At 44.0% G+C, this 267,366-nt stretch overlaps 7 protein-coding genes and 5 pseudogenes across 17 annotated transcripts in view; 4 read left to right on the forward strand and 8 right to left on the reverse strand.

The window, feature by feature from the left end:
• LOC134478917 (paired immunoglobulin-like type 2 receptor beta) overlaps positions 1–4,635 on the reverse strand; it is a 7,389-nt gene extending 2,754 nt beyond the window's left edge. Inside the window, exons 1-3 of the mRNA XM_063271750.1 lie at positions 4,351–4,635; positions 3,828–4,211; positions 1–1,548 (exon numbers count right to left, since the gene is read on the reverse strand). The exon at positions 1–1,548 is cut by the window's left edge and continues 2,754 nt beyond it. Coding sequence (XP_063127820.1) covers positions 1,355–1,548; positions 3,828–4,211; positions 4,351–4,399 — 627 coding nt within the window. The 5' untranslated portion in view covers positions 4,400–4,635 and the 3' untranslated portion in view covers positions 1–1,354. The remainder of the gene's footprint in view (positions 1,549–3,827; positions 4,212–4,350) is intronic.
• Positions 12,899–19,756, forward strand: LOC134481166 (paired immunoglobulin-like type 2 receptor beta; annotated as a pseudogene).
• Pilrb2l5 (paired immunoglobin like type 2 receptor beta 2 like 5) lies at positions 42,528–50,562 on the reverse strand. 4 transcript variants are annotated; one of them, XM_039089992.2, is made up of 5 exons: positions 50,278–50,560; positions 49,755–50,138; positions 47,273–47,462; positions 45,223–45,253; positions 42,528–44,664 (listed from the first exon to the last, which is right to left on the reverse strand). In XM_039089992.2, the coding sequence occupies exons 1-4, from the start codon at positions 50,324–50,326 to the stop codon at positions 45,241–45,243; spliced, it is 636 nt and encodes a 211-aa protein (XP_038945920.1). In that variant the 5' UTR covers positions 50,327–50,560; the 3' UTR covers positions 42,528–44,664; positions 45,223–45,240. The 4 variants fall into 4 exon arrangements, with proteins under 4 accessions (XP_038945920.1, XP_063127826.1, XP_038945919.1 ...); XM_063271756.1 differs by having other exon boundaries at positions 42,528–45,253; positions 49,755–50,167; positions 50,278–50,562; XM_039089991.2 differs by having other exon boundaries at positions 42,531–45,253.
• On the reverse strand, positions 88,397–100,526 carry Pilrb2l1 (paired immunoglobin like type 2 receptor beta 2 like 1). Of its 2 annotated transcripts, none has more exons than XM_039089996.2 (5): positions 100,287–100,526; positions 99,606–99,992; positions 97,268–97,457; positions 95,126–95,156; positions 88,397–89,353 (listed from the first exon to the last, which is right to left on the reverse strand). In XM_039089996.2, the coding sequence occupies exons 1-4, from the start codon at positions 100,369–100,371 to the stop codon at positions 95,144–95,146; spliced, it is 675 nt and encodes a 224-aa protein (XP_038945924.1). In that variant the 5' UTR covers positions 100,372–100,526; the 3' UTR covers positions 88,397–89,353; positions 95,126–95,143. The 2 variants fall into 2 exon arrangements, with proteins under 2 accessions (XP_038945924.1, XP_038945923.1); XM_039089995.2 differs by lacking the exon at positions 88,397–89,353 and adding an exon at positions 92,671–93,871 and having other exon boundaries at positions 100,287–100,525.
• Positions 101,209–102,201, forward strand: Rap1b-ps1 (RAP1B, member of RAS oncogene family, pseudogene 1; annotated as a pseudogene).
• On the reverse strand, positions 112,167–123,967 carry Pilrb2l8 (paired immunoglobin like type 2 receptor beta 2 like 8). 3 transcript variants are annotated; one of them, XM_063271751.1, is made up of 5 exons: positions 123,690–123,967; positions 123,009–123,386; positions 120,686–120,875; positions 118,920–118,950; positions 112,167–118,290 (listed from the first exon to the last, which is right to left on the reverse strand). In XM_063271751.1, the coding sequence occupies exons 1-4, from the start codon at positions 123,772–123,774 to the stop codon at positions 118,938–118,940; spliced, it is 666 nt and encodes a 221-aa protein (XP_063127821.1). In that variant the 5' UTR covers positions 123,775–123,967; the 3' UTR covers positions 112,167–118,290; positions 118,920–118,937. The 3 variants fall into 3 exon arrangements, with proteins under 3 accessions (XP_063127821.1, XP_038945930.1, XP_063127822.1); XM_039090002.2 differs by having other exon boundaries at positions 123,009–123,395; positions 123,690–123,933; XM_063271752.1 differs by having other exon boundaries at positions 123,009–123,424; positions 123,690–123,841.
• Positions 124,692–125,855, forward strand: Rap1b-ps2 (RAP1B, member of RAS oncogene family, pseudogene 2; annotated as a pseudogene).
• Positions 140,899–147,481, reverse strand: Pilrb2 (paired immunoglobin like type 2 receptor beta 2). 3 transcript variants are annotated; one of them, XR_010056384.1, is made up of 5 exons: positions 146,561–147,472; positions 145,882–146,265; positions 143,524–143,713; positions 141,516–141,791; positions 140,899–141,198 (listed from the first exon to the last, which is right to left on the reverse strand). XR_010056384.1 is itself a non-coding variant. In XM_039090006.2 (5 exons), exons 1-4 carry the CDS (start codon positions 146,607–146,609, stop codon positions 141,779–141,781), a joined length of 627 nt encoding a protein of 208 aa, XP_038945934.1. In that variant the 5' UTR covers positions 146,610–147,481; the 3' UTR covers positions 140,899–141,198; positions 141,761–141,778. The 3 variants fall into 3 exon arrangements, 2 of the variants coding, with proteins under 2 accessions (XP_038945934.1, NP_001389246.1); XM_039090006.2 differs by having other exon boundaries at positions 141,761–141,791; positions 145,882–146,256; positions 146,561–147,481; NM_001402317.1 differs by having other exon boundaries at positions 141,761–141,791; positions 146,561–146,771.
• Pilra (paired immunoglobin-like type 2 receptor alpha) lies at positions 155,019–167,165 on the forward strand. Of its 3 annotated transcripts, none has more exons than XM_017598607.3 (7): positions 155,027–155,241; positions 155,548–155,925; positions 160,225–160,428; positions 162,453–162,483; positions 165,156–165,202; positions 165,523–165,554; positions 165,720–167,165. In XM_017598607.3, exons 1-7 carry the CDS (start codon positions 155,193–155,195, stop codon positions 165,843–165,845), a joined length of 867 nt encoding a protein of 288 aa, XP_017454096.2. In that variant the 5' UTR covers positions 155,027–155,192; the 3' UTR covers positions 165,846–167,165. The 3 variants fall into 3 exon arrangements, with proteins under 3 accessions (XP_008767329.3, XP_017454096.2, NP_001392318.1); NM_001405389.1 differs by having other exon boundaries at positions 155,090–155,241; positions 155,539–155,925; positions 165,720–165,947; XM_008769107.4 differs by lacking the exon at positions 162,453–162,483 and having other exon boundaries at positions 155,019–155,241; positions 155,539–155,925.
• Zcwpw1l1 (zinc finger CW-type and PWWP domain containing 1-like 1) lies at positions 166,500–180,058 on the reverse strand (annotated as a pseudogene).
• On the reverse strand, positions 191,707–195,906 carry Pilrb1l3 (paired immunoglobin-like type 2 receptor beta 1 like 3). The gene is made up of 4 exons (XM_017598626.3): positions 195,443–195,906; positions 194,761–195,147; positions 192,418–192,607; positions 191,707–192,291 (listed from the first exon to the last, which is right to left on the reverse strand). The coding sequence occupies exons 1-4, from the start codon at positions 195,528–195,530 to the stop codon at positions 192,198–192,200; spliced, it is 759 nt and encodes a 252-aa protein (XP_017454115.2). The 5' UTR covers positions 195,531–195,906; the 3' UTR covers positions 191,707–192,197.
• On the reverse strand, positions 230,360–248,079 carry Vom2r-ps104 (vomeronasal 2 receptor, pseudogene 104; annotated as a pseudogene).

Raw genomic sequence — 267,366 nt, forward strand, 5'->3', positions numbered from 1 at the left:
GATAGACTTGAACCCCTGATTCTCCTCTCTGGATTTCCCAAGGGCTGGAATTATTTTGTCCCCCTCTCTGTCCCCATTTTTATTTCTTAGAGTACCCATGAATATTTGAAGACAAGTTATTTATACAAAAATGTAATGAGATTTTGCAAAAGAACATTGTATTTTCAAGTGTGTGTGTGTCTGTGTGTGTGTGTGTGTGTGTGTTTGTGTGTGTTTGTGTGTTGCTTATGTCTGTGTGTGTTTTGCAGGGACATAATGTATAAATTTTTCCATTCTGCCAATATGCTTGAATTTAGGGTACTTCTCTAGTCTTTTGCAAAATTTACTTTGAACAGAGCATAACCATATGTGAATATTTGCAAATGTGAATACTCATGTGCTGCTGGAGGACAACCTTGGGCATTTTCCTTTAGGAGCTGTCCTCTCTGGATTGTGAGACAAGTCAGTCATTGGTCACACCCAGTACATAAGGTGAGCAGCACAGGGAGCCACAGGGATCCTAGCATATCAGGCTGTCCTAGCATCTCACAAGTTTTTTTTATTAACTTGAGTATTTCTTATTTACATTTTGATTGTTCTTCCTCTTCCCAGTGTCTGGGCCAACATCCCCCTAACCTCTCCCCCTCCACTTCTATATGTGTGTTCCCCTCCCCATCCTCCGCCCATTACCGCTCTCTCCCCAACAATCACGATCACTAGGTGTTCAGTCTTGGCAGGACCAAAGGCTTCCTCTTCCACTGGTGCTCTTACTAGGCTATTCATTGCTACCTATGAGGTTGGAGCCCAGGCTGACAACTCTTTATATGGCTCCTGGGGTGATGCTCGTGTGACTGTTTGTGGAAAAATCACTTCAACTGAGACACTCCAATGGGCGTTTCATGATTTTGCTGAGGAGGGTGAGATTTCTAGTGTCCAACTCTTGCTTGTTGTAGTGTTAAGTTCTCCATACACATTTCTTTCTCTTTCTGTGTCCATTAATTTCCATTTCAGTTATACATGTCCAACTCAAATAGGTGTCTCTACTTATACATATCACTTTCTGTAACATGTTGTCTGCAAAAGCTGGTCTACCCTCATTTGTTCTATAGCAGACACAGTTCTTCCAGATGAACAGTCAGCCCCTGAGGTTCCTGCATGGCTACTTGAATTCCTTAGGAGCAGGCACTGTGTTCATCTGCATTTGCTCCTCTGATTTCCAGATGGTCAGGAAGGACAGCAGGCTCCATGCAGTTCTTGGGGAGATCAGGCAAATTTCCCTCCTTCTGTTCTCTTTACTGTTCCCTACCCTTCTCCATCTCCCACAGCTGAGAACACTCCCTGTGGGGAAGCTTGGGTGAGGCCTCTCCTGGACCACTTACCTTTGCTTCCACCACAGGAAGATCATCCATCCATACAGGGGGATGATGACCACAACTTTGGCCAAGACCATCCCAACCATGACTCCCAGGTTCAGCAGTGAAGGATTCCTCTGGCCCCTTTTGTCCTCCAGGCCAGCTGTGGGGACTGCAGAGGGGATGATAGAGGGGCTCCCCATGGTAGTATTGAGAGCTGTGGAGAGATGAGAAGTGAGAAAATCTTCCCTGAATGAGGTGAGGAATGGGTGAGTGTCACACTTTGTCTCCTCGATTGGATGTGGGATGCAGAACAGCTGTTAGAAGTTCACACAAGGGGTTGGGGATTTAGCTCAGTGGTAGAGCACTTGCCTAGCAAGCGCAAGGCCCTGGGTTCAGTCCCCAGCTCTGAAAAAAAAGAAAAAGAAAAAAGAAGTTCACACAAGGAAGGGAACACATGGTTAAGGTTGAGGCTCCAGAAGAGTAAGGTCAGATGCACAGTCCCCAACTGTCCTTGCTGTGTGTTCACAAATTTTCATTGGCTCACAGATAACTAAGTTAGAAAAAGACAACGATTTTTTTATTTAAATGTATGTAACATACAGATATGGTTCGTTCATAGTGAGTTTGCTGCTTGGACACAAGAACCTGAGTTTGGTCCCCAGTATCAATATCAAGAACCTGGTGAAGTGTGCATGACCTTGCTCCTACCCCAAGAGACAGAGGCATGCAGAGCCCTGTGAGTGGATAGGAAACCTGGTCTATGTGTCTAGTTCCCTGTCAAACATAGCCAAGGGAGCTGTAATCCTAGAGCTGAGGAGGTGGAGACAGACTTGTCCCTGTGGCTCACTGGCCTGCCAACCTAGCCTCCATGAAAAACTTAAAGCCAGTGAGAGAGCTTGTCCCCCAAAATATGGTGGATGAGACCTTAAGATCTTCTCTAACCACTACAGACATAAATATATGTACACATACACACACACAAACTCACACACACACACACACACACACACAGATCTGCCTTTACAGACCCACATGTTCATACACACTGAATATACCAAAATGTGTAAAAGAAAAAACACAAATTTAGCTTTATGTGTGCAGCTCTGTCCAGGGCAGAATACATTCCTTTGCTTTACACACATAACTCAGAAAATTTTTCCCAATATTTACCTATTTGACAATTCTATCCCAGGGGTTCTTGACATGTACATCATTATCCCAACATAGATTACATATCAGGTATAACACATTTCAGATGTTTCATTGTGATTCATAAAAATAGGGAAATTAAAGTTATGAAGTAGCAATGATATACCTTTAGGCATGTGGGTCCCAGAATATGAAGAACTTTATAAAAGATTTGCAGCTTTAGGAAATTAGAGAATGACTGAACTAGACACAAACATAAAATGGCTCCTTTCTCTCTAAGGCCAGGCAGTGCCTATCAAATCTTACCACAGGTCACCATGGTAGCTGTAGCCTGCACAGATAACTGCTCTGTGCACATCCTCTCAGAGTTTGATTTAGGACAGTCAAGAGGCACCTCTGGATGTGGTGGCACATGCTGTACTGCACACCATCAGTAGGCAGAGGCAAGGCAGATTGGTGTGAATTCAAGACCAGATGGGTCTATATACTGAGTTTTTGAAAAGCCAGGGCTACAAGCTAAGAAACTGATATAAAATAAATAAACAAGATAGAAAGAAAACAGGAAATAAAGAAGTACTCACATTTTAAAAAAGTGGGGTTGTGGGGAGTAACAGAGAAAGGTTGAAGGAAACAATGCAGCAACACACAGGACCCAGATTCTGTTGGTCCCTATGCAGGAACACAAGTCACTACAATGGGCTCAGGGCTCCCAATCCAGGGGACTCCAGTTCCTTCTGCATCAGAGGGGCTGGAGGGATCAGAAGACAGAGCAGCCACATCATGGAAATGGAAACACTTTCTTAATCATGTTCTAATGACTGAAGAGACTGGGGAGAGAAGATAGGTGTGTCCTGGGGAACTATGAGGTGAAATGAGGGACTATGGTGACATGTGCCAGTTACAGTTAGACCTGAGAACACCAGAACATCCAATAGCCCCTACTCTATGTTCTGTGCTGACATTGGCGCTATGTGAAGAAGCTGCACATAGGTACCAACTAGAGCCCTGCCACAGAAACATGAGAGTTGGCTCCATCCTGGAGATTTATATTCACCTTGAGGTCACGGGTGAAAGAGGGCAGGACTGTAGTTAGTTTTGGGAAAATAAGGGTGTGAACTATGGGGTACTGAAGCCTAGAGTCCACTCTGATTCTGTCTGAGCAGAGGATGACAGACATAGGGGCAGCAAAGACTTCCCCCAACTGCAAGGAAAGATGCTGGTGGCAGATGTTTGGGCAGAGCTGAGCGAAAGCAATATGAAAGGAAGCTCAGAGTTGTGGACCTGATGTGATATCTAGGAAACAAGGAAGCCACAGGTGTCAAAGCCTGAGCCATGGTGACTCACCATGAATGATGAGTTGGGTGCCAGGGATTGACTGCCACGACTTCATGCCTTCAGTTGTTCGCAGAAAAACTCGGCTGAAGTATCTGGCCTGGTCATTCTCCTTTAAGTTCAGGATTCTGAGGACACCAGATGTCTGACCCTGTGTCCAATTCATGATGAGCCGGCCCTTAAAATGCTCATGAAGGAAAGGCTGGGTGGAGTTGTAGATGACTTCCCCATGGAAGTACTTCCATATCCAGGCTATGCTCATTGACCGATCATTGGCCAACTCCCAGGGGAAATAGAAGGAGAAGGGGATCTCGATGGAGCCGCCCTGGACTCCAGAGAGGACAGCTGGTTGGTTGACACCAAAGTCATTTACTCTTCTGTATCCTGATGAGTTCCCTGGGAAGGACAGGGAGAGTCTGAAGCCACTGCATGGATTGAAAGGACAACCCTGAGCACCCACAAGACACCCACTTTTCCCAGCCACTCTGTTCCCTCCTCTGGTTCAGTCCCTGCTAATGAAGTCCCCACCACTCACCAGTGTGCAGACATGCTGCCGACAGCAAAAGAAGGAGGATCCGAGCCATAGCCAGATTCTGTTCAGGTAGTGAGACCAGCAGGGCTGTCAGGAAGTCGAGGTTGCACTGTCTAGGGGCACTGGGGCACTCAGCAGTCCAGAGAGAATCAGGGTAAATAAAAACACACGCTCAGACATTCTCAAGTGGAAGACTGAGTTGAGCAGGACCATCTCTACCTCCTTGTGGCCAGCAACTTCCTTTACTGATCTGGCTTCTGCTTTTCCGATGTTGCAAAAGATCCACCCTTGTGGTTACTGACACCATGGCAGTGTCCTTGGACCCAGCCCCCACTTTTGGTGGGGAGACATGTCCTAGCCCTTGGCATAGCTGGTTCTCCTCTCTTCTACCTTGACCATCTATCTTATCTACACTATTCCATTTCCTAAGTGGCTTGTAAACTCTCTGCCCCTTTCCTCTATATTTCCTCTATTCCTTCCCTTCCCCTCCCTTCTTAACAGGGAGAAGAGACTTATTCCAAGGTGACCGGCAAGGAACTAGAATGTCTTGGTCTAGAAGCCTCCTGATGTGTGGCCTTATGCCCTGGTAAGCTTCATGTGACATGGGATACTGTTTTATGGAGACAGGAACTGCAGTGGCCTTTAACTGAATAATTAGAGGGGGCTGTTGGAGCGCTAGCCTCATTCCACCAGTCTCTGCCCAGGCCAGTGGAAATTTCGTGATCCAAGAATCTATTTTTGGAGATTGTGGCTTGTCCTGTCCCAGTTCATATAGTCTATATTCATCTTCTAATTGAAGGGTTAAGATCTGAAGAGGGATTCCACGGGGGCCAGTTATTCAGGCCCCTCCATCTTCAAAATGGATCTGCGCTCTTAATTTGGTGAGCAAGACACGGCCCAGCAGAGGGTATGTGCATTCCGGAACATGTAAGAAGGAATGAGTCACCTTACTGGTAGCCAACTGAACCTGGCGGTCTGTAGTCCATCGGTATGTCTTGCCACCAGTGGCTCCTTGCACCCAGGCTGTCCAGTCGCTGAGTTGTCCATGAGCCCGGGTGAGGACTGAATGCTGGGCTCCTGTGTCTACTAGGAAGGTAACAGGCTGCCCCCCAACTTTAAGAGTTATCCTGGGCTCAGGGGGGGGCTCCTGGCCCTGACCTCCCTAGTCTTCATCTAGGGTCAAGAGGGAGGTCCCTGGCTTCCGAGACCCACGGGGGTTCATAGGGTTTTTAGGGTTCTTAGGGCAATCCCTGGCCAATGTCCTTTTTCCTTGTAATAGGCGCATTGATCTTTATCCAGCTTCAGCCCCTTTCGAACTCCCGTCTTATCTCCCTTCCTTTCCTGACTCTGGACTACGGCAGCCAAAATTCGACTCAACTCTCTGCTCCTTTTCTTCTCGCTCTCATCCTTCTCTCTACGTACTCTATCTTCCTTCTCTTCCTGTGTCTCTCTCTTGTTAAAAATCCTTTCTGCTTCCTTAAGCAAGTCCTGCAATGTATAACTGCAAATTCTCCAATCTCTGTAGCTTAGCCCTAATATCTGGTGCGGCCTGCCAGATGAAGGACATAGAGACACTTGTCATCTGTCCTGGGTCATCTGGATCATAGGGAGTATACATGCGATAGGACTCCTTAAATCTTTCCAAAAAAGCCGAGGGGGTCTCATCAGCCCTCTGTAAAACCTGTTTCACCTGTGCCAAATTGGTAGGGCGCCGTGCAGCCCCTCAGAGACCCGCTAGGAGTAACTGGGGATAAAGGCGTAGGTGTCCCCTACTGTCAGCCGTAGTGAAATCCCACTTTGGCCTCGTGAGTGGAAACGCATCATCAATTGCATCAGGCAGCTGAGTAGGGCGCCCATCGTCCCCCAGGACATGCTTTTTAGCCTCCAGGAACACTCTCTGTTTTTCTTCTGAAGTCAAGAGAGCCTGTAAGAGCTGTTGACAATCATCCCAAGTGGGCTGATGTGTGAGTAGAACAGACTCTATTAGTTCAGTAAGGGCCACCGGGTCCTTGGAAAAAGGGGGATTGTTCTGCTTCCAGTTATAGATGTCGGCCGCTGAAAAGGGCCAATACTGGGTCTGCCCTCCAGTTCCCTGTCTAAGTGGAAAGGCTTGAGAGGTTGTATCCGGCGCTACCTCACGCTTGCTGCACAGTCTCCCCGCAATAGGGGAAAAAGCCATCTCAGGCTGCGGCCCAGCATCTGGAGTGGCAACCGGTCTTGCTTCTGCCACCTCAGCCAAGCCTATAGGTACAGGATATGGGGGGTGGGGGGCTCTCCAGATAAGAGCTCTATAAGGGGAGAGTTAGAATCTGTCAGAAGCACAGGTTTGGGTTTGGGTGGAGAGCTCTTGGGAGACTCCTTCTCAGTTAGAACAGGATAGAGAGAAGAGGAGGCTGAAAGAGAAGTGAGTGGGGCTGAGGGAGTAGGGGGCCAACTCAGGTCTACAAAGGGTTCTACCCAAGGAGGGGGGTCAAAGGCAAGGCTCTCCCAGGTGATAATATAGGGCACCTGGTCGGGATGTCCATGTGGTCCCTTGTGGAAGATCTGATCCTTAACCTGTAAAATAACGGTCTTATTAAAAGTACCATCCACCGGCCATCCTGTTCCGAAAGTGGGCCACTCGGATGTGCAGAGGGTCTGCCATTTTCCCTTCTTGACCTCAACCGACTGATCATGGGCTCGGTTTTGGACGTCCTTCTAATGGTCAAGAGTAAGACTCAAAGGTGTTGTTAGAGACTGCCCCATATTAGTTTCAAAGAAAATTAAGGCACAAAAAAGACAAACAAGCCCAACAGTCAAACAAGCAACAGACAAACGCGCCGCTCGGCTTTGGCGCAAAACCGAAAGTAAGAAGTCAGATGGGTGCACCGAGGGTCCGGATCCCTCTCCCCCAACCAAAACCACGTATCCTTCCGATACGGGCTGAGCCCCGAAAAAACGGGCTCCAACTACCCTTGGAACGTCTTCCAGGGCTGCGGGTGAGAAGTCCGAGCTCGTCAGCTCCTTCTCTGGTCCGCACAAATACAAACGGCCTAGATCTAAGCCAACTAACTGAGCATTTACAGAACAAGGCACAAAGCAAGACAAACAAGACAAACGCAGGCCAGCTTACCTCCCGGTGGGTGGTCGGCAGTCTCTGGGCAGAGGATCTCCCATCCCGGACGAGCCCCCAAATGAAAGACCCTCAGAGAGAATCTTCGCTCAGGAGGGAGATCTTCAAGCCCAATGACCAATCCGAGTCCACAGACTGTAATTTGTAAGAGGGTTTATTGATCAGGATACACAGGTATCTGTAGGCGTCTCAGTCAATTCGGAAGACTGGCGCGCCTAGCATAGCTAGGGACGGGTTTTTATAGGATTCTGAAGAGCAGAAGCAAGCTTACAGAAGCAAATGCATGGTTACAGAGACTTGATTGGTGGATTAAATGAGGCATAAGTGTTTGTTACCTAATTTGGCTATAATCATAACAATGAGTTGGCAAAAGAGTTCATGCTGGTCAGGGTGTCCGGGAAGTCAGGGGCTTATCTTCTCTTGCCAGGTGGCCCATGAAGCAATACCAATAATTTAAACTGGTTTCTGCATTTTGTTTTCTTTTTATGGTCTGTTTTGTCTAAATGATGGGTCAGCTTGTCCCACAAAGCTTGGACAGATTGGGACTTTCCCAGGCTTGTTTTAATTCTGAGTCTGTGTATCTAAAAACTTACTTTTTACTTCTATAGTTATGGGCCTTAGGCTTGTACAATTTCCTTTCCGGAAGGGGGTCTTTCAAGAGAAAGCAGAGATGTGTCAAGAGGTTAGAGCAGGGGGAAGGAAGGGAAGGGGGAAGGAAGGGAAATGAGTCAGTACACTAGTAGGCATTGCTCTGACTTGCTGTGTTGTACAGACCAACTGACCACAACCCTCAGGTCCTGGTGACTCTTAGTCCTGTCCCTGCCTGGCTGCAGCAGAGCTGTTTGCTGCCCTGGTCCCCTCCGGTTGTATGAACACAGAGATCAGCTGAGAGGCAGGACTGAGAACCAGCATGGCTGACAGACTGACACAGTTTCTTCTCTTACAAGCTAGCAGAGTAAAGACTAATCCCCAGCCGGGTGAGCACATGTGATCTCAAGGGACACTGAGGGAATGTGGGGAAGCTTATTATGACAGACATGCAAGGGAGCCAGAGAGAGGATTCAGTCAGAAAAGCATGGGACATGGGTAGGAGGACCTGAGTTTGATCCCGAGACTACACGTTACAACCCAGGGATGTGCCAGAAATTTGCAATTGCAACCCAGTCCAAGAAAGAGACAGGAAACAGGGTCATCAATTGGTGGTCCGTGTAATCTAGCCTAATTGATGAGTATCAGGCCAATGAAAGATCACGTCTTTAAAAACAACAGGGATTCCTCAAGCTGATAAATCAGTTGGAGCACTGGTTCTCAACCTGTGAGTCATCACCTCCTTGAGATTAGAAAGAAGTTTTCACAAGGGTTGCATAACAGATATCCTGCATAGCAGGTGTTTATATTAAGATCATAACCATCACAAAGCCACAGTCATGAAATAGCAACGAAACACTTTTATTTTATAACACTTTCCCCAAAACGAGGAAATTATGACGCTTATGAGAACCCAGCGTTATGAAACTTGAGAACCCCTGAAACGGAAGCTATTCTCAGTACCTCTTGAGTTTGAGGCCCCCTCAGTTACAGGAGACTTTGTCTTGAAACCAACAGCAAAGCCAACCCAAACTCCAAACAATACAGAGGGGTCATGGAGAAAGGTCATCTGTTGGTTCCCTTTCTGTTGAGGATGGAGAACTTGAAGATGATACCAGTTTTCTCTCCAGATTTACATAAAAATTGTGACTATAATACTTTAGAGTATGTTATTTGTTTGTTCTTGTTTTCTTTTGTTTTTGAGAAAGGGGTCTTTCTGCTTTATAGATCTGACTGTGCTGGACCTTGCTATGTCCACCAAGGCAGGCCTCAAATTGAGAGACAGGACAGCTGCTGCATCTTCCAAAATGGGATGAAATGTTCCACTACCATGCCTGGTTTATTAGTAGTTTTCAGTTTCTTTGGGGGGTTGCTTATTGTTATTTTGCTTTTAAGCTACATACCTAACACTAACACAGCAAGAAGTGAAAGTCTCTCTGTTTCTGTGACCACAAATACAATGATTCATTAATAAATGCCTCTGTCCTTGGCTATCGGCAGAAGTTGGCAGATGTCTTACCGGAGGAGACTGGGCTGGTCCCCCAATCCCACTCACTTGGCCTTTAGGACATAGTGTAGACCCACTTCCTGGTGACTCCCTTGGAAAGAGTGACAGGGGGTGCTCATGCTGAGGCTGGGCAGCAGATGAGGAAGATGAAGATGATGATGTCATCCTAGGGAGAAACATGAGGTCAGATGGCAGCATGCAGCTGTGCTATTGTAAAGCTTCAGCTGCAGCCTGAGCTTCCTGTCTGCACCTTCAGCCATCATCCTTCCTCCACCCTCTCTAGCTTCTCCATTCTACTCAGCCCACAGTCTGAGTAGGGTACTTTGAGTTTCCTTGAGGTCTGTGTGTTGTCACTTGGGAAGAGAAATCAAGAAGTGTGTAGGTAGGTGGTGTGATACAAATGGAGAGGAGAAAAGTAGGACACCATCCTACTTTTCATCTGAGGTTATCTGTTGGGTCAGGGCCCACAGAGCCTGCAGTATGTGTTATCTGAGAGATGTTTCTCCAATGGGAGTGGTCAGAGAGGAATAGGAAGCCTTGAGCCTGTTCTGTCTCATCACTATCATGGAATAATCAATTTGGACATAAAATCAGATACTCTTAGTACTATGGACTTGTCAGAAAGTGGACTCTCAAAAGTCACTGAGGCTGGTCTGAAGGAGGCCATGTATGTTCATGATGACGACTGGGGAAAGTTGTGGAAACTGATTAGCTGTCAAAGGTGCATTGAATGATCTCTGTCTCTGTCTCCCTGTGTGTCTGTGTGTGTGTGTGTGTGTGTGTGTGAGAGAGAGAGAGAGAGAGAGAGAGAGAGAAAGAAAGAAAGAAAGAAAGAAAGAAAGAAAGAAAGAAAGTGTGAGTGTATGTTTCTATGAGTGTGTGAGTGCATATGTGTGTGTGTGTGTGCATATATAAGTAAGTGTGTGTTCAGTTATATAGAATCCAGAGGACACCCTCGGACATTATGATTAGGGACACTACCCTATTGGACTATCAACCTTTGGTTTCTGTGCTTGGTTTCTTGGCATTTTGATATGTGGGATTTTGTTGTTGTTGTTGGTGGTGGTGGTGGTGGTGGTGGTGGTGGTGGTGGTGGTGGTGGTGGTGGTGGTGGTGGTTTGGTTTGGTTTTCCTGGCTTTTGGTTGGTTTGGGTTTTGGTTTTCTTGGTTTTTGTTTGTTTAGTTTGGTTTAGGGTTTTTTTTTTGAGACAAATTTTTACTATGTAGTGTTGCTGCTCTGAAACTGGATACATAGACCAGACTGGCTTCAAACTCAGAGAGATGCATTTGTCTCTTCCCATAGCAGGGTTCACATAGAAATTCAATTGAGTCCAAAACATGAAACTAGGACAGACCCATGACTCAGGATTAAGGAGCCAGCAGGTGACAGCAGTGGAGCAGTGCACAAGGGGCAGCTGGGATCCTGTAGAACTCACCAGGGCCTGTTGTGTAAAAATACTGAGGCTTAGCACATGGCATATGAGAGCCTCGTCATGTCCACCCCCTTCTTCAATGAGTTAGCAATCATGTTTGCCCAGAGGCCCCAGAGAGTAAAGGAAAGGCAGATGAAATCTAGAGGTGAGGACTCAGGACCAGGAGGGCATCCTCACAGACCTCACTGCAGCTAAGAATGTGGTTCATGCGGTAGAGCTGGCCTGGCATGCACAGAAGCAAACATTTTATGTCCTACAGGAGATAAAGGGACATGATGGTGCTCACCTGTAATCCCTGCTAATGGGAAGTCAAGGTAGGTGGATCTGTAGTCCTTCATGGTCATCTTTAGATACATAAAAAGCTCAAGGACAGCTTGGGCTACTTGAGATAAAACTTGCACATACACACACACACACACACACACACACACACAGCTCTTTCTGACAAGGACCATAGCCCTAGACCTTCCATGTATGGCCAACTCATCCCAAAGGTTCTGTGCCTCAGTGTCTCCAAGGGTACTATGGATATGTGCAGCTGGCAGGGAGGCCATGAGAGATTGTTTCTGGCTCAGGACAATGTATCTGAGGAGCACAGGAACACAAGTAGGACAGAGAAGCAGGCATGAGAGAGGGCAGGCTACATAGCCAGCTTCAGGGAAATGGTGGACAAGGCAGCCAATGCCAGGAAAGTAAGGAAATGGGGTGATGCCTCTGCCCATGCTACTCAGAGATAATAATGTCACTTCCTCTGATACAATCATGTCTTCCTGCCCTTCGGGGAGCTGATGTCACTGTGTCCTGGGGAAGGGTAGGATGAACCTACATAGAACAAGCGCTGAGGCCCCCACAGCCTCTGCTCCCACCTCTCATGTCTTCACCCAAGTCACAGGCCAGCTGTGTCCACTGTCAGACATATCTCAGGCCTTATGTCTTGAGTGACAGACACATGGCTTCTCTGAGCCTTCTTTGCCCACTTATTCCAAAGAAATTTCTGGAATAACTTTCTAAAGAAAGTAACTGTAATAAGAGAGAGTCACTCAAGAGCTTTATGAAAAGAGCCTCTTCAGAGGCTGCACTGAGCCAGCTGATGGAAGTCTCTGTGAGGAAAGGAAGACTATAATAACTCAATGTGACTAACATCCAGTCAATCAGCCATGTGATAGTCATGTGACTTCTGCCATGGCTTCTGTGATCCTTGCTATCCTGTTATGAGTGACTGTTATGTTGGTGGAGAGAGAGAGGAATAGGATGCTGGTAGAAAGGGTTCTTTAAAAACTTGATTAGATTTAGAGTCATTGTCCTCTTGCCCAGGGAAGTTGGAGACTCGACCACAGGGAGCAGGCCAAGTCAAAAGAGAGTCAACCAGGACTTGGTTCTGCCTGGGCACTGTGAGTGGCACCTAAAAGACACAAAAATGTGAAAGCACAGCTGGGGTGCAGGGAGGAGGAAGGAGGAGAATGGTAAGGGGAGGTGATTGTGCTAGGGGGACTGAAAGTGTTTTCTCATCACCGCCTTCTTCATTATGTCTGAAGTGGTTAAGAGACTGACCACTTCATTATGTGAGATTATTAGAGAGACACAGTAACCATCATGGTGGGAGACATAATACAGAAGAGATTGAGGAGGGGGAGGGAAGGAATAGAGGAAATATAGAGAAAAGGGGCAGAGTGATTAACAACCCACTTAGGAAATGGAGTAGAGTAAGGCAGACAGTCAAGGTGGAAGAGAGGAGAACCAACCATGCCAAGGACTAGGATGTTTCTCCCAGCCAAAAATGGGGGCCCAAGAGCCCTGTTATGTTGTCAGTAACAACAAGAGTGGATCTTCTGCAACATGTGAAAAGAAGAAGCCATATCAATAAAGGAAGTTGCTGGCCACAAGGAGGTGGAGATGGAGAGGACCTGCCCAACTCAGTCCTCCACTTGAGAAGGTCTGAGCATGGGTGTTGCTTTACTCTGATTCTCTCTGGACTCCTGAGCAGCCCAGTGCCCCTAGACAGTGCATTGAGCCTTCCTGACGGCCCTGCTGCTCTTCCTTCCTGGACAGAATCTGGTCATGGCTCACATTCTCCTTCTTTTGCTGTCAGCAACATGTCTGCACACTGGTGAGTGGTGGGGACCTCTCTAGCAGGGACTGAACCAGAGGTGGGAACAGCATGGCTGGGAAAAGTGGGTGTCTTGTGAACAGTGTCTGGTAGAGGAGCCAGCCAGGTCTCTCTGACCTAAGAATTCAACACTCAGAGTAAGCCCAACCCAACCCTTCCCTCTTTTCTCTGTCCCCCCAGCCATAGGGACAGTCCTGCCCTGTGTCCCACACCTCCCTTCACATGAAGGCACAGGATGCTCAGGGTTATCCTTTAAATCCCTGCAGTGGCTTCAGATTCTCCCTGTCCTTCCCAGGGAACTCAGGAGGATACACAAGAAAAAATTACTTTGGGATGAACCCACCAGCTGTCCTCTCTGGAGTCCAGGGTGGCTCCATTGAGATCCCCTTCTCCTTCTACTTCCCCTGGAAGTTGGCCAAGGATCCGCAGATGAGCATAGCCTGGAGATGGAAGGAAGTCCATGGGGAATTCATCTACCAGTCCACTCTATCTTTCATTCATAAGCACTTCAAGGACCGGCTCATCCTAAACTGGACACAGGGTCAGACATCCGGAGTCCTCAGAATCCTGAACTTGAAGGAGAATGACCAGGCCATATACTTCAGCCAAGTTTGTCTGCAAACAACAGAAGGCATGAAGTGTTGGTAGTCTATTCCTGGGACAAAACTCAATATTACACATGGTGAGCAACCATGGCACATGGCTTCCTTGTTCCCTACTGTCACCTCAGGCTTCACAACTCTGATCTTCCTTTCATATTACGTTCCCTTGGATCTGTTCAAATATCTGCAAAAAAAATCTTTTCTTTGTAGTTGTGACAAGTCTTTGCAGCCTCCTGTATCTGTCAGCCTCTGCTCAGACAGAACCAGACCTAACTCTAAGGTTCAGCATACCATTGCTCACACCCTTACTGTTCCAAATCTAACTACAGTCCTGCCCACTTTGACCCATGACCTCAAGGTGAATGAGCTTCTCCAGGGTGTAGCTGACTCTCTTGTCCTGTGGCAGGGCTCCAATTGGTCCCTGTATGCAGCATCTACATACAGCTCCAACTTCAGTTCAGAACTTATAGTAGGGACCATGGATGTTCTGGTGTCCTCTGGTCTAACTTTAACTGCCACATGTCACCACAGTCCCTCATTTCACCTCATAGTTCCCCAGGACACATCTTTCTTCTCTCCCCAGTCTCTTCAGTCATTAGAAAGTGAATAAGAAAATATCGCCATTTCCATTATGTGGCCATTCTGTCTTCTGATCCCTCCAGCCCCTCTGATGCAGAAGGAAACGCAGTCCCCTGTACTGGGATCCCTGAGCCCAGTGTAGTGACTGTGTGTTCCTGTATATGGACCAGCAGAACCTGGGAACTGTGTGTTGTGCATTGTTGCTTACAACCTTTCTCTGTTGCTCCCCAAAACCCCACTTTTTATGTGAATACTTCTTTATTTCCTGTTTTTTCTCCTTCTTTCTTTCTGTCTTTTTCTATTTATTTTGTGTTGGTGTCTCAGCATGTAGTCCTGGCTGTCCTAGTACTCACGATATATACCCATCTGGCCTTAAATTCACAGCAATCTGTCTTGCCTCTGCCTCCTGAGTCTTGACATTAGAGCATATGCCACCACATCCAGAGGTGGCTCTTGACTGTACTTAGGACAACCTATAAGAGGACACCCACAGCACAGTTACCTGTGCAGGCTACAGCTAACATGTTGACCTGTAGTAGAGTCAGCAGCTGCCTGCAATCAGAGAGAAAGGAGCCATTTCATATATGTGTCTAGCTCAGTCATTCTCTAATTTCCTAAAGCTGTAACTCTTTTATACAGTTCTGTATGTTATGGGGACCCACATGCATAAAAGTATATCATTGCTACTTCATAACTTTAATTATCCTACTGTTATGAATCACAATTAAACACCTGACATGTCTATTACCTGATATGCAATCCATGTTGGAATAACGATGCACAGGTCGAGAACCACAGGTCTAGAATTCAAAAATAGGTAAATGTTTGGGAAATTATTCTTAGTTATGTGTGTGAAGCAAAGGAATGTATTCTTCCCTGGACTGAGCTACACACATAAACATTTTGGTATATTCACTGTGTATGAACTGGTGGGTCTGTAAAGGCAGATTTGTGTGTGTATGTTTGTGTGTGTGTTTGTGTGTGTGTTTGTGTGTGTGTGTGTGTTTGTGTGTGTAAGTTTCCATCTCTCTGGGTCTCTGTGTCTGTGTCTGTGTCTGTGTCTGTTTCTCTCTCTCTCTCTCTCTCTCTCTCTCTCTCTCTCTCTCTCTGTGTGTGTGTGTGTGTGCGTGTGTGTGTGTGAAAGTCTGTATGTATCTGTGCTTGAAAGTCATGGTCTGTGTGTGTATGTGTGTGTGTTTCTGTTTATGTTTATATGTTTATGTGTTTATGTATGTAGAAGCTAGAGGAGATCCTGAGGTATCAGCTACCTTATTTTGGGGGAAAGACCCTCTCACTGGCTTTAAGTTTCCCATGGAGGCTAGGTTGGCACTGAATGAGCCACAGAGACAATTCTGTCTCCACCTCCTCAGTACTAGGATTACAGCTCATTTGGCTGTGTTTGATGTGGAACTAGACACACAGATCAGGCTAATTGTCCACTCTCAGAGCTCTGCATGCCACTGTCCCTTGGGCTAGGATCAAGGGTCAGGCACACTTCACCGGGTGCTTGAAATGTATTTTTAGGGACCAAACTCAGGCTCTGTGGCCCAAGAAACAAGCACTGTATGAAATAAGTGTATCTGTATGTTACATATATATAAGTGTAAAAAAAATCATTGTATTTCTCAAACTTATTTATCTGTGTCCCAATGGAAATATGGACACAGCCAGGATAGTTGTGGACTGTGTATTTGTGCTTATTCTCCTTGAGTCTCAGCCTTAAGCATGTGTTCCCTTCCCTGTGAGAAATTCTAGTTCTTCCCCATCCCACATGCAACAGAAGACAAGATGTGACATTCACCTATCCCTCCCTCATTCAGGGATGATCTGCTCACTTCTCATCTCTCAGCTCTCAGTACTACCATGAGGACCCCCTCCATCATCACCTCTGCAGACCCCACAGCTGGCCTGGAGGACATAAGGGGCCAGAGGAATCCTTCACTGCTGAACCTGGGAGCCATGGTTGGGATGGTCGTGGCCAAAGTTGTAGTCATCATCCCCCTCTACGGATGGATGATCTTCCTGTGGTGGAAGCAAAGGTAAGTGGTCCAGGACAAGTTTCACCTGAGCTTCCCCACGGGGAGTGTTCTCAGCTGTGGGAGATGGAGAAGGGCAGTGCACAGTAAAGAGAACAGAAGGAGAGAAAGGTGCTGGAACTCCCCAGGGACTGCATTCCTGGATCCTGATGTCCTTCCAGACCACCTGGAAATTAGAGTAACAAATGCAGATGAACACAGAGCCTGCTCTGAAGGAATTCAAAGAGGCATGCAGGAGACACAGGAGCTGACTGCTTAACTGGAAAGAGCTATAACTGATGACGCATACCTGAGAGTAGACCAGCACAAGCAGACAACATGTTAAAGGCAGAGATAGCTATAAAAAGAGACACCTCTTTAGTTGGGCATGTGTGACTAAAATGGAAATTAAGAGTCTGGTGTGTAATAAAGCCACAAACAGAAGAAATGTGTATGGAGAACCTAACACTACAACAAGTAAAAGAGTTGAACACTAGAAACCTAACCCCCCTAAAAAAGTATGGAACACCCATTGAAGTGTCTCAGTTGAAGTGATTGCTCCACAAACAGGGACATGAGTATCATCCCAGGAGCCACAACAAGAGTTGTCAGATGCTTGGGCAGGTGGAGACAATAGGATCGCTGTGGCTCCCTGCACTGCCAACCTTACCTACTGTGTGAGAACAATGACTGACCTGACTCACAATCTAGAGAGGACAGCTCCTAAAGGACAATGCCCAAGGTGGTCCGCCAGTAGCACATGAGTGTTCACATTTGCAAATATTCACATGTGGTTATGCTCTGTTCAAAGTGAATTTAAAAAGAAACATTATGGAAGTCTTATAAATGTAAGAATATTTGCACAATGGAAAATTTTATACACTAAGTCCCTGCAAAACACACACACACACACACACACACACACACACACACACACACACACGCACACACACACACACACACACACACATTCACCTGAAAAAACAATGAAGTTCTTTTTCAAAATCCAATAGCATTTTTGTAATAATAAATGATTTGTTTTCAAAAATTGGTGTGTAGTCTAAGAAATAAAAAAGGGGGCACAGAGGGAGACACAATAATCTCAGCCCTCGGAAAATGCAGACAGGAGAATCATGGGTCCAAGGATATGTACGGTTACACAGCAAACTGTAGGCGACTGGGCTCCAAAGACCTTGCACACACAACACAATACCTACATGTGGACTGAGGTCAGAGCAGATTGGATAAGGATGGAGATGCATACATGTTGAAGTGTAATGAAAGTTTACAAATGATCATTTAAATGTGCATGGGACAGTTTCAGACAGGCTCTGCCTTCGATTACCGTAAGTAGAAGAAATGAGAGGTGGAAAAGCAGCAGCCACGGAGGCAACAGAGACTCACCAGAATTCAAACCATGAGATTGAGTCTGCAGGGTGCAGGAGCCTACACTCAAAGGAAGAACTAGAGAGCCAGATTCCAGAAAGGCAAAAGGGAAATATGGTGTGAACAGAGCTAAGAAAGCAGAGATGTGTCAAGAGGTCAGAGAAGAGGGAAAAAAGAAGAGGAAGAAATAGAAGTGGGTTGGTACACTAGGTCATTGCTCTGATTTGCAGTGTTGTAAAGGTCTGCTGACTACTGGACTCAGGTCCTGGTGATTGTCAGACCTGTATCTGCCTGGCTGCTGCAGAGCTGTTTGGTGTCCAGGTCCCCTAATGTTATCTGAACTCAGAGAACAGCGGAAATGCAGGACTGAGAACCAGCATGGTTGACACACTGACACTGTTTCTTCTCCTACAGGCCAGCAGAGTAACACCTAAACCCCAGCCAGGTGAGTGACTGTCATCTCAAAGGACAGATGAGGGGTTGTTGGGAAGTTTATTATGAGAAGAATGGAAGTGAGCCAGAGAGATGATTTGGTCAGAAACGCAGGGGATATGGGTAGGAGGGCCTGAGTTTGATGTATCCAGAGCTCACACATTATAAGCCAGGGATGAGGCTAGAATTTGCAAGTCCTGCCCTGGTCAAGCAAGAGACAGGGAGAGTCACAGGATGGCTGAACACCTAGTCTAGAACAATTGGTGAGTTTCAGGCCTATGAAAGATCATGACTTTAAAAACTAGGGAGATTTCTCGAGGTGATAAGTCATGGTCATAACATTTTCTAAAATAATTTCATGTGAAATATTTTAAATTACATATTAATGAACAAAAACAGTGAGTTCCAGTTAGAGAAATGGATTATAAAGAAAACTGACTCAGGACAATAGTCACCTGCCTCTCATGGTCATCCACAGGCTCCAGATAAGACATCATCCCTTCTTCCTCAAATAAGAGACCTCCCAGTGTTAGGATCTCTCACCAGGGAGGTGAGTTTATATCAAAGTAGTTATTGGTGATCACACACCCTGCATTCCACAACCTCCCATGTGATTCTCTCTGGGAATCAGAGCTCATGGCTGCAAAATTCTGCTGTGAAAGATCACCATACTTGGATAACCCCCACTTCTGCCACATGGTCTCTGAAACCCTCTGCTTGGGACCAACTTCATATCGTATGTCTCTGGGCCTGAAAGCCTGACTGTGCTCTTCGTTCTCTGATCATGGACTTATTGACACTTTTAATAAATACCTTACTTCCCACAATCCATCTCCATGTCTCTCCTGAGCCCCCTCATAACACAACGTAGAGAGTGGCACACTGTGTCTAGGATGTGGGTCACTGGGATAGATATAAGGAAAATACTCTGCATTGAAACCAACAGCCTGATAATCAAGGTTCACCTCTTCCTTACTTTCATGAGGCAGACATCTCATCCAAAGCCCGACCCCCACCCCACATGCTACACATCAAGTGTCAGACCAAGGCTTCCTTTCCTCACAAGCTCAACTGTATGCACTCACATTCTCATTTCCTACCATGTCGGCATTCTGAACTCTGGGTTCTCTCCTGGAATAGGACATTTGTCGCAAGTCCAATCTGTCCTAACATTTGATAGCACATTAACTTCTAATAAAACCCTGTGGGAACACAGAAAACCATCCAGAGTGACCCAGGAGGAATGAAGCCAGGCATCTCATGACAGAAGAAGTTCATGGACATGCTCAATACAGATCTACCAACAACAGTAAGCCATAATTGAAGTGGCACAAATACAGCTCCAGTTCACCAATCACAAGGCTCAAATGAGTATCATCCATGGGCGTTTTCTGGGTAATTGGGGAAACTGTTCCCAATCCCATGAGGCAAGCTAGAGCTACTTGGGGTCGTGAAAAGGTCACCAAGACTCATGTGGCTAAAGTGAAGCCTCCTGGAGCAGCTATGAGGTATCTACTGTTGTGACTGCATCCTAACCCCCTGAGACTGAACACAGCAGCTCTCGTGAGTGCAGGGACCTTGGGAGCAGGGATGATGGTTCCTCTGAGCATTCCTGAAGGATTGTCACAACATGTTGCCATGATGGTAGTCTGCCCAGCCATTTCAAGGAGTCCATTTGTCAGGTCCATGCCTCAGGCATCTGTACTCAGAGAAGGGGCCTTAATCCACTTGCTCAAATGTGACTTCTCAGGTCCTTTTTCATTGCTCAAGAGGGAAAAACAAGAGACAAACCCAGAGCAAAGACATAAAGAAACAACGTTCTCAACAACATAGGTGCTTTAGCTCCAGTTGAATACATTTAGGCAGACTGTATCTCTGATGTGCCAAAGGGAACATTATGGGCCAACTAGCAAGTAGACATTGGTTTATGCCCTGGTGACAAGTGTTTGGTATGTGTGTTCCCTAGACTGAGATGATCGGTAAAAGAAAGTACTAAAAGAAATTGGGGATCAAAACATGCCTGTCATCTCTACTATTGACAGGTAGTGATGGGAAGATTGACAATTGGAATACTGGTTGTCAACCTGTGGGTCACTACCTCTTTGAAGTTAGAGGGACCTTTTCACAGGAGTCACGTTTCAGATATCCTGAATATCAGATGTTTATATTATGATCATAACTGTAGCAAAATCACAGTCATGAATTACCAATGAAATAATTTTATGGTTGGAGTCACCCCAACATGAGAAACTATCACAGCATTACAAAACTTGAGAATCACAGAATTGGAGGCTATTCTTGGTACATCTTGAATTTAGGCCAGCCTGGGTTGCATGAGACTCTGTCTTTAAATCAACAGCAAAGCCTAACAAAACTGAAAACAATAAAGAGGGGCATGGATAAAGGTCCTCAGTTCCCTTTTGGTTAGAGATGGAGAACTCGAATATGGTACCAGTATTCTCTCCAGATTTACATAAAAAATTGTGACTGTCAATACTTTAGTTTTTGCATGTTTGTTTTTGTTTTCTTCTGTTTCTGAGGAGGGGGTTTCTCTATTATATAAGTCAGTTCTCCTGGAACTTGCTTTACACACAAAGGCTGGCCTCAAAGTCAGAAAATCTCCTCCTGCTGCATTCTATAAAAAGTACCTCCATGTCAGGGGATTAACACTTTTCTGGCTTTTGTTCATTTATTTGTTTTGGTTTTGGTTTGTTTTAACCTAAATATAATAAATCTGAGAGAGGGTGGGAGTTTGTCTGCTTCTGTGACCACAAGCTTGATGACACATTTATAAATGTCTCTGTCCTTGGCTATCAGGAGATGTTGGAGGGGTCTGAGCTCCTCCCCGAGTCCCACTCACCTGGCCTTTAGGGCACAGTATAGAGTCTCTTTCCAGGAACACCCTGGGTAGGGGTTCAGGCAGGAGCTCATCTGAGGCTGAGGAGCAGGTGAGGCAGATGAAGATGATGATGTTATCCTAGGGAAGAAACACAAGGTCAGATGGCAGCAGGCAGCTGTGCTATTGTAAAGATTAAGCTGCAGCCTGTGCATCCTGTCTATACCACAAGCTGCCATCCTCTCTAGCTTCTCCACACTCTTCAGGCACCAGTCGGGGTGTTACTTTGACTCTGGATCTATGTGTTGTCACTAGGGAAGAGAGATCAATGAGAGTGTGTGTAAGGAAGTAGTGACAAGACTGGAGAAGACAGGAACAGGTTTCATCTATGAGGGTATCTACTGGGCCCACAGAGCCTAGAGTAGGCATTATCTGAAGGATGGTTCTAAAATTGAATCATCCACAGACAAACAGGAAGGTTTGAGCCTGTTTTCTCCCTCTGCTGTCATGGGATAAGTTAATTGGTTATAAAGTCAGAGAGTCTGAATGCTGTAGACAATGAAAAGAACTGGATTCTGAAGAATAACAGAGCCTGGGCGTAGGGAGGCCTTGTTTAGTCAGGATAAATACTGGGTTAATATGTGGTGACAGATCAGCTATGAAAGGAACCTTACATGATTTGTTTCTGAGATCCAGTGCACGTGTGTGCAAGTCAGTTTGGGCTCATGTACAGAAGTGCAGAGGACAACCTCAGGTATGGTAATTAGCAACACCATCCAAGTTCACCATCAACTGTGTGTTTCTGTTTTTGATTGGTTGGTATTTAGTTTGATATATAGGCTTTTCTAGGTTTGGCTGGGATTCCTTGGTTTATGTTGTTGGGGTTTTTTTTGTTTGTTTATTCTTTGATACAAGCTTTCACCAGGCAAGCTTCAAACTCAATTAGATCCATGTGCCTCTGCCTTCCTCCTCCCAAAGTCAGACTTGAAGCGTGTATGTGTATGTCTATCGTGGGTTATGATATTTTAAATAACAATTATTCATTCTGGGGTGTGTGGTGTGGGTAGGGACCCATGTGCCTCAGCACCACACATATTCCAACCCTGCAGGCTGACACTCCCCATGGTCCTGCGATATGCAAAAGCCCCGTGTGCACCCCAAAACCACAGACTTCCTGTCCCAAACGAGAGCATGACTTGGGATTAAGGAGCCAGCAGGTGGCAGCAGTACAGCTGAGCACAATGGGTATTTGGCATCCTTAGAATCCATCAGAGCCTGTTGTATACAAATGCTGGGGTCCAGCAGCAGACTTAGGGCAGTCCTGTCAGGTCCAGTCCCCTTCTTGGGTGGGTTAGTTATCAGATGACCTCCTGCCCACAACCTCAGACAGTCAATGTAAGGCACATGAATCTGGAGGTGAGTGCTCATGGCCAGGAGGACATTTGTACAGACTTCACTGAGCCAAAGATGTTCACCTGGCAGAGTGCTTTCTTGCCTGTCATGGACAGAGAATGATGTTCTCTGTCCACTGTGAAACAAAGGAGCAGGATGGTGCACACCTGTATTCACCACTAATGGAAGGCAGAGACGAGAGGATCTGTGGGAGTTCCAGATCATCCTTCATTACATAACAAATTTAAGGGCAAGCTTGGCTAAGCCACAGCCTAAATACCTGTCAATTGAGCACCTGTTCCTAAAGGCAGGTTGAGACCCTTTGAGGAAGTTTATTATGAGAAGCATGCAAGGGAGCAAGAGGCATGATTCAGTCAGAGAGGTGTACATGGGTAGCAGGACCTGAGGTTGACTTAGAGCAGCCACAATATAAGTCAGGGATATGGCAGGAATTTGTTATCCCAGCCCTGCATGAGCAAGAGACAGGGAGAGTCATGGGGCTGACCATGTAGCTAGTCAAGACTAATTGGTAAGTTCCAAACCGGAGTGCCATGATATAAAAAAAAAACTGTGGATTTCTCAAGATGGTCAATTATGGTCATAACCTTTTATAAATTTATGTTAAATGAAGTATTTTTAAATGATATATTAATAAGCAGTGCCTATCAGTGAGAAAGCTCAATGGAAATGGAGCCTTCTGCCTAGCACAGTGACCTGGGTGTGATTCCTGGTGACTCAAATGGTACACAGAGACAACTGACTGTGGACAATAGTCCTCTGCCTCTCAGGATCACCCATAGACCCCTGGTGAGACATCATCTGTTTGTCCTCAGAGAACAGACTTTCTGGTGCCAGGATCTCGCACCAGGTAGGTGAGTTATTTCAAAGTAGTGATTGAGGGCACACTCCCTCCATACCACCACCCTCCCTGCCTCCTGTATAGGAATCAGAGCACATGGATGCAGGATTGTGTGTGACAAATCCTAAGAATCCATGTCAGCTCTGATGTCCTCTCTTTAGAAACCATGTCATCCAGTCTGTCTCTGGTCCTGAGAGCCTGACTGCTGTTCTCTGTGAATTTTTAAATTTTTTAATAAATGTGGAATCATAAATCAATCAACTTGAGCAAGTTGAGAGTAATACTGAGATCAAGACAAGTTCAAACCAGAAAATCTCATTCTGGGACCAGCAGAAGTTAGGACTGTGCCCTGCTTGCTCCAGTCTGCATGTTCAGATCCAAGAAGCCCATACCACCCCCACCTCTGCCACCCTTGAGAAAGTAATAATAAGATGGCTGAATTACAACTATTCCTTCCCCTCTCCATAGACACATGTCCATCAAGCACCTGGAATTCCTCCTCAGGCAATTGAAGGTTCCTCAGAACCTCAACACAAGCCAATAATGCACAGTCATCCTGTAACCAATAATAACTCAAGAAGTTCCATATAGACTTTGTTACCCCACTAAAAGACAGCTGTTTAACTGATAAATACTCAGAGAAGCATTTCTCAACAGGACTCAATCTAGAAGAGATCCTTTCAACCCATCAACACAGATAAGCTTAGTCCCTTTCATTCCATCCCTGAGTTCAACTTGCCTGCATACATTGAGTTCAGAAGAAGAAGCAGGCAAAGAAATAAAAGTCCAAGCAATCTATCAGGAAGTTTCTGTAGACGCTCTTCTCCCATATGAGACCTCTAAGCGAGTTGCAGCCTGTCTCCGGAATACAAGTCACAGGAGAGGGACAAGGACCATGGTCCAAATTGAGAACCATGGACTGATAATCAATCCCTTCTCCCTGGCCATTTCCATCTAACCCAGAGCCTTGATCCCCTCATGCTTCACATCCAGTGAAAGACCATGGCTTGCTTAATCCCATGTGGGGATTCCTTTCCTCACAGGTTTAGCTATACACACTCACTTTCTCATTTCCTGCCATGTTGATATTCTGAATTCCAGGTTATCTCCTAGGACAGGTCTTTTTTCCCATGTCTACTCCGTCTTAACATTTGATAGTCAGCAGATCAGCCTCTCCCAGGAAACCTGTTGAAACACTGGAAACCATCCAGAGTGACCCATGGAAAAAGATCTACCAACCACATTGAGCCATAGCTCCAGTGTGGAACAGATGTAACTCCAGTCTAACAATCACAAGTCTCAAATGGGTGTTATTCATGGGCCTTTGATGAGGCATTGGGAAAATGATCCCCAATACCATGAGACTAGTTCTAGATAACTGGGTTCATGGAGAGGCCACCAAAGCTCCTTGTGGCTAAAGTGAGGTGTCCTGGGGCAGCTCTGAGGTGTCTGCAGTGGTTGTGACTGCATCAATGCCTTCCGAGGTTGAATTCAGCAACTCTCATGGACACAGTGATCATGGAAGCAAGGGTGGTGTTTCTTCTGAGCATCCCTGATGCGTTCTCACAGCAGGATGTCGTGATGGTGATCTGTGTAGTCATCCAAAGTGATGCATTCTCAGCTCAACACCACAGGCAACTGCACACAGAAAGGGGCCCTTAATGCAGTTGCTCAAATGGTCATGTGACTTCCCAGGTTCTTTTCCATTGTTCAAATGGGAAAAAATATAGACAAGCCCACAGCAATATTTCACACAGAGCCAACATAGTCAACATCAGAGGTGCTTACTGCTGATTGAATACACTTAGGGAGAGTGGATCTGTGGTCTGCTACAAGGGAAATTTATGGTCCATGTGGGGAGATGTTGGCTTCTGCCCTGGCTACACTTGTTCACAATGTGTGTTTCTAGCCTGAGAGAAACAGTAGGAAAAAGTACTAAGAGGAACTTGGGCATGAGAACAGGATGTCGCTGCAGGAGGTTGGAGCAGCTTCTAGTGACAAAAGCTTCAGGAGAGAATACTCTTCCCTTAGGGTGTTACAGTTCAGTGAAACAGGCAGCCTCAAAGGAACTTTGGTGAAATAACTTATGTTCTTTATTCCTTATGGATACAATCTTATAAACATATTGGGGTGGGGGGTCTAAAGGCAGATGCTTTCTATTGGTTTGGTCTGAAACGTTAGGGATGCCTCCTTTGTGGAGCGCCCTTGGGACGTTCAGACTGATTGTCACAGTCCTGTCCATGTGGTGTCATGGTCACAAGTTTCAGTACAGGAACCTGGTCAGGAGTAGATTTAAACACACACCATTTTCAAATATCAGCATTGATGGGGTTTCTTTTTTATTGGTTATATTTCTTTAGTTACACTTCAAATGTTATTCTCTTTCCCAGTTTCCTGTCCATAAGCCCCCATCGCCTCCCCCTCTCCCATAAGGGTGTCTCCCCCACCCACCCTCCATTACTGCCCCCCCAGACATTCCCCTGCACTGGGGGGTCTAACTTTGGAAGGACCAATGGCTTCCCCTTCCATTGGTGCCACAACAAGGTTATTATCTGCTACATAGAGAATTGGAGCCCTGGATCAGTCCATGTATAGTCTTTGTGTAGTGCTTTAGTCCCTGGAAGCTCTGGTTGGTTGGCATTGTTGTTCTTATGGGGTTGTAAGCCCCTTCTGCTCTTTCAATTCCCTCGAAGGGGATCCCATTCTCAATTCAGTGGTTTGCTGCTAGCATTCACATCTGTATTTGACATGCTCTGGTTGTGTCCCTCAGGAGAGATCTATATCTGGTCCCTTAAAGCACGCACTTTTTAACTTCATCAATCTTATCTAGTTTTGGTGGCTGTATATATATATATATATATGGGCCAGAAGTCGGATAAGCTCTGAATGGCTGTCCCTTCAGTCACTACTCTAAACTTTGCCACCATATCCCCTCCTATGGATATTTTTGTTCCCCCTTTTAAGGAGGAGTAGGAACATCTGCATTTTCGTCATCCTTCTTCTTGATCTTCCTGTGATCTGGGGATTGCATCTTGGGCTATTCGAGCTTTTCAGCTAATGGCCACATATCAGTGAGTGCATACCATGTATGTTTTTCTGTGATTGGGTTACCTCACTCAGGATGATATTTTCTAGTTCATTCCATATGCCTATGAATTTCATGAAGTCATTGTTTTTGTTGGCTGAGTAGTACTCCATTGTGTAGATGTACAACCTTTTATGAATACATTCCTCTGTTGAAAGGTATCTGGGTTCTTTCCAACTTCTGGATATTATAAATAAGGCTGCTATGAAGATAGTGGAGCATGTGTCTTTGTTGTATATTAGAGCATCTTTTGGGTATATGCCCAGGAGAGGGATAGCTGGGTCCTAAGGTAGTGGAATGTCCAATTTTCTGAGGAACCTCCAGACAGATTTCCAGAGTGCTTGTAACAGTTTGCAGGCCCACCAACAATGAAGAAATGTTCCTCTTTCTCCACATCCTTGCCAGCATCTGCCATCACCTGAGTTTTTGATCTTAGTCATTCTGACTGGTGTAAGGTGGAATCTCAGGTTGTTTTGATTTGCATTTCCCTTATGACTAAAGATGTTGAACATTTCTTTAGGTGCTTCTTGGCCATTTGGTAATCCGCAGCTGAGAATTTTTTTAATAGCTATGTGCCTTATTTTTAATAGGGTTATTTGGCTCTCTGGGGTCTAACTTCTTGACTTCTTTGTATATGTTGAAAATTAAGCCTCTATCAGGTGTTGGATAGTTAAAGATCTTTTCCCAATATGTTGGTTGCCTTTTTGTCCTACTGACAGTGTCCTTTACTTTGCAGAAGCTTTGCAGTTTTATGAGGTCCCATTTGTTGATTCTTGATCTTAGAGCATAAGTCATAGGTGTTTTGTTCAGGAAATTTTCCCTAGTGCCCATGTGTTCGAGATACTTAATCCTCTCATTTTTACCAGGTTTTCTCGGTGGCAGCACAGTCCATTGACCCCAATTATCTCCAGCTGGTCTCTTGGGATTGAAGATCTTTTTCTCAATGCCTGGAAAAAGCCCATGAACACTACTCATTTGAGACTTGTGATTGGTGGACTGGATCTGCTTCTGTGCCACACTGCATCTATGGCATGCTGTCCTTGGTAGATACCTATCAAGCATGACCATATACCACTTCTGGGTACAACAAAAGCCTGATTTCTCTCTTACTTGATCAGTCTGCATGGTTTCCTGTGTTCCCAGAAGCTTTCTGTTAGCTGACCAGCTGAGTACCAAATATTAAGACAGACTGGTTATGGGACAGAAGTTTTGCCAAGAAAGACCAAAGGGTCCAGAATATCAACATGACAGGGAATGAGGAATTGAGTACATTTAGTTGGCTTCTGAGGAAAGGAACTCCAATGTGGGGCTCAAGCAAGCCAAAGTCTGTCGTCTGATAGGTAGCATCGAAAGATCAGAGTTGTGGATAAGATGATCATGGCCAGGGAGTAAGGGAGAGGGGAACCAGGATCTCAGGAAGTAGTTATCAAGGTGGACCATGGTCCTTGCATCTTTCCCTGTAACCTGCATCCTGGATACATTGTGCACCTCTCTAAGAGGTGTCATGTAGAGCAAGGGCCAGGGCCTCAGGATACATTGAGGTGGGATGCTGGGAATAAGACCTTCGTGGAAAGTGTCAATAATTTGATGAGCACAGATATAGCAGCACAGTCAGGCTCTCAGGACCAGAGACACAGGATGGCCTGGGTTCCAAGGAGAGGGTATCAGAACCCACATGGCAGAAGAGGGGTTATCTACCTACATCTCCCCAAGAATGCTGAAGTTTCACAGCACAATCCTGCAGCCTTGAGTTCTGATTCTCAGAGAGGAGACATAGAAGGGGGAGGTATTCAGGAATATGTGCTCACCAATAACCACTTCAATGTAAACTAAACTCTCTGGTGAGAGATCCTGGCACTAAGAGGTCTATTAGTTTGGGAATAAGAGATGATGTCTCACCGGGAGCCTGTGGATTACCCTGAGAGGCAGAGGACAACTGTTCAGAGTCAGTTTTCTCCTTGTACCATTGGATTCCCCAGGAATCACACAGGTCATTGGGCTAGGCAGCAGGCTCCATTTCCAACTGAGATATCTCACTGGCACACACAATTTTTTACTGATAAATAAGTAATTTAAAATACTTCACTTCAAATAAATTTAGAAAATGTTGTCTGTGATTTATCACCATCAGCAATCCCTGTCATTTTTAAAGACATGCTCTTTGATTCGACTGGGACTCACAATTGTTCTAGATTAGGTGGACAGCCAAATCATGACTCTGCCTTTCTCTTGCTTGACCAAGGCTAGAATTACAATTTCCTGTCACATCCATGGCTTATAATATGTGAGCTCCTGATCCATCAAACTCAGGTCCTGCTACCTATGCATATCTGGCTGAATCATCTCTTTGGCTCCCTTCCATGCCTCTCATTAGAACCTTACCAACAGCCCCTCAGCTGCCCCTTGGGTGACAGGCACTCACCTGCCTGGGGTTTAGACTTTACTCTGTTTACCTATAGAAGAAGAAACAGTGTCCCTGTGTCAGCCATGCTGGTTCTCAGTCCTGCCTCTCAGCTGTTCTCTGTGTGCAAACAACAGGATGGACCAAGGCAACAAATAGCTCTGCTCCACCCAGGCAGGGACAGGTCTGAGAATCACTACTACCTGAGGCCAGTAGTCAGCTAACCTTCTGTACAACACAGCAAGTCAGAGGAATGACTACTAATGTACTGACCCATGTCCTGTGTCCATTTTCTTCCTTCCCCTGCTCTGATTTCCTGACAGACACAGTCAGACTTCTGCTGTCTCTCAGGCTGCAGCTCTTCCACACCTCTACTGATCCCATTGGATGGCTGAGCCTGTCTGAAATGATGCTATGCAAATTTAAATGTTTATTTGTAAACTTCCATCACATTCCACCATCTATTAATCTCTGTTCTTATTCCATAGTCTTCCAGATCCCATGACTTTAAATATGCCCGGACCTCAGTCCTCGCCTGGGTCTCATGTTGGGTGTACAAGGACTTTGGAGCCCAGTGGCCTACAGCTATGTAACTGCTGATGCCTTGAACTCCTGATGCTCCTCTCTCCCCTTACCTAGTGCTGGTATTATGGCCTCTTTCACTGTGTCCCCACTTTTGTTTCTTAGAATACTCATTAATAATAGAAAACAAATCCTTTACTTTTGCAAAACTGCCATTAGAATTTGAAAATGTTGTGCACTGTCTCTGTAGTGTTTTTATGTTGTAAGGAGGTAAAGTACAGAATTATCCATTCTACACATACTCTTACATTTATACCATTTTATTAAAGTTTTAAAATTTTACTTTGGACAGTTTGTTTCCACATGTGTATATTTGCATTGTGCACACACATGTGGATGATGGAGGACAACCTTGGGCATTGTCCTTTGGGAGGTGTCCTCTCTGGATTATGTGACAGTTCAGTCTTTGCTCTCACCCACTATGAAGGCTGGCAGCACAATGAGCCGCAGGGATCCTAGTGGCTCTGCCTTTCCAAGCATCTGCCAACTCTTTATGTGGCTCCTGGGATGATACTCATGCCCATTTGAGGGACAAATACTTCAACTGAGCCACAACCTCACTCTCCATTTGTTAATTTTGCTTAGCAACTAGTGTCCAACTCTTCTGCCTCTTGTAGATTTTAGGTTCTCCCTATACATTTCTTTCTGTTTGTGAGTCTCTTACATACCATTCTCTTCATTTACATGTTAATCTCACATCCACCACTCTAACAGGTCTCTCTTTTTATAGCTATCCTCTGAGATATTGTCCCTGAATGCTAGTCTACCCCCAGATCTTCTTTAAAAGCCACAGCTCTTTTCAGATGAGCGGTCAGCCCATCAGTTCCTCCTTGAATTCCTGAGGAGCAGGCTCTGTGTTTATCTGCATTTGCAACTCTATTTTCCAGCTGGTCTAGAAGGACAGCATGCTCCATGGATGCAGTCCCTGTAAGTTCAGGTACATTTCCTTTTTTCTCTTCTCTTTAATATTGACTGCACAAGCCTTCTCTTCTCCATCTCCCACTGCTGAGAACAATCCCCAGGGTTGGGTGAGTGTCCCATCTTGTCTCCTGTGTGGGATGTGTGATAGGGAAAAGTTGTTAGATGTTCACACTATGAGGGAACATCCTTATTGAAGAAGGGGGAGGGAGAATGGGATAGTGGATTTATGGATTTATGAACTGGAAACTGAGGAACAGCATAACGTTTGAAATGTAAATTTGAAAACTTCCAGTTAAAAATAAGTTCACACAGGGAATGGAATTGATGCTTAAGGTTGAGCTTCTAGAAGAGTAAGCTCAAATGCACAGTTCCAACTGTCCTGGTTGTGTGTCCAGAGATTTTCATTTGTCACAGATAACTAAGCCAGACTAATACAGTCATAATTTTTTACTTACATGTATATAGTATACAAATATGATTAGTTCATAGAGTTTTCTGCTTGGCCCTTAGATCCAGAGTTTGATCTTGAGTATCCATAGGAAGAGTGCACAAAACCTTTAATCTTAGCTCAAGTGGTAGTGGCAGACAAATTTTTGTGAGCTGACCAGTAGCTTGGTCTATGTGTCTAGATCCACATCAAACAGAACTGAGTGAGCTATAATCCTAGTACAGAGGAGGTGGAGACAAGCTTCTCCCTGCATCTATAGCCTTCCAACCTAGTCTCAATGGGAAACTTGAAGCCAATAAGCAGGCTGTCCCCAGAATAAGGTGGGTGACATTTTAGACTGTCCTCTACCTTCCTCATGTAAATGAACAAATGTGCACGGGCATGCACACACACACACACACACACACACACACACATACACATATACTCACAAACACACAAACACCCAGACATACAAACACAACTACACACAGACTTATACACAGATACACACAGAGATACACACAGATACATACACACAGAGACACAAACACAGAAACAGAGACATAGACATAACCCAGATAACACATACAGAGACACACAGACACAGGAACTTGCACACACACACACACACACACACACACTCACACACATCTGAGTTAACAGAAACATATATTCACACACATTGAGTGCACCAAATTGTGTAAAAGAAAATAAACAATTTAGCTACATATGTACAGCTCAGTCCAGGGCAGAATATATTCCTTTGCTTTACAAACATCACTAAGGGTAATTTCCAAGACATTTACCTTTTTTGGAATTCTAGAACTGTGCTTCTCAACCTGGGCATCACTGTTGCTTATATGGATGACATATCATGAATATCAAGTATATTTACGTTGTGATTCATAATCGTAGGATAGTAAGGTTAGGAAGTAACAATGACATACTTTTATGCGTTCCCATAACATGTGGAACTCTATAAAAGATTCGTGGCATTAGGAAGGTGGAGAATCAGTAAGCTAGACACATACAGGAAACACCTGTTTTCTCTCTCTGCCCAGAATCCAGGCAGCTGCTATCTGAATGTAATCATGTCAGTGTAGCAGCAGAAGCCTGCACAGATGAGTTCACTGTGGGCATCCTCTCATAGGTTACCTTTAGTACACTCAAGAGCCACTGCTGGGTGTCGTGGTACATGCTCTACTGTCCACACACAGGCAGCAGAGGCAAGGCAGATTGCTGTGAGTTCAAGTCCGGAGAGGACTACGTAGTCAGTATTAGGACAGGACTACATGTTGGGACCTCTACATAAAATTAATTAATAAGCAGAAGGAAGAAAGGAAAAATAAAGAAGCATTTAACTTTAAAAAATAGTGACATGAGGCCACAGAGCAAGGGTGTACGAAACAGTGCAGAAACACACATTTCCCTGCTGCTGTAGGGCCATATGCAGGAACACACAGTGACTATGCTTGGCCTCAGGGTTCCCAGTCCAGGGGACTGCAGTTCCTTCTGCATCAGGGGGGCTGGAGGGATCAGGAGACAGAGCAGTCACGTCATAAACATGAGGACTTTTTTTTCATTTCCTAATGTCTGAAGGACAGGAGAGAGAAGACAGTCATGTCCTTGGGAACTATGAAGAAAATGAGGGACTGTGGTGACATGTGGCAGTTACAGTTAGACCTGAGAACATCAGAACATGCAATGGCACTTACTATGTATTCTGAGCTGAGGTTGGAGCTGCGTGGAGATGCTGCACACAGGGACCAATTGGAGCCATGCCACAGGATGAAGAGAGTCAGCTCCATCCTAAAGAAGTACATCCATTTGGAGGTCATGAGTGAAAGTGGGCAGGGCTGTAGTCAGACAGGGAACAATAAGGGTGTGAGGAAAGGGTGGCCGAAGCCTACAGTCAGGTCTCCCTCTGTCTGTGCAGAGGATGACAGACATAGGAGGCAGAAAAACTTGTCACAACTACAAGGAAAAGATGGTTTTGACAGAGATTTGGGCAGAGCCAACAGAAAAGAATATGAAAGGAAGCTCAGAGTAGTGAGGCACAGCAGGGACAAAGAAAGGGTTGGTTCAAAGCCTGAGCCATGGTGACTCACCATGTCCACAGTCCCACCAGATAATGAGACTATGAAAGCCTACAAGTAGGAGAGGACATCTTGTACAGCAACACTGAGGTGGTCAGGAGTCCAGAGAGAATCAGAGTAAAGTGAGACCAATAGCCAGGCTTCCTGACTGGAGGAAGGCAGGCTCTCCAAATCTCTACATACTGTGGCCAGCAACTTCCTTTAATGATCCGGCCTCTTTTTTTCCCCATGTTGAAGAAGGTATGCCCTCTGATCACTGACAAGAAGGTCAGTCCTTGAGCCCAGCTTCCATTATTGGCTGGAAAAGATGGCTTTGTCATCCACAGGCAGCACTCACCTTGGTGAGTAACCTTGACCTTCTGCCTTGACTACACTTCCCCATTTCCTGTGTGGTTTGTCATCTCTCTGTGTTTTCTCCATTCCTTACCTCCCCTCATCACTCTGTTTCTTATTATATTTCACGGCAGGCCGGTTGTCTGGGTCTCTCTATAATCTAACATAATGAAGTTGTCAGTCTCTAAATCATTTCAGACACAACGAGGAAGGTGATGATAAGAAAAAGCATTCAGTCCCTGGTCCGAGCACAGTGGATGCCTGCTGCTCCCTCTGCTTTTCCTTCCCCTTCTCCACTCAACTCTTTGGACATTTCTTGCCATTCAGGGACCTTTCACAGAGTTCAGGCAGAACCACGACCTGATGGACTCTCACTGCCTTGGCCTGATCCCTGCTGAAAGACTCCAGCTTCCCTGGGCTTCCTGGACAGTGACTCTGAAGATACTCAAATTTACAAAGGAGTCTTTCTACCTCCTCCCCCATGATCAGCTCCATGGAAGGCAGGAAGATGTGGCTGTATCAGAGATAGTGAAATCATTCTCCCTGAGTGGCGTGTGCAGGGGCATCTTCCCGTTTCCTTAGGTTTCCTGGCTTTGATTGCCTTGTTCATGCTTCCCTGAAGCTGACTATGCAGCCTGCCCTCTCTCACATCTGCCATCCACACAGACTCCATGGTCCTCAGATCCCTTCACCTAAGCTAGACCCAATCTCTCCTGGCTTCACCGCCAGCCACACATGGACAGACTTCTGTATCCAGAGTACCCTTAGAGACACTGAGGCACCAAACCTTTGAGATGAGTTGACCCAACATAGAAGGTCATTGAGGACACGAATTAGGGATATGGTACTTGTAAGAATGAGCTTTTTGTTGCTTTGCGTGTGTGCATGCCTGTGGGCATGCATGCGTGCATGTGCGTGTGTGCGTGCATGTGTTTGTGTTGTGCGTGTGTATGTTTGTGTGTGTGTGTGTGTGTGTGTGTGTGTGTGTGTGTGTGTGTGTGTATGTGTGCTTCAATTTTATCTCAAGTAGTCCAAGCTGGTTTGTGAACTTGTTATGTTGCCAAGGACGACCATGATAATCCTACCTGGTCCTCCCTTGAGCTAAATTTACACATGTGCACCATCAAGTCTCTTTATCCTCTCTTGCACATAAAACCTTTGGTTCTGTGCATGCCAGGAAAGTAAGCACTCACTTTACCACATGCACCATATTTATAGCAGCAGTGAGGTCTGTGAGGATGCCCTCCTGGTCAGAGTTCTCACCTCCAGGTTACATCTGCCTTTCCCTTACTGCCTGAGGTCTCTGTGTAAATAGTGACTCTATTGTTAACTCACCCAGGAAGGGAATGGACCTGACAAGATTGCCATGTCATGAACTGGACAGCATCATTTTTACACAACAGTCTCTGGTGGGTTCTAAAGGATCCCAGATGCCTCTTATGTCCTGCTCTACTGCTGCCACCTGCTGGCTCCTTAATCACACACAGATCATGAGCTCTGTTCTGGTTTCATGGTTTGGACTCAGCTGAATTGCCCTGGGGACCCTGATGTGGGAAGTACATATATGTCTCAAAAAAAATGAAACAAAACCAGAAACGCAAAAAGGAAACACGAAAGAACTCATCTCCCTAAAACAAACAAATAAAAACAAAAAACAAAGGAAACCAAATCAAAACGACAAAAAAAAGCACATCTCAAAATACCAAGAAACCAACCAAAAAAACCCAAAGTCGATAGTCAAGTTGAATGGTGTGCTCAGGTTGTGCTCCAGACTCCACATATCTGACACACACTTACTTGCACACACATGTGCCAGTAAACCCACACAAACCCACAGAGAGAGAGACAGAGAGAGACAGAGAGAGAGACAGACAGAGAGAGAGAGAGAGAGAGAGAGAGAGAGAGAGAGAGAGAGAGAGACCAGGCTCAGTGACTCTTAGGACTCCAGTTCCTGACAAGTTCACAGCATTCAGATTCTCTGATTTTATACACAACTGGGCTATCCTATGACAGCAGTGAAAGAGAACAGGCTCAAGGCTTTCTATTTGTCTCTGAATCCTCCCATTCCAGAAACAACCCTCAGATAACACAAACTGCAGGCTCTGTGGGCCCTGACCCAGCAGATAACTTCATGGATGAAAAGGAACTCTACTCCATATGTCACACCACTTGCACACATATTCCTTGATTTCCCTTCCCTAGTGACAACACACAGATGGAACCTCTAAATACCCATCCAGAAAGTGGCCTCAAGACTATGGAGGATGCTAGAAATGGTGGTGGAAGGTTGGTGGCTGGTGATGCAGACCCGATGCACAGGCTGCAGCTTTACAATAGCACAGTTGCCTGTTGCCATCTGAACTCCTGTTTCTTCCCGAGTCATCAGCTTCATCTCCCTAATCTTCTCTCTACCTCAACAGGAGCGTCTGTTCCACCCCTGTATAGGGGAGCCCCCAGGAAGTGATTCTAAGATGTGTTTCATTAAAATAAAGTAAGAATGCCAGATAACCGTGGGGTGAAGAGTACACAAAATGCCAACTCTCTATACTGTGTTCTAGAGGCTCAGTGAATGATACTGGGTGACCAGCTCTGTCTCCTATAGTTTGAGGTCTGCCAAAGGAAGATAGAAATTCCCCCTCACTCCCCTGTAAGTGGTGCATGGCTTAACACAAACCAAATCAAAACCAAAAAACCCAAAACCTAATAATAACTAGGCATGGTAGTCAGGACTTCATCCCAATCTGTAAGAAGCAGCAGCAGGGGTGTCACTGAATTTGAGGCCAGCCTTGGTCTACAGAGCAAGTTCCAGAACAGTCAGATCTATGTAGGAGAGAGAGCCCGTTCACAAAAACAGAAACACACAACAGTGAACAACCAAACAACAAGAAGCTAAAGTATTGATACTCACATTGTTAAACATCAAGGTCTGAAGAGGAAACTGGTATCATCTTCAAGTTCTCCATCCTCAACAGAAAGGGAACCAACAGATGACTCTTCTCCATGACCTCTCTGAGTGTTTGGAGTTTTGGTTAGCATTGTTGGTTTTAAGAAAAAGTCTCCTATAATGCAGGCTAACTTCAAACTCATGAGGTACTAAAAATAGTTTTGGTTTCATGGGTTCTCAAGAATTTTAATACTGGGATAGATCCTCATGCTGGGGTGACTCCAACCATAAAAGTATTTCATTGCTATTTCATGACTGTGGTTTTGTGACTGTGATGATCTTAACATAAACACCTGATATGCAGGGTATCTCACATGCCACTTCTCTGAAAATGTTGTTCTTCCTTCAAAGAGATGTTGACCCACAGAGGTTGAGAACCAGTGCTCCAGCTGATGATCTTCTCATCAATACATGACCACAGTTGAGGTGACACGTATGTTATGATGTCCAGATCCCTCTGGTACTGTTTCTTACTAATGAGCTCAGTCCAGGAAACACACATTCCAAACACTGTTAGCCACGGCAGAGGCCAAAGTCTGCTTCTCAGTAGGACCATGATGTTTTCTTTTAGCTGATTAGATACAGTCTGCCTAAGTGTATAAAACCAAGATTTATGCACTTATGTGATGTTGAGAATGTTGGCTTGGGTAAGTCTTTGCTGTGTGCATCTCTGTGTTTTTTTCCCTTTTCACAATGGGAAAGAATCTAGGAGTGTTCATATTCAACGATGCTCAGAGGAAACATTACCCCAGATCCCAAAGTCACCATGCCCATGAGAGCTGTTAAGTTCAGCCTCAGGAGGCTTGGGTGTAGTCACAACCACAGCAAACACCTCACACCTGGACTAGGACACTTCCCTTTAGCCACAAGGAGCATTGCTGACCTATCCATGACCCCAATTATCTCCACTTGGTCTTATGGGATTGGAAGTCATTTTCTCAATGTCTCAGCAAAGGCCCATGAATGATACTCATTAGAGGCTTGTGATTGGTGGACTGCATCTGTGCCACGCTGCACCTATAGCTCACTGTGATTGGTAGATCTCTATCAAGTATGGCCATGCACATTTTCTGGCTACAAGAAAAGCCTGATTTCACTCTTACTTGGTCAATCTGGATGGTTTCCTGTGTTCCCACAAGCTTTGTGTTAGAAGCCGGCCAGCTGACTACCAAATTTAAAGAGAGACTGGACTTGGCACAGAAGTTTTGTGCTAAGAAAAACTAAAGCTTCAAGAATATCAACATGGCAGGAATGAGAAATTGAGTGCATTATATTTAGAAATATATGTGAGGAAAGGATATCCAACATGGGATTTAAGCAAGCCATAGTCTGTCACTGAATGGGAAGCACAATGGGATTGGGGCTGTAGGTGAGAGGGCAGTGTCCACGGAGTAAGGAGAGTGGAACCCCAAATCTCAGGCTGTATATCTCATTGTGGACCATTGTCCTTGCCCCTCTCCCATAGACTTGTTTCCTGGACACATTCTGCAAATCTCTTAGAGGCCTCATATGGGAGAAGTCGGTCAAGACAAACTCTAAGATAGATTTCTGGGAAATAAAATATTTATTTGCTGTCAAGGTTCTTCTGCCTGTAGGGCATGCAGATTAGCTGAGCACAGGGCTGGATGTAATGGACTGAGCTCATCCAGATTGATGGGTTCACAGGATCTCTTCAAGATTGAGTCCTGTGGAGAAACAGGCTTCTCCAACAGATTTTCAATGAAACACTTCTCTTTTATGGAGATAACAAGGGTTATGTGAAACTCTGTGTGATAGGTTCTGGGAAAGCTTCATTTACATGAAGAGAAACTCCATGTGCTTGCTGAACCTGTCCTTATAGCCCAAGAGAAAGTCAGACCTGTAATACAGCCAACTTTCTCTGTGCCTACCACAAGGGTGTAGGAGGTGGGGGTGGTATAGGCTTCTTGCTCCTGAACACGCAGACCTGTCATAATTCAGTTGGTGTCAGGATAAGATTTTCAGGGTTTGGACACATATACACCTCAGCCTTGCTCTGAACTAGCTCCCTGAGTTGCCTGAATTTCTGATCCCTCTTTTACTAAAAGGTATCATTAACTCTATGAGCAAAGGAGAGCAGGCTTCATGGATGCAGTCCTTGTCGAGTTCAGGCACATTGCCCTATGTGTATTCAATTAAGGATAAGCACCTACGTGATGTTGAGAATGGTGGCTCTGTCTGAATCATTGCTGTGGGACTATCTATGGTTTTTCACTATTGAACAATGGAAATGGACCTGTAAAGGCACATGACCATTTGAGCAACTACATTTAGGTCAATTTTCTGTGTGCAGCTTCCTGTGGTGTTGAGATGCAAATGGACCACTATGGATGACTACACAGACCACCATCATGGCATCTTTCTGTATGAACACATCAGGGATGCTCAGAGAAAACACCACCCCAGCTCCCAAGGTCACCATGCCCATCAGTGCTGCTGAGTTCAACCTCAACAACCTCAAGAGGCTTGGGTGACAACCACTGCAGACACAATGAAAATATTCTAAGACCCTTCACTTTTACCATAAGAAGCCTTGATGACCTCTCTATGACACCAGTTATCTCCATTTAGTCTCATAGGATTGGGGATGATTTTCCAAATGCCTCAGCAAAGGCACAAGAATGATACTCATTTCAGGCTTGTGATTGGTGGACTGGAGTTACATCTGTGCCACACTACAGCTATGACACACTGTAGTTGAAGGAACTCTATCAAGCATGAGTCAGAATGGAAAGTTTCTGTGTTCTGTTAGGAGCTGATCTGCTGACTATCAAATGTTAAGACAGACTGGACATGGGGAAAAAGAACTGTCCTAGGAGAGAACCCAGAGTCCAGAATATCAACATGGCAGGAAGTGAGAAAACTATAGTTGGACCTTTGAGGAAAGGAAGCCCAACATGGGGCTTAAACATGCCTTTGTCTGCCACTGGATGTGAAGCATGGAGGGAGGGAGTCAAGCTTCTGGATGAGATGGCAGTGTGCAGGGAATAAGGGAGAAGGGAACCCCGATTCTCAGGCTGTTATTCTCAATATGGACCATGGTCCTTGCCCCTTTCCCACTGCCTTGTATCCTGGACAGACTCTGCCACACTCTCAGAGGGCACATATAGAAGAAAAGGGTCAAGACAAATACTGAGAAGGATTGCTTGGAGTGAGACTTTTATTTGCTGGACTGGTTCTTCTTCTGACCCTAAGGTCTACAGGAAAGTTGAGCTCAGTGCTGGAAAGATAGGAACAAAGGTTTCCCAGGGTTGTACACTCAAAGGATCTCTTCTAAATTGTGTCCTATGGAGAAACAGGCTTCTCAGAGAGGTTTTCAGTGAAAGAGCTGTGATTTATTGGGGGTAACACGGGCTATATGAAATTTCCTAAATGGTTATTGGTTATAGGATGACTGTACATGATTGGCTTGTGCTGAGGGTCTGATAAAGCTTCATTTGCATGAAGAGAAATTACAGGGGCTGGATAGGTCTCTATTGAGTAACAGGAAATTAGACCTGAAATTCGGCCATCTTGTTATTACTTCCTCAAGTGTAGCAGAGGTGGGGGTGGTACACGCTTCTTGGACCTGAACACACAGACTGGAGATGGAGGGAACACTCCTAACATCTGCTGTTCTCAGAATGAGATTTTCTGGTTTGATCTTAGTATTGCTCTGAACTGGCTCCTTGAATTGTTTTATTTATTATCCCACATTTATTACAAAGTATTACAAATTCATAAACCAACAGAGAATACCAATCAGGCTCTCATGACCAGAGACAGACAGGATGACATGGGTTCGAAGGAGAGGACATCAGAGGAGACATGGATTCCTAGGATGTATCATACACGATCCTGCATCCATGTGCTCTCATTCCCATGCTGGAGGCAGGGAGGGTGGTGATATGCATGGTGAGTCCCCTCAATCACTATTTGAAGTAACTCACCTCCATGGTGAGAGGTCATGGCACCAGGAGGTCTGTAACATGAGGACTAACAGATAATGTGTCACCAGGAGCCTGTGGGTGATCCTGACAGGCAGAGGACAATTGTCCACAGTCAGTTTTCTCCATGTATCATTTGAGTCCCCAGGAATCACACCCAGGTCACTGTGCTAGGCAGCATTTCTACTGAGCTCCATATCTCACTGCCATACACTGTTTTGTTGTTCATTAATAAAGCATTTTAAAATACTTCATTTACCATACACTTGTAAAATGTTATGACCATGTTGGATCACCTTGAGAAATCCACACAGTTTTTATACCATGGCTCTCATGGGTTTGCACCTCACCAATTAGGCTAGACTAGCTATACGGTCAACCCCATGCCTCTCCCTGTCTGTTGCTCATGCAGGGCTAGGATTATAAATTCCTGCCATATCCCTGATTTATAGTGTGGCTGCACCAGATCAACCTCAGGCCCTGCTACCCATGTACACCTCTCTAGCTGAATCATCTCTCTTGCTCCCTTGCATGCCTCTCATAATAAACTATCCCAAAAGGTCCCCACCCTTTTTGGATGACAGCTGCTCATCTGACAGGTATTTAGGCTGTGGTTTGACCAAGCTTGTCCTTAAATTTGTTATGTATTCAAGGATGATTTGAAACTCCTACAGACCCTCCTATCTGTGCCTCTCCTCAGTGGTGAATACAGGTGTGCATAATTCTGCTCCTTAGTCTCTCAGTGGACAAAGAACATCATTTTCTGTCCATGACAGGTAAAAACACACTCTACCAGATGAACATCTTTGGCTCAGTGAGGTAAGAATGTCCTCGTGGGGGGTTGGGGATTTAGCTCAGTGGTAGAGCGCTTGCCTAGGAAGCGCAAGGCCCTGGGTTTGGTCCCCAGCTCCGAAAAAAGAACCAAAAAAAAAAAAAAAAAAAGAATGTCCTCGTGGCCATGAGCACTCACCTCCAGATTTAATCTACCTTACCCTGCCTGTCTGAGGTCTCTAGGTAGAAGGTCATCTGGTTACTAACCAACACAAGGAGGGCCTGGACCTGACAAGACTGCCATAAGTCAGCTGCTAAACAACACGTTTTTAATACAGCAGCCTCTGGTGGGTTCTAAGGATGCCAACTACGCCCTGTGCTCAGCTGCACTGCTGCCACCTGCTGGCTCCTTAATCTCAAATCATGAACTATTCTTGGGACAGGAAGTCTGTGGTTTTGGTGTGCACACAGGGCTTTTGCATACCACAGGACCATGGGAAGTGTCAGCCTGCAGGATAGGAATATGAGTGATGCTGAGGGAGTAGCACATGTTTCCCTACCTACCCTACATACCCCAAAATGAATGAGTAAGTATTATTCAAAATATTATAACCCACATTGGTCATGGGCTCACAAGTCTAGATTTGGGAGGAAGAAGACAGAGCACATGGATCTCATAGAGTTTGAAGCTGTATGGTCTATGTATCCAGATTTTAGACAGCAAAGAGAACAGAGTGAAAACTTGTGTCAAAGAATAAACAAACCAAAAAAACCCAACAACATGAACAATAGATCCCAGCCAAACTTACAAGAGTCTATGTATCAAACAAAACACCAACCAATCAAAAACAGAAACACAAAGTTCATGGTGAATTTGGATGGTGCTGGTAATTACCATACCTGAGGTTGTCCTCTGCACTTCCATACATTGCCCCAAACTGACTTGCACACACATGCACCAGATCTCAAACACATATCATGCAAGGATCCTTTAACATATAGTCTGTTACAACATATTGCCCGTCATCATCCTGACTAAACAAGGCCTCCATAAGACGAGGCTCTATGATTCTTGAGACTCTACTTCCTGACTTTGTTCACAGCATTCAGACTCTCTGACTTTATAATTAACTTATCCCATGACAGCAGGGGGAGAAAACAGGCTCAACCCTTCCTGTTTCTCTGTAGATGATCCAATTCCAGAGGCTTCCCTCAGATAACACATACTGCAGGCACTGTGGGCCCAGGAGATACCCTCATAAATGAAAACTGTCCCTCTCTTCTCCCTTCTTGTCACCACTTCCTTACACATACACTCATTGATCTCTCTTCCCTAGTGACAACACAAAGATCCAGAGTGTGGTCACAAAGTTACCCCCCAGAATGGTGCAGGGACAGAGTGGAGAAGCTAGAGAGGGTGGGGGAAGGATGGCAGCTGGTGGTGTAGACAGGATGCTCAGGCCGAAGCTTCACTTTTATGATAGCACAGTTGTCTGCTGCCAACTGACCTCATGTTTCTTCCCTAGGATGACATCATCTTCATCTGCCTCACTGCTCCTCAGCCTCAGATGAGCTCCTGCCTGCACCCCTGCCCAGGGGAGTCCCCAGGAAGAGACTCTATACTGTGTTCTAAAGGTCCAGTGAGTGGGATTGGGGAAACAGTTCAGTCTCCCCCAACAACTGCTGATAGCCAAGGACAAAGACATTTATATGTATGTCATCAAGTTTGTGGTCACAGAAACAAAGAAACTCACACCCCCCTCCTCAGGGTTATTATATTTAGCTTAAAACAATCCAAAGTCAAAGCAAATAAATGAAGAAAAAAACGGAAAGTGTTAATACCCTACCATGTCAGTACATTTAGTAGGATGCAGCAGCAGAAGATTTTCTGACTGTGAGGCCAGACTTTGTGTACAAAGCAAGATCCAGGAAAATCAGATTTGTATAATAGAGAAACACCCTCCTCCAAAACAGAAGAAAACAAGAAAACATACAAAAACTGAAGTACTGTTAGTCACGTTATATTTTATATAAATCTAGAGAGAAGCTAAGTATCATATTCAAGTTCTCCATCTCCAGGGAAAAGGGAGCTAAGTGAGGGCCTTTTTTCATGACACACTTTACTGATTTCAGTTTTGTTAAGCTTTGCTGTTGATTTAAAGACAGAGTCTCATGTGACCCATGCTGGCCTAAACTCAAGAAGTACCAAGAATAGCCTCTAATTCTGTGGTTCTCAAGCTTCCTAATGCTCTGATATTTCCTCATCTTGGAGTGACTCCAATTATAGAATTATTTCATTGGTATTTAATGACTGTAATTTTAATACAGTTATGATCATAATATAAACATCTGATATTCAGGATATCAGAAATGTGACTCCTATGAAAATGTTCTCCTAGCTTCAAAGAGGTGGTGACACACAGGTTGAGAATCAGTGTTACAACTGATAATATTCCCATCACTAACTGTCAATTGTTGGGATGACATGAATGTTATGATCCCCAAATTCTTTTAGTCCTTTTTCTTACTAATTGGTTCAATCTAGGGAACATAAATGCCAAACATTTGTCACCAGGGCAGAAGCCAATATCTACTTTCTAGTTGGAACATAATGTTCCCTTTTGGAAGATCAGAGACAGAAGATCAGAAGTCTGCCTAAGTGTATACAACCTGAACTTAAGCACATATGCAGAGATGAGAATGTTGGCTCTGTAAGTCTTTGCTGTAGGCTTATCTCTGGATTTTCCCTCTTATGCAAAGGAAAAGGACCTGAGAAGTCACATGACCATTTGAACAAATAGATTAAGGCCCCTTCTTACAGGTGCATGAGACTCCTTGAGAGGACTGGACAGACCAGCATCTTGGCAGCCATCTGTGTAAACACACCAGGAATGTCCAAAATCACCATGCCCATGAGAGCTGCAGAGTTCAGTCTCAGGGGCTAGGATGCAGTCACAACCACAGTAGACATCTCACAGCTGTTCCAGGGCACTTCACTTTAGCCACATGAGCTTTGGTGACCTCATCATGACCAAACAGCTTCCCAATGACCAAGAATAGGCCCATGGATGATGTTCATTTGAGGCTTGTGATTGGAGAACTGGAGCTGTTTCCATACCTCTTCATTTATGGCTCACTATGGTTGGTAGATCTCTTTAGAGCATGGCCATGAAATTCTTCTGTCTTGAGAAGCATGGTATCATTCCTTCTGGGTCACTCTGGATGGTTTCCTCTGTACTCACAAATTTATATTATAAGGTGACCTGCTAACTATCAAATATTAGGACAGACTGGCCTTGGGGACAAATTTCCCATTTCAGGAGACAATGGAGACTGCAGAATGTCAACATGGCAGGAAATGAAAAAGTGAGGGCATACAGTTTGGCTTGTGAGTAAAGAAAGCTCAACATGGGACCCAAGCAAGCCACGCTCTGACACTTGATGTGAAGCATGTGGGGAGGACGGGTGGGCTCTGGATGAGATGTCAGCATCCAGAGAGTAAAGAAGAGGAAAACTCTGATTGTCAGGCTGTGGGTTTCAATGAAGACCATGGCCCTTACATCTATCCCAGTGACCTACACCCTAGACACAGTCTACACTCTCTAAGAAGTGTCAGGAAGGGGAAAAGACAGAGGCTCAGGAGAGACACTGAGATGGATTGCTGGGAGTAAGATATTTATTAACAGTGTCAATAACTCCATGAGCAGAGAGACAACAGCACAGTCAGGCTTTCAGGCCCAGAAATACACAGGAGGACCTTGGTTCCAAGGAGAGCGTGTCTGAGTCCCCATGGTAGAAGTGGGGGTTATCCAAGAATGACTTTCACAGGAGAATCCTGCAGCCATGATGACTGACTCCCAGCGAGAAGACATGGAAGGCTGTGGGATGCAGGGTGTGTAATCACCAACAACTACTTTGATGTAAATTCACCTCCCTGGTGAGAGATCCTAGTACGGAGTAGCCTGTTAGTTGAGGAATAAAAAATTATTTGTTACCAGCATCTGGTGGGCGATCAGGAGAGACAGATGACAGATTTCCAGAGTCAGTGTTCTCTGTGTACCATTTGGGTCCGCAGAAATCATTCCCAGGTCACTGGGCTAGGCAGCAGAGGGCATTTCCCACTGAGCTTTCTCACTGGCATATATTATTTTTCTTCCTTAATGTGTAATTTAAAATATTTCAGGTAAAATCAATTTAGAAAATGTTATGTCCATGATTTATCACCTTGAGCAATACCCCTACTTTTTAAAGACACAATCTTTCACAGGCCTGGAACTCACCAAGTGTCCTATACTTGGTGTTCAGCCAATATGTCTCTGCCCATCTCTTGCTTGACCAGGGCTGGGATTGCAAATTCCTGCCACATCCCTGGGTGTGATTTCCTGATCCATCAAACTCAGGTCCTCCTGCCTCTGTGCCATGTGTTTCTGACTGAATCATCGCTCTGGCTCCCTTCCATGCCTCTCATAGTGAACTTTCCATCAGCTCCTCTTCTGTCCCTTGAGATGACAGGCACTCACCTTACTAGAGTTTAGTCTTTATTCTGCTGGCCTGTAGGAGAAGAAACTGTGTCAGTGTGTCAGCCACACTGGTTCTCATTCCTGCCTCTCTGCTGTTCTCTGTGTGCAGACAACAGGAGGGGACCAGGCCATCACACATGTCTCTTGCATCAAGGCAGGCACAGGTCTGAGAATCAGCAGGACCTGAGGCCAGGAGTTAGGCTACTTTCTGTACAACACAAGATGTCAGATGACTACTAGTGAACTCAGCCGTATCCTGTCTCCCTTTCTGTCCTTTTCCCTACTCTACTTTCTTGACACATCTCTGCCTTTTCTGCTCTGCACTCACTGTGCCTCCCTCTTGCCTCCCTGAAATCTTGCTTTCTAGCTGTCCCTCTCAGTGTAGGCTGCTGCAACCAGCAGTTTGAGACTCAGGGATTTCATCCCAGTCAGATTTCTGCGGTCATTCAGGCTGCTGCTCTTCCACCTCTCAGTTCTTCTACTTACAGTGACAGAGGGCAGAGCCTGTCTCAAAGAGTGGGACACACATTTAAATGTTCATTTGTAAACTTCTTTACACTCCAAAAACTAGGAATCTCCATCCTTATCCTGTAGTCCCAATGGCTTTAAAACAACTCTGACCTCAGTTCACATGTAGGTCTTGAGTTGGGTGTGCAAGATATTTGGAGCCCAGTAGCCTACAGCTTCCTATGAAGCTGTAGATAGACTTGAACCCCTGATTCTCCTCTCTGGATTTCCCAAGGGCTGGAATTATTTTGTCCCCCTCTCTGTCCCCATTTTTATTTCTTAGAGTACCCATGAATATTTGAAGACAAGTTATTTATACAAAAATGTAATGAGATTTTGCAAAAGAACATTGTATTTTCAAGTGTGTGTGTGTCTGTGTGTGTGTGTGTGTGTGTGTGTTTGTGTGTTGCTTATGTCTGTGTGTGTTTTGCAGGAACATAATGTATAAATTTTTCCATTCTGCCAATATGCTTGAATTTAGGGTACTTCTCTAGTCTTTTGCAAAATTTACTTTGAACAGAGCATAACCATATGTGAATATTTGCAAATGTGAATACTCATGTGCTGCTGGAGGACAACCTTGGGCATTTTCCTTTAGGAGCTGTCCTCTCTGGGTTGTGAGACAAGTCAGTCATTGGTCACACCCAGTACATAAGGTGAGCAGCACAGGGAGCCACAGGGATCCTAGCATATCAGGCTGTCCTAGCATCTCACAAGTTTTTTTTATTAACTTGAGTATTTCTTATTTACATTTTGATTGTTCTTCCTCTTCCCAGTGTCTGGGCCAACATCCCCCTAACCTCTCCCCCTCCGCTTCTATATGTGTGTTCCCCTCCCCATCCTCCGCCCATTACCGCTCTCTCCCCAACAATCACGATCACTAGGTGTTCAGTCTTGGCAGGACCAAAGGCTTCCTCTTCCACTGGTGCTCTCACTAGGCTATTCATTGCTACCTATGAGGTTGGAGCCCAGGCTGACAACTCTTTATATGGCTCCTGGGGTGATGCTCGTGTGACTGTTTGTGGAAAAATCACTTCAACTGAGACACTCCAATGGGTGTTTCATGATTTTGCTGAGGAGGGTGAGATTTCTAGTGTCCAACTCTTGCTTGTTGTAGTGTTAAGTTCTCCATACACATTTCTTTCTCTTTCTGTGTCCATTAATTTCCATTTCAGTTATACATGTCCAACTCAAATAGGTGTCTCTACTTATACATATCACTTTCTGTAACATGTTGTCTGCAAAAGCTGGTCTACCCTCATTTGTTCTATAGCAGACACAGTTCTTCCAGATGAACAGTCAGCCCCTGAGGTTCCTGCATGGCTACTTGAATTCCTTAGGAGCAGGCACTGTGTTCATCTGCATTTGCTCCTCTGATTTCCAGATGGTCAGGAAGGACAGCAGGCTCCATGCAGTTCTTGGGGAGATCAGGCAAATTTCCCTCCTTCTGTTCTCTTTACTGTTCCCTACCCTTCTCCATCTCCCACAGCTGAGAACACTCCCTGTGGGGAAGCTTGGGTGAGGCCTCTCCTGGACCACTTACCTTTGCTTCCACCACAGGAAGATCATCCATCCATACAGGGGGATGATGACCACAACTTTGGCCAAGACCATCCCAACCATGACTCCCAGGTTCAGCAGTGAAGGATTCCTCTGGCCCCTTTTGTCCTCCAGGCCAGCTGTGGGGACTGCAGAGGGGATGATAGAGGGGCTCCCCATGGTAGTATTGAGAGCTGTGGAGAGATGAGAAGTGAGAAAATCTTCCCTGAATGAGGTGAGGAATGGGTGAGTGTCACACTTTGTCTCCTCGATTGGATGTGGGATGCAGAACAGCTGTTAGAAGTTCACACAAGGGGTTGGGGATTTAGCTCAGTGGTAGAGCACTTGCCTAGCAAGCGCAAGGCCCTGGGTTCGGTCCCCAGCTCTGAAAAAAAAAGAAAAAGAAAAAAGAAGTTCACACAAGGAAGGGAACACATGCTTAAGGCTGAGGCTCCAGAAGAGTAAGGTCAGATGCACAGTCCCCAACTGTCCTTGCTGTGTGTTCACAAATTTTCATTGGCTCACAGATAACTAAGTTAGAAAAAGACAACGATTTTTTTATTTAAATGTATGTAACATACAGATATGGTTCGTTCATAGTGAGTTTGCTGCTTGGACACAAGAACCTGAGTTTGGTCCCCAGTATCAATATCAAGAACCTGGTGAAGTGTGCATGACCTTGCTCCTACCCCAAGAGACAGAGGCATGCAGAGCCCTGTGAGTGGATAGGAAACCTGGTCTATGTGTCTAGTTCCCTGTCAAACATAGCCAAGGGAGCTGTAATCCTAGAGCTGAGGAGGTGGAGACAGACTTGTCCCTGTGGCTCACTGGCCTGCCAACCTAGCCTCCATGAAAAACTTAAAGCCAGTGAGAGAGCTTGTCCCCCAAAATATGGTGGATGAGACCTTAAGATCTTCTCTAACCACTACAGACATAAATATATGTACACATACACACACACAAACTCACACACACACACACACACACACACACACACACACACAGATCTGCCTTTACAGACCCACATGTTCATACACACTGAATATACCAAAATGTGTAAAAGAAAAAACACAAATTTAGCTTTATGTGTGCAGCTCTGTCCAGGGCAGAATACATTCCTTTGCTTTACACACATAACTCAGAAAATTTTTCCCAATATTTACCTATTTGCCAATTCTATCCCAGGGGTTCTTGACATGTACATCATTATCCCAACATAGATTACATATCAGGTATAACACATTTCAGATGTTTCATTGTGATTCATAAAAATAGGGAAATTAAAGTTATGAAGTAGCAATGATATACCTTTAGGCATGTGGGTCCCAGAATATGAAGAACTTTATAAAAGATTTGCAGCTTTAGGAAATTAGAGAATGACTGAACTATACACAAACATAAAATGGCTCCTTTCTCTCTAAGGCCAGGCAGTGCCTATCAAATCTTACCACAGGTCACCATGGTAGCTGTAGCCTGCACAGATAACTGCTCTGTGCACATCCTCTCAGAGTTTGATTTAGGACAGTCAAGAGGCACCTCTGGATGTGGTGGCACATGCTGTACTGCACACCATCAGTAGGCAGAGGCAAGGCAGATTGGTGTGAATTCAAGACCAGATGGGTCTATATACTGAGTTTTTGAAAAGCCAGGGCTACAAGCTAAGAAACTGATATAAAATAAATAAACAAGATAGAAAGAAAACAGGAAATAAAGAAGTACTCACATTTTAAAAAAGTGGGGTTGTGGGGAGTAACAGAGAAAGGTTGAAGGAAACAATGCAGCAACACACAGGACCCAGATTCTGTTGGTCCCTATGCAGGAACACAAGTCACTACAATGGGCTCAGGGCTCCCAATCCAGGGGACTCCAGTTCCTTCTGCATCAGAGGGGCTGGAGGGATCAGAAGACAGAGCAGCCACATCATGGAAATGGAAACACTTTCTTAATCATGTTCTAATGACTGAAGAGACTGGGGAGAGAAGATAGGTGTGTCCTGGGGAACTATGAGGTGAAATGAGGGACTATGGTGACATGTGCCAGTTACAGTTAGACCTGAGAACACCAGAACATCCAATAGCCCCTACTCTATGTTCTGTGCTGACATTGGCGCTATGTGAAGAAGCTGCACATAGGTACCAACTAGAGCCCTGCCACAGAAACATGAGAGTTGGCTCCATCCTGGAGATTTATATTCACCTTGAGGTCACGGGTGAAAGAGGGCAGGACTGTAGTTAGTTTTGGGAAAATAAGGGTGTGAACTATGGGGTACTGAAGCCTAGAGTCCACTCTGATTCTGTCTGAGCAGAGGATGACAGACATAGGGGCAGCAAAGACTTCCCCCAACTGCAAGGAAAGATGCTGGTGGCAGATGTTTGGGCAGAGCCGAGCGAAAGCAATATGAAAGGAAGCTCAGACTTGTGGACCTGATGTGATATCTAGGAAACAAGGAAGCCACAGGTGTCAAAGCCTGAGCCATGGTGACTCACCATGAATGATGAGTTGGGTGCCAGGGATTGACTGCCACGACTTCATGCCTTCAGTTGTTCGCAGAAAAACTCGGCTGAAGTATCTGGCCTGGTCATTCTCCTTTAAGTTCAGGATTCTGAGGACACCAGATGTCTGACCCTGTGTCCAGTTCATGATGAGCCGGCCCTTAAAATGCTCATGAAGGAAAGGCTGGGTGGAGTTGTAGATGACTTCCCCATGGAAGTACTTCCATATCCAGGCTATGCTCATTGACCGATCATTGGCCAACTCCCAGGGGAAATAGAAGGAGAAGGGGATCTCGATGGAGCCGCCCTGGACTCCAGAGAGGACAGCTGGTTGGTTGACACCAAAGTCATTTACTCTTCTGTATCCTGATGAGTTCCCTGGGAAGGACAGGGAGAGTCTGAAGCCACTGCATGGATTGAAAGGACAACCCTGAGCACCCACAAGACACCCACTTTTCCCAGCCACTCTGTTCCCTCCTCTGGTTCAGTCCCTGCTAATGAAGTCCCCACCACTCACCAGTGTGCAGACATGCTGCCGACAGCAAAAGAAGGAGGATCCGAGCCATAGCCAGATTCTGTTCAGGTAGTGAGACCAGCAGGGCTGTCAGGAAGTCGAGGTTGCACTGTCTAGGGGCACTGGGGCACTCAGCAGTCCAGAGAGAATCAGGGTAAATAAAAACACACGCTCAGACATTCTCAAGTGGAAGACTGAGTTGAGCAGGACCATCTCTACCTCCTTGTGGCCAGCAACTTCCTTTACTGATCTGGCTTCTGCTTTTCCGATGTTGCAAAAGATCCACCCTTGTGGTTACTGACACCATGGCAGTGTCCTTGGACCCAGCCCCCACTTTTGGTGGGGAGACATGTCCTAGCCCTTGGCATAGCTGGTTCTCCTCTCTTCTACCTTGACCATCTATCTTATCTACACTATTCCATTTCCTAAGTGGCTTGTAAACTCTCTGCCCCTTTCCTCTATATTTCCTCTATTCCTTCCCTTCCCCTCCCTTCTTAACAGGGAGAAGAGGCTTATTCCAAGGTGACCGGCAAGGAACTAGAATGTCTTGGTCTAGAAGCCTCCTAATGTGTGGCCTTATGCCCTGGTAAGCTTCATGTGACATGGGATACTGTTTTATGGAGACAGGAACTGCAGTGGCCTTTAACTGAATAATTAGAGGGGGCTGTTGGAGCGCTAGCCTCATTCCACCAGTCTCTGCCCAGGCCAGTGGAAATTTCGTGATCCAAGAATCTATTTTTGGAGATTGTGGCTTGTCCTGTCCCAGTTCATATAGTCTATATTCATCTTCTAATTGAAGGGTTAAGATCTGAAGAGGGATTCCACGGGGGCCAGTTATTCAGGCCCCTCCATCTTCAAAATGGATCTGCGCTCTTAATTTGGTGAGCAAGACACGGCCCAGCAGAGGGTATGTGCATTCCGGAACATGTAAGAAGGAATGAGTCACCTTACTGGTAGCCAACTGAACCTGGCGGTCTGTAGTCCATCAGTATGTCTTGCCACCAGTGGCTCCTTGCACCCAGGCTGTCCAGTCGCTGAGTTGTCCATGAGCCCGGGTGAGGACTGAATGCTGGGCTCCTGTGTCTAGTAGGAAGGTAACAGGCTGCCCCCCAACATTAAGAGTTATCCTGGGCTCAGGGGGGGGCTCCTGGCCCTGACCTCCCTAGTCTTCATCTAGGGTCAAGAGGGAGGTCCCTGGCTTCCGAGACCCACGGGGGTTCATAGGGTTTTTAGGGTTCTTAGGGCAATCCCTGGCCAATGTCCTTTTTCCTTGTAATAGGCGCATTGATCTTTATCCAGCTTCAGCCCCTTTCGAACTCCCATCTTATCTCCCTTCCTTTCCTGACTCTGGACTACGGCAGCCAAAATTCGACTCAACTCTCTGCTCCTTTTCTTCTCGCTCTCATCCTTCTCTCTACGTACTCTATCTTCCTTCTCTTCCTGTGTCTCTCTCTTGTTAAAAATCCTTTCTGCTTCCTTAAGCAAGTCCTGCAATGTATAACTGCAAATTCTCCAATCTCTGTAGCTTAGCCCTAATATCTGGTGCGGCCTGCCAGATGAAGGACATAGAGACACTTGTCATCTTTCCTGGGTCATCTGGATCATAGGGAGTATACATGCGATAGGACTCCTTAAATCTTTCCAAAAAAGCCGAGGGGGTCTCATCAGCGCTCTGTAAAACCTGTTTCACCTGTGCCAAATTGGTAGGGCGCCGTGAAGCCCCTCAGAGACCCGCTAGGAGTAACTGGGGATAAAGGCGTAGGTGTCCCCTACTGTCAGCCGTAGTGAAATCCCACTTTGGCCTCGTGAGTGGAAACGCATCATCAATTGCATCAGGCTGCTGAGTAGGGTGCCCATCGTCCCCCAGGACATGCTTTTTAGCCTCCAGGAACACTCTCTGTTTTTCTTCTGAAGTCAAGAGAGCCTGTAAGAGCTGTTGACAATCATCCCAAGTGGGCTGATGTGTGAGTAGAACAGACTCTATTAGTTCAGTAAGGGCCACCGGGTCCTTGGAAAAAGGGGGATTGTTCTGCTTCCAGTTATAGATGTCGGCCGCTGAAAAGGGCCAATACTGGGTCTGCCCTCCAGTTCCCTGTCTAAGTGGAAAGGCTTGAGAGGTTGTATCCGGCGCTACCTCACGCTTGCTGCACAGTCTCCCCGCAATAGGGGAAAAAGCCATCTCAGGCTGCGGCCCAGCATCTGGAGTGGCAACCGGTCTTGCTTCTGCCACCTCAGCCAAGCCTATAGGTACAGGATATGGGGGGTGGGGGGCTCTCCAGATAAGAGCTCTATAAGGGGAGAGTTAGAATCTGTCAGAAGCACAGGTTTGGGTTTGGGTGGAGAGCTCTTGGGAGATTCCTTCTCAGTTAGAACAGGATAGAGAGAAGAGGAGGCTGAAAGAGAAGTGAGTGGGGCTGAGGGAGTAGGGGGCCAACTCAGGTCTACAAAGGGTTCTACCCAAGGAGGGGGGTCAAAGGCAAGGCTCTCCCAGGTGATAATATAGGGCACCTGGTCAGGATGTCCATGTGGTCCCTTGTGGAAGATCTGATCCTTAACCTGTAAAATAACGGTCTTATTAAAAGTACCATCCACCGGCCATCCTGTTCCGAAAGTGGGCCACTCGGATGTGCAGAGGGTCTGCCATTTTCCCTTCTTGACCTCAACCGACTGATCATGGGCTCGGTTTTGGACGTCCTTCTAATGGTCAAGAGTAAGACTCAAAGGTGTTGTTAGAGACTGCCCCATATTAGTTTCAAAGAAAATTAAGGCACAAAAAAGACAAACAAGCCCAACAGTCAAACAAGCAACAGACAAACGTGCCGCTCGGCTTTGGCGCAAAACCGAAAGTAAGAAGTCAGATGGGTGCACCGAGGGTCCGGATCCCTCTCCCCCAACCAAAACCACGTATCCTTCCGATACGGGCTGAGCCCCGAAAAAACGGGCTCCAACTACCCTTGGAACGTCTTCCAGGGCTGCGGGTGAGAAGTCCGAGCTCGTCAGCTCCTTCTCTGGTCCGCACAAATACAAACGGCCTAGATCTAAGCCAACTAACTGAGCATTTACAGAACAAGGCACAAAGCAAGACAAACAAGACAAACGCAGGCCAGCTTACCTCCCGGTGGGTGGTCGGCAGTCTCTGGGCAGAGGATCTCCCATCCCGGACGAGCCCCCAAATGAAAGACCCTCAGAGAGAATCTTCGCTCAGGAGGGAGATCTTCAAGCCCAATGACCAATCCGAGTCCACAGACTGTAATTTGTAAGAGGGTTTATTGATCAGGATACACAGGTATCTGTAGGCGTCTCAGTCATTTCGGAAGACTGGCGCGCCTAGCATAGCTAGGGACGGGTTTTTATAGGATTCTGAAGAGCAGAAGCAAGCTTACAGAAGCAAATGCATGGTTACAGAGACTTGATTGGTGGATTAAATGAGGCATAAGTGTTTGTTACCTAATTTGGCTATAATCATAACAATGAGTTGGCAAAAGAGTTCATGCTGGTCAGGGTGTCCGGGAAGTCAGGGGCTTATCTTCTCTTGCCAGGTGGCCCATGAAGCAATACCAATAATTTAAACTGGTTTCTGCATTTTGTTTTCTTTTTATGGTCTGTTTTGTATAAATGATGGGTCAGCTTGTCCCACAAAGCTTGGACAGATTGGGACTTTCCCAGGCTTGTTTTAATTCTGAGTCTGTGTATCTAAAAACTTACTTTTTACTTCTATAGTTATGGGCCTTAGGCTTGTACAATTTCCTTTCCGGAAGGGGGTCTTTCAAGAGAAAGCAGAGATGTGTCAAGAGGTTAGAGCAGGGGGAAGGAAGGGAAGGGGGAAGGAAGGGAAATGAGTCAGTACACTAGTAGGCATTGCTCTGACTTGCTGTGTTGTACAGACCAACTGACCACAACCCTCAGGTCCTGGTGACTCTTAGTCCTGTCCCTGCCTGGCTGCAGCAGAGCTGTTTGCTGCCCTGGTCCCCTCCGGTTGTATGAACACAGAGATCAGCTGAGAGGCAGGACTGAGAACCAGCATGGCTGACAGACTGACACAGTTTCTTCTCTTACAAGCTAGCAGAGTAAAGACTAATCCCCAGCTGGGTGAGCACATGTGATCTCAAGGGACACTGAGGGAATGTGGGGAAGCTTATTATGACAGACATGCAAGGGAGCCAGAGAGAGGATTCAGTCAGAAAAGCATGGGACATGGGTAGGAGGACCTGAGTTTGATCCCGAGACTACACGTTACAACCCGGGGATGTGCCAGAAATTTGCAATTGCAACCCAGTCCAAGAAAGAGACAGGAAACAGGGTCATCAATTGGTGGTCCGTGTAATCTAGCCTAATTGATGAGTATCAGGCCAATGAAAGATCACGTCTTTAAAAACAACAGGGATTCCTCAAGCTGATAAATCAGTTGGAGCACTGGTTCTCAACCTGTGAGTCATCACCTCCTTGAGATTAGAAAGAAGTTTTCACAAGGGTTGCATAACAGATATCCTGCATAGCAGGTGTTTATATTAAGATCATAACCATCACAAAGCCACAGTCATGAAATAGCAATGAAACACTTTTATTTTATAACACTTTCCCCAAAACGAGGAAATTATGACGCTTATGAGAACCCAGCGTTATGAAACTTGAGAACCCCTGAAACGGAAGCTATTCTCAGTACCTCTTGAGTTTGAGGCCCCCTCAGTTACAGGAGACTTTGTCTTGAAACCAACAGCAAAGCCAACCCAAACTCCAAACAATACAGAGGGGTCATGGAGAAAGGTCATCTGTTGGTTCCCTTTCTGTTGAGGATGGAGAACTTGAAGATGATACCAGTTTTCTCTCCAGATTTACATAAAAATTGTGACTATCAATACTTTAGAGTATGTTATTTGTTTGTTCTTGTTTTCTTTTGTTTTTGAGAAAGGGGTCTTTCTGCTTTATAGATCTGACTGTGCTGGACCTTGCTATGTCCACCAAGGCAGGCCTCAAATTGAGAGACAGGACAGCTGCTGCATCTTCCAAAATGGAATGAAATGTTCCACTACCATGCCTGGTTTATTAGTAGTTTTCAGTTTCTTTGGGGGGTTGCTTATTGTTATTTTGTTTTAAGCTACATACCTAACACTAACACAGCAAGAAGTGAAAGTCTCTCTGTTTCTGTGACCACAAATACAATGATTCATTAATAAATGCCTCTGTCCTTGGCTATCAGCAGAAGTTGGCAGATGTCTTACCGGAGGAGACTGGGCTGGTCCCCCAATCCCACTCACTTGGCCTTTAGGACATAGTGTAGACCCACTTCCTGGTGACTCCCTTGGAAAGAGTGACAGGGGGTGCTCATGCTGAGGCTGGGCAGCAGATGAGGAAGATGAAGATGATGATGTCATCCTAGGGAGAAACATGAGGTCAGATGGCAGCAGGCAGCTGTGCTATTGTAAAGCTTCAGCTGCAGCCTGAGCTTCCTGTCTGCACCTTCAGCCATCATCCTTCCTCCACCCTCTCTAGCTTCTCCATTCTACTCAGCCCACAGTCTGAGTAGGGTACTTTGAGTTTCCTTGAGGTCTGTGTGTTGTCACTTGGGAAGAGAAATCGAGAAGTGTGTAGGTAGGTGGTGTGACACAAATGGAGAGGAGAAAAGTAGGACACCATCCTACTTTTCATCTGAGGTTATCTGTTGGGTCAGGGCCCACAGAGCCTGCAGTATGTGTTATCTGAGAGATGTTTCTCCAATGGGAGTGGTCAGAGAGGAATAGGAAGCCTTGAGCCTGTTCTGTCTCATCACTATCATGGAATAATCAATTTGGACATAAAATCAGATACTCTTAGTACTATGGACTTGTCAGAAAGTGGACTCTCAAAAGTCACTGAGGCTGGTCTGAAGGAGGCCATGTATGTTCATGATGACGACTGGGGAAAGTTGTGGAAACTGATTAGCTGTCAAAGGTGCATTGAATGATCTCTGTCTCTGTCTCCCTGTGTATCTGTCTGTGTGTGTGTGTGTGTGTGTGTGTGTGTGTGTGTGTGTGTGAGAGAGAGAGAGAGAGAGAGAGAGAGAAAGAAAGAAAGAAAGAAAGAAAGAAAGAAAGAAAGAACGAACGTGTGAGTGTATGTTTCTATGAGTGTGTGAGTGCATATGTGTGTGTGTGTGCATATATAAGTAAGTGTGTGTTCAGTTATATAGAATCCAGAGGACACCCTCGGACATTATGATTAGGGACACTACCCTATTGGACTATCAACCTTTGGTTTCTGTGCTTGGTTTCTTGGCATTTTGATATGTGGGATTTTGTTGTTGTTGTTGTTGGTGGTGGTGGTGGTGGTGGTGGTGGTGGTGGTGGTGGTGGTGGTGGTGGTGGTGGTGGTGGTGCTTTGGTTTGGTTTTCCTGGCTTTTGGTTGGTTTTGGTTTTGGTTTTCTTGGTTTTTGTTTGTTTAGTTTGGTTTAGGGTTTTTTTTTTTTGAGACAAATTTTTACTATGTAGTGTTGCTGCTCTGAAACTGGATACATAGACCAGACTGGCTTCAAACTCAGAGAGATGCATTTGTCTCTTCCCATAGCAGGGTTCACATAGAAATTCAATTGAGTCCAAAACATGAAACTAGGACAGACCCATGACTCAGGATTAAGGAGCCAGCAGGTGACAGCAGTGGAGCAGTGCACAAGGGGCAGCTGGGATCCTGTAGAACTCACCAGGGCCTGTTGTGTAAAAATACTGAGGCTTAGCACATGGCATATGAGAGCCTCGTCATGTCCACCCCCTTCTTCAATGAGTTAGCAATCATGTTTGCCCAGAGGCCCCAGAGAGTAAAGGAAAGGCAGATGAAATCTAGAGGTGAGGACTCAGGACCAGGAGGGCATCCTCACAGACCTCACTGCAGCTAAGAATGTGGTTCATGCGGTAGAGCTGGCCTGGCATGCACAGAAGCAAACATTTTATGTCCTACAGGAGATAAAGGGACATGATGGTGCTCACCTGTAATCCCTGCTAATGGGAAGTCAAGGTAGGTGGATCTGTAGTCCTTCATGGTCATCTTTAGATACATAAAAAGCTCAAGGACAGCTTGGGCTACTTGAGATAAAACTTACACATACACACACACACACACACACACACACACACACACAGCTCTTTCTGACAAGGACCATAGCCCTAGACCTTCCATGTATGGCCAACTCATCCCAAAGATTCTGTGCCTCAGTGTCTCCAAGGGTACTATGGATATGTGCAGCTGGCAGGGAGGCCATGAGAGATTGTTTCTGGCTCAGGACAATGTATCTGAGGAGCACAGGAACACAAGTAGGACAGAGAAGCAGGCATGAGAGAGGGCAGGCTACATAGCCAGCTTCAGGGAAATGGTGGACAAGGCAGCCAATGCCAGGAAAGTAAGGAAATGGGGTGATGCCTCTGCCCATGCTACTCAGAGATAATAATGTCACTTCCTCTGATAGAATCACGTCTTCCTGCCCTTCGGGGAGCTGATGTCACTGTGTCCTGGGGAAGGGTAGGATGAACCTACATAGAACAAGCGCTGAGGCCCCCACAGCCTCTGCTCCCACCTCTCATGTCTTCACCCAAGTCACAGGCCAGCTGTGTCCACTGTCAGACATATCTCAGGCCTTATGTCTTGAGTGACAGACACATGGCTTCTCTGAGCCTTCTTTGCCCACTTATTCCAAAGAAATTTCTGGAATAACTTTCTAAAGAAAGCAACTGTAACAAGAGAGAGTCACTCAAGAGCTTTATGAAAAGAGCCTCTTCAGAGGCTGCACTGAGCCAGCTGATGGAAGTCTCTGTGAGGAAAGGAAGACTATAATAACTCAATGTGACTAACATCCAGTCAATCAGCCATGTGATAGTCATGTGACTTCTGCCATGGCTTCTGTGATCCTTGCTATCCTGTTATGAGCGACTGTTATGTTGGTGGAGAGAGAGAGGAATAGGATGCTGGTAGAAAGGGTTCTTTAAAAACTTGATTAGATTTAGAGTCATTGTCCTCTTGCCCAGGGAAGTTGGAGACTCGACCACAGGGAGCAGGCCAAGTCAAAAGAGAGTCAACCAGGACTTGGTTCTGCCTGGGCACTGTGAGTGGCACCTAAAAGACACAAAAATGCGAAAGCACAGCTGGGGTGCAGGGAGGAGGAAGGAGGAGAATGGTAAGGGGAGGTGATTGTGCTAGGGGGACTGAAAGTGTTTTCTCATCACCGCCTTCTTCATTATGTCTGAAGTGGTTAAGAGACTGACCACTTCATTATGTGAGATTATTAGAGAGACACAGTAACCATCATGGTGGGAGACATAATACAGAAGAGATTGAGGAGGGGGAGGGAAGGAATAGAGGAAATATAGAGAAAAGGGGCAGAGTGATTAACAACCCACTTAGGAAATGGAGTAGAGTAAGGCAGACAGTCAAGGTGGAAGAGAGGAGAACCAACCATGCCAAGGACTAGGATGTTTCTCCCAGCCAAAAATGGGGGCCCAAGAGCCCTGTTATGTTGTCAGTAACAACAAGAGTGGATCTTCTGCAACATGTGAAAAGAAGAAGCCATATCAATAAAGGAAGTTGCTGGCCACAAGGAGGTGGAGATGGAGAGGACCTGCCCAACTCAGTCCTCCACTTGAGAAGGTCTGAGCATGGGTGTTGCTTTACTCTGATTCTCTCTGGACTCCTGAGCAGCCCAGTGCCCCTAGACAGTGCATTGAGCCTTCCTGACGGCCCTGCTGCTCTTCCTTCCTGGACAGAATCTGGTCATGGCTCACATTCTCCTTCTTTTGCTGTCAGCAACATGTCTGCACACTGGTGAGTGGTGGGGACCTCTCTAGCAGGGACTGAACCAGAGGTGGGAACAGCATGGCTGGGAAAAGTGGGTGTCTTGTGAACAGTGTCTGGTAGAGGAGCCAGCCAGGTCTCTCTGACCTAAGAATTCAACACTCAGAGTAATCCCAACCCAAACCTTCCCTCTTTTTCCTGTCCCCCCAGCCATAGGGACAGTCCTGCCCTGTGTCCCACACCTCCCTTCACATGAAGGCACAGGATGCTCAGGGTTATCCTTTAAATCCCTGCAGTGGCTTCAGATTCTCCCTGTCCTTCCCAGGGAACTCAGGAGGATACACAAGAAAAAATGACTTTGGGATGAACCCACCAGCTGTCCTCTCTGGAGTCCAGGGTGGCTCCATTGAGATCCCCTTCTCCTTCTACTTCCCCTGGAAGTTGGCCAAGGATCCACAGATGAGCATGGTCTGGAGATGGAAGGAAGTCCATGGGGAATTCATCTACCAGTCCACTCTATCTTTCATTCATAAGCACTTCAAGGACCGGCTCATCCTAAACTGGACACAGGGTCAGACATCCGGAGTCCTCAGAATCCTGAACTTGAAGGAGAATGACCAGGCCATATACTTCAGCCAAGTTTGTCTGCAAACAACAGAAGGCATGAAGTGTTGGTAGTCTATTCCTGGGACAAAACTCAATATTACACATGGTGAGCAACCATGGCACATGGCTTCCTTGTTCCCTACTGTCACCTCAGGCTTCACAACTCTGATCTTCCTTTCATATTACGTTCCCTTGGATCTGTTCAAATATCTGCAAAAAAAATCTTTTCTTTGTAGTTGTGACAAGTCTTTGCAGGCTCCTGTATCTGTCAGCCTCTGCTCAGACAGAACCAGACCTAACTCTAACCTTCAGCATACCGTTGCTCACAACCTTACTGTTCCAAATCTAACTACAGTCCTACCCACTTTGACCCATGACTGCAAGATGGAAGAGATTCTCCAGGGTGTAGCTGACTCTCTTTTCCTGTGGCAGGGCTCCAATTGGTCCCTGTATGCAGCATCTACATACAGCTCCAACTTCAGTTCAGAACTTATAGTAGGGACCATGGATATTCTGGTGTCCTCTGGTCTAACTTTAACTGCCACATGTCACCACAGTCCCTCATTTTTTCACCTCATAATTCCCCAGGACACATCTTTCTTCTCTCCCCAGTCTCTTCAGTCATTAGAAAATGAATAAGAAAATATCGCCATTTCCATTATGTGGCCGTTCTGTCTTCTGATCCCTCCAGCCCCTCTGATGCAGAAGGAAATGCAGTCCCCTGTACTGGGATCCCTAAGCCCAGTGTAGTGACTGTGTGTTCCTGAATATGCACCAGCAGAACCTGGGAACTGTGTGTTGTGCATTGTTGCTTACAATCTTTCTCTGTTGCTCCCCAAAACCCCACTTTTTATGTGAATACTTCTTTATTTCCTGTTTTTTTCTCCTGCTTTCTTTCTGTCTTTTTCTATTTATTTTGTGTTGGTGTCTCAGCATGTAGTCCTGGCTGTCCTAGTACTCACGATATAGACCCATCTGGCCTTAAATTCACAGCAATCTGTCTTGCCTCTGCCTCCTGAGTCTTGACATTAGAGCATATGCCACCACATCCAGAGGTGGCTTTTGACTGTACTTATGACAACCTATAAGAGGACGCCCACAGCACAGTTACCTGTGCAGGCTACAGCTAATATGTTGACCTGTAGTAGAGTCAGCAGCTGCCTGCAATCAGAGAGAAAGGAGCCATTTCATATATGTGTCTAGCTCAGCCATTCTCTAATTTCCTAAAGCTGTAAATCTTTTATACAGTTCTGTATGTTATGGGGACCCACATCATAAAAGTATATCACTGCTACTTCATAACTTTAATTATCCTACTGTTATGAATCACAATTAAATACCTGACATGTCTATTACCTGATATGCAATCCATGTTGGAATAACAATGCACAGGTCGAGAACCACAGGTCTAGAATTCAAAATAGGTAAATGTTTGGGAAATTATTCTTATTTATGTGTGTGAAGCAAAGGAATGTATTCTTCCCTGGACTGAGCTACACACATAAACATTTTGGTATATTCAGTGTGTATGAACTGGTGGGTCTGTAAAGGCAGATTTGTGTGTGTGTGTGTGTGTGTGTGTGTGTGTGTGTGTGTGTGTGTGTGTAAGTTTCCATCTCTCTGTGTCTCTGTGTCTGTTTCTCTCTCTCTCTCTCTCTCTCTGTGTGTGTGTGTGTGTGTGTGTGTGTGTGTGTGTGTGTGTGTGAAAGTCTGTATGTATCTGTGCTTGAAAGTCATGGTCTGTGTGTGTGTTTCTGTTTCTGTTTATATGTTTATGTGTTTATGTATGTAGAAGCTAGAGGGGATCCTGAGGTATCAGCCACCTTATTTTGGGGGATAAACCCTCTCACTGGCTTTAAGTTTCCCATGGAGGCTAGGTTGGCACTGAATGAGCCACAGAGACAATTCTGTCTCCACCTCCTCAGTACTAGGATTACAACTCATTTGGCTGTGTTTGATGTGGAACTAGACACACAGATCAGGCTAATTGTCCACTCTCAGAGCTCTGCATGCCACTGTCCCTTGGGCTAGGATCAAGGGTCAGGCACACTTCACCGGGTGCTTGAAATGTATTTTAGGGACCAAACACAGGCTCTGTGGCCCAAGAAACAAGCACTCTATGAAATAAGTGTATCTGTATGTTACATATATATAAGTGTAAAAAAATCATTGTATTTCTCTAACTTATTTATCTATGTCCCAATGGAAATATGTGGACACAGCCAGGATAGTTGTGGACTGTGTATTTGTGCTTATTCTCCTTGAGTCTCAGCCTTAAGCATGTGTGCCCTTCCCTGTGAGAAATTCTAGCTCTTCCCAATCCCACATGCAACAGAAGACAAGATGTGACACTCACCCATCCCTCCCTCATCCAGGGGTGATCTGCTCACTTCTCATCTCTCCACAGCTCTCAGTACTACCACAAGGACCCCCTCCATCATCACCTCTGCAGACCCCACAGCTGGCCTGGGGGACATAAGGGGCCAGAGGAATCCTTCACTGCTGAACCTGGGAGGCATCATTGGGATGGTTGTGGCCAAAGTTGTAGTCATCATCCCCCTCTATGGGTGGATGATCTTTCTGTGGTGGAAGCAAAGGTAAGTGGTCCAGCACAGGCCTCACCTGAGCTTCCCCACTGGGAGTGTTCTCAGCTGTGGGAGATGGAGAAGGGCAATGCACAGTCAAGAGAACAGAAGGAGAGAAATGTGCTGGAACTCCCCAAGGACTGCATTCCTGGATCCTGATGTCCTTCCAGACCACCTGGAAATTAGAGTAGCAAATGCAGATGAATACAGAGCCTCCTCCGAAGGAATCCAAAGAGGCATGCAGGAGATGCAGGAGCTGACTGCTTAACTGGAAAGAGCTATAGCTGATGAAGAATACCTGAGAGTAGACCAGCACAAGCAGACAACATGTTAAAGGCAGTGATAGCTATAAAAAAAGAGACACCTCCCATGTCTACTCTGTCTTAACATTTGATAGTCAGCAGATCAGCCTCTCCCAGGAAACCTGTTGAAACACCGGAAACCATCCAGAGTGACCCATAGATAAAGATCTACCAAGCACATTTAGCCATAGCTCCAGTGTGGAACAGATGTAACTCCAGTCTAACAATCACAAGTCTCAAATGGGTGTTATTCATGGGCCTTTGATGAGGAATTGGGAAAATGATCCCCAATACCATGAGACTAGTTCTAGATAACTGGGTCCATGGAGAGGCCACCAAAGCTCGTTGTGGCTAAAGTGAGGTGTCCTGGGGCAGCTCTGAGGTGTCTGCAGTGGTTGTGACTGCATCGAAGCCTTCTGAGGTTGAACTCAGCAGTTCTCATGGGCACAGTGATCATGGAAGCAAGGGTGATGTTTCTTCTGAGCATCCCTGATGCGTTCTCACAGCAAGATGTCATGATGGTGATCTGTGTAGTCATCCAAAGTGGTGCATTCTCAGCTCAACACCGCAGGCAACTGCACACAGAAAGAGGCCCTTAATGCAGTTGCTCAAATGGTCATGTGACTCCCTAGGTTCTTTTCCATTGTTCAAATGGGAAAAAATATAGACAAGCCCACAGCAACGTTTCACACAGAGCCAACATAGTCAACATCAGAGGTGCTTACCGCTGATTGAATACACTTAGGGAGAGTGGATCTGTGATCTGCTACAAGGGAAATTTATGGTCCACATGGGGAGATGTTGACTTCTGCCCTGGCTACACTTGTTCACAATGTGTGTTTCTAGCCTGAGGGAAACAGTAGGAAAAAGTACTAAGAGGAACTTGGGCATGAGAACAGGATGTCGTTGCAGTAGGCTGGAGCAGCTTCCAGTGACAAAAGCTTCAGGAGAAAATACTCTTCCCTTAGGGTGTTACAGTTCAGTAAAACAGGCAGCCTCAGATGGCTTTGGTGAAATAACTTATGTTCTTTATTCCTTATGGATACAATCTTATAAACATATTGGGGTGGGGGGTCTAAAGGCAGATGCTTTCTATTGGCTTGGTCTGAGATGTTAGGGATGCCTCCTTTGTGGAGGGGCCTTGGGACGTCTGGACTGATTGTCACAGTCCTGTCCATGGGATGTCATGGTCACAAGTTTCAAAACAGGAACCTGGCCAGGAATAGATTTAAACACACACCATTTTCAAATATGAGCATTGATGGGCTTTCTTTTTTTACTGGTTATATTTCTTTAGTTACACTTCAAATGTTATTCCCTTTCCCAGTTCCCTGTCCATAAGCCCCCTATCACCTCCCCCTCTCCCATAAGGCTGTCTTCCCAATCCCCTCCCCTTTACTTCCCCCCCCCCCGACACTTGTCTGCACTGGGGGATCTAACCTTGGTAGGACCAAGGACTTCTCTTTGGTTATTGTTTGCTACATATGCAATGGGAGCCCTGGATCAGTCCATGTATAGTCTTGGTGTAGTGCTTTAGTCCCTGGAAGCTCTGGTTGGTTGGCACTGTTGTTCTTATGGGGTCGTAAGCCCCTTCTGCTCTTTCAATCCTTCCTCTAATTCCCTCACAGGGGATCCCATTCTCAATTCAGTGGTTTCCTGCTAGCATTCACCTCTGTATTTGACATGCTCTGGTTGTGTCTCTCGGGAGAGATCTGGTCTCTTTCAGCATGCACTTGTTAACTTCCTCAATCTTATCTAGTTTTGGTGGCTGTATATGTGTGTGTATATATATATATATATATGCCAGAAGTGGGGCAAGCTCTGAATGGCTGTTCCTTCAGTCACTGCTCTAAACTTTGGCTCAATATCCCCTCCTATGTATGTTTTTGTTCCCCCTTTTAAGGAGGAGTAGAGACATCTGCATTTTGGTCATCCTTCTTCTTGAGCTTCCTGTGTTCTGGGGATTGCATCTTGGGCTATTCGAACTTTTCAGCTAATGGACACATATCAATGAGTGCATACCATGTATGTTTTTCTGTGATTGGGTTACCTCACTCAGGATGATATTTTCTAATTCATTCCATATGCCTATGAATTTCATGAAGTCATTGTTTTTGATTGCTGAGTAGTATTACATTGTGTAGATGTACAACTTTTTAAATGCATTCCTTTGTTGAAGGGCATCTGGATTCTTTCCAGCTTCTGGCTATTATAAATAAGGCTGCTATGAACATAGTGGAGCATGTGGCTTTGTTGTATATTGGAGCATCTTTTGGTTATATGCCTAGGAGAAGGATAGCTGGGTCCTCAGGTAGTGGAATGTCCAATTTTCTGAGGAACCTCCAGACTGATTTCCAGAGTGGGTGTACCAGTTTGCAGTTCCACCAACAATGGAGAAATGTTCCTCTTTCTCCACATCCTTGACAGCATATGCTGTCACCTGAGTTTTTGATCTTAGTCATTCTGACTGGTGTGAGGTGAAATCTCAGGGTTGTTTTGATTTGCATTTCCCTTATGACTAAGGATGTTGAACAATTCTTTAGGTGCTTCTCAGCCATTCGGTAATCCGCAGCTGAGAATTTTTTGTTTAGCTATGTACCCCATTTTAATAGGGTTATTTGGCTCTCTGGGGTCTAACTTTTTGAGTTACTTGTATATATTGAAAATTAAGCCTCTATCAGGTGTTGGATAGGTAAAGATCTTTTACAAAACTGTTGGTTGCCGTTTTGTCCTAATGACAATGTCCTTTGCTTTACAGAAGCTTTGCGGTTTTATGAGGTCCCATTTGTTGATTCTTGATCTTAGAGCATAAGCCATTGGTGTTTTGTTCAGGAAATTTTCCCCAGTGCCCATGTGTTTGAGATACTTAATCCTCTCATCCTTACCAGGTTTTCTCTGTGGCAGCACAGTCCATTGACTCCAATTATCTTCAGCTGGTCTCTTGGGATTGAAGATCTTTTTCTCAATACCTTCGAAAATGCTCATGAACGCTACTCATTTGAGACTTGTGATTGATGGACTGGATCTGCTTCTGTGCCACACTATATCTATGGCATGCTATCCTTGGTAGATACCTATCAGGCATGACCATATACCACTTCTGGGTACAACAAAAGCCTGATTTCTCTCTTACTTGATCAGTCTGCATGGTTTCCTGTGTTCCCACAGGCTTTCTGTTAGCTGACCAACTGAGTATCAAATATTAAGACAGACTGGTTATGGGACAGAAGTTTTGCCAAGAAAGACCAAAGGGTCCAGAATATCAACATGATAGGGAATGAGAAATTGAGTACATTTAGTTGGCTTCTGAGGAAAGGAACTCCAACGTGGGACTCAAGCAAGCCAAAGTCTGTCATCTGATAGGTAGCATCGAAAGATCAGAGTTGTGGATAAGATGATCATGGCCAGGGAGTAAGGGAGAGGGGAACCAGGATCGCAGGAAGTAGTTATCAAGGTGGACTGTGGTCCTTGCATCTTTCCCTGTAACCTGCATCCTGGATACATTGTGTACTCTCTAAGAGGTGTCATGTAGAGCAAGGGGCGGGGCCTCAGGATACATTGAGGTGGGATGCTGGGAATAAGACCTTCATGGAAAGTGTCAATAATTTCATGAGCACAGAGATAGCAGCACAGTCAGGCTCTCAGGACCAGAGACACACAGGATGGTCTAAGTTCCAAGGAGAGGGTATCAGAACCCACATGGCAGAAGAGGGGTTATCTACCTACATCTCCCCAAGAATGTTGATGTTTCACAGCACAATCCTGCAGCCATGAGTTCTGATTCTCAGAGAGGAGACATAGAACGGGGTGGTATTCAGGAATATGTGGTCACCAATAACCACTTCAATGTAAACTGAACTCTCTGGTGAGAGATCCTGGCACTAAGAGGTCTATTATTTTGGGACTAAGAGACGATGTCTCACAGGGAGCCTGTGGGTTACCCTGAGAGGCAGAGGACAACTGTTCAGAGTCAGTTTTCTCCTTGTACCATTTGGATCCCCAGGAATCACACAGGTCATTGGGCTAGACTCCGTTTCCAACTGAGATATCTCACTGGCACGTACTATTTTTTGCTGATAAATATGTAATTTAAAATACTTCACTTCAAATAAATTTAGAAAATATTGTCTGTGATTTATCACCATCAGCAATCCCTGTCATTTTTAAAGACATGCTCTTTGATTCGACTGGAACTCACCAATTGTTCTAGACTAGGTAGACAGCCAAATCATGACTCTGCCTGTCTCTTGCTTGACCAGGGCTGGTATTACAATTTCCTGTCACATCCATGGCTTATAATGTGTGAGCTACTGATCCATCGAACTCAGGCCCTGCTACCTATGCATATCTGGCTGAATCATCTCTTTGGCTCCCTTCCATGCCTCTCATAATAAACTTACAAACAGCCCCTCAGCTGCCCCTTGGGGTGACAGGAACTCACCTGCCTGGGGTTTAGACTTTACTCTGTTGACCTATAGAAGAAGAAAAAGTATCCCCATGCCAGCCATGGTGGTTCTCAGTCCTGCCTCTCAGCTGTTCTCTGTGTTCAGACAACAGGAGGGACCAAGGCACCAAACAGCTCTGCTCCACCCAGGCAGGGACAGGTCTGAGAATCACCACTACCTGAGGCCAGTAGTCAGCTAACCTTCTGTACAACACAGCAAGTCAGAGGAATGACTACTAATGTACTGACCCATGTCCTGTGTCCATTTTCGTCCCTGCTCTGATTTCCTGACAGACTCAGTCAGACTTCTGCTGCCTCTCAGGCTACAGCTCTTCCACACCTCTACTGATCCCATTGGATGGCTGAGCCTGTCTGAAATGATGCTATGCAAATTTAAATGTTTATTTGTAAACTTCCATCACATTCCACCATCTATGAATCTCTGTTCTTATCCCATAGTCTTCCAGATCCCATGACTTTAAATATGCTCTGACCTCGGTCCTCGCCTGGGTCTCATGTTGTGTGTACAAGGTCTTTGGAGCCCAGTGGCCTACAGCTATGTAACTGCTGATGCCTTGAACTCCTGATGCTCCTCTCTCCCCTTACCTAGTACTGGGATTATGGCCTCTTTCACTGTGTCCCCACTTTTGTTTCGTAGAATACTCATTAATAATAGAAAACAAATCCTTTGCTTTTGCAAAACTGCCATTAGAATTTGAAAATGTTGTGCACTGTCTCTGTAGTGTTTTTATATTGTAAGGAGGTAAGGTACATAATTATCCATTCTACACATACTCTTACATTTATACCATTTTCTTAAAGTTTTAAATTTTTACTTTGGACAGTTTGTTTCCACATGTGTATATTTGCATTGTACACACACATGTGGATGATGGAGGACAACCTTGGGCATTGTCCTTTGGGAGGTGTCCTCTCTGGATTATGCGACTGCTCAGTCATTGCTCTCACCCACTATGGAAGGCTGGCAGCACAATGAGCCGCAGGGATCCTAGTGGCTCTGCCTGTCCAAGCATCTGACAACTCTTTCTGTGGCCCCTGGGATGATACTCATGCCCGTTTGAGGGACAAATACTTCAACTGAGCCACAACCTCACTCTCCATTTGGTAATTTTGCTTAGGAGTGTTAGCAACTAGTGTCCAACTCTTCTGCCTCCTGTAGATTTTAGGTTCTCCCTATATATTTCTTTCTGTTTGTGAGTCTCTTACATACCATTCTCTTCATTTACATGTTAATCTCACATCCACCACTCTAACAGGTCTCTCTTTTTATAGCTATCCTCTGAGATATTGTCCCTGAATGCTAGTCTACCACCAGATCTTCTTTAAAAGCCACAGCTCTTTTCAGATGAGCGGTCAGCCCATCAGTTCCTCCTTGAATTCCTTAGGAGCAGGCTCTGTGTTTATCTGCATTTGCAACTCTATTTTCCAGCTGGTCTAGAAGGACAGCAGGCTCCATGGATGCAGTCCCTGCAAGTTCAGGCACATTTCCTTTCTTCTCTTCTCTTTAATATTGACTGCACAAGCCTTCTCTTCTCCATCTCCCACTGCTGAGAACAATCCCCAGGGTTGGGTGAGTGTCCCATCTTGTCTCCTCTGTGGGATGTGTGATAGCGAAAAGTTGTTAGACGTTCACACTATGAGGGAACATCCTCATTGAAGAAGGGGGAGGGAGGATGGGATAGTGGATTTATGAACTGGAAACTGAGGAACAGCATAACGTTTGAAATGTAAATTTGAAAACTTCCAGTTAAAAATAAGTTCACACAGGGAATGGAACTGATGCTTAAGGCTGATCTTCTAGAAGAGTAAGCTCAAATGCACAATTCCAACTGTCCTGGTTGTGTGTCCAGAGATTTTCATTTGTCACAGATAACTAAGCCAGACTAATACAGTCATAATTTTTTACTTACATGTATATAGTATACAAATATGATTAGTTCATAGAGTTTTCTGCTTGGCCCTTAGATCCAGAGTTTGATCTTGAGTATCCATATGAAGAGCCTACAAAACCTTTAATCTTAGCTCAAGAGGCAGAGGCAGACAAATTTTTGTGAGCTGACCAGCAGTTTGGTCTATGTGTCTAGATCCACATCAAACAGAACTGAGTGAGCTATAATCCTAGTACAGAGGAGGTGGAGACAAGCTTCTCCTTGCATCTATAGCCTTCCAGCCTAGTCTCAATGGGAAACTTGAAGCCAATAAGCAGGCTGTCCCCAGAATAAGGTGGGTGACATTTTAGACTGTCCTCTACCTTCCTCATGTAAATGAACAAATGTGTGCGCATGCGCACACACACACACACACACATACACATATACTCACAAACATACACACATTGCCAGAAACAGACACCCAGACATACAAACACAACTACACAGAGACTTATACACAGACACACACAGAAATACACACAGATACATACACAGAGACACAAACACAGAAACAGAGACATAGACATGACCCAGATAACACATACAGAGACACACAGACACAGGAACTTGCACACTCACACACACACACACACACACACACACACACACATCTGAGTTAACAGAAACATTTATTCACACACATTGAGTGCACCAAATTGTGTAAAAAAAATAAACAATTTAGCTACATATGTACAGTTCACTCCAGGGCAGAATATATTCCTTTGCTTTACAAACATCACTAAGGGTAATTTCCACGGCATTTACCTTTTTTGTAATTCTAGAACTGTGCTTCTCAACCTGGATTATGGATTACATATCATGAATATCAAGTATTTTTACATTGTGATTCATAATCGTAGGATAGTAAAGTTAGGAAGTAACAATGACATACTTTTATGCGTTCCCATAACATGTGGAACTCTATAAAAGATTCGTGGCATTAGGAAGGTGGAGAACCAGTGAGCTAGACACATACAGGAAACACCTGTTTTCTCTCTCTGCCCAGAATCCAGGCAGCTGCTATCTGAATGTAATCATGTCAATGTGGCAGCAGAAGCCTGCACAGATGAGTTCACTGTGGGCATCCTCTCATAGGTTACATTTAGTACACTCAAGAGCCACTGCTGGGTGTCGTGGCACATGCTCTATTGAGCAACAGAAACATCAGAGGCAAGGCAGATTGCTGTGAGTTCATGTCCAGATAGGTCTATGGTCAGTATTAGGACAGGGCTACATGCTGGACCTCTACATAAAATTAATTAATAAGCAGAAGGAAGAAAGAAAAAATAAGGAAGCACTTAACTTTAAAAAATAGTGACGTGAGGCCACAGAGCAAGGGTGTACGAAACAGTGCAGCAACACACGTTTCTCAGCTGCTGTAGGGCCATATGCAGGAACACACAGTGACCATGCTCGGCCTCAGGGCTACCAGTCCAGGGGACTGCAATCCCTTCTGCATCAGGGGGGCTGGAGGAATCAGAAGACAGAGCAGTCACGTCATAAAAATGAGGACTTTTTTTTTTCATTTTCTAATGTCGGAAGGAGTAGGGAGAGAAGACAGTCGTGTCCTTGGGAACTATGAAGTAAAATGAGGGACTGTGGTGATATATGGCAGTAACAGTTAGACCTGAGAATACCAGAACATGCAATGGCACTTACTATGTATTCTGAGCTGAGGTTGGAGCTGTGTGGAGATGCTGCACACAGGGACCAATTGGACCCATGCCACAGGATGAAGAGAGTCAGCTCCATCCTAAAGAAGTACATCCACCTTGAGGTCATGGGTGAAAGTGGGCAGGGCTGTAGTCAGATTTGGAACAATAGGGTGTGAGGAAAGGGTGGCTGAAGCCTACAGTCAGGTCTCCTTCTGTCTGAGCAGAGGATGACAGACATAGGAGGCAGCAAAAACTTGTCACAACTACAAGGAAAGAATGATTTAGGCAGAGCCAACGGAAAGGAATATGAAAGGAAGCTCAGAGTTGTGAGGCACAGCAGGGGACAAAGAAGGGGTTGGTTCAAAGCCTGAGCCATGGTGACTCACCATGACCAGAGTCCCACCAGATAATGAGACCATGAAAGCTTACAAGTAGAAGACGAGGCCTTGAACAACAACACTGAGGTGCTCGAGAGTCCAGAGAGAATCAGTGTAAAGTGAGAACAACAGCCAGGCTTCCTAATTGGAGGACTAATTGGAGACAGGTACTCCAAATCTCTACCTCCTGTGGCCAGCAGCTTTCTGTAATGATCTGGCCTATATTTTCCGATGTTGAAGAAGGTACACCTCTGATCACGACAAGAAGATTGGCCCTTGAGTTCATCCTCCATTATTGGCTGGGAAAGATGGCCTTGTCCTCCACAGGCAGCACTCACCTCTACCACCTTGACCTTCTGCCTCGCCTACTCTTTTCCATTTCCTAGGTGGCTTGTCATCACTCTCTTTATTCTGTGTTTTCTCTATCGCTTCTCGGCCTTTTGGCTAAGATCAAGTGTATTTTGTGTTTTCTCCATTCCTTACCTCCCCTCCTCATTCTGATTCTTATTGTATTTCACAGCAGGCTGGTTATCTGCATCTCTCTCTAATAATCTAACATAATGAAGTTGTCAGTCTCTAAACCACTTCAGACACAACGAGGAAGGTGGTGATGAGAAAACACATTCAGCCCCTGGTCTGAGCACAGTGGCCACCTGCCCCTCCCTCTGCATTTCACTCCACTTCCCCACACTACTCTTTGGACTTTTCTCGCCGTTCAAGGACCTTTCACAGAGTTCAGGCAAAACCACAGCCTGATGGACTCTCACTGCCCTGGCCTGATCCCTGCTGAAAGACTCCAGCTTCCCTGGCTTCCTGGACAGTGACTCTGAAGATACTCAAATTTCCAAAGGAGTCTTTCTACCCCCTCCCCCATGATCAGCTCCATGGAAGGCAGGAAGATGTGGTTGTATCAGAGCAAGAGAAATCATTCCCCCTGAGTGGCATGTGCTGGGGCATCTTCCCGTTTCCTTAGGTTTCCTGGCTTTGATTGCCTTGTCCATGCTTCCCTGCAGCTGAATATACAGCCTACCTTCTCTCATATCTGCCATCCTCACAGTCTCCATGGTCCTCAGATCCCTTGACCTGAGCTAGACCCAATCACTCCTGGCCTCACCGCCAGCCACACATGGACAGACTTCTGTATCCAGAGTACCCTCAGAGACACTGAGGCACCAAACCTTTGAGATGAGTTGACCCAACATGGTAGGTCATTCAGGACATGAATTATGGATATGGTACTTGTAAGAATGAGCTTTTTGTTGCTTTGCATACGTGCATGCTTGTGGGCCTGCGTGCGTGCATGTGCGTGTGTGCGTGCATGTGTGTGTGTGTGTGTGTGTGTGTGTGTGTGTGTGTGTGTGTGTGTGTGTGTGTGCGCACGCGCGCGCGCTTCAATTTTATCTCAAGTAGTCCAAGCTGGTTTGTGAACTTGTTATGTTGTCAAGGACGACCATGATAATCCTGCCTGGTCCTCCCTTGAGCTGATTTTACATGTGTGCACCATCAAGTCTCTTTATCCTCTATTGGACATAAAACCTTTGGTTCTCTGCATGCCAGGAAAGTAAGCACTCACTCTACCACATGCACCATATCTATAGCAGCAGTGAGGTCTGTGAGGATGCCCTCCTGGTCAGAGTTCTCACCTCCAGATTACATCTGCCTTTCCCTTACTGCCTGAGGTCTCTGTGTAAATAGTGAATCGATTGTTAACTCGCCCAGGAAGGGGATGGACCTGACAAGATTGTCATGTCATGAACTGGACAGCATCATTTTTACACAACAGTCTCTGGTGGGTTCTAAAGGATCCCAGATGCCTCTTATGCCCTGCTCCACTGCTGCCACCTGCTGGCTCCTTAATCACACACAGATCATGAGCTCTGTTCTGCTTTCATGGTTTGGACTCAGCTGAATTGCCCTGGGGACCCTGATGTAGGAAGAGACAAATGCATCTCTCTGGCTTTGAAGCTAGTCTGGTCTACATATCCAGTTTCATGGTAGCCACTACTATATAGTACATATATGTCTCAAAAAATGAAACAAAACCAGAAACGCAAAAAGGAAACACAAAAGAACTCATCTCCCTAAAACAAATAAAAACAAAAAAAAAGGAAAGCAAATCAAAACGACAAAAAAAAGCACATGTCAAAATACCAAGAAACCAGGGGTTGGGGATTTAGCTCAGTGGTAGAGTGCTTGCCTAGGAAGCACAAGGCCCTGGGTTCGGTCCCCAGCTCCGAAAAAAAAAAAAGAACCAATAAATAAATAAATAAATAAATAAATAAATAAATAAATAAATAATAAAATACCAAGAAACCAACCGAAAAACCCAAAGTCAATAGTCAACTTGGATGGTGTGCTCAGGTTGTGCTCCAGACTCCACATATCTGACACACACTTACTTGCACACACATGTGCCAGTAAACCCACACAAACCCACAGTGAGAGAGAGAGAGAGAGAGAGAGAGAGAGAGAGAGAGAGAGAGAGAGAGACCAGGCTCAGTGACTCTTCAGACTCCAGTTCCTGACAAGTTCACAGCATTCAGATCCTCTGATTTTATACAGAACTGGGCTATCCTATGACAGTGAAAGAGATCAGGCTCAAGGCTTTCTATTTGTCTCTGAATCCTCCCATTCCAGAAACAACCCTCAGATAACACAAACTACAGGCTCTGTGGGCCCTGACCCAGCAGATAACTTCATGGATGAAAAGGAACTCTACTCCATATGTCACATCACTTGCACACATATTCCTTGATTTCCCTTCCCTAGTGACAACACACAGATGGAACCTCTAAATACCCACCCAGAACGTGGCCTCAAGACTATGGAGGAGATGCTAGAAATGGTGGTGGAAGGTTGGTGGCTGGTGATGCAGACCCGGTGCACAGGCTGCAGCTTTACAATAGCACAGTTGCCTGTTGCCATCTGAACTCCTGTTTCTTCCCGAGTCATCATCTTCATCTCCCTAATCTTCTCCCTACCTCAGCAGGAGCGTCTGTTCCACCCCTGTATAGGGGAGCCCCCAGGAAGTGATTCTAAGTTGTGTTTCATTAAAATAAAGTAAGAATGCCAGATAACCGTGGGGTGAAGCCTAGACAAAATGCTAACTCTCTATACTGTGTTCTAGAGGCCCAGTGAGTGATACTGGGTGACCAGCTCTGTCTCCTATGGTTTGAGGTCTTCCAAAGAAAGATAGAAACTCCCCCTCACTCCTCTGTAAGTGGTATGTGGCTAAACACAAACCAAGTCAAAACCAAAAAACCCAAAACCTAATAATAACCAGGCATGGTGGTCAGGACTTCATCCCAATCTGTAAGAAGCAGCAGCAGGGGTGTCACTGAATTTGAGGCCAGCCTTGGTCTACAGAGCAAGTTCCAGAACAGTCAGATCTATGTAGTAGAGAGAGCCTGTTCACAAAAACAGAAACACACAACAGTGAACAACCAAACAACAAGAAGCTAAAGTATTGATACTCACATTGTTAAACATCAAGGTCTGAAGAGGAAACTGGTATCATCTTCAAGTTCTCCATCCTCAACAGAAAGGGACAAACAGATGACCCTTCTCCATGACCTCTCTGAGTGTTTGAGGTTTTGGTTAGCATTGTTGGTTTTAAGAAAAAGTATCCTATAATGCAGGCTAACTTCAAACTCAAAAGGTACTAAAAATAGCTTTGGTTTCATGGGTTCTCAAGATTTTTAATACTGGGATAGTTCCTCATGCTGGGGTGACTCCAACCATAAAAGTATTTCATTGCTATTTCATGACTGTGGTTTTGTGACTGTGATGATCTTAACATAAACACCTGATATGCAGGATATCTGACATGCCACTTCTCTGAAAATGTTGTTCTTCCTTCAAAGAGATGTTGACCCACAGAGGTTGAGAACCAGTGCTCCAGCTGATGATTTTCTCATCAATACATGTCCACAGTTGAGGTGACACGTATGTTATGATGTCCAGATCCCTCTGGTACTGTTTCTTACTAATGAGCTCAGTCCAGGAAACACACATTCCAAACACTGTTAGCCACGGCAGAGGCCAAAGTCTGCTTCTCAGTAGGACCATAATGTTTTCTTTTAGCTGATTAGATACAGTCTGCCTAAGTGTATAAAACCAAGATTTATGCACTTATGTGATGTTGAGAATGTTGGCTTGGGTAAGTCTTTGCTGTGTGCATCTCTGTGTTTTTTCCCTTTTCACAATGGGAAAGAATCTAGGAGTGTTCATATTCAACGATGCTCAGAGGAAACATTACCCCAGATCCCAAAGTCACCATGCCCATGAGAGCTGTTAAGTTCAGCCTCAGGAGGCTTGGGTGTAGTCACAACCACAGCAAACACCTCACACCTGGACTAGGACACTTCCCTTTAGCCACAAGGAGCATTGCTGACCTATCCATGACCCCAATTATCTCCACTTGGTCTCATGGGATTGGAAGTCATTTTCTCAATGTCTCAGCAAAGGCCCATGAATGATACTCATTAGAGGCTTGTGATTGGTGGACTGCATCTGTGCCACGCTGCACCTATAGCTCGCTGTGATTGGTAGATCTCTATCAAGTATGGCCATGCACATTTTCTGGCTACAAGAAAAGCCTGATTTCACTCTTACTTGGTCAATCTGGATGGTTTCCTGTGTTCCCACAAGCTTTGTGTTAGAAGCCGGCCAGCTGACTACCAAATTTAAAGAGAGACTGGACTTGGCACAGAAGTTTTGTGCTAAGAAAAACTAAAGCTTCAAGAATATCAACATGGCAGGAATGAGAAATTGAGTGCATTATATTTAGAAATATATGTGAGGAAAGGATATCCAACATGGGATTTAAGCAAGCCATAGTCTGTCACTGAATGTGAAGCACAGAGGGATTGGGGCTGTAGGTGAGAGGGCAGTGTCCACGGAGTAAGGAGAGTGGAACCCCAAATCTCAGGCTGTATATCTCATTGTGGACCATTGTCCTTGCCCCTCTCCCATAGACTTGTTTCCTGGACACATTCTGCAAATCTCTTAGAGGCCTCATATGGGAGAAGTCGGTCAAGACAAACTCTAAGATAGATTTCTGGGAAATAAAATATTTATTTGCTGTCAAGTTTCTTCTGCCTGTAGGGCATGCAGATTAGCTGAGCACAGGGCTGGATGTAATGGACTGAGTTCATCCAGATTGATGGGTTCACAGGATCTCTTCAAGATTGAGTCCTGTGGAGAAACAGGCTTCTCCGACAGATTTTCAATGAAACACTTCTCTTTTATGGAGATAACAAGGGTTATGTGAAACTCTGTGTGATAGGTTCTGGGAAAGCTTCATTTACATGAAGAGAAACTCCATGTGCTTGCTGAACCTGTCCTTATAGCCCAAGAGAAAGTCAGACCTGTAATACAGCCAACTTTCTCTGTGCCTACCACAAGGGTGTAGGAGGTGGGGGTGGTATAGGCTTCTTGCTCCTGAACACGCAGACCTGTCATAATTCAGTTGGTGTCAGGATAAGATTTTCAGGGTTTGGACACATATACACCTCAGCCTTGCTCTGAACTAGCTCCCTGAGTTGCCTGAATTTCTGATCCCTCTTTTACTAAAAGGTATCATTAACTCTATGAGCAAAGGAGAGCAGGCTTCATGGATGCAGTCCTTGTCGAGTTCAGGCACATTGCCCTATGTGTATTCAATTAAGGATAAGCACCTACGTGATGTTGAGAATGGTGGCTCTGTCTGAATCATTGCTGTGGGACTATCTATGGTTTTTCACTATTGAACAATGGAAATGGACCTGTGAAGGCACATGACCATTTGAGCAACTACATTTAGGTCAATTTTCTGTGTGCAGCTTCCTGTGGTGTTGAGATGCAAATGGACCACTATGGATGACTACACAGACCACCATCATGGCATCTTTCTGTATGAACACATCAGGGATGCTCAGAGAAAACACCACCCCAGCTCCCAAGGTCACCATGCCCATCAGTGCTGCTGAGTTCAACCTCAACAACCTCAAGAGGCTTGGGTGACAACCACTGCAGACACAATGAAAATATTCTAAGACCCTTCACTTTTACCATAAGAAGCCTTGATGACCTCTCTATGACACCAGTTATCTCCATTTAGTCTCATAGGATTGGGGATGATTTTCCAAATGCCTCAGCAAAGGCACAAGAATGATACTCATTTCAGGCTTGTGATTGGTGGACTGGAGTTACATCTGTGCCACACTACAGCTATGACACACTGTAGTTGAAGGAACTCTATCAAGCATGAGTCAGAATGGAAAGTTTCTGTGTTCTGTTAGGAGCTGATCTGCTGACTATCAAATGTTAAGACAGACTGGACATGGGGAAAAAGAACTGTCCTAGGAGAGAACCCAGAGTCCAGAATATCAACATGGCAGGAAGTGAGAAAACTATAGTTGGACCTTTGAGGAAAGGAAGCCCAACATGGGGCTTAAACATGCCTTTGTCTGCCACTGGATGTGAAGCATGGAGGGAGGGAGTCAAGCTTCTGGATGAGATGGCAGTGTGCAGGGAATAAGGGAGAAGGGAACCCTGATTCTCAGGCTGTTATTCTCAATATGGACCATGGTCCTTGCCCCTGTCCCACTGCCTTGTATCCTGGACAGAGTCTGCCACACTCTCAGAGGGCACATATAGAAGAAAAGGGTCAAGACAAATACTGAGAAGGATTGCTTGGAGTGAGACTTTTATTTGCTGGACTGGTTCTTCTTCTGACCCTAAGGTCTACAGGAAAGTTGAGCTCAGTGCTGGAAAGATAGGAACAAAGGTTTCCCAGGGTTGTACACTCAAAGGATCTCTTCTAAATTGTGTCCTATGGAGAAACAGGCTTCTCAGAGAGGTTTTCAGTGAAAGAGCTGTGATTTATTGGGGGTAACACGGGCTATATGAAATTTCCTAAATGGTTATTGGTTATAGGATGACTGTACATGATTGGCTTGTGCTGAGGGTCTGATAAAGCTTCATTTGCATGAAGAGAAATTACAGGGGCTGGATAGGTCTCTATTGAGTAACAGGAAATTAGACCTGAAATTCGGCCATCTTGTTATTACTTCCTCAAGTGTAGCAGAGGTGGGGGTGGTACACGCTTCTTGGACCTGAACACACAGACTGGAGATGGAGGGAACACTCCTAACATCTGCTGTTCTCAGAATGAGATTTTCTGGTTTGATCTTAGTATTGCTCTGAACTGGCTCCTTGAATTGTTTTATTTATTATCCCACATTTATTACAAAGTATTACAAATTCATAAACCAACAGAGAATACCAATCAGGCTCTCATGACCAGAGACAGACAGGATGACATGGGTTCGAAGGAGAGGACATCAGAGGAGACATGGATTCCTAGGATGTATCATACACGATCCTGCATCCATGTGCTCTCATTCCCATGCTGGAGGCAGGGAGGGTGGTGATATGCATGGTGAGTCCCCTCAATCACTATTTGAAGTAACTCACCTCCATGGTGAGAGGTCATGGCACCAGGAGGTCTGTAACATGAGGACTAACAGATGATGTGTCACCAGGAGCCTGTGGGTGATCCTGACAGGCAGAGGACAATTGTCCACAGTCAGTTTTCTCCATGTATCATTTGAGTCCCCAGGAATCACACCCAGGTCACTGTGCTAGGCAGCATTTCTACTGAGCTCCATATCTCACTGCCATACACTGTTTTGTTGTTCATTAATAAAGCATTTTAAAATACTTCATTTACCATACACTTGTAAAATGTTATGACCATGTTGGATCACCTTGAGAAATCCACACAGTTTTTATACCATGGCTCTCATGGGTTTGCACCTCACCAATTAGGCTAGACTAGCTATACGGTCAACCCCATGCCTCTCCCTGTCTGTTGCTCATGCAGGGCTAGGATTATAAATTCCTGCCATATCCCTGATTTATAGTGTGGCTGCACCAGATCAACCTCAGGCCCTGCTACCCATGTACACCTCTCTAGCTGAATCATCTCTCTTGCTCCCTTGCATGCCTCTCATAATAAACTATCCCAAAAGGTCCCCACCCTTTTTGGATGACAGCTGCTCATCTGACAGGTATTTAGGCTGTGGTTTGACCAAGCTTGTCCTTAAATTTGTTATGTATTCAAGGATGATTTGAAACTCCTACAGACCCTCCTATCTGTGCCTCTCCTCAGTGGTGAATACAGGTGTGCATAATTCTGCTCCTTAGTCTCTCAGTGGACAAAGAACATCATTTTCTGTCCATGACAGGTAAAAACACACTCTACCAGATGAACATCTTTGGCTCAGTGAGGTAAGAATGTCCTCGTGGGGGGTTGGGGATTTAGCTCAGTGGTAGAGCGCTTGCCTAGGAAGCGCAAGGCCCTGGGTTTGGTCCCCAGCTCCGAAAAAAGAACCAAAAAAAAAAAAAAAAGAATGTCCTCGTGGCCATGAGCACTCACCTCCAGATTTAATCTACCTTACCCTGCCTGTCTGAGGTCTCTAGGTAGAAGGTCATCTGGTTACTAACCAACACAAGGAGGGCCTGGACCTGACAAGACTGCCATAAGTCAGCTGCTAAACAACACGTTTTTAATACAGCAGCCTCTGGTGGGTTCTAAGGATGCCAACTACGCCCTGTGCTCAGCTGCACTGCTGCCACCTGCTGGCTCCTTAATCTCAAATCATGAACTATTCTTGGGACAGGAAGTCTGTGGTTTTGGTGTGCACACAGGGCTTTTGCATACCACAGGACCATGGGAAGTGTCAGCCTGCAGGATAGGAATATGAGTGATGCTGAGGGAGTAGCACATGTTTCCCTACCTACCCTACATACCCCAAAATGAATGAGTAAGTATTATTCAAAATATTATAACCCGGCAGCTCTCTGCTCCCAGACCCGGTGAGAGAGAGACCCAACCGCCTGGTCAGGTGGGCACTCCTGAGGCTGCAGAGCGGAAGAGACCACCAACACTGCTCACCCCTGCCCACATCCCTGGCCCAAGAGGAAACTGTATAAGGCCTCTGGGCTCCCGTGGGGGAGGGCCCAGGAGCTGCAGGACCTCTGCGCCTGAGACACCTCCGGAACCTGAAAGAAACAGACCGGATAAACAGTTCTCTGCACCCAAATCCCGTGGGAGGGAGAGCTAAACCTTCAGAGAGGCAGACAAGCCTGGGAAACCAGAAGAGACTGCTCCCTGCACACACATCTCGGACGCCAGAGGAAAAAGCCAAAGACCATCTGGAACCCTGGTGCACTGAAGCTCCCGGAAGGGGCGGCACAGGTCTTCCTGGTTGCTGCCGCTGCAGAGAGCCCCTGGGCAGCACCCCACGAGCGAACCTGAGCCTCGGGACCACAGGTAAGACCAAATTTTCTGCTGCAAGAAAGCTGCCTGGTGAACTCAAGACACAGGCCCACAGGAACAGCTGAAGACCTGTAGAGAGGAAAAACTACACGCCCGAAAGCAGAACACACTGTCCCCATAACTGACTGAAAGAGAGGAAAACAGGTCTACAGCACTCCTGACACACAGGCTTATAGGTCAGTCTAGCCACTGTCAGAAATAGCAGAACAAAGTAACACTAGAGATAATCTGATGGCGAGAGGCAAGCGCAGGAACCCAAGCAACAGAAACCAAGACTGCATGCCATCATCGGAGCCCAATTCTCCCACCAAAACAAACATGGAATATCCAAACACACCAGAAAAGCAAGATCTAGTTTCAAAATCATATTTGATCATGATGCTGGAGGACTTCAAGAAAGACATGAACACACTTAGGGAAACACAGGAAATCATTAATAAACAAGTAGAAGCCTACAGAGAGGAATGGCAAAAATCCCTGAAAGAATTCCAGGAAAACACAATCAAACAGTTGAAGGAATTAAAAATGGAAATAGAAGCAATCAAGAAAGAACACATGGAAACAACCCTGGATATAGAAAACCAAAAGAAGAGACAAGGAGCTGTAGATACAAGCTTCACCAACAGAATACAAGAGATGGAAGAGAGAATCTCAGGAGCAGAAGATTCCATAGAATTCATTGACTCAACTGTCAAAGATAATGTAAAGCAGAAAAAGCTACTGGTCCAAAACATACAGGAATTCCAGGACTCAATGAGAAGATCAAACCTAAGGATAATAGGTATAGAAGAGAGTGAAGACTCCCAGCTCAAAGGACCAGTAAATATCTTCAACAAAATCATAGAAGAAAACTTCCCTAACCTAAAAAAAGAGATACCCATAGGCATACGAGAAGCCTACAGAGCTCCAAATAGATTGGACCAGAAAAGAAACACCTCCCGTCACATAATTGTCAAAACACCAAACGCACAAAATAAAGAAAGAATATTAAAAGCAGTAAGGGAAAAAGGTCAAGTAACATATAAAGGGAGACCTATCAGAATCACACCAGACTTCTCGCCAGAAACTATGAAGGCCAGAAGATCCTGGACTGATGTCATACAGACCCTAAGAGAACACAAATGCCAGCCCAGGTTACTGTATCCAGCAAAACTCTCAATTAACATTGATGGAGAAACCAAGATATTCCATGACAAAACCAAATTTACACAATATCTTTCTACAAATCCAGCACTACAAAGGATAATAAATAGTAAAGCCCAACATAAGGAGGCAAGCTATACCCTAGAAGAAGCAAGAAACTAATCGTCTTGGCAACAAAACAAAGAGAATGAAAGCACACAAACATAACCTCACATCCAAATATGAATATAAAGGGAAACAATAATCACTATTCCTTAATATCTCTCAATATCAATGGCCTCAACTCCCCAATAAAAAGACATAGATTAACAAACTGGATACGCAACGAGGACCCTGCATTCTGCTGCCTACAGGAAACACACCTCAGAGACAAAGACAGACACTACCTCAGAGTGAAAGGCTGGAAAACAACTTTCCAAGCAAATGGTCAGAAGAAGCAAGCTGGAGTAGCCATTCTAATATCAAATAAAATCAATTTCCAACTAAAAGTCATCAAAAAAGATAAGGAAGGACACTTCATATTCATCAAAGGAAAAATCCACCAAGATGAACTCTCAATCCTAAATATCTATGCCCCAAATACAAGGGCACCTACATACGTAAAAGAAACCTTACTAAAGCTCAAAACACACATTGCACCTCACACAATAATAGTGGGAGATTTTAACACCCCACTCTCATCAATGGACAGATCATGGAAACAGAAATTAAACAGTGATGACGACAGACTAAGAGAAGTCATGAGCCAAATGGACTTAACAGATATTTATAGAACATTCTATCCTAAAGCAAAAGGATATACCTTCTTCTCAGCTCCTCATGGTACTTTCTCCAAAATTGACCATATAATTGGTCAAAAAACGGGCCTCAACAGGTACAGAAAGATAGAAATAATCCCATGCGTGCTATCGGACCACCACGGCCTAAAACTGGTCTTCAATAACAATCAAGGAAGAATGTCCACATATACGTGGAAATTGAACAATGCTCTACTCAATGATAACCTGGTCAAGGAAGAAATAAAGAAAGAAATTAAAAACTTTTTAGAATTTAATGAAAATGAAGGTACAACATACCCAAACTTATGGGACACAATGAAAGCTGTGCTAAGAGGAAAACTCCTAGCGCTGAGTGCCTGCAGAAAGAAACAGGAAAGAGCATATGTCAGCAGCTTGACAGCACACCTAAAAGCTCTAGAACAAAAAGAAGCAAATACACCCAGGAGGAGTAGAAGGCAGGAAATAATCAAACTCAGAGCTGAAATCAACCAAGTAGAAACAAAAAGGACCATAGAAAGAATCAACAGAACCAAAAGTTGGTTCTTTGAGAAAATCAACAAGATAGATAAACCCTTAGCCAGACTAACGAGAGGACACAGAGAGTGCGTCCAAATTAACAAAATCAGAAATGAAAAGGGAGACATAACAACAGATTCAGAGGAAATTCAAAAAATCATCAGATCTTACTACAAAAACCTATATTCAACAAAACTTGAAAATCTTCAGGAAATGGACAATTTCCTAGACAGATACCAGGTACCGAAGTTAAATCAGGAACAGATAAACCAGTTAAACAACCCCATAACTCCTAAGGAAATAGAAGCAGTCATTAAAGGTCTCCCAACCAAAAAGAGCCCAGGTCCAGACGGGTTTAGTGCAGAATTCTATCAAACCTTCATAGAAGACCTCATACCAATATTATCCAAACTATTCCACAAAATTGAAACAGATGGATCACTACCGAATACCTTCTACGAAGCCACAATTGCTCTTATACCTAAACCACACAAAGACACAACAAAGAAAGAGAACTTCAGACCAATTTCCCTTATGAATATCGACGCAAAAATACTCAACAAAATTCTGGCAAACCGAATTCAAGAGCACATCAAAACAATCATCCACCATGATCAAGTAGGCTTCATCCCAGGCATGCAGGGATGGTTTAATATACGGAAAACCATCAACGTGATCCATTATATAAACAAACTGAAAGAACAAAACCACATGATCATTTCATTAGATGCTGAGAAAGCATTTGACAAAATTCAACACCCCTTCATGATAAAAGTCCTGGAAAGAATAGGAATTCAAGGCCCATACCTGAACATGGTAAAAGCCATATACAGCAAACCAGTTGCTAACATTAAACTAAATGGAGAGAAACTTAAAGCAATCCCACTAAAATCAGGGACTAGACAAGGCTGCCCACTCTCTCCCTACTTATTCAATATAGTTCTTGAAGTTCTAGCCAGAGCAATCAGACAACAAAAGGAGATCAAGGGGATACAGATCGGAAAAGAAGAGGTCAAAATATCACTATTTGCAGATGACATGATAGTATATTTAAGTGATCCCAAAAGTTCCACCAGAGAACTACTAAAGCTGATAAACAACTTCAGCAAAGTGGCTGGGTATAAAATTAACTCAAATAAATCAGTTGCCTTCCTCTATACAAAAGAGAAACAAGCCGAGAAAGAAATTAGGGAAACGACACCCTTCATAATAGACCCAAATAATATAAAGTACCTCGGAGTGACTTTAACAAAGCAAGTAAAAGATCTGTACAATAAGAACTTCAAGACACTGAAGAAGGAAATTGAAGAAGACCTCAGAAGATGGAAAGATCTCCCATGCTCATGGATTGGCAGGATTAATATAGTAAAAATGGCCATTTTACCAAAAGCAATCTACAGATTCACTGAAATCCCCATCAAAATACCAATCCAATTCTTCAAAGAGTTAGACAGAACAATTTGTAAATTCATCTGGAATAACAAAAAACCCAGGATAGCTAAAGCTATCCTCAACAATGAAAGGACTTCAGGGGGAATCACTATCCCTGAACTCAAGCAGTATTACAGAGCAATAGTGATAAAAACTGCATGGTATTGGTACAGAGACAGACAGATAGACCAATGGAATAGAATTGAAGACCCAGAAATGAACCCACACACATATGGTCACTTGATTTTTGACAAAGGAGCCAAAACCATCCAATGGAAAAAAGATAGCATTTTCAGCAAATGGTGCTGGTTCAACTGGAGGTCAACATGTAGAAGAATGCAGATCAATCCCTGCTTATCACCCTGTACAAAGCTTAAGTCCAAGTGGATCAAGGACCTCCACATCAAAGCAGACACACTCAAACTAATAGAAGAAAAACTAGGGAAGCATCTGGAACACATGGGCACTGGAAAAAATTTCCTGAACAAAACACCAATGGCTTACGCTCTAAGATCAAGAATTGACAAATGGGATCTCATAAAACTGCAAAGGTTCGGTAAGGCAAAGGACACCTTGGTTAGGACAAAACGGCAACCAACAGATTGGGAAAAGATCTTTACCAATCCTACAACAGATAGAGGCCTTATATCCAAAATATACAAAGAACTCAAGAAGTTAGACCACAGGGAAACAAATAACCCTATTAAAAAATGGGGCTCAGAGCTAAACAAAGAATTCACAGCTGAGGAATGCCGAATGGCGGAGAAACACCTAAAGAAATGTTCAACATCTTTAGTCATAAGGGAAATGCAAATCAAAACAACCCTGAGATTTCACCTCACACCAGTGAGAATGGCTAAGATCAAAAACTCAGGGGACAACAGATGCTGGCGAGGATGTGGAGAAAGAGGAACACTCCTCCATTGTTGGTGGGATTGCAAACTGGTACAACCATTCTGGAAATCAGTCTGGAGGATCCTCAGAAAATTGGACATTGAACTGCCTGAGGATCCAGCTATACCTCTCTTGGGCATATACCCAAAAGATGCCCCAACATATAAAAAAGACACGTGCTCCACTATGTTCATTGCAGCCTTATTTATAATAGCCAGAAGCTGGAAAGAACCCAGATGCCCTTCAACAGAGGAATGGATACAGAAAATGTGGTACATCTACACAATGGAATATTACTCAGCTATCAAAAACAACGACTTTATGAAATTCGTAGGCAAATGGCTGGAACTGGAAAATATCATCCTGAGTGAGCTAACCCAAACACAGAAAGACATACATGGTATGCACTCACTGATAAGTGGCTATTAGCCCAAATGCTTGAATTACCCTAAATGCCTAGAACAAATGAAACTCAAGACAGATGATAAAATGTGAATGGTTCACTCCTTCTTTAAAAGGGGAACAAGAATACCCTTGGCAGGGAAGAGAGAGGCAAAGATTAAAACAGAGACTGAAGGAACACCCATTCAGAGTCTGCCCCACATGTGGCCCATGCATATACAACCATCCAATTAGACAAGATGGATGAAGAAAAGAAGTGCAGACCGACAGGAGCCGGATGTAGATCGCTCCTGAGAGACACAGCCAGAATACAGCAAATACAGAGGCGAATACCAGCAGCAAACCACTGAACTGAGAATAGGACCCCCGTTGAAGGAATCAGAGAAAGAACTGGAAGAGCTTGAAGAGGCTCGAGACCCCATATGTACAACAATGCCAAGCAACCAGAGCTTCCAGGGACTAAGCCACTACCTAAAGACTATACATGGACTGACCCTGGACTCTGACCTCATAGGTAGCAATGAATATCCTAGTAAGAGCACCAGTGGAAGGGGAAGCCCTGGGTCCTGCTAAGACTGAACTCCCAGTGAACTAGACTGTTGGGGGGAGGGGGACAATGGGGGGAGGGTGGGGAGGGGAACACCGATAAGAAAGGGGAGGGGGGAGGGGGAAACTGGGAAAGGGAATAACACTCGAAATGTATATAAGAAATACTCAAGTTAATAATAAAATAAAAAAAATTTAAAAAATTAGCTTCAAATATTCTTATCTGGAGTAGTGTAACAGCTACTCCCCAAATATCAAAGCTCATTTTGAGAGCAAAGGTTTGTAGTAAAAATTTCCATATACATTGAAAGATTTAAGTTCTAACTTCTTACACTGAGGAAGCAACAAAATTACCTAATATAAGGCTGTTAGCAATCCTCTAAATCTATCCTGAAATGGCAGTTGGAGTAAGTAAACTGGCTGTAATGTTCTCACAAGTTCCAAAACCTCATCAATCCTTCGTAAATCTTGTAACAATCTCTACCTGTTTGATTTTTCCTTAATTAAAAATAAGTTTGAGTTAGTCAATGTAACACTGGCAATCCTTAATCACAATCTTTAAGTTCTCTTTGTAACACCAGAACACAGCCACAACTTTGGAAGGTCACCTGAGTTCTGAGTACATGACTAAGCAGCTGTCCTTAGGGCAGTGGAATTAGCATCAAAATGCAGATACAAAGTTTGACTGCCAATTCCTATATATGAACGCACGATGCCGTAGTCTCTAGTACCTCAACAAAGAGACATTGTCCTAAATTCTTTTAGAAGCCTGGTTCCTAGAATAAGAATTCCATAAAAACATTACCTCAATTTAGACCTGTTTCCCTAGGTTGGCCCATGTCACATGTTATCTAGAATGACTCCATCCAGATTACCAGCTTTATGTCAACTTTCTGTTACCAATATTATACCCTTTTAACCGTATCCAATAACTTGAAAGCCAATAGTCCATAACCAAGGCAAGTAGAGCATATTTATACATTTAAAACCAATGAGAAACAAAATAGAAGTGGCTACACATATCTTTAATATTTAGACCAAATACCATTTTTACCTTTTTAGCTATGATTATAAGAGAAGCACCTTGTCACCTGTTGAGTCAAATAATAAGTCAGGGATCTCTCTAAGAGAAACAGCTATCAACTCTTGTATCGAAGAAGCTGAGAAGCTGTTAGCACCTTTAAGATCAGCTTGTGTAGACGCTTAGCCTCTGGGCAGTTTCTCCAGCTAATCTAGACACCTGGCTCCAGGCACAGGGCTCCAAAGGCCTGATTGAAACTGTTTTTTATTCATTTGTTCCTTTTTGAAACGAGTTAAAACCAAGTCAAGGTGTGAATGACCGGCAGATAAAGTTTTTACCATTTTTTCTTTTGAACATGAAACATAAAACATTTAAACAACGAGAAACAAAAACCACAGACATACATTGACAGACATGGGGACATCCTGGTGCACCAGAGACAAACAATAGACAAAGAGGGAAAAAAACAGATGGTGTTCATGGTGACTATCCACTCGAGTGGAGTCGATATGGGCGATGGATTGTCTCAATTCCTGGACTAGGAATTTGGTGTTGAAACCCAATTCCTGTAAGATACTGAGATATATTATCTGAGCAGCACGACTGACATTCGCCAATGGTATGGAAGTGAAACACAGCCCTGAATATTTTTACTCACAACCCAATTACATTAACTCCATCAAGCTGTGCATGGGCACTGAGATGTCCTTTTGTTTGATTCTCCTGAATAAATTTTCAGGCGGTCTGCTTCTATCAAATCTGATCAGTATGACTCTGTAAAGCTGTCGCGTCAGTGCACGGACGCCGCGGCGTCCCGAGAGCCGGCGCCGGAGCTTAAGCACACTTCTTACAGGCACAAAGACAAAATTTTTCTCCCAAAATGCTGTGTTCCTTTTATCTCCTCCCTTCTCCTCACCCGGGGCGTTCTTTCCCCAACCTTTCACTTCTGCATTGGAAGGGCCTGGTGCTTGAGATCGATCAGGATCCTTTTCTCGTTGCAACCTTTCACTACCCTCTGTTTCTGACACTCCGCCGCCTCGCCCTTCCCCCAACACTCTCTGCTTTGCTGTTACAGCTGGGCAGTTCCCACGCGACCTCTGACGCCGTTTGGCGGTAACTAGAAACTCAAAGGTCAATAGAAACAACCCGAGGGCGGCCAGAGCAACCATAAAGGTTCCTGCCGCATCCGGCAGAGGACTGAGCTGGAACAGATCAAGGCTAAACATGGTCTCTCAGAGTCTTACCCCCACTCACAGCTTCTGGACTTCTTCCATGAAAGGGAGCCTCCTCTTGGCACCGGTGATGATGTAGCTTTTTTGTGTCCCGGGTTCTTGGCACCAAATGTCCCACGCGTGACTTCTCGCCGGCAAGAAACACGCGGGTACATAGAAATCCTTACTGTGACCAAACTTTATTATGATCTTAAAGAGGAAGCCTTGGCGCGCCAACATGCTGTGCTTATATACACCCTAGCGTGGCACATCCACACCTGATTGGTTGTTTACCCATGATCTCATCAGGCACGCCCCGGAGTGGGCAAAGACCTGGCATGAAGGCACTCTTGCACATGCGCACAGTTAACTTCCTGAAAGGGAGTCGGCTGGCGCGGCGAAGGCTGGCGCCATCTTGTAATGGCGGAGGCTATCCTGACCTTCCACATGGGGCACAGTGGAAGCCAGCGCCATCTAGCGGTGGCGAATGTTATTGCGGCCCTCTACACATTGGTACCACACTGCAGCTATGACACACTGTGCTTGAAGGAACTCTATCAAGCATGGGTCGGAATGGAAAGTTTCTGTGTTCTGTTAGGAGCAGGTCTGCTGACTATCAAAAGTTAAGACAGACTGAACATGGCAAAAAGGAACTATCCTAGAAGAGAACCCAGAGTCCAGAATATCAACATGGCAGGAAATGAGAAAATTAGTGTGTATACTTGGACCTTTCAGGAAAAGCCCAACATGGGCATTAAACATGACATGTTGTCTGTCACTGAATGTAAAGCATGGAGGGAGGGGGGTCAAGTTTCTAGATGAGATGGCAGTGTGCAGGGAATAAGGGAGAGGGGAACCCTGATTCTCAGGCTGTTATTCTCAGTATGGACCCTGGTCCTTGCCCCTGTCCCACTGACTTGTATCCTAGACAGAGTCTGCCACTCTCTTAGAGGTCACACATGGGAGAAAAGGGTCAAGACAAATACTGAGAAGGATTTCTTGGAGTGAGACTTTCATTTGCTGGACTGGTTCTTCTTCTGACCTTAAGGTCTACAGGAAAGATGAGCTCTCTGCTGGAAGGATAGGAACAAAGTTTTTCCAGGGGTGTTCACTCACAAGATCTCTTCTGAATTGTGTCCTGTGGAGAAACAGGTTTCTCTGAGAGGTTTACAGTGATAGAGCTGTGATTTATTGGAAGTAACAGAGGCTATATGAAATTTCCAAAATGATTATTGGTTATAGGATGAATGTACATGATTGGCTTGTGCTGAGGGTCTGAGAGAGCTTCATTTGCATGAAAAGATATTACAGGTTATGGATATGTCTCTATGGCAAAAAATGAAATTAGACCTGTAATTCGGCCATCTTGTTATTACTTCTTCAATAATGGCAGAGATGGGGGTGGTACACGCTTCTTGGACCTGAATATGCAGACTGGAGAAGGAGGGAACACTCCTAAGTTCTGCTCCTCTCAGAATGTGATTTTCTGGCTTGATCTTAGTATTGCTCTGAACTGGCTCCTTGAATTGTTTTATGTATTATCCCACATTCATTAAAAAGTATTACAAATTCATAAACACACAGAGAACACCAGTCAGGCTCTCATGACCAGAGAAAGACAGGATGACATGGGACCAAAGGAGAGGACATCAGAGCTGACATGGATTCCTAGGATGTATCACACATGATCCTGCATCCAAGTGCTCTCATTCCCATGCAAGAAGTAGGGAGGGTGGTGATGTGCAGGGTGGGTCCCCTCAATCACTACTTTGAAGTAACGCACCTCCATGGTGAGAGGTCATGGCACCAGGAGGTCTGTTACCTGAGGACTAACAGATGATGTCTCACCAGGAGCCTGTGGGTGATCCTGCCAGGCAGAGGACAATTGTCCACAGTCAGTTTTCTCCATGTACCATTTGAGTCCCCAGGAATCACACCCAGGTCACTGTGTTAGGCAGCATTTCTACTGAGCTCCATATCTCACTGCCATACCCTGATTTGCTGTTCATTAATGTAGCATTTAAAAATACTTCATTTACCATAAACTTATAAAATGTTATGACCATGATGATCGTCTTGAGAAATCTACACAGTTTTTGGGGGTTTTTTTTGGTTCTTTTTTTTTTTCGGAGCTGGGGACCGAACCCAGGGCCTTGTGCTTCCTAGGTAAGCGCTCTACCACTGAGCTAAATCCCCAGCCCCCACACAGTTTTTTATACCATGGCTCTCATGCACCTCACCAATTAGGCTAGACTAGCTACATGGTCAGCCCCATGCCTCTCCCTGTCTCTTGCTCATGCAGGGCTGGGATGACAAATTCCTGTCATATCCCTGATTTATAGTGTGGCTGCTCCAGATCAACCTCAGGCCCTGCTACCCATGTTCACCTCTCTAGCTGAATCATCTCTCTTGCTCCATTGCCTGCCTCTCATAATAAACTTCCCCAAAGGGGCCCCAACCTTTTGGGATGACAGGTGATCATCTGACAGGTATTTAGGCTGTGGTTTGACCAAGCTTGTCCTTAAATTTGTTATGTATTCAAGGATGATCTGAAACTCCTACAGACCCTCCTATCTGTGCCTCTCCTCAGTGGTGAATACAGGTGTGCATAATGCGTATCCTTTGTCTCTCAGCGGACAAAGAACATCATTTTCTGTCCATGACAGGCAAAAACACACTCTACCAGATGACATCTTTGGCTCAGTGAGGTAAGAATGTCCTAGTGGCCATGAGCACTCACCTCCAGATTTAATCTACCTTACCCTGCCTATCAGAGGTCTCTGGGTAGAAGGTCATCTGGTTACTAACCCACCCAAGGAGGGCCTGGACCTGACAAGACTGCCATAAGTCAGCTGCTGGACACCACGTTTTTAATACAGCAGCCTCTGGTGGGTTCTAAGAATGCCAACTACGTCCTGTGCTCAGCTGCACTGCTGCCACCTGCTGGCTCCTTAATCTCAAATCATGAACTATTCTTGGGACAGGAAGTCTGTGGTTTTGGTGTGCACACAGGGCTTTTGCATATCACAGGACCATGGGAAGTGTCATGTTGCAGGACAGGAATATGAGTGATGCTGAGGGAGTAGCACATGTGTCCCTACCTACCCTACACACCCCAGAATGAATGAGTAAGTATTATTTAAAATATTATAACCCACATTGGTCATGGGCCTACAAGTCTAGATTTGGGAGGAGGAAGACAGAAGCACATGGATCTCATAGAGTTTGAAGCTGTATTGTCTATGTATCCAGATTTTAGACAGCAAATGGAGCAGAGTGAAGACTTGTGTCAAAGAATAAACAAAACTAAAACAAAAACAAATCCAACAACATGACCAATAAATCCCAGCCAAACATACAAAAGTCTATGTATCAAACAAAACACCAAACAATCAAAAACAGAAACAGAAGGTTGATGGTGAACTTGGAGGGTGTTGCTAATTACCATACCTGAGGTTGTCCTCTGGACTTCAATACCTGGGCCCAAACTTACTTGCACACACATGCACCAGATCTCAAACACGTATCATGCAAGGATCCTTTAAAATATGGTCTGTTACAACATATTGCCCATCATCATCCTGACTAAACAAGGCCTCCATAAGATGAGGCTCTGTGATTCTTGACACTCTACTTCCTGACTTTGTTCACAGCATTCAGACTCTCTGACTTTATAACTAATTAACTTATCCCATGACAGCAGGGGGAGAAAACAGGCTCAACCCTTCCTGTTTCTCTGTAGATGATCCAGAGGCTTCCCTCAGATAACACATACTGCAGGTTCTGTGAGCCCAGCAGATACCCTCATAGATGAAAACTGTCCCTGTCTTCTCCATTCTTGTCACCACTTCCTTACACACACACTAATTGATCTCTCTTCCCTAGTGACAACACAAAGATCCAGAGTGTGATCACAAAGTAATCCCCCAGGCTGGTGCCGGGACAGAGTGGAGAAGCTAGAGAGGGTGGGGGAAGGATGGCAGCTGGTGGTGTAGACCTGGTCCTCAGCCTCAGATGAGCTCCTGCCTGCACCCCTGCCCAGGGGATTCCCCAGGAAGAGACTCTATACTGTGGTCTAAAGGTCCAGTGAGTGGGACTGTGGAAACAGTTCAGTCTGCCCCAACATCTGCTGATAGCCAAGGATAGAGACATTTATAGGTATGTCATCAAGTTTGTGGTCACAGAAACAGAGAAACTCACAGCCCCCTCCTCGGGGTTATTATATTTAGCTTAAAACAAACCAAAATCAAAAGAAATAAATGAACAAAAGACAGGAAAGTGTTAATACCCTAATATGTCGGGAAATTTAGTACGATGCAGCAGCAGGAGATTTTTCTGACTTTAAGGCCAGATTTTTTGTGTACGAAGCAAGTTCCAGGACAGTCAGATGTATGTAATAGAGAAACCCCCTCCTCCAAAACAGAAGAAAACAAAAAGAACATACAAAAACTGAAGTACTGTTAGTCACATTATATTTTATATAAATCTGGAGAGAAGCTAAGTATCATATTCAAGTTCTCCATCTCCAGGGAAAAGGGAGCTAAGTGAGGGTCTTTTCTCATGACACACTTTACTGGTTTCAGTTTTGTTAAGCTTTGCTGTTGATTTAAAGACAGCGTCTCATGTAACCCAGGCTAGCCTAAACTCAAGAAGTACCAAGAATAGCCTCTAATTCTGTAGTTCACAAGCTTCCTAATGCTCTGACATTTCCTCATGTTGGGGTGACTCCAATCATAGAATTGTTTCATTGGTATTTCAGAACTGCAATTTTGCTACAGTTATGATCATAATATAAACATCTGATATTCAGGATATCTGAAATGTGACTCCTGTGAAAATGTTCTCCGAGCTTCAAAGCGGTGGTGACACACAGGTTGAGAATCAATGTTACAATTGGTAATATTCCCATCACTACCTGTCAATTGTTGGGATGACAGGAATGGTATGATCCCCAATTTCTTTTAGTCCTTTTTCTTACTGATCAGTTTGGTCTAGGGAACATAAATTCCAAATACGCATCACCAGGGCAGAAGCCAATATCTACTCTCTAGTTGGAACATAATGTTCCCTTTTGGCAGATCAGAGACACAGTCTGCCTAAATGTATACAACCTGAGTTAAGCACATATGTAGAGATGAGAATGTTGACTCTGTAAGTCTTTGCTCTGGGCTTATCTCTGGATTTTCCCTCTTATGCAATAGAAAAGGACCTGAGACGTCACATGACCATTTGAACAAGTGGATTAGGGCCCTTTCTTACAGGTGCATGAGACTCCTTGAGATGACTGGACAGACCAGCATCTTGGCAGCCTTCAGGAATGCCCAATATCACCATGCCCCTTAGAGTTGCAGAGTTCAGTCTCAGGGGCTAGGATGCAGTCACAACCACAGTAGACATCTCACAGCTGTTCCAGGACACTTCACTTTGGCCACATGAGTTTTGGTGACCTCATCATGACCAAACAGCTTCCAAATGACCAAGAAACGGCCCATGGATGATATTCATTGGAGGCTTGTGATTGGAGAACTGGAGCTATTTCCATACCACTTCATTTATGGCTCACTATGGTTGGTAAATCTCTTTAGAGCGTGGCTGTGAAATTCTTCTGTCATAAGAAGCATGGTTTCATTCCTTCTGGATCACTGTGGATGGTTTCCTGTGTACCCACAAATTTTTATTATAAGGTGACCTGCTGACTATCAAATATTAGGACAGACTGGACTTAGGAAAAATTTCCCATTTTAGGAGAGAATCGAGAGTGCAGAATGTCAACATGGAAGGAAATGAGAAAGTGAGGGCATACAGTTGGGCTTGTGAGTAAAGAAAGCTCAACATGGGAGCCAAGCAAGCCATGCTCTGACACTTGATGTGAAGCATGTGGGGAGGGGTGGGCTCTGGATGAGATGTCAGCATCCAGAGAGTAGGAAGAGGAGAACTCTGATTGTCAGGCTGTGGGTTTCAATGAAGACCGTGGCCCTTACATCTATCCCAGTGACCTACACCCTAGACACAGTCTACACTCTCTAAGAAGTGTCAGGAAGAGAAAAGGATGGGGGCTCAGGAGAGGGATTGCTGGGAGTAAGATATTTATTAAAAGTGTCAATAACTCCATGAGCAGAGAACAGCACAGTCAGGCTCTCAGGCCCAGAGACACACGGGAGGACCTTGGTTCCAAGGAAAGGGTATCTGAGCCCCTATGGCAGAAGTGGGGGTTATCCAAGAATGATTTTCACAGGAGAATCCTGCAGCCATTAGCTCTGACTCCCAGCGAGAAGACATGGAAGGCTGTGGGATGCAGGGTGTGTAATCACCAACAACTACTTTGATGTATACTTACCTCCCTGGTGAGAGATCCTACCACTGGGGAGTCTGTTGTTTAAGGAATAAAAGATTATTTGTCACCATGATCTGGAGGCCAACCATGAGGCACAGATGACAGTGTTCTCTGTGTACCATTTAGGTCCCCAGAAATCATTCCCAGGTCACTGGGCTAGGCAGCAGACTCCATTTCCGACTGAGCTATCTCCCTGGCATATACTATGTTTCTTCCTTAATGTGTAATTTAAAATATTTCAGGTAACATCAATTTGGAAAATATTATGTCCATGATTCATCACCTTGAGTAATCCCCCTCGTTTTTAAAGACACAGTCTTTCACAGGCCTGAACCTCACGAGTTGTTCTACACTAGGTGTTCTGCCAATATGTCTCTGCCCGTCTCTTGCTTGACCAGGGCTGGGATTGCAAATTCCTGCCACATCCCTGGGCGCAAGCTCCTGATCCATCAAACTCAGGTCCTACCCCTGTGCCATGCGTTTCTGACTGAATCATCACTCGGGCTCTCTTCCATGCCTCTCATAATGAACTCCCCATCAGCTCCTCTTCTGTCCCTTGAGGTGACAGGCACTCACCTTACTAGGCTTGAGGCTTTACTCTGCTGGCCTGTAGGAGAAGAAACTATGTCAGTGGGTCAGCCACACTGGTTCTCATTCCTGCCTCTCAGCTGTTCTCTGTGTGCAGACAACAGGAGGGGATGAGAGCATCACACATGTCTGCTGCATCCAGGCAGGCAAAGGTCTGAGAATCAACAGGACCTGACACCAGGAGTCTGCCTAATTTCTGTACAACACAGCATGTCAGATGACTACTAGTGAACTCACCCATATCCTGTCTCCCTTTCAGTCCTTTTCCCTACTCTACTTTCTTGACACATCTCTGCCTTCTCTGCTCTGCACTCACTGTGTCTCCCTCTTGCCTCCCTGAAACCTTGCTTTCTAGCTGTCCCTCTCAGTGTAGTTTGCTGCATCCTGCAGTTTCAAACTCAGGGATTTAATCCCAGTCAGACTTCTGCAGTCGTTCAGGCTGCTGCTCTTCCACCTCTCAGTTCTTCTACTTACAGTAACAGGGGGCAGAGCCTGTCTGAAACAGTGGGATGCACATTTAAATGTTCATTTGTAAACTCCCATTACACTCCAACATCTATGCATCTCTATCCATATCCTGTAGTCCCAACAGTTTTAAATCAACTCTGACCTCAGTTCACATGTAGGTCTTGTGTTGAGTGTACAAGACATTTGGAGACCAGTGGCCTACAGCTTGCTATGTAACTGTAGATAGACTTGAACCCCTGATTCCCCTCTCTGGATTTCTCAATGGCTGGAATTTTTTGTCCTCCTCTGTGTCTCCATTTTTATTTCTAAGAGTACCCATGAATATTTGAAGACAAATAATTTATTTATACAAAAATGTAATGGGATTTTGCAAAAGAACATTGTATTTTCAAGTGTATGTGTGTGTGTGTGTTTGTGTGTTGTGTATGTATGTGTGTTTTGCAGGGACATAATGTATAAAATTTTCCGTTCTGCCAATATACTTGAATTTAGAGTACTTCTTTAATCTTTTTGTAAAATGTACTTTGAACAGAGCATAACCATATGTGAATATTTGCAAATGTGAACACTCACATGCTGCTGGAGGACAACCATGGGCATTTTCCTTTAGGAGCTGTCTGTCCTCTCTGGATTGTGAGACAGGTCAGTCATTGTTCTCACCCTGTAGGTAAGTTGGGCAGAACAGGGAGCCGCAAGGATCCTAGTGTATCAGGCTGTCCTAGCATCTGACAACTTTTTTTTAATAACTTGAGTATTTCTTATTTACATTTCAATTATTATTCCCCCTCCCAGTTTCCGGACCAACATCCCCCTAGCCCCTCCCCCTCCCCTTCGATATGGGCTTCCCCTCCCCATCCTCCCCCCCATTACCACTCTCCCCCCAACAATCACGTTCACTAGGTGCTCAGTCTTGGCAGGACCGAGGGCTTCCCCTTCCACTGGTGCTCTTACTAGGCTATTCTTTGCTACCTATGAGGTTGGAGACCAGGCTGACAATTCTTTTTTTTTTTTTTTTTTTTTTGGTTCTTTTTTCGGAGCTGGGGACCTAACCCAGGGCATTGCGCTTCCTAGGCAAGCGCTCTACCACTGAGCTAAATCCCCAACCCCTGACAATTCTTTATATGGCTCCTGGGATGATGCTCATGTGACTGTTTGTGGAAAAATCACTTCAACTGAGACACTTCAACGGGTGTTTCATGATTTCGCTGAGGAGAGTGAGATTTCTAGTGTCCAACTCTTTTGCTTGTTGTAGTGTTAAGTTCTCCATACACATTTCTTTCTCTTTCTGTGTCCATTCATTTCCATTTTAGCTACACATGCCCAACTCAAAGAGGTGTCTCTACTCATACATATCACTTCCTGTAACAGGTTGTCTGCAAAAGCTGGTCTACCCTCATTTCTTCTACAGCAGACGAACAGTCACCCCTGAGGTTCCTGTGTGCCTGCTTGAATTCCACAGGAGCAGGCACTGTGTTCATCTGCATTTGCTCCTCTGATTTCCAGGTGGTCAGGAAGGACAGCAGGCTCCATGCAGTTCTTGAGGACTTCAGGCACATTTCCCTCCTTCTGATCTCTTTACTGTTCTCTGCCCTTCTCCATCTCCCACAGCTTAGAACACTCCCAGCGGGGAAGCTTGGGTGAGGCCTCTCCTGGACCACTTACCTTTGCTTCCACCACAGGAAGATCATCCATCCATACAGGGGGATGATGACCACAACTTTGTCCAAGACCATCCCAACCATGGCTCCCAGGTTCAGCAGTGAAGGATTCCTCTGGTCCCTTTTGTCCTCCAGGCCAGCTGTGGGGACTGCAGAGGGGATGATAGAGGGGCTCCCCATGGTAGTATTGAGAGCTGTGGAGAGATGAGAAGTGAGAAAATCTTCCCGGAATGAGGTGAGGAATGGGTGAGTGTCACACCTTGTCTTCTCGGTTGGATGTGTGGGATGCAGAACAGCTGTTAGAAGTTCACACAAGGACGGGAACACATGCTTAAGGCTGAGGCTCCAGAAGAGTAAGCTCAAAACACAGTCCCTAACTGTCCTGGCTGTGTGTTCACTAATTTTCATTGGCTCACAGATAATTAAGTTAGAAAAAATACAGCGATTTTTTTTTTTGCTTAAATGTATGTAACATACACATATGGTAAGTTCATAATGAGTTTGCTGCTTGGACCCAAGAACCTGAATTTGGTCCCCAATATCAATACCAAGAACCTGGTGAAGTGTGCATGACCCTTGATCCTAGCCCAAGAGACAGAGGCAGGCAGAGCCCTGTGAGTGGACAGGTAACCTGGTCTGTGTGTCTAGTTCCATGTCAAACAGAGCCAAGGGAGCTGTAATCCTAGTGCTGAAGAAGTGGAGACAGACGTGTCCCTGTGGCTCACTGGCCTGCCAACCTAGCCTCCATGAAAAATTTAATTAAAGCCAGTGAGAGAGCTTGTCTCCCAAAGTAAGGTGGATGTGACCTTAGGGTCTCTTCAAGCAACTACATACATAAACATATGTACACACACACACACACACACACACACACACACACACATCTGCCTTTACAGACGCACATGTTCATACACACTGAATATGCCAAAATGTGTAAAAGAAAAAACGCAATTTTAGCTTTTTGTGTGCAGCTCTCTCCAGGACACAATACATTCCTTTGCTTGAAACACATAACTGAGATATTTACCTATTTGCCAATTCTATCCCAGGGGTTTTTGACCTGTGCATCATTATCCATCATGGATTACATATCAGGTATCACTCATTTCACGTATTTCATTGTGATTCATAAAAATAGGATAATTAAAGTTAGAAGTACCAATGATATACTTTTAGGCGTGTGGGTCTCCAGAACATGAAGAACGGTATAAAAGATTTGCAGCTTTAGGAAATTAGAGAATGACTAAACTAGACACATACATAAAATGGTTCCTATCTGTCTACCTCCAGGCAGCAGCTCTAGTACAGGTCAACATGGTAGCTGTAGCCTGCACAGATAACTGTGCTGTACACATCCTCTCATAGTTTGGCTTAGGACAGTCAGGAGGCACCTCTGCATGTGGTGGCACATGCTCTACTGTCCACACTCAGGAGGCAGAGGCAAGGCAGATCGGTGTGAGTTCGAGATCAGATGGGTCTATATACTGAGTATTGGAAAAGCCAGGGCTACAAGCTGAGAAACTGATATAAAATAAATAAACAAGATAGGAAGGAAACAGGAAATAAAGAAGTACTCACATTTAAGAAAGTGGGGTTGTGGGGAGCAACAGAGAAAGGTTGAAGGAAACAATGCAGCAACACACAGGACCCAGACTCTCTTGGTCCCTATGCAGGAACACAAGTCACTACAATGGGCTCAGGGCTCCCAATCCAGGGGACTCCAGTTCCTTCAGCATCAGAGGGGCTGGAGGGATCAGAAGACAGAGCAGCCACATCATGGAAACGGAAACACTTTCTTAATCATTTTCTAATGACTGAAGGGACTGGGGAGAGAAGATAGGTGTGTCCTGGGGAACTATGAGGTGAAATGAGGGACTATGGTGACATGTGCCAGTTACAGTTAGACCTGAGAACACCAGAACATCCAATGGCCCCTACTCTATGTTCTGTGCTGACATTGGAGCTATGTGAGGATGCTGCACAGAGGTACCAACTAGAGCCCTGCCACAGAAACAAGAGAGTCAGCTCCATCCTGGAGAATTATATTCACCTTGAGGTCACAGGTGAAAGTGGACAGGACTGTAGTTAGTTTTGGGACAATAAGGGTGTGAACTATGGGTTACTGAAGCCTAGAGTCCTGTCTGATTCTGTTTGAGCAGAGGATGACAGACATAGGAGGCAGCAAAGACTTCTCCCAACTGCAAGGAAAGATGCTGGTGGCAGATGTTTGGGCAGAGCTGAGGGAAAGGAATATGAAAGGAAGCTCAGAGTTTTGGACCCTGATGTGATATCTAGGGAACAAGGAAGCCACAGGTGTCAAAGCCTGAGCCATGGTGACTCACCATGAATGATGATGAGTTGGGTTCCAGCTACAGACTGCCACGACTTCATGCCTTCAGTTGTTTGCAGAGAAACTCTGCTGATATATCTGGCCTGGTCATTCTCCTTTAAGTTCAGGATTCTGAGGACACCAGATGTCTGACCCTGTGTCCAATTCACAATAACCCGGCGCTTAAAATGTTCATGAAGGAAAGCCAAGGTGGAGTTGTAGATGAATTCCCCATGGAAGTCCTTCCATCTCCAGGCTATGCTCATCTGAGGATCCTTGGCCAACTCCCAGGGGAAGTAGAAGGAGAAGGGGATCTCGATGGAGCCGCCCTGGACTCCAGAGAGGACAGCTGGTTGGTTGACACCAAAGTCATTTACTCTTGTGTATCCTGCTGAGTTCCCTGGGAAGGACAGGGAGAGTCTGAAGTCACTGCAGGGATTTAAAAGTCAACCCTGAGCATCCTGAGCCTTCATCTGAAGGGAGGGGTGGGACACAGGGCAGGACTGTCGCTATGGCTGGGGGACAAGAAAAAGAGGGAAGGGTTGGGTTGTCCTCACTCTGAAGGCTGAGCTCTTAGGAAAGAGAGGCCTGGCTGGCTCCCCTACCAGACACTCTACACAAGACACCCACTTTTCCCAGCCATTCTGTCCCTATCTCTGGTTCAGTCCCTGCTAATGAGGTCCCCACCACTCACCAGTGTGCAGACATGATGCCGACAGCAAAATAAGGAGTTGAGGCATAGCCAGATTCCTTCCAGGAAGTGAGACCAGCAGGGCCATCAGGCAGTCAAGGTTGCCCTGTCTAGGGACACTGGGGCACTCAGCAGTCCAGAGAGAATCAGGGTAAATAAAAACACATGCTCAGACATTCTCAAGTGGACGACTGAGTTTGACAGGACCATCTCCACCTCTGTGTGGCCAGCAACTTCCTTTATTGATCTGGTTTCTTCTTTTCCGATGTTGCAAAAGATCCACCCTTGTGGTTACTGACAACATGGCAGTGTTCTTGGACCCAGCCCACACTTTTTGTTGGGAGACATATCCTAGCCCTTGGCATAGCTGGCTCTCCTCTCTTCCACCTTGACTGTCTACCTTATCTACACTATTGCATTTCCTAAGTAGTTTGTAATCTCTCTGCCCCTTTCCTCTATATTTCCTCTATTCCTTCACTCCCCCTCCTCAATCTCTTTTATATTATGTCCCCCACTGTGGCAGTAAAAAAATTTTTTAAAAGGTTTCTTTTATACCACATTAGTGCCAGCGCCATAGGGCCACATGGTTATCTGTTGGATATTTTCATTTCAGTCAACAAAACTTCTCACACACTATGTTCCATCCCATATCACACAGACAATGGCTGCTCTCTGCATCTAGCAACAATCTCTCCACCCATCTAGTTCCCAAGACAGGTTGACACAGTGCCAGACATACACATCCCGATTCCATGGTAGCCCAGTGTGTCCAGTCACCACACAATCTCTTGAACTCAATTAAATCACCACATGAAAGAACACACAACATAATAACCTCTGATCCAATTGATAAGATATAAATGCCCACCTAAATAAGATATAATTTGCTCATCTAGACACATAAACTCCTATACACATCCATCCCTTAAGAATAGTCATGGCAAAGTCAGGTGTGGAAAGCAGCCTGAGCTGCGGCGATGGTGGCAGCAGCGGCAGAGACCAGTAGCGCCTGGATCTGAGACCCAAAGGGAATGTGGGGCGATGGTGACGGCGGCGACCTGGTGACAGCGCGAGAGGTACTAAGTGTAACATGTGTGCGTGAATATAAGCTAGTCGTTCTTGGCTCAGGAGGTGTTGTGAAGTTGGCTCTGACTGTACAGTTCAAGGAATTTTTGTTGAAAAATATGATCCTATGATAGAAGATTCTTATAGAAAGCAAGTTGAAGGAGATGCACAGCAGTGTATGCTTGAAATCCTGGATACTGCAGGAACGGAGCAGTTTACAGCCATGAGAGATCTGTACATGAAGAACAGACAAGGCTTTGTGTTGGTTTACTCCATCACAGCACAGTCGACATTTAATGACTTACAGGATCTAAGAGAGAAGATTCTTTGGGTTAAAGACACTGACAATGTTCCAGAGATTCTGCTTGGTAATAAATGCGACTTGGAAGGTGAAAGCGTTGTAGGAAAGGAACAAGGTCAGAACCTAGCAAGACAGTGGAACAACTGCATTCTTAGAATCCTCTGCAAAGTCCAAAATAAATGTTAATGAGATCTTTTATGACCTAGTGTGGCAAATTAACAGAAAAACCCTGGTGCCTGGAAAGGCCCGCAGAAAGTCATCATGTCAGCTGCTTTAATGTACTGAATACATTGTAGCTCTGAGCCAGGTCTGAAGAACTGTTGCCCAATTCAACAGTGCCAGCATTCCAACTTTGTTAAACCTACCAACATCTTAAATGGACTTTCCCGCGGTGGTACCCTGTAAGAGGCGGATGAAAGCTACTCCATCAGTTTGCACATTCTAATCACTTTCCAGTATCACGAGAGGTTTTTACTTATATGATAGTTCTAGAGTATGCAGCTGGTAAAACCAGAGGCTACATCCAGTATTACTGCTAAGAGACATTCTTCATCCACCAATGTTGTACATGTATGAAAATGGTGTACTGTATACTTTAGCACACCCATACTTTGTATTGGAGAGTACAATAATGTAAATCCTAAAAGCACCACTATTTTAGCATCATAAAAGAAAGTCCAAAGAGCTCCTATATAGACTACTCCAGATAACTTTGCTTCTTTGATACTCGTAGCTTACTGTAATTTTATTAAATTCAAGGTCATTATCATTGTATTATACAAGATAAGCGCTTTGATTAACACAGCTATATAGGGTTTTTTTATTTTTTCAAAAACCTGTGGAGACAGTGATCTTGTCTTTAAAATATGATACTCCTTTCATTAAATGTCTTAGATTAAAGACATTGCCTTTAATATCTGTTGGGAAGGAAATGTCCAGACTTTTCAAATCTCCTTATTATATGTTTCCTTCTTTGTTTACATAGGGAACAATGTTTATAGTTGTCTGTACAGTGGGCATCTACAACAAGAAGTGTGTATTTTCAAACAATTTTTTAATGATTTAACAACTTTGTAAATCATTTTCAGGCTTCTGCAGCTGTAGATTCTCACTGTGCCTCCCTTGCTTGCTCGTGAATACATGTGTCTGCAATACCAAACACACAGGATTAGTATCTTTGCCTGTTAGTGATTGTTTCCATGTTTTGGTAGAGACGTTAAATGGTGGACGAGTACCGTGGATGTGAATGTGGGAAGTAATTTTAATCATATGTAATTGGTCACAAGGCTAATCTGCAGTAACTTGCTGTTCTATTTAACAACGCCTTGTTGCTTTGTATGCATTAACGTTTGGGTGTAAAGATTGTGTGTCCATCCAACAGGGAGCCACAGTATTTAAATTGACCAACCTCATGTTACAACTTTGAGGTGGCCAAATGTAAACTCAAAGCCTTAATTAAAGTGAGGCAATTTTAGATAACGTAGCATCCGTAGTTCAATAAATTTGGATTTCCATGCCAAAACAAAAACAAAAACAAAAATAGTCATGGCAGTCCAGACATTGCCCAGACGTGAAGGGAACCAGTCAACAATTCTCTACACCCAAATCCTGTGGAAGGGAGAGCTAAACCTTCAGGGGGCAGAAATACCTGGGAAGCCAGAAGAGCTACACTCTGCCCACATTTCTGACTCCAGAGAAAAACACCTAACACCATCTGGGACCATGATGCACCAGGGCCCCAGGAAAAGTTGGCACAGGCCCTCCTGGTTGCCACCCTCACCAAGAGCTCAACAGCAGCCCCCCACGAGCAACTTGAGCCTCGGGACCACAGGTAAGACCAACTTTTCTGCTCCAAGCAACCTGCCTGGTAGACTCAGGACACAGGCCCACAGGAACAGCTGAAGACCAGTAGATAGGAAAGACTACACGCCCAAAAGCAGAACACTCTGTTCCACATCTGGCTGAAAGAAAGCAGGAAAACAGGTCTGCAGCACTCCTGACACACAGGCCTATAGGACGATCTAGCCACTGTCAGAAATAGCAGAACAAGGTAACACCAGAGACAACCTGATGGCAAGAGGAAAGTCGCCTGACTCTCAGGACACCAGGACGGTCACTATCCACAGTCCTCCATATATTTGTGGTTATCAATCACATAAGAGCAATTCTCCAAACCCTTCCACAGGTATAGGGCATGACAACAGGTTGCATAGGCTCCAGACAGATATCCATTATAAAGAGGAAAGTAAAGGCCTAGCAGCTTACCAAATGAACCTTTCCTTACTAGACACTTCTCCCTGCAAAAAGTATTTAATCACAAGCCCACGTTGAGAAGTAGAGAAGAATTTTACTCATCCACTTTCTGCCATGACAATAAATGTCTTAAAACCATGGACTGTCTCTTTACATTAGGATACACCATGGGGGGCTTCAGAGAAACCCCTTTGCCTACAGAACCATCATCTAATCTCCCATAGAAGGCATCTCTGCACTCACAGGCATCTCTACCAGGAAGACAAACCAAGACCACCAAGTCTAGTCAAGGACTCTCCCTGCTGGACCAGCCAGCCACAGCTCTCCCTTTTCACCCTCAGCCCTGGGCTAGATCCATTCTGTGGACCCCCATTGTGTTGTCTACTCTTCCATTGGATTACAGCAGTGCTTGGATGCACAAGACCCTGAGAACCCAAAGACTCTGACCTCCTTGGAGGCCCGGGGACTCCTGAGCCAGCCCCAGATGTGTCCTGCTTCAGACCATGCTGCCCCACACCTACAGAGCTGTACCAATGTTTACCACAGGCAACCAGGTGGTAGCCTGTGGTAAGCATGGTCAAATTCCCCCATCCTGATTCCCAGAACAGCCTAATTCCTGTCACGGAGCAGACATGAAACCACATTAATCCTATAATTGCTGTACTGAAACACATAACCATGAAACCCCATTGAGAGGACTGTGACAATCTGTCTCAAAGGAGCAACACACAAAGCACATCCCCATGCAAATGAGGCATCCCTAACATCTTAAAACAGACCAATAGGAATCATCTGTCTTTAGATCCCACTCCACCCCAATATGTTTATAAGATTGTATCCATAAGGAATAAAGAGGATAATTTGTTTCACCAAAGTCCCTCTGAGGCTGCTTGTTTTATTGAGCTGTATCACCCTAAGGGAAGAGTATTCTCTCCTGAAGCTTTTGTCACAGGAAGCTGCTCCAGCCTACTGCAGTCACTTCCTGTTCTCATGCCCAAGTTCCTCTAGTACTTTTTCCTACTGTTTCTCTCAGGCCAGAGAACATACATTGTAAACAAGTTTAGCCGGGGCAGAAGTCAACATCTGCTCCCAACTTGGACCATAAATGTTGCGCCCACCTCGGCCAGCAAGGAAGACACAACACGGTCGGATTCTTCTCAACAGCCTTTATTGCAGGACCACCTCATTGCTGGTACCGGGGACCTCGAGCAGCAAAGGCGCTCGCCTTTTATACACAACAGGCTGTGGCTGTGCTACTTGTCCTCCAGGGATTGGTGGAGCATGAATCACCCCATTAGCATGGTACCACCCTGGCCAGATTGGCGCCAGGGGCAAACCTGTGCATGCACAGTACTGTTTTTTACCACAGGAGGGCACCAGATGTCGGTGCCATCTTAGTTCGCTGGGACTGCGCCCTACATCTCCCCCTTTTTTGTTTTATAAAAAAAAAAATGACTGGTCTAGATCATGGTGCCATGCCAGTATGTCATTGCTCCTGTCTTAGGTCATTCCTGATGATGACTTGGACATACCCGTCATAGGGTAACCCTATTGCCATCAGGCCCCGTGTCTTAGGTTGGTCCGGGCTCAAGGGAAGTTGCCCATCTCTGGACACTATGACTAAATATGACAGTGACTAATATGATCTAGGGTGAACTCTTAATCTTTCAAAGAGGCCAGCCATATGTTGGGAGAAGCACCATTTTCAATGGTGATCATAGCCTGGTAAACAACCGCTTTGTGTCTGGCATGTTCTCTTTTTAAACGGCCAATAAGCCAGAGACATACTCCGCATCCCAGGAGGACAATAGCTCCCCAGGCAAACATGCCAGCCCACTCCTTAAAAAAGGAGAAAGCATTGGTGATCCATAAGGTAAAATCTTCAACTTTGATGGGGTCGAACCTAGTGCTGTTAAGGACAGCAATTTGCATCAACAATTGTCTTGATAGTCGCTCTGCTTTCATGGACCAGTTTCCTTTCAGATAATTCGAGATTTCTTTGCTCTGTTGAGAATGCTGAGAAATGTTAGCTTGCAAAGGAGTAGTTTCCTCTAAGGGAGGAAACACAGGACAGCTGTGTCATATGATACAGTGCTTCATTTTGTTCTTGAATTAAATCTATCTTAGCTAATAGAAGGCCAGATGCCAAATGAGTATTAAATTCTTCTTGTATCTCTAGTGCCACTGCAGTTCTTTCTACAATCTGATTGACAGTCTCAGCCGTCTGTACTTCATTAGTCATGGTTATTGAGGCTGTAATAGCTGCAGCAGCAGACAGCACAATAGCTGAAATTATAGCTGCCGTAATTCCAAAATCCCTTCTGGCTCTTAGCAAATTAAGAATAGGAAAGCTATCTGGGTTTGCCTCCACTGGGATTGGCACAAAGGAGGGAAAATTAACCATCACTGTGGTGTCGTTGGTGCCATCCCAGCATTCAGCTAAATAGCAGACTACATCAGAGCTATTACAATTTAAAACATCATTGCTTACATTAGTGCTTATGAGAAAGAAAAAGGTGATCTAACACATACTGAAGTACTAGTGGCAGTATCATTTGCCAAAAGGTTATTATATTGACTATTGATCAACCTGGTATCATTTTTTCTGGTAGCTGAAACATTATACAGTGTGAAGTTCTCACCCACTAACCTAGCAAAGGGGGTCAGGGATGTATATGCCCCTTGCTCATTGGACAGCACCCATTGAAACCAAGGCCAGAGATTTTCCATGCTAGACTTATTCTGTTTCCAATTAAATTGTGTTTTGCCAAGAGGTGGGGAAAACTCAAATCCTGGCAAGAATTGTTTCGCTCTATGAAATGGACTCTGACATGGGGTAAAATCAGGTGGGAACTCTTGATATGGTGGGCAAGCAGGTAAGACTCTACGACGGGTAGAGTTATCCTGTGTATAGTTACCTTGCCCCGGGTGTGATGGAATGCTACAATTATGCATCATAATCAAATGTAATGTTCAAATCAGCAGAACTATTGACTGACATTTTTCTGCTGGCTGAAGAGAACCCCTTGGTAATTTGACTCAAAGCAGCCAGGATGACCCCGGTGCCCACTGCACTGCCACTCATAGGATCCAACCAATTAGCTAGTGTGGCCCTATGCAACCAAACACAGGACAGGGAAGAGTTCTTAACAGTAAAACATAAGGTATGCGACAGAGAAAAGTTAGTGGCGGCATACCGTTGGGGCATTTCTCCATTTGGCACTATACAGGGAACATCACTCAAACAGGAGGTGGAGAAAAAGGTTGGCAAAACAGTAGAATTGCTATGAACTGGCATGGGTACTGGCCAGGATCTGGCAATAGCCCACAGGTTGAGTGAATCAACCTGGATTACCATTCCCAGTAGTAATAGTAGGGTTCGTAGTCTCATCTTCAGGAAGAGCAGAAGGCAATTTTTGAGTCAAGCGCTCAGGTACCCAAATTGGATTTTCTTGATTCTGCGGAAAAACACAAACAGCTCCCCTAGATCTCAAAATCACGGGATCTGGGCCACACCATTCATCAGTTAAGACATCCTTACACTTTACTTCTGCATTAGTCATAGGGGTAATGGCAGTATGGCGGTCCGCGGCAGAGTGGCCATGCACATTTAAAATTAAAAAATTTAAAGTAAAAAGAGCTAAAGAAAGTTGTTCTTTTGGTGTCCAGCTGCTAGCAATTCCCTCTTTTTGTTTTTGTATCAACTCTTTTAAAGTACAATGTGCTCTTTCCACGATGCCCTGGCCCTGGGGGTTGTATGGCAATCCTGTGGCATGGCCAACCTGCATTGCCTGGAAAAAAGTCTGAAAGGACTTTGCTGTGTAGGCAGGACCGTTGTCCATCTTGAGACTATCAGGCTTTCCCCAGGCTGCCCATGCTTCTAAGCAATGACTAATGGCATTACGAGCCTTTTCACCAGTCATCAGAGTGGCGTGTATAATATCGGAACAGGTAAACAGAAACATGAGCATATTTTAAAGTTCCAAATTGAGATATGTGTGTGACAGCCATCTGCCAAAGTTTTAGCGGGATCAGACCACGAGGGTTAATCCCCCATGAGGAGGGTGGTGAAATTGAACACAATTCTGGCAACGTAACACCACATCCTGGGCTGTAGCCCTAGAGATGTTAAATTTTTGTTGAAGAGTAAAGGCAGGAACATGAAACTTGTGATGAAATTCTCTAGCGAGATCAACCGGACCGGCATGAAAAATAAACTCTCTACGAGTACAAGCATCCACCAGGGCGTTATTACTGGTCATGGGACCAGGCAAATTAGTATGGGCTCGAATATGTTGTATGGAAAATTTATTTTTTCTGGCCCAAATCAATTTTTGTAATTCTAAAAGAATTTGACACACGGTACTAGTGGACCGAATTGGCCCTGCAATTTCACGTGAGCACACAGCATTAACTACATAAGCAGAGTCAGAAATTAAATTAAAAGAATCATGAAATCTTTTAAAAACTTCCAATACGATTCACCAGGAAAGCGCTTATGCAAGCTAGGCAGAAGCAGCATTTGAGCAATTCTCTCTCCAGGGGAAATGACAGTGATTCCGGGGGGGGGGGGGGAGGCTACCAGGACTTTCACTGTGCCTAAATAATCAGGGTCAATTACTCCAGGCACAATCTGTAAACCTTTCAGGGCAGAGGAGGAGCGTCCCAACAATAGCCCAACTGTATCTTTAGGGAGGGGTCCTCTAAAATCTGTGTCTACAGGCTGCACTCCCATTTGGGGGGTCAGTACGAGTCTGGTGGTAGAGTGAAGGTCCAGTCCTGCGGAGCCTTTAGTGGCTCTCCTCGGTCCTTCGGGTGGCAAAGGAGAGGCCAAGGCCTCTGTTTGTCCTGTTCCTGTCTGTCGCCCTGCAGAGCCCCATATATTTGAGGGCACTGGGGACGTGGGCCCTGTTGTCCATTTTTTGGCCATGCACCACCATATCCTGTCGATAGGGGTCGGCCATCCAAGTCTTTCACCGATCGACACTCATTTGCCCAGTGGTTTCCCTTTTTACACCGCGGACATAGTCCAGGCTGCTTGGGTCTATCGCTACTTTTCCCCCTTCTCCTTTCAGGACACTGTCTTCAATAATGCCCTTTATGGCCACATTTGAAACAGGTATCCGTAGTGGCGGTTTTCCATAACTGTACCACAGCTGTCGCTAGGCCAGCATTAGTCAATGGCCCTCCCATTTCCCTGCAGACTTTCATCCAAATTTCTAAACCTTTATGTTTGTATGGTGTTATAGCAGTCCTACATTCTTTTGTACATTGCTCATACACTAGCTGTTTAATGAGAGGCATGGCTGTATCAGGGTCTCCAAAGATCTTAGTAGTGGCCTCTACCATGCGTGCTACAAAGTCTGAAAAAGGCTCTGTGGGCCCTTGCAGAACCTTGGTAAGGTTCCCGGAGACTGCACCCCTATTAGGCAGTGCTTTCCATGCCTTGATGGCTATTTCATTAATTTGGCTATAGACTTGTTCTGGATAACCAGTCTGGTCCAGAGCGAATCTCCCTAGACCCAATAGCATGTTAGCGTCCCAATGTCTCTGAGGGTCTACTCCTGAGGCCTTTTCTGTGTGCAGCTGCCTATGGTGTTGAGATGCAAATGGACAACTATGGATGACTACACAGACCATCATGGCATCCTTCTGTATGAACACATCAGGGATGCTCAGAGAAAACACCACCCCAGCTCCAAAGGTCACCATCCCCATGAGTGCTGCTGAGTTCAACCTCAAGAGGGTTGGGTGACAACCACTGCAGACATAATGAAAAAATTCCAGGACCCTTCACTTTAGCCATAAGAAGGCTTGATGACCACTCTATGACCCCAGTTATCTCCATTTACTCTCATGGCATTAGAGATAATTTTCCAAATTCCTCAGCAAAGTCCCATGAATGATACTCATTTGAGGCTTGTAATTGGTGGACTGGAGTTCAACTCTGTACTAACACAGCTGAAGCTTTATCTCCAATGTGCATAACAAAGACCTAAGTCCTCTAGTAGGGTGAGGTAGTTAGCCAACTAACATATCTTTAGTAGCTTAAAATTAGCTTCAAATATTCTTATCTGGAGTAGTGTAACAGCTACTCCCCAAATATCAAAGCTCATTTTGAGAGCAAAGGTTTGTAGTAAAAATTTCCATATACATTGAAAGATTTAAGTTCTAACTTCTTACACTGAGGAAGCAACAAAATTACCTAATATAAGGCTGTTAGCAATCCTCTAAATCTATCCTGAAATGGCAGTTGGAGTAAGTAAACTGGCTGTAATGTTCTCACAAGTTCCAAAACCTCATCAATCCTTCGTAAATCTTGTAACAATCTCTACCTGTTTGATTTTTCCTTAATTAAAAATAAGTTTGAGTTAGTCAATGTAACACTGGCAATCCTTAATCACAATCTTTAAGTTCTCTTTGTAACACCAGAACACAGCCACAACTTTGGAAGGTCACCTGAGTTCTGAGTACATGACTAAGCAGCTGTCCTTAGGGCAGTGGAATTAGCATCAAAATGCAGATACAAAGTTTGACTGCCAATTCCTATATATGAACGCACGATGGCGTAGTCTCTAGTACCTCAACAAAGAGACATTGTCCTAAATTCTTTTAGAAGCCTGGTTCCTAGAATAAGAATTCCATAAAAACATTACCTCAATTTAGACCTGTTTCCCTAGGTTGGCCCATGTCACATGTTATCTAGAATGACTCCATCCAGATTACCAGCTTTATGTCAACTTTCTGTTACCAATATTATACCTTTTAACCGTATCCAATAACTTGAAAGCCAATAGTTCATAACCAAGGCAAGTAGAGCATATTTATACATTTAAAACCAATGAGAAACAAAATTGAAGTGGCTACACATATCTTTAATATTTAGACCAAATACCATTTTTACCTTTTTAGCTATGATTATAAGAGAAGCACCTTGTCACCTGTTGAGTCAAATAATAAGTCAGGGATCTCTCTAAGAGAAACAGCTATCAACTCTTGTATCGAAGAAGCTGAGAAGCTGTTGGCACCTTTAAGATCAGCTTGTGTAGACGCTTAGCCTCTGGGCAGTTTCTCCAGCTAATCTAGACACCTGGCTCCAGGCACAGGGCTCCAAAGGCCTGATTGAAACTGTTTTTTATTCATTTGTTCCTTTTTAAAACGAGTTAAAACCAAGTCAAGGTGTGAATGACCGTCAGATAAAGTTTTTACCATTTTTTCTTTTGAACATGAAACATAAAACATTTAAACAACGAGAAACAAAAACCACAGACATACATTGACAGACATGGGGACATCCTGGTGCACCAGAGACAAACAATAGACAAAGAGGGAAAAAAACAGATGGTGTTCATGGTGACTATCCACTCGAGTGGAGTCGATATGGGCGATGGATTGTCTCAATTCCTGGACTAGTCCACCAACGTGTTGAAACCCAATTCCTGTAAGATACAGAGATATATTATCTGAGCAGCTCGACTGACATTCGCCAATGGTATGGAAGTGAAACACAGCCCTGAATATTTTTACTCACAACCCAATTACATTAACTCCATCAAGCTGTGCACGGGCACTGAGATGTCCTTTTGTTTGATTCTCCTGAATAAATTTTCAGGCGGTCTGCTTCTATCAAATCTGATCAGTATGACTCTGTAAAGCTGTCGCGTCAGTGCACGGACGCCGCGGCGTCCCGAGAGCCGGCGCCGGAGCTTAAGCACACTTCTTACAGGCACAAAGACAAAATTTTCTCCCAAAATGCTGTGTTCCTTTTATCTCCTCCCTTCTCCTCACCCGGGGCGTTCTTTCCCCAACCTTTCACTTCTGCATTGGAAGGGCCTGGTGCTTGAGATCAATCAGGATCCTTTTCTCGTTGCAACCTTTCACTACCCTCTGTTTCTGACACTCCGCCGCCTCACCCTTCCCCCTACACTCTCTGCTTTGCTGTTACAGCTGGGCAGTTCCCACGCGACCTCTGACGCCGTTTGGCGGTAACTAGAAACTCAAAGGTCAATAGAAACAACCCGAGGGCGGCCAGAGCAACCATAAAGGTTCCTGCCGCATCCGGCAGAGGACTGAGCTGGAACAGATCAAGGATAAACATGGTCTCTCAGAGTCTTACCCCCACTCACAGCTTCTGGACTTCTTCCATGAAAGGGAGCCTCCTCTTGGCACCGGTGATGATGTAGCTTTTTTGTGTCCCGGGTTCTTGGCACCAAATGTCCCACGCGTGACTTCTCGCCGGCAAGAAACACGCGGGTACATAGAAATCCTTACTGTGACCAAACTTTATTATGATCTTAAAGAGGAAGCCTTGGCGCGCTAACATGGTGTGCTTATATACACCCTAGCGTGGCACATCCACACCTGATTGGTTGTTTACCCATGATCTCATCAGGCACGCCCCAGAGTGGGCAAAGACCTGGCATGAAGGCACTCTTGCACATGCGCACAGTTAACTTCCTGAAAGGGAGTCGGCTGGCGCGGCGAAGGCTGGCGCCATCTTGTAATGGCGGAGGCTATCCTGACCTTCCACATGGGGCACAGTGGAAGCCAGCGCCATCTAGCGGTGGCGAATGTTATTGCGGCCCTCTACACATTGGTACCACACTGCAGCTATGACACACTGTGCTTGAAGGAACTCTATCAAGCATGGGTCGGAATGGAAAGTTTCTGTGTTCTGTTAGGAGCAGGTCTGCTGACTATCAAAAGTTAAGACAGACTGAACATGGCAAAAAGGAACTATCCTAGAAGAGAACCCAGAGTCCAGAATATCAACATGGCAGGAAATGAGAAAATTAGTGTGTATACTTGGACCTTTCAGGAAAAGCCCAACATGGGCATTAAACATGACATGTTGTCTGTCACTGAATGTAAAGCATGGAGGGAGGGGGGTCAAGTTTCTAGATGAGATGGCAGTGTGCAGGGAATAAGGGAGAGGGGAACCCTGATTCTCAGGCTGTTATTCTCAATATGGACCCTGGTCCTTGCCCCTGTCCCACTGACTTGTATCCTAGACAGAGTCTGCCACTCTCTTAGAGGTCACACATGGGAGAAAAGGGTCAAGACAAATACTGAGAAGGATTTCTTGGAGTGAGACTTTCATTTGCTGGACTGGTTCTTCTTCTGACCTTAAGGTCTACAGGAAAGATGAGCTCTCTGCTGGAAGGATAGGAACAAAGTTTTTCCAGGGGTGTTCACTCACAAGATCTCTTCTGAATTGTGTCCTGTGGAGAAACAGGTTTCTCTGAGAGGTTTTCAGTGATAGAGCTGTGATTTATTGGAAGTAACAGAGGCTATATGAAATTTCCAAAATGATTATTGGTTACAGGATGAATGTACATGATTGGCTTGTGCTGAGGGTCTGAGAGAGCTTCATTTGCATGAAAAGATATTACAGGTTATGGATATGTCTCTATGGCAAAAAAATGAAATTAGACCTGTAATTCGGCCATCTTGTTATTACTTCTTCAATAATGGCAGAGATGGGGGTGGTACACGCTTCTTGGACCTGAATATGCAGACTGGAGAAGGAAGGAACACTCCTAAGTTCTGCTCCTCTCAGAATGTGATTTTCTGGCTTGATCTTAGTATTGCTCTGAACTGGCTCCTTGAATTGTTTTATGTATTATCCCACATTCATTAAAAAGTATTACAAATTCATAAACACACAGAGAACACCAGTTAGGCTCTCATGACCAGAGAAAGACAGGATGACATGGGACCAAAGGAGAGGACATCAGAGCTGACATGGATTCCTAGGATGTATCACACATGATCCTGCATCCAAGTGCTCTCATTCCCATGCAAGAAGTAGGGAGGGTGGTGATATGCAGGGTGGGTCCCCTCAATCACTACTTTGAAGTAACGCACCTCCATGGTGAGAGGTCATGGCACCAGGAAGTCTGTTACCTGAGGACTAACAGATGATGTCTCATCAGGAGCCTGTGGGTGATCCTGCCAGGCAGAGGACAATTGTCCACAGTCAGTTTTCTCCATGTACCATTTGAGTCCCCAGGAATCACACCCAGGTCACTGTGTTAGGCAGCATTTCTACTGAGCTCCATATCTCACTGCCATACCCTGATTTGCTGTTCATTAATGTAGCATTTAAAAATACTTCATTTACCATAAACTTATAAAATGTTATGACCATGATGATCGTCTTGAGAAATCCACACAGTTTTTGGTTTTTTTTTTTTTTTTTTTGGTTCTTTTTTTTTTTTTTTCGGAGCTGGGGACCGAACCCAGGGCCTTGTGCTTCCTAGGTAAGCGCTCTACCACTGAGCTAAATCCCCAGCCCCCACACAGTTTTTTATACCATGGCTCTCATGGGTATGCACCTAACCAATTAGGCTAGACTAGCTACATGGTCAGCCCCATGCCTCTCCCTGTCTCTTGCTCATGCAGGGCTGGGATGACAAATTCCTGTCATATCCCTGATTTATAGTGTGGCTGCTCCAGATCAACCTCAGGCCCTGCTACCCATGTACACCTCTCTAGCTGAATCATCTCTCTTGCTCCCTTGCCTGCCTCTCATAATAAACTTCCCCAAAGGGGCCCCAACCTTTTGGGATGACAGGTGATCATCTGACAGGTATTTAGGCTATGGTTTGACCAGGCTTGTCCTTAAATTTGTTATGTATTCAAGGACGATCTGAAACTCCTACAGACCCTCCTATCTGTGCCTCTCCTCAGTGGTGAATACAGGTGTGCATAATGCGTATCCTTTGTCTCTCAGCGGACAAAGAACATCATTTTCTGTCCATGACAGGCAAAAACACACTCTACCAGATGACATCTTTGGCTCAGTGAGGTAAGAATGTCCTAGTGGCCATGAGCACTCACCTCCAGATTTAATCTACCTTACCCTGCCTATCAGAGGTCTCTGGGTAGAAGGTCATCTGGTTACTAACCCACCCAAGGAGGGCCTGGACCTGACAAGACTGCCATAAGTCAGCTGCTGGACACCACGTTTTTAATACAGCAGCCTCTGGTGGGTTCTAAGAATGCCAATTACGCCCTGTGCTCAGCTGCACTGCTGCCACCTGCTGGCTCCTTAATCTCAAATCATGAACTATTCTTGGGACAAGAAGTCTGTGGTTTTGGTGTGCACACAGGGCTTTTGCATATCACAGTACCATGGGAAGTGTCATGTTGCAGGACAGGAATATGAGTGATGCTGAGGGAGTAGCACATGTGTCCCTACCTACCCTACACACCCCAGAATGAATGAGTAAGTATTATTTAAAATATTATAACCCACATTGGTCATGGGCCTACAAGTCTAGATTTGGGAGGAGGAAGACAGAAGCACATGGATCTCATAGAGTTTGAAGCTGTATTGTCTATGTATCCAGATTTTAGACAGCAAATGGAGCAGAGTGAAGACTTGTGTCAAAGAATAAACAAAACTAAAACAAAAACAAATCCAACAACATGACCAATAAATCCCAGCCAAACATACAAAAGTCTATGTATCAAACAAAACACCAAACAATCAAAAACAGAAACAGAAGGTTGATGGTGAACTTGGAGGGTGTTGCTAATTACCATACCTGAGGTTGTCCTCTGGACTTCAATACCTGGGCCCAAACTTACTTGCACACACATGCACCAGATCTCAAACACGTATCATGCAAGGATCCTTTAAAATATGGTCTGTTACAACATATTGCCCATCATCATCCTGACTAAACAAGGCCTCCATAAGATGAGGCTCTGTGATTCTTGACACTCTACTTCCTGACTTTGTTCACAGCATTCAGACTCTCTGACTTTATAACTAATTAACTTATCCCATGACAGCAGGGGGAGAAAACAGGCTCAACCCTTCCTGTTTCTCTGTAGATGATCCAGAGGCTTCCCTCAGATAACACATACTGCAGGTTCTGTGAGCCCAGCAGATACCCTCATAGATGAAAACTGTCCCTGTCTTCTCCATTCTTGTCACCACTTCCTTACACACACACTAATTGATCTCTCTTCCCTAGTGACAACACAAAGATCCAGAGTGTGATCACAAAGTAATCCCCCAGGCTGGTGCCGGGACAGAGTGGAGAAGCTAGAGAGGGTGGGGGAAGGATGGCAGCTGGTGGTGTAGACCTGGTCCTCAGCCTCAGATGAGCTCCTGCCTGCACCCCTGCCCAGGGGAGTCCCCAGGAAGAGACTCTATACTGTGGTCTAAAGGTCCAGTGAGTGGGACTGTGGAAACAGTTCAGTCTGCCCCAACATCTGCTGATAGCCAAGGATAGAGACATTTATAGGTATGTCATCAAGTTTGTGGTCACAGAAACAGAGAAACTCACAGCCCCCTCCTCGGGGTTATTATATTTAGCTTAAAACAAACCAAAATCAAAAGAAATAAATGAACAAAAAACAGGAAAGTGTTAATACCCTAATATGTCGGGAAATTTAGTACGATGCAGCAGCAGGAGATTTTTCTGACTTTAAGGCCAGATTTTTTGTGTACGAAGCAAGTTCCAGGATAGTCAGATGTATGTAATAGAGAAACCCCCTCCTCCAAAACAGAAGAAAACAAAAAGAACATACAAAAACTGAAGTACTGTTAGTCACATTATATTTTATATAAATCTGGAGAGAAGCTAAGTATCATATTCAAGTTCTCCATCTCCAGGGAAAAGGGAGCTAAGTGAGGGTCTTTTCTCATGACACACTTTACTGGTTTCAGTTTTGTTAAGCTTTGCTGTTGATTTAAAGACAGCGTCTCATGTAACCCAGGCTAGCCTAAACTCAAGAAGTACCAAGAATAGCCTCTAATTCTGTAGTTCACAAGCTTCCTAATGCTCTGACATTTCCTCATGTTGGGGTGACTCCAATCATAGAATTGTTTCATTGGTATTTCAGAACTGCAATTTTGCTACAGTTATGATCATAATATAAACATCTGATATTCAGGATATCTGAAATGTGACTCCTGTGAAAATGTTCTCCGAGCTTCAAAGCGGTGGTGACACACAGGTTGAGAATCAATGTTACAATTGGTAATATTGTCAATTGTTGGGATGACAGGAATGGTATGATCCCCAATTTCTTTTAGTCCTTTTTCTTACTGATCAGTTTGGTCTAGAGTACATAAATTCCAAATACGCATCACCAGGGCAGAAGCCAATATCTACTCTCTAGTTGGAACATAATGTTCCCTTTTGGCAGATCAGAGACACAGTCTGCCTAAATGTATACAACCTGAGTTAAGCACATATGTAGAGATGAGAATGTTGACTCTGTAAGTCTTTGCTCTGGGCTTATCTCTGGATTTTCCCTCTTATGCAATAGAAAAGGACCTGAGACGTCACATGACCATTTGAACAAGTGGATTAGGGCCCTTTCTTACAGGTGCATGAGACTCCTTGAGATGACTGGACAGACCAGCATCTTGGCAGCCTTCAGGAATGCCCAATATCACCATGCCCCTTAGAGTTGCAGAGTTCAGTCTCAGGGGCTAGGATGCAGTCACAACCACAGTAGACATCTCACAGCTGTTCCAGGACACTTCACTTTGGCCACATGAGTTTTGGTGACCTCATCATGACCAAACAGCTTCCAAATGACCAAGAAACAGCCCATGGATGATATTCATTGGAGGCTTGTGATTGGAGAACTGGAGCTATTTCCATACCACTTCATTTATGGCTCACTATGGTTGGTAAATCTCTTTAGAGCGTGGCTGTGAAATTCTTCTGTCATAAGAAGCATGGTTTCATTCCTTCTGGATCACTGTGGATGGTTTCCTGTGTACCCACAAATTTTTATTATAAGGTGACCTGCTGACTATCAAATATTAGGACAGACTGGACTTAGGAAAAATTTCCCATTTTAGGAGAGAATCGAGAGTGCAGAATGTCAACATGGAAGGAAATGAGAAAGTGAGGGCATACAGTTGGGCTTGTGAGTAAAGAAAGCTCAACATGGGACCCAAACAAGCCATGCTCTGACACTTGATGTGAAGCATGTGGGGAGGGGTGGGCTCTGGATGAGATGTCAGCATCCAGAGAGTAGGAAGAGGAGAAATCTGATTCTCAGGCTATGGGTTTCAATGAAGACCGTGGCCCTTACATCTATCCCTGTGACCTACACCCTAGACACAGTCTACACTCTCTAAGAAGTGTCAGGAAGGGAAAAGGATGGGGGCTCAGCAGACACACTGAGATGGATTGCTGGGAGTAAGATATTTATTAACAGTGTCAATAACTCCATGAGCAGATAGAGAACAGCACAGTCAGGCTCTCAGGCCCAGAGACACACAGGAGGACCTTGGTTCCAAGGGGAGGGTATCCGAGCCCCTATGGCAGAAGTGGGGGTTATCCAAGAATGATTTTCACAGGAGAATCCAGCAGCCATTAGCTCTGACTCCCAGCGAGAAGACATGGAAGGCTGTGGGATGCAGGGTGTGTAATCACCAACAATTATTTTGATGTAAACTCGCCTCCCTGGTGAGAGATCCTACCACTGGGGAGCGTGTTATTTAAGGAATAAAAGATTATTTGTCACCATGATCTGGTGGCTAACCATGAGACACAGATGACAGTGTTCTCTGTGTACCATTTGGGTCCCCAGAAATCATTCCCAGGTTACTGGGCTAGGCAGCAGACTCCATTTCCCACTGAGCTATCTCACTGGCATATACTACTTTTCTTCCTTCGTGTGTAATTTAAAATATTTCAGATAAAATCAATTTGGAAAATGTTATGTCCATGATTTATCACCTTGAGCAATCCCCCCTTGTTTTTAAAGACACACTCTTTCACAGGCCAGAAACTCACCCGTTGTTCTAGACTAGGTGTTCACCCAATCTGTCTCTGCCTGTCTCTTGCTTGACCAGGGCTGGGATTGCAAATTCCTGCCACATCACTGGGTTCGAGTTCCTGATCCATCAAACTCAGGTCCCCCTACCCCTGTGCCATGCGTTTCTGACTGAATCATCGCTCTGGCTCCCTTCCATGCCTCTCATAATGAACTCCCCATCAGCTCATCTTCTGTCCCTTGAGATGACAGGCACTCACCTTACTAGGATTTAGTCTTTATTCTGCTGGCCTGTAGGAGAAGAAACTATGTCAGTGGGTCAGCCACGCTGGTTCTCATTCCTGCCTCTCACCTGTTCTCTGTGTGCAGACAACAGGAGGGGATGAGGGCATCACACATGTCTGCTACATCCAGGTAGGCACAGGTCTGAGAATCAACAGGACCTGACACCAGGAGTTTGCCTAATTTCTTTACAACACAGCATGTCAGATGACTACTAGTGAACTCACCCATTTCCTGTCTCCCTTTCTGTCCTTTTCCCTGCTCTGCTTTCTTGACACATCTATGCCTTCTCTGCTCTGCACTCACTGTGTCTCCCTCTTGCCTCCCTGAAACCTTGCTTTCTAGCTGTCCCTCTCAGTGTAGACTGCTGAATCCTGCAGTTTCAGACTCAGGGATTTAATCCCGGTCAGACTTCTGCGGCCGTTCAGGCTGCTGCTCTTCCACCTCTCAGTTCTTCTACTTACAGGAACACAGGGCAGAGCCTGTCTGAAACAGTGGGATGCACATTTAAATGTTCATTTGTAAACTTCCATTACACTCCACCATCTATGCATCTATATCCATATCCTGTAGTCCCAATGGATCTAAATCAACTCTGACCTCAGTTCACATGTAGGTCTTGTGTTGGGTGTACAAGACATTTGGAGCCCAGTGGCCTACAGCTTGCTATGTAACTGTAGATAGACGTGAAGCCCTGATTCCCTTCTCTGGATTTCCCAAGGGCTGAAATTATTTTGTACCCCTCTTTGTCCCCATTTTTATTTCTTAGAGTACCCATGAATATTTGAAGACAAATAATTTGTTTATGCAAAAATGTAATGGGATTTTGCAAAAGAACATTGTATTTTCAAGTGTGTGTGTGTGTGTCTGTTTGTGTGTGGTGTATGTGTGTGTTCTCCAGGGACATAACATATAAAATTTTCTGTTCTGAAAATTTGCTTGAATTTAGAGTACTTCCCTAAACTTTTCGTAAAATTTACTATGAACAGGGCATAACCACATGTGAATATTTGCAAATGTGAACACTCATGTGCTGCTGGAAGACAACCTTGGGTATTTTCCTTTAGGAGCTGTCCTCTCTGGATTGTGAGGCAGCAAAGTCATTGGTCTCACACAGTACATAAGGTGGCCAGCACAGCCTCAGGGATCCTAGTGTATCAGGCTGTCCTAGCATCTGATAACTCTTTCTATGGCTCCTGGGATGATGCTCATGTGACTGTTTGTGGAAAAATCACTTCAACTGAGACACTCCAATGGGTGTTTCATGATTTCTCTGAGGAGAGTGAGATTTCTAGTGTCCAACTCTTGCTTGTTGTAGTGTTAAGTTCTCCATACACATTTCTTTCTCTTTCTGTGTCCATTTATTTCCATTTTACTTACACATGCCCAAGTCAAAGTGGTGTCTCTACTTATACATATCACTTCCTGTAACGTGTTGTCTGCAAAAGCTGGTCTACCCTCATTTCTTCTACAGCAGACACAGTTCTTCCAGATGAACAGTCAGCCCCTGAGGTTCCTACATGGCTACTTGAATTCCTTAGGAGCAGGTGCTTTGTTCATCTGCATTTGCTCCTCTGATTTCCAGGTGGTCAGCAAGGACAGCAGGTTCCATGCAGTTCTTGAGGAGTTCAGGCAAATTTCCCTCCTCCTGCTCTCTTTAATGTTCCCTGCCCTTCTCCATCTCCCACAGCTAAGAACATTCCCCGTGGGGAAGCTCGGTTGAGGCCTCTCCTGGACCACTTACCTTTGCTTCCACCACAGGAAGATCACCCATCCATAGAGGGGGATGATGACCACAACTTTGGACATGACCATCCCAACCATGGCTCCCAATTTCAGCAGTGAAGGATTCCTCTGGCCCCTTGTGTCCTCCAGACCAGCTGTGGGGACGGCAGAGGGGATGATGGAGGGGCTCACCACGGTAGTACTGGGAGCTATGGAGAGAAGAAAAGTGAGAAAATCCTCTGTGGATGAAGTGAGGAATGGGTGAGTATCACACCTTGTCTCCTCAGTTGGATGTGGGATGCAGAACAGCTGTTAGAAGTTCACACAAGGAACGGAACACATGCTTAAGGCTGAGACTCCAGAAGAGTAAGCTCAGATGCACAGTCCCCAAGTGTCCTGGCTGTGTGTTCACTAATTTTCATTGGGTCACACATAACTACGTTAGAAAAATTCGGCGATGTTTTTTTTCCACTCAATATATGTAACATACAGATATGGTTAGTTCATAATGAGTTTGCTGCTTGGACACAAGAACCTGAGTTTGGTCTCCAATATCAATATCAAGAACCTGGTGAAGGGTGCATGACCCTTGCTCCTAGCCCAAGAGACAGAGGCAGGCAGAGCCCTGTGAGTGGACAGGTAACCTGGTCTATGTGTCTAGTTCTGTGTCAAACAGAGCCAAGTGATGTAATCCGAGAGCTGAGGAGGTGGAGACAGACTTGTGCCTGGGGCTCACTGGCCTGCCAACCTAGATTCCATGAAAAACTTAAAGCCAGTGAGAGAGCCTGTCCCCCAAAAGAAGGTCGATGGGAACTTAGGCTTTCCTGTAGCCACTACATACATAAATATATGTACAAACACACACTCACACACACACACACACACATGCACTTGCCATACACACTGAATATGCCAAAATGTGAAACAGAAAAAACACAATTTTAGCTTTTCGTGTGCAGCTCTGTCCAGGGCAGAATACATTCCTTTGCTTTACACACATAACTGAGAAAATTTTTCCCAATATTTACCTATTTCCGAATTCTTAACCAGGGGTACTTGACCTGTGCATAATTATCCCAACATGGATTACATATCAGGTATCACATATTTCAGGTATTTGTTGTGATTCATAAAAATAGGATAATTAAAATTATGAAGTAGCAATGATATACTTTTAGGCATGTGGGTCCCCAGAACATGAAGAACTTTATAAAAGATTTGCACCTTTAGGAAATTAGAGAATGACTGAACTAGACACATACATAAAATGGCTCCTTTCTCTCTAAGTCCAGGCAGCAGTTATCAAACCCTACCACAGGTCACCATGGTAGCTGTGGCCTGCACAGATACCTGCTCTGTGCACATCAACCCATATTTTGGCTTAGGACAGTCAAGAGGCACCTCAGGATGTTGTACTGCCCACAGTCAGTAGGCAGAGGCAAGGCAGATTGCTGTGAGTTCGAGACCAGATTGATCTATATTGTGAGTATTGGAAAAGCCAGGGCTACAAGCTGAGAAACTGATATAAAATAAATAAACAAGATAAAAAGAAAACAGGAAATAAAGAAGTACTCACATTTACAAAAATGTGTGGTTATGGGGAGCAACAAAGAAAGGTTGAAGGAAACAATGCAGCAACACACAGAACCCAGATTCTCTTGGTCCCTATGCAGGAACACAAGTCACTACAATGGGCTCAGGGCTCCCAATCCAGGGGACTCCAGTTCCTTCAGCATCAGAGGGGCTGGAGGGATCAGAAGACAGAGCAGCCACATCATGGAAACGGAAACACTTTCTTAATCATTTTCTAATGACTGAAGGGACTGGGGAGAGAAGATAGGTGTGTCCTGGGGAACTATGAGGTGAAATGAGGGACTATGGTGACATGTGGCAGTTACAGTTAGACCTGAGAACACCAGAACATCCAATGGCCCCTACTCTATGTTCTGTGCTGACATTGGAGCTATGTGAGGATGCTGCACAGAGGTACCAACTAGAGCCCTGCCACAGAAACAAGAGAGTCAGCTCCATCCTGGAGAATTATATTCACCTTGAGGTCACAGGTGAAAGTGGACAGGACTGTAGTTAGTTTTGGGACAATAAGGGTGTGAACTATGGGTTACTGAAGCCTAGAGTCCTGTCTGATTCTGTTTGAGCAGAGGATGACAGACATAGGAGGCAGCAAAGACTTCTCCCAACTGCAAGGAAAGATGCTGGTGGCAGATGTTTGGGCAGAGCTGACGGAAAGGAATATGAAAGGAAACTCAGAGTTTTGGACCCTGATGTGATATCTAGGGAACAAGGAAGCCACAGGTGTCAAAGCCTGAGTCATGGTGACTCACCATGAATGATGATGAGTTGGGTTCCAGCTACAGACTGCCACGACTTCATGCCTTCAGTTGTTTGCAGAGAAACTCTGCTGATATATCTGGCCTGGTCATTCTCCTTTAAGTTCAGGATTCTGAGGACACCAGATGTCTGACCCTGTGTCCAATTCACAATAACCCGGCCCTTAAAATGTTCATGAAGGAAAGCCAAGGTGGAGTTGTAGATGAATTCCCCATGGAAGTCCTTCCATCTCCAGGCTATGCTCATTTGAGGATCCTTGGCCAACTCCCAGGGGAAGTAGAAGGAGAAGGGGATCTCAATGGAGCCGCCCTGGACTCCAGAGAGGACAGCTGGTTGGTTGACACCAAAGTCATTTACCCTTGTGTATCCTGCTGAGTTCCCTGGGAAGGACAGGGAGAGTCTGAAGCCACTGCAGGGATTTAAAAGTCAACCCTGAGCATCCTGAGCCTTCATCTGAAGGGAGGGGTGGGACACAGGGCAGGACTGTCGCTATGGCTGGGGGACAAGAAAAAGAGGGAAGGGTTGGGTTGTCCTCACTCTGAAGGCTGAGCTCTTAGGAAAGAGAGGCCTGGCTGGCTCCCCTACCAGACACTCTACACAAGACACCCACTTTTCCCAGCCATTCTGTCCCTATCTCTGGTTCAGTCCCTGCTAATGAGGTCCCCACCACTCACCAGTGTGAAGACATGATGCCGACAGCAAAATAAGGAGTTGAGGCATAGCCAGATTCCTTCCAGGAAGTGAGACCAGCAGGGCCATCAGGCAGTCAAGGTTGCCCTGTCTAGGGACACTGGGGCACTCAGCAGTCCAGAGAGAATCAGGGTAAATAAAACCACATGCTCAGACATTCTCAAATGGACGACTGAGTTTGACAGGACCATCTCCACCTCTGTGTGGCCAGCAACTTCCTTTATTGATCTGGTTTCTTCTTTTCCGATGTTGCAAAAGATCCACCCTTGTGGTTACTGACAACATGGCAGTGTTCTTGGACCCAGCCCACACTTTTTGTTGGGAGACATATCCTAGCCCTTGGCATAGCTGGCTCTCCTCTCTTCCACCTTGATTGTCTACCTTATCTACACTATTGCATTTCCTAAGTAGTTTGTAATCTCTCTGCCCCTTTCCTCTATATTTCCTCTATTCCTTCACTCCCCCTCCTCAATCTCTTTTATATTATGTCCCCCACTGTGGCAGTAAAAAAATTTTTTAAAAGGTTTCTTTTATACCACATTAGTGCCAGCGCCATAGGGCCACATGGTATCTGTTGGATATTTTCATTTCAGTCAACAAAACTTCTCACACACTATGTTCCATCCCATATCACACAGACAATGGCTACTCTCTGCATCTAGCAACAATCTCTCCACCCATCTAGTTCCCAAGACAGGTTGACACAGTGCCAGACATACACATCCCGATTCCATGGTAGCCCAGTGTGTCCAGTCACCACACAATCTCTTGAACTCAATTAAATCACCACATGAAAGAACACACAACATAATAACCTCTGATCCAATTGATAAGATATAAATGCCCACCTAAATAAGATATAATTTGCTCATCTAGACACATAAACTCCTATACACATCCATCCCTTAAGAATAGTCATGGCAAAGTCAGGCGTGGAAAGCAGCCTGAGCTGCGGCGATGGTGGCAGCAGCGGCAGAGACCAGTAGCGCCTGGATCTGAGACCCAAAGGGAATGTGGGGCGATGGTGACGGCGGCGACCTGGTGACAGCGCGAGAGGTACTAAGTGTAACATGTGTGCGTGAATATAAGCTAGTCGTTCTTGGCTCAGGAGGTGTTGTGAAGTTGGCTCTGACTGTACAGTTCAAGGAATTTTTGTTGAAAAATATGATCCTATGATAGAAGATTCTTATAGAAAGCAAGTTGAAGGAGATGCACAGCAGTGTATGCTTGAAATCCTGGATACTGCAGGAACGGAGCAGTTTACAGCCATGAGAGATCTGTACATGAAGAACGGACAAGGCTTTGTGTTGGTTTACTCCATCACAGCACAGTGGACATTTAATGACTTACAGGATCTAAGAGAGAAGATTCTTTGGGTTAAAGACACTGACAATGTTCCAGAGATTCTGCTTGGTAATAAATGCGACTTGGAAGGTGAAAGCGTTGTAGGAAAGGAACAAGGTCAGAACCTAGCAAGACAGTGGAACAACTGCATTCTTAGAATCCTCTGCAAAGTCCAAAATAAATGTTAATGAGACCTTTTATGACCTAGTGTGGCAAATTAACAGAAAAACCCTGGTGCCTGGAAAGGCCCGCAGAAAGTCATCATGTCAGCTGCTTTAATGTACTGAATACATTGTAGCTCTGAGCCAGGTCTGAAGAACTGTTGCCCAATTCAACAGTGCCAGCATTCCAACTTTGTTAAACCTACCAACATCTTAAATGGACTTTCCCGCGGTGGTACCCTGTAAGAGGCAGATGAAAGCTACTCCATCAGTTTGCACATTCTAATCACTTTCCAGTATCACGAGAGGTTTTTACTTATATGATAGTTCTAGAGTATGCAGCTGGTAAAACCAGAGGCTACATCCAGTATTACTGCTAAGAGACATTCTTCATCCACCAATGTTGTACATGTATGAAAATGGTGTACTGTATACTTTAGCACACCCATACTTTGTATTGGAGAGTACAATAATGTAAATCCTAAAAGCACCACTATTTTAGCATAATAAAAGAAAGTCCAAAGAGCTCCTATATAGACTACTCCAGATAACTTTGCTTCTTTGATACTCGTAGATTAGTGTAATTTTATTAAATTCAAGGTCATTATCATTGTATTATACAAGATAAGCGCTTTGATTAACACAGCTATATAGGGTTTTTTTATTTTTTCAAAAACCTGTGGAGACAGTGATCTTGTCTTTAAAATATGATACTCCTTTCATTAAATGTCTTAGATTAAAGACGTTGCCTTTAATATCTGTTGGGAAGGAAATGTCCAGACTTTTCAAATCTCCTTATTATATGTTTCCTTCTTTGTTTACATAGGGAACAATGTTTATAGTTGTCTGTACAGTGGGCATCTACAACAAGAAGTGTGTATTTTCAAACAATTTTTTAATGATTTAACAACTTTGTAAATCATTTTCAGGCTTCTGCAGCTGTAGATTCTCACTGTGCCTCCCTTGCTTGCTCGTGCATACATGTGTCTACAATACCAAACACACAGGATTAGTATCTTTGCCTGTTAGTGATTGTTTCCATGTTTTGGTAGAGACGTTAAATGGTGGACGAGTACCGTGGATGTGAATGTGGGAAGTAATTTTAATCATATGTAATTGGTCACAAGGCTAATCTGCAGTAACTTGCTGTTCTATTTAACAACGCCTTGTTGCTTTGTATGCATTAACGTTTGGGTGTAAAGATTGTGTGTCCATCCAACAGGGAGCCACAGTATTTAAATTGACCAACCTCATGTTACAACTTTGAGGTGGCCAAATGTAAACTCAAAGCCTTAATTAAAGTGAGGCAATTTTAGATAACGTAGCATCCGTAGTTCAATAAATTTGGATTGCCATGCCAAAAAAAAAAAAACAAAAACAAAAACAAAAATAGTCATGGCAGTCCAGACATTGCCCAGACGTGAAGGGAACCAGTCAACAATTCTCTGCACCCAAATCCTGTGGAAGGGAGAGCTAAACCTTCAGAGGGGCAGAAATACCTGGGAAGCCAGAAGAGCTACACTCTGCCCACATTTCTGACTCCAGAGAAAAACACCTAACACCATCTGGGACCATGATGCACCGGGGCCCCAGGAAAAGGTGGCACAGGCCCTCCTGGTTGCCGCCCTCACCAAGAGCTCAACAGAAGCCCCCCACGAGCAACTTGAGCCTCGGGACCACAGGTAAGACCAACTTTTCTGCTCCAAGCAACCTGCCTGGTAGACTCAGGACACAGGCCCACAGGAACAGCTGAAGACCAGTAGATAGGAAAGACTACACGCCCAAAAGCAGAACACTCTGTTCCACATCTGGCTGAAAGAAAGCAGGAAAACAGGTCTGCAGCACTCCTGACACACAGGCCTATAGGACGATCTAGCCACTGTCAGAAATAGCAGAACAAGGTAACACCAGAGACAACCTGATGGCAAGAGGCAAGTCGCCTGACTCTCAGGACACCAGGATGGTCACTATCCACAGTCCTCCATATATTTGTGGTTATCAATCACATAAGAGCAATTCTCCAAACCCTTCCACAGGTATAGGGCATGACAACAGGTTGCATAGGCTCCAGACAGATATCCATTATAAAGAGGAAAGTAAAGGCCTAGCAGCTTACCAAATGAACCTTTCCTTACTAGACACTTCTCCCTGCAAAAAGTATTTAATCACAAGCCCACGTTGAGAAGTAGAGAAGAATTTTACTCATCCACTTTCTGCCATGACAATAAATGTCTTAAAACCATGGACCGTCTCTTTTCATTAGGATACACCATGGGGGGCTTCAGAGAAACCCCTTTGCCTACAGAACCATCATCTAATCTCCCATAGAAGGCCTCTCTGCACTCACAGGCATCTCTACCAGGAAGACAAACCAAGACCACCAAGTCTAGTCAAGGACTCTCCCTGCTGGACCAGCCAGCCACAGCTCTCCCTTTTCACCCTCAGCCCTGGGCTAGATCCATTCTGTGGACCCCCATTGTGTTGTCTACTCTTCCATTGGATTACAGCAGTGCTTGGATGCACAAGACCCTGAGAACCCAAAGACTCTGACCTCCTTGGAGGCCCGGGGACTCCTGAGCCAGCCCCAGATGTGTCCTGCTTCAGACCATGCTGCCCCACACCTACAGAGCTGTACCAATGTTTACCACAGGCAACCAGGTGGTAGCCTGTGGTAAGCATGGTCAAATTCCCCCATCCTGCTTCCCAGAACAGCCTAATTCCTGTCACGGAGCAGACATGAAACCACATTAATCCTATAATAGCTGTACTGAAACACACAACCATGAAACCCCATTGAGAGGACTATGACAATCTGTCTCAAAGGAGCAACACACAAAGCACATCCCCATGCAAATGAGGCATCCCTTACATCTTAAAACAGACCAATAGGAATCATCTGTCTTTAGATCCCACTCCACCCCAATATGTTTATAAGATTGTATCCATAAGGAATAAAGAGGATAATTTGTTTCACCAAAGTCCCTCTGAGGCTGCTTGTTTTATTGAGCTGTATCACCCTAAGGGAAGAGTATTCTCTCCTGAAACTTTTGTCACAGGAAGCTGCTCCAGCCTACTGCAGTCACTTCCTGTTCTCATGCCCAAGTTCCTCTAGTACTTTTTCCTACTGTTTCTCTCAGGCCAGAGAACATACATTGTAAACAAGTTTAGCCGGGGCAGAAGTCAACATCTGCTCCCAACTTGGACCATAAATGTTGCGCCCACCTCGGCCAGCAAGGAAGACACAACACGGTCGGATTCTTCTCAACAGCCTTTATTGCAGGACCACCTCATTGCTGGTACCGGGGACCTCGAGCAGCAAAGGCGCTCGCCTTTTATACACAACAGGCTATGGCTGTGCTACTTGTCCTCCAGGGATTGGTGGAGCATGAATCACCCCATTAGCATGGTACCACCCTGGCCGGATTGGCGCCAGGGGCAAACCTGTGCATGCGCAGTACTGTTGTTTACCACAGGAGGGCACCAGATGTCGGCGCCATCTTAGTTCGCTGGGACTGCGCCCTACATCTCCCCCTTTTTTGTTTTATAAAAAAAATGACTGGTCTAGATCATGGTGCCGTGCGAGTATGTCATTGCTCCTGTCTTAGGTCATTCCTGATGATGACTCGGACATACCCGTCATAGGGTAACCCTATTGCCATCAGGCCCCATGTCTTAGGTTGGTCCGGGCTCAAGGAAAGTTGCCCATCTCTGGACACTATGACTAAATATGACAGTGACTAAAATGATCTAGGGTGAACTCTTAATCTTTCAAAGAGGCCAGCCATATGTTGGGAGAAGCACCATTTTCAATGGTGATCATAGCCTGGTAAACAACCGCTTTGTGTCTGGCATGTTCTCTTTTTAAACGGCCAATAAGCCAGAGACATACTCCGCATCCCAGGAGGACAATAGCTCCCCAGGCAAACATGCCAGCCCACTCCTTAAAAAAGGAGAAAGCATTGGTGATCCATAAGGTAAAATCTTCAACTTTGATGGGGTCGAACCTAGTGCTGTTAAGGACAGCAATTTGCATCAACAATTGTCTTGATAGTCGCTCTGCTTTCATGGACCAGTTTCCTTTCAGATAATTCGAGATTTCTTTGCTCTGTTGAGAATGCTGAGAAATGTTAGCTTGCAAAGGAGTAGTTTCCTCTAAGGGAGGAAACACAGGACACCTGTGTCATATGATACAGTGCTTCAATTTGTTCTTGAATTAAATCTATCTTAGCTAATAGAAGGCCAGATGCCAAATGAGTATTAAATTCTTCTTGTATCTCTAGTGCCACTGCAGTTCTTTCTACAATCTGATTGACAGTCTCAGCCGTCTGTACTTCATTAGTCATGGTTATTGCGGCTGTAATAGCTGCAGCAGCAGACAGCACAATAGCTGAAATTATAGCTGCCATAATTCCAAAATCCCTTCTGGCTCTTAGCAAATTAAGAATAGGAAAGCTATCTGGGTTTGCCTCCACTGGGATTGGCACAAAGGAGGGAAAATTAACCATCACTGTGGTGTCGTTGGTGCCATCCCAGCATTCAGCTAAATAGCAGACTACATCAGAGCTATTACAATTTAAAACATCATTGCTTACATTAGTGCTTATGAGAAAGAAAAAAGGTGATCTAACACATACTGAAGTACTAGTGGCAGTATCATTTGCCAAAAGGTTATTATATTGAATATTGATCAACCTGGTATCATTTTTTCTGGTAGCTGAAACATTATACAGTGTGAAGTTCTCACCCACTAACCTAGCAAAGGGGGTCAGGGATGTATATGCCCCTTGCTCATTGGACAGCACCCATTGAAACCAAGGCCAGAGATTTTCCATGCTAGACTTATTCTGTTTCCAATTAAATTGTGTTTTGCCAAGAGGTGGGGAAAACTCAAATCCTGGCAAGAATTGTTTCGCTCTATGAAATGGACTCTGACATGGGGTAAAATCAGGTGGGAACTCTTGATATGGTGGGCAAGCAGGTAAGACTCTACAACGGGTAGAGTTATCCTGTGTATAGTTACCTTGCCCCGGGTGTGATGGAATGCTACAATTATGCATCATAATCAAATGTAATGTTCAAATCAGCAGAACTATTGACTGACATTTTTCTGCTGGCTGAAGAGAACCCCTTGGTAATTTGACTCAAAGCAGCCAGGATGACCCCGGTGCCCATTGCACTGCCACTCATAGGATCCAACCAATTAGCTAGTGTGGCCCTATGCAACCAAACACAGGACAGGGAAGAGTTCTTAACAGTAAAACATAAGGTATGCGACAGAGAAAAGTTAGTGGCGGCATACCGTTGGGGCATTTCTCCATTTGGCGCTATACAGGGAACATCACTCAAACAGGAGGTGGAGAAAAAGGTTGGCAAAACAGTAGAATTGCTATGAACTGGCATGGGTACTGGCCAGGATCTGGCAATAGCCCACAGGGTGAGTGAATCAACCTGGATTACCATTCCCAGTAGTAATACTAGGGTTCATAGTCTCATCTTCAGGAAGAGCAGAAGGCAATTTTTGAGTCAAGCGCTCAGGTACCCAAATTGGATTTTCTTGATTCTGCGGAAAAACACAAACAGCTCCCCTAGATCTCAAAATCACGGGATCTGGGCCACACCATTCATCAGTTAAGACATCCTTACACTTTACTTCTGCATTAGTCATAGGGGTAATGGCAGTATGGCGGTCCGGGGCAGAGTGGCCATGCACATTTAAAATTAAAAAATTTAAAGTAAAAAGAGCTAAAGAAAGTTGTTCTTTTGGTGTCCAGCTGCTAGCAATTCCCTCTTTTTGTTTTTGTATCAGCTCTTTTAAAGTACAATGTGCTCTTTCCACGATGCCCTGGCCCTGGGGGTTGTATGGCAATCCTGTGGCATGGCCAACCTGCATTGCCTGGAAAAAAGTCTGAAAGGACTTTGCTGTGTAGGCAGGACCGTTGTCCATCTTGAGACTATCAGGCTTTCCCCAGGCTGCCCGTGCTTCTAAGCAATGACTAATGGCATTACGAGCCTTTTCACCAGTTATCAGAGAGGTGTGTATACTACCAGAACAGGTATCAACAGAAACATGACCATATTTTAAAGTTCCAAATTGAGATATGTGTGTGACATCCATCTGCCAAAGTTTTAGTGGGATCAGACCACGAGGGTTAATCCCCACATGAAGAGGGTGATGAAATTGAACACAATTCTGGCAACGTAACACCACATCATGGGCTGTAGCCCTAGAGATGTTAAATTTTTGTTGAAAAGTAAAGGCAGGAACATGAAACTTTTGATGAAATTCTCTAGCCAGATCAACCGGACTGACATGAAAAATAAACTCTCTACGAGTACTAGCATCCACCAGGGCGTTATTACTGGTCATGGGACCAGGCAAATTAGTATGGGCTCGAATATGTTGTATGGAAATTTATTTTCTGGCCCAAATCAATTTTTGTAATTCTAAAAGAATTTGACATACGGTACCAGTCGACCGAATTGGCCCTGCAATTTCAAGTGAGTGCACAGCATTAACTACATAAGCAGAGTCAGAAATTAAATTAAAAGAATCAGGAAATCTTTTAAAAACTTCCAATACAATTTTACATTCTGTAATTTGGGGGGGGGGTGCCTGGACTGTATTGAATTAAGACTGGTTCTTGAGAATCAACGATATAGGCACCTACACCTGTTTTGGAGCCATCCGTATAAATATCCAACACTCCAGACAAAGGCTCTGAGGCAGTGACCTTAGGAAAAATCACAGGATGTTCAATAAAAAATTGTAGCAAAGGATCTTTAGGATAATGATAGTCAAACTCTCCATCAAAACTACAGCGTAACATGGCCCAATCATCTATCAAGGCACACAATGTTTCCATCTGAGCTGTAGTATATGGTATAATAATTTTCTTGGGTAAAATACCAAAATGCTGAATGCAAGATTTAACGCCTAACACAGCAAGCTGTGCAATGGCATAAGGGTAACATTCAAGGGTCTTATTAGGAGAAATATGGGGATAAATCCAAAGAAGTGGTCCTTGTTGCCACAGCACTCCTGTAGGCTGACGAAAGGTTCTCAATATACACAAAAGGAGATCCTCCTTTTCCTTGTACCTTCTTAGCATTGCCTTTTCCAGTCCTTCTTCTACTTTCCTCAAGGATAATCATGCTTCCTCGGTTAAAGCACAGGGTGAAGTAAGCTGAGGATCCCCTTTCAGGATCTCATAGAGTGGTTGCAAATCTACATTGGGCATTTTAATATAGGGTCGAATCCAATTTATGTTTCCTAGTAATTTCTGAAAGTCATTTAATGTTTTTAAATGATATTTTCGTAATTCTATTTTCTGAGGGGAAATATTATGAGGAGTGATTTTAGTTCCTAGATAGTCCCCTATTTGGCCCATTTGAACCTTTCCAGGTGCTATGAACAATTGATTGTTTTCAGGCACCTTAACCACTTTCACATAGGCCACTTCTATGGTGCCACAATCTTTAGCTGAAAGCAAAATATAATCCATATAATGTATTATTCTTAATTTTGGGAATTGGTCATGTACAGGCTGTAGGGCTTGTCCTACATAAAGCTGACACATAGTAGGGCTATTAGCCATACCTTGAGGCAAGAACACCCACTGATAGAGCTTATCAGGCTCTTCATTATTCATAGAGGGCAAAGTAAATGCAAATCGCACGCTATCTTGTGGAGCAAGAGGGATGGAAAAAAACAATCTTTAATATCAATAATAATAATAGGCCAATCAGCAGGGATGCTGGAGAGTAATGGTAAACCTCTCTGTATGGGACCCATTATTTGCATCTGAGAATTGATAGCTCTTAAATCATGTAATAATCGCCATTTTCCTGATTTTTTACTTAATAACAAATATGGGTGTATTCCAAGGTGATCTCGATGGTTGAATATGTCCTAATTGTAATTGTTCGAATACTAATTCGGCAGCAGCAATTAATTTTTCAGAGGATAGATGGCATTGAGGAACCCATACAGGCTCCTCTGTTTTCCATGAAAAGGGTATTCCCCCCTCAATGGCCCCTAGGAAAAACTCAGACCCATCCTGTCTTGTTTTTGTTTTGACAGTACTGGGTCAACTTGTCCTTGTAAGTTTTTTCCCAGACCGTTTCTAGGCACGTAGCCCATTTCTGCCATCATATCCTTGACTTGCGGGGAGTAATCATTAGTCAGTCTCAAGTCTAGATTTATCAAAACATCTCTGCCCCACAGTGTCACAGGAATGTCTATAACATAGGGAGTAATGTTTCCTGATCTCCCTTCTGTATCCTTCCATGTCAATTCTTTGGAGCTTATTAAAGGAGACATTTCGTACCCTAGACCATGTAGGGCCTGAGATGATGTTTGCGTAGGCCACCTAAGTGGCCAGTCATGAGCAGAGATACTACTACGATCTGCTCCAGTGTCCAACAGGCCAAGGAATGATCGTCCCTCCACAGTCAATGTTAACATTGGACGATCACCCAGTTCCAATGAGATAAAGGCAAATCGGGAGCCTGTAGATCCTAAGCCCCTGTCCCCTCTGATTTTATTTTCAGCAGGAAAGCGCTTATGCAAGCTAGGCAGAAGCAGCATTTGAGCAATTCTGTCTCCAGGGGAAATGGCAGTGAATCCCTGGGGGGAGGCTACCAAGACTTTTACTGTGCCTAAATAATCAGGGTCAATCACTCCGGGCACAATCTGTAAACCTTTCAGGGCAGAGGAGGAGCATCCCAACAATAGCCTAACTGTATCTTTAGGGAGGGGTCCTCTAAAATCTGTGTCTACAGGCTGCACTCCCATTTGGGGGGTCAGTACGAGTCTGGTGGTGGAGTGAAGGTCCAGTCCTGCGGAGTCTTTAGTGGCTCTCCTCGGTCCTTTGGGTGGCAAAGGAAAGGCCAAAGCCTCTGTTTGTCCTGTCCCTGACTGTCGCCCTGCAGAGCCCCATATATTGGAGGGCCCTGGGGACATGGGCCCTGTTGTCCGTTTTTTGGCCGTGCACAACCATATCCTGTCGATAGGGGTCGGCCATCCAAGTCCTTCACAGATCAACACTCATTTGCCCAGTGGTTTCCCTTCTTACACCGTGGACATAGTCCAGGCTGCTTGGGTCTATCGCTAATATTCCCCCTACTCCTTTCAGGACACTGTCTTCGATAATGCCCTTTACGGCCACATTTGAAACAGGTATCCGTGGTGGTGGTTTTCCCTAACTGCACCACAGCTGCCGCTAGGCCAGCATTAGTCAATGGCCCTCCCATTTCCCTGCAGACTTTCATCCAAATTTCTAAACCTTTATGTTTGTATGGTGTTATAGCAGTCCTACATTCTTTTGTACATTGCTCATACACTAGCTGTTTAATGAGAGGCATGGCTATATCAGGGTCTCCGAAGATCTTGGTAGCGGCCTCTACCATGCGGGCTACAAAGTCTGATAAAGGCTCTGTGGGCCCTTGCAGAACCTTGGTAAGGTTCCTGGAGACTGCGCCCCTATTAGGCAGTGCTTTCCATGCCTTGATGGCTATTTCATTAATTTGGCTATAGACTTGTTCTGGATAACCAGTCTGGTCTAGAGCGAATCTCCCTAGACCCAATAGCATGTCAGCGTCCCAATGTCTCTGAGGGTCTACTCTTGAGGCCTTTTCTGTGTGCAGCTGCCTATGGTGTTGAGATGCAAATGGACAACTATGGATGACTACACAGACCATCATGACATCCTTCTGTATTAACACATCAGGGATGCTCAGAGAAAACACCACCCAGATCCAAAGGTCACCATGCCCATGAGTGCTGCTGAGTTCAACCTCAAGAAGCTTGGGTGACAACCACTGGAAAAAATTCCAGGACCCTTCACTTTAGCCATAAGAAGGCTTGATGACCACTCTATGACCCCAGTTTTCTCCATTTACTCTCATGGGATTGGAGATAATTTTCCAAATGCCTCAGCAAAGTCCCATGAATGATACTCATTTGAGACTTGTAATTGGTGGACTGCAGTTCATTGGTACCACACTGCAGCTATGACACACTGTGGTTGAAGGAACTCTATCAAGCATAGGTCAGAATGGAAAGTTTCTGTGTTCTGTTAGGAGCAGGTCTGCTGACTATCAAAAGTTAAGACAGACTGAACATGGCGAAAAGGAACTGTCCTAGGACAGAACCCAGAGTCCAGAATATCAACATGGCAGGAAATGGGAAAATTAGTGTGTATACTTGGACCTTTGAGGAAAAGCCCAACATGGGCCTTAAACATGACATGTTGTCTGTCACTGAATGTGAAGCATGGAGGGAGGGGGGTCAAGTTTCTGGATGAGATGGCAGCGTGCAGGGAATAAGGGAGAGGGGAACCCTGATTCTCAGGCTGTTATTCTCAATATGGACCCTGGTCCTTGCCCCTGTCCCACTGACTTGTATCCTGGACAGAGTCTGCCACTCTCTTAGAGGTTGCATATGGGAGAAAAGGGTCAAGACAAATACTGAGAAGCATGCTTGGAGTGAGACTTTCATTTGCTGGACTGATTCTTCTTCTGACCTTAAGGTCTACAGGAAAGATGAGCTCAGTGCTGGAAGGATAGGAACAAAGTTTTTCCAGGGTTGTTCACTCACAGGATGTCTTCTGAATTGGGTCCTGTGAAGAAACAGGCTTCTCTGAGAGGTTTTCAGTGATAGAGCTGTGATTTATTGGGAGTAACAGAGGCTATATGAAATTTCCTAAATGATTATTGGTTATAAGATGACTGTACATGATTGGCTTGTGCTGAGGATCTGAGAGAGCTTCATTTGCATGAAAAGATATTACAGGTTACGGATATGTCTCTATGGTGAAAAAGGAAATTAGACCTGTAATTCAGCCATCTTGCTATTACTTCCTCAAAAATGGCAGAGATGGGGGTGGTACAGGCTTCTCCGACCTGAATGTGCAGAAGGAGGGAACACTCCTAACTTCTGCTGCTCTCAGAATGAGATTTTCTGGTTTGATCTTAGTATTGCTCTGAACTGGCTCCTTGAATTATTTAAGTTATTATCCCACATTTAATAAAAAGTATTACTAGGGGCTGGAGAGATGGCTCAGTGGTTAAGAGCACTGACTGCTCTTCCAGAGGTCCTGAGTTCAATTCCCAGCAACCACATGGTGGCTCACAACCATCTGTAATAAAGTCTTAAAAAAATTTTTAAAAAGTATTACAAATTCATAAACCAACAGAGAACACCATTCAGGCTCTCATGACCGGAGAAAGACATGCATTCAAAGGCGAGGACATCAGAGCTGACAGAGATTCCTAGGATGTATCACACACAACCATGCATCCATGTGCTCTCATTCCCATGAAGGAGGCAGGGAAGGTGGTGATATGCATGGTGAGTCCCCTCAATCACTATTTGAAGTAACTCACCTCCATGGTGAGAGGTCATGGCACCAGGAGGTCTGTAACATGAGGACTAACAGATGATGACTCACCAGGAGCCTGTGGGTGATCCTGACAGGCAGAGGACAATTGTCCACAGTCAGTTTTCTCCATGTAACATTTGAGTCCCCAGGAATCACACCCAGGTCACTGTGCTAGGCAGCATTTCTACTGAGCTCCATATCTCACTGCCATACACTGTTTTGTTGTTCATTAATATAGCACTTTAAAATACTTCATTTACCATACGCTTATAAAATGTTATGACCATGATGGATCATCTTGAGAAATCCACACAGTTTTTTATACCATGACTCTCATGGGTATGGATCTCACCAATTAGGCTAGACTAGCTACAAGGTCAGCCCCATGCTTATCCCTGTCTCTTGCTCATGCTGGGCTGGGATTACAAATTCCTGCCATATCCCTGACTTATAGTGTGGCTGCTCCAGATCAACCTCAGGCCCTGCTACCCATGTACACCTCTCTGGCTGAATCATCTCTCTTGCTCCCTTGAATGCCTCTCACAATAAACTTCCCTGAAGCGTCCCCAACCTTTTGGGATAACAGGTGCTCATCTGACAGATATTTAGGCTGTGGTTTGGCCAAGCTTGTCCTTAAATTTGTTATGTATTCAAGGATGATTTGAAACTCCTACACACCCTCCTATCTGTGCATCCCCTCAGTGGTGAATACAGGTGTGCATGATTCTGCTCCTTTGTCACTCAGTGGACAAAGAACATCATTTTCTGTCCATGACAGGCAAGAACGCATTCTACCATATGACAATCTTTGGCTCAGTGAGGTAAAAATGTCCTCATGGCCATGAGCACTCATCTCCAGATTTCATCTACCTTATCCTGCCTGTCTGAGGTCTCTGGGTAGAAGGTCATCTGATTACGAACCCACCCAAGAAGGGCCTGGACCTGACAAGACTGCCATAAGTCAGCTGCTGGACACCACGTTTTTAATACAGCAGCCTCTGGTGGGTTCTAAGGATGCCAACTACGCCCTGTGGTCAGCTGCACTGCTGCCACCTGCTGGCTCCTTAATCCCAAATCATGATCTGTTCTTGGGACAGGAAGTCTGTGGTTTTGGTGTGCACACTGGGCTTTTGCATAGCACAGGACCATGGGTCGTGTCAGCTGGCAGGGTTAGAATATGAGTGATGCTGAGGGAGTAGCCAATGTGTCTCCACCTACCCTACACATACCAGAATGAATGAGTGAGTGTTATTTAAAAAATTATAACCCACATTGTTCATGGGCATACAAGTCTAGATTTGGGAGAAGGAAAACAGAAGCACATGGATCTCATTGAGTTTGTGCTGTATGGTCTTTGTATCCAGATTTTAGACAGCAAAGGGAATAGAGTGAAAACTTGTGTCAAAGAATAAACAAACCAAAAAAACCCCAACTGCATGAACAAAGAAATCCCAGCCAAACCTACAAAAGTCTATGTATCAAACAAAACACCAACCAATCAAAAACAGAAACACAAAGTTGATGGTGAACTTGGATGGTGTTGCTAATTACCATACCTGAGATTATCCTCTGCACTTCCACACATGAGCCCAAACTGACTTGCACACAAATACACCGGATCTCAGACACATATCATGCAAGGATCCTTTCGCATATGATCTGCTACAACATATTGCCCGTCATCATCCTGACTAAACAAGGCCTCCCTAAGAGTGGGCTCTGTGATTCTTGAGACTCTAGTTTCTGACGTTGTTCACAGCATTCAGACTCTCTGACTTTATAACTAATTAACTTATCACATGAGAGCAGAGGGAGAAAACAGGCTCAACCCTTCCTGATTCTCTGTGGATGATCCAATTCCAGAGACATCCCTCAGATAACACATACTGCAGGCTCTGTGGGCCCAGCAGATAACCTCATAGATGAAAACTGTCCCTCTCTCATCTTCATTCTTTTCACCACTTGCTTACACACACACTCATTGATCTCTCTTCCCTAGTGACCAGCCAAAGATCCAGAGTGTGTTCACAAAGTAACCCCCAAGAGTGGTGCCTAGAGAGAGTGGAGAAGCTAGAGAGGGTGGGGGAAGAATGGCAGCTGGTGGTGTAGACAGGATGATGAGGCCAAAGCTTCACTTTTACGATAGCACAGTTGCCTGCTGTCAACTGACCTCATGTTTCTTCCCTAAAATGACATCATCATCTTCATCTGCCTCACCTGCTCCTCAGCCTCAGATGAGCTCTTGCCTGCACACCTGTCCAGGGGAGTCCCGAGGAAGAGACTCTATACTGTGTTCTAAAGGTCCAGTGAGTGGGACTGGGGAAACAGTTCAGTCTCCCCCAACATCTGCTGATAGCCAAGGACAGAGACATTTATAGGTATGTCATCAAGTTTGTTGTCACAGAAACAGTGAAACTCATACCCCCCCCTCCTCAGGGTTATTATATTTAGCTTAAAACAAACCAAAACCAAAACAAATAAATGAACAAAAAACAGGAAAGTTAATACCCTACCATGTCGGTACATTTAGTAGGATGCAGCAGAAGGAGATTTTCTGACTTTGAGGCCAGACTTTGTGTACAAAGCAAGTCCCAGGACAATCAGATGTATATAATAGAGAAACCCCCTCCTCCAAAACAGAAGAAAACAAAAACAAACACACATAAACTGAAGTATTGCTAGTCACGTTATATTTTATATAAATCTGGAGAGAAGCTAAGTATCATATTCAAGTTCTCCATCTCCAACGAAAAGGGAGCTAAGTGAGGACCCTTTCTTCATGACACACTTTACTGATTTCAGTTTTGTTAGGCTTTGCTGTTGATGTAACAACAGAGTCTCATGTAACCCAGGCTGGCCTAAACTCAAGAGGTACCAAGAATAGCCGCTAATTCTGTGGTTCTCAAGCTTCCTAATGCTCTGATATTTCCTCATGTTGGGGTGACTCCAATCATAGAATTATTTCATTGGTATTTCATGATTATGCTACAGTTATGATCATAATATAAACATCTGATATTCAGGATATCCGAAATGTGACTGCTGTGAAAACATTCTCCTAGTTTTAGAGAGGTGGTGGCCCACAGGTTGACAATCAATGTTAAAATTGATAATATTCCCATCACAACCTGTCAATTGTTGGGATAACAGGAATGTTATAATCCTCATTTTCTTTTATTCCTTTTTCTTACTGATCAGTACAGTCTAGGGAACATAAATTCCAAACATTTGTCACCAGGACAGAAGCCAATATCTACTCTCTAGTTGGAACATAATGTTCCCTTTTGGCAGATCAAAGACACAGGCTGCCTAAGTGTACACAACCTGAGCTTAAGCACATATGTAGAGGTGAGAATGTTGGCTCTATAAGTCTTTGCTCTGGGCTTATCTCTCGGTTTTCCCTCTTATTCAATGGAAAAAGACCTGAGAAGTCACATGACCATTTGAAAAAGTGGATTAAGGCCCCTTCTTTCCGGTGCATGAACCTCCTTGAGAGGACTGGACAGACCAGCATCTTGGCAGCCATCTGTGTAAACACACCAGGAATGCCCAATATCACCATGCCCCTTAGAGCTGCTGAGTTCAGTCTCAGGGTCTAGGATGCAGTCACAACCATAGTAGACATCTCACAGCTGTTCCAGGGCACTTCACTTTAGCCACATCAGTTTTGGTGAACTCCTCATGACCAAACGACTTCCCAATGACCAAGAATAGGCCCATGGAAGATATTCATTGAAGGCTTGTGATTGGAGAACTGGAGCTGTATCCATACCTCTTCATTTATGGCTCACTATGGTTGGTAGATCTCTATGGAGCATAGACATAAAATTCTTCTGTCATGAGAAGCATGGTTTCATTCCTTCTGGGTCACTCTGGATGGTTTCCTCTATACCCACAAATTTTTATTATAAGGTGACCTGCTGACTATCATATATTAGGACAGACTGGACTTGGGACATATTTCCCATTTTAGGAGAGAACCAAGAGTGCAGAATGTCAACATGGAAGGAAATGAGAAAGTGAGGGCATACAATTGGGCTTGTGAGTAAAGAAAGCTCAACATGGGACCCAAGCAAGCCATGCTCTGACACTTGATGTGAAGCATGTGGGGAGGGGTGACTCTGGATGAGATGTCAGCATCCAGAGAGTAAAGAAGAGGAGAAATCTGATTCTCAGGCTGTGGGTTTCAATGAAAACCATGGCCCTTACATCTATTCCAGTGACCTACACCCTAGACACAGTCTACACTCTCTAAGAAGTGTCAGGAAGGGAAAAGGATGGGGGCTCAGGAGAGACACTGAGATGGATTGCTGGGAGTAAGATATTTATTAACAGTGTCAATAACTCCATGAGCAGAGAGACAACAGCACAGTCAGGCTTTCAGGCCCAGAGACACACAGGAGGACGTTGGTTCCAAACAAGGGTGTCAGAGCCCACATGGCAGAAGTGGGAGTTATCCAAGAATGGTGATTTTCACAGGAGAATCCTGCAGCCATGATGACTGACTCCCAGCGAGAAGCCATGGAAGGTTGTGGGATGCAGGGTGTCTGGTCACCAACTTTGATATAAACTCACCTCCCTGATGGGAGATCCTAGCACTGGGGAGCCTGTTAGATGAGGAATAAAAGATTATTTGTCACCAGGATCGGTTGGGCATCCAGGAAAGACAGATGACAGTTGTCCAGGGTCAGTGTTCTCTGTGTACCATTAGGGTCCCCAGAAATCATTTCCACATCACTGGGCTAGGCAGTAGAGGGCATTTCCCACTGAGCTATCTCACTGGCATATATTATTTTTCTTCCTTAATGTGTAATTTAAAATATTTTAGGTAAAATCAATTAAGAAAATGTTATGTCCATGATTTTCACGTTGAATAATCCCCCTAGTTGTTAAAGACACAATCTTTCACAGGCCTGGAACTCACCAGTTGTTCTAGACTAGGTGTTCAGCCAATCTGTCTCTGCTTGTCTCTTGCTGGACTAGGGCTGGGATTGCAAGTTCCTGCGACATCACATCCCTAGGTGGGAGCCCCTAATCCATCAAACTCAGGTCCTCGTACCCCTGTGCCATGCGTTTCTGACTGAATCATCACTCTGGATTGCATTCATGCCTCTCATAATGAACTTCCAAGCAGCTCCTCATCCGTCCCTTGAGATGACAGGCACTCACCTTACTAGGGTATAGTCTTTATTCTGCTGGCCTGTAGGAGAAGAAATTGTGTCAGTGGGTCAGCCACGCTGGTTCTCATTCCTGCCTCTCAGCTGTTCCCTGTGTGCACACAACAGGAGGGGATGAGGGCATCACACATGTCTGCTGCATCCAGGTAGGCACAGGTCTGAGAATCAGCAGGACCTGAGGCCAGGAGTCTGCCTTCTTTCTGTATAACACAGCATGTCAGATGACTACTAGTGAACTCACCCATTTCCTGTCTCCCTTTCAGTCCTTTTCCCTGCTCTACTTTCTTGACACATCTCTGCCTTCTCTGCTCTACACTCACTGTGTCTCCCTCTTGCCTCCCTGAAGTCTTGCTTTCTAGCTGTCCCTCTCAGTGTAGGCTGCTGCATCCTGCAGTCTGAGACTCAGGGATTTAATCCCAGTCAGACTTCTGCGGTCATTCAGGCTGCTGCTCTTCCACCTCTCAGTTCTTCTACTTACAGGAACACAGGGCAGAGCCTGTCTGAAACAGTGGGATGCACATTTAAATGTTCATTTGTAAACTTCCATTACACTCCACCATCTATGCATCTCTATCCATATCCTGTAGTCCCAATGGATCTAAATCAACTCTGACCTCAGTTCACATGTAGGTCTTGTGTTGGGTGTACAAGACATTTGGAGCCCAGTGGCCTACAGCTTGCTATGTAACTGTAGATAGACGTGAAGCCCTGATTCCCTTCTCTGGATTTCCCAAGGGCTGGACTTATTTTGTACCCCTCTTTGTCCCCAATTTTATTTCTTAGAGTACCCATGAATATTTGAAGACAAATAATTTGTTTATACAAAAATATAATGGGATTTTGCAAAAGAACATTGTATTTTCAAGTGTGTGTGTGTCTGTTTGTGTGTTGTGTATGTATGTGTGTGTTTTGCAGGGACATAATGTATAAACTTTTCCATTCTGCCAATATGCTTGGATTTAGAGTACTTCCCTAATCTTTTTGTAAAATTTACTTTGAACAGAGCATAACCACATGTGAATATTTGAAAATGTGTACACTTGTGTGCTGCTGGAGGACAACCTTGGGCATTTTCCTTTAGGAGCTGTCCTCTCTGGATTGTGAGGAAGGTCACTCATTAGACCCAGTAGCTAAGGTGGGCAGCACAGGGAGCCACAGGGATCTGAGCGCATCAGCCTGTCCTAGCATCTGACAACTCTTTCTATGGCTCCTGGTATCATGCTCATGTGACTGTGGAAAAATCACTTCAACTGAGACACTCCAATGGGTGTTTCATGATTTCGCTGAGGGGGGTTATACTTCTGGTGTCCAACTCTTTTGCTTGTTGTAGTGTTAAGTTCTCCATACACATTTCTTTCTCTTTCTGTGTCCATTCATTTCCATTTTAGTTACAGATGCCCAACTCAAAGAGGTGTCTCTACTTATACATATCACTTCCGGTAACGTGTTGTCTGCAAAAGCTGGTCTACCCTCATTTCTTCTACAGCAGACACGGTTTTTCCAGATGAACAGTCAGCCCCTGAGGTTCCTGCGTGCCTACTTGAATTCCCAGGAGCAGGCACTGTGTTCATCTGCATTTGCTCCTCTGATTTCCAGGTGGTCAGGAAGGACAGCAGGCTTCATGCAGTTCTTGAGGAGTTCAGGCAAATTTCCCTCCTTCTCTTCTCTTTACTCTTCCCTGCCCTTCTCCATCTCCCACAGCTGGGAACACTCCCAGTAGGGAAGCTCAGGTGAGGCCTGTCCTGGACAACTTACCTTTGTTTCCACCACAGGAAGATCACCCATCCATAGAGGGGGATGATGACCACAACTTTGGCCATGACCATCCCAACCATGGCTCCCAAGTTCAGCAGTGAAGGATTCCTCTGGCCCCTTGTGTCCTCCAGGCCAGCTGTGAGGACTGCAGAGGGGATGATGAAGGGGCTCCCCGGGGTAGTAATGAGAGCTGTGGAGAGATGAGAAGTGAGAAAATGCTCCCTGAATGAGGTGAGGAATGGGTGAGTGTCACACCTTGTCTCCTTGGTTGGATGCAGGACGCAGAACAGCTGTTAGAAGTTCACACAAGAAAGGGCACACATGCTTAAGGCTGAGACTCCAGAAGAGTAAGCTCAAATGCACAGTCCCCAACTGTCCTGGCTGTGTGTTCACTAATTTTCATTGGCTCACAGATACTAAGTCAGAAAAATACAGTGATTTTTTTTTACTTAAATGTATGTAACATACAGATATGGTTAATTCACAGTGAGTTTGGTCCTTGGACTCAAGAACCTGAATTTGGTCCCCAGTATCAATATCAAGAACCTGGTGAAGGCTGCATGACCTTGCTCCTAGCCCAAGAGACAGAGGCAGGCAGAGCCCTGTGAGTGGACAGGTAACCTGGTCTATGTGTCTAGTTCCATGTCAAACAGAGCCAAGGGAGCTGTAATCCTAGAGCTGAGGAGGTGGAGGCAGACTTGTCCCTGTGGCTCACTGGCCTGCCAACCTAGCCTCGATGAAAAACTTAAAGCCAGTGAGAGAGCTTGTCCCAAAAGTAAGGTGGATGAGACCTTAAGATCTCCTCTAACCACTACAGACATAAACATATGTACACACACACACACACACACACACACACACACACACACACATATATCTGCCTTTACACACCCACATGTTCATACACACCGAATATGCCGAAATGTGTAAAAGAAAAAACACAATTTTAGCTTTAGGTGTGCAGCTCTCTCCAGGGAAGAATAGATTCCTTTGCTTTATACACATAACTGAGAAATTTTTTCCCAATATTTACCTATTTGCGAATTCTAAACCAGGGGTTCTAGACCTGTGCATCATTATCCATCATGGATTACTTATCAGGTATCACACATTTCAGGTATTTCATTGTGATTCATAAAAATAGGATAATTAAAGTTATAAAGTAGCAATGGTATACTTTTAGGGATGTGGGTCCCCACAACATGAAGAACTGTATAAAAGATTTGCAGATTTAGTAAATTAGAGAATGACTGAACTAGACACATATATAAAATGAATACTTTCTCTCTAACTCCAGGCAGCAGCTATCAAATGCTACTACAGGTCAACATGGTAGCTATAATCTGCACAGATAATTGTGCTGTGCACATCCTCTCATAGTTTAGTTTAGGACAGTCAGGAGGCACCTCTGGATTTTGTGGCACATGCTGTACTGTCCACACTCAGGAGGCAGAGGCAAGGCAGATTGCTGTGAGTTCGAGACCAGATGGGTCTCTATACTGAGTACTGGAAAAGCCAGGGCTACAAGCTGAGAAACTGATATAAAATAAATAAACAAGATAGAAAGAAAACAGGAAATAAAGAAGTACTCACATTTAAAAAAAGTGGGGTTATGGGGAGCAACAGAGAAAGGTTGAAGGAAACAACGCAGCAACACACAGGACCCAGATTCTCTTGGTCCCTATGCAGGAACACAAGGCACTACAATGGGCTCAGGGCTCCCAATCCAGGGGACTCCAGTTCCTTCAGCATCAGAGGGGCTGGAGGGATCAGAAGACAGAGCAGCCACATCATGGAAATGGAAACACTTTCTTAATCATGTTCTAATGACTGAAGAGACTGGGGAGAGAAGATAGGTGTGTCCTGGGGAACTATGAGGTGAAATGAGGGACTATAGGGACATGTGGCAGTTACAGTTAGACCTGAGAACACCAGAACATCCAATGGCCCCGACTCTATGTTCTGTGCTGACATTGGAGCTATGTGAAGAAGCTTCACATAGGTACCAACTAGAGCCCTGCCACAAAAACAAGAGAGTCGGCTCCATCCTGGAGAATTATATTCAGCTCGAGGTCACAGGTGAAAGAGGACAAGACTTTAGTTAGTTTTGTCAAAATAAGGGTGTGAACTATGGGGTACTGAAGCCTCGAGTCCTGTCTGATTCTGTCTGAGCAGAGGATGACAGACATAGGAGGCAACAAAGACTTCTCCCAACTGCAAGGAAAGATGCAGGTGGCAGATGTTTGGGCAGAGGCGAGGGAAAGGAATATGAAAAGAAGCTCAGACTTGTGGACCCTGATGTGATATCTAGGGAACAAGGAAGCCACAGGTGTGAAAGCCTGAGTCATGGTGACTCACCATGAATGATGAGTTTGGTGCCAGGGATTGACTGCCACAACTTCATGCCTTCTGTGGTTTGCAGAAAAACTCGGCCGAAGTATGTGGCCTGGTCATTCTCCTTCAAGTTCAGGATTCTGAGGACACCAGATGTCTGACCCTGTGTCCAGTTCATGATGAGCCGGCCCTTAAAATGCTCGTGAAGGAAAGGCTGGGTGGAGTTGTAGATGACTTCCCCATGGTAGTTTTTCCATCTCCAGGCTATGCTCATCTGAGGATCCTTGGCCAACTCCCAGGGGAAGTAGAAGGAGAAGGGGACCTCGATGGAGCCGCCCTGGACTCCTGAGAGGACAGCTGGTTGGTTGAAACCAAGGTCATTTTCTCTTGTGAATCCTGCTGAGTTCCCTGGGAAGGACAGGGAGAATCTGAAGCCACTGCAGGGATTTAAAGGACAACCCTGAGCATCCTGAGTCTTCATCGGCAGGGAGGGGTGGGACACAGGGCAGGACTGTCCCTATGACTGCAGGGACAGCAAAAAGAAAGAAGGGTTGGGTTGTGCTCACTCTGAAGGTTGAACTCTTAGGACAGAGAGACCTGGCTGGCTCCTCTACCAGACACTGGACACAAGACACCCACTTTTCCAAGCCACTCTGTCCCCTCCTCTGGTTCAGTCCCTGCTAGTGAGGTCCCCACCACTCACCAGTGTGCAGACATGTTGCCGACAGCAAAAGAAGGAGAGTCTGAGCCATGGCCAGATTCTGTCCAGGAAGTGAGACCAGCAGGGCTGTCAGGAAGGCATTGATGCCCTGCTAGGGACACTGGGGCACTCAGCAATCCAGAGAGAATCAGGGTAAAGTGATAGACACGCTCAGACATTCTCAAGGGGAAGACTGAGTAGGGCAGGACCTCTCCATCTCCACCTCCTTGTGGCCAGAAACTTCCTTATTGATCTGACTTCTTTTCCCATGTTGCATAAGAACTGCCCTTGTGGTTACTGACAACATGACAGGGCTCTTGGGCCCAGTCCCCAATTTTGGCTGGGAGACATGTCCCAGCCCTTGGCATGGCTGGTTTTCCTTTCTTCCACCTTGACAGTCTACGTTACCTACTCTATTCCATTTCCTAAGTGGGTGGTAATCTCTTTGCCCCTTTCCTCTATATTTTCTCTATTCCTTCCCTACCCCTCCTCAATCTCTTTTGTATTATGTCCCCCACTGTTGCAGTAAAAAAATTTTTAAGAAGGTTTCTTTTATACCACATTAGTGCCAGCACCATAGGGCCACAAGGCATCCATTGGATATTTTCATTTCAGTCAACAAAGCTTCTCACACACTATATTCCATCCCATATCACACAGACAATGGGTACTCTCTAGCAACAATCTCTCCAGCCATCTAGTTCCCAAGACAGGTTGACACGATGCCAGACATACACATCCCTATTCCATGGTAGCCCAGTGTGTACAGTCACCACACAATCTCTTGAACTCAATTAAATCACCACATGAAAGAACACACAACACAATAACCTCTGATCCAATTGATAAGATATAAATGCCCAACTAAACAAGGTATAATTTGCTCATCTAGACACATAAACTCCTGTACACATCCATCCCTTAAGAATAGTCATAACAACAGGTAAATGTGCAGAGAAAATTCTCAACCTCCGCCTCCATGTTCTCTCAGCTGCCCTCCCTCCCGCTCAAGTCTTCTCCTCCTCTAAAACATTTCTCCTGCCCATCCTTCCTTCTCATCCAATGACAGGCCTCATTCTATCCTGTACCTGCCTTCACCTGCATAATGACATCAACCTATATTTCATTAGACCTTTCAGTCTAATTTAAAAAAAAAAACTTTTCTCTCAAATATAAGCTGAGCACAATTATTATCATTTTGTAAACTAAAAGCATAAAATATACCTGTATGTGTGTCTATATGTGTGTGTCTCTGTGTATCTGTCTTTGTGTGCATGCATTGGTTTATGCATGTTGAAGCTAGAGGAGAGCCTAAGGTCTCATCCTCCTCATTTTTGCATCAGGCTCTCTCACTGACTCCAAGTTTCCCGTGGAGGTTAGATTGACTGGCCAGTGAGCTGTACAGACAAGCCTGTCTGCACTTCCTCAGTCCTAGGATTACAGATCGCTCAGCTGTGTTTGGTGTGGAACTAGACACATAGACCAGGCTAACTAGACACATAGACCAGGCTAACTGTCCACTCACAGAGCGCTGCCTGCCTTGTCTCTTTTGCTAAGGTTAAAGGTCTTGCTGGCCTCTTTATATGGACACTAGAGATCAAATCGGGTTCCAAAGCCCAAGCAGCAAACTCACTATGAACTGATCATATCTGTATGCTACATACAATTATGTACAAAAAAATCACTGGCTTTCTTTTCTGTGACCCATTGAAAATCTGTGGACACACAGTCAGGACAGTTATGGACTGAGCATTATAGCTTACTTTCTAATAGTCTCAGCCTTAAGCATCTGTTTCCTTCCCTGTGTGAACTTCTAAGAGATGTTCCCCATCCCACATCCCACAGAGGAGACAGGATGTGACACTCACCCATCCCTCCCTCATCCAGCGAGGGTCCACTCACTTCTCAACTCTCCCCAGCATTCAGCACCACCATGAGGAACCCCTCCATCATCCCCTATGCACTCAAGACAATTGGCCTGGAGGACAGAGTAGGCCAGAGAAATCCTTCACTGCTGAACCTGGGATCCATGCTTGGGAAGGTCATGGCCAAAATTGTGGTCATCATGTCCTTTAGATGATCTTCCTGTGGTGGAAGCAAAGGTAAGTGGTCCAGGACAAGCCTCACATGAGCTTCCCCACTGGGAGTGTTCTCAGCTGTGGGAGATGGAGAAGGGCAGGGAACAGTAAAGAGAACAGAAAGAGGGAAATGTGCCAGAGCTCCTCAAGAATTGTATCCCTGGGACCTGCTGTCCTTCCTGACCACCTGGAAACTAGAGGAGCAAATGCAGATGAACACAGAGCCTGCTCCTAAGGAATTCAAGGAGGCACCAGGAAACTCAGGGGCTGACTGCTCATCTGGAAAGAGCTGTGGTTGTTAAAGAAGATCTGAGGGTAGACCAGCACAGTCAGACAACATGTTACAGGCAGTGATAGCTATAAAAAGGGACACCTCTTGAGTTGGGCATCTTGAGTGAGACTAAAATGGAAATTAAAAGCATGGTGTGTAATAGAATCACAAACAGTCAGAAATGTGGAGGGAGATCTTAAAACTACAAGAATCAAAAAAAAAAATGTTGGACACTAGAAACCTAACACTCCTGAGCAAAATTACAAAGCACCATCTGAACTTTTGGCTCAGTTGAAATGTTTGTTCCACAAACAGGGATATGGGCATCATCCCAGGAGCCATATAAAGAGTTGTCAGATGATTGGGCAGTCAAAGACACTAGCATCGCTGTGAGCATGGCTCAATGAGCTGCCAGCCTTATATAGTGGGTGAGACCAATGACTGACCTGTCTTACAGTCAAGAGAGGACACCTCCCAAAGGGCAATGCCCAAGGTTTTCCTCTATCATCCACATGTGTGTACATATGCAAATATGCACATGTGGAAACAAACTGTCCATAGTAAAGTTTTTAAAACATTAGGGAAATACTGAAAGCATAAGTATATTTGCAGAATGGAAAATTCTATACATTATCTCCTTACAACACAAAAACACTAAAAATACAATGCAGTTCAGTTTTGAATTCCAATTGCATTTTTATAAAATTAAATGTTTTGTCTCCTAAAACTCGTAAGTATTTTAAGAAAGAGTAATGGGTACAAATTGGGGGACACCATAATCCCAGCACTAGGGAAGGGAAGGGAGGAGGATCAGGAGTTCAAGGACATCAGCAGTTACAGCAAGCTGTAGGACAATGTACTCCACTGAACACACAGCACAAGAGCCAAGCATGGACTGAGGTCAGAGCAGATTTAAAGCCGTGGGAACTAGAAGACTACAGGATAAGAACACAGATGCATAGATGCTGGCCTGTAACGGAAGTTTACAAATAAACATTTAAATGTGCATCCCACTGTTTCAGACAGGCTCTGCCCTCCACTACTATAAGTAAAAGAGCTGAGAGGTAGAAGATCAGACAGCAGAAGTCTGACTGAGCTTCAGATCCTGAGACTAAATCTGCAGAGTGGTAGCACCCTGCATCAAGAGGGAGAGTTAGAGATTCAGATTCCAGGGAGGCAAAGGGGACACATGGTGTGTACAGAACAGAGAAAGCAGAGATGTGTCAAGAGCTTAGAGCAGGGGGAAGGAAGGGAAGGGGGAAGGAAGGGAAATGAGTCAGTACACTAGTAGGCATTGCTCTGACTTGCTGTGTTGTACAGATCAGCTGATCAATACCCTCAGGTCCTGGTGACTCTTAGTCCAGTCCCTGCCTGGCTGCAGCAGAGCTGTTTGCTGCCCTGGTCCCCTCCTGTTGTCTGAACACAGAGATCAGCTGAGAGGCAGGACTGAGAACCAGCATGACTGACAGACTGACACAGTATCTATTCCTACAAGCTAGCAGAGTAAAGCCTAATCCCCAGCCAGGTGAGCACATATGATCTCAAGGGGCACTGAAGAAATGTTGGGAAGTTTATTATGACAGACATGCAAGGGAGCCAGAGAGAGGATTCAGTCAGAAAAGCATGGGACATGGGCAGGAGGACCTGAGTTTGATCCCGAGACTACACGTTACAACCCAGGGATGTGCCAGAAATTTGCAATCGCAACCCAGTCCAAGAAAGAGACAGGAAACAGAGTCATCAATTGGCAGTCCGTGTAGTCTAGCCTATTGATGAGTTTCAGGCCAAAGAAAGATCACATATTTAAAAACAACAGGGATTCCTCAAGGCGATAAATCAGTTGGAGCACTGGTTCTCAACCTGTGAGTCCTCACCTCCTTGAGATTAGAAAGAAGTTTTCACAAGGGTTGCATAACAGATATCCTGCATATCAGATATTTATATTAAGATCATAACCGTCACAAAGCCACAGTCATGAAATAGCAATGAAACACTTTTATGGGTGGAGTCACCCCAACATGAGGAAATTATGACGCTTATGAGAACCCAGCATTATGAAACTTGAGAACCACTGAAACTGAAGCTATACTTAGGACCTCTTGAGTTTGAGGCCCCCTCAGTTATAGGAGACTTTGTCTTGAAACCAACAGCAAAGCCAACCCAAACTCCAAACAACACAGAGAGGTCATGGAGAAAGGTCATCTGTTGGTTCCCTTTCTGTTGAGGATGGAGAACTTGAAGATGATACCAGTTTCCTCTTCAGATTTACATAAAAATTGTGACTATCAATACTTTAGAGTATGTTATTTGTTTGTTCTTGTTTTCTTTTTGTTTTTGAAAAAGGGGTCTTTCTGCTCTATAGATCTGACTGTGCTGGACCTTGCTTTGTCGACCAAGTCAGGCCTCAAATTCAGAGACGCGACGGCTGCTGTATCCTCCAAAATGGGATGAAGTGTTCCACTACCATGCCTGGTTTATTAGTAGTTTTCAGTTTCTTTTATGGGGTTGCTTATTGTTGTTTTGTTTTTAAGCTACATACCTAGCACTAACACAGTGATAAGTGAAAGTCTCTCTGTTTCTGTGACCACAAACTCAATGATTCATTAATAAATGCCTCTGTCCTTGGCTATCGGCAGAAGTTGGCAGACGTCATACCAGAGGAGTCTGGGCTGGTCCCCCAATCCCACTCACTTGGCCTTTAGGACACAGTGTAGACCCACTTCTTGGTGACTCCCTTGGACAGGGTGACAGGGGGTGCTCATGCTGAGGCTGGGCAGCAGATGAGGAAGATGAAGATGATGACGTCATCCTAGGGAGAAACACGAGGTCAGATGGCAGCAGGCAGCTGTGCTATTGTGAAACTGCAGCTGCAGCCTGAGCTTCCTGTCTGCACCTCCAGCCATCATCCTTCCTCCACCCTCTCTAGCTTCTCCACTCTACTCAGCCCACAGTCTGAGTAGGGTACTTTGAATTTCCTTGAGGTCGGTGTGTTGTCACTAGGGAAGAGAAATTAAGAAGTGTGTAGGTAGGGGGTGTGACACAAATGGAGAGGAGAAAAGTAGGACACCATCCTACTTTTCATCTGAGGTTATCTGTTGGGTCAGGGCCCACAGAGCCTGCAGTATGTGTTATCTGAGAGATGTTTCTCCAATGGGAGTGGTCAGAGAGGAATAGGAAGCCTTGAGCCTGTTCTCTCTCATCACTGTCATGGGATAATCAATTCGGGCATAAAATCAGATACTCTTAGTACTGTGGATTTGTCAGAAAGTGGACTCTTAAAAGTCACTGAGGCTGGTCTGAGGGAGGCCATGTTTGCTCAGGATGAAGACTGGGGAAAGTTGTGGAAGCTGATCAGCTATCAAAGGTGCCTTGAATGATCTCTGTCTCTGTCTCTCTGTATGTGTGTGTGTGTGTGTGAGAGAGAGAGAGAGAGAGAGAGAGAGAATGTGTGAGTGTGTGTTTCTGAGTGTGTGAGTGTATATGTGTGAGTGTGTGTGTGTGAGTGTGGGTGTGTGTGTGTGAGAGAGAGAGATAGAGAGAGAGAGACAGAGACAGAGACAGAGAGATCCTATGTGCACACTCAGGTTCATGCATATATAAGTAAGTGTGTGTTCAGATATATAGAGTCCAGAGGGCACCCTCGTTCATTATGATTAGGGACACCACCCTATTGGACTATCAACCTTTGGTTTCTGTGCTTGGTTTCTTGGCATTTTGATATGTGGGATTTTGTTGTTGTTGGTGGTGGTGGTGGTGGTGGTGGTGGTGGTGGTTTGGTTTGGTTTGGTTTTCTTGGGTTTTGGTTGGTTTTGGTTTTGGTTTTCTTGTTTTTTGTTTGTTTGGTTTGGTTTAGATTTTTTTTCTTTTCTTTTCTTTTTTTTTTTTTTTTTTTTTTTTTTTTTGCTTGGAGCTGGGGATCGAACCCAGGGCCTTGCGCTTGCTAGGCAAGCGCTCTACCACTGAGCTAAATCCCCAACCCCTAGATTTTTTTTTGAGACAAATTTTTACTATGTAGTGTTGCTGCCCTGAAACTGGATTCATAGACCAGACTGGCTTCAAACTCAGAGAGATTCATTTGTCTCTTCCCATAGCAGGGTTCACATAGAAATTCAATTGAGTCCAAAACATGAAACTAGGACAGACCCATGACTCAGGATTAAGGAGCCAGTAGGTGACAGCAGTGGAGCCGGGCACAAGGGGCAGCTGGGATCCTGTAGAACTCACCAGGGCCTATTGTGTAAAAATACTGAGGCTTAGCACATGACATATGAGAGCCTCATCAGGTCCATCCCCTTCTTGCATGAGTCAGCAATGGTGTTTGCCCAGAGGCCCCAGAGAGTAAAGGAAAGGCAGATGAAATCTAGAGGTGAGGACTCAGGACCAAGAGGGCATCCTCACAGACCTCACTTCAGTTAAGAATGTGGTTCATGTGGTAGAGCTGGCCTGGCATGCACAGAAGCAAACATTTTATGTCCAACAGGAGATAAAGGGACCTGATGGTGCTCACCTGTAGTCCCTGTTCATGGGAAGTCCAGGCAGGAGGATCTGTAGTCCTTCATGGTCAACTTTAGCTAGATAAAAAGTTCAAGTACCAGCTTGGGCTACTTGAGATAAAACTTACACACACACACACACACACACACACACACACACACACACACACACACACACTTCTTTGTGACAAGGACCGTAGCCCTAGACCTTCCATGTATGGCCAACTCATCCCAAAGATTCTGTGCCTCAGTGTCTCCAAGGGTACTATGGATATGTGCAGCTGGCAGGGAGGCCATGAGAGATTGTTTCTGGCTCAGGACAATGTATCTGAGGAGCACAGGAACACAAGTAGGACAGAGAAGCAGACATGAGAGAGGACAGCCTACATAGCCAGCTTCAGGGAAACGTGGACAAGGCAGCCTATGCCGGGAAAGTAAGGAAATGGGATGATGCCTCTGCACATGCTACAGAGATAATAATGTCACTTCCTCTGATAGAATCACGTCTTCCTGCCCTTCGGGGAGCTGATGTCACTGTGTCCTGGGGAAGGGTAGGATGAACCTACATAGAACAAGCGCTGAGGCCCCCACAGCCTCTGCTCCCACCTCTCATGTCTTCACCCAAGTCACAGGCCAGCTGTGTCCACTGTCAGACATGTCCCAGGCCTTATGTCTTGAGTGACACATGACTGCTCTGAGCCATCTTTGCTCACTTATTCCAAAGAAAGTTCTGGAATGACTTTCCAAAGAAAGTAAAAATAGCTAGAGGGAGTCACTCAGGAGCTTTGTGGAAGGAGCCTTCTCAAAGTCTGCACTGAGCTGACTAATGGAAGTCTCTGTGAGGAAAGGAATACTATAAGAACTCAATGTGACTAATGTCCAGTCAATCAGCCATGTGACTGTCATGTGACAGGGGCCAGGACTTCTCTGAGCCTTGCTATCCTCTTCTGAATGAGTGTTATGTTGGTGGGGAGGTAGAGGGGTAGGATGCTGGTAGAAAGGCTTCTTTAAAAACTTGATTAGATTTAGAGTCACTATCCTCTTGTCCAGGGAAGTTGGAGACTGTGCCACAGAGAGCAGGCCAAGTCAAAAGAGAGTCCACCAGGCCTTGGTTCTGCCTGGGCACTGTGAGGGCCACCTAAAAGACACAAAAATGCCAAAGTGCAGATGGGGTTCAAGGAGGGGAAAGGAGGAACATGGTAAGGGAGTCACGGTGCCAGGGTTGGGGACTGAATGCGATTCCTTATCACCACCTTCCTCATTGTGTCTGAAGTGGTTTAGAGACCAACAGCTTCATTATGTGAGATTGTTACATCTCCAGCATGGTGGGGAATATAACACAAAAGAGATTGAGGAGGGGAAGGAAGGAATAGAGAAAATATAGAGGAAAGGGGCAAAGAGATTACAAGCCACTTAGGAAATGGAATAGAGTAGGTAAGGTAGATGGTAAAGGTGGAAGAAAGGAAAACCAGCCATGCCAAGGGCTGGGACATGTCTCCCAGCCAAAATTGGGGACTGGGCCCAAAAGCCCTGTCATGTTGTCAGTAACCACAAGAGCAGATCTTCTGCAATATGGGAAAAGAAGAAGCCAGACCAATAAGGAAGTTGCTGGCCACAAGAAGGTGGAGATGGAGAGGTCCTGCCCAACTCAGTCCTCCACTTGAGAAGGTCCAAGCATGTGTATCACTTTACCCTGATTCTCTCTGGACTGCTGAGTGCCCCAGTGTCCCTAGCAGGGCATCAATGACTTCCTGACAGCCTGGTTGCCCTCACTTCCTGGACGGAATCTGGCTATGGCTCGAATCCTCCTTCTTTTGCTGTCGGTAGCATGTCTGCACACTGGTGAGTGGTGGGGACCTCATTAGCAGGGACTGAACCAGAGGAGGGGACAGAGTGGCTGGGAAAAGTGGGTGTCTTGTATAGAGTGTCTGGTAGAGGAGTCAGCCAGGCCTCTCTTTCCTAAGAGAGATCAACCCTCAGAGTGAGCACAACCCAACCCTTCCCTCTTTTTCCTGTCCCTGCAGCCATAGGGAGAGTCCTGCCCTGTGACCCACCCCTCCCTTCAGATGAAGGCTCAGGAAGCTCAGGGTTGACTTCTAAATCCCTGCAGTGGCTTCAGATTCTCCCTGTTCTTCCCAGGGAATTCAGCAGGATATCAAAAAAAGTATGGCTATGGTGTCGACCAACCAGAACACCTCACTGGAATCCAAGGCGGCTCCATCGAGATCCCCTTCTCATTCTACTTCCCCTGGGAGTTCACCAAGGATCCGAAGATAAGCATAGCCTGGAGATGGAAGCACTTCCATGGGGAATGCATCTACAACTCCAACACGCATTTCATTCATGAGCATTTTAAGGGCCGGCTCATCGTGAACTGGACACAGGGTCAGACATCTGGAGTCCTCAGAATCCTGAACTTGAAGAAGAATGACCAGACCACATACTTCGGCAGAATTTTTCTGCAAACAGCAGAAGGCATGGAGAAGTGGCAGTCAATCCCTGGCACCAACCTCACTGTGACCAATAGTGAGTACATTTCAGCTCTGGCTTTGGCAGCCCCTACCTTCCTTATAGAAGTCATAAGAGAACCTCAACTTCTGATCCTTCCTGCAGATTTTTCTCATGTGTTCTCTCCCCTCCCCAGAGCTCTGACAACTTTGCCTTCTCTCTTCCTCATAATCGTCTGCAAATCTTTGCAGCTCTCTCTGAGCTGGCCTCTCATTGTGCCCTCAGATCCCACCGCCCTACTCCCAGGCCTCAGCTCTTCCTAGGCGGCACCGTTTCCTGCTCCGTTCTCCAAACTGTCACTACCATTCATCCTGCCCACCCCCACCCTCATTGCTAGAGATCCATGGGTATCTTGCTTCTCCAGGATGGAGCAGCCCTCCCTCAGTTCTGCATCAGGGTATCGCTTAGATGGAGGGGTTACACATATCTCATGGCTTCCACAGTAGGTAGCTTCTGGTCCCCATGTACCTCTGATTATCCCTACTTCACCAGTCTCTAAAAATATTCCCCACCTCTCCCTCAGTTTCTTTTTCTCCCCCCTCATTTCCTACTTCTCCCTCCTTCCTCATCAACCCCCATCTTTCCCACATGGACCCTCATGGTCTTACGACGATCAGGTTTTCTGTTTACTTCACCTCCTCCACTGCAGCTCTAACTGCATCCACAGAGTGTACACAGGCCTAGCCTGCTCATTGGTGGGCATTACCCCAGCCTCTGTCAGTCACCACTGCTGGGCACTCTCATGGTCTATGCACAGAGTGAGACACAGAGGCCAGCAGAGCTCAACCCCTGCTCAAGGACACAGTGATGATGAACAGGCCTTGAAAGGGACCCTTTTCCTCCAAGCTTGTCTCAACCAAGAGTCACAAGGCCTCTGCTTGAGTTCACTCTATTGCTTGCCTCCCTTCTGTCTTAATTTTGTGGAGCAAGTATATGTGGTGTAAGTATGTGTGTGAGTGTGTGTGTGTGTGCGTGTGGGGGGGTCCCTAATATAATACAATACAATATAGTATAATAAAAGCAAGACCCACCTTATTCCCTTGAGGCAGGGTCTCTCACTGAACCTGGAACTCACTGTTTTGGGCTAAGGCTGGGCTATGAAGCCACAATGATTCTGACTCCATCTCCCATGGTGTTGTCGGTTATAGGTGTTCACATGGCCTGACTTGCAAAATAAGGTGCATGATGTCTGAGGAAGAAACACCCAAGGTTGGCCTCCGGCCTTCACACACACACACACACACACACACACACTCACACACACACACAAACACACATGCACACATGTACACACTCACACACACACAAACACACACATAAACACACATGCACACATGTACACACACACTCACACACACACAAACACACATGCACACACGTACACATGCAGATGCACACACACACATGCATGCACACACATGCACACACATACACACACATGCACACACATGCACACACATGCACACACATGCACACACACGAACTCATACACAAAGGTGTATATAGAATTTGATAAAACATAAACTTATGGAAAATAAAGTATAAAATTAACTGTCAAATAACAATTGATTATCAATAATTATGTTGTGGAAGCTCAGCAGGGCCAGTGATAAATGGGCTGTCCCTTCTAGGTTAGACCCACCCGCCTTCCCTGTTCAATCACTGTCTCATCTTGACCCCTGGCCAGGAAGCCATATGTCTGTGTTTCCTGTGCCTCCTACACAGTTCCCTAAATGGCCTTTTCTGAAATTTCCACTCTTCCCAGCCCTCTCCCTCTTCCCCCTTTGATGCTCTCTCCTGGTCTTTAAGATAATCTCTCAGGTGCTTGGTATAACAATCACTACAAGGCAACCATCTCTCTCTCCACTTCTGTCAGATGCACCATGTTTTTCCGCGTGTCCCAACATGCACACTAGACCAGGGTTCTGCCGATGAGTTACACCTCCCTTCCTCTACAGGTTCTTTCATCAGTATTTTTTTTAATTAATTCATTAACTTAACATTCCTTTCTGTTATTTTTTTTTATTTTTTTATTAGATATATTTCTTTACTTACATTTCAGATGTTATTCCCCTTCCCGGTTACCTGTCCATAAGACCCCATCCCCTCCCCCTCCCCCTCCCCCATATGGGTATTCCCCCTATACATCCCCCTTATTGCCCCCCCATATTCCCCTGCACTGGGGGTCCAACCTTGGCAGGACCAAGGGCTTCCCTTTCCCCTAGTGCCCCAACAAGGCTATTCTCTGCTACCTATGCAGTTGGAGCCCTGGGTCAGTCCATGTATAGTCTTTCAGTAGTGGTTTAGTCCCTGGAAGCTCTGGTTGGTTGGCATTGTTGTTTTTATCAGGTTCCTTTCTGTTATTTTTTTAATACATGCCTTGTTAAAATCTCCTAGGGCAACAAAGGAAATATTTCACTGAGAAAAGTTCTGGAACTTAATAGAAGTTCTGGAACTGCCACAAAACAAATGTGTTCTAGGCTACTGAACTGTATGTTGCATAGTTCAAATACTTGTCTTATATTAATACATTTATGCCAATAACAATAAATTTTTTTGAGACAGGGTCTCAGTGTGTAGCCTCAGCTAGATTAGAACTTGCTATGTAGACTAGACTGGCCTTGAACTCGCAGAGGTCTGCCTGCCTCTGCCTCTTGAATGCCAGGATTAAAGGTGTGTGCCACCACACATAATTTTTTGGGGTGGTACACACCTGAAATCCCAGGACTTCAGAGGTAGAGGCAGAGATCTGAAGTTCACGGTCATTTTAGCTACACAGAAAGTTCAAGGCCAACCTAGGCTACATAGGACTTTGTTTTGTTTTGTTTTGTTTTATTTTTGTTTTTGTTTTTGTTTTAAGAAAAAGTTGAGTCATTAGGGGCACTGGTTTTATGATTGTGAAGACTAACGCTCAAAATCCCCGTACCCACAAAGGAAGCTGGGTGGCCCTGCACATGCTTTTAAATTCGTGACATTGGAACATTGGTTCCAAGGAGGAGGATTGCTGGCGTTTGTTGGCTTTCAACATGGCTGACACTTGAGCGCTCATTTCATGGAGAGACCGCACCCTGAGGAAAAGATGAACAATGGTAGAAGAGGACACCATAGCCTCTTCTGGCCTCTGTATGCATTTTCAGGTACACATCTCACCCTGTGTGTGCACACGTGCGTTCGTGTGCTTGTGCACATGTGTGTACAGGGAAGTATATGTACACTCACACACACTGCACACATAAACAAAATGAATGGCTAAAAGATTTTGGTACTATTTTATTATTTAAATGTGCCATACATTTAAATAATGTATTCTGATCACATCTACATCAAAAGCGAGGCGTGTCTTCAGCAATAGGTCCTTGCCATCTACTTGTGGTTGGTAATCGAGAGCTATGGCCATAGCCTATGTTGTATTGAGGCCCTCTGGGGCCTCCCTGACCAATAACTCACGGACAGTTAAGCTGTGCCTATTTTCACTTCATACTCCATGTCTTTAGGAACAACGTTGCCCACCCTTGCAGCTCTTGTCCTAATGAGAATTGTTTTTTTAGAAAAAAAAAGTGTTTTTGATGTGTGCAACTTAGAGATTGCTCTTTGTAACTGACGATGGACATGAGGGTCTGAGGACATCCTACCAGGAAGTAGCAAGTCATCACTGCTCTCCAGATTCTCAACCTCTGCCCTTGTTCCCTTCTTCCTGTGTGAGCTTCTGAGAGCTGTTCCCCATCCCACATCCCCCACAGGAAACAAGATACCCATGTCTTCGCCCCGAAAAGAAACAATTTGTTACTTGAGTATAGAGTCAGAGTCTGGACCCTAGAAGCTCTAACAAGCCAGGTCTGGCCATCTGTCCTCAACAGGACAAGTAAAGGAACAGGTCACAATGACAAGCAAAGGAAAGAGGTTTGCTCAACATGGCCAAAGTAGGAAGAGGAACAAGGAGGTCCAGTGTCCCTGTGCCAAGTCCATATTTGGGGTTTTGACAGGACCTGACCTGAGGTTTAGACTTAAATGGAAGGCATTGCTAAGCAGGCCCAGTTGGCCCCCGTGTGGCCCTACCCGCCAGTAAGTCATCACTGTCTCCAGTCTCTCCTGCAAGCTTCTCTGAGGAGCTGTCAGAACTGTGTGAACTAACTCTCTTTCTGGGAGACCAGTTCTCTAGCTGGCTGGCTCCAGGCTCCAACCTTTTCCTTCTCCCGAATTCTTTGGCTGATTCCAACTCCTTGGAGTCCATCGCTTCCGTAGTCTGATGGGCAAAGAGTGCAGCAAAGGCATCTTTAGGACATCTTCACTCCTGCTGACTTCCTCGCTCTCTTCCAGACACCAGCACCCCCGCTACACTTCCAAGCACCACCACTGCCACACCTTCTACACACCCCCAAACCGTCACAACAGAAGGCATGAAGGACGAGCCAAAGAGTGGCCTGGATCCACAAACCATAATTGTGTTGGCAGTGGCTGCTGCTGTGTTCCTGGCTGTGGTTTTGGGATTGACAGTGTTCCTCGGGTGGAGGAGAAAGCAAGGTAAGTGCTGCAGCACTGCGTCCCCAATCACACCTCGTGGGTGTTTCCACGACAGTCTACACCAGAGGCATCGAAGGTGAATTTTTACAGGGCCGATCCTCGGGCTCAGTCAGTAAAAGCACTTGCCACGAAAGCACGAGGACTTCAGTTCTAACACCATAATGCATGAATCCCTGTGCTGGGGAGGTAGAGACAGGATGGTCCCTGGGGCTTGAAGGCTAGCCACACTAGCCTAATCGGTGAGCCCCAGGCCCCAGTGAGAGACCCTGTCTTTAAAAAATAAATTAATAATAAAAATAATAATAATAAATAACAATTATTAATAATAATGTGGACAGCTACTGAGGAGTGATAGGAAAGGTTGTCTTCTGGCCTCCTCCCTCCCTCTCTCCCAGGTGCAGATCTTTGAAGCCCAGAGTCAGGCCCAGAGTCTTGTGCTTAGAATAGCTGGGGTCTTTTTGTCAGTGTCGTTTTGGTTTAGATGGCTGCAGGTGGGCACTGCTAATCCCCCTCGAATCTGCTCTAAGTGAACTCAGGTGAAGCTTCTGCAGGGTCAAGTCTGTGAACTGCCCAGTCCAGTCACACCTCAGGTTCTTCTCTGTTGACTTAGTCATTCGTCACCAGTCCTTTGGCTTTCAAAGGAAAAAGGACCTGCCTGGAAGAAAGCCAGGGGAAAAGCAGAGCAGACACGAAGTTGCCTCAGCTCAGCTGTGTCCCTTCGCTTCCCAAAATCTGACCTGACTGGAGGATCACAAGTAGATGAAGCACTAAGCCCCCTCACTCCGTGGGGATGGGGGAGGTGTCCTGAGGGCTGAGTGTTCACTCTGGAAGGAGCTGTGGTGTTGACAGACACAGCCAGAGGAGAAGTGGGTAATTAGACGAACTCTCAAAGGAAATCAAATAATACAGAGTCAAAGAATAAATGATGACAGTGAGAAGTAGCGAGATGGCCTGGAAGGTCAAGGCACCGGCAATGATCAGAGAGCGTGCGAGCGTGCGAGCGAGCGAGCGTGCGTGCATGCGTGCGTGCGTGCGAGCGAGCGTGCGTGCGTGCGAGCGTGCGTGCGTGCGTGCGTGCGTGCATGCGTACTCACATACATAGTAAATAAATAAATATACTAGAATAAAAACAGTGACAGCCGATGGTGATCCACACCTGCAGTCACTGCACTTGAGAGGTAGAGGCAGGAGGATTTGAGTTCAAGGCCAGCCTGGACTATATGAGAATTTATCTTAGCCCCACCTCCCGTCCACAAAATAACCAGGAAAGTGTCGGGAGCCATGTAGAGAAGAGGGAAACCATCTCAAAAACTCCTGTGGTGTGTGGTGCTGGTGGAGGAGGCAGATGACAGAACCTTGTAACAGACTGAAGCTTCGGGGTATCTGAAGCCCTCTCCTGAAATCCGCAGGCATTTGCTCTCATGTGCGTATGCCCCCTCCCCACAGATGCACATAATTTAAAAATTCTTTTCAAAAAAAAAAGTCTTTAAGCTACAGTTGTATTCAAAGGGTAAAGGAGTTGAGCTCTCCAAGCCTAACCACCTGCAAGTTGTCCTCTGACCTCCACACAAACTGTGGCATGCCTCCCGACATATGATAAAAAAAAAAGTGGGAATTTTTAAAGACTCTAAAACCTATAGTAGTTAAAACAGCATAGTATGCACCAAGACAAATAGACCGGTAGGATAAAATATAACCCAGAAAGAGGCAGTTTCTAAGGGTGCTAAAAGGAAGGTGGCTAAGTGTAGAGCGTAAACCGGGTATGGGATGAGAGGGATCTCAAGGACAAGGAAGCAAAGAGACAGACGGGATGGGGCATGGACCAGGCAGAGATTTGGGAGGAGGGGTCCCTAGTAAGACAGTAGCCCTGCAGAGGTAGTTCCGGGCTCTCCCTTGACTGCCCCAGGCAGTTTCTTTGCTCCCCCCCACCCCCCATCTCCTGAAGGCTTCTGAAATAGAGGACAGTGAGGGATGATGGAGGATCAGCGCCAATGTCACACTGACACTGTTTCTTCCCCCAACAGGCCAGAGGACTAAAGCAGAAACCCCAGCCAGGTGAGTGCCCTCTCTCCAGCAGATAACACTTAAACACAAAAGGAGAGCCATGTGCAGGGGCTCTTTGCAGCATCTCCTGCCGCCCCTGGCTCACCCTGTCTTCTGTCTCCCTCACCCTCTGACACCAAGCTCTCACCCCACCAGCTTTGCATACACGGGAGTGCAGCAGAGTTTCAGGAGTCTCCCTCTCAGGACAGCTTCCGGTCCATCCCCATGCCTCATGGGGTCTTTCTTCTTCTCTCCTGTTGTTGCCTTAACTTCCCTCTCAGTCAGATTTCTTCTCAGCTTTGAGAATCTGCCTGGATTCAGCCAGCTCTCCCATCTTTTCCTTTCTTCTCTGTCTGGTTGGTGAGCCCTCATCCCCCCAGAAACGTTTGCTCTAGATCTTCCCCCATCGCTCCTATTTCCTTTGCCTTCTGACCTCTCTGCCCTTTTCCCCTGCCTTTTCCTTCCCTTACCATACATTGCCTGTTCTAAGCCTTTCTCCTCCAAACCCCACTTTTTCTGAGAAAAGGTCTCATGTAGACCAGGCTAGCCTCAAACTCACTATCTAGCCAAGGATGACCTTGAACTTGCGATCCTTTTGCCTCCCCTTCCTAAGAGTTGGAATGACAGGCTCTGCACCACACCTGGTTTATGAGATGCTTTGGATGAGATCCAGAAGCTTGCGACTGTGATGCAAACAACCCGCTAACTCCTCCCACCCCCAGACTCCTCCCTCTTCCCTCTCCGGGCTCCTTCTTTGGCCAGATGTGTGTGCTTGAGTGCTCCAATCCAAGCTCAGTAAAGCTTCTGTAGTTAAAAAAAATATTTAAAAATCCTGGTGCGGGGTTCCTTCCCACCTTAGACCAGTGATGTCCCTGAATGAAAGACACACACAGCCTTATATTTTAATAAGTCTTAAGCAGCACAATAGCTGGGCTGCACTCCGTGCTCTAAGAATCCATTTCCTTATCGATACTAGTTAATATGTTTCATCTGGGCTGCTCTTAGCTCTAATTGGCCAGCCCATAGAGCCACGTCTTCTTTACTCCTACCCCACAGAGGCTCTCTCTTCCTCCTACAAGTTCTTTTTCCATGCCGGCTCCTTTCTTCTCCGTGAGGGCACTTCCTCATGGCCTCCTCTCTCTAAGCCTCCGAAAAACCTCCTCCCCACTCATGTCTCTTCTCCCCAGCCATTGCCTTTTGGCATCTTGTTAACTTGGAGGCAGGGTCCCAGGAGCTATGTGCAGACTCCGGGGGTCTTAGAGACTGGCACTTAGCATTACGATAGACAGTAAAAGACGAAACCTCAACACCTGAGTGCCGACCCAGAAGATATGAAACTCTTTTTGCCTTCTAGTTATAACCAAGGTAGTGAGAGAGGATACACTTCATTCTTCCTATTTCTAGTTTCTGTTCCTGCCTAGATTTCCTAGAATAACTCAGATTTAACTAGTGCTAAGAGACCTCGACCTGGCTATCTTACCAAGGCCTCTCATCCTCTTCCAGAGAGCCTTCTTGTGAGGGCCTAACACCATCATGTTCATCCTCAGTCACTAAGGATCCCAGAGACCACTCAAAGGGAACCTTGGGTGCGGGCGCTTGTGCATGGGAGCGCTTGCATGTGCTTGTGTGTGTTCTTGGGTGCTATCCATTTCTTAAAATAGTAACTTTTTTACAGTTTGTTTGTGTGCATGTAGATATATGTGTGTGGGATGAGCTTGATATGCATGTGGAAGACCGAGGACAAATTCTGAGAGCTGGCTGTTTCCTTCTACCTTATGGGATCGTTAGAATGAGACTCAGGTTGTCAGTCTTAATGGCAGGGCCTTAACCACCAAGTCATCGCACCAGACCCCACTTTGTTGTTGTTGTTGTCGTTGTTGTTGTTGAGACAGGATCTTCCACTGGTCTGGAACTCACCAACTAGACAAGATTGGTTGGCCAGTGAGCACCAGGAGTCCTCCTGCCTCCACCTCCTGAATACAGAGACCATGCCCAGTTCTGTGTGTGTTATGACATGTTCCTGTGTGTGTATGCATGTACAGATGCACATGCACAGGTGCCCACGTGTGTAGAGGTCAGAAGTCCATGTCATGCCTTTGTTGGTCGCTCTCCATCCTATTTTATGTTCTGCATGTATGTTGTGTTTGTGCGTCGTGCTCATGTGTGAGGAGGCTAGAGGTCTATGTGGTGACTCTTCTCAATTTCTCCCCTCCTTTATTTCAAGACAGGGTCTCTCACTAACCTGAAGCTCATCAGTTTGGCCAGGTTGACCAGACAATGAGCTTCAGGGACCCACCTGTCTCTATTCCCTCTTCAAGGCTCACTGTGCCCTGCATCTTTTACATGGGTCCTGGGAATCCCAACCTGGGTCTTCATGTCTGTGAAACAGCCACTTTACCGACTGAACCACCTCTCCGGCCCTCCGCTTCATCTTTGAAACGGGGTCTTTCTCTGAATCTGGAGCTCAGCAGTTAGTCTAGGCTGCTCAACCAGTGAGTTCCAGGGATTTCTCTTCCTGTCTCTGCTTCTCCAGTGTCCAGCTTTACGTGGTCACTGTGGGGATCAGAACTCTGGTCTTCAAGCTTATGGGACAAGTACCTTCCTAACTGAGATATCCCAGCACTGAATGTCTTAACTCTTTCTCGTCCAGCCTCTAATAGGTTGCCCATCTTATTCCCATGCAGGGAGCCATTGGAAAACAGTGAGAAACGTGAGAGTATTGGCCATGAAGGTAATCCTGTCAGTTTCTTGTTTCCACACTTGGCTCTGCCTTCTCCCAAGACCCCACACTTCCATAAGCATTCCCCTCAGTGCTTCCTTTCATTGTCTCTTTTTTTTTTTTTTTTCGGAGCTGGGGACTGAACCCAGGGCCTTGCACTTCCTAGGCAAGCGCTCTACCACTGAGCTAAACCCCCAACCCCTCAGTGCTTCCTTTCCCGCCTCACACTGTCCCTCCAAGTAACCAAAGTAACCACTATGGGAACTCCCAGTCATCTGTCTGCTCTCCTGCCACTTGCCTGACTTCAGCACTCCATGTTCCTTTTTCTCTAGGACAATATATGGATCCCACAGAGAACCCCAAGGTAAGCAACTCAGACTCCAGCCTGAAGAGAGTGAAAGGGTGTTGAAGGTGGTGGCCAGGTAGAGGCCTGTGACGGTATGGGCCTGTGGTGGCCTCAGGCTGCAGCTGCTGCTTTACGGTAGCCACAACTGCACCGCTCCCATCTGACCTCTCATTTCTCCCTCAGGATAATAACATCGTGTATGCCTCCATCTCCCTCTCAAGCCCGACCTCACCAGGAGCAGCACCTAGCCTGCCTGTCCAAAAGAACCCCCAGGAAGAGACCGTGTACTCTACCATAAAGGCCAAATGAGTGGGTCTGGGTGACACTCTTACGGTGACTTTTGTTTCTGGTGGGAAGACTCCCAGCTTCCACTGACAACACAGACAGAAATAAACTCACGGGTCACTGAAACCACAGGCAAACACAGATATTCTTTCGTCAGAGAGTCTGACCACAGAGAAACTGAGAAACTCCCAAGTTCCCTTTTCTAACTTCCTAAGCCTTCCTCACAAAAGTAAACAGATACACAGAATCTGCCTACTTAGAAGAATCTAAGAAGAGAATTGATGTGACCCTTGACTTCTGGCCCTCTAAGGACCCTCCTCTATCACTTTTCTAGCAGCCCAAGCAGGGGAATCCTAAATGCTGGCAGCCAGACTCCATGATGTGCACCCTCATCTGTGACTGTAATAATCATCTCGGTGTGACTGATTCCCATGTACCACTGCACTGGACATCAGCCCAAATCCTAGATAGACGATGAGGCCTGAAACTCAAATAAACCCCAGGTGGCCAAGGTGTTTGCCAAAGGCCATGTAGCTCCCAGGAAGTTGTCAAGCCAGACATGCTTTCCTAGAGATCCCCCCAGCTCTGGGTCTCCCTGCTGTCCCCAGCTTCCACTATTCTCCAGAGAAGGCAGTTTTCCATAGTGACACATACACAGAAAAAGCACACTCAGCAGAGTAATCTCAGAGACCTGCTTTATTAATACAGGCCACACAGCTCTGATTTGAACTGTGGAACAGGTCAACAACACCAACATTTAACAGCTGACCAGGAGGACGGAGATGCTCTCCCTGCAGCAGACAACAGCAGGGGGACCACAATACTCTATTCCTCAAAGAGGGCTGCCAGAAACTCCTCCGAGCTGCCCCTCTGCTGCATCTCCCCTCTCTCTTCTGGCTCTCCAATGTCTTCCATGAGTTGTTCCAAGTCCAGGTCACTGGAACCATCATCGTCAGGAGGGAAACTTGTTGCACCCTGTATCAGGGGCACCTGGGGCTCAAGCCCATCCTTTCCCAATGTATAAACCCCATGCTGAGCTGGTGGGGCAGGGCACTTGGACACAATTTTAATTTCTTTCTCCTCAGATAAGTTGTTGACTGAAGCCTTGTTTTCAGGAGCTTTAAATTTTTTCTTAGGGCCTAGAGAGAATAAGGGACAAAGTTAAGAGTCAACTTATCCTGACTTTCTACAAGCCAGATTTCTGAATTGTTTTAAACATATGACAGGATAACACCTTTATCAAAACATGGAATATGGGCTTTCAGGTCACACTTGGATTCTAGCCTTGTGTCAGCTATATATTCAATATAGATGGCCAATAAATTTGAAACCTAAGTCTCAGTACACTTGTGTCTGAAATGTCAGTGGGGATGGAAAGATGGCTTAGCAGTTAAAAGCTTCAAGTCCCAATGCTCACAGAGTAGCCCAACCATCTGCAACCCCAGGTCTAGACTATATGACACCTTCTTCTGGCCACCAGGCATACACTGTAAAAATGAGTAAGCAAAATGTTAAAACTCAGGCCAGTGATGGGACTAAGGCTCATTCCATGAGAAGGAAGCCATACCTGGCACTGTGGGTAAACAGATCGCAGGCCCTATGGGGAAATCCAATACCATTATCCTGCTTAATGGACACAGAATTAAAATGACTCCTAATAACGTACTGCTTCCCCACGGATCACTGCACCTCTCAACCCTTGTCAGAGATGCTTCTCCTTGTAGTAGGTGCCACCTCTCAACTGACCAGCATTCTGAGAATAAGAGACTATGGCATGCACAGCCCTAAACAGAACATGGCACACCCCAGATAAAGCCAGATAAAATTCCAGTATGGAAAGGGAAGGTACACATGAAATCTCCGTGCTAGCTGAGAAACTGCTGACATTTTTTAAAACAGATTTTGCTTTATGTGTATGGGTGTTTTCCCTGCGAGTATATGCATCCCATATGAGGAGTGTCCATGGAGGTCAGAAGAGGGTTTGGCTCCCCGGGAACTAGTTTTGGATGGTTGTGAGCTACCATGTGAGGGCCAGAAACTGAACATGGGTCCTCTGGAAGAGCAGCCAGTGCTTGATTTAGCTTGATAGCTTCCGGGAGGGGGCAGGTCAGTTTTCTTTAATGATACGATTGACCCCTGGTGGGTCACCTACACACCAGGCCTGGCCCCATACCTAAGACTAGCTGGGCAATACTAGCTGGGAAGAAGAAAACTCAAGTTTGGGTGGTCAGGGACGGGAGGGTGAAGAAAAAGAAATAGGAGACGTTGAGGAAGTGAATGTGATCAAAATACACTGTATGAAGTTCTCAAGCCAGGCAGCGGTGCAGAGGCAGGTGAATCTCTGTGAGCTCAGGGCCAGCCTGGTCTACAGAGTGAACTCCAGATCAGCTAGGGCTACATAGTGAAACCCTGTCTCAAAAACAAAGCAAAATGAGTCAGCGAGATGTCTCAGTGAGGAAGCCCACGTGGTAAAGAAGAGAACTGACTCCCCAAAGCGGTCTTCTTGCCTCCACATCTGCACCATGCCATGCACACACACACACACACACACACACACACACACACACACACACACACACAGAACAGGTAACTGTAAAATGCCAAGTCTAGTCCCAGGACCACTGTGACTTAGTGACTTAGGTTTAAAGGGAATATCATGGAAGCAGCAGGCATCTACTTAGCCACCCATGACCGTATCAGTAAACGCCCTCTACCATTTGGTTTACCATTGGATTTAATCAAATCAGAAACAATTACATTTTCTTGTTTGTTTACTTAGTTCTTGTGAGATAGGGTCTCTCTATATAGCTCTAGCTGGCCTGAAACTCACACAGCTGCCGGCCCCTGCTCTTGAGTGCTGGGATTAAAGGTCTTCCATGCTATCACTGGCCACAATTAAGTTTGTAAAGTTTATAAAGAATGTTCTAGGTTCATTCTGAAACATGGTCTTTCATTCAGAATTTCATTTATCCTTCTCCTTCTCCTCTCTGTCTCCTTCTTTTCAGTGTTTTTGAAAAAGGGTCCCTCTGTGGAGCCCATGCTGGCCTGGACCTCATATATCATACAGGCAAACCTCAACGTCCTAATACTCCACCTCAGCACAAAAGCATGAAGAGTTGTTCAGTTGCTCAGAAATGATCCAGGGAGGAGAGATGCAGACAAGGACCTCATTCCCCCACAGCCTTCCAGTGTCTGAAACTTACCTGGGTGGTCCAGGTCTGAATTCCCCTGTTCTTCCTTTCCTCTCAGTGTAGGTCCAGGAGGGACTGTGGATTCACTGACCAGAGATTTCTTCACAGTCTTCTTCTTTGGAGTCCCATCTTGTCCTCCTACTGGGCCTGTGTAAACCCCAAGCATAAAGAAAATTTGCTGACAGTTGGCAAGGAAGACAGTAGCTACAAATTTCGCTTCTGCCTTGTTCCACATCCCTTGCTCAGTCTCAGTCTACCAGGTTCCCTCAGTGGCTTCCAGTTCCAGCCATCTTGACACTGCTGCCCCAGGATCTTCTCCTTCCTATGGATGTGCTCAGAACCAGCCTTCTCCAAGAAATCAGCCTTGGGGACTAAGCTGAACCCTACACCTTTAACCTAAGACTTTGGGAACAAGAACGAGGTACTGTGACTTCTGCCTGGCATCACCTGGCCTATTCTCTCAGATCCTAGAAATAGGAGTCAGTCAGGCACAACCACCTGTCACACCTACTCTCTGCTTCTGCCCCCCATCTGTGGGACTTGCCCTTTCCAGCTGTCTTGCTTACCTCTTGACTTGGGTCTTTTTGTCTGTATTTTAGCTGGCCTGGGTCTAGGCAAAGTTGGGTCCTTCAATAGGGAAAGAACAGAAAAGGGCAAATTGAATTGTGAAACTCTTTCTGAAGACCATTGGTCATGTGATTCCCATGCAAATTTGAGGGCCTGAGTTCACTCTCCAGAACCTACCTAAAAGGCTGTGTGTGGTGGAGCCCACTTGTGATCCCAGAGCTGGAGGTGTGGGAACAGGTGCATTCTTGGGGCTTGATAACCAGCCTACCTGAATGGTCACGCTACAGACCTCTAAAAAACCCAAGGTGGACGGCATCTGAAGAACGATGCCTGAGAATGACCTTTGACCTCCACATGCATTTGCACATGCATGCATGCACAACTTCACACGTGTCTACTAGCATACCATACTCTCTTTTTAGAAGAGGGGGTGCTAGGGAATGATGGGTAGGCCTCAGAAAGTTAAATTTGGTTTGGCTGCAGCCTGGTTCAGCAGGAGATGGTCACCCTCCCATCCTATTTAGTACCAGTCAATGCAAGGACTGGATGCATAAAAAGAGGCTGAGGCAGAGAAGGTAAATTAGAGACTATGAGACGGCTTGGTGACAACCAGAGTTTAATTGGGGGCTGACATGGTGGAAAGAGAGAACAATCTCCCTCAACTTGTGCTCTGGCATGTGTTCCCACACCCAAGTAAGCAAATGTAGTAATACACTTTTTTCACAAAAAAGAAGGTTAACGAACTAAAAGAGAATGTGAAAATGAATGCTTCAAAGTGATGTGAAGAAAATGGGTGACATCTGAAGTGTCTACACAGGAGAAAGCAGTGGGAAAAGCAACTGGCGCTTGAAACACAGCACAAACTGAAACTGCAATCAAGGAAATTCCTAAAGAGCTGAGAAAGTCCCACAGAGAAGGAGAAGCCTCCTTTCCTGGAGGTCTGAAGGGCTAAGCCAGTCAGTCAGTGCCCCAGGCTGGATGGTTCCCAGGGACCATGAGTCTGTGCCAACCACACCCTACAGGAATCCTGAAGTCACTGGAGCTTTCCCTTAGCCTTACTTTCTTCCCTTCTTCCTCCTCCTTCTCCTCCTCAGAGTTCTTCTCCTCTTTCTCCAGACAAGACTCAGGGCTGTTGGACTCACAGAGCATCAAATCTAGAGAGGGGAAAGAGGGAAGACTATCTGTCTGTGATACACTGTTGAATTGAGCTGATCGCAAGAAATCCATCTTCAAACCCTGTCGTCTGAGTCCTGGGGAGAGCTCCCGCATCACCATGGTCCTCCTGATCAAGACTCACACACACACTGTCTTATCCTCTTCTCCCCATCTGTCTGGGTCACAGTCAAATAGCTCCCATTAGAGAACCTGGATGGGGCAGAGTACAGGCTTGGGTCCTGAGGCAGGGGGCTCTCCACCCTCTGGCCCCTACTCTCTTCCTACCTTTTCCTTCCCCGATGTGATGTCCGCTCCATTGTAAACCAAACAAGTTAACCCATTCCTGGGGAGCCAAGAAACAACAGTGTCACCCACACCTCCTACCAGGCACGGCTTTGCCCTGTCTTCCAGATTCTAGTTATGAAAAAGTTTTCCAAACCTTTATCATTTGAAATATCACATTGGCTTTATCTGAACCTTTAAAGGAGATTAATTATAATCTCTTTTCTAGTTTATTCGTGATGGAACAAGTAACTAGGAAAGAGAAATTCACATGTCATTCTCTACCCCACCCTTATCCTTCCAGAGGAATTTGAAGGTGAAAACCATGTTTGGGCTGAGAGAAGACACCAAGTGTCTAAGGGCAGGGAGAGGAATGGACGCCTTAGGCATCAGGGAAACCTGGCCTGGAAGGAAAGGGTGAGCTGTTAGAGCTGCCATAGGAAAGGCCTCCAGTCCCCTGCAGTGAGGCACCCGGTGTGGGGTGCCTTTGGAGTGAATGGGGCTGGCCAGGGTGAGCCGAGCACTGTCCCACCTGGATATTGATCTGTTCTGCCCTGTGTGCCATCGGTATGGCTGCCTCCAGCTTCTGAGTGGAGTCCTTGTTCTTGCATTTTTTCTAAAATAGATGCTTAGACATGATGATAAATATGCAAACTAGCCAATACAGAAACCTTCAAATAACTAGAAGATTTTTTCACTAGGCAATATAGAGCATGAGAGATGGCTCAGCAATTAAGGACCCAAGTTAGGTTCACAGCATCCACACCAGACAGCTCATTACCATAAGAAGTTTTGAGTCTAGGTAGGTACCTGCATGCATGTGCTCATACCCACAATTTAAAACAAAATAAATCTTTTTTAAGGAAAAATAATCAATAATAATATTAGACACATGATCCCAACATACCACTACCCCCAAGACATTTTTGTTTTTTGAGGCAGGATCACACTCTGTAGCTCAGTCTGACCTAACATCACTTATAGCATTTTGGCCTCAAACTTAAAGCAATCCTCCTGCCTCAGCCTCCTGAGTGCTGAATTAAAGACATGAATCATCACACCTGACTTAGACATTCTCTTAGCTGCAGGTGTTTCAGTTCCTGGTACTGATACAATCCTCTGTTGTTAGTCTTCTGGGTATTCCTTCCTAATGACATTTTGGTGCCCTCTCCACAGTGAATCATGCAGGGATTTGAAGGAAAAGAAGAGAGAAGTTCAGGTGACTCCCCTTTCAGCCCCTCACAGGTTCCTCTAAGCCCAGCAGTTTAATACTCAATTGAATAGAAGGCCCACAACAAATATGTCTTCTGCCAACTCCATAATTCCAAAGACCATCTCGTTGGTCTGTGGGACTTATGATCACTTTAAGGCTAGTTAAACCCAAAATGAATATAGGAAGGAAGTACGATTTAGCTAACCACTTTGCTTCTCAACTAGGGGACGTTTTTCTCTCAGAAGACAACGTTTGAGGACAATTATTTGGCTGTCCCAACTAGAAAGACAAAACACCAGGTAGAAGATGCTCAGTGCCCAAGATTGTTGCTAACAACTGCATGCACAGCAGCCCTCCACAGCAAAGGACTGTGTGAGCCAAGAGGCCCACGGTGCTGCTGCGACTGAGAAGCCCTGCATTAACCTGGGCCCTTGAGCTGCAACTCTGACTGATTCAGACAGGGGGTGGTGTTGTCTGCCTGGAAACAGGAGGCTGTGGGCAGAAGGATCAGAAGTTCGAGGTCATCCTTAACTACATAGTGAGTTCCAGGCCAGCCTGAGGTATATGAGAGCCTCTCTCAAAAAAGAGAAAACAAATCACAAAAAGAAACCTGTTTCCTGTCTCACAACAGATGTCCCAAGTTTGCTCAACAGTCTAGCTAGCTCCGAAGACAGCTCCTGGAAATTCTTCAGCATACGGACTGGGATCCACGCACGAGAAACCGCTTCTCCGAAAAATGTCACATGGTACTTAGACTGTAATAAAAGGTGGTATTGTTTGGATTCCTGCCCTTCTGTCTGCCTCTCCCTTAGAAATGGTAGAGAAAGACCAGAGGATTCACAGGGAAGATGCTGGAACTCACACACTCCCTGAGGCCTGGCTCACCTACCCAGCCCACCCTACTATTCCTCTACTCTGACCTCAAGAACCCCAGGCAAAGTGTACTGAGCAAAATAAAAATGCCCTGCTAGGAAGCAAGTGTATCTCGCTACAAGTTCATCTCTCCGTGACAGTATTTATCTTACCTCCACGTCTGTCACTCTAGCTAAGTGTCTGCTGGCTACATCTGTCTCTAACTCTAAACGTGTTAGGATGCATGTGTTCCTACTTGGGCCAGAACCAGGAAACTCACCGGCAGGGAATCAAGATGAGAAGCAAACAGAACGTACTCCCCCAGGTCAGGATCACATTCTATCATGCCTGGCCACCTGTGGAAGCGGGGAGTTGGGAGAGAAGAGGTTATGATCAGAACACAACCTCACCATCACGCACACATGGAAATCACCAAGATGTTTTATAGAAGATCAAGAGCTATACCCTATTAGTCTTCACCAGCACTCACTACCAAATGACTGACATAACTTCATGCAGAAAAAAAGAGATCTCAGTCCTAGAAAACCTGAGGACATGTCATCCTTCCCTTCCCTCTGCCTGCCCTCCACATGTTAAAAGGCTGTGAAGCAGGCTGTGGTGGCATGTGCCTCACGATCCTGCACTAGGGAGACTTAGACAGGATTTCCAGCTCAGCATTGTCTCAAAAGCAAGAAATTGCTTTAGGTCCTTCTCCCTCTTTTATATCCACTCTCTCCTGCAGCATCAGACCCATTTTTCCATCCCATCCCAGCTCCACCCTGAACCTCCCAAGGCCTTCCAACTCAGCCCTCACCTTTTCCCTCACTGATGCTCCTCCTAATGCAGGCACCAGCTCTACCACAAAGAATTGCCACATCCTTCCTCCCTGCATGACTCTAGCACCCCCAGATTCAGGAAAGATGCTCTCTGTCATGGTGCCCTACCATGGGTAACCGTACTGCTTGGCCCAGACAATGGATCCTGGAACGTAGGAGGCATAGGCCACATCGCTCTCACACCCTGTCCAGCTCTCCTCAGGAATATCACAGCGGTTATAATTCAGGTCTGACAAAAGAGAAGAAACACAGAAGCAGGGGACTCAGCAGGCAAAATTAGGATACAGGACACAGAGAGGAGAGAGCAAAGGGACATGGGCAGCCTGCAGGTGGGGGAAAACAGAAACCCAGAGAGAAAATGCAGCTAGAAAGGAAAGGAGCCAAGAAAAGGAGTCAAGAAAAGCAGCAGGCAATGCTGACATAAGCGGGAGTCACTCAGTGTACACGTAAAGCTGCCCAGTCCACCCCAGGTCTTCCTGCCACCCTTTATGCCACATTCAGCCACAGAACAGGAAGATCCTTCCTTCCCAGAGCTCACAAGGACCCCTCAATGCCAGCTACAACTGACTTGCACTTAATTGAAATAAGACATGCTGGGAAAGAAAGAGAGGAGCAATAAAAACTAGGGGGAAACCATTTCCACTCCTAACTACCTGGATTCTGGTCACAAGACCAGTCATCTGGGAGAAGGAGGGATCAATGTCCCCACGGAGCTGCCTCCACTTCTCACACTTTGGAGAGGAACACTGGACCCAGATGACACAGTGGCCTGTGACAGGAGAGAAACTGTTGTGAGACAAAAAACACACCCTTCCTTCTTCCATCCAACTAAATTCAATACACTTTCACCCCAGCCCCTGAATCATATCTCAGAGCTTGCATACTAACCAGTCACGTCTCTGAGTTATATGAAATCTCATTCTGGGACCAGCAGAAGTTAGGACTGTGCCCTGCTTGCTCCAGTCTGCTTGTTCAGATCCACGAAGCCCATACCACCCCCACCTCTGCCACCCTTGAGAAAGTAATAACAAGATGGCTGAATTACAGCTCTTCCTTCCCCTCTCTCCATAGACACATGTCCATCAAGCATCTGGAATTCCTCCTCAGGCAATTGAAGGTTTCTCAGAACCTCAGCACAAGCCAATAATGCACAGTCATCCTATAACCAATAATCACTCAAGAAGTTTCATATAGACCTTGTTACCCCAATAAAGACAACTGTTTAACTGATAATCACTCAGAGAAGCATTTCTCAACAGGACTCAATCTAGAAGAGATCTTGTCAACCCATCAACACAGATAAGCTTAGTCCCTTTCATTCCAGCCCTGAGTTCAACTTGCCTGCATACATTGAGGTCAGAAGAAGAACCAGGCAAACAAATAAAAGTCTTACTCCAAGCAATCTATCAGGAAGTTTCTGTAGATGCTCTTCTCCCATATGAGACCTCTAAGCGAGTTGCAGCCTGTCTGCGGAATACAAGTCACAGGAGAGGGACAAGGTCTAGATTGAGAACCATGGATTGATAATCAATCCCTGCTCCCTGGCCATTTCCATCTCACCCAGAGCCTTGATCCCCTCATGCTTCACATCCAGTGAAAGACCATGGCTTGATTAATCCCATGTGGGGATTCCTTTCCTCACAGGTTTAGCTATACACACTCATTTTCTTGTTTCCTGCCATGTTGATATTCTGAATTCCAGGTTATCTCCTAGGACAGGTCTTTTTTCCCATGTCTACTCTGTCTTAATATTTGATAGTCAGCAGATCATCCTCTCCCAGAAAACCTGTTGAAACACCAGAAACCATCCAGAGTGATCCACGGATAAAGATCTACCAACCACATTGAGCTATAGCTCCAGTGTGGAACAGATGCAACTCCAGTCTAACAATCACAAGTCTCTAATGGGTGTTATTCATGGGCCTTTGCTGAGGCATTGGGACAATGATCCTCAATACCATGAGACTAGTTCTAGATAACTGGGTTCATGGAGAGAACACCAAAACTCCTTGTGGCTAAATTGAGGTGTCCTGGGGCAGCTCTGAGGTGTCTGCAGTGGTTGTGACTGCATCAAAGACTTCTGAGGTTGAACTCAGCAGCTCTCATGGGCACAGTGATCATGGAAGCAAGGGTGGTGTTTCTTCTGAGCATCCCTGATGTGTTCTCACAGCAAGATGTCATGATGGTGATCTGTGTAGTCATCCAAAGTGGTGCATTTTCAGCTCAACACCACAGGCAACTGCACACAGAAAGGGGCCCTTAATGCAGTTGCTCAAATGGTCATGTGACTTCCCATGTTCTTTTCCATTGTTCAAATGGGAAAAAATATAGACAAGCCCACAGTAATGTTTCACACAGAGTCAACATAATCAACATCACAGAGGTGCTTACCGCTGATTGAATACACTTAGGGAGAGTGGATCTGTGATCTGATACAAGGGAAATTTATGGTCCACGTGGGGAGATGTTGGCTTCTGCCCTGGCTACACTTGTTCACAATGTGTGTTTCTAGCCTGAGGGAAACAGTAGGAAAAAGTACTAAGAGGAACTTGGGCATGAGAACAGGATGTCATTGCAGGAGACTGGAGCAGCTTCCAGTGACAAAAGCTTCAGGAGAGAATACTCTTCCCTTACGGTGTTATAGTTCAGTAAAGCAGGCAGCCTCAAAGGAACTTTGGTGAAATAACTTATGTTCTTTATTCCTTATGGATACAATCTTATAAACATATTGGGGTGGGTCTAAAGGCAGATGCTTTCTATTGGTTTGGGCTGAGATGTTAGGGATGCCTCCTTTGTGGAGGGGCCTTGGGACGTCCGGACTGATTGTCACAGTCCTGTCCATGGGATATCATGTTCACAAGTTTCAAAACAGGAAGCTGGCCAGGAATAGATTTAAACACACACAATTTCCAAATATGAGCATTGATGGGCTTTCTTTTTTTACTGGTTATATTTCTTTAGTTACACTTCAAATGTTATTCCTTTTCCCAGTTCCCTGTCCACAAGCCCCCTATCACTTCCCCCTCTCCCATAAGGGATCCCCATCCCCTCCCCTTTACTGCCCCCCTGACACTTGCCTGCACTGGGGGATCTAACCTTGGTAGGACCAAGGACTTCTCCTTGGTTATTGTCTGTTACATATGCAATGGGAGCCCCGGATCAGTCCATGTATAGTCTTTGTGTAGGGCTTTAGTCCCTGGAAGCTCTGGCTGGTTGGCATTGTTGTTCTTATGAGGCTGTAAGCCCCTTCTGCTCTTTCAATCATTCCTCTAATTCCCTCAAAGGGGATGCCATTCTCAATTCAGTGGTTTGCTGCTAGCATTCACCTCTGTATTTGACATGCTCTGGTTGTGTTTCTTGGGAGAGATCTGGTCTCTTTCAGCACGCACTTTTTAACTTCATCAATCTTATCTAGTTTTGGTGACTGTACATATATATATGGGCCAGAAGTGGGGCAAGCTCTGAATGGCTGTTCCTTCAGTCACTGCTCTAAACTTTGCCTCAATATCCCCTCCTATGTATGTTTTTGTTCCCCCTTTTAAGGAGGAGTAGAGACATCTGCATTTTGGTCATCCTTCTTCTTGAGCTTCCTGTGTTCTGGGGATTGCATCTTGGGCTATTCGAGCTTTTCAGCTAATGGCCACATATCAATGAGTGCATACCATGTATGTTTTTCTGTGATTGGGTTACCTCACTCAGGATGATATTTTCTAGTTCATTCCATATGCCTATGAATTTCATGAAGTCATTGTTTTTGATTGCTGAGTAGTAGATGTACAACTTTTTAAATGCATTCTTCTGTTGAAGGGCATCTGGATTCTTTCCAACTTCTGGCTATTATAAATAAGGCTGCTATGAATATAGTGGAGCATGTGTCTTTGTTGTATATTGGAGCATCTTTTGGTTATATGCCTAGGAGAAGGATAGCTGGGTCTTCAGGTAGTGGAATGTCCAATTTTCTGAGGAACCTCCAGACTGATTTCCAGAGTGGTTGTACCAGTTTGCAGTTCCATCAACAATGGAGAAATGTTCCTCTTTCTCCACATCCTTGCCAGTATCTGCTGTCACCTGAGTTTTTTATCTTAGTCACTCTGACTGGTGTGAGGTGAAATCTCAGGGTTGTTTTGATTTGCATTTCCCTTATGACTAAGGATGTTGAACAATTCTTTAGGTGCTTCTCAGCCATTTGGTAATATGCAGCTGAGAATTTTTTGTTTAGCTATGTACCCCATTTTTATAGGGTTATTTGGCTCTCTGGGGTCTAACTTTTTGAGTTCTTTGTATATATTGAAAATTAAGCCTCTATCAGGTGTTGGATAGGTAAAGATCTTTTACAAATGTGTTGGTTGCCGTTTTGTCCTAATGGAAATGCCCTTTGCTTTACAGAAGCTTTGCGGTTTTATGAGGTCCCATTTGTTGTTTCTTGATCTTAGAGCATGAGCCATTGGTGTTTTGTTCAGGAAATTTTCCCCAGTGCCCATGTATTTGAGACTCTTAATCCTCTTATCCTTACCAGGTTTTCTCTGTGGCAGCATAGTCCATTGACCCCAATTATATCCAGCTGGTCTCTTGGGATTGAAGATCTTTTTGTCAATGCCTTGGAAAACGCCCATTAACGATACTCATTTGAGACTTGTGACTGGTGGACTGGATCTGCTTCTGTACCACACTACATCTATGGCATGCTGTCCTTGCCATATACCTATCAGGCATGACCATATACCACTTCTAGGTACAACAAAAGCCTGATTTCTCTCTTACTTGGTCAGTCTGCATGGTCTCCTGTGTTCCCACAAGCTTTCTGTTAGCTGATCAGCTGAGTACCAAATATTAAGACAGACTGGTTATGGGACAGAAAGTTTGCCCTAAGAACGACCAAAGGGTCCAGAATATGAACATGACAGGAAATGAGGAATTGAGTGCATTTAGTTGGCTTGTGAGGAAAGAAACTCCAACGTGGGACTCAAGGAAGCCAAAGTCTGTCATCTGATAGGTAGCATTGAAAGATCAGAGTTGTGGATAAGATGATCATGGCCAGGGAGTAAGGGAGAGGGGAACCAGGATCTCAGGAAGTAGTTATCAAGGTGTACCATGGTCCTTGCATCTTTCCCTGTAACCTGCATCCTGGAATACATTGTGCACCTCTCTAAGAGGTGTCATGTAGAGCAAGGGGCAGGGCCTCAGGATACATTGAGTTGGGATGCTGGGAATAAGACATTCATGGAAAGTTCAATAATTTCATGAGCACAGAGATAGCAGCACAGTCAGGCTCTCAGGAACAGAGACACACAGGATGGCCTGGGTTCCAAGGAGAGGGTATCAGAACCCACATGGCAGAAGAGGGGTTATCTACCTACATCTCCCCAAGAATGTTGATGTTTCACAGCACAATCCTGCAGCCATGAGTTCTGATTCTCAGAGAGGAGACATAGAAGGGGGTGGTATTCAGGAATATGTGCTCACCAATAACCACTTCAATGTAAACTGAACTCTCTGGTGAGGGATCCTGGCACTAAGAGGTCTATTAGTTTGGGAATAAGAGATGATGTCTCACCGGGAGCCTGTGGGGATCCTGATTGGCAGAGGACAACTGTTCAGAGTCAGTTTTCTCCTTGTACCAATGGATCCCCAGGAATCACACAGGTCATTGGGCTAGGCAGCAGGCTCCATTTCCAACTGAGATATCTCACTGGCACCCACTATGTTTTACTGATAAATATGTAATTTAAAATGCTTCACTTCAAATAAATTTAGAAAATATTGTCTGTGATTTATCACCATCAGCAATCCCCATCATTTTTAAAAACATGCTCTTTGATTGCACTGGAACTTACCAATTGTTCTAGACTAGGTAGACAGCCAAATCATGACTCTGCCTGTCTCTTGCTTGACCAGGGCTGGTATTACAATTTCCTGTCACATCCCTGGCTTATAATGTGTGAGCTCCTGATCCATCAAACTCAGGTCCTGCTACCTATGCATATCTGGCTGAATCATCTCTTGGCTCCCTTCCATTCCTCTCATAATAAACTTACCAACAGCCTCTCAACTGCCCCTTGGGGTGACAGGCACTCACTTACCTGCCTGGGGTTTAGACTTTATTCCGTTGGCCTGTAGATGAAGAAACAGCCTGCCCCACATGTGGCCCATACATATACAGCCACCCAATTAGACAAGATGGATGAAGCAAAGAAGTGCAGACCAACAGGAACTGGATGTAGATCGCTCCTGAGAGACACAGCCAGAATCCAGCAAATACAGAGGCGAATGCCAGCAGCAAACCACTGAACTGAGAATAGGACCCCCTTTAAAGGAATAAGAGAAAGAACTGGAAGAGCTTGAAGGGGCTCGAGACCCCATATGTACAACAATGCCAAGCAACCAGAGCTTCCAGGGACTAAGCCACTACCTAAAGACTATACATGGACTGACCCTGGACTCTGACCTCATAGGTAGCAATGAATATCCTAGTAAGAGCACCAGTGGAAGGGGAAGCCCCGGGTCCTGCTAAGACTGAACCCCCAGTGAACTAGACTTTTGGGGGGAGGGTGGCAATGGGGGGAGGGTGGGGAGGGGAACACCCATAAGAAGGTGAGGGGGGAGGGGGATGTTTGCCCGGAAACCGGGAAAGGGAATAACACTCGAAATGTATATAAGAAATACTCAAGTTAATAAAAAAAAAAAAAAAAGAAACAGTATCCGTGTTTCAGCCATGCTGGTTCTTAGTCTGCCTCTCAGCTGTTCTCTATGAGCAGACAACAGAGGCGACCAAGGCAGCAAACAGCTCTGCTGCAGCCAGGCAGGGACAGGTCTGAGAATCACCATGACCTGAGGGCAGTAGTCAGCTAACCTTCTGTACAACACAGCAAGACAGAGGAATGACTACTTATGTACCGACCCATGTTCTGTGTCCATTTTCTTCCTTCCCCTGCTCTGATTTGCTGACCGACTCAGTCAGACTTCTGTTGTCTCTCAGGCTGCAGCTCTTCTACATCTCTACTTATCCCATTGGATGGCTGAGCCTGTCTGAAATGATGCTATGCAAATTTAAATGTTTATTTGTAAACTTCCATCACATTCCACCATCTATTAATCTCTGTTCTTATTCCATAGTCTTCCAGATCCCATGACATTAAATATGCTCTGACCTCGGTCCTCGCCTGGATCTCATGTTATGTATAAAAGGGTTTTGGAGCACAGTGGCCTACAGCTATGTAACTGCTGATGCCTTGAACTCCTGATGCTCCTCTCTCCCCTTACCTAGTGCTGGGATTATGGCCTCTTTCACTGTGTCCCCACTTTTGTTTCTTAGAATACTCATTAATAATAGAAAACAAATCCTTTGCTTTTGCAAAACTGCCATTAGATTTTGAAAATGTTGTGCACTGTCTCTGTAGTGTTTTTATGTTGTAAGGAGGTTAAGGTACAGAATTTTCCATTCTACACATACTCTTACATTTATAGCATTTTCTTAAAGTTTTAAAATTTTACTTTGGACAGTTTGTTTCCATATGTATATATTTGCATTGTGCACACACATGTGGATGATGGAGGACAGCCTTGGGCATTGTCCTTTGGGAGGTGTCCTCTCTGGATTATGCGACAGCTCAGTCATTGCTCTCACCCACTATGGAAGGCTGGCAGCACAATGAGCCACAGGGATCCTAGTGGCTCTGCCTGTCCAAGCATCTGACAACTCTTTATGTGGCTCCTTGGATGATACTCATGCCTGTTTGAGGGACAAATACTTCAACTGAGCCACAACCTCACTGGCCATTTGGTAATTTTGCTTAGCAACTAGTGTCCAACTCTTCTGCCTCTGGTAGATTTTAGGTTCTCCCTATACATTTCTTTCTGTTTGTGAGTCTCTTCCATACCATTTACATTTTAATCGCTCATCCACCACTCTAACAGGTCTCTTTTTATAGATATCCTCTGACATATTGTCCCTGAATGCTAGTCTACCCCCATATATTCTTTAAAAGCCACAGCTCTTTTCAGATGAGCGGTCAGCCCATCAGTTCCTCCTTGAACTCCTTAGGAGCAGGCTCTGTGTTTATTTGCATTTGCAACTCTATTTTCCAGCTGGTCTAGAAGGACAGCAGGCTTCATGGATGCAGTCCCTGTAAGTTCAGGCACATTTCCTTTCTTCTCTTCTCTTTAATATTGACTACACAAGCCTTCTCTTCTCCATCTCCCACAGCTGAGAACAATCCCCAGGGTTGGGTGAGTGTCCCATCTTGTCTCCTCTGTGGGATGTGTGATAGGAAAAGTTATTAGACGTCCACACTATGAGGCAACATCCTCATTGAAGAAGGGGGAGGGAGGATGGAATAGTGGATTTATTAACTGGAAACTGAGGAACAGCATAACATTTGAATTGTAAATTTGAAAACTTCCAGTTAAAAATAAGTTCACACAGGGAATGGAACTGATGCTTCTAGGAGATTAAGCTCAAATGCACAGTTCCAACTGTCCTGGTTGTGGGTCCAGAGTTTTTCATTTGTCACAGATAACTAACCCAGACTAATACAGTCATAATCTTTTACTTACATGTATTTAGCATACAAATATGATTAGTTCATAGAGTTTTCTGCTTGGCCCTTAGATCCAGAGTTTGATCTTGAGTATCCATATGAAGAGCCTACAAAACCTTTAATCTTAGCTCAAGAGGCAGAAGCAGACAAATTTTTGTGAGCTGACCAGCACCTTGGTCTATGTGTCTAGATCCACATCAAACAGAACTGAGTGAGCTATAATCCTAGTACAGAGGAGGTGGAGACAAGCTTCTCCTTGCATCTATAGCCTTCCAACCTATTCTCAATGGGAAACTTGAAGCCAATAAGCAGGCTGTCCCCAGAATCAGGTGGGTGACATTTTAGACTATCCTCTACCTTCCTCGTTTAAATGAACAAATGTGCACGCACATGCACACACACACACACACACATATACGCACAAACACACACACACACACACACACACACACAAGTTCCAGAACAGTCAGATCTATGTAGTGGAGAGAGCCTGTTCACAAAAACAGAAACACACAACAGTGAACAACCAAACAACAAGAAGCTAAAGTATTGATACTCACATTGTTACACATCAAGGTCTGAAGAGGAACCTGTTATCATCTTCAAGTTCTCCATTCTCAACAGAAAGGGAACCAACCAAAGACTCTTCTCCATGACCTCTCTGAGTGTTTGGAGTTTTGGTTAGCATTGTTGGTTTTAAGAAAAAGTCTCCTATAATGCAGGCTAGCATCAAACTCAAGAGGTACTAAAAATAGCTTTGGTTTCATGGTTTCTCAAGATTTTTAATACTGGGATAGTTCCTCATGCTGGGGTGACTCCAACCATAAAAGTATTTCATTGCTATTTCATGACTGTGGTTTTGTGACTGTGATGATCTTAATATAAACACCTCATATGCAGGATATCTTACATGCCACTTCTCTGAAAATGTTGTTCTTCCTTCAAAGAGATGTTGACCCACAGAGGTTGAGAACCAGTGCTCCAGCTGATGATCATCTCATCAATACATGTCCATAGTTGAGGTGACATATATGTTATGATGTCCAGATCCCTCTGGTACTGTTTCTTACTAATGAGCTCAGTCCAGGGCACACACATTCCCAACACTGGTAGCCAGGGCAGAGGCCAAAGTCTGCTTCTCAGTAGGATTATAATGTTTTCTTTTGACTGATCAGATACAGTGTGCCTAAGTGTATACATCCAATATTTATGCACTTATGTGGTGTTGAGAATGTTGGCTTGTGTAAGTCTTTGCTGTGTGCATTTCTGTGTTTTTTTCCCTTTTCACAATGGGAAAGAATGTAGGAGTGTTCATATTCAACGATGCTAAGAGGAAACATTACCCCAGATCCCAAAGTCACCATGCCCATGAGAGCTGTTAAGTTCAGGGTCAGGAGGCTTGGGTGTAGTTACAACCACAGCAAACACCTCACACCTGGACTAGGACACTTCCCTTTAGCCATAAGGAGCATTGCTGACCTATCCATGACCCCAATTATCTCCACCTGGTCTCATGGGATTGGAAGTCATTTTCTCAATGTCTCAGCAAAGGCCCATGAATGATACTAACTAGAGGCTTGTGATTGGTGGACTGCATCTGTGGCACACTGCACCTATGGCTCACTGTGCTTGGTAGATCTCTATCAAGTATAGCCATGCACATTTTCTGGCTACAAGAAAAGCCTGATTTCACTCTTACTTGGTCAATCTGGATGGTTTCCTGTGTTGCCACAAGCTTTGTGTTAGAAGCCGGCCAGCCGACTACCAAATTTAAAGAGAGACTGGACTTGGCACAGAAGTTTTGTCCTAAGAAAAACCAAAGCTTCAAGAATATCACCATGGCAGGAAATGAGGAATTGAGTGCATTATATTTAGGAATATATGTGAGGAAAGGAAATACAACATGGGATTTAAGCAAGCCATAGTCTGTCACTGAATGTGAAGCATGGAGGGATTGGGGCTGTAGGTGAGAGGGCAGTGGCCACGGAGTAAAAAGAGTGGAACCCCAAATCTCAGGCTGTGGATCTCATTGTGGACCATTGTCCTTGCCCCTCTCCCATAGACTTGTTTCCTGGACACATTCTGCAAATCTCTTAGAGGCCTCATATGGGAGAAGTCAGTAAAGACAAACTCTGAGATAGATTTCTGGGAAATAGAATATTTATTTGCTCTCAAGGTTCTTCTGCCTGTAGGGCATACAGATTAGCTGAGCACAGGGCTGGAATGTAATGGACTGAGCTCATCCAGATTGATGGGTTCACAGGATCTCTTCAAGATTGAGTCCTGTGGAGAAACAGCCTTCTCCAACAGATTTTCAATGAAACACTTCTCTTTTATGGAGGTAACAAGGGTTATATGAAACTCTCTGTGTGATAGGTTCTGGGAAAGCTTCATTTACATGAAGAGAAATTCCATGTGCTTGCTGGACCTGTCCTTATAGCCCAAGAGAAAGTCAGACCTGTAATACAGCCAACTTTCTCTGTGCCTACCACAAAGGTGTAGGAGGTGTGGGTGGTATAGGCTTCTTGCTCCTGAACACGCAGACCTGTCATAATTCAGTTGGTATCAGGATAAGATTTTCAGGGTGTGGACACATATACACCTCAGCCTTGCTCTGAACTAGCTCCCTGAGTTGCCTGAATTTCTGATCCCTCTTTTACTGAAAGGTATCATTAACTCCATGAGCAAAGGAGAGCAGGCTTCATGGATGCAGTCCTTGTCGAGTTCAGGCACATTGCCCTATATGTATTCAATTACGGATAAGCACCTACGTGATGTTGACAATGGTGGCCCTGTCTGAATCATTGCTGTGGGACTATCTATGGTTTTTCACTATTGAACAATGGAAATGGACCTGTGAAGTCACATGACCATTTTAGCAACTACATTAAGGTCACTTTTCTGTGTGCAGCTTCCTGTGGTGTTAAGATGCAAATGGACCACTATGGATGACTACACAGACCACCATCATGGCATCTTTCTGTATGAACACATCAGGGATGCTCAGAGAAAACACCACCCCAGCTCCAAAGGTCACAATGCCCATCATTGCTGCTGAGTTCAACCTCAACAACCTCAAGAGGCTTGGGTGACAACCACTGCAGACACAATGAAAATATTCCAGATCCCTTCACTTTTACCATAAGAAGCCTTGATGAAGGAATCAGAGAAAGAACTGGAAGAGCTTGAAGGGGCTCGAAACCCCATATGTACAACAATGCCAAGCAACCAGAACTTCCAGGGACTAAGTCACTACCTAAAGACTATACATGGACTGACCCTGGACTCTGAAGTCATAGGTAGCAATGAATATCCTAGTAAGAGCACCAGTGGAAGGGGAAGCCCTGGGTCCTGCTAATACTGAACCCCCAGTGAACTAGATTGTTGGGGGGAGGGCAGCAAGGGGGAGGATGGGGAGGGGAACACCCATAAAGAAAGGAAGGGGGGAGAGGGATGTTTGCCCAGAAACCGGGAAAGGGAATAAGACTCAAAATGTATATAAGAAATACTCAAGTTAATAAATAAATAAATAAATAAAAAATAAAAAAGAAGCCTTGATGACCTCTCTATGACACCAATTTTCTCCACTTAGTCTCATAGGATTGGGGATGATTTTCCATTTGCCTCAGCAAAGGCGCAAGAATGATACTCATTTCAGGCTTGTGATTGGTGGACTGGAGTTACATCTGTGCCACACTACAGCTATGACAGACTGTATTTGAAGGAACTCTATCAAGCATGAGTCAGAATGCAAAGTTTCTGTGTTCTGTTAGGAGCTGATCTGCTGACTATCAAATGTTAAGACAGACTGGACATGGGGAAAAAGAACTGTAGTAGGAGAGAACTCAGAGTCCAGAATATCAACATGGCAGGAAGTGAGAAAATTAAAGATGGTCCTTTGAGGAAAGGAAGGCCAACATGGGGCTTAAACATGCCTTTGTCTGCCACTGGATGTGAAGCATGGAGGGAGGGAGTCAAGTTTCTTGATGAGATGGCAGTGTGCATGGAATAAGGGAGAAGGGAACCCCGATTCTCAGGCTGTTATTCTCAATATGGACCATGGTCCTTGCCCCTGTCCCACTGACTTGTATCATGGAGAGAGTCTGCCACACTCTCAGAGGGCACATATAGAAGAAAAGGGTCAAGACAAATACTGAGAAGGATTGCTTGGAGTGAGACTTTTATTTGCTGGACTGGTTCTTCTTCTGACCTTAAGGTCTACAGGAAAGTTGAGCTCAGTGCTGGAAAGATAGGAACAAAGTTTTCCCAGGGTTGTTCACTCAAAGGATCTCTTCTAAATTGTGTCCTATGGAGAAACAGGCTTCTCAGAGAGGTTTTCAGTGAAAGAGCTGGGATTTATTGGGGGTAAAAAGGGCTATATGAAATTTCCTAAATGGTTATTGGTTATAGGATGACTGTACATGATTGGCTTGTACTGAGGGTCTGAGAAAGATTCATTTGCAAGAAGAGAAATTATACTTGCTGGATATGGCTCTATTGAGTAACAGGTAATTAGACCTGAAATTCGGCCATCTTGTTATTACTTCCTCAAAAATGGCAAAGGTGGGGGTAGTACACGCTTCTTGGACCTGAATATGCAGACTGGAGGAGGGAAAACTCCCAACTTCTGCTGCTCTCAGAATGAGATTTTCTGGTTTGATCTTAGTATTGCTCTGAACTGGCTTCGTGAATTGTTTTATTTATTATCCCACATTTATTACAAAGTATTTTGTAATAAACCAACAGAGAACACCAGTCAGGCTCTCATGACCAGAGACAGACAGGATGACATGGGTTCGAAGGAGAGGACATCAGAGCAGACATGGATTCTGAGGATGTATCACACACAATCCTGCATCCATGTGCTCTCATACCCATGCAGGAGGCAGGGAGGGTGGTGATATGCATGGTGAGTCCCCTCAATCACTACTTTGAAGTAACTCACCTCCATGGTGAGAGGTCATGGCACCAGGAGGTCTGTTACCTGAGGACTAACAGATGATGTCTCACCAAGAGCCTGTGGGTGATCCTGACAGGCATAGGACAATTGTCCACAGTCAGTTTTCTCCATGTACCAATTGTATCACCAGGAATCACACCCAGGTCACTGTGCTAGGCAGCATTTCTACTGAGCTCCATATCTCACTGCCATATACTGTTTTGTTGTTCATTAATAAAGCATTTTAAAATACTTCATTTACCGTACACTTATAAAATGTTATGACCATGATGGATCATCTTGAGAAATCCACACAGTTTTTTATACCATGGCTCTCATGGGTTTGAATCGCACCAATTAGACAAGACTAGCTACACGGTCAGCCCCATGCCTCTCCCTGTCTCTTGCTCATGCAGGGGTGGGATTACACATTCCTGTCATATCCCTGATTTACAGTGTGGCTGCTCTAGATCAAACTCAGGCTCTGATACACATGTACACCTCTATATTTGAATCATCTCTCTTGCTCCCTTTCATGACTCTCATAATAAACTTCCCCAAAGGGGCGCCAACCTTTTGGGATGACAGGTGATCATCTGACAGATATTTAGGCTGTGGTTTGACCAAGCTTGTCCTTAAATTTCTTATGTATTCAAGGAGGATCTGAAACTCCTACAGACCCTCCTATCTGTGCCTCCCCTCAGTGGTTAATACACGTGTGCATGATTCTGCTCCTTTGTCTCTCAGTAGACAAAGAACATCATTTTCTGTCCATGACAGGCAAGAACACACTCTACCAGATGAACATCTTTGTCACAGTGAGGTAAGAATGTCCTCGTGGCCATGAGCACTCACCTCCAGCTTTCATCTACCTTACCCTGCCTGTCTGAGGTCTCTGGGTAGAAGTTCATCTGGTTACTAACCCACCCAAGCAGGGCCTGGACCTGATAGGAGTGCCATAAGTCAGTCAGCTGCTAGACAACACGTTTTTAATACAGCAGGCTCTGGTGGGGTCTTTGGATGCCAACTATGCCCTGTGCTCAGCTGCACTGCTGCCACCTTCTGGCTCCTTAATCCCAAGTCATGATCTCACCTGGGACAAGAAGTCTGTGGTTTTGGTGTGCACACAGGGCTTTTGCATATCACAGGACCATGGGGAGTGTCAGCCTGCAGGGTTGGAATATGTGTTATGCTGAGGGAGTAGCACATGTGTCCCTACCTACTCTACACACCCCAGAATGAATCAATAAGTATTATTTAAAATATTATGGGGTTGAGGCTTTAGCTCAGTGGTAGAGCACTTGCCTAGCAAGCAAAAGGCCCTGGGTTCAGTCCCCAGCTCCGAAAAAAACGAAAAAAAAAGATTATAACCCATATTGGTCATGGGCATACAAGTCTAGATTTTGGAGGAAGAAGACAGAAGCACATGGATCCATTGAGTTTGAAGCTATATGGTCTATGTATCCAGATTTTAGACAGCAAATGGAGCAGAGTGAAGACTTGTGTCAAAGAATAAACAAACCAAAAAAAAAATCCAACAACATGACCAATAAATCCCAGCCAAACCTACAAAATCTATGTATCAAACAAAACACCAATCAGTCAAAAACAGAAACACAAAGTTGATGGTGAACTTGGAGGGTGTTGCTAATTACCATACCTGAGGTTGTCCTCTGCACTTCAATACATGGGCCCAAACTGACTTGCACACACATGCACCAGATCTCAAACACATATCATGCAAGGATCCTTTAACATATGGTCTGTTACAACATATTGCCCATCATCATTCTGACTAAACAAGGCCTCCTTAAGACGAGGCTCTGTGATTCTTGAGTCTCTACTTCCTGACTTTGTTCACAGCATTCAGACTCTCTGACTTTATAACTAATTAACTTATCCCATGACAACAGGGGGAGAAAACAGGCTATACCCTTCCTGTTTCTCTGTAGATGATTCAATTCCAGAGGCTTCCCTCAGATAACACATACTGTATGCTCTGTGAGCCAAGCAGATACCCTCATAGATGAAAACTGTCCCTGTCTTCTCTGTTCTTGTCACCACTTCCTTACACACACACTTATTGATCTCTCTTCCCTAGCGACAACAAAAAGATCCAGAGTGTGATCACAAAGTAATCCCCCAGGCTGGTGCCGGGACAGAGTGGAGAAGCTAGAGAAGGTGGGGAAGGATGGCAGCTGGTGGTGTAGACCTGGTCGTGAGCCTCAGATGAGCTCCTGCCTGCACCCCTGCCCAGGGGAGTCCCCAGGAAGAGACACTACACTGTGTTCTAAAGGTCCAGTGAGTAGGACTGGGGAAAGAGTTCAATCTCCCCCAACATCTGCTGATAGCCTAGGACAGAGACATTTATAGGTATGTCATCAAGTTTGTGGTCACAGAAACAGAGAAACTCACAGCCCCCTTCTTGGGGTTATTATATTTAGCTTAAAACAAACCAAAATTAAAAAAAAATAAATGAACAAAAAAGCGGAAAGTGTTAATACCCTACCATGTCGGTAGATTTAGTAGGATGCAGCCGCAGGAGATTTTCTGACTATGAGGCCAGACTTTGTGTACAAAGCAAGTTCCAGGACAGTTAGATGTATATAATAGAGAAACCACCTCCTACAAAACAGAAGAAAACAAAGACAAACAAAAACTGAACTACTGTTAGTCACGTTATATTTTATATAAATCTAGAGAGAAGCTAAGTATCATATTCAAGTTCTCCATCTCCAGGGAAAAGGGAGGTAAGTGATGTTCTTTTTTCATGACACACTTTACTGATTTCAGTTTTGTTAAGCTTTGCTGTTGATTTAAAGACACAGTCCCATGTAACCCAGGGTGGCCTAAACTCAAGAAGTACCAAGAATAGCTTCTAATTCTGTGGTTCTCAAGCTTCCTAATGCTATGACATTTCCCCATGTTGGGGTAACTCCAATCATAGAATTATTTCATTGGTATCTCAGGACTGTAATTTTGCTACAGTTATGATTATAATATAAATATCTGATATTCAGGATATCTGAAATGTGACTCCTGTGAAAATGGTCTCCTAGCTTCAAAGAGGAGGTGACACACAGGTTGAGAATCAGTGTTACAATTGATAATATTCCCATCACTACCTGTCAATTGTTGGGATGACAGGAATGTTATGATCCCAAATTTCTTTTAGTCCTTTTTCTTACTGATCAGTTCAGTCTAGGGAATATAAATTCCAAACACTTGTCACCAGGGCAGAAGCCAATATCTACTTTCTAGTTGGAACGTAATGTTCCCTTTTGGCAGATCAGAGACACAGTCTACCTAAATGTATACAACCTGAGCTTAAGCACATATGTAGAGATGAGAATGTTGGCTCTGTGAGTCTTTGCTCTGGGCTTATCTCTGGATTTTCCCTCTTATGCAATGGAAAAGGACCTGAGAAGTCACATGACCATTTGAACAAGTGGATTAAGGCCCCTTCTTTCAGGTGCATGAGACTCTTTGAGATGTCTGGACAGAGCAGCATCTTGGCAGCCATTTGTGTAAACACATCAAGAATGCCCAATATCACCATGCCCATGAGAGCTGCTGAGTTCAGGCTAAGGGGCTAGGATGCAGTCACAACCATATTAGATATCTCACAGCTGTTCCAGGACACTTCACTTTAGACACATCAGTTTGGGTGACCTCATCATGACCGCAAATATTTCCAGCTTGTCTCATGGCATTGGAAACAGCTTCCCAAAGACCAAGAAAAGGCCCATGAATGATATTCATTGGAGGCTTGTGATTGGAGACCTGGAGTTGTATCCATACTACTTCATTTATGGCTCACTATGATTGGTAGATCTCTATCGAGAATGGCCATGAAATACTTGGGTCATGAGAAGCATGGTTTAATTCCTTTTGGGTAACTCTGGATGGTTTCCTGTGTACCCACAAATTTTTGTTATAAGGTGACCTGCAGACTACCAAATGTTAGGACAGACTGGACTTGGGACATATTTCCCATTTTAGGAGAGAACCCAGAGTGCAGAATGTCAACATGGCAGGAACTGAGAAAGTGAGTGCATGCAGTTGGGCTTGTGAGTAAAGAAAGCTCAACATGGGACCCAAGAAAGCCATGCTCTGACACTTGATGTGAAGCATGTGGGGAGGACAGGTGGGCTCTGGATGAGATGTCAGCATCCAGAGAGTAAAGAAGAGGAGAACTCTGATTGTCAGGCTGTGGGTTTCAATGAAGACCATGGCCCTTATGTCTATCCAAGTGACCTACACCCTAGACACAGTCTACACTCTCTAAGAAGTGTCAGGAAGGGGAAGGGATGGAGGCTCAGGAGAGACACTGAGATGGATTGCTTGGAGTAAGATATTTATTAACAGTGTCAATAACTCCATGAGCAGAGAGACAACAGCACAGTCAGGCTTTCAGGCCCAGAAACACACAGGAGGACCATGGTTCCAAGGAGAGCATGTCGGAGTACCCATGGCAGAAGTGCGGGTTATCCAAGAATGACTTTCACAAGACAATCCTGCAACCATTAGCTCTGAATCCCAGCTAGAAGACATGGAAGGCTGTGGGATGCAGGGTTTGTGATCACCAACAACTACTTTGATGTAAATTCACCTCCCTGATGAGAGACCCTAGTATGGAGGAGCCTGTTAGTTGAGGAATAAAAAATTATTTGTTACCAGCTTCTGGTGGGCGACCAGGACAGACAGATGACAGTTGTTCAGAGACAGCTGGTCTATCCTCATTTCTTCTACAGCAGACACAGTTCTTCCAGATGAACAGTCAGCCCCTGAGGTTCCTACATGGCTACTTGAATTCCTTAGGAGCAGGTGCTGTGTTCATCTGCATTTGCTCCTCTGATTTCCAGGTGGTCAGAAAGGACAGCAGGCTCCATGCACTTCTGGAGGAGTTCAGGCAAATTTCCCTCCTTCTGTTCTCTTTTCTGTTCCCTACCCTTCTCCATCTCCCACAGATAAGAACACTCCCCCTGGGGAAGCTTGGGAGAGGCCTCTCCTGGACCACTTACCTTTGCTTCCACCACAGGAAGATCACCCATCCATAGAGTGCAATGATGACCACAACTTTGGACACAACCATCCTAACCATGGCTCCCAAATTCAGCAGTGAAGGAGTCCTCTTGCCCCTTGTGTCCTCCAGGCCAGCTATGGGGACTACAGAGGGGATGATGGAGGGGCTCACCACGGTAGTACTGGGAGCTATGGAGAGAAGAAAAGTGAGAAAATCCTCCGTGGATGAAGTGAGGAATGTGGGAGTATCACACCTTGTCTCCTCAGTTGGATGTGGGATGCAGAACAGCTGGTAAAAGTTCACAGAAGGAAGGAAACACATGCTTAAGACTGAGACTCCAGAAGAGTAAGCTTAGATGCACAGTTCCCAACTGTCCTGGCTGTGTGTTCACTAATTTTCATTGGGTCACACATAACTACGTTAGAAAACTTCGGCGATTTTTTTTCCACTTAAATATATGTAACATACAGATATGGTTAGTTCATACTGAGTTTGCTGCTTGGACCCAAGAACCTGAGTTTAGTCCCCAATATCAATCTCAAGAACCTGGTGAAGGGTGCATGACCCTTTCTCCTAGCCCAGGAGACAGAGGCAGGCAGAGCCCTGTGAGTGGACAGGTAACCTGGTCTATGTGTCTAGTTCTGTGTCAAACAGAGGCAAGTGATGTAATCCGAGAGCTGAGGACGTGGAGACAGACTTGTGCCTGTGGCTCATTGGCCTGCCAACTTAGCCTCCATGAAAAAATTAAAGCCGGTGAGAGAGCCTGTCTCCCAAAAGAAGGTGGATGAGAACTTAGGCTCTCCTGTAGCCACTACATACATAAATATATGTACAAACACACACACACACACACACACACACACACACACACACACACACACACCTGCCGTACACACTGAATATGCCAAAATGTGTAAAAGAAAAAACACAATTTTAGCTTTAGGTGTGCAGCTCTGTCCAGGGCAGAATACATTCCTTTGCTTTACACACATAACTGAGAAAATTTTCCCAATATTTACCTACTTGGGAATTCTAAACCAGGGGGTCTTGACCTGTGCATCATTATCCCAACATGGATTACATATCAGGTATCACATATTTCAGGTACTTCGTTGGGATTCATAAAAATAGGATAATTAAAATTATGAAGTAGCAATGATTTACTTTTAGGCATGTGGGTGCCCAGAACATGAAGAACTGTATAAAAGATTTGCAGATTTAGTAAATTAGAGAATGACTGAACTAGACACATACATAAAATGGTTCCTTTCTCTCTAAGTCCAGGCAGCAGCTATCAAACTCTAGTACAGTTCACCATGGTAGCTGTCGCCTGCACAGATAGCTGTCTGTGCACATCCTCCCATAGTTTGGCTTAGGACAGTCAAGAGGCACCTCAGGATGTTGTGGCACATGCTGTACTGTCCACCATCAGGAGGCAGAGGCAAGGAAGATTGGTGTGAGTTCAAGACTAGATGGGTCTATATCGTGAGTATTGGAAAAGCCAGGGCTACAAGCTGAGAAAATGATATAAAATAAATAAACAAGATAGAAAGAAAACAGGAAATAAAGAAGTACTCATATTTAAAAAAAAGTGGGGTTGTGGGGAGCAACAGAGAAAGGTTGAAGGAAACAATGCAGCAACACACAGGACCCAGATTCTCTTGGTCCCTGTGCAGGAACACAAGGCACTACAATGGGCTCAGGGCTCCCAATCCAGGGGCCAGTTCCTTCAGCATCAGAGGGGCTGGAGGGATCAGAAGACAGAGCAGCCACATCATGGAAATGGAAATACTTTCTTAATCATGTTCTAATGACTGAAGAGACGGGGGAGAGAAGATAGGTGTGTCCTGGGGAACTATGAGGTGTACTGAGGGACTATGGTGACATGTGGCTGTTACAGTTAGACCTGAGAACACCAGAACATCCAATGGCCCCTACTATATGTTCTGTGCTGACATTGGAGCTATGTGAAGATGCTGCATAGAGGTACCAACTAGAGCCCTGTCACAGAAACAAGAGAGTTGGCTCCATCCTGGAGAATTATATTCACCTTGAGGTCATCGGTGATAGAGGACGGACTGTAGTTAATTTTCAGAAAATAAGGGTGTGAACTATGGGGTACTGAAGCCTAGAGTCTACTCTGATTCTGTCTGAGCAGAGGATGACAGACATAGGAGGCAGCAAAGACATCTCACAACTGCAAGAAAAGATGCTGGTGGCAGATGTTTGGGCAGAGCCGAGGGAAAGGAATATGAAAGGAAGCTCAGACTTGTGGACCCTGATATGACATGTAGGGAACAAGGAAGCCACAGGTGTCAAAGCCTGAGTCATGGTGACTCACCATGAATGATGATGAGTTGGGTTCCAGCTACAGACTGCCACGACTTCATGCCTTCAGTTGTTGGCAGAAAAACTCGGCTGAAGTATGTGGCCTTGTCATTCTCCTTCAAGTTCAGGATTCTGAGGACACCAGATGTCTGACCCTGTGACCAATTCACGATGAGCCGGCCCTTAAAATGCTCATGAATGAAAGGCTGGGTGGAGTTGTAGATGTATTCCCCATGGTAGTTTTTCCATCTCCAGGCTATGCTCATCTGAGGAACCTTGGCCAACTCCCAGGGGAAGTAGAAGGAGAAGGAGATCTCGATGGAACCACCCTGGACTCCAGAGAGGACAGCTGGTTGGTCGACACTAAAGACATTCTTTTTTGGATATCCTGCTGAATTCCCTGGGAAGGACAGGGAGAATCTGAAGCCACTGCAGGGATTTAAAGGACAACCCTGAACATCCTGAGCCTTCATCTTAAGGGAGGGGTGGGACACAGGGCAGGAGTGTCCCTATGGCTGCAGGGACAGCAAAAAGAGGGAAGGGTTAGGTTGGGCTCACTCTGAGTGTTGATCTCTTGGGGTAGAGAGTCCTGGCTGGCTCCTCTACCAGACCCTGTTCACAAGACACCCACTTTTCCCAGCCACTCTGTCCCCTCCTCTGGTTCAGTCCCTGCTAATGAGGGCCCCACCACTCACCAGTGTGTAGACATGCTGCCGACAGCAAAAGAAGGAGAAGCTGAGCCATAGCCAGATTCTGTTCAGGAAGTGAGACCAGCAGGGCCATCAGGAATTCGAGGTTGCCCTGTCTAGTGACACTGGGGCACTCAGCAGTCCAGTGAGAATCAGGGTAAATAAAAACACACGCTCAGGCATTCTCAAGTGGAAGACTGAGGTGGGCAGGACCATCTCCACCTCCTTGTGACCAGCATCTGCCTTTATTGATCTGGTTTCTTTTCCGATGTTGCAAAAGATCTACCCATGTGGTTACTGACAACATGACAGGGCTCTTGGGCCCAGCCCCCACTCCTGGTTGGGAGACTTATCCTAGCCCTTGGCATAGCTGGTTTTCCTCTCTGGTTTGACCTGGTCTTTCTCTCTCTGACAGTAGCTTGACTCTCCTGTAATTCTGAATGTCAGCACTACTGAGTAACCAGCTCTCTCCCAGGGGTATTCGGGTACAGAGAGCAGTGGCTCAGGGTCAGCTCAGGGTGCAGGCAGAAACTGGAAGGAATCTATTCCAGATTGCTCATCACTTCCTGTATTCTGAGGGCTCCAGGCAGGTTCCTCTTCAACCAGAAATGTGAGCAGAAGGGGTGTGATGTGCATGAAGCAAAGGATTGTATTCTGCTCTTAACTGAGCTTTACACATATGGCTGTTTCATAGTTCTTTTACACATTCTGGTGTATCCAGTGTGTGTGAACATGTGGATCTGTTACATCAGATGCGTGTTTGTGTGTTTGTGTGTGCATGTGAGTGTATGTGTCTCTGTGTAAGAATCTGTGTCGGTATGTCTCTTTGGGTGTATGTACCTGTGTGTGTGTGTGTGTGTGTGTGTGTGTGTGTGTGTGTTTGTGTGTGTCTTCCTGTGTGTCTATGTATAAGTCTTTCTATAGGTGTGTCTGTGTATCTGAGTGTATGTCTCTCTGTGTGTGTCTACGCATCCCTGTATGTGTGTCTATGTCTGTGTGTCTCTGTGTATCTGTCTTTGTGTACATGCATTGGTTTATGCATGTTGAGGCTAGAGGAGAGCCTAAGGTCTCATCCTCCTCATTTCTTGGATCAGGCTCTCTCTCACTGACTTCAAGTTTCCCATGGACAGTAGATTGACTGGCCTGTGAACTGGACAGACAAGACTGTCTGTACTTCCTCAGTCCTAGGATTAGAGCTCACTCAGCTCTGTTTGGTGTGGAACTAGACACATAGACCAGGCTAATTGTCCACTCACAGAGCTCTGCCTGCCTCTGTCACTTTTGTTAAAATTAAAGGTTTTGCTGGTCTCTTTACATGGACACTAGAGATCAAATCTGGTTCCAAGGCCCGAGCAGCAAACTCAGAAATGGGGGTAACAAGAGTTATATGAATCTTTCTGTGTGATATGTTCTTGAAAGCTTCATTTGCATGAAGAGAAATTCAGTGTGCTTGCTGGACCTGTCCTTATACCCCAAGAGAAAGATAGACCTGTAATTCAGCCATCTTTTTCTGTGACTACCACAAGGGTGTAGGGGTGGGGGTGGTATCTGGTTCCAAGGCCCAAGCCTTGCTTCTTGCTCCTGAATTTGCAGACCTGTCCTAACTCAGCTGGTGTCAGGATAAGATTTTCAGGGTTTGGACACATCTACACCTCAGCCTTGCTCTGAACTAGCTCCCTGAGTTGCCTGAATTTCTGATCCCTCTTTTACTAAAAAGTATCATTAGCTCCATGAGCAAAGAGAGAACAGCACAGTTGGGCTCTCAGGACCAAAGACAGACAGGAAGTCCTGGGTTCTGAGGACAGGACGTCAAACCCATATGGCAGAAGTGGGGTTATCTTGCTATCCCTGCTCAAGAATGTTTTGCAGAACAGTCCTACAGCCATGCATGTTCTGATTCCCAAGAACATGAATTTGAAGGTGTAGGATGCTGATCTGAGTTCACCAATTACTACTTTGATGCACTCTCCTCCCTGGTGAGAGAAACTGGCACCTGGAGGTCTGTTAGCTGGGGACAAATAGACAATATCTCACCAGGAGCATGTGAGCAACCCTGAGAAGCAGAGGACAATTGTCCAAGGTCAGTGTTCTCTGTGTACAATTTGGGTTCCCTGGAATCGCACCCAGGTCACAGTGCTAGGCAGCTGACTACATTTCCCAATGACACACACTATTGCTTTTACATTAATACATAATTCAAAATACTTCACTTCAAATTAATATAGAGTATGACTACTTTATCACCTTGAGAAATTTCCTCTTTTTTAGAAGGGATCTTTCATTAGCCCTGGAACTACTCACTTAGGCTAGAATACGTGGACAGCAAAACCATGACTGCCTGACTCTAGCTTGTCCAGAGCTGTGATTACAAATTTAAGGCACATCCCTGGGTTATAATGTGTAAGCTCAGTATCAAACTCAGTTCCTTCTACCCATGTACCATGCATTTCTGGCTGAATCGTCTCTCTGTCTCGCTTGCATGCCTTTCAGAATAAACCTCCCAACAGATCCTCAGCTGCCACTTGGGATGACAGGTGCTCACCTGTCTGGGGTTTGGTCTTTCCTCTGCTGACCTGTAGGAGAAGAAACTGTGTCACTGTGTCAGCCAGACTCGTTCTCAGTCCTGCCTTGGAGCTGTTCTCTGTGTTCAGACAACATGAGGGGTCCAAGACCACAAAGAGCTCTGCTGCAGCCATTAGGGACAGGTCTGAAAATCGGTAGGTACCAAAGGTTGCGTTCAGCTGACCTTCTGTACAACATAGCAAATCAAAGGAAAACTCTACTGGTCCACTGACCCATGTCCATCTCCCATCTCCCTTTCCCACCTTCCCCCTGCTCTGACCTCTTGACCCTTTCATGCCTTCTCTGCTCCGCAGTCACCATGCCTCACCATGTCTGCTGCCACCCTAGCCTCAGGTTATGAATCCTAGTCAGACTTATGCTGTCTCTTAGGCTGCTGGTCTCCTCTTAAGTTTTTCTACTTAACATTTAACATTGTTAAATGGTATTTATAAACCCTCTACCATCTATGCATATCAGTCCTTATCTTTTAATCTGCTAGGTCCCACGGCTTTAAATCCGCTATGACCTCAGTCCACACTTGAGTCTTGTGTTGTGTGTACAACGTCTTTGGAGCCTAGTGACCAATGGTGCTATGCAACTGTAGATAACCTTGAACCACTCTGCATTATCCAGGGGCTGGGATTATTGTGTCCCCCTGTGTGTCCCCATTTTTATTTCTTAGAGTAACCATGAATGTTTGAAGACAAATCATTTATTTTTACAGAAATGCATTTGTATTTCAAACAGGAACTTCATTGTATTTTTAGCTAACGGTGTGTGTGTGTGTGTGTGTGTGTGTGTGTGTGTGTGTGTGTGTGTGTGTGTGTGCATGTGTGTTGTCAGAACTTCATGTATAAAATTTGCCATTCTGCAAATATCACTACATTTAAAATATTTCTCCAGTGTTTCTTAAAATTTACTTTAAGCGACACTTGTGTATATTTGCATATGTCCAGACACATTTGCATGGAAGAAGAAAACCTTGGCATTGTCCTTTGGGAGATGTTCTCTCTGGATTTTGAGACAGGTCAGTCATAGTTCTCACCCACGAGGTAAGGTTTACAACACAGTGAGCCCCAGGAATCGTAATGTCTCTGCCTGTCCAAGTATCTGACAACTCTTTATGTGGTTTATGGGATACTCATGTCCCTGTTTGAGGGGCAATCACTTCAACTGAGACCCTTCAATAGGTGTTTCATATTTTTGCTCAGGAGGATTAGATTTCTAGTGTCCAATTCTTTCTCTTGTTGTAGTGATAGGTTCTGCATATAGATTTCTTTCTGTTTATGGGTCTATTACTTTCCATTTTAGTGACACGTGCCCAATGAAAAGAGGTGTTACTTTTTATATGTATCAGTGCCCTTAACATGTTGTCTGCAAATGCTCGTCTACTCTCAGATATTGCTTAGCAGGCACAGCTCATTCCAGATGTGCAGTCAGCACCTGAGACTCCTGCATGACTCCTTGAATTCCTTAAGAGCAGGCTCTGTGTTCATCTGCATTTGTTCCTCTAATTTCCAGGCAGTCAGGAAAGACAACAGGCTTCATGGATGCAGTCCTTGTCCAGTTCAGGCACATTTCACTTATTTTGTTCTCTTTACTGTTCCCTGCACAAGTGTGCCATTCTCCATCTCCCACTGCTGAGAACACTCCTACTGGAAGTTCAGATGAGGCCTGTCATGGACTACTTACCTTTGCTTCCTCAACACAAAGATGATCCATCCACAGATGGGGAAGGTGACCACAAAATTGGCAATGATCATCTCATCTATGGCTACCAGATTCAGCAGTGAATGATTCATCTGACCTCCTGTGTCCTCCAGACTAGTTGTGAAGACTGCAAAAGAGGTGATGGAGGTGATCCTCATGGTGGTGCTGAGTGCTGTGGCGATATGAGAAGTGAGTAGACCCTCCCTGAATGAGGGGGGATGGGTGAGTGTCACATCTTGTGTCCTCTGTGGGATGTGAAATGGGAAACAGCTGTCAGATGTTGACACAGAACAGGAAACACATCCTTGAGACTGAGACTCTAGGAGAGCAAGCTCAAATTCACAGTTCCCAACTGTCCTGGCTGTGTGTCCACAGATTTTTATTGGGTCACAAATAACTAAGCCAGAGAAATACAGTGAATTTTGATATAAACTTAAGTAAGTAACTGACATGAACCGTCCACATTCTACTTGAATCTTAGAACCTGAGTTTGATCTTGAATATCCATATGAAGAACCACCTCATCCTTTAATCCCAGCCCAAGAGGAAGAAGCAGGCAGAACTCTGTGAGCTGACAGCCAGTCTGTCTAGTTCCACACCAAACAGAGCAGAGTAAGCTGTAATCTTAGTACTTTGACCGTGGAATTAGGATTGTCCCTGTGGCTCACTGGCCAGCCAAAGTAGTGTCCTTGGGGACTTTCAAGCCAGTGTGAGCACCTGGTCCAAAATTGAACAGATGAGACCTTAGAATCTCCTCTAGCCTCCACGTGTAGATGAACAAATGTGCACACACACAGGTGCGTGCACACGCGCGTGTGCGCGCGCGCGCACACACACACACACACACACACACACACACACACAGCTTAATAGACCAAGCTGTACATACATAGTATATACAAAGTGTGTATAATAGAAACTATATCATATAAGCTGTACAAAACAGCTCAGTAAAGGGCAGAGATCATTCCTTTACTGTACAAACATTATAGAACAGCAGTTTTCAACCAGTAGGTAAGTATCTCACCGGGGTCCAAAACAGGTATCTGGCATATCAGATATTTACACTATAACTCATAACAGTAGTAAAGTAAAAGTATAAAGTAGCACATGATAGGTTTTTTTTGTGTGTGTTACAACATGAGGAACTGTGTTAAAGAATGGCAGCATTAGGAAGGCTGACTCCGGAAACAGCTATATTCTCTCTGTCCCATAAACCCTAAAAACTCTGGTTTGAGATTCAACTAGGTCAATGTCAGCTGTAGCCTGCACAAATAATGAAGCTACAGGTATCCCTCTTGTAGTTGGACCTTGATGTGATCATAAGCTAATGTCAGCACTTGTGAGGCAGATTCAAAACAGATTTCTCTGAGTTCCAGGCCAGCCTGGTCTACATACTGAGTATAAGGACAGTCAGGATAAATGCTAAGACCCTGCCTTACAAAAACTTAAGCACACAAACAAACAACAATGATAACAAGAGCCACTGAGTAAGATCCTGATAAACACTGACAGCTGGGAGCATCCCCAGCTGCTGTAGGGCCATGTGTAGGACCACACAGTGACTAGGCTGGGCCTCAGGGTTCCATGGGGAGAATGCAGTTACATCTGCTTACAAAGACCACAGGGACCAAAGAAAAAACATCCAAATCATGTAAATGGGGACATTATATTTGAAGAGCCTGTCTTGTGTGAGAGAGGGGAGGGAAAGGAAGGGGAACCGGAAGTTGGAAAACCGAAAGGAGACAGGACAGTAGATAGGAAGAAATGACAAATGTGTCCTGGGGAACAGGGAGGGATAATGAGTGACTGTGGAGACAGGTGCAGTTACGCTTAGACTAGACGATACCAAAATGATCCAGTGGTACCCACTATATTATCTGGGTGTAGGTTGAAGTGTGTGGAGATGCTGCACACAGGGACCAATTAGAGCCCTGCCACAGAACCAAGAGTGTTCGCCATATTCTGGACACTTTCATGCAACTTGAGGTCATAAGGAAGGGTGTACATGGGGAGGACAGCAGTTGCACTGGGAGGTTTGAAATAAGGGGTAGGGCACATGCTGAAGCCCAGGGAGTAGGTGTGGTTCTGTCTGAGCAAAGAATAACAGACAAGAGCAGAGGAGTCAGGAAAAACTTGTCACGATTATACAGAAAAGATGCTGCTGGAAGAGGTGTAAGCAGGGCCAAGGGAAAGGGATGTGAAGAAAAGCTCAAAGCTGTGGAGACTAAGGTGACATCTAGAAGAAAGCAAGCTGCAGGCGTCAAAGCCTGAGCCATGGTGGTTCACCGTGGACGATGGAGAGTTGGGACCCAGGTATCGACTGCCATCTCTTCCCATCTTCTGTGGTGCTCAGGCAGATGTTACAAAAGTGTGTGGCCTGGTCATTCTCCTTCAACATAAGGATTCTGAAGAGTCCAGATATCTGACCCTGTGTCCAGTTCAGGCTGAGCCCATCCTTGAAGTGCTCATGAATGAAAGGTAGACTGCAGTCACTTCCTGTTCTCATGCCCAAGTTCCTCTAGTACTTTTTCCTACTGTTTCTCTCAGGCCAAAGAACATACATTGTAAACAAGTTTAGCCGGGGCAGAAGTCAACATCTGCTCCCAACTTGGACCATAAATGTCACGCCCACCTTGGCCAGAAAGGAAGACACAACACGGTCGGATTCTTCTCAACAGCCTTTATTGCAGGACCACCTCATTGCTAATACTGGGGACCTCGAGCAGCAAAGGTGCTCGCCTTATATACACAACAGGCTATGGCTGTGCTACTTGTCCTCCAGGGATTGGCAGAGCATGAATCACCCCATTAGCATGGTACAACCCTGGACAGATTGGCGCCAGGGGCAAACCCGTGCATGCGAAGTACTGTTGTTTACCACAGGAGGGCACAGGATGTCGGCGCCATCTTAGTTCTCTGGGACTGCGCCCTACATCTCCCCCTTTTTTGTTTTATAAAAAAAATGACTGGTCTAGATCATGGTACCATGCCAGTATGTCATTGCTCCTGTCTTAGGTAATTCCTGACGAAGACTCAGCCTTACCCATCATAGGGCAACCCTATTGCCATCAGGCCCCATGTCTTAGGTTGGTCTGGGTTCGAGGAAAGTTGCCCGTCTCTGGACACAATGACTAAACATGACAGTGTCTAAAATGATCTAGGGCGAACTCTTAATCTTTAAAAGAGGACAGCCATATGTTGGGAGAAACACCATTTTCAATGGCGATCATAGCCTGGTAAACAACCGATTTGTGTCTGGCATGTTCCCTTTTTAAAAGGCCAATAAGCCAGAGACATACTCCGCATCCCAGGAGGACAATAGCTCCCCAGGCAAACATGCTAGCCCACTCCTTTAAAAAGGAGAAAGTGTTGGTAATCCATGAGGTAAAACCTTCAACTGTGATGGGGTCCAACCTAGGGCTGTTAACGACAACAATTTGCATCAGCAATTGTCTTGATAGTCGCTCTGCTTTCATGGACCAGTTTCCTTTCAGATAATTTGAGATTTCTTTGCTCTGTTGAGAATGCTGAGAAAAGTTAGCTTGCAAAGGAGTAATTTCCTCTAAGGGAGGAAACATAGGACAGCTGTGTCTTATGATACAGTGCTTCAATTTGTTCTTGAATTAAATCTATCCTTTGATTAGATAATAGAAGGCCAGATGCCAAATGAGTATTAAATTCTCCTTGTATCTCTAGTGCCACTGCAGTTCTTTCTACAATCTGATTGACAGTCTCAGCCGTCTGTACTTGATTAGTCATGGTTATTGCGGCTGTAGTAGCTGCGGCAGCAGATAGCACAATAGCTGAAATTATAGCTGCCATAATTCCAAAATCCCTTCTGGCTCTTAGCAAATCAAGAATAGGAAAGCTATCTGGGTTTGCCTCCACTGGGATTGGCACAAAGGAGGGAATCTTAACCATCACTGTGGTGTCGTTGGTGCCATCCCAGCATTCAGCTAAATAGCAGACTACATCAGAGCTTTTACAATTTAAAACATCATTGCTTACATTAGTGCTTATCAGAAAGAAAAAAGGTGATCTAACACATACTGAAGTACTAGTAGCAGTATCATTTGCCAAGAGGTTATTATATTGAATATTGATCAACCTGGTATCATTTTTTCTGATAGCTGAAACATTATACAGTGTGAAGTTCTCACCCATCAACCTAGCAAAGGGGGTCAGGGATGTATATGCTCCTTGCTCATTGGACAGCACCCATTAAAACCAAGGCCAGATTTTCCATGCCAGACTTATTCTGTTTCCAATTAAATTGTGTTTTGCCAAGAGGTGGGGAAAACTCAAATACTTGCAAGAATTGTTTTGCTCTATGAAATGGACTCTGACATGGGATAAAATCAGGTGGGAACTCTTGATACAGGGGGCAAGCAGGTAAGACTCTACAACGGGTAGAGTTATCCTGTGTATAGTTACCTTGCCCTGGGTGTGATGGAACACTACAATTATGCATCATAATCAGTGTTGTAATGTTCAAATCAGCAGAACTATTGACTGACGTGTGTCCGCTGACTGAAGAGACCCACTTGGTAATTTGACTCAAAGCAGCCAGGATGATCCCGGTGCCCATTGCACTGCCACTCATAGGATCCATCCAATTAGCTAATGTGGCACTATGCAACCAAACACAGGGCAGGAAAGAGTTCTTAACAGTAAAACATAAGGTATGCAACAGAGAAAAGTTAGTGGTGGCATACTGTTGGGGCATTTCTCCATTTGGCGCTATACAGGGAACATCACTCAAACAGGAGGTGGAAAAAACGGTTGGCAAAACAGTAGAATTGCTATGAATGGCATGGGTACTGGCCAGGACCTGGCAATAGCCCAGAAGGTGATTGAATCAACCTGGATTACCATTCCCAGTAATAGTAGGGTTCGTAGTCTTATCTTCAGGAAGAGCAGAAGGCAATTTTCGAGTCAAGCGCTCAGGTACCCAAATTGGATTTTCTTGATTCTGTGGAAAAACACAAACAGCTCCCCTAGATCTCAAAATCACAGGATATGGGCCACACCATTCACCAGTTAAGACATCCTTCCACTTTACTTCTGCATTAGTCATAGGGGTAATGGCAGTATGGCAGTCCGTGGCAGAGCGGCCATGCACATCTAAAATTAAAAAATTTAAAGTAAAAAGAGCTAAAGAAAGTTGTTCTTTTGGTGTCCAGCCGCTAGCAATTCCCTCTTTTTGTTTTTGTATCAGCTCTTTTAAAGTACGATGTGCTCTTTCCATGATGCCCTGGCCCTTGGGGTTGTATGGCAATCCTGTGGCATGGCCAACCTGCATTGCCTGGAAAAAAGTCTGAAAGGACTTTGCTGTGTAGGCAGGACCATTGTCCATCTTGAGACTATCAGGCTTTCCCCAGGCTGCCCATGCTTCTAAGCAATGACTAATGGCATTACGAGCCTTTTCACCAGTCATCAGAGTGGCGTGTATAATACCGGAACAGGTATCAACAGAAACATGAGCATATTTTAAAGTTCCAAATTGAGATATGTGTGTGACATCCATCTGCCAAAGTTTTAGTGAGATCAGACCATGAGGGTTAATCCTCCATGAGGAGGGTGGTGAAATTGAACACAATTCTGGCAACGTAACACCACATCCTGGGCTGTAGCCCTAGAGATGTTAAATTTTTGTTGAAGAGTAAAGGCAGGAACATGAAACTTGTGATGAAATTCTGTAGGGAGATCAACCGGACCAACATGAAAAATAAACTCTCTATGAGTACTAGCATCCACCAGGGCGTTATTACTGGTCATGGGACCAGGCAAATTAGTATGGGCTCGAATATGTTGTATGGAAAATTTATTTTTTCTGGCCCAAATCAATTTTTGTAATTCTAAAAGAATTACAAAATTTAAAAGAATTAAAAGAATACGGTACTAGTCGACTGAATTGGCCCTGCAATTTCAAGTGAGCACACAGCATTAACTACATAAGCAGAGTCAGAAATTAAATTAAAAGACTCATGAAATCTTTTAAAAACTTCCAATACAATTCAGCAGGAAAGCGCTTATGCAAGCTAGGCAGAAGAAGCATTTGAGCAATTCTCTCTTCAGGGGAAATGGCAGTGATTCCGGGGCGGGGGGAGGCTACCAGGACTTTTACTGTGCCTAAATAATCAGGGTCAATTACTCCGGGCACAATCTGTAAACCTTTCAGGGCAGAGGAGGAGCGTCCCAACAATAGCCCAACTGTATTTTTAGGGAGGGGTCCTCTAAAATCTGTGTCTACAGCTGCACTCCCATTTGGGGGTTCAGTACGGTTCTGGTGGTAGAGTGAAGGACCAGTCCTGCGGAGCCTTTAGTGGCTCTCCTCGGTCCTTCGGGTGGCAAAGGAGAGGCCAAGGCCTCTGTTTGTCCTGTCCCTGCCTGTCGCCCTGCAGAGCCCCATATATTTGAGGGCCCTGGGGACATGGGCCCTGTTGTCCGTTTTTTGGCCGTGCACGACCATATCCTGTCGATAGGGGTCGGCCATCCAAGTCTTTCACAGATCGACACTCATTTGCCCAGTGGTTTCCCTTCTTACACCGTGGACATAGTCCAGGCTGCTTGGGTCTATCGCTACTTTTCCCCCTTCTCATTTCAGGACACTGTCTTCAATAATGCCCTTTACAGCCACATTTGAAACAGGTATCCGTGGTGGCGGTTTTCCCTAACTGCACCACAGCTGCCGCTAGGCCAGCATTAGGCAATGGCCCTCCCATTTCCCTGCAGACTTTCATCCAAATTTCTAAACTTTTATGTTTGTATGGTGTTATAGCAGTCCTACATTCTTTTGTACATTGCTTATACGCTAGCTGTTTAATGAGAGGCATGGCTGTATCAGGGTCTCGGAAGATCTTAGTAGTGGCCTCTACCATGCAGGGTACAAAGTCTGAAAAAGGCTCTGTGGTCCCTTGCAGAACCTTGGTAAGGTTCCCGGAGACTGCAACCCTATTAGGCAGTGCTTTCCATGCCTTGATGTCTATTTCATTAATTTGGCTATAGACTTGTTCTGAATAACCGGTCTGGTCCAGAGCGAATCTCCCTAGACCCAATAGCATGTCAGCGTCCCAATGTCTCTGAGGGTCTACTCCTGAGGCCTTTTCTGTGTGCAGCTGCCTATGGTGCTGAGATGCAAATGGACAACTATGGATGACTACACAGACCATCATGGTATCCTTCTGTATGAACACATCAGGGATGCTCAGAGAAAACACCACCCCAGCTCCAAAGGTCACCATCCCCATGAGTGCTGCTGAGTTCAACCTCAAAAGGGTTGGGTGACAACCACTGCAGACATAACGAAAAAATTCCAGGACCCTTCACTTTAGCCATAAGAAGGCTTGATGACCACTCTATGACCCCAGTTATCTCCATTTACTCTCATGGGATTAGAGATTATTTTCCAAATTCCTCAGCAAAGTCCCATGAATGATACTCATTTGAGGCTTGTAATTGGTGGACTGGAGTTTATTGGTGTCCCATGCGCGACTTCTCGCCGGCTAGAAACACGCGGGTACATAGAAATCCTTACTGTGACCAAACTTTATTATGATCTTAAAGAGGAAGCCTCGGCGCGCCAACATGGTGAGCTTATGTACACCCTAGCGCGGCGCATCCATACCTGATTGGTTGTTTACCCATGATCTCATCAGGCAAGCCCTGGAGTGGGCAAAGACCTGGCACAAAGGCACTCTTGCACATGTGCACAGTTAACTTCCTGAAAGGGAGTCAGCTGGCGCGGCGAAGGCTGGCGCCATCTTGTAATGGCGGAGGCTATCCTGGCCTTCCACGTGGGGCGCAGTGGAAGCCAGCGCCATCTAGCGGTGGTGAATGTTATTGTGGCCCTCTACATCTCACCCTTATAATTTATATTATTTTATAGCAGTCATGATCACCCTATTGCGTGCAATGAGGAAACCTCAGCGATGTGGAAGGGCTGATCAAAGGATCAATGAGTCTCTCTCATCCCAGTGCAATGGATCCACAGATCCAAGGGGTATAAGAGCAGAGAACTCAGATACAGAAAGAGAGCCTCTCTCCTCCCAGTGAAATGGATCCACAGATCCATGGGGTGCAGGAGCAGAGAACTCAGATACCGACTAATTCCTGAGCAAGATAACCAAATTCCAGTGGAGGCCCCTTGTAAAATGGCCACAAGTGCTTGAGTGATAACGGCCTTGTCTCGTTTCTGTAGAGATCTGAGTTTGCAAAGCAACCATAGTATGAACACTGATCCACAGCATAGGGCTGCACCAGACAGAGCCACACCCGATAAGTAGTGGGCACCTCATTTGGTCCTCCTCAGCTGTTACCACCAAGGGCCGTAGTCAAGCCACTCGTATAATAAAATTTAGAATTCCCAATTGTTAGTAACTACTCCAGAAAGTTCACCCACTGTGTTTGTCTAACAATAGATTGGGGGAGGATAACTCCAGACACTGCAGACACAATGTCTGCAGCAGTAATGGCTGCTACAATAGCAGCGAAAGTGTTAAGGTCTTTTCCAGGACAGTTCAGGATCAGTCATTTTTCTCTGGAACAAATAGCAGACAATGGAACCATTTCTGAGATCTGTATAACCAGGACAGAGTTCCCCAGTCCACTGTAGCTTTACGCAGGTGGCTTTCTTGTGAAGCTACAGTCTGTAAAATGACAACACCAGTTACCAGTTAAGGGAGCAAGAGTCACTAGGGAAATGAAGGGGGCAGCAACGGCTGGAGTCCAGTCTTCTCCAGCAAGCAGCAGTATACAGAGGGTCAGAGAGCAGGCCATAGTGGGACGGGACACACACAGTGGTAACACTGACTGCAGCAATGGCAAAATCTCTGTGATGACAAAGGATGAAGGGGAATCTTTCATCTTCCTCTCAGGGCAGAGGGATGACTCCAGGGACCCGAGCCATGTAACCAGGCTGAATCTTCATGTAACCAGGATCAGCAAGTCTCAGCAACCACTCAGGCAGCTGGCACACTCTTGTAGCATCCTGTAGAGAAAACACAAACATTCCCTCTTCCCCATATAAAATATCTGGATAGGATTATGTCAATACGTGGATCTCTCTATTTCACCTAGGCAGAAGTATGCCTTGTTGTAGGGTGCCATAAACTTTGGCATCCAAAATTTAAAATTGAAATAAAAGGAGCATTATTTACCATACAGGGATAACTCCCCCTTTTATTTATTAAGATATATTAAAGATATTATTTATTAAGGTAAGTCCTCAATGATTAAATTGATGACACTGAGAAGCCCTGGAATTCCTGAAGCTTGTCGGGAAGCCCTCTTGATACTGGTTTTTCCAAGTGGTGTTTTTATCAAGTGACCCATCTAGAAAGCCTATTCCAATCTCAGACCACACTGTGTCATGAATCTTTTGGAATATGTTGGCTCAGAGGTATGTGCTGGGTCTATGGGTAGGACAGCCATTTGTTTAATAACTCTTCTGAGAGCTTCAGCAGGAGAAGAAAGTTACTCTGCAAAGCAGCCATCACAGCATCTCCGTACAGTCTAAAGAATGAGACTTTTTGACTAATTGTTCTTATGTAAGGCCTATAATCTGTCTGCTATCATTGTCCTCCCTTGCTAAAGAGCCCAGGCAATCCAGTTTGAGTTCTTAAATGTCCTATAAAGGAACAGTACTTAGTGTTCTTAACCACTAAGCCATTTTTCTAGCACATCACAAACTTTATTTACCTAAACATAAGCATTAATTAGAAATGTCAAATTTTTTAAATATTGTCCAATTTCAGTCTTACTAGAAATCCCTGAGCTGGTAGGGGGCGGCTGGGAATTGAAAACAAGCAAATGGAGTCTTTCTCTTTTCGTGAGGGTGTGTTATCAACTCCATTACCATTTTTAAAGAGCTGGGTCTATGGTTTTGTTTAGCTGTCTGTGCCAGAGCACTGAAAGGACAGTGAGTTGTCAGACAATTTATACTGAAATCACTCACTGATTTCATGTAGAAAACTTGTCTCTAATAAAGCATTAAGTAATTGAAATCAATTGTAAACCACAAGCCACACATTGGCTATCAGTATGTGAATTGAAAGTTTGATTTAAAAACAGTGGCTAAATTACGGAATTTAATAATCTGTGTTGAAGCAATAGAAACTCAAGAGAATAAACAAGTGATCCAATCATACATGTAGCCTTTTCATTAGATGAACCACCTATAAATACAGTAAGCACATTTCCTATGGGTTGTATGCACAAATATACAGGAAGTACAAAAGCATGTAAAGAGTAAAATTATCAATTTTGTCTGAAAAATTTGTATATGTAATAAGCCAAATATCAGTATTTTGTAATAACCAATTAACTGTTGTTTGGAATAAGATATGTTTTACCAGGTTTCTTTTCAAAATACTTCTATGACTCCAGTCCACAACTCTGTACTAACACAGCTGAAGCTTTATCTCCAATGTGCATAACAAAGACCTAAGTCCTCTGGTAGGGTGAGGTACTTAGCCAACTAACATATCTTTAGTAGCTTAAAATTAGCTTCAAATATTCTTATCTGGAGTAGTGTAACAGCTACTCCCCAAATATCAAAGCTCATTTTGAGAGCAAAGGTTTGTAGTAAAAATTTCCGTATATATTGAAAGATTTAAGTTCTAACTTCTTACACTGAGGAAGCAACAAAATTACCTAATATAAGGCTGTTAGCAATCCTCTAAATCTATCCTGAAATGGCAGTTGGAGTAAGTAAACTGGCTGTAATGTTCTCACAAGTTCCAAAACCTCATCAATCCTTCGTAAATCTTGTAACAATCTCTACCTGTTTGATTTTTCCTTAATTAAAAATAAGTTTGAGTTAGTCAATGTAACACTGGCAATCCTTAATCACAATCTTTAAGTTCTCTTTGTAACACCAGAACACAGCCACAACTTTGGAAGGTCACCTGAGTTCTGAGTACGTGACTAGGCAGCTGTCCTTAGGGCAGTGGAATTAGCATCAAAATGCAGATACAAAGTTTGACTGCCAATTCCTATATATGAACGCACGATGGCGTAGTCTCTAGTACCTCAACAAAGAGACATTGTCCTAAATTCTTTTTGAAGCCTGGTTCCTAGAATAAGAATTCCATAAAAACATTACCTCAATTTAGACCTGTTTCCCTAGGTTGGCCCATGTCACATGTTATCTAGAATGACTACATCCAGATTACCAGCTTTATGTCAACTTTCTGTTACCAATATTATACCTTTTAACTGTATCCAATAACTTGAAAGACAATAGTCCATAACCAAGGCAAGTAGAGCATATTTATACATTTAAAACCAATGAGAAACAAAATTGAAGTGGCTACACATATCTTTAATATTTAGACCAAATACCATTTTTACCTTTTTAGCTATGATTATAAGAGAACCACCTTGTCACCTGTTGAGTCAAATAATAAGTCAGGGATCTCTCTAAGAGAAACAGCTATCAACTCTTGTATCGAAGAAGCTGAGAAGCTGTTGGCACCTTTAAGATCAGCTTGTGTATACGCTTAGCCTCTGGGCAGCTTCTCCAGCTAATCTAGACACCTGGCTCCAGGCACAGGGCTCCAAGGGCCTGATTGAAACTGTTTTTTATTCATTTGTTCCTTTTTGAAACGAGTTAAAACCAAGTCAAGGTGTGAACACCCGGCAGATAAAGTTTTTACCATTTTTTCTTTTGAACATGAAACATAAAACATTTAAACAACGAGAAACAAAAACCACAGACATACATTGACAGACATGGGGACATCCTGGTGCACCAGAGACAAACAATAGACAAAGAGTGAAAAAAACAGATGGTGTTCACAGTGACTAGCCACTCGAGTGGAGTTGATATGGGCGATGGATTGTCTCAATTCCTGGACGAGTCCACCAACGTGTTGAAACCCAATTCCTGTAAGATACTGAGATATATTATCTGAGCAGCATGACTGACATTCGCCAATGGTATGGAAGTGAAACACAGCCCTGAATATTTTTACTCACAACCCAATTACATTAACTCCATCAAGCTGTGCATGGGCACTGAGATGTCCTTTTGTTTGATTCTCCTGAATAAATTTTCAGGCGGTCTGCTTCTATCAAGTCTGATCAGTATGACTCTGTAAAGCTGTCTCGTCAGCGCACAGATGCTGTGGCGTCCCGAGAGCCGGCGCCGGAGCTTAAGCACACTTCTTACAGGCACAAAGACAAAATTTTTCTCCCAAAATGCTGTGTTCCTTTTATCTCCTCCCTTCTCCTCACCCGGGGCGTTCTTTCCCCAACCTTTCGCTTCTGCATTGGAAGGGCCTGGTGCTTGAGATAGATCAGGATCCTTTTCTCGTTGCAACCTTTCACTACCCTCTGTTTCTGACACTCTGCCGCCTCGCCCTTCCCCCAACACTCTCCGCTTTGCTGTTACAGCTGAGCAGTTCCCATGCGACCTCTGACGCCTTTTGGCGGTAACTAGAAACTCAAAGGTCAATAGAAACAACCTGAGGGCGGCCAGAGCAACCATAAAGGTTCCTGCCGCATCCGGCAGAGGACTGAGCTGGAACAGATCAAGGCTAAACATAGTCTCTCAGCTTCTGGACTTCTTCCGTGAAACAGAGCCTCCTCTTGACACCGGTGATGATGTAGCTTTTTTGTGTCCCGGGTTCTTGGCACCAAATGTCCCACGCGTGACTTCTCGCTGGCAAGAAACACGCGGGTACATAGAAATCCTTACTGTGACCAAACTTTATTATGATCTTAAAGAGGAAGCCTCGGCGCGCCAACATGGTGCGCTTATATACACCCTAGCGTGGCGCATCCACACCTGATTGGTTGTTTACCCATGATCTCATCAGGCACGCCCCGGAGTGGGCAAAGACCTGGCACGAAGGCACTCTTGCACATGCGCACAGTTACCTTCCTGAAAGGGAGTTGGCTGGCGCGGCGAAGGCTGGCGCCATCTTGTAATGGTGGAGGCTATCCTGGCCTTCCACATGGGGCACAGTGGAAGCCAGCGCCATCTAGCAGTGGCGAATGTTATTGTGGCCCTCTACACATTGGTACCACACTGCAGCTATGACACCCTGTGCCTGAAGGAACTCTATCAAGCATGTGTCCGAATGGAAAGTTTCTGTGTTCTGTTAGGAGCAGGTCTGCTGACTATCAAAAGTTAAGACAGACTGAACATGGCAAAAAGGAACTATCCTAGAAGAGAACCCAGAGTCCAGAATATCAACATGGCAGGAAATGAGAAAATTAGTGTGTATACTTGGACCTTTCAGGAAAAGCCCAACATGGGCCTTAAACATGACATGTTGTCTGTCACTGAATGTGAAGTATGGAGGGAGGGGGGGTCAAGTTTCTAGATGAGATGGCAGTGTGCAGGGAATAAGGGAGTGGGGAAACCTGATTCTCAGGCTGTTATTCTCAATATGGACCCTGGTCCTTGCCCCTGTCCCACTGACTTGTATCCTAGACAGAGTCTGCCACTCTCTTAGAGGTCACACATGGGAGAAAAGGGTCAAGACAAATACTGAGAAGGATGCTTGGAGTGAGACTTTCATTTGCTGGACTGGTTCTTCTTCTGACCTAAAGGTCTACAGAAAAGATGAGCTCTCTGCTGGAAGGATAGGAACAACGTTTTTCCAGACTGTTCACTCACAGGATCTCTTCTGAATTGTGTCCTGTGGAGAAACAGGTTTCTCTGAGAGGTTTTCAGTGATAGAGCTGTGATTTATTGGAAGTAACAGAGGCTATATGAAATTTCCAAAATGATTATTGGTTATAGGATGAATGTACATGATTGGCTTGTGCTGAGGGTCTGAGAGAGCTTCATTTGCATGAAAAGATATTACAGGCTATGGATATGTCTCTATGGCAAAAAATGAAATTAGACCTGTAATTCGGCCATCTTGTTATTACTTCTTCAATAATGGCAGAGGTGGGGGTGGTACACACTTCTTGGACCTGAATATGCAGACTGGAGAAGGAGGGAACACTCCTAAGTTCTGCACCTCTCAGAATGTGATTTTCTGGCTTGATCTTAGTATTGCTCTGAACTGGCTTCTTGAATTGTTCTATGTATTATCCCACATTCATTAAAAAGTATTACAAATTCATAAACACACAGAGAACACCAGTCAGGCTCTCATGACCAGAGAAAGACAGGATGACATGGGACCAAAGGAGAGGACATCAGAGCTGACATGGATTCCTAGGATGTATCACACACGAACCTCCATCCAAGTGCTCTCATTCCCATGCAAGAAGTAGGGAGGGTGGTGATATTCAGGGTGGGTCCCCTCAATCACTACTTTGAAGTAACGCACCTCCACGGTGAGAGGTCATGTCACCAGGAGGTCTGTTACATGAGGACTAAGGGATGATATCTCACCAGGAGCCTGTGGGTGATCCTGACAGGCAGAGGACAATTGTCCACAGTCAGTTTTCTCCATGTACCATTTGAGTCCCCAGGAATCACACCCAGGTCACTGTGCTAGGCAGCATTTCTACTGAGCTCCATATCTCACTGCCATACCCTGATTTGTTGTTCATTAATGTAGCATTTTAAAATACTTCATTTACCATAAACTTATAAATGGTTATGACCATGATGATCGTCTTGAGAAATCCACACAGTTTTTTATACCATGGCTCTCATGGGTATGCACCTCACCAAGTAGGCTAGACTAGCTACACGGTCAGCCCCATGCCTCTCCCTTTCTCTTGCAAATGCAGGGCTGGGATGACAAATTCCTGTCATATCCCTGATTTATAGTGTGGCTGCTCCAGATCAACCTCAAGCCCTGCTACCCATGTATACCTCTCTAGCTGAATCATCTCTCTTGCTCCCTTTCACGACTCTCACAATAAACTTCCCCAAAGGGGCCCCAACCTTTTGGGATGACAGGTGATCATCTGACAGGTATTTAGGCTGTGGTTTGACCAAGCTTGTCCTTAAATTTCTTATGTATTCAAGGAGGATCTGAAACTCCTACAGACCCTCCTATCTGTGCCTCTCCTCAGTGGTGAATACAGGTGTGCATAATGCTTATCCTTTGTCTCTCAGTGGACAAAGAACATCATTTTCTGTCCATGACAGGCAAAAACACACTCTACCAGATGAACATCTTTGGCTCAGTGAGGTAAGAATGTCCTAGTGACCATGAGCACTCACCTCCAGATTTAATCTACCTTACCCTGCCTATCAGAGCTCTCTGGGTAGAAGGTCATCTGGTTACTAACCCACCCAAGGAGGGCCTGGACCTGACAAGACTGCCATAAGTCAGCTGCTGGACACCACATTTTTAATACAGCAGCCTCTGGTGGGTTCTAAGAATGCCAACTACGCCCTGTGCTCAGCTGCACTGCTGCCACCTGCTGGCTCCTTAGTCTCAAATCATGAACTATTCTTGGGACAGGAAGTCTGTGGTTTTGGTGTGCACACAGGGCTTTTGCATATCACAGGACCATGGGAAGTGTCAGCCTGCAGGATAGGAATATGAGTGATGCTGAGGTAGTAGCACATGTTTCCCTACCTACCCTACACACCCCAAAATGAATGAGTAAGTTTTATTTAAAATATTATAACCCACATTGTTCATGGGCATACAAGTCTAGATTTGGGAGAAAGAAGACAGAAGCACATGGATCTCATAGAGTTTGAAGCTGTATGGTCTATGTATCCAGATTTTAGACAGCAAAGGGAACAGAGTGAAAACTCGTGTCAAAGAATAAACAAACCAAAAAAAATTCAATAACATGAACAATTAATCCCAGCCAAACCTACAAAAGCCTATGTATCAAGCAAAACACCGACCAATCAAAAACAGAAACACAAACTTCATGGTGAATTTGGATGGTGTTGCTAATTACTATACCTGAGGTTGTCCTCTGCACTTCCATACATGAACCCAAACTGACTTGCACACACATGCACCAGATCTCAAACACATATCATGCAAGAATCCTTTCACATATAGTCTGCTACAACATATTGCCATTATCATCCTGACTAAACAAGGCCTCTGTAAGATGAGGCTCTGTGATTCTGGAGCCTCTAGTTCCTGACGTTGTTCACAGCATTCAGACTCTCTGACTTTATAACTAATTAACTTATCCCATTACAGCAGGGGGAGAAAACAGGCTATACCCTTCCTGTTTCTCTGTAGATAATCCAATTCCAGAGGCATCCTTCAGATAACCCATACTGCAGGCTCTGTGGGCCCAGCAGGTACCCTTCATAGATGAAAACTGTCCCTCTCTTCTCTGTTCTTGTCACCACTTCCTTACACACACACTTATTGATCTCTCTTCCCTAGTGACAACACAAAGATCCAGAGTGTGGTCACAAAGTTACCCCAGACTGGTGCAGGGACAGAGTGGAGAAGCTAGAGAAGGTGGGGGAAGGATGGCAGCTGGAGGTGTAGACCAGATGATGAGGCCGCAGCTTCAGTTTTACGATAGCACAGTTGCCTGCTGCCAACTGACCTCATGTTTCTTCCCTAGGATGACATCATCTTCATCTGCCTCACCTGCCACCAAGCCTCAGATGAGCTCCTGCCTGCACACCTGTCCAGGGGAGTCCCGAGGAAGAGACTCTACGCTGTGTTCTAAAGGTCCAGTGAGTGGGACTGGGGAAACAGTTCAGTATACCCCAACATCTGCTGATAACCAAGGACAGAGACATTTATAGGTATGTCATCAAGATTGTTGTCACAGAAACAGTGAAACTCACAACCCTCCCTCAGGGTTATTATATTTAGCTTAAAATAAACCAAAGCCAAAACAAATAAATGAAGAAAAACTGGAAAATGTTAATACCTTAACATGTAGTTACATTTAGTAGGATGCAGCAGCAGGAGGTTTTCTGACTTTGAGGCCAGACTTTGTGTACAAAACAAATTCCAGGACAATCAGATGTATATAATAGAGAAACCCCCTCCTCCAAAACAGAAGAAAACAAAAACAAACATACATAAACTGAAGTATTGCTAGTCACTTTATATTTCATATAAATCTGGAGAGAAGCTAAGTATCATATTCAAGTTCTCCATCTCCAACGAAAAGGGAGCTAAGAGAGGGCCTTTTTTCATGACACACTTTACTCATTTCAGTTTTGTTAAGCTTTGCTGTTGATTTAAAGACAGAATCCCATGTAACCCAAGTTCTTGGCCTAAACTCAAGAAGTACCAAGAATAGCCTCTAATTCTGTGGTTCTCAAACTTCCTAATGCTATGACATCTCTTCATGTTGAGGTGACTCCAATCATAGAATTATTTATTGGTATTTCATGACTGAAATTTTACTACAGTTATGATCATGATATAAACATCTGATAATTCAGGATATCTGAAATGTGACTCCTGTGAAAACGTTCTCCTAGCTTCAAAGAGGAGGTGACCCATACGTTGAGAATCTGTGTTAAAATTGATAATATTTCCATCACTACCTGTCAATTGTTGGGATGACAGGAATGGTATGATCCCCAATTTCTTTTAGTCCTTTTTCTTACTGCAACTGCTCTTCTCTAAGCAGGTTAGTGATGAATCCTACTGCCTTTCATTTCAGCTGAATGTAACTGAAAGGGCCTCAGAGAGAAGTGATCCCTAAACATGCAGTGTCCCCTCTTCCATAACCCATCAGATGGCACAAATCACTAAGGAACACTCCTAAACAGGAATACACATAAAGTGAATGTTAACAGTATAAATACATATTGATATGTATGTCTTATCACTGGAATGTACCACTCTAGAGTAGGAAAAAGCAAAGGTAGCCAATACAGATGGTGCTCAACCAAAGACTTGGCTCATAAAACTACAATTAACCTAAGTTGTCTAATGTGTTAAACACACACAATTGACTTCAGTACAAATAGCACGGCCAAATTTACACTCAGTACTCTCTTTTTCTTGCAGAGCTACCAATCTGTTGTTGAAAAAAAAGAGATACAAAGTTATTTGACTTAAATGTTAAGTATAAGCAAAGGATGTACAAACATAACTTTATGTGGCACAGGGAGTTTCCTTGCCTTATGAATTTGTAGTATATTTATTTCTAATTTGATCAATTTTTCTCATGAAGTTTGCAACAGTGTAGTCAACATGAAGCTCTAGGATACCTTTGTTTTAATGTGAAGGCTAAATATGTGTCATTTTCTACCTTCCACCAATTTCTATCTGAAGAAGTAAACAGAAACAAACAAAAGTGTTGTCACCACTTCTTTACACACACGTTCATTGATCTCTCTTCCCTAGTGACAGCACAGAGACCCAGAGTAGGTTAACAAAGTAACATATGCAGACTGAGGCCTGATCAGAGTGGACAAGCTAGAGATATTGGCAGCTTGTGGTGTAGACAGGATGCTCAGGCAGCAGCTGAAATTTTAGAATAGCAGAGTTGCCTGCTGCTATCTGACCTTGTGTTTCTCCATTAGGATGACATCATCATCTTCCTCTTCCTCATCTGATGCCCAGCCACAGCATGAGCTCCTGCTCATACCCCTGTCCAGGGGGATCCCCAAGAAGAGACTCTATACTATTCCCTATAGGCCCAGTGATTGGGACTGGGCGGGAAGCTTGGTCTCCTCCAACATCTGCTGATAGCCAAGGACAGAGATATTCATACATGTGTCATCAAGTTTCTGCTCACAGAAATAAAGAAACTCCCACCTCTCTCCTCAGAGTTAGTGTTTAGCTTTAAAAAATGAACAAAAATCCAAAAAATGTTAATAGCCCTGGTTTGGTGTTGCATTTTGTAGAATGTAGGGACAGGGGCATCTCTGACTTTGAGGCCAACCTTGGTGTTCAAAACCAGGATAATCAGACCCATATAATAGAGAAATCACTGCCTCAAAAATAAAAATAAGAAAGCAAAAACAAAAAACAAGTATACAAAAACTAAAGTATCGGCAGGCATAATTTTTTATATTAATCTGGAGAGAAGCTTAGTATCTTATTCAAGTTTTTCATCTCCAACCAAAAGTGACCTAACAGATGACCTTTCTCCAGGACCCTTCTTTACTGTTTTCAGTTTTGTTAGGCTTTGCTGTTGATTTAAAGACAGTGTCTCATGTAACCCAGGCTGGCCTACACTCAAGATATACCAAGAATAGCCTCCATTTCAGTGGTTCTCAAGCTTCCTAATGCTGTGACATTTCCTCACGTTGAGATAACTGCAAACATAAAGGTATTTTGTTCATATTTCATGACTCTAATTTTGCTTCAGTTATGATCATAGTATAAACATCTGATATTCAGAATATTTGAAATGTTACTTCTGTGAAAAAGTCCTTCTAACTTCAAAGAGGTGGTGATCCACAGGTTGAGAACCAGTGCTCCAATTGACAATCTTCCCATCACTACCTGTCAATAGTTGGGTTGACAGGCATGTTAGGATGCCCGATTTCTTCTGGCATTTTTTCTTATTGACCAGTTCTGTCTACAGAACACAAATTCCAAACACTAGTTGCCAGGGCAGAAGCCAGTGTCTGCTCTACACTTGGATCATAATGTTCCCTATTAGTAGATCAGCGACAGTCTCTTAATTCTGTCCAATCATGTTTAAGCACTTATGTGATGTAGAAAGCATAGGCTCTTTGTGAGTTTTTGCTGTGGGCCAAATATGCTTCTCCCCTTTTGAGAAACTGTATTCAGGCCTCTTCTTTTTTTTATCATTTTTTTTATTAACTTGAGTATTTCTTATATACATTTCGAGTGTGATTCCCTTTCCCGGTTTTCGGGCAAACATCCCCCTCCCCCCTCCCCTTCCTTATGGGTGTTCCCCTCCCAACCCTCCCCCCATTGCCACCCTCCCCCCATAGACTAGTTCACTGGGGGTTCAGTCTTAGCAGGACCCAGGGCTTCCCCTTCCACTGGTGCTCTTACTACGATATTCATTGCTACCTATGGGGTCAGAGTCCAGGGTCAGTCCATGTATAGTCTTTAGGTAGTGGCTTAGTCCCTGGAAGCTCTGGTTGCTTGGCATTGTTGTACTTTTGGGGTCTCGAGCCCCTTCAAGTTCTTCCAGTTCTTTCTCTGATTCCTTCAATAGGGGACCTACTCTCAGTTCAGTGGTTTGCTGCTGGCATTCGCCTCTGTATTTGCTGTATTCTGGCTGTGTCTCTCAGGAGCGATCTACATCCGGCTCCTGTCGGTCTGCACTTCTTTGCTTCATCCATCTTGTCTAATTGGGTGGCTGTATATGTATGGGCCACATGTGGGGCAGGCTCTGAATGGGTGTTCCTTCAGTCTCTGTTTTAATCTTTGCCTCTCCCTTCCCTGCCAAGGGTATTCTTTTTCCTCATTTAAAGAAGGAGTGAAGCATTCACATTTTGATCATCCGTCTTGAGTTTCGTTTGTTCTAGGGATCTAGGGTAAGTCAAGCATTTGGGCTAATAGCCACTTATCAATGAGTGCATACCATGTATGTCTTTCTGTGATTGGGTTAGCTCACTCAGGATGATATTTTCCAGTTCCAACCATTTGCCTACGAATTTCATAAACTCGTTGTTTTTGATAGCTGAGTAATATTCCATTGTGTAGATGTACCACATTTTCTGTATCCATTCCTCTGTTAAAGGGCATCTGGGTTCTTTCTATTATAAATAAGGCTGCGATGAATATACTGGAGCACGTGTCTCTTTTATATGTTGAGGCATCTTTTGGGTATATGCCCAAGAGAGGTATAGCTGGATCCTCAGGCAGTTCAATGTCCAATTTTCTGAGGAACCTCCAGACTGATTTCCAGAATGGTTTTACCAGTCTGCAATCCCACCAATAATGGAGGAGTGTTCCTCTTTCTCCACATCCTCGCCAGCATCTGCTGTCACCTGAGTTTTTGATCTTAGCCAATCGCACTGGTGTGAGGTGAAATCTCAGGGTTGTTTTGATTTGCATTTCCCTTATGACTAAAGATGTTGAACATTTCTTTAGGTGTTTCTCAGCCATTCGGCATTCCTCAGCTGTGAATTCTTTGTTTAGCTCTGAACCCCATTTTTTAATAGGGTTATTTGTTTCCCTGCGGTCTAACTTCTTGAGTTCTTTGTATATTTTGGATATAAGGCCTCTATCTGTTGTAGGATTGGTAAAGATCTTTTCCCAATCTGTTGGTTGCCGTTTTGTCCTAACCACAGTGTCCTTTGCCTTACAGAAGCTTTGCAGTTTTATGAGATCCCATTTGTCGATTCTTGATCTTAGAGCATAAGCCATTGGTGTTTTGTTCAGGAAATTTTTTCCAGTGCCCATGTGTTCCAGATGCTTCCCTAGTTTTTCTTCTATTAGTTTGAGTGTGTCTGGTTTGATGTGGAGGTCCTTGATCCACTTGGACTTAAGCTTTGTACAGGGTGATAAGCATGGATCGATCTGCATTCTTCTACATGTTGCCCTCCAGTTGAACCAGCACCATTTGCTGAAAATGCTATCTTTTTTCCATTGGATGGTTTTGGCTCCTTTGTCAAAAATCAAGTGACCATAGGTGTGTGGGTTCATTTCTGGGTCTTCAATTCTATTCCATTGGTCTATCTGTCTGTCTCTGTACCAATACCATGCAGTTTTTATCACTATTGCTCTGTAATACTGCTTGAGTTCAGGGATAGTGATTCTCCCTGAAGTCCTTTTATTGTTGAGGATAGCTTTAGCTATCCTGGGTTTTTTGTTATTCCAGATGAATTTGCAAATTGTTCTGTCTAACTCTTTGAAGAATTGGATTGGTATTTTGATGGGGATTGCATTGAATCTGTAGATTGCTTTTTGTAGAATGGCCATTTTTACTATATTAATCCTGCCAATCCATGAGCATGGGAGATCTTTCCATCTTCTGAGGTCTTCTTCAATTTCTTTCCTCAGTGTCTTGAAGTTCTTATTGTACAGATCTTTTACTTGCTTGGTTAAAGTCACACCGAGGTACTTTACATTATTTGGGTCTATTATGAAGGGTGTCGTTTCCCTAATTTCTTTCTCGGCTTGTTTCTCTTTTGTATAGAGGAAGGCAACTGATTTATTTGAGTTAATTTTATACCCAGCCACTTTGCTGAAGTTGTTTATCAGCTTTAGTAGTTCTCTGGTGGAACTTTTGGGATCACTTAAATATACTATCATGTCATCTGCAAATAGTGATATTTTGACCTCTTCTTTTCCGATCTGTATCCCTTTGATCTCCTTTTGTTGTCTGATTGCTCTGGCTAGAACTTCAAGAACTATATTGAATAAGTAGGGAGAGAGTGGGCAGCCTTGTCTAGTCCCTGATTTTAGTGGGATTGCTTCAAGTTTCTCTCCATTTAGTTTAATGTTAGCAACTGGTTTGCTGTATATGGCTTTTACTATGTTTAGGTATGGGCCTTGAATTCCTATTCTTTCCAGGATTTTATCATGAAGGGGTGTTGAATTTTGTCAAATGCTTTCTCAGCATCTAATGAAATGATCATATGGTTCTGTTCTTTCAGTTTGTTTATATAATGGATCACGTTGATGGTTTTCCGTATATTAAACCATCCCTGCATGCCTGGGATGAAGCCTACTTGATCATGGTGGATGATTGTTTTGATGTGCTCTTGAATTCGGTTTGCCAGAATTTTATTGAGTATTTTTGCGTCGATATTCATAAGGGAAATTGGTCTGAAGTTCTCTTTCTTTGTTGTGTCTTTGTGTGGTTTAGTAAGAGTAATTGTGGCTTCGTAGAAGGAATTCGGTAGGGCTCCATCTGTTTCAATTTTGTGGAATAGTTTGGATAATATTGGTATGAGGTCTTCTATGAAGGTTTGATAGAATTCTGCACTAAACCCGTCTGGACCTGGACTCTTTTTGGTTGGGAGACCTTTAATGACTGCTTCTATTTCCTTAGGAGTTATGGGGTTGTTTAACTGGTTTATCTGTTCCTGATTTAACTTCGATACCTGGTATCTGTCTAGGAAATTGTCCATTTCCTGAAGATTTTCAAATTTTGTTGAATATAGGTTTTTATAGTAAGATCTGATGATTTTTTGAATTTCCTCTGAATCTCTAGTTATGTCGCCCTTTTCATTTCTGATTTTGTTAATTTGGACGCACTCTCTGTGTCCTCTCGTTAGTCTGGCTAAGGGTTTATCTATCTTGTTGATTTTCTCAAAGAACCAACTTTTGGTTCTGTTGATTCTTTCTATGGTCCTTTTTGTTTCTACTTGGTTGATTTCAGCTCTGAGTTTGATTATTTCCTGCCTTCTGCTCCTCCTGGGTGTATTTGCTTCTTTTTGTTCTAGAGCTTTTAGGTGTGCTGTCAAGCTGCTGACATATGCTCTTTCCTGTTTCTTTCTGCAGGCACTCAGCGCTATGAGTTTTCCTCTTAGCACAGCATTCATTGTGTCCCATAAGTTTGAGTATGTTGTATCTTCATTTTCATTAAATTCTAAAAAGTTTTTAATTTCTTTCTTTATTTCTTCCTTGACCAGGTTATCATTGAGTAGAGCATTGTTCAATTTCCACGTATATGTGGGCATTCTTCCCTTATTGTTATTGAAGACCAATTTTAGGCCATTGTGGTCCGATAGCACGCATGGGATTATTTCTATCTTTCTGTACCTGTTGAGGCCCGTTTTTTGACCAATTATATGGTCAATTTTGGAGAAAGTACCATGAGGAGCTGAGAAGAAGGTATATCCTTTTGCTTTAGGATAGAATGTTCTATAAATATGTGTTAAGTCCATTTGGCTCATGACTTCTCTTAGTCTGTCGACATCACTGTTTAATTTCTGTTTCCATGACCTGTCCATTGATGAGAGTGGGGTGTTGAAATCTCCCACTATTATTGTGTGAGGTGCAATGTGTGTTTTGAGCTTTAGTAAGGTTTCTTTTACGTATGTAGGTGCCCTTGTATTTGGGGCATAGATATTTAGGATTGAGAGTTCATCTTGGTGGATTTTTCCTTTGATGAATATGAAGTGTCCTTCCTTATCTTTTTTCATGACTTTTAGGTGGAAATTGATTTTATTTGATATTAGAATGGCTACTCCAGCTTGCTTCTTCTGACCATTTGCTTGGAAAGTTGTTTTCCAGCCTTTCACTCTGAGGTAGTGTCTGTCTTTGTCTCTGAGGTGTGTTTCCTGTAGGCAGCAGAATGCAGGGTCTTCATTGCGTATCCAGTTTGTTAATCTATGTCTTTTTATTGGGGAGTTGAGGCCATTGATATTGAGAGATATTAAGGAATAGTGATTATTGTTTCCCTTTATATTCATATTTGGATGTGAGGTTATGTTTGTGTGCTTTCATTCTCTTTGTTTTGTTGCCAAGAAGATTAGTTTCTTGCTTCTTCTAGGGTATAGCTTGCCTCCTTATGTTGGGCTTTACCATTTATTATCCTTTGTAGTGCTGGATTTGTAGAAAGATATTGTGTAAATTTGGTTTTGTCATGGAATATCTTGGTTTCTCCATCAATGTTAATTGAGAGTTTTGCTGGATACAGTAACCTGGGCTGGCATTTGTGTTCTCTTAGGGTCTGTATGACATCAGTCCAGGATCTTCTGGCCTTCATAGTTTCTGGCGAGAAGTCTGGTGTGATTCTGATAGGTCTCCCTTTATATGTTACTTGACCTTTTTCCCTTACTGCTTTTAATATTCTTTCTTTATTTTGTGCGTTTGGTGTTTTGACAATTATGTGACGGGAGGTATTTCTTTTATGGTCCAATCTATTTGGAGTTCTGTAGGCTTCTTGTATGTCTATGGGTATCTCTTTTTTTAGGTTAGGGAAGTTTTCTTCTCTGACTTTGTTGAAGATATTTACTGGTCCTTTGAGCTGGGAGTCTTCACTCTCTTCTATACCTATTATCCTTAGGTTTGATCTTCTCATTGAGTCCTGGATTTCCTGTATGTTTTGGACCAGTAGCTTTTTCCGCTTTACATTATCTTTGACAGTTGAGTCAATGATTTCTATGGAATCTTCTGCTCCTGAGATTCTCTCTTCCATCTCTTGTATTCTGTTGGTGAAGCTTGTATCTACAGCTCCTTGTCTCTTCTTTTGGTTTTCTATATCCAGGGTTGTTTCCATGTGTTCTTTCTTGATTGCTTCTATTTCCATTTTTAATTCCTTCAACTGTTTGATTGTGTTTTCCTGGAATTCTTTCAGGGATTTTTGCGATTCCTCTCTGTAGGCTTCTACTTGTTTATTAATGTTTTCCTGTGTTTCCCTAAGTGTGTTCATGTCTTTCTTGAAGTCCTCCAGCATAATGATCAAAAATGATTTTGAAACTAGATCTTGCTTTTCTGGTGTGTTTGGATATTCCATGTTTGTTTTGGTAGGAGAATTGGGCTCCGATGATGGCATGTAGTCTTGGTTTCTGTTGCTTGGGTTCCTGCGCTTGCCTCTCGCCATCAGATTATCTCTAGTGTTACTTTGTTCTGCTATTTCTGACAGTGGCTAGACTGTCCTATAAGCCTGTGTGTCAGGAGTGCTGTAGACCTGTTTTCCTCTCTTTCAGTCAGTTATGGGGACAGAGTGTTCTGCTTTCGGGCGTGTAGTTTTTCCTCTCTACAGGTCTTCAGCTGTTCCTGTGGGCCTGTGTCTTGAGTTCACCAGGCAGCTTTCTTGCAGCAGAAAATTTGGTCTTACCTGTGGTCCCGAGGCTCAGGTTTGCTCGTGGGGTGCTGCCCAGGGGCTCTCTGCAGCGGCAGCAACCAGGAAGACCTGTGCCGCCCCTTCCGGGAGCTTCAGTGCACCAGGGTTCCAGATGGTCTTTGGCTTTTTCCTCTGGCGTCTGAGATGTGTGTGCAGGGAGCAGTCTCTTCTGGTTTCCCAGGCTTGTCTGCCTCTCTGAAGGTTTAGCTCTCCCTCCAACGGGATTTGGGTGCAGCGAACTGTTTATCCAGTCTGTTTCTTTCAGGTTCCGGCGGTGTCTCAGGCAGGTGTCCTGCCGCTCCTGGGCCCTCCCCACGGGAGCCCAGAGGCCTTATACAGTTTCCTCTTGGGCCAGGGATGTGGGCAGGGGTGAGCAGTGTTGGTGGTCTCTTCCGCTCTGCAGCCTCAGGAGTACCCACCTGACCAGGCGGTTGGGTCTCTCTCTCACCGGGTCTGGGAGCAGAGAGCTGCTGCGGGCCGGGATCCACGGGTGTGGGACTTCCCCAGGCCTCTTCTTTTTGTGCAGCTGCTTCTGTTGTGGACCTGACAAATGGACTCATTTAGATAACTGGAGAGGCCGCCATTGTGGCATCCTGCTTTGTGATCACTTTAGGGATGCTCAGAGTAAGCAATACCCAAAGTCCCAAGATCATTGTGCTAGGAGGCTTGAATGCAGTCGTCACTACTGCAGACACCTCACAGCTGCTCTGGGACAGTTCGCTTTAGTCACAAAAAAGCCTTAGTGACCACTGCACAACAAACATCCCCATTTTGACTCATGGGACTGGAGATAGTTTTCTCAATGCTTCAGTAAAGTCCCATGAATAGTATTCATTTGAGGCTTGTGATTGGTGCACTGGAGCTCTATCTGTGATGCACTGTAATTGGTAGGTCTCTATCAAGCAAGGGCATGAATCTCTTGAGCTATAATAGAAACCTGATTTCACTCTTGCTCGGTCAATCTGCATGGTTTCCTGTCACCCCAGCCCCATCTCTAGGCTTTTTGTTAGAAGCTGACCTGCCGATTATCAAAAGTTAAGACAGACTTGACTTGCAACAATAGTCTCCTGTCCTAAAAGAGAACCCAGAGTTCAGATTGTCAACATGGCAGGAAATGAGAAATTGAGTGCATATAGTTGGGCTTGTGGGGAACAGAAGCCCAAGATGGGATTAAGCAAGCCATGGTCTGTCACTGGATGTGAAGCATGAAGAGAGGGGTCAGGGTTCTGAATGAGAAAGCAGTGTCCAGGGAGTAAGGTCCAGGAAAACCCCAAATCTCATGCTGTGGTTCTCATAGGCCTTGCCCCTCTCCTGCTGACTTGTATCCTGGACATTATCTGAAACTCTCTTACAGGTCTCATATGGAAGGGTCATGAGGAACTCTGAAATAGATTGCTGGCAGTAATATATTTATTTGCTGGCCTGGGTGTTCTTCTTCTTCAAGGTATGCAGGTAAATTGAGCTCAGGGATGGAAAAATATGGTGAGTTCACAGGATCTCTTCTAGATTGAGTCCGGTGAAGAAGTAGGCTTCTCTGAGATGTTTTCAGCGAAACAGCTGTCTTTCACTGGGAGTTAGGAGGCAGTGTTACAGGGCTGTATGAACCCTCCTGAGTGATTATTAGTTACAGAGGGGAGTATACAGTATTGGCTGGTACTGAGGTTCTGGGAAAACTTCATTTGCGAAAAGAGAAATTCCAGGTGCTTGCTTGGCATGTCCTAAGGGGAAGAAAGGAAGTTAGACCTATAATTTGGCCATTTTGTTGTGACTACTTCAAGGCTAGTGTTGATGGGGTCATACAGTCTCCTTACTCCTGAGCATGCTGACCCAGAGCAAGAAAAAAACACTCCTAACTCTGTTGGTCTCAGAATGTTATTTTCAGGGTTTGAACACAATTCGATTCTCTCCTTGCCCTGAAATGTCTCCCCGAGTTGCACAACATTCTCTCCCACACTTATTAAAAAGTATCATTAACTCCATGATGAAACAGGGAACAGTAAGTCAGGCTCTCAGGACCAGAGACACATAGGAGAACATGGGTCCCTGAGGACTGGACATCAGAGCCCACATGGCAGAAGTGGGGTTATCTTCCTATCCCTGCCAGAGAACAGGGATGTTTCACAGAACAATGCTGCAGTCATGCATGGATTCTGTGATTCTCAAAATAACAGAAACATTTGTAAATTGAAATACTGATGTGTGGTCACCAATAACTACACTGATATAAACCCTCTTTCCTGGTGAGATAACCAGGCACCTGGTGGTCTGTTAGCTGGGAAGAAACAAAGTCTGTATCTCCAGGAGCTTATGGGTGACCCTGAGAGGCAGAGGACAATTGTCCAGAGTCAGTTTTCCCTGTAATCCATTTGGGTACACAGGAATCACACCCAGGGCTAGGTAGCAGGCTGTTTTTACCACTGAGATATCTCACTGACACATACTGTTGTTTTTCCAATAATACATAATTTGAAATAATTTCCTTCAAATAAATTTAGAAAATGTTATGACCATGATTTGTCACCTTGAAAAATCCCCCTTGATTTTTTGTTTGCTTGTTTGTTTGTTTAATTTTATTGGATTCCTTTTATTTACATTTCAAATGTTATCTCCTTTCAGTTTTCCTGTCTATAAACCCCCCTAGCCCATGCCCTTACACTTGTGTAAGATTGTTCTCCCCTCTCCAACCACCTCCCATTCCTTCCTCTCTGCCCTGACATTTTCCTACACTGGGGGTCTGGCCTTGGCAGGAACAAGGGCTTCCCCTCCCATTGATGCCCAAAAGGGCCAGTCTCTGCTACTTATGCAGCTAGAGCCATGTGTCGGTTCATGTGTAATCTTTGGGTAGTGGCTGAGTCCCTGGGAACTCTGGTTGGTTGCTATTACAGTTCTTATGGGGTTTCAAGTCTCTTCAGCTCTTTCAATCCTTTCTCTAATTTCTCTAGTGTGGATGCCATTCTCAGTTCAACTGTTTGCTGTGAGCATTTGCCTCTATATTTGTCATGTTATTGCCAAGCCTCTCAAGAGACCACTATATCAGCCTCCTGTCAGCATGCACTTCTTGGCTTCATCAATATTGTCTAATTTTGGTACCTGTATATATATATATATGGGCTGGATCCCCAGGTGTGGCAAGCTCTGAATGGCTATTCCTTCAGTCTCTGCTCCAAACTTTGTCTCCATATCCCCTCCTATGACTACTTTTGTTAACACTTTTAAGAAGGAGTAACGCATCTGCAATTTGGTCTTCTGTCTTCTTGAGCGTCACATGGTCTGTGGATTGCAAATTGGGTATTCTGAGCTTTTGGCCTAATATCTACTTATCAGTGAGACCATACCATGTGGTTTTTTTTGTGATTGGATTACCTCACTCAGGATGGTGTTTTCTAGTTCCATCTACTTGCCTATAAATTTTAAGAAGACATTGATTTTATTAACTGAGTAATAGCCCATTGTATAGATGTACCACATTTCCTCTGTACATTCCTCTGTTGAAGTGTATCTAGGTTCTTTCCAGCTTCTGCCTATTATAAATAAGGCTGCTATGAACATAGTGGAGCATGTGTCTTTGTTGTATGTTGGAGCATCACTTAGGTATATTCCCAGGATTGGTATAAGTGGGTCCTCAGGTAGTGCTATATCCAAATTTCTGAAGAATCTCCAGACTGATTTCCAGAGTGGTTGTACCAGTTTGAAATACCACCAAAAATGGAGGAGTGTTCCTCCTGATCTTAGAGTATAAGCCATTGGTGTTTTGTTCAAGATAATTTCTCTAGTAGCCTTTTCTTTTAGGCTGTTCCCCCCTTTTCTTTCTACAGGTTTAATGTGGAGGTCCTTGATCCACTTGGACAGGGTGATAATAATGGGCCAATTGGCATTCTTCTACATGCTGACCTCCAGTTGAACCAGCAACATTTTTAAAAAATGCTACCCAGTTTTCACTGGATGGTTTTAACTCCTTTGTTAAAGATCAGGTGCTGACAGGTGTGTGGGTTCATTTCTCGGTCTTCATTTTATTCCATTGTTCTACCTGCCTGTCCCTGTACCAATACCATGCAGTTTTTATCACTTTTGCTATATAATACTGCTTGAGGTAAGGAATGGTGACTCCCCCAGAAGTTCTTTTGTTGTTGAAGATAGTTTTTGCAATCCTGGGTTTTTTGGGGTTTTTTTTTTGTTATTTGATATAAATTTGCAAATTTCTCTTTCTAAGTCTATGGAGAACTAAGTTGAAATTTTGATGGGGATTGCACCGACGCTGTAGATTGCTTTTGACAAAATGGTCACTTAACTATTATACTATATCATTTAACATTACACACATAATTTTATTAGTCAGGTAATTCCAAATCTCAAAATAGGAGACTATATGTCACAATGGAAAGTTCATATCTCCAAGAGTCTGCAGAAGATGGTTAAGTTATATCTAATTTAGAAAAGAGTTTCCTGAATGTTGGTGCTTAAGTTATTTTCTCTTTATAATCACCACTAAATCTTGTCCACGGGATGTAGTTCCAAGCATTGAGATGGATCCTTCCTATTAGGTTAGTATTCACTATCAATACTATCATACACATTCCAGAAATGTGATTTTATTGTGATGTTACATTTTAGCAAAATTAACAAAATCATGTAGTCATAACTTCTGATGTAATTCATATGACTGGAATGGAAAATGTACTTAGCATTGCAAAGTTACTGAAGTTACAAATAATCAAACATGCAAAGAAATTTTACCTCAAATATTGTAAGGAAATTTTTATAATAACAACAAATACCAGTGACCATAGCCTGAGAATATGTTACCTCAAATACTGTGTTCAGATATAATGGTACCGTTCTCCTGTCCTTTTATAGTAACAGAATGCATTTATGTACAAATAAAAACTGTTTAAAATTATATTGAATTATAGCTATCTGATTAAATGTCTAAAACAACTCAAGATAATTTAGTACTTGACATAAAACCACAGAATAGGTAGTCACTCACTCAATCTTCTGGCAAGAGTCAAAGATATACAAGTCTTTAAGCTGACAAACTTTGTTTAGAGTACTCAAAACTCTAAAACTAATGTGACGTATTCTAAAACCAGCTTATTTCCACTGAACTCTATTTCTTCTGGATTTAGATGAGTTCATGTCAGGTCTTGCAAGAATAATATAACATTTGGGGATAAAGATACAACCTAGAAGACCTGTGCTAGAGGCCAAGATGGAGAAGACTTCCACAGCCAACATGATCTTTCCTTTAGTACTTTGGTAGACAGGGAGAAATGTGATCCAAACACTGAGGAACACCAGCATGCTGAAGGTCAAGAACTTGGCTTCATTGAAGGTGTCAGGCAGGTTCCTGGCCATAAAAGCTACTGTGAAGCTCACTAGGGACAGAGCTCCAAGGTATCCCAGCACACAGTAGAAGGCTGTTACTGAGCCCTTGTTGCACATAATAATGATATGACCATGTTCAGAGTGTGCATCTGTGTCCACAAATGGAGGAGATATTCCCAGCCAGAATCCACAGAGGACAGTTTGTATTAGTGTACAGATGGGAATAATGAATTTCGATGCTCCTGATATAAGCAACCATCTCAACCTTCTTCCTGGTGCTGTGCTCTTGAAGGCCAGGATGACTTCAATTATCTTGAACAAAACACCAATGTAAACAGCCACTGTGAAAACAACTCCAAATGTGGTCTGCTGCAGGATGCAGGTGCTTGTGTTGGGCTGACCAATGAATATAAATGAGCAAAGAAAGCAGAAAGTGAGGGAGATGAGCAAGATGTAGCTGAGAGTACTGTTATTTGCCTTCACCACAGGAGTGTTTTTGTGCTTTACAAAAATCCCCAGGACAAATGAGGTGAGGATAGAAAAGCATAGGGCCATGCTGGCGAGTGTCATCCCCAAGGGGTTTTCCAAAGCCAGAAATGTCACAGCTTTTTGGATGCAGACAGTCCGATCTGTGTTGGCATACTGGTCCTCTGTACATTTCACACACTGATCAATATCTGGCAAGAAATGCAATGTGACATGACACTACAACCTCAACATCTTTCCTATTTGTACACTACCATGCCTGAATGTTGCTCAGTCTGAAATGTAAGCCCAGTATTTTTGTGCACAGTTGGAAAGTGCTAACATGTTTCTTCTTTCAAGATTATATCCAGTTAATAAAAAATCATGTAAAAAAGCAAATGTGCTTTCTTTTTCATTTCTAATGTGTATTCATGGCACTTCTTTCTTGTCTCCAAATTAAAGAACTATATTAATGCTTATAATATATACGGAATGCTATGGTAATTTCTACTGAGGAATCCATGAAGGGAAATGTTATTTACTGTTACATCTAGAACATTGAACTTATGTTCTCTGCAGCATGAAAAAACCTGTTGGACTCTATTACTCTTTTGGTCTCCTGTCAGAGAAACATGCTGAGGTCTTTGGGAATCCCATTTATTAGTATGAATGCATCATCAGCTAGCAACCATGAAGCTTATATTTCCAAGATCTCATCTTTGTTGCTGGTTATAGTTTTCCTAACATAGAACAAAATGAAGGCACGTTTGAAATGGGAATATCAAATGAGAAAATGCCTCCATCTGGTTGGTCATAGGCAAGTCTGTGAGGTACTGTCATTTTAATTGTAGTTGGTGGTTCTCCCCATTTGTGGCCTTTGCCAACCTTGGAGATTCATCCTCAGTTATTTTAACAAATACATTAAATGGGCTATGGGGAGCAAGGCAGTAAGCAGCTCCATGGTCTCTCCTTTAGTTTCTACATCCAGATTCCTGCCTTGATTTTATTCTATAACTTCCCTTCATGATAAACTGTGAGCTGGAAGTGAAGTAAATTCTTTATTTTTGAAGTTAATTTGGTGAAAGACATAACCAAATGTGAATATTGGAACAGTACAAAACACATTTTTCTTGCACTAAGTTAGATTCCTAAAACCTAGACCCTGTTGGTTTAACTGAGGTACTAGGTAGTCATCTAAGTACCCCTAGGAAGATGATTTGCAGACTACCTAGGAAATGAAAGGAAAATACACTGTGATAAAATGGGGAGTGTGACATTTCTTTATATTATTTTTAATTTCTACCACATAATGTTAATTTATTTTTAATTCATAGAAATTATTGATGGAGTGTGTTCATTATTTCAGCTTCCCCATTCCCATTTTATAAGTTGGCAAGTTATCAACAGTATTTTGTGTAGTACTGAGACCAATGTGGTGTCTTCTGTCCACTTTAAAATAGCTATTTTACATGTAAAGTGTTTCAGTTTACCTTTGGGTACACATATTGATTAGCCTTTATGTACAGATTTTGAAATTTCAAGCAGATATATCTTGTACTAAACTTGTTGGCGCTATGGCTGTTAAAATATTTCTTCCCCCTCTTTATCAATGTTTTAGAAACCTTACATGTATGATTTCATGTGTTTTGTAGATATCTCTACTATTGGGACTGTGTCTACAACTCTAAATTTTGAGTGGTTGTGGTATTCTGTAATGGATTCTATTGGTTGGAAAGTGATCTTCTTGATGATAGGTGGAGACTAAGCTTAGTTGTGGGTATTATTATAACTCAGTTTCAAATAAAGATATACTATCTATCTTCACAAGCCCATGTTATGTCCAGATATGGAAATGATGAGCTCTATCAAGGTATGTGTAGTGACACAGAACCGACGGGATCATCTTGGCATGCTACTTGTTACAATGGTTCATAGGTGTCATAAGTGGGTAGGTCTGGTTGTTGCTTCTCTTCTTCAGAAGCTTGCATGATGCCTTCTGTTATGAAAGCTACTACGCAGGATAAGTCATTTATGTCAGTCCTAGCTCAGGAGACTCTGGACTGTTCATGAAGTGCTATGTATATTCAGCAATAGGAGCTTACCTTGCACCTCTTGGCCAGAACCCAGGTCAACAGAAGAGGCTATATACATTGGTAGACTTTTGGATACCCTTCAGCAACTAGTCAAAAGAAGGCTTTTGTGACCTAATATTGGGGTATTGATTAGGTGGTCTTTGACTCGATCATGGACCATGGAGCAACATGTAGAATGTGCTACTTACACTACAAGCCATACCATTAAAAATTGACTTTGCTTTTAATAGTTAGTTGAAAATACTAATAGCTTCTCAGATAATGGGGGCTCTATATCTTAACCATACCATTGCCTTCATTTCTGTTCTTGTTGTCTCGCTATGTGTCTCTGTATGCCTCTGTTTCTACCTTCTCCACCTCTCTCTCTCTCTCTCTCTCTCTCTCTCTCTCTCTCTCTCTTCCTTTTTCTTCATCTTTCCTGTGATGCCTCTGGATCAGAAGTAGTTTTGAGTGACAGGTAGAACATTGTAGTTTACAATATACTTCCTTGCTCACCATGATTTATTGAAGGGAATCTACTATGATATGAAACCATGAGCCCCTAATTAATTTCTTTTATATGCTGTCTTGGAAATCATTTTTTGTCACACTACTAGACAAGTATTTGAGACATAATTCAAAACCCTCAAATATCACAAGCTCACCTCAAAAGAGGTGATAAAGAAACCTAGAAACTTGGAGTTCATAGAACAGCTTCCCGACAACATCACAGGGTGAATAGTGTCTCCAGGAACCTCACATGTTTCTTGTTGTCTCAGGGATCTGGGCTTATCTCTTTTTCTTCAGTGAGCTTTTATTTAAAAACATTCTAACTTTAACCCTTCTTGCTTCTATAGATGTTGGAAGTGAGTGTTCTAATGTATCTGGACATTTTCACAGAGTCACTGAAGGCGACAAAAATGTTACGTACTGAGATTAAGGATATTCACTGTGACATTTGTTACTTAAGATGCTTTAGAGCTTCCTGTGTCTTAATGAGATTCCCTCCATATTAGGTTATTTCTCTCTGTAATTCCCTCTATACCACAGTAAGATTCTTGATACATATCCAAAGTGTTGTGCTTAGGCACCTTCTAATCCTCTGTCCACTAATCAGCAGGAAGAAAACCTCTAGCTCAGTTTCTGTGTGCTTTCTCCTTGTTTGTGTCTCAGATATGTGATTTCTACAACAGCAATGGGATAATAAGATTAAGTTGTGAAGAATTACCAAGTATTTGGGGTTGTCTCTATTACTTCATTGACTAACCCATTGAAAGATTGTAGCACATAGGTGTCATGTGGCTTTTTACTTGATAGCCAGTGGTGAATCTTCCATGCACTGTCTCTTCATATAGGATTACTCCAGTGAAATTCTTTGTCTGCAAAGTACACATTCTGAAGCTTCAGCAGGTGTGGGTTGATTTATGACATTGTGAAAAGATTTTATTATTAGTTATGTTCCCCCATTCTTCCTCTTCTCTTCTTCTAATCAATTACAGACCACACTCTCCAAGTCCTTGGTTTTTCATTATTACATTTTTTAAATCATATGTTCTCAGCACTATGAACCATTTGTAGTTTCCTGACTTCTATACATACTCAATTTAAAACCATGTCTTAAGTTTTAAAGGATATATATACATATATAGATATAGATATGTAGATACATACACACATATATATGATTGTTGGTGGCAGTGATATTTCTTTGTTTGCATTACCTCACTCAATTTTTTTGAATTAATATTCATTTTCCTGGGAGTGTAGTATTTTCATATTCATAGATAAATTATTCTTTTATGTGTATATGTATATAGTTTAATTATTCATTCATTAGTTGATGAATTTGGAGGCTATTTCATTGTCTTGATTCTTGTAAGTAAAAGAGCTATGATCCTGGATGAGCATGTGTACATAGAGTAGGTAATAGATTATTCCTATTGGGTGGCTTTTGGAGATGATACATGTGCTTGTTGGTTTCTGACACCCTGACACAATCTATAAACATCTGGAAAAATAGTCTTGCAAGAGGAAAAGCAACCATAAGGTTGATCTGTGGACAACGTTTTGGTGTATTTTCTTGATTGATTGATGTGGGTTAGGACAGCTCAGTGAGGGTGTGACTACTACTGGACAACTGATATAACATTTCTTCAGAAAGCACCCTGGCCAAACATGCAAAGCAAGCATGTAAGTTCCATTATCCCCTGGGCTCTTTGTAATTTTCTGCCCCCAACTTTCTGCTTTCTATTTTTAGCCTGATTCCTTAAGTTGTTGAATTTAAGCTCAGGGTAAAACATGAAACAAAGGATTTCTTCCCTTAACTAAAATTTTAACGTTTTATCAGAGCAATGCAGCCCCAAAAAAGACATTATATATTTACACAATGTGGAAGGGAGTTATTTTACCTTCCAGGACGTTTTCCAATTACTTTCTTCAGTGTTTAAATCTTTCAGTGTACTGATGTTTCCACTCCATAGTTTTAATTATTATAAGGTATATTTAGTTCCCATTATTTGCTTCCTGAGTAGTTTGTTTTTACTTAAGAAGCATTTTTCTGAGTTAATATTGTGTCTTGTTATTTTGCTGAATGTGTGCATCAGCTGTAGGATATTTCTGGTAAAGTTTTGGGTCTACTAGGCATATATCCTGTCTGTTTAAGTACAGATACTTTGAGTTTCTTTTTTCTATTCTGCACCTCCTTTGTCTATTTCATTGCCCCACTTCTCAAGATAAGATTTCAAAAAATTTAGATCAAAAGTAGATATTGAATAATATTTTCCTGTGCCTGATTTAGTAGAACTAGTTACAGTCTCTTTTCTGTGAATATTATGTTAGCAGTAGGATTTATTTGCATTTATCATGTTTATAAATACCTACATTTCAAGGATGGAGCCAACATTATATGATTGTCATCACATGTCCATTGCATATAATGCACCATTATATTATGTGCATAATTGCATGCATGCATTGCATGTGTGATTTATAATGTATATATAATAATTATAATGTATATATAATAATATACATGATTGAATTAGACATGGTTTCTATTCCTGCACAAACAGCAGCAAAAAGAATCAAGTTGGGGAGAAAAGGGTTTATTGGGCTTACACTTCCACACTGTTCATCACCGAAGGAAGTCAGGACTAAAACTCAAGAAGGTCATGAAGTAGGAGTTGATGCAAAGGCCATGGAGGGGTGTTTCTTACTGGCTTGCTACCCTGGATTCCTCAAATTGCTTTATTGTAGAACCCAAGACTTCCAGTCCTAGGATGCTATCACCCACAAGGGGCCCTCCCTCCTTGATCACTAGTTAAGAAAATACCTTACAGCTGGATCTGTGGAGACATTTCTCCAACTGAGGCTCCTTTCTCTGTGTTAACTCCAGCTTGTGTCAAGTTGACCACAAAACCAGCCAGTACAATGATATTCAAGAAGACTGACCTATTAATTTTTGGCGGTAGGTTTTATTCAACTAATTCAATATTTACTGATTATTACATGATGTATTTTTTCATACTCAGTCATACCTGACAATACTATGAAACATTTATGATGTCCTTTAGTCATCTTATGTCCTGGTTCAAACATTTTTAAAAAGTCATGATGAATTCTCACATGTGTGTAGCATCACTTACTTCTTTCTGCAGGAATTTGCACATAACCCTAATTGTGCATCTCCATAGATTTTATTACCTACTTATTTGAACTACCGATATCAGGAAACAGATTTTTACATTGGAAGGATTTTATGCCATGTATTGTTATATATGAGACCTATGAATCTATTAGTACCCATGGTGTTTGGATTATTTTTAATATATGTTGGTCTGTGACAGAAATGAATATGCTATCAAGATTGGTCAAAATGTGGTGTCAGATCCTTGGGCCTGGAATTACAAAGAGTTTCATGCCAACATATAACTAGTTGGGTTCACACCCATTTCCACTAAAAGGGAAGATGCTTCTATTAACTACTAAGCCATCTCTCGAATGCCGGAATTAATTAAGACAAATCTACTGTCTATTAATATCATATCTATTTCAGGATTTGTTCTTGGAATTTTAAAGTTGACCTTGTGACAGATTAATTGTTTTTTATGGTTTTAATATGGTGCTAATATAGGTCAAAAAGACTGGACAAAACTAGACATAATTATTTATATCTAAAATCCACTTGTTAAATTCTATGGAAAAAATCTATTATTAGCATCATTTCACATTCTCAACAAGTATTAACTGAATTAAATATGGCTTGTAATCCTATAAATCCCTAAATGTAGACTATAACAAGGAGCTATATTGTTGAATATAACTATTAATTATGAGGACAATATCTTAAGAATGTAATCTGTGTACATCTCTTGTGCATGATTTCACCTTCAGTATGTGGATTAAAAACAGTGGTGAGAACCTCATCGTTAATGCACGCACTTGCCTGTTCCATTGGAAATTTCATTTTCTGGACATAGGACACAATCAAAACAGCAAGCGGCTTTCCCTTCCTGAAGAGATTTTCTGAATCCAGGACCACAACTTTCACTGCATACAGACACAGGAATCTGAGGATATTAGAGAAATGAGGACCTAAAGAATTCTGGTAATTACAGGATTGGGTATATTACAGGATTGGGTAATAATGAATTTAATATTGTGCATGCTCATTCTAGTTATTTATGTTAATTTATGTTACTAAAATACACATTATCTATATAATACTTATATACTTATCAACAGAATAAAGATATATATATATACATATATATATGTATATATATATATATATAATTAGAATTATGCATAACCCTGGTAAGAATGTGCTAATTCTCGGCAAAGGTAAACACATTAAGAAACACTTGAACATGGAAAGTAAGTTTGTAACTTTATCATTAGATTCATCTTTTAATTTATGAGGAGGCATCAGTCTCCCCAAGGCATTTTTCATGATTTTTACCTGTGTTCTCTACAGAATAGTGTAAGATTCCACCCACCTGTTGCTCCACTCCTATGCTCCACTCTATCTTATCCTCAGAAATCGACAATTGTTGACCAGGTGGAAAATATGTAGAAAATGTTCCTACTTTCACGTTATATGTAAGACCTTGTGGAAAATCCCAGAATTTCAGAATGTCATAATCTATGTGCAAGCTCTCTGAAGGATTTAAAGATATCGGATCTCCACCAGGATTCATGAATTTAATGTTCTTCAGCAGGGAGTTCAGCTGAGGAAGATTTATGATTCATAATGGTAATTTTATAAGAGTCTGATTATGTCACATTCACATATTCATTGACCCAATTAAAAATGAAATAACATTAGGCGTATATGATTGGGAAATGTGTATACTTACATTTAATTGACATCATAAATACCATAATAGTATTTTAACAGGATAGTTAAATAAATCTACTGTTCCTTATGCATCCTAATGATTTTCAGCACTGGTCAGCAAAGTTTGTGATACATGGACATTTTGCATATGAAACTGATAGTCTACAGGCAACTGGTTTTGTGTTATCAGTGTAAAATTGTCTCAGATATTTTGTATTCTGATTATGTCTATGTGAGTTTCTGTCATTTGGGTTAAGTGAGGTGTGAATACCCATCCTTAATTAAAGCAGGTTCATTTCATAATCTGTGCCTGAACTGAATATACTGAAGGAAGCCAGCTGTGCAACAGCATACTCATAGCTTATTGGTCTTGATTATGGAAATTTAGGTGTCAAGCTTCATTAAAATTCTGTCAAATTGAGCCCATCCTGATGCTGGTCTATAATATCTTAGTTGAAGTTAATGAAATCATTTCTCATATATGGCCTTTGTCCACATATTTTATCAGAGCAAATGTAACAAATTTAAGAAATAATCTATAGTTGATTAGTTGATACAATTTAATGAGAAACTTTAAGAATATTTTACTTGCTGGTACTGTACAATTTTTAGGACCTTAAATATGATGTCACTCCTTTTCACATATAAGAACAAGGTGGGAAAAGATTCAGATTTTACTGTTCAGAACCTTAGAAGGGTATGAGACTGACAACACCTTTAACAGAAACATTTTTTATCTTGGTTTTTATTTCTATATGATTGGGAAGTTGACTCTCAATTTCACCCAGGTATAGATTTTTCTTCCAGTCAGTTAAATAGTCTAGAAAACATGTCTTCTATAAAGATCCCCATTGTATTTGTTTAGAGTATGTGTGGGCCAATTTCAAAAAGTTACATTGGTGACAGTCTAGAGAATCAAAAGTAAAACCATTACCTTCAAGGGGGGAAAATCCATGCTTCCTCCATTTTTCATTCCTTGTAGATCTACTTCTTGAGTAAGCATCTTGTGCATGGTGTGGGCCACAGCATATACAGCATTGTATACATGGTAACTGCCAGTACTTATAGCTACATCAAAGTGGTACCAAGGTAACAATCCCAAGTTACCTCTAGATGAACAATTTTTTAATGATTTACAGGTAGCATTAGATATTGCACAATCAAAGTAAATCTCCCACAGTCTGGCAAGAAAAATGTCATCTGGGTATTTAGAAGGTCTCGCTGTCTTTACAAACTCTTTAAAAGTAGAAATATCACCCTGGCGTTGTGAAAAGATGAGAGTCCCATGGAATGAGTCAAGAATTAAATGTCTCATAGAAGTGATGACTTCCCACTGTGAAGTGGTCACCCAGATTCTCCATGGAAGTATATATTCCCATCTTCTAAACAGCACACCTAAGGAAGAGTCAGTGTTAGGGTAAACAATAACAACTTTGGCTGGGTTTCTCATAATCCGAATAGGGTATTCATAAGCGTTATCCAGGTCCATCATGTGAGTAACTGGGATAAATTCCATAAAGGCTACACAGACTGTGTTTCTTTCCATTTGTGGAATCAAGTCTGTGACAAAGTTAACACCATTTCTCATCCTCTGAGATGACCAGCCCCAACCAATTCCATTTGAAATGGACAAACAATGAGACCATGCCTAAGGCCAAAGAAGATTATTTGGCAGCCATCTGATACAAAAAAGGAAACTTCTCAGAGTTATTCATACTTGGTTCAAAAGGTCCAATGCTCAGCTGTAAAAATGGAAGCAGGGATAGCCATTAACGAGGAGGTTCTGGAAATCACAGAAACATTGCTCATAACACAGTGACTTAAAGTTTAGAAATCCAAATTTTTATTTAAAGTCAAGTCTAGTACTGGGATATGATTCTGTAAAATGAGTTGAAATACTCCCATTTATTGTAGACACGTGTATATCTTAAGGCCTGTATGTACATTTCAAGCAGAAGAAATGTGAATATAGTCTAGTATCTCAAAGTATGTAGCTTTAAAGCTATGTCTTTTAAAGGAATGTTTGGACAGTTGGTTCATTGACTCCCTCTCTCTCTTTCTCGCTCTCTCTCTCTCTCTCTCTCTCTCTCTCTCTCTCTCTGTGTGTGTGTGTGTGTGTGTGTGTGCGTGTGTGTGTGTATGTTCATGTGCATAAAATTGTGTGTACACAGGTTTCTACAGTTCACACAGCATATGTATGCATGTGAAGGCTAAAAGAAGGCATCAGGTGTTCTCTACTTTTCTCCACACATTCTTCTGAGGTAGGGTCTCTCTTCATCCCTGGACTTCATGTCTTTTGCTGTGGGGAGAAGATAAGATGGACACAAAGATTTTCTTGTATCTGGTTTGCTGTCATGAGGGTAAGTGTGAAGCTGACCTCCGAATTTTAATCCTCCTGATTGCACTTAAACCATTCTTGACTTTTGTACTGTGTTCCAGCCCAATACCATTATTTTGAATCCTGAAAAATGAATCATTCCCTAATGATTTTTCATGGTACACAAATTATGGAATCAAATGAGAATATTTGCTTTTTCTCATGCATCTAATCTCACCTGTGGATATTTATAAAGTCCCAAAAATAGGACAATTAGGGAAGAAATTTCCCATGTTGTTCCTGTGATTGCAGCTACTGATTTTTCCTTGGTTTTGCATGTATAGTTCAGGATGAATATGTCCTGACCTGTGAGCCATTTGAGGAAACTGAATACTGTCTCACTTTCAATGGACCCAGCATTGTGAATATTATATCCAAGCATCACATTAGGTAAAAGAATGGGGTTTCTGTTTATCTCCTCTATGGCAAAAATTAAGGCCATCACATATTGGTAGTTGTATGGCGTGATCCTGTGTAGAAGACATAGGGATCATTAGAGCATAATCTCAAATCACCATTGGGGCGTTAAACTGAGTATATTCACTATTATGCATTGAATAAATACATCTCCTCAGAGCTTCTTTCCCAAGATTGCCCATGTGTCATTAGCACAGGCTGTTGTCATGTTTAGCAGCTCCTATGGGGACTAATGTCTTTGTAAATATTTGAACATAGATGAATAAGTCTATATTCCCTTTAGAAAACAACCAGCAACTACGTGTTCATATTTAACATGGAATGTCTACCTGTTATAAGACTAAAAAATATATTTTATGTGTTTTGAGGGATTGGCAGTGTGTAGCTTGTGGAAGGCCAGACTGAACCAATACATACTAAGAGGTCCTGATGAAAGCCGAAATGAAAAAAAAAAAATAGTTCTATGCCCTTGTCCAAGGTTTCACTTGTCAAGGCCTGTCGAGGGCTGAAGACAGTAATATGAATTATTGAAATTTGAGGTGTTTGTTGATATTTTCTACCCCTTATACTTCTTGTCTACATTAAAGTTTCTGTATTCAGATCATATATTTGTATAAACTTTAAGATGTAAATGGTTAGTTTTGTTCTTTGTTTTTTTTAGTAAGTTGGTCATTTGGTTCATAATTATGAAATTTTATATATTCCAAACTCTACATATTCTTTCATCTACATGCATTTCTCTGCTATCTAGTATGTATTCTCATTTATCTTTTTCTCTATCTATGTATACCTGCATGCATAAATGTAAAACATTTAATCTACAGAGTTGTACAGTGTTAGTTGTATGCACTATTCAGAACAGGATAAGAAACAGACATGCTATCATCCACAGGTAAAACCCATGACACCTTAGGAAGATAAAATATAGCAAGGTGAGAGAGAAATTCTGAGTGCAGGAGGCATAGTCTACCCCAGGAAGTGGAGTATTGGTTGGGCTTCCAATATCAAATGGTTGGATCTGAAAATGGTAATATGTAAGAGCCTATAGAGTTTTAAATCTTTTTCTATCTAAACAGTCCTGACAAAGTTTTGTGACTCCATGAGAACATGTTCTGTTTGCTCATTCAGTATCTTGTGCATTGTACATATGTTGTATATGAAGCTAAGCACTCCAGCTTCATTAGTATTTAAAACTTATTTTAATACATGGTTAAATTATATGTATACTAAAATTTTCTTTAAAATATATTGATGATTTTTACTTTTTACTACTATCTGTTTTATTACATCACTAATATTTTGTATGAGTATACATTCAATGTTATATAAAAATTTCTCACCTAAAAGAGCAATAAAAAGAAAATATTGAATTCCTGGTTTATTATATATCACCTGATATATAATTGGATGCAGGAATAAAATGAAACTGCCTATCATGATAAGGTAATTTTTTAAGCATAAGTACCGTAATAACTGTGATTCTCTGTGCTATGTATTATCCACTGATTCGGAATGGAATGATATTCTCATTGTCTTTGAAGAATGAATTCCTTTGCTGGACTAAATTCCATAATTAGGAAAGAAAAAGTTGGTTTATCATTTCCTCCACAGACTAACTGCATTGCCTTGCGAATCCCTTTCCAATTTGATGATGTCAGGTTCAATATTTTCATAGCTTTCTTTCTCAGTACATATATGGAACCACAAGTGTTTGAAACTCTTGATAATCAAGTTACAAATCACTAGTTGTTAGAACACTGTTGGACCTTTATACTGCTTTATGTCCTGGTTTTTACTTAAATTCATTCACTTGTTTATCTCTTGCAGAATTTTCTTTATTAAATTTATAAAATAATTTAAAATAATAAAATACAATCTTTCTAAGGATTTATGAGCACTTACTTTTAACAATTGAGAGGTGTAAAATTTCTGGAATATGCGTGTGGCATATGGGCTCATTGAATCCTTTGAAATTGAAGTTCATCAAGTGTACTGTGTATATATTATCAGGATTAAACAAATTTCTCTGGACAATTAATAACCACTGCCAATAAAGTGTGTGAGAAAATAAATCATCCTGTTCTTTTAATGATTAACTTGATTAATTTCTTTAATTTGACAAATAGGTAGGTACCAGTGATGGTAGGAGACAGGCTCTACTGATATAGAAATTCTGAGTGCAGTATTCCAAATGATCCTGGCCTTTCCCAATGTGTCTGTGTCTATAGCACACTTCACACTTTCGGAGGTCCACATATTGGAGCAATGAAATAAATATGAATATTGTTAACATCTAGCGATAAATGCATACTCTTTTCCTCTATCATATCTTACAGGGGAAACAAACATTTGAAATGCTAGAAAATAAAAAGTTTATATTGTAGTTGCAGAAATGGTGTGGCAGCAAACCACATGAAACTCAAGAAGAAGGATGACCAAAGTGTGGATGTTTCAGTCATTCTTAAAAGGGGGAACAAAATATTCACAGGAAAGGATATGGAGACAAAGCTTGGAGCAGAGACTGAAGGAATGGCCATTTAAAGCCTGCCCACCTGGGAATCCAGCCCATAGATATACACTGAACAAAACTAAACAATATTGATGAAGCCAAAAGTGCATGCTGACAGGAGCCTGAAATAGCTGTCTCCTGAGAGGCACAGCCAGAGCGTGACAAATACAGAGGCGAATGCTAGCAGCTAACAATTGTGTGACCAAATACATAGGCGAATGCCAGCAGCAAACCACTGAACTAAGAATGGAACCCCCATTGAAGGAATCAGAGAAAGGACTGGAAGAGCTTGAAGGAGCTCGAGAACCCATATGAACAACAATGCCAACCAACCAGAGCTTCCAGGGACTAAGCCACTACCCAAAGACTATACATGGAGTGACCCTGGGCTCCAACCTTATAGGTACCTAGTAAGAGCACCAGTGGAAGAGGAATCCCTTGGTCCTGCCAAGACTGAACCCCCAGTGAACGTGATTGGTGGGGGGAGGGTGGTAATGGGGAGGGATGAGGAGGAGAAGCCCACATAGAAGGGGAGGGGGAAGGGTTAGAGGAATGTTGGTCCGGAAACTGGAAAGGGGAATAACAATCGAATGTAAATTAGAAATACTCAAGTTATTAAAGATAAAAAAAGAAAGAAACAGGGGGAGGGCAGGATGGGATAAAGGGGGTTTTGCGGTCGGGAAAACAGGAAAGAAGATAACATATGAAATATAAATAAATCATTTAATTGGAATGTAAACAACAACAACAACAAAACAACAAAAAGAAACACAATTGTGCTGACAACTGGGTCCCCCTTGGAGGAGTTAGAAAAAATATTGAAGGAACTGAAGGTGCTTGCAACCTCGTGAGAACAACAATACTAATCAACCAGAGCTCATAAGGAGTAAACAACTACCCCAAGAATAAACATGGACATACCCATGGCTCCAGCTGCATATGTAGCACAGTATGGCCTTCTTGGGCACCAATGGGAGGAGAAGCCCTTGGTCATGCCAAGACTTGATCACCCAATGTAGGGGAATGTCATAAAGGAGAGAAATGGGGTTGGTTGGGGAGGGAGAACAACCTTATAGTAGCAGGGGAGGTGGATGTGATAGGGGGTTTATGGATGGGAATCCTGGAAAGGGAACATTTGAAATGTAAATAAACAATAACCCCCCAAAATAAAAGAAAAAAAGGAGGAAGGGAAGGAAGAATGAAAGAGAAAGCAAGAAAGAAAGGAAGGAAGGAAGGAAGATAGAAAGAAAGGAAGAAAGAAAGAAAGAAAGAAAGAAAGAAAGAAAGAAAGAAAGAAAGAAAAAAAGGAAGAAAGAAAGGTATCATGAGCCAATTAAGAGAACTGACTACTTTTTCAGATAACCTGGGTCAAAATTGCTATAAAGTAATCCCAACGTAAATACAAAAAATTTCCTGAGCTTTATATACAGCCTGATATTACACCCCCCACAGATAGGCACACACACACACACACACACACACACACCGTCACACTTTTATACGTTCTTAAACATAAACTGGTAAACAACTAACACTCATGAAATTCTCATATTCAGATTCACACCCAACTCATACACCTTCACATACACTAACATGCCACAAACACAGGTAATCACACTATACATTCACATATATACACACATTCCCCTAAATACATTCACAAACACAATTATTTGCATACACACATTCATACATGCACTCAGACACCCATAAAGATTTTTAAAGGAGCAATAATAAATTACTGAAAATGATGAAATAATTTTTTTAAGAAAAGAAAAATAATGAATAAGTTCTTTAAAAACATCAAAAAACAATTCCTAAGAATAGAATGAAGGAATTTATTTTATGAAACCAGCATTTAAAGATTGTATGTACAAAAAACAAACACATTTAATATTTTGCAAAGATAATTGAAATTTCCTCCCTTGATTTTATTGGTAAATTTCTTTTACAATAAAAATACAATAATCTAATGGAAATGAAATGCAAAATTATAAAAATATTGCAATGGATTTTTCACAGAGTTTTTAAGGGAAAAAACTCAAATTTCAAACAGAACTGAATGAATTTAAAAATAGAAGATTAAGAAAATTTATTCAGGTTAATCGAACTGTCATGAGCACATGCAGGGAAGCAGTCTAGAAGATGAAAAAGGTGGGAGTAGTATAGGGGATGAAAGGGGATGAACCTGGCTGAACAAGGGTGAACAAGAGTGGGGAACTATGTTGAAGATGCAGTGGTGGGGCTGGAAGGAGGATGAGAGTTTACAGGGGATGAATGTGATCACAGTGCATTGTAAAAATTATAGTGTTCCACAAATTAAATATAAAGAAGTATTATATATGTTTTGTGGAGCTAAAATATGTTTGTGAGCAATATGATAAAGAAAGTTTGGACTGGAAAATGGCTCCATTTGTATAGTGCTAGCCTCAGAACAAAACACAAGCCTCCTGTCTGCCTAAACATTAACTAAGGTTTGATGACACCAATAGACATGCTAATGTAACAGGGGAAAGTTCATGAGCTCATGAACACAAGATTAATAACTGCAGTCAAATAAAGCATGTTGAGAGTGAGAGAAATATTCTTCTGCAGGAGACAGCATACCAATAGATTAGGTAATTATTACCACATGGTCAGCATTGGAAATATAAATATAATCACATAAAGAATTAATGAGTTGAATTTATAGCCTTACAAATATATAAAATATATTTCAACGTATATGTAGTATGGGTAAATGGGAAATGGATATGAATTAAAATTAATACAGGGTTCAATCAGCTTGACATAGCTCAATAGGTAAATGGTTGCAGTGAAAGTGAAAGGACAGAAATTTTAATTCCAGTAACCAACAAAATTGTGGTCATTTAAACATGCTTTTGTAACCTAGCATTTCTATAGGCAGATGGGATGGGGATGCAGGCATATTTCATTTTTCATGTATCTAGGAAACAGTGAATAGACAAATAAACAATGTTTCAGAGATTGTGGAAATCAGGGAATCATATGTTTGTCCTCATGTGAGATGTATCATATATATGTCCTCGCTGACACAGACAGATACACAAACTCTCTCTTTCCCTTTATCTCACTCTCTCGATGTCTCTGTCTGTCTCTCTTTCATACACACACACAAAACACACAACACACAAAGAAAGAGAGAGGAGAGAGAGAGGGTGGGGAGAGAGGGTAAAAATATTAAACAAGCTCACTTAAGGCTAAAATGAATGACTTAATCACTCTCTTAGTCAGAGAAGCAGAAAAGCACAATGAAAATAGCAAGCATATACCACTGGCAGAAGCAGACATGAGAGAAAGTAAAGAGAATGCAAATACATCAGCAAAAAGTTAGGAGTTGTAGGGGAATATCAGAAATCCGAAGCATGTCATTGAATTTCTTTCTAGATATTTAGAAAGGCAACACCTGACACATCTGTGTCTGACAGGAGGAACAATTATTGGTCTCTGTGGCACCTCCTCTGCTCATAGCACCAGAAGTCACCTGTTCAAATTCTGTGCAAGTCTGTTTCATTCTTTTAGCAAACAGTGCTTTGATTGCTGTTGTGACATTGCTAAGTGTCAAATGAATGTTCCTCTACAGATATACTTCAGATCCTAGAGAAAATCCAAAGATCTCTACTGTCTGCTCATAGTCCCTAGACTATCCTGTAACACCAAAGTGTTTGAAGACAGCTGGAAGGAAATAATTATCTTCAAAGAGTTTGAAATAATTAAATAGAATAGGTAGTTTCCTGAGAAATAGGTCACAGTCAGCATAGTCCCACCCAACTGTTCCAACATTAGGAAGTGCACAAAAGAAATGTTCAATGGAAAGTCTTTGTAGAATGAACATTGTTTTGTCACCCTAAGAACTGAACTGTATCTATCCCACAGAGTAGGATTCTAAGTTGCATCATTTGTCCTCCTGTGTGACAGAAGTGTTGGACCTGGCTCGAGAGTGATTTTCTTCTCAGACTACACCCATAAAAATAGATAATGTGTGGAAAGAAAAGCTTATGGGGATGGAAGAAGTGCTGTTGGGAATAAAAAATGAGATAGGGTAAGGGTGCACACTGGAGAATGTGGTTAGGTAGATCAGGCAGGAGACACTTACCGTAAACTGACGTCTACACCCTCTGCCCCTTCAGTGTGTTGGGAGGTTTGATAGGTATAAAGGGGTAAGAACGCACTGATCACCAAATCCCCATCCTGGTATACATTTTCTATGGAAGAAACAAAACACTTATGGGTGAGCAATTTGCACAGGAGCATAGGAAGCATGAGGGTAAAAAAGAAAAAAATCAAAGTGGGCATTGTCAGGGTTTCTTTGAGCACAAACGTAATCTGCTGTGAAGCCAGGTGCTCACTTTCAGCAGCTGAATGTTTGTGCCCTTCTGTGGGTTTATAAGAGTTACAGATACAGGAGTCCTTTGAACTACCTAGTAATTGCAAGACAGCTTTTTCCAATACCCTGGAGAAAATTTCAATACTTTGTACCTTAAGGCTTCACAGCTGAGGTCTTCTGTAAAAGTGACAAACAGAACTGGAGCCCGAACTTCGCTGATCCTGCCGCACAACTCCCTGCTCCCAAACCCCATGGGAGAGAGAGCTCATTGCCCAATCAGGTGGGCACTCCTGAGACTTCAGAGCAGGAGAGACCACCAGTGCTATCCACCCTTGCCCACATCCCTGGCTCAAGAGGAAACTGTATAGGGCCTCTGGAGACAGGAAGTTAGAGGCCCTCAAGCTGCAGTTGTCCTGCAGTCCAGACTACGCCCAGATCTGAAGGGACCTGATCAAAGAGCCCCCTGCACCGAAATCCTGTGGGGTGAAGAACTAGACCTTCAGATGGGCAGACACGCCTGGGAAGCCAGAAGAGACTACTCCCTGCTCACATTTCTGACTCTATAGAAAAATGCCTAGCGTCATCTGGACCCCCTGTATACATGGAGCAGAGAGATTGCAGGGCATGCCCTCTTTTTGCTACCCTCATGGAGAGCTGAAACCCAGGCCCCGAGGAGTGACTTCAGGCCCAAGACCAGAGGTAGGACCAACGTTACTGCTCCAAGTGACCTGCCTGGTAGACACAAGACACATGCTCACAGGAACAACTGAAGACCAGTAGACAGGAAAGAGTACACAACTGAAAGCAGAACACTCTGTTCCCATAACTGGCTGAAAGAAAACTGGAAAACAGATCTACAGCACACCTGAAACACAGGCCTATAGGAAGGTCTAGGATTTTCAAAAATAGCAGGAAAAGGTAACACCAGAGACAACCTGATGGTGAGAGTCAAGCAGAACACACAAGCAACAGAAACCAAGAATACATGGCATCATCAGTGCCCAATTCTCCCACCAAAGCAAACACTGAATATCCAAACACACCAGAAAAGCAAGATCTAGATTTTAAATCACATTTGATCATGATGAAGGAGGACTTCAAGAAAGAGATAAAGAATTCCCTTAGAGAAATGCAGGAAAGCACAAATAAACAAGTAGAAGCCTATAGAGAAGAATCACAAAAATCCCTGAAAGAATTACAGGAAAACACGATCAAACTGGTAAGGAATAAAAATGGAAATAGAAAGAATAAAGAAAGCACAAAGGGAAACAACCCTGGATATAGAAAACCAAAGAAAGAGACAAGGAGCCGCAGATACAAGCAACACCACCAGAATACAAGAGATAGAAGAGAGAATCTCAGGAGCAGAAGATTCCATAGAAACCATCAACCCAACTGTCAAAGATAATGTAAAATGGAAAAACCTACTGGCCCAAAACATACAGGAAATCCAGGACTCAATGAGAAGATCAAACCTAAGGATAATACATATAGAAGAGAGTGAAGACACCCAACTCAAAGGACGAGTAAATATCTTCAACAAAATCATAGAAAACTTCCCTAACCTAAAGATAGAGATGCCCACAACATAGAAGAAGCCTACAGAACTCCAAACAGATTGGAGCAGAAAAGAAACTCCTTCCGTCACATAATAGTCAAAACACCAAATGCACAAAACAAAGAAAGAATATTAAAAGCAGTAAAGGAAAAAGGTCAAGTAGCATAATAAGGCAGACCTATCAGAATTACACCAGACTTCTCACCAGAGACTATGAAAGCCAGAAGATCCTGGACAGATGTTATACAGACCCTAAGAGAACACAAATGCCAGCCCAGGTTACTGTATCCAGCAAAACTCTCAATTTACATAATGGAGAAACCAAGATATTCCATGACAAAACCAAATTTACAAAATATCTTTCTACAAATCCAGCCCTACAAAGGATAGTAAATGGTAAAGCCCAACATAAGGAGATTGATCAATTCTTATCACCCTGTATAAAGTTTAAGTCCAAGTGGATCAAGGACCTGCACATCCAACCATATACTCTCAAACTAATAGAAGAAAATTGGGAAGAATCTCGAACATATGGGCACTGGAGAAAATTTACTGAACAAAACACCAATGGCTTATGCTCTAAAATCAAGAATTGACAAATGGGATCTCATAAAACTACAAAGCTTATGTAAGGCAAAGGACACTGTTCTTAGGACAAAACAGGAACCAACAGATTGGGAAAACATCTTTACCAACCCTACAACTGAGAGAGTGCTTAAATCCAAAATATACAAAGAACACAGGAAGTTAGACTGTACGGGGACAAATAACCCTATTAAAAATAGGGTTCTGGAGGCACTAAAGCTGCAAGTCGCATGCAGTCAAGACACTGCCCAGACCTGAAGGGACCCGGTCAACAGCTCCCTGCACCCAAATCCCAAGGGAGGGAAAGCTAAACCTTCAGAGGGGCGGACATGCCGGGGAAGCCTGAAGAGACTACATTCTGCCCACATTTCTGACTCCGGAGGAAAACACACAACGCCATCTGGGACCCTCTGGAACGGGGCTCCAAAAACGCAGCACAGGCCCTCCTGGTTGCTGCCCTCATGGAGAGCTCAAAAGCAGTCCCCCAGGAGCAACTTGTGCCGCGGGACCAGAGGTAAGACCAACTTTTCTGCTCCAAACGACCTGCTTGGTGGACTCAGGACACACGCCCACAGGAATAGCTGAAGACAAGCTGACAGGAAACACTTCACGCCTGAAAGCAGAACACTCTGTTCCCATAACTGGCTGAAAGGAAACAGGAAAACAGGTCTACAGCACTCCTGACACACAGGCCTATAGGACGGTCTAGCCACTGTCATAAATAGCAGAACAAGGTAACACCAGAGACAACCTGATGGCAAGAGGCAAGCACAGGAACACAAGCAACAGAAACCAAGACTACATGGCATCATCGGAGCCCAATTCTCCAACCAAAGCAAACACTGAATATCCAAACACACCAGAAAAGCAAGATCTAGATTTTAAGTCACATTTGATCATGATGAAGGAGTACTTCAAGAAAGACATAAAGAACCCCCTTAGAGAAATGCAGGAAAACATAAACAAACAAGTAGAAGCCTATGGAGAGGCACCACAAAAATCCCTGAAAGAATTCCAGGAAAACAGAATCAAACAGGTAAAGGAATTAAAAATGGAAATAGAAGCAATAAAGGAAGCACAAAGAGAGACAACCCTGGATGTACAAAACACAAGGAAGAGACAAGGAGGCTTAGATACAAGCATCACCAACAGAATACAAGAGATAGAAGAGAGAATCTCAGGAGCAGAAGATTCCATAGAAATCATTGACACAACTGTCAAAGATAATGTAAAATGGAAAAAGAAACTGGCCCAAAACATACAGGAAATCCAGGGCACAATGAGAAGATCAAACCTAAGGATAATACGTATAGAAGAGAATGAAGACTCCCAGCTCAAAGGACCAGTAAATATCTTCAACAAAATCATAGAAGAAAACTTCCCTAACATAAAGGAAAGGATGCCCATAAACATATAAGAAGTGTACAGAACTCCAAATAGATTGGACCAGAAAAGAAACTCCCCCCATCACATAATAGTCAAAACACCAAATGCACAAAACAAAGAAAGAATATTAAAAGCAGTAAGGGAAAAAGGTCAAGTAACATATAAAGGCAAACCTATCAGAATCACACCAGACTTCTCGCCAGAGACTATGAAAGCCAGAAGTTCTTGGACAGATGTCAAACAGACCTTAAGAGAACACAGTGCTAGCCCACACTACTGTATCCAGCAAAACTCTCAGTTAACAGAGATGGAGAAACCAAGATATTCCATGACAACACCAAATTTAAACAATATCTTTCTGCAGATCCAGCCCCACAAAGGATAATAAATGATAAAACCCAACACAAGGAGGCAAGCTACACCCTAGAAAAAGCAAGAAACTAATCATCTTGGCAACAAAACAAAGAGAAGAACAGCACACAAACATAACCTCATATCCAAATACAAATATAACTGGAAGCAATTATCACTATTCCTTAATATCTCTCAACATCAATGGCCTCAACTCCCCAATAAATAGACATAGATTAAAAAACTGGATATGCAATGAGGACCCTATATTCTGCTGCCTACAAGAAACACCTCAGAGACAAAGACGGACACTACTTCAGAGTGAAACGGTAGAAAGCAAATTTCCAAGCAAATGGTCTGAAGAAGCAAGCTGGAGTAGGCATTCTAATATCGAATAAAATCAATTTTCAACCAAAAGTCATGAAAAAAGATAAGGAAGGACACTTCATATTCATCAAAGGAAAAATCTACCAAGATGAACCCTCAATAATAAATATCTATGCTTCAAAAGCAAGGGCAACTACATACACAAAAGAAACCTTAGTAAAGCTCAAAGTACACATTGCACACAAAAATAGTAGGAGATTTCAACACCCCACTCTCATCAATGGACAGATCATGGAAACAAAAATTAAACAGAGACATAGACAGATTAAGAGAAGTCATGAACCAAATGGACTTAACAGATATTTATAGAACCTTCTATCCTAAAACAAAAGGATATACCTTCTTTTCACCACCTCATGGTACTTTCTCCTAAACTGACCATATAATTGGTCATAAAACAGGCCTTAACAAATACAGAAAGATAGAAATAATCCAGTGTGTCCTATCAGACCACGACGGGCTAACGCCAGTCTTCAACAAAAATAAGGGAAGAACGCCCACATATCCATGGATGTTGAACAATGCTCTACTCAATGATAACCTGGTCAAGGAAGAAATGAAGAAAGAAATTAAAGACTTCTTAGAATTTAATGAAAATGCAGGTACAACATAACCAAACTTATGGGACACAATGAAAGCTGTGCTAAGAGCTAAACTCATAGATCTGAGTACCTGCAGAAAGAAACAGGAGAGAGCATATATCAGCAGCTTGACAGCACACCTAAAAGCTCTAGAACAAAAAGAAGCAAATACACCCAGGAGGAGTAGAAGGCAGGAAATAATCAAACTCAGAACTGAAGTCAACCAAGTAGAAACAAAAACGAGTATAGAAAGAAGCAACAGAAACAAAAGTTGGTACTTTGAAAAAAATCAACAAGACAGATAAACCCTTAGCCAGACTAATGAGAGGACAAAGGGAGTGTGTACAAATTAACAAAATCAGAAATGAAAAGGAAGACAGAACTACAGAATCAGAGAAAATTCAGAAAAATCATCAGATCTTACTACAAAAGCCTATATTCAACAAAACTTGAAAATCTGCAGGAAATATACAATTTCCTAGACGGATACCAGGGACCAAAGTTAAGTCAGGAATAGATAAACCATTTAAACAACCTCATAACTCCTAAAGAAATAGAAGCAGTCATTAAAGGTCTCCCAACCGGGGCTGGAGATTTAGCTCAGTGGTAGAGCGCTTGCCTAGGAAGCGCAAAGCCCTGGATTTGGTCCCCAGCTCCGAAAAAAAGAACCAAAAAAAATAAATAAATAAAAGTCTCCCAACCAAATAGAGCCCAGGTCCAGACAGCTTCAGTGCAGAATTCTATCAGACCTTCATAGAAGACCTCATACCAATACTATCCAAACTATTCCACAAAATTAAAACAGACGGAGCGCTACCGAATTCCTTCAGTGAGGCCACAATTATTCTTATACCTAAACCACACAAAGACCCAACAAAGAAAGAAAACTTCAGACCAATTTCCCTATGAATATCGACGCAAATATACTCAATAAAATTCTTGCAAACTGAATCCAAGAGCACATCAAAACAATCATCCATCATGATCAAGTAGGCTTCATCGCAGGCATGCAGGGATGGTTTAATATATGAAAAACCATCAACATAATCCACTATATAAACAAACTAAAAGATAAAAACCACATGATCATTTCATTAGATGCTGAGAAAGCATTCGACAAAATTCAACACCCCTTCATTATAAAAGTCCTGGAAAGAATAGGAATTCAAGTCCCATACCTAAACATACTAAAAGCCATATACAGCAAACCAGTAGCTAACATTAAACTAAATGGAGAGAAACTTGAAGCAATCCCACTAAAATCAGAGACTACAGAAGACTCCCCACTCTCTCCCTACTTATTCAATATAGTTCTTGAAGTTCTAGCCAGAGCAATCAGACAACAAAAGGAGATCAAATGGATACAGATTGGAAAAGAGGAAGTCAAAATATCACTATTTTCAGACGATATGATAGTATATTTAAGTGATCCCAAAGTTCCACCAGATAACTACTAAACCTGACAAACACCTTCAGCAAAGTGGCTGGGTATAAAATTAACTCAAATAAATCAGTAGCCTTCCTCTACACAAAAGAGAAACAAGCCGAGAAAGAAATTAGGGAAATGACACCTTCAAAATAGTCCCAAATAATATAAAATACCTCGGTGTGACTTTAACCCAGCAATTGAAAGATCTGTATGATAAGAACTTCAAGCCTCTGGAGAAAGAAATTGAAGAAGATCTCAGAAGATGGAAAGATCTCCAATGCTCATGGATTGGCAGGATGAATATAGTAAAAATGGCCATTTTACCAAAAGTGATCTACAGATTCAAAGCAATCCCCATCAAAATACCAATCCAATTCTTCAGAGAGTTAGACAGAATAATTTACAAATTTGTCTGGAATAAAAAAAACGAGGATAGCTAAAACTATCCTCAGCAATAATGTGACTTCCGGGGGAATCACTATCCCACAGAGCAATAGTGATAAAACCTTCATGGTATTGGTACCGAGACAGACAGATAGACCAGAGGAATAGAGTTGAAAACCCAGAAATGAACAGACACATGTCTATGGTCACTTGATTTTGGACAAAGAGCCAAAATCATCTAATGGACAAAAGGTAACATTTTCAGCAAATGGTGTTGGTTCAACTGGAGCTCAGCATGTAGAAGAATTCAGATATATCCATGCTTATCACCCTGTACAAACCTTAAGTCCTAGTGGATCAAGGACCTCCACATCAAACCAGATACACTCAAACTAATAGAAGAAAATGTGGGGAAGAATCTCAAACACATGGGCAATGGAGAAAATTCCCTGAACAAAACACCAATGGTTATGCTCTAAGACCAAGAATCGACAAGTGGGATCTCATAAAACTGTAAAGCTTCTGTAAGGCGAAGGACACTGTTGGTAAGACAGAATGGCAACCAGCAGATTGGGAAAATATCTTTACCAATCCTACAACTGATAGAGGGCTTATATCCAAAATATACAAAGAACTCAAGAAGTTAGACTGCAGGGAGACATATAACCCTATTAAAAGATGGGGCTTAGAGCTAAACAAAGAATTCACAGCTGAGGAATGCTGAATTGCTGAGAAACACCTAAAGAAATGTTCAACATCTTTAGTGATAAGGGAAATGCAAATCAAAACAACCCTGAGATTTCACCTCATACCAGTGAGAATAGTTAAGATCCAAAACTCAGGCGTCAGGAAATGTTGGCAAGGATGTGGAGAAAGAGGAACACTCCTCCATTTTTGGTGGATTGCAGACTGGTACAACCATTCTGCAGGAAATTAGTCTGGAGGTTCCTCAGAAAATTAGACATTAAACTACCAGAGGACCCAGCCATACCTCTCTTGGGCATATACCCAAAAGATGCCCCAACATATAACAAGGACACATGCTCCACTATGTTCATAGCAGCCTTCTTTATAATAAACAGAAGCTGGAAAAAACCCAGATGCCCTTCAACAGAGGAATGGATACAGAAAATGTGGTACATCTGCACAATGGAATCCTACTCAGCTATCAAAAACAATGACTTTATGAAATTCATAGGCAAATGGATGATACTGGAAAATATCACCCTGAGTGAGGTAACCCAATCACAGAAAAACATACATGGTATGCACTCATTGATAAGTGGCTATTAGCCCAAATGCTCAATTACCCTAGATGCACAGAACACGTGTAACTGAAGAAGGATGACCAAAATGTGAATGCTTCACTCCTTTAAAAAGGGAACAAGAATACCCTTTGGAGGGGATAGGGAGGCAAATATAGAACAGAGGCAGAAGGAACACCCATTCAGAGCCTGCCCCACATGTGGACCATACATGTACAGCCACCGAATTAGATAAGATAGATGAAGCAAAGAAGTGCAGGCAGACAGGAACTGGATGTAGATCTCGCCTGAGAGACAAGGCCAGAATACAGGAAATACATAGGCGATTGCCATCATTAAGCAACTGAAATGAGAACAGGACCCCCGTTGAAAGAATCTTAGAAAGGACTGAAAGAGCTTGAAGGGGCATGAGACCCCATATAAACAACAATGACAACCAACCAGAGCTTCCAGAGACTAATCCTTTACCCAAAGACTATATATACATGGACTGACCATGGGCTCCTACCTCATAGGTAACAATGAATAGCCTAGTAAGAGCACTAGTAGAAGAGGATGCCCTTGGTACTGCCAAGACTGAACCCCGAGTGAATGTGATTGTTGGGGGGAAGATGGTAATGGGGGGGAGATGGGTAGGGGAAAACCCATAGATTATGGCAAGGGAGGGCTAAGGGGAATGTTGGCCCGGAAACCAGGAAAGGCTGTAACAATCGAAATGTAAATAAGAAATACCCAAGTTAATAAAGATGAAAAGAGAAATATGTAAAAAAAAAATGGGGTTCTGAGCTAAACAAAGAATTCACAGCTGAGGCATGCCGAATGGCTGAGAAGCACCCAAAGAAATGTTCAACATCTTTAGTCATAAGGGAAATGCAAATCAAAACAATCCCGAGATTCCACCTCACACCAGTCTGAATGACTATGATCAAAATTTATGGCAACAGCAGATGCTGATGAGGATGTGCAGAAAGAGGAAACTCCTCCATTGTTGGTGGGACTGCAGACTGGTACAACAATTCTGTAAATTAGTCTGTAGGTTCATCAGAAAATTAGACATTGCATTACCTGAGGACCCAGCTATACTTCTCTTGGACATATACCTAAAAGATGCTCCAATATACAACAAAGACACATGCTCCACTATGTTCATAGCAGCCATATTTATAACAGCCAGAAGCTGAAAAGAACCCAGATGCCCTTCAACAGAGGAATGGATACAGAAAATATGGTACATCTACACAATGGAATATTACACAGCTATCAAAAACAATGACTTTATGAAATTCATAGGCAAAAGGATGGAACCGGAAAATATCATCCTGAGTGAAGTAATCCAATCACAGATAAACAGACATGGTATGCACTCATTGATAAGTGGCTATTAGCCGAAATGCTCAAATTACTCTAGATACACAGAAAACATGAAACTCAAAAAGGATGACCAAAATCGTGTGCTTCATTCCTTCTTTAAGAGGAGAACCAGGATTTGCTTGGGAGGGAATAGGGTGGCAAATTTTAGAACAGAGGCTGAAGGAATGCCCATTCAGAGCCTGCCCCACATGTGGCCCATACATATAAGGCCACCAAACTAGATAAGATGGATGAAGCAAAGAAGTGCAAGCTGACAGGAACTGGATGTGGATTTCTCCTGAGAGACACAGCCAGAATATGGCAAATATAAAGGCGAATGCCAGCAGCAAACCAGTGAACTGTGAATGGGACCCCCGTTGAAGGAATCAGAGAAGGGACTGAAAGAGCTGAAGGGGCTTGAGACCCCATATGAACAACAATGCCAACCAAGCACTGCTTCCAAGGACTAAGGCACTACTCAAAGACTATACAAGGACTGACCCTGGGCTTCAACTGCATAGGTAGCAATGAATAGCCTAGTAAGGGCACCAGTGGAAGGGGAAGCACTTGGTCCTCTCCAGACTGATCCACCAGTGAACTGGATTGTTGGGGGGAGGGAGGTAATGGGGAGAGGATGGGGAGGGGAACACCAATATAGAAGGGGAGGTGGATGGGTTAGGGGGATGTTTCCCTGGAAACCAGGAAAGTTGATAACAATTGAAATGTAAATAAGAAATACCCAATTTAATAAAGATAGGAAATAAAATTGAAAAATTATTTAGAAAAGTGACAAACACATGTTGAAAAAACATAGCTGAGATTCATCTCATGCCCTGGTAGTATTCTGTAGTATTCTTATGCCATCCAAGTCCAAAAATAAAAAAGAAGTCATCATGAGAATAAAATAAGAATGCAATAAAATGGGGAAGATTGTCGGTAAGCTACTGGCATGAACACTATTTGATAAAAGGAAATTAGTACATACCTGAAAATTCAAAGTTAGATGTGTGAAGAAAGGATCCATCTGGGAAGGGTCTCTCTCCATAAATAGGGAACAGTGCCCCACTCTTTGTTCTAGAGAAAGAGGGTCCTGTATAAAATGTTTAGTGGAGATATCCTGCTTTCACCTGGATTTCCAGTATCTTCACAGATTTCACATCGGAAGATCCTCATTGCCTGACGAATATGCATATATACATCATATACATATATGTTATATATACATTTACATCTGTGTGTACATCTACATAGTGTCACCATTTTCGATTAAATACTAAGGCAAGCTGGAACCAGTGTAGTTGTTTATTACTTTGTGATACCTGAGAATGTTTTTTAGGTTAGAAATTGTTGTGGAAGGATTTTGTAGTCCAAACATTTGTTTTCCATCTGATATATGCTATTGTCTAAACAGTGAATGACATAGTATGTTACCTAACTTTGATACTAGTATGTTATTTTTAAAAATTCTTCTGTGGATCCTGTATAGCACATAGAGATTTCCTCTGAAGTTGTCCTCTGAGCTAAGAACCAAATATTCAATTTTTTCCCACATAACATTTTAATAGATTCTCTTTGAGTTTTCCATGATCAGCTCCTATCATCATCCCTTTTCAGTCGTTCCACTTTTTTTCTCTTCCTTGTGACTCACCCTCCCCAAAACCAGCAGGTCCACTGATGTTATCTGTATCTTCACTGGAGCATGATCAAACACTCAGTAATCTGACTGTTTAAATAGGACTGTGTCCTTCCCCTTCCAGAACTCTACCAGAAGCCATCAGTTGATGAGAGCCACTTCTCATTAGTTCCATCACCATCACACTTTTAATAATTATCTTCTGTAGATTCTTGCCTAGTCTCCTATATCTTACAGGTTTTATTTAATGTATTTTACTTTAAAAATTCACTTTACATCATCATCACAGCCCCTTTTCCTTCCTCACTTCCCAGTCCCACACGTACAAAAATGTCCCCAATTGCCCCTTCTCTAGTTCTCAGAGGTGTCACTCCATTTTATGCCATATGGCCTCACCAGAAGTAGCCACATTCACTCCCACTCAGCCCCAATTAAGCAGTTCAAGTTGGGAGAAGGAGATCCAATGGCAGAGAAGAGAGACAGAGACAGCCTATGCACTATTTGTTAGGGGACCCACATGACTACCAAGCTTCACATTTGCTACAAATGTGTAGAGGGTATAGGTTCAAGTACTGTATGCCTCCCAGTGGGTGGCCAAGGCACAGTGGGCACCCATGGCCCCAAGCTAGTTGACTAGGTGAACAGTGTTGGCCTCACTGATATATTGACTTCTAGGCCCCAAGCTTAGCAAAGAGTCTCCAGACTCTGTCTGTTCTTTGATTTTGGGTTCCTGTATCTGCCTCCTTGGATATATTGTGGGTGACAGATTGATGTTCTTCTCCTTCTTTTAAAAATCCTTCCTAACTACAGGAGGTTCCCAGTTCAGTCTCTATATCTCTTTCTGGTAACAATCTAAGATAAAGTCATCCACAAGATTCCCAATATCCTATTCCATCTGAGGCCTTCATAAAGTCACTAGAGATCACCCCAGTTTCTCTTCTTGGACTGATGCTTTGAGGTGTAGGAATTGTTATTGATGTCTTCCGTATTTCTTCCTTTTAACTCATCTGTGTCTCATCAATATCACTTCAAAAGTATCCTCCTTGTTACTCAAAATCAGCAACAGCTCTAATCATGCATCTCCATAGGGATTCTCATGGGAGTAGAGATCATGACCATGACACCTGCTGCAGCAGGATCCCCAACACAGACAAGACCCAGAACCCTGGAAATCAATATGGTCTTAGATAGCAGTGAAGTCTGCCCACATCAATGTGGCACAATGCAGTAGAACTGATTTCGGTGCAGCTTCAGGCAGAATCATACTTTAGGAACATCTGCACAGCTATTAGTAGTAAGATGGGACATAAGAGAACAACACACAACCTGGTTGAAATAACATCATAGACCAAGAAATGACCTTGGAAACATTGGCTTGAATATAACCAAGACATGGCTTCAGGTGCAGCACAGACTACTCTGCTCAGTATGTCCCCTGGTGGCAGCAGGATTTACATACCTTGGAAAACCTTTAAGTGACAACTTAGGCGAGAGGATCCTGAATATCCTCTGGTGAGAATTCACACCTTGGCCATCAACAAAGATCCAGCTACTGTAGGTCCTTTAGCCCAGACATGGTACTTCCTGGCAGTAAGTAATCAGACATCACCATAAACTCTGGTGGTAGCAGAGGGCACTCACATCAATATGGCCCTTGATGTCTGGAGGACAGTATGGCCTATGAATGTGCCTTTGGCTGAAGAGCAGACCACGTATGTCTACACGACCTATTGTGGAATCATTTTCCATGCATACATGCCAATTCCCAGCACAGTTTGACTGATTGAGTTCTTGGCAAGCTCTGGCCTGACTGTTTGGCCCAGGTGTCCCTGCTTATACCAGGGCCTTCAGCGTTTTCTTGGTAGGAGCACAGAGACACAGAAAGGCTAACAGATTCAGTAGGAAAACTGAAGATTTTAATGTATGCTCATGTTACATAGGGTAAAGGAAAGATTTTTCACCCGGAAGGATGACCCAAAACACAAATATAAATTCAATGATACTTACATTGATCAAAACATAGGGCAATGATGAAAAAAAATTGACATTGATTCCATCTGGGCTTGATCTTTGGATACACACCTCTACCTGCAATCTCAGATCTATGCTCTACTCTCCAGGTCATAGCTCAGCCTGCGTCCTGGGAGGCCTGCTGTCAATGAGTTCAACCAGAGAAGATACCCAAGCTCCAATCCCATGCTAGATGGTTCCAAGGCAAGCCCAGCAGGGTGTAAGAATGGTCCCTCTGCTCTGTGCTCCATCTTCTTGTCCACACCTCCACTTGTTATTGAGGATCTCCATTTCTTATCCAAGAATGACCTTGAAGTCCTACATATCCCCTTCAGTTCTTTGAATGCCAGGCAAGTGAGCATTCAAGAACAGGAACCACATCTTTAGCCTCAGTGATGTCCATGAGGATGCTCTCCTCCAGATTTCCTTTACTGTCTGCCATCTCTAGGTAAAGGTCACCTGCTTGTTAACCTACCTAAGAAGGGGCTGAGACTGACAATATTGTAATATGTCAGATGCTGGATCTAAGCATTTTTACACAATAGGCTCTGGTGAATTCACCAGGATCCTACCTGCCCCTTGTGGCCTTCCACTCTGCTGCTATCTGCTGGCTCCTTAGTCCCATGTCATGGTCTCTGTCGTAGTGTCTGAACTCAGTAGAATCTTTTTGGGACCCTGCTCTTGGATATGATTCTGCCCAGTGTTGCTTAATCAGTCTCTGTGACTGCCATCCTGTTTTACCAATAGCAGTGACTCTGCCATGTAGCCATGTTGCTTTCTCAGGGGCATGGCACTTTCTGTGGAAGTACAGCCTGTGGTTTTGCATGCACACAGGGAGCTTTTGTGAACCATGTGACCATGGGGTATGTCCAATTTGAGTGTGGGAACCCAGACACATGGGTGCCCTGCCCTGCACAGAAGAAATATTAAATGAAATGTAAACAGTTAAACCTATATTGGTCTTGGCATGTTCATGCATGCCTTCAATGGTCATATATGGGAGACAGAGACAAAGGATAGTAGATCCTTGTAAGTTTGATGATAGCCTGGTCTGCAAGGGCTATACAGTGAGATCTTTTCCCCAAAAACCAAAATAAAATTGAAAAGCAAAACAAGAAAACAGAAAAACCCAACCAAACAACAAAAGCTACTAACAAAAATCCAAGATGTCTATTCATGTTCGATGGTGTCCTGAGTAGTAATGCCTGAGGTTGCCCTCTGGCCTCCATATACATGAACACACTCCTGCACATACATGCATCTTCATGCTGACAAGAATCATGCAAGGACCCTTTCACAGCTCTTATGCCACCAAATGTCAACCAGTTTCCATCCTGAGTAACTACGGCCCCTCCCAGGCCAGGATCAGTGATTGTTCAGACTCCAGTGTTCACAGCATTCAGACTATCTGATTTTATACCCAACTTGGTTGTACCATGGTAGCAGTGGGATAGAAGAGGCTGAACACTTCCTTTTTGTCTGTGAACCCTCCCATTCCAGAGACATCCCTCAAATACCACATACTGCAGTCTCTGTGGGACCTAACTCAGCAGATATCCTCATTAAGCACCCCGACTATTTTCTATTCTTGTCATCACCTCCATACCCACATGATCAATGATCTCATTTGCTTAGGGACAACACATAGACACAAAGTGGGTTTTTAAATTAAGCCCCCCAGATTGGGGTATGGGGAAAGTAGTGGAGATGCTAGAGAAGGTGGTGGAAGGAGGTAGCTGGTGGTGCAGACAGGAGGCTCAGGCTGAAGTTGAAGCTTTACAATTGCATAGTTGCCCTGCTGCCATCTGACGTCATGTTTCTCCCCTAGGATGATATCATCATCTTCATCTTCCTTATCTGCTGCCCACCTCAGCATTAGTACCTGTCTGTACCTCTGTCCAGGTAGTCCCCAAGAAGGGACTCTACACTGTGTGATAAAACCCCAGTGAGTGCAAAGGTTTCCAGCTCTGTCTCCTCTGGAATGAGGTCTCCCAACTTCTGCTGATTGCCAAGGACATTTACATGAATCATTGTGTTTGTGGTCACAGAAACAAAGAAACTCCCCCTCCCTCCTCATTGTTATGCACGTAGTTTAAAGAGCCAAACCAACACGAAAGAAATGAACAAAAAACAAAGCATATTAATAACCAGGCATGGCTGTCAGGACTTCATCCCATTCTGTCAGATGCAGCAGCGGGGATTCTCTGAATTCCAGGGCCACCTTAGAGACCCCATTGTCACAAACAAAACAAAACAAAACGAATCAAAAAACCAAAAAAAAAAAAACTAAGAAAAACTAAGATATTGACAGTCACCATTCTTTTTGTAAATCTGGAGAGATAACTGTTAGGATCCTCGGTGTCTCCACCTCCAACCAAAAGGGAACTAACAGATGACCATACTCCATGACCTTTTTGATGATTTAGAGATTTGGTTTACTTTGCTGTTGGTTTCATGATGAAGTTTCATGTAATCCAGGCTGGCCTCAAAGAGGTGCTAAGAATAGCCTTCAATTCAGTAATTCTCTGCCTTCCCAATGTAGTGACAACTTTTCCCCATTTGGCTGACTACAATGATAAAATTAATTCATTGTTATTACATAACTGTCATCCATCTACTGTTGTGATCATAGTAGAAACATCTTGCATGCAGGATATCTGATATGCCACTCCTGTTAAAGGGCAGTTCTACCCTGTAAGAGGTTGTAACACACAAGTTGAGAAGCAGTGCTCAACTGATAATCTTCCCATCACTATCTGTCAATAGTTGGGATGACGGGCATGTTATGATGCCCAATTTCCTCTGGTACCTTTTTCTACTGACTACCTGAGGCCAGGGAACACACATTGTAAACACTGTTTGCCAGTGCAGAAGCCAATGATTTTTCCCAGTTGGACCATAATGTTCACTTGTGGCAGATCAGAGATGCAGTCTCCTTAAGTGTCTTCAACAGGGGTTTAAGTATCTATGTGATTTAAGAATGTTGACTCTGTGTAAGTCTTCACTGTGAGCATTTCTGTGTTTTTCCATTTGAACAATGGGAAAGAACCTGAGAATCTATAAAACCATTTGAGCAATTTCTTTAAGGCACCTTGTTGGTGTGTGCAGATGCCTGTGGCATGGACCTAAAATATGGACTCCTGTAGATGACTGGACAGACCATGATCATGACATCCTTCGTGTGCATTTCATCTGTGCCTGCTGCATTTCCCACTGAGATATCTCACTAGCACATACTATTGTTTTTACAATAATATGTAATTTGAAATACTTCCCTTCAAATAAATTTAGAAAATATTATGGCCATGATTTATCACCTTGAGTAATCCCCCTTGGTTTTTTTCTTTGCTTTTTGGTTTTTGTTTCATTGGATACTTTTGATTTGCATTTCAAATGTTATCCCCTTTCCTGGTTTCCTGTCCATAAGCCCACTAGCCCATCCCTCTACCCTTCTTCTATAAGATTGTGCCCCCTCCCCAAACACCTCCCATTCCTGCCCCTCTGTCCTGACTTTTTTCTACACTGGGGTCTAGCCTTGGCAGGAGCAAGGGCTTCCCTTCCCACTGATGCCCCAAAGGGCCATCTTCTGCTACATATGAAGCTGAAGCCATGTGTCTGTTCATGTGTAATCTTTGGCTAGTGATTGAATCCCTGGGAGCTCCTGTTGGGTGGCATTACAATACTTATGTGGTTGCAAGTCCTTTCAGCTCTTTTAATCCTTTCTCTTATTTCTCCAATGGGGACCCCATTCTCAGTTCAGTGGTTTGCTCCTAGCATTTGACTCTGTATTTATCATGTTCTACCTGAGCCTCTCAAGAGACAGGTATATCAAGCTCCTGTCAGCATGCACTTCTTGGCTTCATCCATATTGTATAATTTTGGTAGCTGTATATATAGCTGCCCCAGGTGGGACTGGCTCTGAATGGCCATTCCTTCAATCTCTGCTCTAAACTTTGTCTCCATATCCCCTCCTATGAATATTTTTCTTCTCAATCTGGATGTTCCTCTGACAATGGGATGTTGTACTACCTGAGGACCCAGCTATACCTCTCCTTGGCATGTACCCAAAAGATGCTTCAACATACAACAAAAACACATGCACCACTATGTTTGTAGCAGTCTTATTTATTATAGGCAGAAGCTGGAAAGAATCCAGACGCCCTTCAACAGAGGAATGGATACAGAAAATGTGCTACATCTACACAATGGAATATTACTCAGCTACAAAAAACAATGACTTTTATGTAAATGGATGGAACTAGAAAATATCTTGAGTGAGGTAACCCAATCACAGAAAAACACACAAGGTATGCACTCATTGATAAGTGGATAATAGTCCAAATGCTCAAATAACCCAAGATGCACAGACTACATGAAACTCAAGAAGGATGACCAAAATGTGGATGCATCACTCCTTCTTTAAAAGGTGATCAAAAATACACATAGGAGGGGATATGCAGGCTAAGTGTAGAACAGAAACTGAAGGAACGGCCATTCAGAGCCTGCACCACATGTGGCCCATACATATACAGCCACTAAAACTAAATAAGATGGATGAAGCTAAGAAGTGCAGGCTGAGAGGAAACTGATGCAGATCTCTCCTGAGAGACACAGCCAGAATATGTCAAATTTAGAGGCGAACGCCAGCTGCAAATTACTGACCCAAGAACAGGAGCCCATTGGGGGAATAAGAGAAAGGACTGAAAGAGCTGAAGGGGCTTGAGACCCCATAAGAACAACAATATCAACCAACTAGAGGTTCCTGGGACTAAGCCACTAACCAAAGATTATACATGGACTCACCCTGGGCTCCAAATTCTTATAACAATGAATTGCCTTGTAAGGGAACCAGTTGAAGGGGAAGCCCGTGGTCTGGCAAAGTCTGTACCCCCATTGTACATGATTGATGTGAGGGGGCACTAAATGGGGGTGGGTTGGGAGGGGAAAACCCATATAAAGAGTAAGGGGAGGACTTAGGAGGCTGATCAACTGGAAACCAGGAAATGTAATAATATTTGAAATGTAAATACTAAATATTCAATTTAATGAAAATGGAAGAAAAAAGAAGGAATTGATTTTATTAAATGATCAGTACTCCATTGTGTAGATGTACTACATTTTCTGTATCTATTCCTCTGTTGAAGGGCATCTAAGTTCTTTCCAGCTTCTGGCTATTAAAAATAAGCCTGCTATGAACATAGTGGAGCATGTGCCTTTGTTGTATGCTAGAGCATCACTTAGGTATATGCCCATGGTTCGTATAGCTGGGTCCTCAAATAGTTCTACATTGAAACTTCTGAAGAATCTCTACACTGATTTCCAGAGTGCTTGTAACAGTTTGAGATCCCACAAAAAAAGGAGGACTGTTCCTCTTTCTTCATATCCTTGCCAGCATCTGCTGTCACCTGAGCTTTTGATCTTACATTTTGACTGGTTTGAGGTAGAATCTCAGGGTTGTTTTGATTTGCATTTCCCTTATGACTAAAGATGTTTAACATTTCTTTAGGTGTTTCTCAGCCATTCGATATTCAGCAGTTGAAAATTCTTTGTTTATCTGTGTACCCTCTTTTTTCTCCATCTTTATTAAATTGGGGATTTCTCATTTACATTTTAATTGTTAATACCTTTCCTGGTTTCCAGGACAACATCCCCCTAAACTGTCCCCCTCTTACCATTACCGTCCTCACCCCAACAATCCTGTTCACTGGGGGTTCAATCTTGGCAGGAACAAGGGCTTTCCCTTTCACTAGTGCCCTTACTAGATTATTCATTGCTACCTATGAGGTTGGAGCCCAGGGTCAGTCCATGTATAGTCTTTGGGTAGTGGCTTACTCCCTGGCAGCTCTGATTGGCTGCTATTGTGGTTCATATGGGGTCTCAAGCCTCTTCAAGCTCTTTCAGTCCTTTCTCTGATTCCTTCAACGGGGTTCCCATTCTCAGTTCACTGGTTTGCTGCTGGCATTCGCCTATGAATTTGCCATATTCTAGCTGTGTTTCTCAGGACAGATCTACATCCAGTTCCTGTCAGCCTGCACTTCTTTGCTTCATCCATCTTATCTAGTTTGGTGGCTGTATATGTATGGGCCACATGAGGGGCAGGCTCTGAATAGGTATTCCTTCAGCCTCTGTTCTAAACTTTGCCTCCCTATTCCCTCCCAAGTGTATTCTTGTTCCCCTTTTAAAGAAGGAGTGAACCATTTGCATTTTGGTCATCTTGAGTTTCATGTGTTCTGTGCATCTAGGGTAATTTGAGCATTTGGGCTAATATCTACTTATCAATGAGTGCATACCATGTCTGTTTTTTGTGATTGGGTTACCACACTCAGGATATTTTCCA

This window comes from Rattus norvegicus, chromosome 12 (assembly GCF_036323735.1).
Source record: "Rattus norvegicus strain BN/NHsdMcwi chromosome 12, GRCr8, whole genome shotgun sequence".
Taxonomy (NCBI): Eukaryota; Metazoa; Chordata; class Mammalia; order Rodentia; family Muridae; genus Rattus; species Rattus norvegicus.

Coding starts and splice junctions, on each gene's coding strand:
- Pilra (NM_001405389.1), top strand. CDS start 155,193: ATGGCTCGAATCCTCCTTCTTTTGCTGTCGGTAGCATGTCTGCACACT. Junction 162,484..165,155: donor AAAGCAGAAACCCCAGCCAG/GTGAGTGCCCTC, acceptor ATTCCCATGCAG/GGAGCCATTGGAAAACAGTG. Junction 165,203..165,522: donor TGAGAGTATTGGCCATGAAG/GTAATCCTGTCA, acceptor CTTTTTCTCTAG/GACAATATATGGATCCCACA.
- Pilrb2l5 (XM_039089992.2), bottom strand. CDS start 50,326: ATGGCTCGGATCCTCCTTCTTTTGCTGTCGGCAGCATGTCTGCACACT. Junction 50,139..50,277: donor GGCAGCATGTCTGCACACTG/GTGAGTGGTGGG, acceptor TGTCCTTCCCAG/GGAACTCATCAGGATACAGA. Junction 47,463..49,754: donor CACCCAACTCATCATTCATG/GTGAGTCACCAT, acceptor ATCTCTCCACAG/CTCTCAATACTACCATGGGG.
- Pilrb2l8 (XM_039090002.2), bottom strand. CDS start 123,774: ATGGCCCTGCTGGTCTCACTTCCTGGAAGGAATCTGGCTATGCCTCAA. Junction 123,396..123,689: donor GGCATCATGTCTTCACACTG/GTGAGTGGTGGG, acceptor TGTCCTTCCCAG/GGAACTCAGCAGGATACACA. Junction 120,876..123,008: donor CCAACTCATCATCATTCATG/GTGAGTCACCAT, acceptor TTCTCTCCATAG/CTCCCAGTACTACCGTGGTG.
- Pilrb1l3 (XM_017598626.3), bottom strand. CDS start 195,530: ATGGCCCTGCTGGTCTCACTTCCTGAACAGAATCTGGCTATGGCTCAG. Junction 192,608..194,760: donor CCAACTCATCATCATTCATG/GTGAGTCACCAT, acceptor TTCTCTCCATAG/CTCCCAGTACTACCGTGGTG. Junction 192,292..192,417: donor TTCCTGTGGTGGAAGCAAAG/GTAAGTGGTCCA, acceptor GAACTCCTCCAG/AAGTGCATGGAGCCTGCTGT.
- Pilrb2 (NM_001402317.1), bottom strand. CDS start 146,609: ATGGCTCAGACTCTCCTTCTTTTGCTGTCGGCAACATGTCTGCACACT. Junction 146,266..146,560: donor GGCAACATGTCTGCACACTG/GTGAGTGGTGGG, acceptor TGTCCTTCCCAG/GGAACTCAGCAGGATTCACA. Junction 143,714..145,881: donor CACCAAACTCATCATTCATG/GTGAGTCACCAT, acceptor ATCTCTCCACAG/CTCTCATTACTACCCCGGGG.
- Pilrb2l1 (XM_039089996.2), bottom strand. CDS start 100,371: ATGGCCCTGCTGGTCTCACTTCCTGGAAGGAATCTGGCTATGCCTCAA. Junction 99,993..100,286: donor GGCATCATGTCTGCACACTG/GTGAGTGGTGGG, acceptor TGTCCTTCCCAG/GGAACTCAGCAGGATACACA. Junction 97,458..99,605: donor CCAACTCATCATCATTCATG/GTGAGTCACCAT, acceptor ATCTCTCCACAG/CTCTCAATACTACCATGGGG.